This window comes from Lissotriton vulgaris, chromosome 8 (assembly GCF_964263255.1).
Source record: "Lissotriton vulgaris chromosome 8, aLisVul1.2, whole genome shotgun sequence".
Classification (NCBI taxonomy): Eukaryota; Metazoa; Chordata; class Amphibia; order Caudata; family Salamandridae; genus Lissotriton; species Lissotriton vulgaris.
This window is the reverse complement of record NC_141696.1, coordinates 1,133,003,916-1,133,222,100: the sequence shown is the minus strand read 5'-3', so window position 1 is coordinate 1,133,222,100 and position 218,185 is coordinate 1,133,003,916. Positions and strand designations below refer to the sequence as shown.

General features: G+C 46.1%; 1 protein-coding gene across 1 annotated transcript; it reads right to left on the bottom strand.

The window, feature by feature from the left end:
• Positions 1 to 94,800: 94,800 nt before the first annotated feature.
• MED4 (mediator complex subunit 4) lies at positions 94,801 to 217,325 on the bottom strand. Its single transcript, XM_086934989.1, has 7 exons — positions 217,192 to 217,325; positions 180,133 to 180,199; positions 168,013 to 168,183; positions 140,838 to 140,895; positions 139,058 to 139,144; positions 98,726 to 98,857; positions 94,801 to 95,794 (listed from the first exon to the last, which is right to left on the bottom strand). The coding sequence occupies exons 1-7, from the start codon at positions 217,278 to 217,280 to the stop codon at positions 95,622 to 95,624; spliced, it is 777 nt and encodes a 258-aa protein (XP_086791115.1). The 5' UTR covers positions 217,281 to 217,325; the 3' UTR covers positions 94,801 to 95,621.
• Positions 217,326 to 218,185: the final 860 nt, after the last annotated feature.

The window sequence follows — 218,185 nt, the reverse complement described above, 5'->3', positions numbered from 1 at the left end:
TTTCTGGTGTGATTATTGGTTCGCAGACCCACCACCGGGGTTGGTATTGTTGGGTATCTATTCTAAGGTAAGGAATCTATCACTAACGTGTCTCCTTCAGATGCACAAGTCACTACTTGTGTAACGATATATCTGTAAGAGACATTAGTTAGTGATAGATTCCTTACCGACCCACCCATCCTCCCCGTTCTGCGAACCAATATCTAGGGTTAAGGTCATCCCCTTTCAGGGCCCTAGTTTCAAGGCACCAGTGTTGGTTTTTAGCATAGCTCTGCGTTTCTGGCGCGGAAAATCTGTGTCTAAGAACTGACGTCAGCACGCGGTGGCGGCGTCTAAGTACTCCGACGTCATCGTGGCACCCACGACGACGGACACGGAGCTGCAGACGACGCCTACCGACACTCAAGGGTACTGCTACGCAAAAATTTCCGGATCCAGACTGACACCTGGGGATATTCTAAGGTAAGGAATCTATCACTAACTAATGTCTCTTACAGATATATCGTTACAAAAGTAGCAACTTGTGCGATCTACTTCTATCTTGACTACATCTCTGGGTAAAGGTTTGAGCTGCACATAGATTTGAGATGTACAATGTGGCTTTCTCTTTCTCTCTGACACAGGTTTGTTTTTTATTTTTCTTTATTTTGTCATGGTAGACTTTTTGATGTAATTTTATACATTATGTTCCTACAGGGGACTTTTTTTTAACAATTGGCTCTACGTCCTGAAGATGGTCTGACGGACAATTCAGCCACAACAGACTGAAATATCGACTGACACATTTACTTCCCTAACATTTGTTGCTTTGTAGGGACTGCTCTGTTATTTCAGATTCATTTCCCCTCTCATTCTCATTTGGAATAGATGTTTACACCTATGATTTGCAGGTTGTTTTTTATATCCTCTATCATGGGGTTTTGTTGTATTTGAATGTACCCTTCTTAATTCTGCTCACATTAAAAATGGTGCACCTTTGAAACAAAGATATACCTGTGTCTAAGAATTTCTTGCTATTGAATATTTATGTTTCTTGAATAACCTCATTGATGTATTTATTGTTCAATCGTTAGCTACCAATTGGGGCTTAACACACAAATTATTATTTTTTTGTATAAAATTTGACTAAGAATAGCTAATGAAATCCCTTGAAGGCACCTTTACCTATTATTAGTTTATCTGCCCAAGCCTCCAAGGGTGTATTGGGTTCCCTACTTTTCTGTTACTATCATGCACAGCGGACATTTTGAATTGGTTTCCTTACTTCAATTCAAACACCTCATGGATTACTAGCAGCTTGTTTCTCCTCACATTCCGGTTTCCTTGAAATCACATGGATTATCTCCTGCTACATTAACTCCTTATTTCAACTGCTGTATTTTGCTAAGTTTCTTTGGTAAGAACTTAAAACCGATACTGTGTAAAGATTTCCTTTCTATTCCTGCAATTGCTAACTCACAGCAAGTATTTCAGTTACCTCATGTTTTACCTTTACCTGGCAAGCCTAAGACTGGAAAATCTGAGTCAGATCTTTTGAACATTTTATTGTTGCCATAGACGCAGAGAATTATTCTCAAAGAAGGAAACTGGCTCCTTTTATTTGGTTATCTAGGGTCTGAGGGACAGCAGATTTTTGATAGGTTGCCAGTCATCATTCCACCTCCTGGAGATGGAGATGGTTGGAATGTATATACTAAGGCTTTTCAAAGACTTAACAAAATAATTCTTGGAACAACCCACTGTTATGTTTCTCGTGCCACTGCTTGTATGTGCCGTCTTAGTGCCGGGACACCTCTGTGGTAGGTAGCCGTGCGCTGTATAAATTCCAAAATAAAAAAATAAAGATTGAATTTTATGAAGAGAAAGCAAGAGCCAGAGGAAACAGTAGAAGAATATATTTCTGCCTTGAGAAATTTAGCGGCAAATTGCAACTATGGAGCTGCCTTATATGTGTACATTAGGGTCTATAGCTGCAAGTCAAAGAAGATACAAGAGCACATTTTGAGCAGCAGAGACCCATCTCTCTCAGGTGTAATTGACATGGCTAAGAGCATAGAAAGGGGGATGATTTCTTCCAAATGTATTTCATATGACAACATTTCTGCTTCTGTTAATATAGTGCATGACGAAGATTCCCTTAATGCTGTTTCTCTTAAAAACAAAGCTTTTAAGCCTTTCAACAAAAAAGGTTCTACCATGTGCTACAGATGTGGTTCATGCACACATTAAGGGAATAGCCCTATTTGTCCAGCTTTGGGTAAGAGGTGTGTCAAATGTCACAAAAATGGATACTTTCAATCTGTATTTGAAAATAAAAGCGTAGTTCAAGTCAGTAAGGTACAAATGTATGAAAGTCCTTCTTCAAGTGTCCCTTTCCATGATAATCCTGTTCATGAGGATATTCAACCTTTCATTTTAACCATAGATTCTTTTTCAGCTGAATCTTCGTTTCCCAAAGCCAAAGGGCTTTTTTGTCAAGTCACTGTTTGCAATCTTGATTGGGAAATGATGGCTCATTCTGGGGCTCCCGTCACCATTATTTCAGATCAACTTTATAACAATCATTGTTCTGAGAGTGTGGTACTCCTTAAGCCTGACATTATTACAAAGGCTTATGGGTATAAGGATATAGACATGCTTGGACATTTTTGAGAATATTTAACCTGTTTAGTAAGACAGGTTCACACGAAAGTCTATGGGGGATATTCTCAAGAACGTGTGATAATTACTGCAAAATTAGCTTAACGCAACTCTTCACATCGCGGGAAAATAACGCTGTGTTAACGTTGTATTCTCAACACGTCGGTACCATGCGATACGCTCCTAACCCGTCAAATGTCCGTGATAAAGTCGACGCCGCAAAAATGCGGAAAACGAACGCAAAAAAAGTTGCGATGAGGCCAATCGCCCTACAATAATCTATGAAAAGCAGCAACAGGCCTGCAATTCCCATGCGTCAAGCGGGAAAAGGCACCATAAAAGCAGAACAAAAACAAACTGCGTAGCACCGTGGATGTATCCGGACCGAGTGCAGAGGCCAACGTGAACCCCACAGACCACCAGCAAGGAACCTCTGGGTCGGGGAAGGCAAAGGAGAAGAGGAAGACTGGGTGCAGTTCACAGGAAAAACAGATCAGCGTCATGGAGGTGACAGAACACTATCATCAACTGAAAGTCCATTTGACAAACGTGAATGCAGTCAGAAAGTTGAGGAGGTCAATGGAGGAGGCCAAGAGGCGCTGGCATGATGTGAAAAGTCAAACCAAGCACAAACCCACTGCCAACAGGATGGCAGCAACGGTGACAGGAGGTGGGAGTCCTGCGCCACAGGAGGAGCTGGAGGAAATGGAGGCCACAGTCATCAGTATGGAGGCGGTGGAAGGAGTTGCTAGTACGGACACAGCTCGATAGGACCTGACACAACATCAACAGGGTGAGTAGGGACTGGCGGAGATGGACACAATGGCACACATGCACAACAATGTGTAGCACACTGCACACCTGCAATGACACAGGATCATGTCCCTGATCCCCCGTGGCACACTGCAACACACGCACACACACAGCAATAAGAGCACATCTGACGACAATGTGGTACAAAGTGCAACACCGACACTGCAGAACAGAGGACACAACTGGGTCCGCTCATGCGCAGAAACAAGCCAATCACAACATAGCAGGAAACTGTGAGATTGAAATGTACGTGTATAACCTCACATCCGTCATGTAGTCCAAATGTCCACTGTCCCGCATCAAATATTCAGCACCTCCCAAACAGTCACAATGTACATTGTCATACAGTCTGCATGTAAACAAGAACAATGAGCCAACATACATGTCAACGCAATGTCAACATGCATCTCCCCTTCACATTGCAGAGGGACAAAAAACACCTCCAGCAGAGCAGACCAGACAACTCATCAGTGATGCTGGAGAGGACCACCACACCTTCGACACCGACGCCCAACAACAGCTCATGGACATCTTAGGCAACCCGCCCCCAGGAGCAGGGCAACCAAGCTACATAGAGGAGGCCCCTGCACAGACCACACAGCAGGAAGCACCCGCCACCACGGCTGGCTCCCAACAATTCATCAAGGCACACATCGCATTCCAATGCCAGGTGTTAGAATGCCAAAAGGAGAGGGCCGAACAGATGCGCGTGGGGTCAGAGCTCATGGAAACCGAACTAGATCCCATAGGTGGGTGTCTAAGTCCCAGCAGGAGCCACGTACACCCCACAAAGGAGACCCAGACTGTGACAGAGACATATGCATTTGCACATTTCCTGTACTGAACCACGCCCAGAGCCCCGCAATTATCATTCACACACCCACGCTGGACCTCTGTACGACGGCCCAGTCCACTTCGCTTACGTATTGAGTGGGTGACAACAAAGCTACATGTCCAAGGTCTCACCCGCTGCCAGCGGTGACATGGTTGCGTCCGCTGTACACAGCACAATGTAATGTTGTAGGGCCCGGGGCCCTCATGCATACATTATGACCACACAGACACACGCAGATAGTTTGTGGAACTGGCTACGGGCACACGCGCTCAGCCTCTTTATTGGCCAGGTCACATGTACAGTGACGCCTGTTCTGGATGGGTGTGGGGTGAGTGTAAGCCAGCCTGCACTGAGTTGTTGGTGCTGGCAACAACTTGAACAGTGAACACTATTGAAACGGAAACCGAAAACACCAGCATTACATAGACCACTGCAGAGCATCATGGTGGTAGCCGGAGCAAGTACATAGGTCACCCAATATACAAACACAAGTGTCTGTGAGTTGCAGTGCACTGAGGTTGGGGCACTAGAGCTGAGCACGCTGATGTGAATAAATTGTCTAGGATTGTGTCCCTTCGGGATATTCCTGATGCATCTGCAGTGGGGTGTGTTACACAGCATCATCTTCCTCATCATCGTCCCAGGTCTCCCACACTGCCTTAGGTGACATTGCTGCGTGAGCTCCTGACAGCACACAACTCAATCAGAAATGGTTCATGAGTTGTGGTGCACTGAGTTAGTGGCACCTGGAGTGCTGAGCAAGGTATCAGGCAGATGATGGTATCTACAACAGGTGTGAGCAACTCTGTTAGTCTGCCAGTACGACTGTTTCAACTCTGGCAGTCAGCCTTTGGAGGTGGTCCTGGCGGTGGTGGTGTGTGCCTCCTGCGGTGATGCGATGTCTGGGCTGGTCAGGACTCTATTTGATGTGTGAGCCCTGGTGGACCGCAGTTGAGGCCGGAGGCAGCGGACAACGTAGAGCCACACACACATGGCGTTGATGACCCCCCTAGGGCCATCGTCCCAGAGGCCATCCAATATCTCATCAGACAGGGTCCCCGACTTGTGCTGCACAGAGTTAGTGGCCCAGGATGCACTGCGGCCGGCACAGGCACACCGTTGTGGGACGGTTACTAGCGGTGCACGGAGGTAGGGTCGCGGGGACTGAGCGGGTCATGTCGAAGGTGAATGTGGCAGAGGGTTGCGGGGGATAGTGGAAGGTGTCCTCCAGGGTATGATGCAGAGGGCAGAAGTGGTAAATTGAGGAGTGGAATGCTACAGCCTTGCTATTACCATCAAGTCTGTATCCGCTACATGAGGATGAAGACAACCCCCGCTCCATAGACCCAGACGCCACCAAAGTTCAACCAGAGAGTGTTCATGAATGTCCGGAAACAGACTTTGTGGCACCAGGGCTGAGAGGGGATGCAGTCTGCCATGAGGGTGGTACAATTATATGAACTTTGCCATCGCTAAATCAAGACTCAGTCCCCAATGTGTGACCTACTCAACCGCAGTGTAGGCCGAAGGCAGTGGTCAGCAAGGGCCCCCAGCCAGGTGTCGTTGGCTTGCGATGCACAGAGTTAGTGACACAAGGGCAATTGTTGGTAGTGTTCGATAACCTCCGTAATGATGATCCTTTTTTCCTCCTGACTGAAACGCGTCTTCCTCTTACACCTCTCCTTGCCTGCAATGATATGAACTCAGCCATGAAAAAATCAAGACTCCTTTCCAAATGTGTGACCTACGTGAGCGCAGTGTGGCCTGAGGGCAGTAGTCAGCAAGGGCCCACACACACGTGTGGTTGGAATGCTATACAAATACTTGGTGGCACCACATCGAAGGGAGTATTGTGATATAAACTTTGCCATAAAAAATGTACTCTGCCATAGTGTAATCAAGACTGAGTTCCAAATGTGTGATCTACTAGTCCGCTGTGTATGTTGCTGGAGTACGTCAATGAGAAAGGAGTACTGCAGGCCTTTGTCTCGGAGGCTGTGATGGTCTGAGGAAGCTGCCAGGGTCGCAGGCCTTGGAGCTTGCACAGGCACGTGGTGGGCCCTCTGACACACGCCGGTGTAGGCAGGTGAGCAGTGAGGCCTGGGTGTGGGCAAGACAGGTTCAGGAACCAGCGGCCCGGGGTGCAGCAGGCACACAGGACCGCAGGCAACACAGCTCACAGCGTCTGCCTCGTGGCGGGGTGAGAGGCGCCGCCCTGGCAAAGACGTTGGGCATTCCGGAACAGAACCAGGCCCAGAGTTACGTGCTTTTCATTCACACCCCTACGCTGGTCTGGCGTATGCCTGGCCAGCCGACTTCGCTCACGCTTACAGGGGGGATGTAACAAGCTACATTTCTGCGATCTTCCCCGCTGGCTGGAGTGACACGGTTGTGTCCACTGTCCACTACACTCCATACACCAGCGGTGTATGTCGACATGGATATGTGTGTGGTCTGCATACTGCAGTCTGGCCATTACATCCATGCCACACATGGCATTGTGTACATTCTCCTTCAGGGGTCACTTGCCTCCTTCGCATATGCATGGTCCCCACCTCTCTGCACAATCTGCTATTGTGTGGCTGAGGTGCCATGCTTATGTACATGGTTGACCCAGGTTCCCACAGTAAGTTGTGTCTGGTGGGTGGGCATGTTGTTTGGCATGTTGTATGTGAGTTTGTAATGTGTGCATTCCCAGTGTTGTGAGTTGCATGATTGTGGAGTGTTCATTTGGTACTTGCCAACGAACAGTGCATTTCCATGGGTGCCATCCTGGTAGCGCTGGTTGATGATGGACTGTCGGTAGATGTAATAATCATGCACACTGCCTGGGTAGTTGGTGACGACGTTGTTGGAGATTCCCCGGTGGTCCACTGTTGCCTGCACATTGATGGAATGCGTGTGATTTCTGTTGCGGTTATTGTGTGCAGTGTTGCCAGGGGGCACAAGTAGGACATGTGTGCAGTCAATTGCCCCCTAACATGTGCGGGAAGCCAGCTATGGCGGAGACGCCTTGCTTGGTTTCCAGCTGTTCCTGCGCAGTGTGGGGGAAGTATAGGTAGTGGGGTATCAAGCTGATGTCATCCAAGACAGTTGTGAGGAATTTGGATTGGGCTGGCTGTGAGACTCCTCCGACTCTGGCGGTTGTTGGTTGGAAGGTAACAGAGGCCAACAAGTGCAGCACGGCCAGCAGCTTTGTCTGAGGTGGGATGTTGGTTGTCCGCTGTGTTGGTACAGTCAGCCTGTGGGCATGATGTTCAGGATGCAGAGGATGGTTGTCCTTTTGAGCCTGTAGTGGGTAATGACATTCTCTGGTGTTGGGTCTGTGAACTTGGTGCGTTTTCTGAAGGTCGCTGTCTTTGTCTGCGCTGCCTCTGTGGTGGTCCGGGGCAGGGGGTCCTGGGTGGTGGGGAGGGGGTCCTGGGGTGGTGGTGGCGGTGGGAGTTGTGGCCCTTTTGGGGCTCTGAGTTGCATGATCAGTGGCTCCATGGCATCTGTTGATCTTCAAGTGTGGCTCTGGGCTAGGCTCCGTTTTCTGGTGCAGGTTGTCATCCTACTTTACACTAGGTCAGAGCAGGTGATAATTTCCTGCAGCTAACGTGCCTTAGCACCTATTTTGGGTTCTTATTGCCGATCTGGCTGGTCGTTTGAATGTTGCGGAGTGGTGTTGTTGCGGCTTTTTGCACGGGAACGCCTACTCTGCATCTCATTAGCGATAGTTGCCGGTGTCATATGTGGCGATGTTTTTTGCACTGCTTTCGCAGGTAAACTGGTGGCATCAGCTGTTAACACCTGCTGGTGAATGGGGCGATACATTTATTGCCACTTTGGCTGCGATAAAGTGCCGATCACTCTGCGATAAATCCTTGAGAATATGCCCCTATGTTGCCATTAAAGGGAAAAATGTTGTTGGCTGGCAGAATTTGGGCAGCATGGGTCTCACGATTGTTCCTGGTGCTGATAACCCAATCTAGATCAATGATTTACCTATAGCCTTAATCTATAATGCTGAGGAAGAAAAATATTTGCAATCTGTTTTGGCAGCTTACCTGCAAGTCTTCAATGATAAAATTGGCAAAATTAGTAACTTTCAACACTGTATTAAGTTAAAAAAGAATGCCATACCACGAGCTCATAAACCCAAGACCCATTCCATTGAGTGTTAAAGCTGAATTAAAGAAACTATTAGACAAATTGGTAACTGGAGGTATCATACAAACCACTGATTCATCTGAGTGGGTCAGTCCAATTGTGGTTGTGCGCAAAAATTGGTGGCTCAAATTATTTTTCTTTACTAGACCTACAATCAGCTTACCACAAAATTCCCCTACAAATTCCCCTACATCTAGCTCTACATACCTCACAACATTTGTGACTCCCTTTGGAGCCTACAATTTGTAAGGCTTCCGTTTGGCTTAGCATCAGCCACAAGCGTATTGGGCCAACTGTTTGAAGGAAATTCTGAAGTACAAGCTTATCAGGACGGTGTATTCATTTTTTCCAAGTCTAGAGCTGAACATCTACCTACTCTCGAGAGTTTTGAACTCCTTTAAAGAAGTCGGAATCACCCTTGGTCTAGATAAATGCACATTTCTCAACGAAAGAAGTGGACTACCTGGGTCATACCATTTCTTCTACTGGAATAAACCCTAAATTGGCTCTCACAAACGCCATTTCAGAGGTTCCCATCCTGAAAGATAAGGATTCACTGAAAACCTTCTTGTATATGACACAATACTACTTAAGATTAGTTCAAGGTTACGCCCAGGTGGTTCAGCCACTACGTTCTTTACTCAAAAAAGGTGTTTAGTTTACTTGGCCCGTGGAAGCTGACATTTCTTTTCAAGATATCAAAAAACTAATAATTGACTCTCCTGTGTTATCTTCTTTTACTCCTGGACAGAAATGTTCCCTAACCGATGATGCCAGTCATCATGGTCTAGGGCTGTGCTTTCTCAATGGGTGTCTGGCAAAGAAAACTCAATTGGTTTCTCTTCAAAATCTTTCAATAGTGCTGAATGCAATTACAGTACTATTGAGAGAGAAGCTCTGGCTTGTACCTGGGCTGTGGAAAAATGTAAAACATTTCTTTGGGGAACCAAATTTGACATATTCTCAGACCACAAACCCTTGCTGCATCTATTAAATGGAAATGGCACGGGGAAAGCCTCAGCCAGATTAGTCCGTATTCTCTCTTGACTTCATGAGTATCATTTTTTATCAAATACATTTCTGGCGGTCGCAATGTTGGTGCAGACTGCCTTTCTATACTTACTTTACAGCACACACCAGCTGATGAAGAAGAATGCGTGGTAGCCTCTATTGATGACCTTGGTAAGTTTCAAGTGGTGTTTTCCCAATCAGCTTGGAAGGTTGCCTCTGATTATGACATTTCAGGCAGTGAAAAATATGGTCCCCAACGGCTGGGTTAAAGAAAGGTCCCTTCCAGCCTCTTTAAGATCTTTTGCTCAGGTCGCTAGTGAGTTGTCTCTTGTTAAAGACACACTTCTACGGTCTGATCTTACTATTCCACCTCCTGCTTTTCGAAATAACCTTGTCACAGCTGCCCATACCTAGGCACTGGGGCAACCTGCAGGAAATGTAATGAACATTTCTGGTGGCCTGACAGGGAAGTAATAGATTTTATTGGTAATTGTTAAACTTCCTTACTGTCTGATAAACATTGGAAAACGCAAACAAAAAAGTTACATGTTGTTCCTTTTCCAGAGGAACCCTGTTCCAAACTAGCTTTGGATTTTTCTGACCTTTTGAGCTCCTTCCCATCAGCATGAGGTACATGTGGAGAAGTGTGGCTCACTGGTTAGAGGAGGCAGACCCTGATGCAGAGGTCAGACCCGGGACCAGGGTTCAATTCCCGACTCGGCAGGGTCTTGAGCTCAAAAATGTCCACGGACTTGATAATTCTCGCCTCGGTGCCTACTTGAATCATGGGTTCACACTCTGCAACTCTGGGCAATAGATTGCTTAATCTCCACTATGGCCCCACCGCGATGGGATCCTGGTCTTCACCTTGGGGATGCCCAGTAGGGGTTATCTCGCAGGGAAAGCCAGGACGGGTTCCCAAAGCAAGCGCTAAGAGACCTGTGGGTGATTTGGCGCTATATACATCGAGATTAACATAACATTATGGGTCTTATAGACTATCTCTCAAGTGGGTGGAATTCAGGTTCACTGATTCTCCTAGCACTTCAGCAGTGATTACTTTTCTAACTAGAATTTTTAACTCTGAAGGGAATCCTAAGGAGTTGGTAACAGATAATGGTACTCACTTTCATTTTGTAAGAAACAAAGACTTTCTTGCTTCTCGCAAAACGAAGCATCTTAGAGTTGCTTTGTATTCCCCTTCTTCTAATGGCCATGTGGAAAGGCTGAATAGATTTGTGAAGGAGGGGATATAATCACCTTTAGTATGCATCGAAGCAGTGGATGATTTTTTATGCAAGAAAATATGGCATATTTAACAACTCCTCATTTAACTACGAGGATATCTCCTTTTCGCTTACTAAGGAAAAGAGATCCCAGATGGAAAATATATACTGATTGGTTAAAGAATTAAATGTTCACAACAATTTGTGTGTGTCTTGTCATCAAGAAAAACTACAAAGTACAATTTTGTCTCCACAGGGTCTACAAAATAAGCACTTTGATTCAAGGTTTAAATTGAGACAACGAAATTTCGCTTTTGGTGATTGGGTCTTAGTTTAAAAAAAAAAAAAATAATGCTAAAAAGGGGCTGTTAATTTTCTCTGCCAGACCAAGTTCTTAAAGTTTCCAAAGGTTCTGTCTTTTTGGATAAAAAAAGGGTGGTGGAACAAAAGAGCAGTTGTCAAGCTCACTAATGATCAAGCTCACATGATTTTGTCATATTCAGCGAATTCTGATACTGACGCAGATAATGTCTTTCATCTCTTAGATGAATTTAGTTCCAGTGAGGTGAGTGGTGGTCGTGATGTCTCTGAGGATGTTCCTTCCAGAAATAATGATAGTAGTAGTATTGCTTCATTTGGGCAGAGAAATTCAGAGATTCCCTACTCTTTTAGGGATGTAGGTAGAATTTCACGAAACTGTACTTTACCTGTTAAGTTCAGAGATTATTATCTGTACTGATTTTGTTTATGTAAATAGGGAGAAGATGTAATGTTATGTCAAACTTGCGCTTGTAATGGCGCGTGCTCCTTTCACCATTCTGTTCTAGATAGTGGTATGCATGCGCCATTAACTACGGTGTAAACATGTTTGTACTTGAATGTGGACCTGTAGTGGTTCACCTGTTTGTTGCGCTCGGACTCCCACTGTTCGGGCAGTTGGACTCCGACAAGCAGCGAAGAGGGTCGCACTCCCGTGGGCTCGGATCTTTTATGCATTCTGGCTCCCTTGCACTTCATGTGGATCCCTCTTTACACATACACACCATGAACAGCACGGTCACGATAGCTGCAAGCTCCCTCCTTATGCAGAAATATTATGTTTCCCTCCTACATATACTGCATAGTAGCATTAGTGCATGCCTTGCTCACACAGCAGCAGCCATGCATGGCCTCTTTAAACATATTCTGCATGGGTAGCAGGGCTGCACACAGACCAGGCCCACTGGAAACACAGTGCATCTTTCTGGCAGAAAATGTTCCGCGGCTTCCATAGCAATGCAAACTTGACATGCAAAGACCAGGTACACAGGCCGTACTAGTAAATGGTCTTATATTTTCTTCATGGGCAGTGGCTGTGAAAACACACATACACCACCTTCCCCCCAGAACCGACTCCCCCCACCCCACTTATATGCAGCTCCCATACTCACTCAGGCTGCAGTAGTGCACGCTTTCTTTACACATGTAAAAAGTACCTAAGTATGTGGGCAGGAGCAATCCCACCTTCGGTCACAGAACGTGACAGGAACTGCACAGGCAGCAAAATGTCAAACTTGCCTCACACTTTTGACAGGGTCAGTGTGTTTTCCAGCTTTATTTGAATTACTTTGACCTGGTGCAGTCACCGTATTAGAAGCTAGAGATCCTGGCGAACAGACTTGCTATTAAATCCGAAAGCAGTTGAACTTTCTTATTCATTGTCATTTGTGTTGTATTTCTAAAAGTGTACAGAGATTTAAAGCCTTTCATATTTACTTGTCTTTTTGTGAGGCTGCACAGTGCGGGGCACAGTTCCTTGTCCACATTATGAAGTAAGGTGGTCCGGACAATTTGATGCCTCCATCCACAGACCGACCATTGCAGTGGTTAAGTTAGAGCGGAGGTTATTTTATTATCGTATTGTGGGTGACTCTAATGTTAAAATGTGCAGAGTTACAGTTCAGCTAGATATAGGCTTTTGTCTTAAGTTTAAAAAGTGGCAGCATAGCATTGTTTTTCTTCCTTTGGAGATAGATACAATGGGTACCATTAAAATGGGCCACATTCACTACCGCTATCATACCTGTATAATGGTTCATGTGGCAGGGGACCTTCTCAGCTAACAAGGTCCCTGCCAGATAATGCCACTATGCCTTGAAGCCCAAAATAAATACACACACACAGTACTCAGATATGAGCACAGGACCAAGTGCGGTCTACGCCCCTTTATTTTATGGCCTCATGCCACACCTGGCCAGACGATGTGAAAAGTGCGTATCCAGGTGAGGGCTCACGTGGGAGGGTCGTGGGTTGATCTGAAATTGTCATTGCTGGATTTGGCATACAGAGTCTCTTAGTCATTGGCTCGGTTGCGGATTTGGGCAGAAGTCATACCACTGGTGTTGCAAGCGGGCCACCTTCTCTTCTATACCTCGAGCAGTCTCAGTGTCCTCAGTTCTCTGGACCTCTTCACTTGTGCAATTCTGGGTGTCACTACCTGGGGTCGTTTCACCGTGGCTTTCGGCTTCAGGCAGATCATTCCGGTCAGTGTCGTCTTCCGCTTTGTCGTGCTTCTTCTTCAGTTGGTGCTTGTTGACTGGGTGCGGCTACTTTCCGGAACCATGAGATGATACTTGCTACTGTCTCGCTGCACTTTCTTGCTGTGACCATAGTTCTGTCTAGCCTTAGTGCTGTCAACACCCCGGGTTCGAAAGGCGTCCTGAATTTCTAACCTGGCGTCTCTGATGATGAATTTGTCGCTTGAATTTCGTGCCTTTGCTCGCTGCTATTGGCTCATGCACATGTTCTTCTGAGTGCACCAAGCTTGAGCCCCACCGGGCCATAGGGTGGCTGGATCCACCTCAGGTGTACCGGGATGCTGGGTCCGTGGAGCTTGTTGGGTGGTACAACGGTATTTGTGGAGACATTTCTGGACACATAGGTGCTCATTAGGATGGCGGACGGACCTGCGTCCGTCTGCCACCCCAGAGTAGGAGGGACCGTCTGCAGTGGCAGCGGCGGTCCCTCCGTGCAGATTAGGATGTGACCGCCACCCTGGCGGTCACAGCCTCAATATTTAACATTGCGGCGGGTGCTGCTTGAAGCAGCACCCGCCGCAGGGTTAAATATGCATGCTTCGCATTTGCATGCACAAAGTGGCAGGCACCGTGCGGTGCCTGCTTCTTCGTGCACGCAAATGCAGGGGGGTACCATAGGAACCCCCGTCACCCTGGGAGCCCGCAACGGGCCCCCAAAGAAATCTCCGTATGCCTTTCCACAGCGGAGAAGCCGCAGCGGAAAGGCATCAGTTTTCCCCCATCCTAATATGGCTGGCATTGTCTGTTAGACACCGCCTCCATATTAGAGCTTTTCCGCTGGGGTCGTAAGGCGACCGCGGCGGAAAAGCGGCGGACGGTCTTCCTGACCCCCCAGCCATCCTAATCTGGCGAGGGGTCTTTGAAGTGTCCGCAGTGGTTTTTCCGCATCCTCCGGGCAGGCGGACACTTCCGCCGGCCCGGAGGATGCGGAAAAAACGCAATCCTGCTGAGGGCCTTAGTTTGGGGTTTGTTCCTTCAGCCACCAAAATCCTGAGCGCCTTGTTCAGAGTGCACATGAATCTTTCAGCCTTGTCGTTCGCCTGCTGCCATTGAGGAGTGATCTGGTGGTGATGGATTCCCAGGTAGCTGAGCAGGTCCTTAAATTCTGTTCCCTGGAAAGGTGGTCCGTTGTCGGTCTTGATCTCGGCTGGCATGCCAAACATTGCGAAAACACTTTCCAGCACTGGTGCAACATTTGTGAAAGCCATGGTATTGATCCCTTTTGACAATGGGGTATTTGTAGTAGTTGTTTACCATGACCATTGTAATTCGCCTATGCGGGAAACTCCCAAAGTCGAGGCTTATTTTGGATCACGTGGCTGTGCAAGGGTCCTCAGTGATGATGGGAGCTGGGGTTTCTTAAGAGCTTGTGAGTTGCTGTTAGACCTGACATCATTGGCTTGAGTCTCTCCTCCATTTTTTCTGTTGGCCTCCTCTGTTTTACGATGTTTTTGCTGGTATATGCTTTGGCCGCTGTGCCGCTGCTGATCAGTGCCACAGCGCAAGTGCTCCCTCTGTTAAATTAATGTATCGATTGTATCCATGTTTGGCTTATTTGGTTTACTATCAGTCCCTAGTCTAGTGCACCAGGAGTGCCGGGGCTTGTAAATACAAATGCCGCTCGTGGGCTTGCAGCACGTGTTGTGCCACCCACAAGAGCGGCCTCGTAAAAGAATGTCTACGGGTCGGTCATTGCGAGACCCACGTGCAGCCTAGTGCTGTCACGCGGGCTGCGCAAGTATACCTACTTGCCAGCCCCTCGAACCTTCCCTTGACTTCATGTTAGTCACCCCTATGGTAGGCCCACGGGCAGGGTGCATTGTAAGTATAAGGTAGGACACGCCTGACCAAGTTGGCATGTCCTAATAGTGAATTACAGCCATCTTCGTTCTTCACTATTGCGAGGTTGCCTGCTCTCCATTAGTTAGAATGGGCCGCCGGGATTATTAATGCTATGATCCTGGCTGGCTCGGGGAGCATGGTGCAATGTCGAGTTTGGTATCCCTGAACTCGGGGTTTAATTACGCATCCGTTGGTGTGGATGGTTTTTGGACTCTGGGTTTGAAAATAGCACTTTTAGAAAGTGTCTATTTTCTTGTCTAACCATTTCTGGTTTCTGCTGGTCTTGCGTGTGTGTGACAGGAGCTGGGTGGCTCCAGAGGTCTGGATGAGTCAGTGTGGGATGAGTGGGACATTTGCGTTGAGAGTAGGGGGAGAGTAGTTGCTGATAGCCTGCCCTGCCTGATACAATGTTGGCTCCACCTCCTGCCAAGCGGCTGATGGCTCTGTGCCTGCCATGGACGATCCTAGCCCCACCTCCTGCCAGGAGGCAGATAGCTCTGCTCCTGGCCGTGACAATGCTGGCTCCACCTCCTGCTGGGCGTCTGAGGACCCAGCCCTGCTCAGTGAATAGGCCAGGTGCTTCTGCCTGGCTCCACCCACAACAGACCCAGGATGTTGGGAAATTCCCCTGCATGGACAAAGGGATCAAAGCCAAAAAGGGGTATAAGAGAAGGACCCCTGAACCAAGAATTTAGATCACTTCTGACAAGGAACCCTGTAACCAAGGACAAGAGGCCTGCTGATCTAAGGACTTGCCTACCCCTTCTGCCAGTGTGCTGTTTGCTGGGGGGAATCCTGCAGTGCTTCTTTATTTTTGCCAAGGAACCAGGAGAGAGGAACTGTGTGTGTACTCTCACGCTTGCTAAGAAAATCTCCAAGGACTGGAAGAGTGCCAGTCTCCTGCTGAAGTCACAGGGCTAAAGGACTTCATCTGCTACAAGTGCTATTTGCTGGAACCTGTGAATCCAGCACCTCTGAAAGAACCAGCAATCTCGACGCCGACGGACGTCGCCGAATCCAGCTCGACATCGTGAGTAACGGCTCCAGTGTCCCGCTTCCTCGACGCCGGCCGCCGGGCCCGATCGACGCCAGCAGCAACGCCAGTGAGTAGTGAGTTCGGCTCCAGCTCCAAGGGACCTCGTGTCTGCACCGCTGCTGACCGCATTGCCCTCGTGCCCTCTCGACGCCGTGAGCGCTGCTCACTCTTTGCAACAGCATCATCGACGACGACGCCTGCGGAGGCCTGATCGACACCGAAGACGCGACGCCGGATTGCTCGACGCCGCTGATCATCGGGTGCTTCATTTTCCAAGGTACTGTGTTGTTGGGGGTCCGTGTGACTCCGGGCTCGACGTAGCGCTCCTCGCGGTCGACGCCGAACCTTTGGATTAACTTTGCCTCAACGTCGTGTAGCCCCCGTGTGGGTTACCTTGTTGCTAAGAACTGTGTTGCCAAGAAGAAGATTTGCTTTGATACTAAAGACTTTGTGCTAAAGAAGAAACTACCTTGAATCGTTATTCCCTTCCTAGAGTATTTATTAAGATTGTGTACATTTTTGTCGTTATTTGGTCTTGTGCTAAGCCTTATATAAAAATACTTATTTTTATAATACTACTGTGTCGTGTCCATTTGTAGTGTATTCACTTTATTACTGTATGTGGTCATAAATGCTTAACACACAGCCTCTGAGATAAGCCTGTCTGCTCTGCCAAGCTACCAAGGGGGTGAGCAGGGGTTATCGAAGGGTGTGATCCCCTTGCCCTGACTAGAAAAGGTGTGTCCCTATTTGTCAGAAGTGCATACCTCTGCCAACTAGAGACAGCCGGTTCTAACAGTTGGCATCAGGGCACTGATGCACCATCTCATCTATTGTGGGCTTGAGATCAGGGAACCACACTTTCTGCTGCATGCGACACTTTATCTTAATGGTCCCTTGGTGCCCACCTGGGGCCAACATTGTCACTTGACGTTGTATGCTTGGTGGGATTACGAGTCGGTGGCCAAGCAGAAGGATGCAGTCTTGAGTGGTGCTGAATTCGTCACACACCCTCCACATTTTGATTAATCTCTCTTTGTCTTGGCCTGTCCAGTCATTGCCATCTCGCAGGAAATTTTGCCAGGAGCCGCTGCTCTGCACGGCATCTCTCACCCTCAGGAGTACTGCATCATCTTTCATGGCTACCCCAATGTTGTTTCGGGCAAGCACTTAGTGAGATCATGTTGACGTAATCCTCTACGGTGTCACCGCTGCTGGTTCCTTGTGCAGCCACTTGTGGGTGGGTGGCGGGAGAGGAAGTTTGTGGGTTTTTTGGAGCCAGGTCCATGCGGTAGAGCTGCAGCTGGATGGCCCATATTTTGTTCTTGGTGGAGGATGGGGGCCAAGCTCTGGAAAAGTGGAACAAGTGGTTGGTGGTCCGTTTCTACTTTGAATGGCTTCCCACACAGATATAAGTTGAAATATCCGCATGACCACTTAATTGCCAAGGCTTCCCTCTTGATTTGTGCGTAGCACTTCTCAGTTGAGGTTATCGCCTTGCTGGCGAACGCCAGTTGGGCCCACCTTCCAGGTTCCACTTCCTGGGGAAGAACAGCTCCCAGGCTCTTGGGGTTTGCTTCGACAAGCAGCTCTGTCTGCTTCCTGGGGTCTAAGTATACCATGGTTTTCTTGTTCAGGGGAGCCTCCTTCACCTTCTGGAAGGGGTTGTCTTCTCTCTGGCCCTATGTCCAGCCAGCGTTGACTTCGGTTAGGGCTCTCAGCAGCTCAAGGATGGTCGACAAATTTGGAATGAATCTGCCACAGTATGTGGCCATGCTCAGGAAGCTGCGCACTTTGGAGACGGTGGTCTGTGCTTGATGGCCTGCGATTTTCGGGGTTCGACTTGCACCGTGTCCTGGTTCAATACGTAGCCGAAGAACTCGAGAGAAGTCTGAAAAAACAAGCATTTCTCCTTATGTAATGTGGCTCCATGCTCCCAGAGGCTTTTCAGGGTGTAATGTATTTATAAGTTAGGATATGTACTGGCAGGTTTTACATGTCCTGATAGTGAAATACTGCTGATGGTGCTCTTCGGCAATCGCTGAGTGGATGAGGATTTCATTGCTCGCGTTCATGACACTTTTGGAGAGTTTTCCTTATCACATCTTGAAATACTTCTGCCACTGAGGATATGCCAAAGTTTAGTCGTTTGTATAGGCATAATCCCAGATGAGTGGAGAAAGTAGTTATGTATCTACTGTCTTCCGAGAGGAGTATCTGATGATAGCTGGCATTCAGGTTAAGTTTTGAGAACCATCTCAAGCCATTCAGGTCGACAATAATGACATCCAGTGTGGGTGTGATGTGGAGTTTCCGCTTGATGGCACAATTCGGAAGATGAATGCCGATACAGAGGCGTATTTTCCCTGGGTGCTTTGCTTTTTCTGCTATGATCACAGGGTATTGGTTCCAATACTTTTTTAATTACTCCTTGCTTGTTGAACTCCTGCTCTACCAGTGGTCTCAGGTGGATTGGTATACGTCGGTGGCGGAGGGCCACGGGCTTGACGGAGCAGTCAATGTGCAACTTGACCGGCAGGGATTTTATGCATCCCAGGTCACTGAATAAATCACGGAATTGGTTCAGCAGTTCATCCACCTGGAGCGACTTCACATTTCGGGCACACAACACAAGTCCCAAATCTTCTGCTGTGTGAATCCTGAGCAGGGTGTCCGCCTCCTTGTCAACCTCATGGAATGTTGTTGTTACTTCCTGGTCATTGGATCTCACTTGCACTGTCCTTCATCCTCGCAGGGTTAGTGGGGAGTGGCTGCCATATGTAAAGATTTTGGTATGTGACTGGGTAAGCATTGACATGGGTCGGAGGCACTTGTATTGCTGAATCCCTATGCCATTCACTGACGCACCTGTGTCAATGAAAGCCTTTACTTCAGATCATGCGATTTCGAGCAGACACTTGGCTTCCCATATCAGATCGCTCATGAACGAGATGAAGAAGGCTTCTTTCTTGTCAACGTTGGGAGACAAGTCTTCTAGCCAACGACTTTGTTGTTCCTAGTGACTGGCGGTTTCCGGCAATACTGGCTCATTCAGGGATAGTTGTTGCCCCGCTTTGGAAGGTGTTCTCCCTCCTCTGGTGCCTCTTCTCCTGACCCCTCCATGGCACACTGAAGCGAAATGGGTGCTTTTGCCGCAGTTGGAGCATGTGCGGCCTTGTGCCCGGAAATCATCCAGGGAGTGTTCTTCACAGCCACAGTAAAAACAGCTACGCTTTGTCGACAGGAGGGCACGTGACTAAGTCATATCCATTTTTCTCCTAGCATCAGCTCGCTGTACTTTGATGGTGGGGACTTTTCTAGCGCCTGTGTGATGGCAATGTCCACCTCGTTGGCCCTTGCTGCGGACAAGTTGTGAAACCATGCATGGAACAGGACTTCGTCCAAACTGATGTTTGGTTCCCTCATGATGAGGCATTTAAGGGTCTTGTTACAACATCCTTGGATTATCTGGGCTAATTCTCCTTCAGCTGGTCATCGGCAGTACATGTGCTGGCCAGTTCAGCACATAGAATGTATCTATGGACTCTCCTTCGTGTTAACGGCCCTGGCAGAGTTTAAACCTCTGAAAGCCGGGGTTCAGTTGGGGGTCAAAGTGAGTGTTGAGCACTGTTACGGCAGCGCTGAAGTCTGTGGCAGGGCCAGTGTTGGGGAGGTGCTCAAACAGTTTATAGACTTCTTCTGCCATGAAACTAAGTAGGAGAGAACGCTTAAATGCCCTGTCCGTTTCTAGGGTGGCAACAAAATAGTTCTCCAGCTTCCCTATTCAGGTTTTCGAGCAAGGAGACACAGTTGTGGGGTCAGCGAGTTTGCTAAACGGTTGCAGAACCCCTACAAGTGCATGCTGCTGTGGAAAGTGTCTCTGAGGTTGCACTGCTGGGGGTGCTACTTTGAGTCATTCCTCATCGATGAGATCGCTGTGCGTGATCAATTGCACCTAAACACCAGGGCCAAAGTGTCAATGGTTTCCCTATAGTAAATCTTCTTTTGCTCATGGTAGAGTTCCAGAAGACGCCCAGGCAGGGGCGGAAGGCATGTCATGCAAACTAGCAGGTGCGGGTCTGATGTGCAGACGAGAGGGCAGATGGGACAGGCCTGCCTAGGCTAGGCTTCTGCCCTTAGACTTACCTTGGCATCCGCCTTGCCCCAGTGCAGGCTCTGCAGGACAGAGGCTGGGAGACTGTCAGGCCACAGGAGCGATGCACGCTCTGTCACTCCTCAGCGAAGGGGGGTCTCTGCGAAGCGTGAGGGCTGGATGAGCCACAGCAGAACCAATGTCTCAGCGGGGTACTCGGTCGTGGAAAACCGCCACTGCAGCAGGAGGGGAGCCACTCTTCAAGGTCGAGCATGTAGCCTCCGATGTGATGTTGGGTGGCAGCTCAATGCACAGCACCCATGTCCAGCACAGAGTGCGTGGCAGCGAGGCTACGACAGCAGTGACTCACAGGCGGTGTGAGGCAGTCGTCTTCTTGCCGTGAAAGTAGGGTGCGTAGGGAAACACCCCCGTAACCAGTGTGGAAGGGGACCTTCTCAGCTAACTAGGTCCCTGCCAGAAAATAGCACTGTGCCTCAGAGCTCAAATTAAATACACGCTCCGGTGTGGACAGAAAACCCAGTGTTTTTTACGGCCCTTGATTTTATAGGTTCTGGCCAGAGGATGTGTAAAGTGCGTATCTGGGAGAGGGTTCACGTATGTCAAGGTTAAATGATTAGTAGAAAAGCTAATTCTTCTGAAATCTGCTTCTTTTTTTAACGTTATCCATAGACTGAAATTGTGAGAAAAATCCACCGATGTCCACTATGGGTGAGCCAGTAAAATTGGACACATTTCTTAACCAAACTCAAAAAAGTTTGAGTTCAGTCTGCCCATGCCTCATTGGACTACGTTTTGCTGTCATGAGAGGTGTGGACAGCCAAACGCCAATCAGAAAGGTCCCAACATCTGCGACTTTCCAACCAATCAGAATTGAAATCATTCTGCATGGCTTGTGCTCCCCGAAAATAGAGGTTCCCCCATTTCTCGGTTTAGATCAGCAGGGGGAACGGTACTGTACAACCTCAGGGAACTGAATGAGACATTTAGGAACTATTATGAAGGACTATATAGTAAGCTGAGTCCACAGATGCGGGAGAGCCTACTTGAGTTTATAGCACCCCTATCCTTGGAGACATTGGGGCCTACCCTGGAAGAGAGCCTCGGAGGACAAGTGACAGTGTACATTTAGACAGCGCTCAACGAGATGGCAGGAGAAGACACCGGTACCGGATGGTATACCGGTGGAGTTTTACTCCATATATGCACAGTCGTTGGCCCCAAAACTAGAGGCAATGTATGCGGAGGCTTTGGATAGGGATGAGCTACCTGTTATGTTAGCTGGTGTTTTATTGAGCGCTCAGCTACTCTAGCAGAGTGTCCCGGCGCTATCAGACCCATAACAACAAAGCCCCGGTGAAAGGAAGAGACTTATTGGCCAAACAGCCACGTTTTGAGCTCCTTTCTGAACGACAGTAGGCTCTCATTCTTTCTTAAGGACAAAGGGATAGCATTCCAGGCCCGGGGTGCAAGATATTTAAAAGACCGCCCACCGATCCGAGCACGCCTAATTACCGGGACCGTGGTCAGAGACAGTGACGCCGAGCGCAAGGCTCTGGAAGGGAGATGAAAACCAATTCTCTTCCTCAAATAGAGGGCACCAGTGCCATGGAGTGCCTTAAACGCCATGGTAAGCGCCTTAAACTCAATGCGTTTCTGAATTGGTAACCAATGAAGAGACTCCAACAGTCCTGCAGCATGGGATCGACGGCCGAGGCCAAAGATTGCCCGTGCGGCCGAATTCTGCACTACCTGCAAGCGTGAGAGAAGGTACTTCGGGAGACCCAAGTAGAGAGCATTCGCGTAGTCCAGCCTTGATCCTATCATAGCTTGGACCGTGGTTTTCCTGTGGGCGATGGATAGGAAAGGGAGGAATTTCCTTAGTATTTTCAGTATCCCGAAGCACTGACCGACCAGGCTCATAATCTGAGACTTAAAAGTAAGACAATTGTCCATCCTAACACCGAGATTCCTAGCCACTGAGGCCACAGCAGAAGGAGGAAACATATCCGCCGGCCACCAGGACTTCCATCAGGAATTCGGAGGACAGCCAAAGAAAAGAACCTCAGATTTGTCCGAGTTGCATTTCAGCTGGTTAAGTTGAAACCAGGCAAAAACTGCTCCCAGACAGCTTTTAATACGATCCCCGTTAAAGTCCATATTTTTCCCACATGTGAAGAGAAGCTGAGTGTCATCAGCGTATGAGACAATCTGGGCGCCGAATGACTCAACCAGCGCCGCCAAAGGGGACATATATATGTTGAACAGAGTGGGACTTAATATCGACCCTTGGGGCACTCCCACCTGCAGTGACGGCACTGCCGCCGAGTACGGAGGAGCCCAGACTGTCTGTTGCCGGTTAGAGAGGAAGGACTTAAACCATCTGAACACCGTTCCACCAACGCCAATCTCCAAGAGTCTAGCCAGTAGGCGGTCGTGTGGAACGGTGTCAAACGCCACCGAGAGATCGAGCAGCACCAGCAGAGCCTTCCCTCCGGTGTCCTGAACCTCCTTAATGGCCTCCGCCACCTCCAGCAGTGCCGTTTCCGTGCTCATATTCGCACGGAAACCGGATTGGGTATAATGCAGGACACCGTGTGACTCAACAAAGTCTGAGAGAACTGACTGAACATGCTTTTCCGCCACCTTCGCCAGGACCGGGAGCAAAGAGATAGGCCGGTAATTAGCATGGATGGCGGGGTCCAAAGAGGATTTCTTCAGAAGAGGAAGAACTAACGCCTGCTTCCAGACAGGCGGCACTATCCCTGTCTCCAATGACCGATTTAAAATCGGATTAACAATGGAGTTGATGACATGTGCCACCTTTGCTAGAAACTTAGCGGGGCATGGGTCCAGCGGGGAGTCAGATCTCATTTTGGTGAGACTTGAGGCTCAATGGGAGGAAAGCTCGACAAACTGGGGTCCTGGATTAGACACTTCCCCTATCACAGCGGATGGAAAAGTTGCCTGGATGCTTTTGATCTTATAGGCAAAGAAGATTGCCATTTGCGTAACCCAAGGTTCTGAAAAGGAGCACTTCGGAATGATGGAGGTTGGCGATGTGAATTCCTTCACAATCAGGAAGATCTCTTTGCTGGAGTTGGTAGCTTCCGCGATCCTTCGAGCAAAATAGGCTTTCTTGGCAAAATAGATTTCCTTGTGATAAGCCTTAATACAGCACCTATAGGCCTCCCTCGATGGTTCCAGATAGTTTGATCGCCAAGCTCTTTCGGCCTTCTTGCAGAGCCGTCGACTGGTATTGAGCGCTGGCGTGAACCATGGGGCAGATGCTCGAGTAGAGTTCTTAGAGGTCTGTTTAGGTGGTGCCAATTCCCCCAAACACTGCGTGAGCCACGTTTGAAAGCGGACTAAGTCCTCCTCTATGTCGCCCGACGAAGCACATGGATGAGTTAGCAGATATTGTTCAATCATATCCGGTGTTACTCGATGGAGGGCACGGGACATCCGGGGCTGACACCCATTGTCCCTAATAGTCAGGGTGGTTTTATACTGGATATTAAAGGTCACCAGTAGATGGTCAGACCACAAGACAGGAAGGGGGGAGCCGCTGTAATAGGCATTGTGGAGAAAATGTGATCCAATATATGCCCCTTGTTGTGGGTAGGAGACACTACATAGGGTGACAAGCCCAGAGGAGTAGTGATGTCTAAGACTTTGGTGGTATCCGCAGCATCCGCTACATCGAAATGAATGTTAAAGTCGCCCAGAAGAACGAAGTGTTTAAACTGTACACTCATTACCGAAATCACGGAATACCTCCCTCCACTAGAGATACCCTGGTTGTACCCCTCACGAAGACAAAAAACATTGGAGGCGCGAACACCAGATTTCCATCCCCTCTCTATGCTCAATATCAACTTCAAAGTCTTGAGCAAGGAACTGGCCTGTCAACTTCTACTTTTTATGACCTGCCTGATACATGAGGATCAGAATGGATTTATACCGACCAGGTGCACCTCTGGGAACCTGCGGCGGCTGTTCCAGGTTATGTATCACCCTGAGCGGAACCAATGCCCGGAAGCTCTCATCCTGTTAATAGACCTAGAAGAGGCATTTGACTCTGTAAGACGGAACTTTCTATATGCCACAATGGCTAGTTTCTAACAGTTTCTAATTATTCAATCGCTGATGTTACAGTTTCCGGTTCCGGTCTTGAGGTCCGCTGCTGTGTCCGTTGGAGCTGCATGACGTCCGCTGTGATTTGCCTGCTGCCTCCCTCCTTTCCGCCCTGCCTTTCAGCTTGCCGGTGGGGCGAACCGGCCTTCTGGTTTATCGATGTGGGGAAGCGCCGAGTGAGGCAGGTGAGCGGCAGCGTTGGAGAGATCGGCAGTGGAGGGATTCCCTGGGCGCAGCTATGCAGCGAGTGTTTTTGGCACAGCAGGCAGGTATCCCCTGAATGCGGCTGCGGGAGCTGTTGACACAGAAGGTCTTCTGGACGCGGCTGGCTGTACCGCGAGTGAGTGCTTGCTGATGCAGCAGGAGCCATAGAAGATTTCTTGAGCGCGGCTGCGCCGGGAGTGTCTGTGGGCGCGGCGTGAGCCGCAAGAGACCTCGGCGGCGAAACAAAGTAGAGCGGAGCGGCACGGCACGGCGGAGCAGCGGTACTAACAGGAGCTCACGGGCTCGCGGACTCAGCCCAGCTCAGCGCAAGCCTGCCTTCTTCTCCCCCGCTCTTTCCTGGGAAGCGAGGGAGAGAGGCGACACCCGCCTTAGCGAGAGAAGGCGAGAGAGGACGGGCTCCAAACTGAGAGTCAGAGCCAGAAAACCGTAGAGCCGGGCAAGAGAGGCCAAACGTAGGAGAAGCTCCGAGCTCACCCGGGGGTCTTTTCCGGGGTCTATTCCGGTAAGGATCACCTCTTGAAGCATCCTCGGGAATCGACATGAGGGCAGGAAGGGCCAGGGGGTCCCCGGAGCCAAAGTCAAAATCGAAGGCAAAAATGGGAAACTGGATAGGAAACAAGAAGAAAACAAACCCAAGCTCACTCACCGGCACGGAGCCGAACCTTATTACAACTGAGCAGGCTTCGGAGCTGAATTATATTAAAACAGAGCAGGGAGAGCCAACGGCCTTGATCCAAGAGACGTCAGCAAGAGAACCACAAACTGTAAAAAATCTCCACCAACCTAAAATACATACAAAGTTTGAATTCTTAAAGGATGCGGGTTCAGCCATTTTCTCGAGCAACAAACATCTGCATGGCTTGCAAACCCCATTGCTCCCTTCGTTACTGAGATCAACAAGCTTGCTTGAAATGACCACAAGCCCCATGTCCCTAGAAAACTCAACGGCAGACCCTCATCAACAGGATACCTCAAAGCATAAGAATATCAGCACACCTCAGGAGATCTCAATCGCAAGAGGAAAACCCCACGATTCCACTTCCAATCTGCAATCATCGCCCACCCACTTAGCCGGCCAGGCTACATGTAATCGGGGTAATGTCCTGAGGTCCCCACTGGACGAACTCAAAGTCAATGTAAAAACTACTTCGGCACTAAAACTAGGCGATAAATTAGACAGCCGTCCAACCGAAAGGGCTTCCGGGGCCGGCCTACAGACATCAACACCGGCACTCCCCAAGGAAACACAACCTACCACGGCGCCGAGCACACAATCTATGAGCCATAGCCACAGCACACCCATCAAGTCTCATTCAACGGCTGGATGTGCTCTTCCACTCACAGATCTGGAAACCTATGGCTCAGTAACAAGCACCTCGGGTAGGGAGGCAGCACACCCTCACAACTCTAGCCGGAAAGCTGATGGCAGGGCAATAGTGTCTTACCTTAATACACAAGAATGGGAAGACATGCTAGCAACCTATACATCAGATCACAAAGAGCCCCATTCCCTCGATCCATCTCTGGCAGCCAACAACACCAACAACTCCACTAACATCTCCAACGAGAAAGAGCGGGGGAAGGAACATAACACCGGAACCTGGAACTCACTGCTAAACACAATTCAGCTAGCAGTAGATGCCCTGCAATACCAATCAGAAAAAATGGAGCTACAACTTACCCTCCTTAATACACTGGCAGTTTTCACAGCTGGCATTGACGACAAGCTGGGCAACTTGAACAATTTAATAATGAGAGCACAAACAAGCACCTACCTGAGCTGCATTTGCAGCCAGGCAGTGGATAAACTAGCCACACTGCCCTCAATGCTAACCGACTTAATAGGTGATATAAGGAATTTACATAGAGAAACTGCAATAAAAGAAATGGGCCCCAATAAAAACGAAGAGGGAGACTCCAGCAGCAAAACATCCGGAATAAAGCCAACTGCCCATCACGCCCCTGCCAATGAGGAGACAACTCAGACGGGACTGGAGTTCCCGCAAAAACTTAACGCAAAACAACGGCGACAACAAAAAAGAAAAGGGCGCAATCAAAAACCTCAAACAGCTACAACAAAATACTTCCCCATCTTCTTTGGTCAAAAGGAAAAATCTTCGGTTAACACAAACAATGCCCATTTTACAGATGGGGATAACCATGTGCCCAGCGGCTCCATCCAGCAGCAAAAATTAAACAGCAGCTTGCTGGACCAAGAAGGGCAATGGTCCCAAGACCCACCGGCAAGAGCCCAAATTGAAGAAATGGACGGTCGCAGAGTTTCAGGTAACAAAGACCAAACCGCTTACACAGTTTAGTAGCATCAAGAACAAGCAAGAGTGGGCCTCCGAAGGCCAAGCGGGAGACCCAGCACTCTTAAATAAGGAGCCTCCTTTCCAAAGGGAAATACCCGATGAGACGAACCAACCAACAAACATCAATAACAGCTGCAAGTAAGCAACTATCTACGTCAAACTCCAAGGAGGGGATCAGGAAAAGAACCACCGGCTCAACACTAAGCTCAAACCACGAAGATCTAATCAGAGACACCCCAATCACTACTATCCATTCTGTTCCTAGCCAAACAGAGCACTCACAGGTAAAATGGCCATTTGAAACGCGATCAAAATTAAAGCAAACCATTTCAACCAAAGCAATAACACACACCGCCAACATGCCAGGCGAAGGCAATCACCTGGCACTCCACGAAGCTCAACCAGGTTATGGCTCAATAGTCCAAGCACATCATACATCAATAAAACAGCAGGCGGAAGTAAGCAAACAACAATCAACAGAGATCTTGGTTTTTCACCAGGAATACACGTCAAAAGGGCAGCAGGATCTGCTAAATCGTGGCAACATTCTTAGACTAATGGAATGCATTCCCAACCTGGGGGGGATAAGTAATAAGGACTTAATCTCTGTAGAATTTGTACCCGCTGCCAACCAAAACAGCTCGGAGGCAACCTAGACAACTTGGTCCTCTAGTAATGTTGCAGATTCCATCTTATCGGAAGCAGAGCAATTCAAGAACTGGGGCATTAAGCTAGCCCCCTTACAAAGACCAGCTTATCCCTCGCCACTCCTGAGGAGGACAAGACCAAAATCAGAGACACAACAGGCAAATACCTCTAGCGTTCTCAGGGGTGCCCTGGGCAGCTCGCCCAAAATAAGTGAGTGCAGCCCCTGGCAGCGATCAATAGAAAGTCCGACTGTGGCAGCTGGCCCTAAGCTAGCATCCATTACGAGCAGGCAAAGCCCAGTTCTAAAGGATCATCAGACTCGTACTTTCACCACTACCAAGCCCTTGCGAGGAAGCCCGCCGAACAGGAACACACATAGTCCTCGGGGATGGGCAGAAGCAAGTGCAAGGGGGGCACCACATCAAAATCGAGGAGCAATAAAGGAAACATTGCCCCGAACCATCTTTATTCGTCCTGAAGAGGCTTGACGCCATCAACAAATTAGAGATGATAAAAGGGGAAGGGCTCCAATTATAGGCATTTGTTCTTGGAACATAAACGGCATAACCTCAAAAATGGATGACCCAGACTTCCAAAAGTATATCTCTCTCTTCGATATAATAATGCTGCAGGAAACCTGGCTTACAACTTCACAACATATCACGGGATTCACTTACTTTTCAACAGCAGTGGTCAGAATTAACAGATTTGGCCATCAGTCAGGAGGCTTGGCCACATATGTATCCACTACAAGAATACCTTCGGCAGTCCTTATGGAATCATCTACATCCACAACCTTAGCAGTAAAGATAAAATTACAGCTTGGGAATAAAGAAGAAGAGATATGCCTTGTCAACGCATACGTCCACCCCAAACAGAGTTAAAGATTCCATCAAAATCTCCAACCAATTGGCGGAGTATGTCACCCAGATGGAAAAGCCACTCTTCCTCCTGACAGGGGACTTTAACCAAAACTTACTCGGCTCATCAGTAGAAGAAGAGGCCCTGGTTCTAAACAAAATCTACACTATACCATCACAAAGTGCCCCTTTAAACAGGAGAAAGCATCAAAACAACTGTCTACTCCAAGATCTAGAACACCAAAACCTTTGGGTACTAAATGGAAGATTTATGACCGACTCTCCTCCAGTAGAAACCTTCTATTCATTTACAGCCAGCTCCATCTTGGACTACACCTTTGCCAGTCTGGCATTATTTCCACACATCCTGGGGTTCAGAATGGGGGATAAGGGTGAAAGTGACCATCGTCCCCAGGAATGCCACATGACATCAAAGACGCCAACTGCAATTAGGCCAGACAAAACGCTTGGGGCGATTTACTCCATTAATCAAAAAAGGATTAAATGTACGCCAGCCAACTCAACAACTCTGGCCGAAACTGCCCTTCAACTTTACAATACACAAAAACTAAATGCAGCTGGGCATATCTCTCACTGGGAGCAATATACAGGATCACTGCTAAAAGAACTGACAACTATGACCGTCTCAAAAAGTAATTTCTGCAAAGAGAGCAGTAAAACCACCTTAAAGAGAGGATCGAGAGCACAATTAAGGCTACAAAAAACATCTGTAAACCTGATCTTACGGAAGCTAAGATCAGCCCCCAAAAACGTCTACCTACGAGCTGCGCTAAAAAATCAAAGGGCTGAGCTCAATCGCACAAAATGGACTATAAAAAAAGACGCTGAAAACGAGGCCTGGGCAAAACTACTATACGATACCAAAAGCAATAATAGTGCCCGCTTCTGGCAATCGGTGAATAGGATCCTGCGCCCACAGCACAAAGACCTAGGATCTCATATTGTGGAAGAGACATGGATCAACTATCTCTCCAGCCACTTTAACGACCCTCCGGAACATGCAGGAGCACAAAGAAGTACCAACACAGAGCCAGATTCTACATCGTTTATGCCGGTGCTACTAACTCAGAGAGAGCAAGGCCCATCCAAAAACAACTTGGATACATCAGCTACTCAGCAGATAGCTTTAATAACAAAGCAGATTTGTAAGGGCAGGAAAGAAGGAGCTCCAGGACCCAACTGCATTCCGCCAGCCCTGTTTAAGGAAAAAAATACAGAATGGGAGACCATCATGCAACCGTTATTCACGGAAATTAGACTCCTTAATAGAATCCCAGAATCTTGAAGGGGGTCGACGATCGTCCCCATATACAAAAAAGGTGACAAGACGGACCCTAATAATTATCGCCTAGTAGCCCTCCTTGATAATGAGGCAAAATATTTTGCAGGAACCATCTTAGAGGAGATTGTGCTATGGGCGGAATCAAATCAGATCATACCACTGAACCAGACTGGCTTCCGGAAAAACACTGGAACAGCAACTAACATCCTGGCTATCTCACTAATTATCGATGCAGCAAAAACCAAAAAATTGCTGCTGCACCTGTGCTACATCGATTTCAGTGCAGCATTTGACAACATCGAGAGAGGCAGACTTTGGGGGAGACTAGCACAATGGGGCATATCGCAGCCGATTCTAAACATGATGAAGCTTCTCCATTCAGATACCTGGGTGCAGGTGAAGCTAGGAAGTGGCACCCATCTGTCATCCAAAGTTCGTACCACCAAAGGTCTCAAACAAGGGTGGGTGCGTGCTTGCTCCAATATTATTCAACCTGTACATGGCGGATCTACCAAGCTTACTCAACACATTTAACTCCCACTCCCCGAGGATGGGAGGAAAAACTCTGAGTAACCTTTTGTACGCTGACGATGTCGTATTACTTAGCCACACCTACATCGGCCTTCAGCGGCTTCTGATCCAAATGCACAGCTATGCAACAGAAAACAAACTAAAAATAAACCTGAGCAAGACACGCACCATGTCAATTAACATCAACAAAAAACAACAGAAACTTTGGACCCTGGGTGGCCAAAAAATTGAGTCAGCATGCGAGTACAAATACCTGGGAGTCACCTTTGACAGAGAAGGTATATTTGCACAACAGAAGCAGGAAACAAGAAGGAGAGGGGCTTTGATTGCCGTTACCTTGCACAATTTAGCCAATCAATTGACGGGGCCAACTCTGACCCCTTACTTGAAAGTTATCCAGGCTAAGCTACTCCCCTCGATCTCCTACGGCAGCGAGGCACTACGAGGAAGAGACTCTAAGAATCTTGACACTATCCAGGTAAAAGCCTACAGAACAATGTTCTCGCTCCCACCCTATACCTCGCCTGCCCAAATAAGGTTGGAGTTTGGCTTGCTAAAACAAGATCTTGCTAGACAGGGAGCCTACATCATTTGTTGCCACAAACTCCGCTCTGCCGCCACTGACGCACTAAATTCGCTGTTATGGCAAGACATACAATGCAGGGACGTATCCCAGGCAAGAACTTATCTGCAGGCAGCATTGGGGGCCACTAAACTATCTGCGATCTGGGACATGCAACTTGGGCATAACCCGTTTAAAAAACTAGTCTGGAAAAACGTCAAATCTCTTTCCTTACTAGAGGACAAGGCTGCCTTTGCAAAAAGAAATCACGCATGGATGACCCTCAATTCGTATAAATCCCTGTCACCACAATCATATTTCAGTCAGGGCTACCCAAAAGCCATAAAATTGAGGTTTTTGAAACACAGACTAGGGATCTTGCCCAGCAGAGAGCATTTCCCACCATGGCTTAGGAGTAACGGCTATGAAGCCTGTCTGCTCTGCAATCTAGAGAAGGGCGACATCCTCCATATGACCTGTCTTTGCGAAGAGCTTCGGCTAACCCGCCAACAGCTCTTAAAGGACCAGTTCAAGCAGACAGGGATCATCACTAGAAGGCAAGCGGTGCTCGCCTGCTTGAATCCTGCAAACACTAAACTGAACTGTAGATATGTTATGTTCCTTGTGATGATCGAGCAAAGACTGTCAAAACTTCCAAAATCGGCAATCATCGACACAGGCAACAAGTAGGCAGACATTAGGACGCAAGGGAACATGCTGTCCCGGCCTCAGAAAAATGCTTTTGGACAACCACACTGGTTTTTTAATCGTATGCTTATTTTTAAAATGCTTATAATGAACAAACTTTTTATGACATTTTAAGATCCTTCTGCAAAATGTTTTTGCACTGGTTTTAATTAACTATGCATAATAAACTTTAACTTTATATGCCACAATGGAACACATGGGTTTAGGGGACAGATGGATATAGTCGGTAAAATTACTATACATGCACCCAACTGGACGCATTAGGACCCTTGGAGTAATATCAGAGGAACATAATAGCCATATAGGAACCAGACAGGGCTGCCCACGGTCTCCGTTACTGTTTGCTTCGGCAATTGAGCCACACGCGGCAGCCTTTAGACAGTAGGGGCAACTTCACGGCATACGGCTGGGAGGAAAGACGCACATAATTTCCCTCTATGTCGATTTGCTGTTGTACTTGAAAGACGGAGGCCGGGGAGCGGAACAGGTGTTGACCCAGTTAAATAGTTATGCCATGCTGGCTGGGCTTAGACTCTATAAAGTTAAGGCACATGTTTTCCCATTGGTGAGTGTATGTCCCCACCCTGAAAATCTACCTGAGGGATTGACTTGGTTTTCCCGCACCTTTAAATACCGGAGTACACAAATATTTCATAGGCTAGAGTACCTGAGAGACGGCGACCTGAAGCCGTTCATAAGGTCATTAAAATAGTGTGTTCAATTTTGGCGCTCACTAAAAATGCCATTAATGGGCCGCATAGCACTTTGAAAAATGATTATGCTTCCCAGACTCCTATACTTCTTTGTAAATTTACCAGTGGTATTCACGCCCTCATAGTTTGCGAGCTGGAACCAACTACTCCGGGGATTAATATGGGACGGGGCGGAACAGAGTATCTCTGGAGGTGTTACAAAGGGCACCAGAGGAGGGGGGAACTGGGTGCCCCTGAATTTGAGCTATTCTATTTGGCAGCTCAACTCCGATGGATGGCCCAGTGGTTGGATGGAAATAATCCTGAACTGTTGGGAAATGAAGGATAGCTGAACAGTCTGGGAGGGTTGCGGGCTAGACTCCTACATGCAGCGGTGACCATACCAAAGCCGAGCGTATTATTACATGCTGCATTAAACTGCTGGAGGAGGTGCCTCAGGTGTACGAACGGAGTTCGTCCCTATACGCCAGATCTGCCCCTGATTGGGATACTGCATCTGGACCCTCTGGCCCCGTATATGAAGCTTCAACTATCCAAATGGACCACAGCCAGGGTTACAACAGTGGGAGACTGTTTTCATATGGGGACATTAATCCCAATAGATGCCTTCCTATCCCAATACGATCTATCACACGGGCAATTCCTCACATACCACTCAATGACAAGGTTGTTCGAAGACCTGTGACGAAGCGGCCAGCAAGAGCCACAAACTCATGGACTCCTTCAGGCGTTAATAACTTTAGGGACATTTAGTAAAGTGGTTGTACAGAGCGTTACTCGACATGGTGAAAAAAGCGTTAGATCAAACTCGAAGGAAATGGGGGGAAGAGAGCTACCTGACAGGGAATGGAACCGGGTCCTGGGGAGTCCTTAACGGGTTGCCCTAGATGTAGACTGGGAGATGTAGGGTTTGCCCATATGACCTGGGAATGCGCTTATCTGATTGAGTTTTGGGAGACAGTTCTGAACATGATCAAGAGGACATTGGCATGCACCCTTCCTAACTCAATAGAGGTTTGCCTAGTGCCTGTTCCATAGACCGAAAGCTAAGAAAGTAGGTAACAGATTTGTAGACTTAGCATTGGTCTTAGCGAGGAGATAGATAGCCCAACACTGGAAGGCACATGCAGGTCCCACGATACCAATGTGGGCAAGCAATTTAGATACCTGGGCCAGGGCAGAGCAGAGAGCACTCCAAAAAGAAGATGCACTGGGCATTTGCCGGCGACCCCTAGCAGATTTATGGATGGAAATATTGAGAGCCTGGGAGACCAGGCATGAAGCAGACTCCGAAAGGGATGATAAGAAAACAGAGGAACAAATTGAGGATAGCTCCGGGTCTGGGGAGTTAGAGGCGGAGCTCAGGTGAGAAACATGCAAGAGATTCCCATCCTTATACCTTCACACCCCCTCCCCCACACACATTTGTTGACCCGAATAGATCTGGAATTCTGAGTTGAGCAGAACTTTCCCCAGAGGAAACCGGTTTAAGCCAGAACACATCACCAAAAAGTTTATTAAAGTTTGATGCATTGATAGAATTCACTTTTCGACGCTCTAATTACCCTATGATGACGTGTGAGTTAGCATCATATGACTAACTAATGCATTTCGTATATACACCTATGCTGAATACATATTCTTACTTATCGCTTATATTCAAATGTATGCGTGACCATATTAGCTTCTTAGCTTAGCCTGTGTGCCACCATTTTGTGTAACTCTCTGTGCCTGCGGGCTCTACTCGCTCATGCCCCTCCCGCAGGAATACAGAATTATACTAAGACAGCAGTTTTCGTTTCTCGGCTTACTGTGGTCGAAACTAGCAAGTTTCGTTATCAGTAATGTTCTCATGCCCAGAGACGCCGAAGCCTGGCTCCCTGGCCTTGAGCAGAGATAATTATGTATCCCTTGCAGGTGCAGATGCCTGCTGTATGAGAGCATTGTCCACTAACTTGAGGCTCGGTAACTTTCCACAAGGGGCGTACCCCATTTACTGTATTGCATTATAATGTATTGCTGTGATGCAGAGAGTCAGTCCTCTCGTTCGCACTCCTTGGAGTGAGGTCGGACAGGGCCCTCTCATATGAGTGTTGTTTGGCCTAATAAAGACTTTTGTTTATACTTCTCCACTGTCCGGCTGACTTCCTATAAGGTAATTATAGGTGAGTGCTGTAAGTCACTCCAGTGGATTTGAGCCACGCTTATCAGATGGCGCCCGAATAGGGACCCCGCGATAAGGATCTTTCTCACCCGTAAGTGGGCAGCAGAAGACCGGGGACCCGCTGGTCGGCACGGTGGGTCCGGGATCCCATTTGATGCCGAGCTTGGTTCTCGCAGCGCTGCCCCACCCTGCTGATCGGGAGAGGTCCCGGTTCGGATCTTACGCCGGGGTCCAGAAGGCGGAACTTGAAGCTGACCGTGTTGGTCCTGGCAGCCGGAGGTGGAGAACGGTAGAGGTCGGTGCCGCCAACGGAAGGTGAGTGGTCCACCTGTGATTGCTGCAGGAACAGGAGTGTTCCGGGAGACTAGAGTGTCTCCGATGGTTTGAGGAGCTGGTGTGCTCCTGGGGCTAGTGTGCTCCGGGGAACTCAGAGTACGAGTTGGTGCTCTGACAGACTTGACGGGGTTGGGGGACGTATTTCGAGGTAATTGTTTGTAGCGATCCGACCGGATGGTACTGTGGTGACGGCGTGGCTCATTGTGGGCAGACTCTGGTGCGCTTACCCTGAACTCCTAGTGTGGTGATTCAGTGGAGGTGTGATCTGGGTTTCCCGCGGTAAAGTGCGCAGTGATCCGCAGTGCCGCACGGGTGGCGGATTCGTTCCCCTTCCTCAGAACAGTTAGTGTACTGTTCGGTCTGCGGTGGAGTCCAGGTTCCCCAGGACTTGGTCGACGGGCCTTGTCCCATTTGGTAACACGTGTTTGGAGATATTGTTTATGTGTACGTGGTTCTTTGGTGTACGTCTATATGTTTGTGTGTGAATGAACTCGAGTTGAGATTCAAGATAAAGTAAAGATGCCGTGTTTTAGCAAATTGCGATGTTTTGGATGCTGTTGTCGACCCTCAGATACTAGACTGGCCGAGAGCCAACCACCCGCACCCCCTGAAGGGACACCGAGTTTTGATATGTATGTTAAACACGGACTGGTTCCGATTTTGTTTGGCACTTTGTGGCATCGATACACTGCTGATAATGTGGATTTACAATGGCCTTTGACGGGTTCTTTTGATGAAGCTAAATTGGATTATTTGCAAGATAAATTGTTTGCTAGGCGTAGTCGCCAGAGTATGTTCGACTCTTTGCGAATATGGCAGAAAGAGGTCAGGAAACGTAAGATGCGAGAGGAGAAAGAGGAGTATAAAAAGTCCACCCAGACTATGGCGCAGAAAGCGAGAGAACAGGTGGGGAATGAGAATGCATTACGCATGGAGCGCGCTGATAGACTTTGTAGGTTGAAAGAAAATAAAAGCTACGTAGTACGAGAGGACGACCCAGATGAGATGGAGGACATTTTGAATGCCCGACCCCCTCCCCCTTATGCCCCGCAGCCATTGTACCCCTCCTTGCCACTTTCGGCCCCTAGTAGCGCCATTCCAGGTCCTTCAGCGAGTGCCCCCCAACAATCCCTGCCCTCGACACCCCTTGTTTCTCTACTTCAGCCCACTTCACCCGCCCCCTCACCATTTTCCTTAGCACTCCCTACTGTCTCAGCTAGCACCACCCCAAGTCAGGAGATGCTAACACCGAGTCGCGGCGCAGGTAGCGGATTGCTCTCACAGGTACGGAAGCTGCTTACGCGTTCTACTGTTGGTTTGGATGAAAAAAGTTTGGTGGCTAACCAGGCATGTCAATGGGCCAGGAATAATATTTATTCGTTTGATGATATCTGGTCCACCATGAAAGATTTTGAGCCATTAATGCAGCAGCACGCTTTGTGGCACATGGCTAGTGTATTGATACCGTTATGGGAGCAGGGCTATGGAGGTGTGGCTCCGGCGGTTTTGCGGGATATACAGGCTGGAGCGTACAGAACGAACACAGGGGTGAAGGAAGTGATGAGTAGTTTGCGCGCGCTTTTGCAATACAGGAATGAATTGCCCTCTGCCGGTACACCCCATTTCCCAGGTCTCCACCCAATGCGAGAGGTGCACCCTATTTTTCATCCTGAGGTCCCCGAGCTGTTAGACCCACTCACGAGGGCTGTAACAAGGAACAGAATTGATGCGCATTTTCAGGAGCAATGGGTGTATACGCCATGGAAGAGAAGTGAGGTGCTGTCATTGAAAGCTCAGCTGCCGGATTCTAGAAAGAATCCGACCGCCTATTACAAAGAGCTTACGGAAGCGGCGTCTTCTACTGTGATGACGTTGGCTGATGTTGAATTGTTTTTCGGGCTTTTGGTCCCGGTTGATGTGTGGCGACAAGTGAAAGGTACGGATCATACGGAGGAGCTGGGAGGTACATGGCAGGAGTTGCAAGATTGGGACAAGGAGCGTAAGCCAGGGGAGAAGCCGAAGGCTGAGATATTGGCTTTGCCAGGGCGTATTATAAAATATATGCATTCCCTCATCCCCCCGAAAAAGGTAGATTGGGACAAATTGACGGCTTGCAAGCAGAAAAAGGATGAGGCGGTCTCTGATTTCTTTACGAGGTTTGAGGAAACGTATATGGATTTTAGTGGGCAGGATGTGTCACAGGATGGAGGGTTACGGCTCTTCGTCAACAGGTTTGTCACAAACTTATTGCCTGAGATATCGGCCAGACTGCAAGCGTCGGAGAGCACGTGGACAACGTCCTCTCCTTCGGGAATACTAAGTATGGCGCAATATTACGAGCACAGGGAAAATGAAAATAAGGACAAACAGGAAAAGAAGGCTAAAGATTTGAAGACGAGGGTTTTATTGCAGCAGGTGGCAAGAGGCAGAGGAAGGGGTGCAGGGCCGAGCCGCGGAGGTGGATTTGGAAGAGGTGAGAGCAGGGACAGGCTGGGACCGAATCAGTGCGCGAAGTGCAAGCAGGAGGGGCACTGGTGGAGGGATTGCCCGCTGCTGCAGGCAAGCGCTGGTGTAGGGCGCGGACGAGGAAGAGGTGGCGGTGATTTTGGGAGACAGGCTGCGCGATCAGAAGGAGGCGGGAGACCGGGAGGCAATTACTTTGACAACGGGACAGATAGACAACAGTCGCAGAGGAGCGGGGGCCAGTATTACAATGATGATTACTCAGTTGATGATTTGACAGGGTTCTCCCACAACTAGGACAGCGTAGGACAGAGCATGGGACCAGTACTTATGGAAGTTGATCAGAGGGGACCTTATGTCGAAGCCGACTTACTAGGGTCTCAGCAGAAATTTCTAGTGGATACGGGTGCAATGAAAAGTTCAGTGGCTCGTTCTCGGGTCCCAGGGGCGGCTCTGTCTGGCAAGAATAACATATCCGTGGGTTTCGCAGGAACTCCGGTGATTAGCCCCATTTCTAAACCTCTCACGCTAACGATTGGTCCTTTTACTGTTGATTCACCGTTTTTATTGACATCAAATTGTGGTGAAAATTTGTTGGGTTTAGACTTATTGAAGAGATTGCATGCTACCATCTATTGTTCCCCGGATGGCGTGTACCTTACTCTAGGCCCCAATGTTGCCCGCCCACTACAGTGCTTTTCAAAAGACGACCCGCTGCCACCTGAGTTTCGAGGCATACCAGACAGCTTGTGGGCCGTCAGTGATAATGATGTGGGAAGAATGGACATTGCCCCGGTGTCAATTAGAGTGAAGGTGGGAGCCAAATTGCCCAGAATTCCACAATACAGAATACCTAGAGAGGGTGAGAAGGCCTTGTTACAGATAATTCAAGAATTGATACAGTCTGGAGTTGTAGAAGAGACTGATTCGAATATATGTAACAGTCCTATTTTGCCTGTACTTAAAAGACGATCACCTGATGCAACAGATAATACTCCTGATGTCTATAGATTTGTGATCGATTTGCGGCAGGTGAATAGAGTAGTGGAGCCACAGTATCCGGTGGTCTCGGACATCACTACGATATTAACAATGATTCCAACTTCGGCAAAATATTTCTCTGTCCTTGATTTGAAAAACGCTTTCTTCAGTATTCCAGTACATGAAGATAGCAGGTATCTCTTCGGATTCTCATTGGCTGGCCGAAGTTTCCGCTTCAAGAGAATTCCTCAGGGGTACACTGAGAGTCCTAGCATATATAGTCAGGCTCTAAAGGCACAATTGGATGATTTGGAACTTCCACCTGGCAACGTGATGTTGCAGTACGTGGATGATATCCTGATAGCATCGGATGACGAACAGGGTTGTCGGGATGCTACTGTGAAATTGTTACACCATTTGGCTAAAAGGGGGCATAAAGTGTCCCTTCCGAAATTCCAATACTGTCGAACGGAGGTCACCTACCTCGGTCACCTCCTTTCGAAAGTGGGGAGGAGATTGACGCCGGAGCGCATAAAAGCGATCACTAACATGCAGGTACCTAACACGCAGCGAGAGGTGCGCGCGTTCCTAGGCATAACATCGTATTGTCGTCAGTGGATACCTAACTATGCGTTACTAACGAAACCCCTATTGTATCTGACTACCAAAGAAGTGCGCGAACCCCTACCCTGGACCCCCGCATGTCAGGAAGCGTTTGAGTTACTAAAAGAGTCTCTGTGTTCTGCGCCAGTTCTTGGAACACCTGATTACCAGAAGCCTTTTGTTCTTTACGTGCACGAGGCGGAAGGTTGCGCGTTGTCTGTCCTAACTCAGTGTTTTGGGGGGAAGCAGAGACCGTGTGCGTATTTCTCTGCTGTGCTCGATAATGTGGCAAGAGCGCTGCCGAGCTGTCTGAGAGCCACGGCGGCTGCTGCGGTTTCTATAAGACAATCGGCAGGGCTCGTGCTGGAAACAGATCTCACAGTAATGGTACCGCATGCTGTGGATATCTTACTAAACAGGACACAGACGCAGCATTTAACAAGCGCTCGTCTGACGGGTTACGAGATGACTCTTTTTGCACCCCATGTGACAATAAAAAGGTGTGCCACATTGAACCCCGCCACCTTGTTACCTATCCCCACAGACACTGACACGAATGGTGACATACATGACTGTGTGTATAGGACTGAGGAGGAGACAAAGGGGAGGGTGGATTTGACAGACAGGCCCATGGAAGAACCAGATGGGGAACTGTATGTTGATGGATCCTGTTTTAAATTACCAGACGGGACATCGACAGCAGCATATGCAATAACGACATTACAGACGGTGGTAGAGACTTCTAGAATACCTTATAATTCTGCTCAGGCTGCTGAGATTATCGCTTTACTGAGGGCATGTGAGTTGAGTGAGGGGTTGGATGTGAACGTTTACACTGATAGCCAATACGCCTTTGGCGTGGTTCATAATTATGGGCGACTTTGGGCAGAACGGGGATTCTTGACCTCCCATGGACAGCGCATCCAACATGGTCCACTGATATTACGACTGTTAACGGCATTGACATTACCCAAACGATTGGCTGTGATAAAATGTAGCGCACACAAGACAATAGTGGACGATGTCGGGCGAGGCAATGCTTTTGCCGACGAGACAGCAAAAGAGACTGCTAGAGAAAAATTACCACGAATGTTTGTGGCAGGGCCAGCACGATGGGTCCCAGATATTCATATGTTCGCAGACACGGTACAGAGTGTCAAGAACATACAAAGTAAGGTGACGGATGAGGAATTGAGAGCATGGAAGGATGGGCAGGGACGACTGGATGCGGATGAATGTTGGACAGATGTAACAGACAAGAGAAGATGGATGTTACCGAATGCGTATGTCCTTCCAGTAGTGACGATGGCACACGGGCCTGCCCATGTGAGTGCGAAGGGTATCTGCAAACTATTAGACCCGGTGTGGAGCAATAAAAATATCTCTAAGATGGCCACCAATTTGGTTCGTCAATGTATGGTGTGTTTGAGACACAATCCTGGAAAGGGTACCCCTGTCCCAACTGGAAATTTTGCACCCCCCTCTTTCCCTTTTGAGGTGATTCAGATGGATTACATAGAGATGGAAAGAGTCAACAACTTGAAGTACGTCCTTGTAGTCGTATGCGCCTTTAGTAGGTGGGTGGAGGCGTTCCCAACGAAAGACTGCACGGCTATGTCTACTGCTAAAATGTTGATAAAGGAGTATTTCTCCCGCTTTGGATTACCTAGGGTGATCTGGAGTGATAATGGCACGTCCTTTAATGCTGAATTAGTGAAAAATATATGCAAAGGTTTACACATCACCCAGAAGTTCCACTCGGCCTTGCATCCTCAGGCAGCAGGACTAGTGGAACGCTTTAACGGGACGCTCAAGTTAAAAATGGCCAAAATATGTGAGAGTACAGGTCTCCGTTGGCCAGACGCACTTCCCTTAGCCTTGCTATCCACAAGAGTCACTGTAAATGCAAAAATGGGCGTCTCCCCGCACGAGGTGGTATTTGGCCGCCCGGCCAATATCTGGGGAGTGCCCCGACCAAAATGTTTTTCCGAAGTACCTTACCCTCTGTTGACAGATTATCTGTATGCTTTGACTAAAGATCTTCGTTCTATTCATCAGCAGGTAGCAGACACTCTGAAGCCGTTGCCGGAGGGGCCCGGACACACCATCCACCCAGGGGATTGGGTCGTGGTGCGACGATACCAGCGGAAGTCTTGCTTGGAGCCCAGGTGGTCAGAGCCTCGTCAGGTGCTCCTCACCACGCGCACGGCGCTGCGGATCGACGGCAGAAAGGCGTGGACCCATGCCTCTCATGTGAAGAGGGTCCCGCTTCCGTTGCCCTATGATCAATGGGTGCAAGACGGCATCGCTGACCAAGAGTGTGAACATATCCCGAGGTATGTTCCTTTCTCGGATGCTTCACTGATTGGAGAAGAGCGAAGCGGCATTGAAAATTCTGTGAGCTCTACCACTCCTCTTGTTGCTAGCAAAGAGATACCGGAAAGTTCAGCATCTGCCACGGAGACACCTGCTTTGTTCTCCGACCCATCTGCCACGGAGACACCTGCTTTGTTCTCCGACCCCGAAGTGCCAGGGAGCACTCGTTATAATTTCCGGCCCCGAAGAAAATAAGTACAGTGCTGGAATATGATGGACTAAATACTGGAAGAAGGGCTTAGTGGACATTTTGAAAAAGAAGATTTAGTGGTAGGGATGGACTTGTAAGAGCCCTGGTGTTTAGCCGAAGATTGTGTTCTCTGAGACTGAAAGCGTGGTGCGGGGCCCGAATTAAGTGCTTCCCTTATTTCAAAGTATTGATGAACGACGTGGGAGTAGGTATGAACGGTAAAAGCCTGCCTGTGAGGCTTTGAAGGACACAGGGAGAAGATCCCTTTTTAAGGGTTGAAGAACCCCTCTGGCCGGTTGAGGATTGTCTGGGACTATTTTTTTTAGTAGTAGTGTGATTTTTATTTTTATTTTTGATTTTGGTGTTGATAAATATACAGAATGTATCCCTTTGGGCGGCCAATTACTGATGAGGAGCTGCCTTTTGCAGCCCCCCCGAGACGTGAGCCTGATTCCCCCTGGTTGGCCCTTTCCCGAAAAGGAAAAATTGGAGTGCTAATTATATTTTTAATTGCCTTTTTGGTGACTCTTGGCATACTGTTTTTCGTTGATAAATACTATCCTGTGCACACATTTGCACCCACACCTACTGCTGTTCCGGAACATGCAATGTTAACTGTTGAATATGGTGAAAGAATGATACGTGCAAATTATAAAGATAATGTTTTTATTAAAACACTGCATCATGCACATGCCACTACCAACATGACAGATTGCTGGGTTTGTGGGCTTTTGCCTTCTGCAGCCTATAAGAAAGATAGATTCCTTGCTCTTCCTTTGACTCCGGTGAATAGTTGTGTGGGATGGTACACCCTTATAGGTCTAGTTAAATATTTCCAACAGCCAGATTCCCTCACACCCCGACTACAGAATAGGGGGTGGACAATGACAATGCGAGTGCGACCTTTGCCTTCAGCTTCCCTTGGACGGATATACACTGACGGACGTTTTGACCAGACTTTTATACAGACATGTGAGAAAAAGTTGGGTCGCTTCTTGACACCAAATGATACTGATAGGCTAAGGGATAGTTTCATGAAACTGAACGCCACCTTGTCTTATAGGCATCCCCCTAGGAGTAACGACAGCTCCAAAAGTTTGATACCCTTGGCTGTGGTGGGTCCTCCTCCATTTTTCTGTATAGAGGGAAGGGGTCCCATCAAGGTTGGAAATAGCTCTTGTAGCGTGACTGCTTCAATACGCCTGCCCGTTAGCCCCTCATTGATTGCCCCACCCAGTGTCTATTTTGTATGCGGTGAAAATGGATACTTATGGTTGCCCGAGGGTTGGGGTGGGGTGTGCTACCTGGCTTATCTGATTCCTCCCGTGTATGTGGCTCCCTCTGATTACCACAGAACTCATCGACGATTCCCCAATACTCCAGAGCAGCCGCAGGGGCAGCGTAAAAGGAGGGACCTTCAGGTAGAGGACGTTGATCAGACAGATACCTCGTATCAGCAATGGACTGATTTTTCTAAGGGTCTGCTTCCTTTCTGGGGTCCTATATTCAATAGTAGAGCTATCAGACGACTCTCTAGGGTAATGGAAAAGGTGGTTCTGGTTGAGGCTGACATTACGACTAACATCTCTGTTGAGGTTCAGGCTATGAGATTATTTACGATCCAGAATAGGATGGTCCTTGACGTCATACTAGCTGATAGGGGCGGGGCCTGCCGCGTCATCGGGACCTCTTGCTGCGTTTATATCCCTGACTCCGCCCCGACTGTTAACTTGGCAGTGCAAAAATTGCATAGATTAGCGACTGAACTGCACCAAGATAATGGAACTTGGTCTCTCCAAGGGTGGCTCTGGGGTGCCTTTTCTTCCTGGGGCTGGAAAATACTGATGGGTTTGGTTGGAGTGGTTAGTGTAATACTGTCATGCTGCCTTTGCATATATTGCCTTCCTCCATGTTGTTCAATGTGTGCTGCAAATATTCGTCCGAAAAAGAAGTTACCAGGTCAATATACGACTTCTATGATTACTGAAATTCCTGCTGATGCAAGTTGGTTAATGTTTATTGCAGAAGATGTTCTAGACTGAAGTAGTAAAGTCCTGCCCCTAGAATGGATGTCGGCACTACCTTTGGCAAATAAATGAGGCTATAGTTAGCCAATGATGCTAAAAGGAGGGTCTGATAGAATTCACTTTTCGACGCTCTAATTACCCTATGATGACGTGTGAGTTAGCATCATATGACTAACTAATGCATTTCGTATATACACCTATGCTGAATACATATTCTTACTTATCGCTTATATTCAAATGTATGCGTGACCATATTAGCTTCTTAGCTTAGCCTGTGTGCCACCATTTTGTGTAACTCTCTGTGCCTGCGGGCTCTACTCGCTCATGCCCCTCCCGCAGGAATACAGAATTATACTAAGACAGCAGTTTTCGTTTCTCGGCTTACTGTGGTCGAAACTAGCAAGTTTCGTTATCAGTAATGTTCTCATGCCCAGAGACGCCGAAGCCTGGCTCCCTGGCCTTGAGCAGAGATAATAATGTATCCCTTGCAGGTGCAGATGCCTGCTGTATGAGAGCATTGTCCACTAACTTGAGGCTCGGTAACTTTCCACAAGGGGCGTACCCCATTTACTGTATTGCATTATAATGTATTGCTGTGATGCAGAGAGTCAGTCCTCTCGTTCGCACTCCTTGGAGTGAGGTCGGACAGGGCCCTCTCATATGAGTGTTGTTTGGCCTAATAAAGACTTTTGTTTATACTTCTCCACTGTCCGGCTGACTTCCTATAAGGTAATTATAGGTGAGTGCTGTAAGTCACTCCAGTGGATTTGAGCCACGCTTATCAGCATGATGTTGGATTATTGATGGGTTAAGATATATCTTTGCATATTGGATATTAGGAACTCCCTCGAGTACACTTAGATCAAAGTACAGTGACCATTTATGAGATATTCAATGATTAAAATTTGAATTGCCAGTCTTGGTCATAAAAGAAGACATACTGTAAATAACTCTCTGCATGACTGTATATGTTGAGGAAGTATATGCTTTAAAATGGCAATAAAGATATATTTAAAAAAAGAAAATACAGTCAAGTTCAGGAGACGACATACATCCCTAATCATACCCTCTCACCCACACATTGTTTGGCATATAATCAACAAAAGCAGTTAAAATCTATGTGCATCGTTCAGAAGGCCATTCTTCCTACTTGATTTCTAAGATACATCTCTAAGCTATCATGCTATGCATCCAAGGATCTTCTACAGGAAGCAGTATGGTCATTGCTCAAGTGATCAGTTGCTGCAAGTAGCCTCTGGAAAGTCGTGTGGTCCTATAAAACATAGTAGAATAATGTAATTACAGAGCACCTCTGTCACCAAGGCTACAGATTGTAATTAAGGGTTGAGGCATTTTATTACAAATAGGACTATATGTTTCAATGTCAACATATTTATTAGGGTGGATTTGTCTTTTCTTTGATGTTAAAGAACTTCCACTCATTTAAAAGGAGTATGTTACTTACCCTGTAAGCATCTGTTCTTGGCATGTAGTGCTGTAGATTCATATGCTTTGCATACTCCTGCCATCTAGTCTTGCGTCCGGATGTTTGCAAGTTGGTATTCTTCGAAGAAGTCTTTCGAGTCACAAGGTAAGGTGACTCCTCCTCTTGGTAATAATGCGCATATGCATCAACTCCATTGTTAGATTGTTTTCCAGCAAGAGGGTGAGAATGGAGTATAAGTAAATGTAAGTAAAGAGCTTGTCTAGGCGTATGAAAATATAGATTAGAACTGCAACGACCATAGGTGTCCGGGAAGGAGGGTGGGCGCATGTAAATCTACAGTACTCCATGCCAAGAACAGATGCTTACAGGGTAAGCAATATAATCCGTTTGAGGCATGTGTGGCTCTAGATACACAAGCTTTGCATCGACTGTATAGCAGTGCTCTCCAAAAAACAGTGGGCGTTGCAGTTGTTTTAAAATGTGTACATAACACCGCCTGTCCTACATTAAATTGTTGGCGTGCTAGAACATCCACACAGTAGTGCTTTGTAAATGTGTGTGGTGTAGACCATATAACTGCTTAACAAATGTCAGCTAAGGGAATGTTGCCCAAGAAAGCCATAGATGCCTCTATTTTAAAACTTTATAAATAAATGAGTTGAGTGCTGTAAGGGGTACAGACAAAGTCCTTTTGGCTTTGTAATAGCATGTCTGGTTGCATTTAACGATCCATCTAGAAATGCCTGATTGTGAGGAGGAACAAACGCACCAAAGAGTTGTTTAATTTTGCGAAAATCTTTTGTCCTATTAATATAATACATTAATGCGCTTTTAATATCTAGAGTATGAAATGCCCTTTCTGCCACAGAATCTGGTTGAGGAAAGAAAACAGGTAGCTCAACCGGTAGGTGAATGTGGAGAGGGGAGACTACCTTTGGAAGAAATTTTGGGTTGGTATGAAGAACCACCCTATCCCTATGAAGCTGGAAGAACGGTTCTTCTGAAGTTAGTACCTGGAGCTCACCAACACGTCTTAGTGAGGTGATAGTGATTAAGAAAGCATCCTTCCAAGAAAGAAATTGGAGGGGGCAAGTGTGTAATGGTTCATAAGGTGGCCCCATAAGTCTTGTTAGAATATTGAGATTCCACGCAGGTGGGACCCTTGGTGGTACCACTCTTTTAAGGCCTTCCATGAAAGCCTTAACTGGCATTCTGAACAAAAATAAGTTTGTCTATTTTGAAGATAGGCAGCCACTGCCGCAAGATGTAGACATAAGCGAGGCCTGAATATTGTAAATGCAAGCAGTAATAAATAATGTTGTGTATAGACGCATGGAGTGGGTAATTGTTACAGTAAATAAAAAATATTTTCTACTTAGCTGCATAGCAAGCTCTAGTGGAAGGTTTACGTGCTTCTTTAAGAATAGTCATGAATTCTGCTGGCAGATTTAGATATCTGAATTCTATGTCTTCAGGAGCCAAATGCCAGGTTTAGCCCCTTTGGATTTAAGTGTCTGATTTCGCCATGGTTCTGAGTGAGAATGTTTGATTTGAGGTGAAGTTTCTTGTGTGCAACTACTGAAAGTTCGAGTAGTGTGGTGAACCATGGTTGACAAGCCCATGTGGGAGCTACTAGAATGAGGGCGAGACACATCTGCCTGAACTTCTGAACCAGAAGAGGGAGAAGCACATGCAAATATTCCTGACCTATTCAGCCATAGGACATAGCCTTTGGGTAGAGGGTGTGGGTATGTTGAGGTGAAGTTTTGGCATTTTGCGTTCTCTGTTGTTGCAAAGAGGTCTATCGGTGGAAACCCCTCTTTGTGCAAGTATGGGAGGAGGACTTGGGGGTGGAATTCCCTCTCGTGGATATGTTGCCGCATCCTCCTGAGGAGGTCAGCAACGTTGTTGCCTGTTCCTGGGAGGTGTTCCGCTAACAAATGGATTTTGTGATGTATTGCCAAATGGTCTGAGAGGCATGACCGTTGTAGTGTGTGTACCACCTGTTTTCATACATGGTGCACAGCTGTCATATTGTCCGTCCGGACTAGGACAACCTTGCCTATGATGTGAGGTAGAAATGCTTTCAACGCTAGGTGAACAGCTTGAAGCTTTAGGTAGTTGATGTGAAGATTCTGGTGTTTGGTGTTCCAAAGACCCTGAACTGTTAGATCTTGTAAATGAGCACCCAACCATGTGAGGGATGCATCTGCTGTTAGCTTAACCTGTGGAACAGGGTTGATGAACAGCCACCCTTTTAACAGGTTGTGTCTGTTCCACCACTGTAGAGAGTGAGGAGTGCGGCTGTCTACCAACATTAGACACTGCAGTCGACCCTGTGACTGAGTCCACTGTCTTGCTAAGTATTCCTGTAGAGGACGAATGTTTAGTCTTGCATGAGTCACTATGGCAGTGCATGATGCCATCATTTCCAGAATACTCATGAAAGTTTTGACTGTTAAGTACTGATTGGCTTGCAATTGTGGTAGCAGTGTTTGAGAATTCTGAATCCTGGAGGCATCTGGATAGGCTAGATCTACTTGAGTTTTGAGCATAGCTCCTAGATATGATTGTAGCTGTGAAGGTTGAAGATGGGATTTTTTTTAATTTTTTTTAAATGAAGATGGGATTTTTGAGTATTGTCGTGTAGTTCCTAGGAATCCCACAGGACCTGCACGTTTTAGATGACCTACACTGAGGGCTTGGTGTCCCAACTGCTTCCAGACACCCCCACAGGATATGTCAGCCGTTAGACCACCCCCCTGTATTCTCCAGTGTTGTAGGTAGTCTCTGGCAACCACTGAACATGACAACCCTGATTCCTCAGGAATCGTGGAAAACAGTACAGTACGTTTCACTCAGACACTCGTGCTTGCTTTTTCTCAGAAAATACACAGGATAGCGATTAGGACGTTTTAATAAATATTTATTGCTCCAGCGACAGTCTTGTGTAAAACATGTGTGCTGCGACAATCAGGAGACAGAAGCATACGAAAGAGATTGCTAGTACCAATATCGTGAATAGTAGATACATTTCTACCATAGTGCTAATAGGATGAACAAAAACAGTTCAGATAAAACAGTAGCACTTGCATATTCTTAAAATGAGCACCCTAAGTAATTTGCTAAATTGTACCTAGAGTAGCCTGGATGTGTATGTGTATAAGCTATGTGTATCTGTAGCCAAGAAACCACTTGGGATGAACCAGCCGCTCACCTGATGGTTAAAACGGAGGACCCCATCTCTGCGTCTAAGATGACAACCAACAAGGGATATCAGACCGCTGTGTGTCGAAGACTCGTCATGCAGGACCCAGTGTCAGCCTGGAAGGACTTCTCCTCTGATTTGTAGAGGGGAGTGAGAGTCTTTTATATTAAAGTGGTCACTCCAGGGTTTTTTCTAGAATCAATATGTTTTTAAAACAATCATGGATGTTTTGCAAACAATCATAAAGGTTTTGAAAACAATCACCAATGCTTTTCTAAACAAGTGCGATCATGCACAGCTGGCTGTTAGCCATGGTAGAAAAAAGTGGTGACCCTTATACAGAATAAATCTTCTGTGCCTAGGGACATGTTTATGTACGTTGACTACAGGGATTCTGATAGAAGACTAAGAGCCTGGTGTCGAAGAGACAGGACCAAGCTATTAGGTAAAAGGTCACCTGATTAGAATCGTTATAGTCCTGTGGATGGGATAATGTATGTAAAACGGGGTATACATGATGGGCCTATCCTGAAAAAGACAGGACAGTATTGATAGTGAATCCTAGCCGATGTAGAAGATTTATGGTATAATTTGAGTGTGTTGATGACACAGGAGGTGTGTATTGGCTTTGAAAAGCCAGTCGTCTAGATATGAGAAGACATCAATGTTTTGTCTTCATAAATGATCTGCTACCACTGCTAAGCATTTGGTGAAAATTTTGGGTGCAGTAGTGACTCCGAATGGAAGGACTGAACTGATAATGTTTTCCTGCTATCACAAATCTGAGACATTTGCGATGTGCTGGCTGAAAGCATCGGTCCTTTAAGTCTAGTGCTGACATGAAGTCAACTTGCTGTAGAAGTGGAAGCACTTGTTGAAGTGTGATGGAAGTATTCTGAAAGTATGTAGTGATTAGAGGCCATCCTTTTTTGGGAATTAGGAAGTATAGGAAGTAAACCCCAGACTCTTGATTTTGTATTGTAACTGGCTCTATAGCTCCTTTGATTAATAGAGCTTGCACTTCATGTTTAAACCGTTGTTTATATTCCAGAGAGAGAGCCTGTGTGTGCGAGATGGGAATATTGGGAGGATTGCTGATGAGCTCCAGGGAATAACCATGCTGAATAATATCCAAACCACACCTGCCTGATGCTATTAACTGCCAGGTGGGAAGAAACTACTGTAGACTACCACCGACATGTGTAGAATGATCAGGGGGATTAATAAGTTAGTCACTGCTTGTTTCCGGATGGGCTTTACGGGTTGGTGTACCTTTGCCCCGACCTTTGGAGTTGTTACCCCTGTAATTGCCTCTGAAATATCCTCTAGATGGAGAGGATTGAGTTTGTGGCCTGTAGGAAGATGTGGAAGTGGTTTTGGAACCCGCTTTATAAGAGGAGCAATGAAAGGATCCTCTATTATCAAGTGTTTGTAGCGCCCCCATAGATTTGGCAACTTCTGTACATTTTTCATGTTCTCTAAGGCTTCATCTACTGTGGGCCGAAAAGATGCTCATTATCAAAAGGGACGTTTAATAAAGTTTGTTAAACTTCTGGTTGAAATCCAAAGATACGCAGCCAGGCATACCTCCATAGGAGGACACTTTTATTGATGCATCTGGCAGTGACTGGGTGTGAGTGTTTGATTGATTCAGATGCTCCGTCCATCACCACCCCCTTTTGTACCGCTTTTGGCCGCCATAGGTGTGGCAGGGTATGCTCAGACGTGAGTCCCTTGCTCACTTTGCCACTGGATTCAAGCAAGCCAGGCTGAAGACGGCTGGAATGCCAGAAACCGGTCTTCGGAAGCTTGTTTCTGGTCCAGGGAAGACATGGCTTGGCAGTTCGGGCTGGACTGTTCCCATGAGGCACAGGGTCAGACTGATTTGCATATAGCCATGTCTGAACTGGGGTGGCAGAGTGGGCTAAAGAACGGTGATGGATTAAACCCACATGTTTTGATTGGGTGTGAGTGTTTGATTGATTCAGATGCTCCGTCCATCACCACCCCCTTTTGTACCGCTTCTGGCAGTAACTCATCAGAATCCAGTGCGCATCTGATGGAGGAGTTGGAAATGTATTTTCCTTCCTGCGCTAATTCTTGTCCCTTCTTTCTGTGCTCCTCTGGAGATATTAGAGTAGTTCCCCCATCTTATCCTAGTGAGCTCTTTCCTATCTAGGCAACAGTCCATGTGTGTGCAATTTGACAATCATTAGCAGACTGTGCAGCAACTCATTTGCCTAATGCATCTATAAGTTGGGATTCTTTATCATGAGATGGTGCATCTGCTGTAGTCTGTAAATTTACCCTTTTACTGGCTTTTGAAACAACTAGGGAATCTGGTGGAAGCTGGCCTCCAATAAAAACTAGGTTAGATGGTGCACCTTTATATTTTTATCTATTCTAGGGGTAATATTGCAAGCATGTGCAGGGTCTTTAAAAATATCTGCATGGCGCACCATGCCTTTCAGCATATGAAGACACTCTGATGTTCTATGTGTAGTAGATAGTGTCTTGAATAAAAAATATTCTTCCATAGATTCTTTATGTAGTGTAACTCCTTGGTATGCCGCTGCCCTAGCTTTAAACTCCTGATATGAAGAAGTATTGCCCAGAGGCGAGAGTTTGTTAGGATACAAGTCTGGATCTGTGTCCCCTGGAAGGTTGATATCATAACCCTGGCAGGGCTCTGGTGGTGGAAGTGCTCCATAATAGTTATCTTCTCCTACATCTGGGTCTGTCTTTGGAGAACCCAGGGGTGTAATAATTAAAGGAGTGTGTGGTGACTGAGGTACAGGTGATGGAGGTGATGGTATATGGGAAGAGGTTTTGGAACCCGCTTTATAAGAGGAGCAATGAAAGGATCCTCTATTATCAAGTGTTTGTAGCGCCCCCATAGATTTGGCAACTTCTGTAAATTTTTCATGTTCTCTAAGGCTTCATCTACTGTGGGCCGAAAAGATGCTCATTATCAAAAGGGACGTTTAATAAAGTTTGTTAAACTTCTGGTTGAAATCCAAAGATACGCAGCCAGGCATACCTCCATAGGAGGACACTTTTATTGATGCATCTGGCAGTGACTGGGTGTGAGTGTTTGATTGATTCAGATGCTCCGTCCATCACCACCCCCTTTTGTACCGCTTTTGGCCGCCATAAGTGTGGCAGGGTATGCTCAGACGTGAGTCCCTTGCTCACTTTGCCACTGGATTCAAGCAAGCCGGGCTGAAGACGGCTGGAATGCCAGAAACCGGTCTTCGGAAGCTTGTTTCTGGTCCAGGGAAGACATGGCTTGGCAGTTCGGGCTGGACTGTTCCCATGAGGCACAGGGTCAGACTGATTTGCATATAGCCATGTCTGAACTGGGGTGGCAGAGTGGGCTAAAGAACGGTGATGGATTAAACCCAGATCTTTTGACTGGGTGTGAGTGTTTGATTGATTCAGATGCTCCGTCCATCACCACCCCCTTTTGTACCGCTTCTGGCAGTAGCTCATCAGAATCCAGTGCACATCTGATGGAGGAGTTGGAAATGTATTTTCCTTCCTGCGCTAATTCTTGTCCCTTCTTTCTGTGCTCCTCTGGAGATATTGGATTAGTTCCCCCATCTTATCCTAGTGAGCTCTTTCCTATCTAGGCAACAGTCCATGTGTGTGCAATTTGACAATCATTAGCAGACTGTGCAGCAACTCATTTGCCTGATGCATCTATAAGTTGGGATTCTTTATCATGAGTTGGTGCATCTGCTGTAGTATGTAAATTTACCCTTTTACTGGCTTTTGAAACAACTAGGGAATCTGGTGGAAGCTGGCCTCCAATAAAAACTAGGTTAGATGGTGCACCTTTATATTTTTATCTATTCTAGGGGTAATATTGCAAGCATGTGCAGGGTCTTTAAAAATATCTGCATGGCGCACCATACCTTTCAGCATATGAAGACACTCTGATGTTCTATGTGTAGTAGATAGTGTCTTGAATAAAAAATATTCTTCCATAGATTCTTTATGTAGTGTAACTCCTTGGTATGCCGCTGCCCTAGCTTTAAACTCCTGATATGAAGAAGTATTGCCCAGAGGCGAGAGTTTGTTAGGATACAAGTCTGGATCTGTGTCCCCTGGAAGGTTGATATCATAACCCTGGCAGGGCTCTGGTGGTGGAAGTGCTCCATAATAGTTATCTTCTCCTACATCTGGGTCTGTCTGTGGAGAACCCAGGGGTGTAATATTTAAAGGAGTGTGTGGTGACTGAGGTACAGGTGATGGAGGTGATGGTATATGGGAAGAAGAACAAGGAGGAACAGGGAGCAAGGCCTGATAGCTTTGTCCTTGCTCTTCTTTTTTTAACGGTATTGGGATATCAGTGTCCTGTTGGAAATAGGTTTGCCTATTAGGCACGGATGCAGTCTTTGTTATAATGTGGCCAGTCTCTGGGTGCATATGGATCCGCTTTTGTTTTGGATCAACTCTTAAGCATGCTCACTGAAATTGGCTCCAGGAGTGTTGCTGGAGCAGATTTCTGTTTCGGTGCCGAACTTGATTTCACTTTCTGATTCGGAGCCGTCGAAGCAGAAGAGGTGTTATCTCGGCACAGAACCTAAAGGCTTCGTATATGCTTTGGGTGCAAGCCGGAGGGCAGGGCAACCAACCTGGATTTTCATTGCCTACCATGGCCATATGGCAGTGGTGGACCGAAAGCCTTTTGTATATTAGGAACTGAAAGTTTTTTCTGTTGGCAGGTGAGGGATTTGAGTACCTGCGGCATCTTGAGGCAGCAGAAGATCACGTGAGTCCAAATTGATCTCCAAGTCGGAGTCCGAATATTGAACAGAAAAGCATCCTTTCTCTTTGGCAGCTGAAGCTTCCTGATCTTCTGGTTTGGTATCTTGTTGACCGAAGATATCGGGCATGTGTTCAATCTCACGTCTCTGCATCTCTATGCGTCACGCCCGATGGCCTGGAAGGTCTTTTTGGATTGAAAAGACCGACAGGCCTCTCAGTCTTCTTCTTTGTGCTCTGGGGATAAGCACAGATTGCAAACCTCGTGATCCGCACAAACATGGAATGGCACCAATGGCAGATTCGAAATGGAGTCTGTTCCAACAGCAAAGTATCATTGATTGCAAGGTAGCCTGGAAGGGCGAGGCCCGAAGGCCGCGAGTGGAGTGTTTCCAACCCGTCGAATGAGAGTCTTCCGAACTTTGATACGCGAAGGATGGAAAACGTGTTCGACACAATACCGACAAGGGTAGAGTGAATTACACAAGAGGATCCTGAAAACTGTCTCAAACCGGATCGCTGTAATACACGTCCGAACCCAATGGCGGAAAGAAAGAGAAAAAGGTTCTTACCTGTAACTGTAGTTCTCCAGTATTAGAATCTTTCATAGATTCACATGCTTGAATCATTCCCCATCATTGAGATAGGAGTACCCAGAACATTTTAAAAGTAATGTCCCAATAGACAGAGCCTAAAGACCTAAGGCTTCATTATTTAGTAACACATCTGTGTCCTTATTTAAAAAAGCCCCAAACTTAGAAAACAACCAATCAAATGACACAACCCTGTAGAACCTTCCTGAGAGAAGCTCCAGTCCCTCATATTTTCTAAGCACAGTATGTACAAATAGAAGTAACTGAGAGACGTAAAGATGAGCCTTTAGCAGGGGAGGCGGGTGGGTTGCATGTGAATCTATGAAAGATTTCAATACTGGAGAACTACAGTTACAGGTAAGTAACTTATTTTCTTTCTTTCCGCCATTGGGTTCGAACGTGTATTACAGCAATCCGGTTTGAGACAATTTTCGGCTAAGTAACTTATTTTCTTAATTCAGTATTGGAACTTTCATAGATTCGCATGCATGAATAAGAGTAAAGAGCAGTAATAAGCCCATTTTGTAATAAAATGTAAAAAGATACACACATATATATATAAATATAATTATGCAAGCAAGATGAACCAATGCTTTGTGTACACATAACAGTAAATAAATACACATCAAACACAATAGAAAACGTGCGCCATAAAAAGGATAGTGGGAAGGAAGAAAAGGCTCACTCACCTTCATTGAAAAAGATGTCTCAGCACAGCTTGTCCTACTACAGCATCTCTCATGACCTCAGTGTTCAAGCAGCAATGCTTAGTGAATGTGTGTGGCGTCTTCCAGGTTGCTGCCCCTCAGATATCCGAGAGGGACACACCGGCAAACAATGCCATAGATGTACATATGGCTCTAGTGGAGTGGGCAAGGACCTTTGGCGGCAGAGGTTGGCCCGCCTATTGATGGCAAAAAGGAATTGCAATAGATATCCATCTAAAGATGCTTGGCTTCGTGAGAGGGAAACCTTTCGTAGGTACACTGTAAGCTACAAACAATTGAGTGGATTTACGGAAGTATTTCCAAATAGAATTTCAGGCACCTTTTGACATCCAGGAAGTGAAAAACACGTTCAGCGGATGTTTGAGGATTTGGGAAGAATGATTTTAGTACAATTGGCTCGTTAAGGTGAAAGTCTGAGGGGACTTTAGGGATAAACTTAGGGTTGGTGCGCAGAATGACCCTATCATGGTTAAACTGTAAGAATGGCTCCTGGATATTGAAAGCCTGTAGTTCACCAACTCTCCTTGCTGATGTAAGTACCAGGAGGAGAGCGACCTTCCAGGACAGGAACTTCGTATCTTTGTATAGGTTTGAATGGAAGCTTCATCAACTGTGCAAGCGCCATGTTGAGCTGGCATGTAGGAGTAGGAGCTCTCACAGGTGGAAAGTCCTCAATAAACCTTTAAGGAATTGCTCTACCAGTCTGCTGGACCACAAAGATGGAAATCCCAGATGATGTCCGGAAACGAAACATAGCCGTCAAGTGTACTTTGATGGAAGCAGGAACCAAACCTTTACATGCTAGATGAATGAATGAATGAATGAATGAATGAATGAATGAATGAATAAAATATTTAATAAAGCGCGCGATGGCCGAGCGGCTTCCTGGCGCTGGGGACCTGATCAAGAACTCGGCAGAGGGGACCCAGGGAAGATTAAGAGGGGAATGCCTGAAGGAAGAGGAAGGTTTTAAGGGCTTTGCAAAAGTGGGAGTAGATGGGAATGGAGCGAATAGAGAGAGGAAGGCTATTCCAGAACTGGGGGGCAAGGACTGAGAATCGGGTTCCCCCGGTTCTGGATTTGCGGAAACGAGGGGTGTGAAGAAGAGAGAGAGAGGAAGAACGGAGGGTGCGGACAGGGGCATGAGAAGAGACAAGAGTGTTGATGAACAGGGGTGCGGAGCGAGAGTGAGCCAAGAAAGCTAGACAGGCCAGTTTGAAAAAGGATCTGAGACGGACAGGGAGCCAGTGAAGTGATTTAAGAGCCGGGGTGATATGAGAGGATTTGGGGAGGGAAAGGATGAGACGAGCAGCTTGGTTTTGAATGGCCTGTAGGCGGCGAGATTCGTAAGCAGGTATGCCCACGTACAGGCCATTCCCATAGTCAAGGCGAGAGATGACGAGGGCCATGACTATGGATTTGAGAGCATCAGAGGAGAAGAAGCGGGAGATTTTCCGGATTAAACGGAGGGAAAGAAAGCAGGAGGACACAACAGAGCTGATCTGACTGTGCATGGATAAGTCATGACTGACTTTGATGCCAAGAGTGCGGACAGAAGAAGAGGGAACAGGGGGGGGACCAAAAGAGAGGGGCCAATGTGCGGGAGTCCAGGGGTTGGAAGAGCCACCGGTGAGAACAAGTTCAGTTTTATCTGGATTGAGCTTCAGTTGGTTAGCGCACATCCAGTCAGAAATGAAAACTAAAGTGGAACAGAACTTGGGAAGAGAGTCAGGGGAGGAAGAAAGATCGAAAACGAGCTGAAGGTCATCTGCGTAGTTATACACAGAGACCCCCAGCTCAAGAAGAGAAGTGATGAGGGGGTGAATATAGAGATTGAAGAGGAGAGGGGAAAGAGAAGAGCCTTGGGGAACTCCACAAGTGACAGGACGGGGAGGAGCGGAAAAACCGGAAAGATGAACTGCCTGGGACCTATCCTGAAGGAAGGACGCCAGCCAGGAAAAGGCCACGCCCCGAATGCCCGCTGCGCTGACACGGTCGAGAAGGATGGCATGGTCGACCGTGTCAAACGCAGCGGACAAGTCGAGAAGGACCAGAGCTTGGGGGAGATTGGAATCAGCCTTCCCCTTAAGCTCGTCCAAGACTGCGAGGACCACCATCTCCGTGGAGTGGCCCGGGCGAAATCCTGCCTGGTGGGATGCAAGGAGGCTGTTCTCCTCAATGTAAGAGGAGAGGCAAGAAGTGACATGAGCCTCGAGGATCTTGCCAAGGTAGGGAAGGAGAGAGATGGGACGGAAATTGGAGGGAAGAGAGGGATCTAAGCCAGTTTTTTTTAAAATCGGAAGGACTATGGCAGATTTGAAAGAGGAGGGGACAGATCCAAGAGCCAGAGAGGAGTTAAGGAGAGCAAGAGGAGGTCCAGAGCAAGTGGTGAAGAGGGTTTTAAGAATGCGTGCTGGCGCGCAATCCATGGGGGAACCGGACTTGATTTTGATCAGTAGATTTAGAAATAGTTCAGTGGAGAGAGGAGGGAAGGAGGAAAAAGAGGAGGGAGGATAGATGGAAAGACAGGTGGGGCGGGGTGGTGGCAGTGTGGGAATGTTGGCTTTGATCTTAACAATCTTATCAATAAAAAAATCGTTGAGTGAAGAACAGAGGGACTGTGAGGGAACCGGACTGGGGGTGGAGCGATCAGAGGTGGCAAGATTGTAGACCAGAGAGAAGATTTCACGGGATTTGTTATTCGCGAGAGCTACTCTCTCAGAGAAATAGGCGGTTTTAGCCGCCAGGATCGCTTTTTTATATTCAGCAAGGAGTGATTTGTATTTGGCGCGCAACAAGGGGCAATAGTTCCGTCTCCAGTGGCGTTCCGACCGCCTTAGGTCGAGTTTAAGGGTTTTAAGTTCTGGAGAGAACCATTTGTGCGCGTCATGAGGACGCATCGCCTTGATCTTTTTAAGCGGAGCGACAAGGTCGCAGGAGGAGGAAAGCCATGTGCCAATGGCATTGACCTGAGAATCAAGAGAAAGATTGGTAAGGGTAGGGACAGATGAAGCCAAAGTGAGCGAGAGAGAGTCAAGGTCCGTTCGATTCCAATTGCGGGCTGAGATGTTCTTGGGGAGGGGAGACTTGTCAACCACTCCCAGGTGGATGGCAAAGGAGATGGAAAAATGATCCGACCAGACGCATGGGGAGACAAGAGGGGGTGAAACAATGGGGCGAGAGGACCAGATTTGGTCCAAGATGTGACCCTGGACATGAGTGGGAACTGAGATATGAGAAGTGAAGTTTAGGCATTGGAGAGTGCCTGAGAAATCTTTCGAGGGAAGGTCTTCCCTGGGATCACCCGGCCAATAATTAAAGTCGCCGAGCAATAGGACGGAAGAATTATTGACCACAAGGGTGGCCATAAGGTCCTGAATGGAGGCTACAAAAGAGGGCATAGATTGAGGAGGACGGTACACAAGGACAACAGTGAGGGGGGCAGGTAGATTGAGAGAGCGGGCCACTAGGTAGTCCACATTAGAGATAGGGGGGTAATTAAGAAGTTGGAATTTGAGGGTTGACCGAATGATCATCGCCACCCCTCCCCCCACCTTGCCGTCCGGACGATCAGCCCGGAGGGCATAATAGGTGTCAGGAAGAATGGAGATGCAGGAGGTATGGCAAAATCTCTTCTGGAGATGACCAAAGAGTGTGCACTTTTGCTGATCTGCACCAAATACAGATTCTTCTCCCCTTTAAAGAGTATGTTTTGTTGGTACTCTCTGCTCGAACCCGAGATAAGACTTCTCTGCATTCTTGTGGAATCTTTAAGTGTAGAAACTCCTAGCACTCAGAAGCCAGGCGGATAACCTCAGAAAACCGGGGTCTGGATGATGTACTTGCCTCTGGTTTATTGTTAATAGAGATGGAATCGGTTTGAGGGGCATCGGAGGTTGCAATGACAGAAGATGAAGTTCTGTGTACCAGTGTTGGCGGGGCCACTCTGGGGCTATTAAAATGATTTTGCAGGGTTCTGCCTTTATCTTCTTTAGCACCCTTGGAAGGAGAGGAAAAGTGTAGGCAAATACGCCGGACCATGCTATTGAAAAGGCATTCCCCCATGATCCTTGATGGAGATGTCAGCTTGCGAAGTACTGGCATTTGGCATTGTCAAAAGTTGCAAACAGGTCTACGTTTGGTTTGTCCCACCGGGAGAAGATGCTGTTGAGTGTGCGTTGATTCAACTCCCACCCGTGGCAGGATCTTTGTAGCCTGCTTAGCGTGTCTGCTATGATGTTCTGCTTCTTCGGTACATACTTCGCTGTCAGCGGAACCTTGTGCTGAATTGCCCAGTTCCAAATCAGTTGAGCTTCTTGAGACAAAGGGAGAGATAGTGTTTCCACTTGCTCGTTTAAGTAGTGCTTTATAGTATTGTCTGTCCTGACAAGCACCGAAGAATTGCTTATGATGAGTAAGAAGGCCTGTAGAGCAAGGAACACCGCTCTTAGTTCGAGAAGATTTATATGAAGTTTCAGATGAGATTGTGGCCTCTTGCCGCTGATCTGAAGTTTTTGTAGAAAAGCTCCACCAGCTTACCAGAGAATAATCTGTTATCACCAGGGGAGAGGCTTTTTTTTGATAATCAACTTTATTGATTTTTAAAAAAAAACAAATACATTCATCGGTAGCAGATCAAGCATTACAATTAAGGAAAGTTGAGCAAATACAATTGACAACAAGCACCAGGGGAGAGGCTTAAGGCAAGAACGGTAAGCCTTGCGACAGATGACGAGGTTGTGTCCACCAGAGCAGTGAGGAACCTATGGATGGAGTTACTCAAAATAAGTTGTCGAATGTTCCCTTGACCTGCACATACTGGATGTTTAGAGCTTGCTGGATAGAACGCATGTGCAGGGGACAGTGAGGGATGAGAATAGAAGAGGAAAGAACGCAGAGGAGAGTTTTGCAGAGGCGTACGAAAAGAAACTTAATTTTTTGTATGCGGTACGCTAAAATTATTAACCTCTGCTGTCTTTCCAATGTGTGGTAAGCCTGGTTTAAGGTAGTATCCAGTATGGCTCCTCAGAAAGTTAGTAGCCAGGAGGGTTGGAGGACTGATTTTTCCGGATTTATGGTAAGACTTCGTTGGCTGAAGATGCGTAGACAGGCCTTGGTAGATGCTCTTGCAGACTTGTAGGTAGGAGCCTTGACTAGCCAGTCGTTGAGATGTGGACAAATAAGGTAATGATGTTGCTTGAGATATGCTGCTATTAGCACTAGACATTTTGTAAAAATGCGAGGGGCCGATTTGAGGCCAACAGGTAGTACTCAAAATTGTTAGTGCCTACCGGCCACCGAGAATCTGAGAAACCTTGTGTGTTTCTTGTGTATGGGTATGTGGAAATATGCGTCCTGAAGGTCCAAGGACGCCATGTAGTCGTTTTGTTGAGAAGTTGCAACAAATCCTGGTTGGTGATCATGCGGATTGACTTTCTTGTGGAATTTGTTTGGAATTCTCCAATCCAGAATTGGTCTCCCCTTTTTGAATTCTTGTGAACCAAGAAGAGACAGGACTAGAATCCTTTCCCCCTCTGGTGAAATGGTACTGTTTCTATTGCTCCATTTTGAATCATGGAACCAATCTCTAATTTTAAGAGGTGTAGACGGATTAAGGATGGTGGTTTTATGAATTCCAAAGAATGGCCAAATTGTACTAGGTCCAAGACTCATGGATCTGTTATGTGTTTCCAATTTTGGAGGTAATAGGAAATTTTGTTTTCTACTTTGGAAGGAATTGGAGAAGCAGCAGCCGGCAGTAGTGGACGGTCATTGGCGACAGTTGGTATCTTTGCTCTGACATCCTGTTTACCCTATGAAAGAGGACTTGTTGTAGGAAGCTCCAGGTGGTTGTCGTTGGGCAAATTGTGGCTTATATTGTTAGCTAGAAGAGGTATAAGCGGGATAACAATACTGTTGGTAACCCACTCTGTAGGATGACTGACTCTTGCACCACAATAATGCATCTTTCTATATTGCAGAGTGCTAAGGACCTTAGCAGTCTTCCTTGAAACACTTCATCGATGTGCAGTCCAAAATGTTCCTCCCCGTCATGTGGCAGTTTTAAAATCTTGGTCTGGACTTCAGGCCTGAATGTTTTAGCTTTCAGCCATTACCGACGTCTTAAAACTACCACCCTAGCCAGTTGTCGGAAACCAGTCGGAGCGATGTCCATCGCACAATCTATTATCTCGGAGGCGGAATGTTCATCCTCCAGCAGTATTTTCCTAGCTTCTTCCCTGACGTCTGCTGGAAGATTATTGATATAAATGGCAATATCTGACACATTTGCCTATTGTAACGGCCTAATAATACAGGGAACTAGGGCCTTGACATAGTCAAGAAACACTCGCCTTTGTTATCAAGCCTTCTACCTTCCTTGTCCGGGGGTGCTGATAATGGTGCCAAAGGTTTTTTTTTATGACAGAGAGATTATTTGAACATTTTCCAAAACAAATGATCAAGGGAGGAAGAAACAATAAAATAATACATAATTTGCATCATGAAGAGCCACATCCTGACGTAGGGAGGCATAGATGGTTTACTGGAACAAGATAGTCAAATACACAAAACTAAACCCAGGTGGTAAGTATCAAATAAGGACAGTACAACATATGGCACACTAAAGAAATACATTTTAGGAAAATGTATAGCGATGTAGTGAAAATAAAGTAAAGAAAATATGAACCAGTAGGTGTTGATTGAGATAAGATGTATAGGCAAGTGCAGCCTAGTGAGAATGTAGTGTATTTGGATATAGATTGTTTTTGTATATGAATTTATATTGGCATTTTATTATTACGCAGAATACATACATCGCATATGATTGTTAAATGAACACAGTACTAATTTACAGCTTTTCATTTGATATGTTGTTGTGCCAGCAGTCCGTGGTGGCATAGATTATCACTCCTGTTAGAGAGGCATGTGCTAACACGATGCCCGAGGACACGGAGCATTGTCTGGATCATGTATCGTGTGTTGATCTGCGGTGCTGGTGTTGGGGTACTCCGCTTTTTGTGCTTTTGGTGAGAAACTTAAGTTCTTCAACTAGGGTAACTATAACTGGGATTCACTGTATGTGTGATACTGCATTATGATAGGGGCCGGTTGGCTGATTTGTCGACTTTGATTTCAGTGTTGTGTGGACCTCGATGTGGAGGAGATATGTTGTGGTGGAGTGTGCTGGTTGTTTGTGCTTGGCATTGGGCCGCGCCCTAATGTATGTCAATTTCTATAGGGGAGGGGAGATGGGTCTCTCCATGACGTATCTCTCCCGCTGGAGGCGGGGTGACTTGCATCGGTGGCGTGCCTGCTGCTTCCGTGGAGTATTGTCGCCCATTGCACGGATATGTGGCGTTTGCGAATGCCTTTAATTTCTTCTGACCTTAGTGCCTCCTCCGAGGCTCCCCACCTACTAATCGCCCCTCTCCAGTCAGTCAAAGGAGGTCCCTTCCGATGCTCTCCAATGCATCGCTATGCTTCTCTTAGCTAGTAGGATTGCTAGAGATGCAAAGCGAGTCTCCACTTTTTGGTGTTTCCCGCACTTGGCTATGCCCAGTGCACATGCCTCCCAGATATTAGTATCTGGGAGCCCTGTTACTTCTAGGAGGGTAGCGTGTATCATGGTCCAGTAAGCTCAGAGCGTTGGGCAATCCCAGATCATGTTGAGAAAGGACACATTGGGTTCTGGGCATCTGGGGCAAGTAAAGCGCGTGTTTGGGTAGTAGTGTTGGAGATTTTCGGGGGTCAGGTAAGCACTGTGCAATATGTGAAATTGTATGTTTTTGAAGCAGTAGTTTTGGGGGGAACTCGATTGCTCGTTCCCATTCCGGAGGCTGATGACGGCACTACAGGTACCCTGCAGGCATTGACCGACACTCTCTGTCAATCACCTTGCCGATTCACTCCAGGAGGCATACCAGGCAAATCGCCAGCGTATGCTTGATGAGGGAATCCCCTCATACACTAAGAGCACCTTAGCGAGTGCGACACATAGTCGATAACACTCACTTAAGAATAGAATTTTTATTATTGCACTCACTATCCTATGGTCCTGAGGAAAGCCAGCATAACTAAGGCACTGGCTGAAACATGTCGACCTACACTGGACGTAGGTGGTCTTAATTTCACCACCACAACCTCCCACTGCCTTTTTTTTTAACCACTTACGGAGACCCAGTCATTAAAATTTAATTTACCCTCAGGTACTGGGAACACCCTAAAGCCGTTTTAATCTTCACCTCTTCACTCACCACACTGCACTTTCAGTAACATACCAGCTCCGCTGTAATCAGGCGTCGTAGCACACCCGGGACACGCTAGGTGTTACTGGGTGGGCCCAATGATGAAGCATGCCACCAACTAGGTTGGTGGGTGAGGGCTTCATGAACACCTACTACGGGCCTGCTGATAAATACATCCCAGAGTCCTACATAGGTCACCCTTGGCTAGTCCTTGTTGATATGATATATAAACCTCGGGGATCCGGACTAGCTATTTAGTCCTCTCTCTCTCCCTTGATATACGCACGTTCCCATTCTTTGTCATGGAGTGGTCTTTGGATCTCTGCTTCCCATTTCACACGGAATGGAGTAAGAGTGATTGTGTTCAGTTCTCGCACCGCCTTGTATAGCCATGTCACTAGGTAACGTCCGTGGCCCATCCACAGGATTGCGTGTAGGACTTGGTGCATGGGCGGTTCTGTGTCTATTATGTACCAAACGCAGTGGCAATCTTATAATATCGGTCTTTGTAAGAGGTATTGTCCCCTTGGGAGGTCTGTGTCTGCTGCGAGTTCCCCAAATGCCTGCAGTTGCCCATTCACATAGAGGGAGCCCGCCTCCATAATGGAGTGCTCGGTCCACATGCTCAGCATGCGCTCTGTGTAGTGAGCACGGCCTTTGAGGAAGCCTACCAGTGGTTGTATAGGGGAGTGCATGGGGGCACCCATTTCATCTTACGCACCTGTGTCAGGCATGTGCGCGCCACCATCACCTGGAGCGGGCACTCCTGTATTGGCTCGGCTCCCGGTAGCAGCATGCGGCGTATGGTAGGGGTTGGAATTGATCCCGCGTAAGTGAGATTTTCTCCCAATGCACGACCCGCTGTCCACCGTGACACCCATTGCAGCTGAGCCGCAAAGAAGTATGCCTCAAAGGAGGGGGCACCCAAACCTCCTCCACCAAAAGGTAGCTGCAATTTGGCGAGGGTGATTCGCCTGCGTCCTGTTCCCCAGATAAGAGTACAGAGGAGGGTATCCAGTTCCTGGAAGTAGGAGCGGGGGTCCGCTGGGAGGTTAGTGAAATAATATAGTAATCACTGGACCAGTATCATCTTGGCCACTGCGATTTTTCCAATGGGAGGCAGGGGGCGATCCTTCCAGAAATGTATAGATGATCGGATCCCAGGCAGTTCCCCTCACTCATATCATGTGGCGTGTGGTACAATCGTATTCCTAGTTATCGTACTGCGTGGGCGCTCCATGGTATCTCTAAGCCTCCCAATTGTATTTTATGGTGGGGGAGATTGTCTGAGAGTGGATATATTGTGGACGTAGCCCAATTCACCCTTAGGCCCGCCACCGCCTCAAAGTCCCGAAGGGCATTAAGTATTGGGGTGAGATCCGACGACGTCGCAGATTTAAATGAGCATGTAATCCGCGTATAATGACACCGGGGGGATCGTTTCAGCAATTGGGATACCCCAGCTCGCTCCCTCCTTACGGAGGCAAATTGCAAGTGGCTCCATCGCCATAGCGAAGAGTAGAAGGGAGAGCGGACAACCCTGTCACGTGCCCCGGAGTATTGGAAATGATGGCGACATATGGTACCAGAGTTTCACTCTGGAGGTTGGCTTGACATATATGAGCTTAGTGTATGCGAGCAGTCGTGGTCCCACTCCCATCCGCTGTATGGCCTGCAGGAGGTAGGGCCACTGGAGGGTATCGAAGGCTTTTTTCAGGTCCCGGACCAGGCATGCCACGTGGAGGAATTGATTCTGAACCTGATCCTGGACATTAAACAGGCGTCCTATGTTGTAGGAGGTGTTTCTCCTTGGGACAAACTCACACTGATCCGGATGTATCAGTGTTGGGAGGATCGTGGAGTATCTATCCACCAAATATTTTCCCATATATGTTGTAGTCTACTGGTAATAGAGCTATAGGTTGTTACAAACCAACGTGGTAGGGGTCCCTGTCTGGTTTGAGAAAGGAGACTATTACTGATTCGCACATGGATTGTGGTAGCTCTCCCGTATCTAGGGCCATCTGGAACAGTTTTACCAGTTGGGGCACCAGTTGGGGCACCAGCTGGGCTGAAAAAGTGCAGAAAAACTCTAGTGGAAGGCCGTCTAGCCCGAGGGCCTTGCATGTAGCCAAGGCCTATATTGCCTGTGTGACATGTTGCAGTGATAGGTTCACATAGGGCGTGCTGGTCACCCTGCGCAATTCAAGGCATTTCCGAGTCTGCTGGGTCGGGGGCCGTATATAGTTGTGTATAGTGTTGCAGAAATACCTCTAGTGTGAGGGCTTGTGAATGGACCAGAGGGCCAACTATGCTTCGTATCGCTGTGATCGGTGGGAGGGTTGCATCTTGTTTCACCAGCCACGCTAGCAGCGCCCCTGCCCTGTCCCTTACTTTGTGCACACTAGCTGAGTGCGCTCTAAAATGATATCTTCTGAGGTCCGCTATTACCTCTGCATGCGTGGTTTTAGCTTCCACTACTTGAGCCGGCGTGGCCTCGTTCTTATATGCTGCTTGTGTTACCGTGGCCAGTGTGCGTTCGTTTTCGCTTTTGCTACGTTCCAGGGTTTTACGCACTCCAGTAATGTGCTGTATGCATGTGCCTTTGATTTCTACCTTAAATGCACTCCACTCCAATGATGGGCAGTGGCTGTGTGTCTGTTCTCGTGGAAATACATTCAAATATACGCTGCTTGAGTTTGCCTAAACACTGGGCCGTCTAGGCATTCTTTAGGTAGATGCCAGGTGGGGACCGGTGGCCTGGGAGGCTGCCACGAGTGATCGTGTGGGCATCATGGTCCGACAGAACCCTGCCTAGGTATTCAGACTCTTGTATCTTGGGCAGTATGGGGGAGCTATCCAGGCGGACCCTAAGATCGTGTGGGATTGTGTGGAATGAGTAAAGCCATGTTTCCGGGTATTTGGTGTGCCAGGCTTCTGTGACGACCCAGTGAGTTGTCCATGCGGGAAAGCGTTTGGCCTGCGCTATTATCGGGGATGCCGGGTGAGGGGGGGTAGGATCTATCCAGAAGCGTATTCTGTACACAATTGTAATCCCCTACCAGGATCCATGGTGCTTGGGTGTGTAAGCTTAATGGGTGTGAAAGTGCGCCCCATAATTTACTTTGGTCGAGGTTTGGCGCGTAAATGCTTCCCAGGACCACCAATTGACCATCCAAGAGACCATGTAAAAGGACTTAGCGGCCATCTGCGTCAATCGTTCTGGACATTTATTGGAATGGGACCCCCCGGTGGTACCCAAATAAGGGTTCCCCGTGCGTAGGCCGAGTACACTGTGGCACAAAATATCCTGCGCCATTTCTTGCGCAGTTTTTCTAGCTCTCCCGCTACCAGGTGGGTTTTTTGCAGAAGCTCGTTTTGCGCATTCTGTCACTTTATGTATGCATATATTGAGTATCGCTTGCGTGCCGTGTGCATACCTCGCACGTTTAGTGTGAGGATGGTGATGTTTCCCTTATGTGCCATATGGTATAGGGAGGGATCTGTAGAGAGTAGTATGGTTGGGCGCTGCGCAGACTCTTAACCCATTTCCCTTCCTTGGTTTGTTCTCGCTGTTCTGGTGCAGCTGCGGCCCCGTAGTGGCTTGCCTGTGGGAGTACAGTGCAGTGATATTCGGTATCATGGGGGGGGCGATAACGGGGTGGGAAACAATCCCAATACTGGAGACCTATCGCAACTGGGGATACGTCCAAACTTGCTCTTGTGTAAGAAGAGAGCTCTAACCTAGTGTGGGGGTGGCAGCGCCTGACAACGAGGTGGCTCTTCCTAAGGGCATTTGTATGATCATTTCACATTGGCTAACCTGGTGATAGTGCATTTGCTCGCTGGATGTGCAGCGCAGTGTAACACACCTCTTGTTACATTACAGTGCAATCTACATTATTATCCTCCTTACAAGTTCTACTGATGTCCGTTCATATCAGAGTATCAGCAGTCTGCGTGTGAAATCTGCCACTTCAAAAGGAGTGTGTGTAATATTTTTTGAACCATCGTTGCAATTCCCTACACTTTTACTATTCTAGACACCTTCTCTATAAAGTACAAAAACTCTGATACCGTTTTATGGAATAACTCTTTATTTGCTTACACGTTTGCACAACATTAGAATATTCAGCAAAATCTATAATCAGTACTGTAGCCGACAGTGGAGCAGTCTTATGAAATTGACAGTGTTGAATGACATTAACCCGGGGGTTGCCAGCGAAGACAGTGGGCTACATTGGGCTACATATCCAAGAGTTTGCAATGTTATCTCAGTCCCCTTGAGTCATGCCTTGAGAAACGTGAGGGAAAAGAAATCATCCAACTGGGCTTATTGACATAGGCAAAGAACCATGAAAAGACAAAAAGAAGAAAAAAAAGGAGGAAAAGATTCAAGAAGAACCCGTTATAAGACAGCTCACCCTTCTAGTCTCCTCTGCCCCCTGCTGTAGTACCTAATCGAAGCTACTGCAAGGGCTCCTATTCGTTCTTTATCAGCTCTTTTGGGGCGTAGAGTGTTGGGCGGCGTCAGTAAGGTGCAGAATTTGTAAGAGCATGGGGCAAGTTATTTCTCTGAACTCCTTGCTGAGGATAAAGATAAATAGAGCCCACAGTTCAGGGTATACGTCCGCTTTGTTGTCTACCACCAAAGATAGTCACCCCATTCCCAACACCGCCTAGGCCAAGTGGTGTGGTCCGGGACCTTCTCGGTGCCCCAGTGGGCCAACTACTCAAAACGTGCGACGTTCAGGGCAAATGCTATTGGTTTCCCTCTCATAGAGCGCAGGGGAAAGGTCAGATGATAGGGGAGAACTAAAAAGATATAGGCAGGGAAACGTGGTATATCTGTTTTAAAGGCTTCATTTATGTCTTGGAGTATCATATCCCAGTATCTCACTAAATTGGGGCAATGCCAAAATAGGTGCACTACTGAGCTAGTCTGTCCACATCCCGCCAGCAATGAGCGGGCGGCCTTTGTGCCAGTGGTTTAGTTGGGCCAGGGTTAAATACCAGTACGTAGCTACCTTGTATGCTGCGTCTGTACCTCTCAGAGTTGTCGCCGTGATGGGAGAGGAGTACAGCATCCATGCCGTATGTTTACGTGGAAGCCAAATGTCATGCCAAATATTTCTTCCTGCTATTGTTGCTTCTATGAGGGGACGATTCCACTCCAGGATGAAGCGTAGTTGGGATGCTTGGAAATATTGTGATACTACCGGGACCCCTAGTCCCCCTTAAGTTTTAGGCTTTGTAATCTGTGAAAAACGAAGTCACGGTTGCTTCCCACCCCAGATGAAGTGGTTTATGGTGCGTTGAAGATTCCGTAGTGCGGCCGGGGCAGGGTAAGAGGGCTAGTTTGAAAGATGTAAAGAATACGTGGCATAATCTTCATCTTGACTGTGGCAATATGACCCGCCCAAGAGAAACCTGACCGCGTCCAAGCAGCTAAGGTTTTGTTAGTCTGTTCTAGGAGTGGGCCATAGTTAGCTTTCAGAGTTTTGGCAGATGTTCACGCTAAGAGAATCCCTAGGTATGTTATATGATGGCTTGCCCAGGAGAATGGGAATGGTCTAGCCAGGGTCTCCTCAGTTGTGGGGGTAGTGGAGAGGTTTAATATTTGCAACTTGTGGAGGTTTACATTAAATCCCGATACCTCGCTAAAGCAGGAGCACTCGCCTACTAGGGCAGTGAGCGAGGCCGCTGGGTTTTTCAGGGACAGAATCACATCATCAGCGTATAGGCTGATAGTATGTGTGTCTGCCCCAAAGCAGATCCCGGAAATCTCTGGATTGTCTCAAACCTCTGGGCCATCGGCTCCATATATAAGGCAAATAATAGGAGGGTGAGTGGGCATCCCTGTCGAGTTCCTCTGCCTATAGGAAAGAGCTTGGAGGAGTATCCGTTAATTGTGACTGATGCCCTGGGAGCTTTATATATGCACCCTAACCAACCAAGGAACCTCTCCCCAAAGCTGAAACAGCAGAGCGTCGCCATCAGGAATGGCCAGTGGACCCTATGAAAGGCCTTCTCTGCGTCGACGGACAACCGGAGGACCTCCTTTCGGGAGTTGTCAATGAGATCTGTGAGATGTATGAGGCGTTAAGTGTTGTCCTCGCATTGTCTTGTGGGTATGAAACAGGCTTGATGTGGATTGATGAGCCCCGCCATATAGGATGCGAGCAGACAAGATACCTGTAAAAATCTTAGCGTCAACATTTAAGTAAAGAGATCTGGCAATAGGATGTGCATTATAGGGGATCTTTTGAGGGTTTTAGGATCACTGAAATTGAGGCTTCCGTAAAGGAATCGGGTAGTGCCCTGGTGTCAATAAATGAGTTGAAAAGCTGTGTTAGTGTGGGAGCGAGGACCTGGCAGAATTTCTTATAGAACAAGGGGGTGAAGCCATCTGGGCCCGGTGACTTTGCTGTTTTGAAACGTGCTATCGCTGCAACTACCTCACCTACTTGGATAGGACAGTCAATGTGAGAAGCAGTGTCCGCTGGCAGCTTGGTCAGCTGCACATCTTGGAAGTAAGCAGCCAAGTCTCCGCTGGGGGTCTCCCTCCAAGTAAAGCTTGGCATAGAAGGTGTGGAAGGCCTCTACAATTTTGGAGTCCGCATGAACTATTGTCTCGGACGGGGCATTCATTGCTGGGACCGACCCTGAAATCGCTCTTTGGCGCAATTTATGGGCAAGTATGTGGCCTGAGCAGTTGCCATGGAGAAAGAATTTGTGCCGTAGAAGGGCGTATTCTGCTCTATCGAGGTCAAGCCTACAGAAGATGAGGCGTTTCCGTTTTGGCTCCCTCCACACACTGGGGCACCGATGCATTTGTGTATGGATTCTAATTCCGCCACCCGTGCCTCTATTTCCTTTCTGTGTGCCTTTCTGATGCTATTTTCACCTGCTGATATAGATATAATTTCTCCACGTGTGACTAATTTTAAAGCTTCCCATTGGGAGGCTGGGCTCACCTCCTCGCAGTCATTATCGGTGAGATAGTCTCTGAGCGACATATGAATCTCTTTAGTTATCTGGTCTCAGTGGATCATTGCATCTCACAGACGCCATTGGGACAGGCGTGGTTGGGTGACACACAGGTTCAGCGATAGCGTGATCAGGGCATGATCCGTAAGAGAGAGCGTGGCTCGATCATTGCTTCTGCTATGCATCCCACCAGTACCTCTGTAATCAGGAAGTGGTCAATACGGGAGTAAGTCTTATGGGCTGCAGGGAAGTATGTGTAGTCTCTAGTGGAGGGGTGTGTCAGCCTCCATATATCATTGAGCGTGCTATTCGTAAGCCAGTGATGTCCAGACTGTTAGAGCGTCCCTGCTTGTGTTTTGCATTGTCCGGAGCGGTCTAAGTCTATTTATTACTAGATTGAGGTCTCCCCCAATCACCACCGCCCGGTCGGATATGGCCAACACTTGTGTAAGATAGCTAAGTAGGAAGCACTCCTGCTCATTCGGTGCGTATATAGACACCACTGTGAATTGTGCCTGACCCCACTGTATTCTAAGCCCTAATGCTCTGCCTTTTTGTTCAGCTCTGATCTCAGTAACCTTTCCTTGGAATCTCTGTGCAAGTAAAATGGCTACCCCGTTCTTTTGAGATGAGTCCGAGGATCAGTATTGTCTGGGGAACCTGGGGGGGCGCATGCAATAGATGTCCCTGGTGAGCAGGTGAGTTTCTCGTAGCAAGCAAATGTCTCCCCCAGAGTGCTCTAGGTAGGATAAGATCATCTTACGCTTCACCGGGCTATTGAGGCCTCGCACATTGAGGCTCACTAGACAAATAATATTTATCCTAGTAGTTTAACATGCTCCATTGCCCCGTGGTCACCATGCCCTTGCGGCTGCTGCAGAGCTGCACTGGTGTGTCCTGTTGTATGGGTTTCATTACGCTAGCCGCCCATGTAGAGCCTTGGTTGGTGCGGAGAAGAAAAAAGATAGAAAGACCCCCTTAATTAACACAAACGATACTTTGATTAAAAGGAAGAACAGTAACAGGAGACCAAAGTCTGTCAAATCCGACAAGTCGGGTGAGGAGCATTCAGCTAGGATGGAACTGCTCCGGAAAAGTACTTCCGAAGAGACCCACAGGGCGAGTGGGGGGTGGGTCATTGTGCCGGTTGACTGTCCCTCCGATCCTCCGCCGCATCACCTTGGTCCTCACCGGACCCATTCAAGCCCCTGGGGGCAGGATCGTTGATAGTTCACAATGCTGTTGGAATGGTGGATTCTAAGGATAGGACCTGCAGCACTGCCTGCCTCTCTGATGGTTTCTGAGTCGGTTCCAGGCCTGCGGCAGCTGTTTGTCACCTTCTGCCAAGCGGGTCGCTGATGTTTAGGAGAGGTGGGTTGATCCATGGAGTCTTCCTAGGTCTCAATGTGTAGGAGAGCCCAGGCTTCTTTGAGGGATCAAAGCTGGTGAAACACCCCTTCATATCTGAAAATGATACTGAATGGTGCCGCCCCCAGACATAGGGACCTTGGCTTTCCACAGATGTGTGATGGGATGGAACTCCCTACGTCTCTGGAGGGAGATCCTGGTCTTTCAGGTCAAGTTGTAGTGGAGAAGTCTCTGGGAGGCCAAAGACATGTCAAAGGAGGTTTGTGACGTACTCGCGTAGGTTGGGGCCCTCTGCTTTGGTTGGCACCTCTTATCCTTAGGTTATTCCTTCTAGATATGTTCTCCAGGTCTTCATTGTGCGCTTGAAGGTCTAGTTGTTGGTCTCTCAGCCTTAAGACCTCTTGCTGGAGCCAAGCTACCTCCTCCTCGGCTGGAAAGTGTCCCACAAAAGGCAGACCCCTGCTCGTTCCCACACTTGAGACGTCTAGTCTTGGATAGGAACGAGCCCCTTCATGGCATACAGCATTTCCCTCCATCTGGGGCTGTCCCACCGCTTGTCATGATAGGCCCCTGCCCCCGCCTCCGTGGTAACTATATCAGTTATGAGGTGAGAAGATGGGCCTACCTCTGTCTCCACAGTCCTCTCGCGCCTTGCTTGTTCACCTGGCTACCGCCACCGAGGGTCCTCTCCTATGTAGGCAGTTCTGTGGCGCTTGTGCGCTCAAGGTCGCAGCGTTCTCCGGATCGTGGAGTACACGCTGCTGGGGAGGGGGACTCGCTCAGCGGCTCAGGGTTCTCCTCCTGCGCCTGGAGGCGCATTTGGGTTCGCCTCCTGCGCCTGGAGGTGCCTTTTTCGCTATTGGGAGGCGTGCCTCGCTGCCAGGATGGGCACATGTTGCAGGCCTCTGCACTGGGCCTATTTATAATCAGAAATGCTCAAAAGGCCTCAAACGGATCCCAGGGCCCCGCCCTTTCGTGTTCCGGGGCCTCGGAGTCACCTCCGGGTCTCGGTCGGTGCTTGCCCTGGGGGACCGGAGAGTAAGTGACGCGGGAGGGGGAAAAACATCTTGCCCACAGGTCTCCAGCCCCTGTGGTGTCCTCTGCAGCACGCGGGTCTGTCCAGTGTCCATGTCAGGGGGTATTGAAGCGCTGCAGGCCACTCACAATAGCGCCGTTGGGTGTCGAATCCTCAGGGCTCCGGGTAGTGTGTCCTCCTAAGTCCGGGCCCGGGAGCAGACTCCAGGCACCGGCCTCTGCCATCATTCAGAGACCGATTCAGAAAAGGGGGTGGTGATGAACAAAGTGTCTGAATTAAGCAGACCACTCTTACCCAGTCCAAAGATCAGGGCTTGATCCATCACCGTTATTTATCTCGCTGCACCATCCCAGCTCAGAACCTGGCTATATGCAAATCAGTCTGTCCCTGGCCCAGTGCATCATGGGAACAGGGCAGACTAAACTACTAAGCCAATTCTTCACCAGAAAGGAGACAAGCTACCGGGGACCGGTTTCTGGCATTTCAGCCGTCTTCGGCCCGGCTTGCTTGACCCTAAGCGTGGAAGGGTATTCTCAGATGTGAGACCCTTGCTCATTGCACCATCAGGATTCAAGCAAACCGGGCCGAAGACGGCTGTAATGCCAGAAACCGGTCCCCGGGAGCTTGTCTCCTTCCCAGTGTAAGAATTGGCTTTTGTAGTTTGGTTTGCTCTGTTCCCATCATGCACTGGGACAGGAACGGACTAATTTGCATACAGCCAGGTTCTGAAACTGGGATGGTGCAGTGAGCTAAAAAACGGTGTTGGATCTAGCCCTGATCTCTTGACTGGGTGAGAGCTTTCTGCTTAATTCAGAGACTCTGTCCCTCACCACCCCTTGTTGTAAATATGTTTGTCCACCCTAAGCGTGGAAGGGTATTCTCAGATGTGAGACCCTTGCTCATTGCACCATCAGGATTCAAGCAAACCGGGCCGAAGACGGCTGTAATGCCAGAAACCGGTCCCCGGGAGCTTGTCTCCTTCCCAGTGTAAGAATTGGCTTTTGTAGTTTGGTTTGCTCTGTTCCCATCATGCACTGGGACAGGAACGGACTAATTTGCATACAGCCAGGTTCTGAAACTGGGATGGTGCAGTGAGCTAAAAAACGGTGTTGGATCTAGCCCTGATCTCTTGACTGGGTGAGAGCTTTCTGCTTAATTCAGAGACTCTGTCCCTCACCACCCCTTGTTGTAAATATCATTCAGAGACCGGCTGGTCAGCGGTGGGGGGGCTACTCTGTGTTCGTCCCGCTCCGTGCGCGGTTGGTCCGGTCCGGGGAAGACCGCACTTTGCAGGCCACGGCCGGCCGCCTCACTGGATGTTGCTTCTCATGGCTCCAGGTTGTACTCCTCGGGCCCCAGTTATCTACGCCAGAGTATGCTAATGCCTCCCACCTTCTGGTGCCAATATTTACTCCCGGGGGCCGCTGAAAGTAAGCAGGCGAGCAAAAATGATAAGCTTTGTCTGGCAGCGGCTCGGAGCGGTCGAGAAACACGTCCTAGCCTTCCGCCATCTTGGCCACGCCCCCTGTGATACCGTTTTGATATAAATTCAGGAGGCGCTAGATGAGTTAAAAATAACTAGCTGTTGTCTGTGCTTTGACAGCCAGGACAGGAATGCTGTGTACCAGTGCATGTAGGCACAGTACAATCAACAAGAAATACTCGGAACCAAGCAATAACTGAACGTATATGTCAAAGCAGCTTAACATTTACATAAGGAGAAGCCTGTTAACCAAAAGTCAAACTCAATTCGAATTAATTATGAGTAAGGCGTGCTCACTTGGTACTTGCCTCAGGAAAGACCAGCTCGTTCTGCTGCAACATAGGTCGCCTGTCAAGCATGCTAGACAGGCCCCAGGCTGGACAGGCAGCACATGAAGAAATCCACTTATACTATGTAACATACGCAAAACGGCCTTCTGAGGTATCGCCGGGGAACATTCTGGGACACCTGTGACAGTATGTACAGAGCACTGCTGGTGGGCAAGAGCTAACTAGCAGAGAGGTCTTGGCTGATACTCAGTGATCACTTCAAGGAGCGTGGGAGAGGCTGAAGGAAAGTGTCTGCAGGCCCGACACTCATGAGATAACGTGCAACACCACAGTTACCATTTTCAATTGAAGGCTTTTCAAGCTAGCAATGTGGTGTAGCTTATGGAGCTGCTCACCTTTTTGACAAATATATAGATTTGTCAAAAATTCACAGCCAGTGAATGTGTGTCTTTCTGAAAAATCAATATGTTTTATATATGTATTTGTAAAGGTTGATGGAAGAATAAATGGTTAAATGAGTGTGTAAATGGATGTTTTTTTTAAAAAAAATGATTGGTTAACTGCCTTATGAAGTGTATTTTATTGAATACATATATTAGCGAGTAACTTTTAAATATTGAAATATATGTATCAGTGTTTCACTTTGTGTATAAGTGGCTGCATGGGTTGGTGACTGACTCACTGTTTGTATGTGTTTTGAAGACAGCATATGTGCAGGACTGTATGGGTGGATGAGTGTGTATATGTGTGTGTCAGTGAGTGAATGAATGACTGTCTCACTATTGTCTTTATTAGTAACAACATATATTTTAATCTAGTGTATGTGAGTTTTGATGTATATAAGTGAGTATATGTGAGAGTAAGCGATTGTAAGAGTTCCTGTTTAAATAAGTATGTGTTTCTATAAGTGATTGTTTAAGAGAGTAAGTATGTGTAAGTTTCCTTAGAAGTAAGGAGGTAGTGTGTGTATAGTTGTATATGCAAATAAATGGATGTTCAATAGTTTATTTGCATGTGTGAGTATGTGTGTGAGTAACTTTTGGATGACTGTCGGTGTATAACAGGATGTATAGATGTATCACTTCATATGATGAGTAAGTATATGTGTGAGTGACTATATAGAACTGTTGGTGAATGAGAGGATGTGTATATAGATGGTGGAATTACTGAATTGGTTGTTGTAACTGGTATGGGTATCTCCATTTTTTTGAAAATGTTAGTTTCTATTTTTGAATATGTGTTTCAAGGGTTACATTACACTAAAAGGAGGTCTGTCACTCTGTCACAAGGATGGTGTCATAAGTGATGTCATGAGTGATGTCACTGACGATGTCATGAGTGATGTAATATGTGACGTCATCAGCAGTGCATTGCAGGCGCGCTTGTTATAGTGAGTCCAACTAACTATAACGTTGGAATTTCTATGGTTTTATGTCAGTAAAATTTCCAGCTAACTATAACTGGTGTGAAACCTATGTTTTTTTTTGTGAATTTCATAGGTTTTTTAAATGCTAATTCCTAACTATATATAGGGCCTCAAACCTATGAAATGTAATATTTTTCATAATGAATCCTATATTGTATATTTATAAAATACTATTTATTATTATTTTTTTTTGCCCTGGAGCGCTCCCGGTGCGCGCCCCTGTGAGCGCACCGGAAAGCGCAGTTTTCCGGCGCGCACCGGTGAGCGTCCCGTTAGCACTATTGCCGCGAACGAAAACATCATCGTGACGTATCGCGTAGCCGTGTCTGCGTGATTCGCACGGCGTAAGCGCACCCGGAATCACTCGAGCGAATATAATCGCGCAACGTAAGCATCCGACGTGCTTACGCGACTCGCGCCCGGGGGCGCGTAGAGTAAGCGCGTCGGGTCATGTGACCTGAAAATAACACTTTTTATTGGTGCAGAACAGTTTTGGTTTCCAAATGATGAAAGCCCGGGTCATGTGACCTGAAAATAACACTTTTTATTGGTTCAGGACAGTTTTTTTTTCCAAATGATGAAAGCCCCCACCTTTTTTCCTTATTCTGACTTTGTCCTTTGACTGAGGAAGACCTGTTTGGAGATCTGTGACTAATATTTTGTACTTTAAAATGGCTACAGTAGCAGCAGCAGCTGGAGCATCTGCACCACCACCACCACCACCACCAAGAGGACCACCACAACACCACAGGGGTGGAGATGAGGAGGAGGAGGAGGAGGAGGGGAGTAGGACATTCCTACCAGAAGACAATACCCCATATAGGCCAAAGCAGCACATTGTAAGGGAGTTTTTTTCCATCCCAGAGGGCAAGAAGAAAGTGAATGCGCCAAAGGTGACTTGCCAAATCTGTGGCATTGAACTTTCAAGGGGGAACCCTAATAAGAAATACTCATTTGGCAAGAACACCATGATTCGGCACATGCAGCGCAGGCATCCCAACAACTATGCTGCGGCAGAGGTGAGAGAACTGGCCAGCAACCCTCCCCAATCTTCACCCCGCACCTCCAAACGAAAGCAACCCACTCCATCGGGACCAAAGACAAGGGAGATGGTCTCAAACATACAACCACAGTTTGGGGAATACAAGATCTCTTGTATATTTTGTGGTAAGACCATCACCTATGGTGAGCAAAGCATAAAGCTCATCAACCGTGCTGGTGACAACCACAATTGCCCCCAAAAACTATTTTTTCCTTATTTTTTTTGCTCCAGTTGAGCCGTTTACAATTCCCTGTTTTTTGTTTCTCCCCATAAAAATAACAAAAAATATATAAAATAGTTCATAAAAGCCAAAAAAAGTACAAAATGTTCAAAAAAACATTAAAAAAATATAAAACAACAAAAAGAAGAAAAAAAACAGTTCATTTTAGAACTACTTCCAATTTATAAAAAAAAGGCTACATTTTTTAAAAACTCTGTCATTCTTTTTTCCCCATGGTACGCTCCCCGGTGCGCGTACCGGGCTCTCCCTCCGCGCAAATCGAAAAATCGCCGTGGAGAACGGACCAGTGCTGATGCGAGGCGGCATTGGCACGCATTGGACAGGAGAAAGGCCGAATTCAGCAGCTAAGTGCAGTGGGTTGTGCAGGACATTATCATCATACCCCACTTGGGAATTAATTTGCATTATTGAACAGCGCGGCTGGAACTCACTAGAGTAAGATGGTGAAGCACTACAAGAACCAGCAGACCTTGCGGCTGGTAACACGCCCACATGGGCAGGTCTTTGACAATATTAGGTGCTCCAGAAACTGTGCCACGTCTGTTAGCAATTTCAGCCCATGAGGAAGTGCGTCATAGCACGAAACGCGTTGGGCCTTCTAACAAGTTGATGAATTGCCTTGACATCCTAACTGCTGCTGGCTTCATTAAAAGTGCCGAAATCAATCCCCTGTGTGTAGCCTTTTTCGAGGGGACAACTCTCTGTGATTGATGTTTTACCGCCAGTCCTGCCGTGAGAAAAGCCACGCCGTGGAGAACGGACCAGTGCTGATGCGAGGCGGCATTGGCATGCATTGGTCAGGAGAAAGGCCGAATTCAGCAGCTAAGTGCAGTGGGTTGTGCAGGACATTATCATCATACCCCACTTGGGAATTAATTTGCATTATTGAACAGCGCAGCTGGAACTCACTAGAGTAAGATGGTGAAGCACTACAAGAACCAGCAGACCTTGCGGCTGGTAACACTCCCACATGGGCAGGTCTTTGACAATATTAGGTGCTCCAGAAACTGTGCCGAGTCTGTTAGCAATTTCAGCCCATGAGGAAGTGCGTCATAGCACGAAACGCGTTGTGCCTTCAAACAAGTTGATGAATTGCCTTGACATCCGAACTGCTGCTGGCTTCATTAAAAGTGCCGAAATCAATCCCCTGTGTGTGGCTTTTTTCGAGGGGACAACTCTCTGTGATAGATTGATATATATATATATCTATCAAATTTTTTTCAAAGAATTTTATTGATTTTCTTTCAAACACAAAATAAATAAAAGAAAGGACAAAGTAGTGCAGGTACATCAAGTCATCCATGTCACCATAGCAAGAGGACAGTGAAAGGTGTTTCAAGAGGTCCATTGTGGTCGGCCAAATGCAATCGGTACCAAATTAGTAAGGGTACAGAATTAGATTGTAATCAAGCCTTCTTGTTCAAGTCCTCAAAGGATCAGCATATAGTCTGTGTGTTATGCAGGGTTAACGGTGGCAGATCAATAAACTTGAATCATGCATTTCTCTGTAATGATCAGTGGGGAGCAGCCTATTTGAATCCGGTCATCATTATTATCATAGTTGTTATTGATAATCAGTTTTCTAGCACGGATCGAGTCAAGAGAGATAGAAAGACAAAAGTAAAAGGATAGAGTTGAAAATAGATAGGTAGAAAAAAGTAGAGTTACAAAAGGAGCAAGGGTAAGAAGAGAGAAGCTAGAGCTCGGGGTCAAAAGGGGTAAGACTAAAAGCGGGGCGGACTAATTTCAAAGGTAACCATCATTTAATCCCAGTGGATATGATTCATAAGCAGTGGGGGCCGTGACGTGGCGTGATATAGGCACCTCTGGGCCTGGTAACTCAGGGGGGTTTAAAAATGTAGTGGAGGAGTCAAGAGCTTTCCATAACTTCCTATGTCTGGGTTTCCAAGGGGAGGTGTTTAAGGCGGTATTGTCCGCTCCTTTTAAAAAAGTTATCCATTCTTGCCATTTTTTAAGGTGAGTTTCCCAAAACTCTTCCAATTACACAGTACTATTTTACATGCTAATGTTAGCATTAAGTCAAGCAGAAAGCGGTCATCCTCTACCGTCAGGTCTGGATCCAAAAAGCCTGCTAATATATATGATCGCTCTTTAACCGGTGATATTTTGAATGTCTGGGAGATGTATTTGAAAACCTGATTCCAAAAGGTTTGTATCATAGGGCATAGAAGGGGCATGTGAGATAGGTCACCTGTATGGAAATTGCAATTGCAGCATAATGGTTAGATTTAGTGTAAATAGTCTTGCAGGGGTCCAATATGTCCTGTTTATGATCATGAATTTTGTTTGTGAGAGAGTAGGGGGCATTTTGTGCTTGAAAGGCATTGTCTGTATTCGCTGCCAGTCTAATGTAATTTTTTTGCTGTTTGGTTCTGCTTCCCATTTTATTACATTACTCAAATGTTGCTTACCCAGTGAGGGGAGCAGTAGTTTGTAGCTCGTTGAGACTGTGTGACCAGTAGTCAATAGTTGGGCGAGTTTTGAGGGAAGTGAGGGGGGGGTTAAAAATAGAGTTAAGTTTAGAGATCTGGACTTTCAGTTACAGAAATCCAACTCAGTTAAACCTTTATCATTTTTAAGTGTGGAGAAAGGCATAGGAGAAGTCTTATTGTATAGATCCTTGACGAAGTTAATACCCTTGTGTGACCACTCTTTCCAAAATATGGTTTTATTATTTATTTTTACCGCGGGGTTGTTCCTGATCGCCTATGAGTTTGAGGCAGCCATTTTTGTTGTAGAAAAAGTGTCCAGCCGTGTTAAGGCTTTTTTAGTGTTTATTATGATATATTTAGAGTGCTCCAGTTTAGTGGTCTGCATTGTCATAATTGCTTGGAGGGGAATTCCTTTAGTGAGGTGTAATTCTACAACCATTGTGGTTTGTAATTAGGATTAGCTATAAACCATGCAGCTCCTTGTTTGCAAAGATATGCTGCTTGATCATTTCTGAAATTTGGTAGGCCTACTCTTTTATTTTTTTTATTAGTCAGCTTGAAGAATACACAAAGCAAATGCAGTAGCCAATGATTAAATCCATGCAAAAACAAAAAGTTCCATTTACAAAACATTATAAGCAGTAGAATCCAGATACTTTGAACAAAACATTAAAAAAGTGAAGACCTAGAAAGAGAAAAAGACAAATACATTGGGAAAAAGATGTGTGGGTTGAGCTAAAAAGAGGGTATACAGACATATATCAGTAGTAACCCTATAAAAAAATTAGTTGTTTAACCAAAGCCTAAAAAGGCCCCGAGATGCTCAGACCCTTTTCACGCCGTCTCTTACCCCCTCTCAAAAACACTGATGATTCTAAATTATAAAGGGCTAATACCCTAGCCTTCCAATTTATAAAAGTAGGTGGAACTGGGTTGATCCATTCCGAGGTTATGCATAATCGAATAAGTGACATAAAGATACACAGGAGCGCTATCTCATGAGAAGGCCTGGACACAGACATATCTGACTCACACCCCATATTAACCAATTCTGCAGAAAGAGCCACCTGTAGTTTGAGGGATGAATTAATAAAAGATTGTACATCTTGTAGAAATGAGTCTAACTTAATACATGAAAAAAACATGTGTGTGTCATTAGCTGCCAAAAGACCACATCGCGGACACCCCTGGGCATTAATAGCTCCCCATTTCGATATTTTGTCAGGCGTGAAATACAAATCAAATAGGGCCATATAGCTTTGGGAATGCAAGCCCCCAGAAATTAGAACAGAGTTAGAGCGTTCTAATGCATAACCAACATCTAAACCACCCTTCCCTAACTTAGCTTCTAATTTTGCATTCTGTACAACAAGGTCATCCGGAAGGGCCAGTATTAGACTTTGGTACATATCACCAATAAGAGCCCTCCTTAAAATCAAATCCATCAGTGAGCTTCTAGATAGCGCAGTTGGAACAGTGTAAAGAAGCTGGCTTAAATAGCTACTTAAAAAATTCATGAGTATGCAAACCCTACTTATCTTTTAAAATGAAAAAGAAGCTATTTTTTTACCATCATAGGCTAAATCACCCAGTACTTTAATACCCAAGGAATTCCACCTAAATGTAACAGAGTCTTGAAAGATAGATGGCAATAACCTGGCCGCAGTCAGAGGTGTATAAAAATTAATATTCGGAATAGAGCAATAGCGGCGGACCTTCCTCCAGACTGAAAACATTGTTGCAATAACCTTGAACTTTGTTTTTTTGTAGTAACTAGGTTCTAATACTGAAAGAAGGGTCCCATTGGCGTCTGCCCCTAAACCAATCTCAAAAATAGAGGGACAGCATGCCAGTGGAAGTGGAGCTCGTGTGGCAAGTAGTGGGACAGCCAGATGTTGTATGAGAGCAGCCCAATTATAGAACAGTAAATTAGGGACTGACCACCACCCTCTATCTAATGGAAGACACATCCATTTAGCAGCCCTCCGCTAAGAATGATAGCGCCAGAGGAACCGATTGCAACATCTTTGCGCACGGGAAAGACTAGACTGGGAAAATTCCAAAGGAATTGTCCTAAATAAGTACAGGAATTTTGGCAAAACCAACATCTTCAATACATTCCTCCGTCCGAATAAAGACAAATGAAGATTGTCAAGCCTTTGTAAAGTAGACTTCACGTATCTATGATGGGCAAAATATTCATTTCCAGCAGGTTTTCAATTACAGCGGTAATCTTGATACCCAGATAGGTAGCACTTTGCACTATTGGGACATCAGAGATTGCCATAGCCGATGACTGAATAACCAGAGTTTTTTTAACATTAAGTTTGTAGCCTGAAAGTTGTGCAAAGGCTGTCGCCAGAGTCTTAATAGTTGTAAACGAAAGCGACACGTTGCTAGAAAGAACCACAATGTCATCGGCATATGCCAACGCTTTAAAGTCAACCATATTGTTCTTGACCGATTGGATGTTCCCGGAAAGTTCAATCTTACTGATAAAGGGGTCAATGTAGAGGGCAAATAGGAGGGGTGAACAAGGACACCCCTGCCTTGTGCCCCTGCTGATATTGAAAGGTTTTGAGACAGTCCCTGAAATTGACAGGGTTGCCTGGGGGGAAATGTACAGTGACTGTAAGGCCTGAATAAAGCTTGGGGAAAACCCCTTCCAGTACAGAACCTTCCAAAGAAACCCCCAAGCAACCCTGTCAAACGCCTTTTCTGCGTCCAGAAGAATTGCTCCGAGCGGAGACCGTGTAACATGAGCCCAATCAAAAAGAGCTATAACCCGGCGAACATGGTCCGCTGTGTCCCTGCCGGGAATGAAACCATGTTGGCGAATAGAGACCAACGGGGAAACTATGGATGCAAGTCTAGAAGCCAGAATTTTAGAGAAAATTTTGGAATCCGTATTAATTAATGAAATCGGTCGGAATGAGGCTGGATCTAAATCAGGCTTGCCTTTTTTTTTTTAAGCAGAATGATAGTGGTTAAGCGCCAAGAATCAGGAACCCTACCGAGCTGAGCATCCCTAAGAGTTGATAAAAGGTCGTGCTTAATCTCAGCCCGGAATGTAGTATAGAATTCCAGAGGAATAGAATCAGGACCCGCCGCCTTCCAGCTGGCCAGAGAATCTAGTGCTATATCTAGCTCTTCACATGTAATAGGTACAGAGAGAGCGTCATTGTCAGATTCCGAAATTTTCGCTGTGGTGAGGGCTTCTGTGTACGCACTGAACCCAATATCAATTGCTTGGTCACTAACCTCCTCAGTGTACACAGATTGATAATCTGAAAAGACTGAAGCCACTCCTGTCTGGGTATCCTGGACATCCCCATGAGAATCCCGAATGCTAGTAATGCGGTTAGCCAGCCCACGCTGTTGGAGTCGCCTGGCAAGGACCCGACCCGATCTTTCACCATACTCGAACATCATCGAGCGATACTGCAGATATTTGGACGCAAGGTCCTGGCCAAAAAACTCCAACAACGAGGCCTTAATTCGGGCAACACGGGACTGACTAAGGAGTGTGTCATTGCCCACCTAGATCATGTTGATCAGCTGAACCTCAGCGCAGCGAAATTCCTCCATTCGCTCACTTATTTGAGCTTGAATTTGCTTCTGTCGAAAGGAGGAAAAGCTTTTAGTCTCGCCTCGAACTGCAGCCTTGAGTGAGTCCCAAACTATGTTAATTGGGGCGGAGCCTCTGTTAATATTCAGGAATTCAGTCAGCCAGGGCTTCATATGTTCTATATAGGTTGGTTCTGTGAGTAGCTTTCTTTCAAATGTCCATAGTCTGGGTGGTCTGGCCACAACAGTCACTGTACAATTAATGGTCAAAGGGTTGTGATCTGAAATAGTTCTAGGGGATATAGTAATTGATGAAGTGCCAACCATTTGATCTGAAAGAAAAAAAATAGTCCAGCCAGACCATTTTCCTATGCGGAGCAGAAAAGTACGTAGAGCCATCTAAATTACTACAATGATAAAACCATAAGTCGCTCATAAGGTGTTCCTGCACAAGAGCTTGTAATGCTCTATATACTCTAGGTTTATAGCCCACATATTTCTGCCCTTCAACAATATTAAAATTAGCTGAGAGGTTAATGTTGAAATCGCCACAAAAGCAAATAGGCTGAGGCCAGAGGGACAATTCTATATTTAAATAATCTAGGACTGCAGGGTCATCTAATTTTGAGTTGTAAATAGTACAAATCGTCAAAGCTGACCCATTAATCAAAAGCTCGGCAATCGCCCATCTGCCCGCTTAATCTTGAGCATTTCTCAAACAGGAGCCTACACACGCTTTAAAAGTATAGCTATCATTATCATTGAAGACTGACGTGAGCAGGCTACCAACTCAAACCCTGCAATCTTTAGACATTTCCTATTGTTCCAAGGAACATGTGTTTCCTGAAAGCATAATACCTCCAAATGCATAGTCTGTATAACACGAGCCAATAGAGCCCGCTTCTTGCCATTATTTAGCCCACACACATTCCAAGAGGCTATAGATAGTTTATCCAATGCCATTAATAACTAACAAAATAAGAAAAAACACAAATTTGGATAATATTAACTGATTTAATCCAGGATTGCCTTGATCAAAGAAAGTATTCCTCAAGCTTAGTTTTTTGATGCGCCCCAACCCCTTACCCACCCATCGCCAACCCTCACCCCCCTCCAGAATGCCCCCCCTCCCTCAGACTCTCACCCCTGGCAGAAGGCTTGAACCGTAGTTCCGATGATGGAGAAGCTGGAGTGGGCAAAGCCCCCCCCCCCCCCCCATAAACGCTGCCAAAGCAAGAAAAAAATCTAAGCCAGAGACCAGAATATGTCAGCACATAGTCATAGGATGTCAAACATTTGCCGTAAAGGAAGTAAATATTAAACACACTGAAACATAATCAACAGCAAATGTATGGTTTCACAGTGAGTCTAAAAATAATTTTGCTTGAATCTCAGACTCAAAAAATTTAGTCTGGCCCTGGTGTATAATATTAAGTTTCGACGGAAAGAGGAGAAAACCTGTGCCCCCTTCGCCTGAAAGGGGGCAATCAATTGACAGAGCTGCCACCTCCGTTCAACCGTGGCTGGACAAAAGTCCGGCCTCACAAAAAATTGACATCCTTTTCCTGACCTTTGCCTGTCGGGCCTGGCTAAATCATAAATTTTATCTCTGGCTAAGAAGTTGTGCAGACAAATTAAGATAGCGCGAGGTCTGTCATGTGCCTGCCCTGAGCGATGCTTTGGCTTAAAGGGAAAGCGGTGGGCACGTTGGATCTCCACCCTCCAGTCCCATTCGGTCACCTCTGGAAAAGCTTCTGAAAATAGATCGACAACAAACTGGCGAGTGTCTGACACCTCAGTACCCTCCGGCACCCACAAAATTCTTAAGTTATTGCGACGTGCCCGGTTTTCAATGTCGACCAGTTTAGCTTGAATGTCTACCCTTTGAGACTGGATTTCATCAAGCGTAGATTTTTGAGTAACAATATCATCCTCCAATGAAGAAATCCGAATCTCTGCCTCCGTGACGATGTCTGTACAGGTCTTGATGACTCAGCGCAGGGAGTTTTGAATCCTACGACAAGCCCCCTATGCTCGGGCACTTTCTTGCCTTGTCTCCTCTCGATGAACAATTATGGTTTGATAATATAATATGATATATAATACCTAGAGAGATTTCAGCCGGGGGTGCACCTGGATTAGATTCCAGCATAAACAGTGCAAGTACTTGAGAGGTAGGTTGAGCGGAAAAAGAATAGTCCCAAACTAGCGAGCCTAAATTAGCCCAAGAATCATGAGGTACCTTCCGAATTGTAGGGAGACCACTGGACATGCCAATAGAGTTCAGTACTTCATTGGTGCGCCAGTCGCCCAAATCGCTGCCCTCGTCATCAGTCCAATCTTTATCTAACCCATTATCGTCCACTGAAGATGCCGCTTGCTCCGATAGTGAGTTGAAATTATCGCCATCCGTATCAGTTTCAGAGCTAGCAGATACTACCGGGAGCTGAACGTGGTTACTATGAGGGGCTTGCCCATGAGAATTGGGCATAGAGACTGAGGGGACTACATCACCCAGAATCCCGCTTGTGTGTAATCCCAAATCCAGCAACGGACTAATAGCTGTCCCAGCCCCGGGAAGAGCATCTAAGGACTGTTGTTGCTCAGCTTGATCAGTTTGTAACAACTGGTTATCCATCACAGTATTTTCCACAATATTTTCACCCCCCACCGTAGAAGAGGAAGAGTTTGCAAGAATTATAGCCTTACCGGCTGTTACTGTAGATGTTAAAGTTATTGTTAAGCCGGCGGCAGCATGCTCTGAGGTAGCCATGGGTAGAGCAGCAGGGCACTGGGGAGCCTTAGAAGACGCACCTACCCGGGTTTTAAACATTGTAGGAACCGGGGGTGTTGAAGGCTTCATCTGTTTCGCAGCGGCCGCTCTTTTCAAAGAATCGCTAGATGGAACCGCAGCCGGTAATGGCGTAGAACGCATGGATACCTGCGCGGGGACAGGAGCCGCCGCCGGAACTGCTCCGGTTTTGGCCGCAGCTCGCGGCAGAGTCTTCGTTTGATTCTTTGTGGGCATCTCTGCTGCGGTAGAACCGTGGGCGATCCGGCCCGGCTGTCCGCGCTGAAAACAGTGAAGCGCAGGAAGGCGTCCGACCAGGTAACTACACACCGGCAGACTTCCGCACCGAAAACCAAGGCGATATCCACAGAGCCGCCAAAGCATCCTAGATAGTCCGGCCGAGCAGGACAGTGTCAAAGCCTCATGCGTGCATGTGTAGCTGGCAGCGGTAAGGAGGCAGAGTAGAATGCCAACGCCAGCTCACTCTGCCCGAGTTACGGCCGCCATCTTGCTCCTGAAGATATACTCCTCCAATGTTTTTTCCGAGCCTGAATTTACTTGGGGAGATCTTTGTTTTTTTCCCTTGCCATAGGAAGTTGCTAATAGCCTTATCTACCTTTTTTTAAAGTTGTCCGAGAGCATCATGGGCAGCATACTAACGAAGTAGTTAATGAGAGGCGAGATCATCATTTTAACTGTTTCGACTCTCCCCCACCATGATAAGAATTTGGGTGACCATCCTTCTAAGAGGTTTGCTATTTTTTTTTTTATAAGTATTGGTTTCATTTTCTTCTAGAGTAGAGATGAGATCATTTGTGAATTCTAGGCCCAGATATTTTATTGAACCAGGCTGCCATGACAGTCCTGACTCGCCTAAGATCTCCTTGGAGCCACACAAGTGAAGTAATTTTACCTCGGTCTTGTCCTTATTGAGTGTATAGCCTGAGACTTCTGCATATTCACAAATCGACTTCATAAGGGCCGGAATGGCTATGGTTGCGTCTTTGAACACCATTAGTATGTCGTCAGCATATGCTGCTACTTTGAATGTATTCTTCCCAAATTCTATGCCTTGAATGTCCTTGTTGGCCCGTAAATGTTGGAGGAGAGGTTCAATGGCCAGAAGGACTAGAGAAAGGGATAATGGGCATTCTTGCCTAGTGCCCTGATTTAACTGAAAAAACTCTGAAAGTGCTCCTCCAGCTCTCACCCTAGCCCTTGGCTCATAGTATAGTGCCATGATCATCTTGATCAAATTCTCTCCTAGGTTATATTTCCTAAGTGGCGACTTTATCAAACGCTTTTTCTGCCCCAAGCGTTATTGCAACTGTGGGGGAGTTTATTAGTTTTTATTTCTCAATTGCGTGACAAAAGATTCTAGTATTGTCACTGGACAACCTATGTTTTAGGAATCCTGTTTGTGATGTATGGATAAGTTTAGAAATATATTTTTGTATTCTGGAGGATAAAATTATCGCATATAATTTGCAATCTAAGTTTATTAGTGAGATTGGCATGTATTTTTTTTGTCACCGTATCATCTTTTCCCTCCTTTGGGATAACGGTGATTGTAGCTTTCGAGGGTGTGGCAGTTATTTGTCCAATAGTAGCGAACTGGTGAAAGAGGAGTAGTACAGGGTCACGCAGGTGTTCCTCAAAGGACTTATAAAAGGATGCATTATACCCAACGGGGCCTTACCAGTTTTAAGATTTTTAATGGCATTTTAAGGTCATCCATCGTGATTAGTCCATTAATGGAGTCCTTTCCTAGCTCGCTTAGTGAGTTCAATGTTGCCTTTCTAGATATTCTTGTATTTTATGGGTTTTCACTTCGGTGTTTGGACTGTATACATTTTTGTAAAAATTTTTAAATGTTTCTGCAATTTTGTTAGGGTTTGTGTGGACAGTTCCTTTTTTTTCATCTTTGATCGCATTGATCGTGTAGCTCTGGGCTTTACATTTTAAATAAGATGACCGTGATTTCCCAGCTTTGTTTGCTTCACATAGGCGAAGGCCTTTTTGTTCGTTTACCCAGATACCCGCTCTTGTGCTAATAATTTTGTTGTATTCGTATTTTTTATTTAGGATTTCTGTCAGAATCCCTGGGTCATTGACAATATGTGTTTTTTCCAGTTTTGAGCTATTATCGTCTAATTTCTGTAGTTCGGAGTTTGCCTCTTTATTCATTTTGGATTTAATTTTTTGGGGTTTTAATGTAGAATTGTCACGGTCTCCCTAGGAGCAGTATGATCTGTCTACAGCATTTCATTTAGACCATTGTGATCTTGTACTTCAATCATCTTAGTATAATTGAAGCAAACCAAGTAACAGGTTTTTAAAAATTCCAAGATTTGTAAACTCGAACGTAATTGTAAAGTATGGTTATGCTGCAGCATTAATGAAACCTCAGAAGACTTTTGTAACTTTACAGAAAAAATATAATAAAAAATATATAAATATAGTTACAGGATCGGGTGAATTCAGTCTGTGCAAAAAAAACATGGGGTGGGAGGGGGAAGTGAACAGAGCATGCGCCATTGGCGTCTGATGAGCAAAAATGAAAGACATGCAAATGCCAGGATCGGGTAAGCTCCTCCTTTTTTTTTTTTTTAAACGTCGATGCGAGGGGGAAGTGCACGGAGCAGGCCATCCGGATCAATGTCAATAAACAAAATAGTGCTCACCCACTAGACAAAGGAGACTGTAACAAGACAAAAGGTCAAGTCGTTATGGGAGGTAACATATGCAGTCAAGGAGGGACAAACAAGTCTAATAATGAATCAGAAGCCAGCGTTTACAAAGGACAATGACACAAGCCAATAAAAAATATGGGAGGAGAGTGGGCGGGGTTCCAGTGCACTCTCTACTACAGCATGCTTTGCAGAGCGAGGAGCACATGCGCACTGCCCTTAGGCTCGACCTAAAAAAACCTGTATAAAGGTAATTCCAAAGAGTTGTGAATAAAAAACTGAGCAGGGCTCAGTGGAGACTCCCTAGCACGACGTGCGCTAGAAAATCTGAGGACTGGAGCTACTCTCATGAAGGTTCTACAGGGTGGTGTCATATGATTGGCTGTTTTATAAGTTTGATCTTTTTACTAAATAATGAGGCTGTGGTATCTGCCTACACAGGGGGAACTGCCAACCATTCCATCATTTCACGCCTCCCCCATCACCGCTGTGGAACGCGCCTCTGTGACATCAGTTGGAATGTCACGGCAGGCAACGTTCTATGGTGAGCGCCTGTGGCGGAGTGACGACGGCAGGCGGACGATTAGCCTGTCAGCTGTGGCTGGGGTCTTTCATCTCAGTGATTTACGAGCTGCTAATAAATCGCTCGTTTGTTAACTATCACCTGCGTCAGCCTCCTTCTTCCTATTTCACACTGGCGACGAGGACAAAAGGAAGATTTATTAGGAGTTGACCCCAACACGCAAAGAATATACAGTGAGCCAGAACACTAAAGGATTGAAGAAGCATCAAAGTTTATTGGTACACTCCAGGCTATTTTGCGTTGTTGAGGGGAGGACAGCCTCAAGAGAAGCACTGCGGCTGGAGAAACGGAGGTAGTAAGGAAGATCGTACTTTAACCAGGCAAGTGTCTGAGCGTGACTTTGGGTGCGTGGAGACTTAGAGCGAGGGAATCCTAAGCTCAGTTACGTGTGTGCCAAATTAGTATAAACCTCGCCTTACTCATCATGGCACACGAAGCAGTGATAGGTGAAAACGTGCGATGATAGCAGCATAGGAATTTCAGACACACTGCCTGTGAGGGTCTGCGAGAGTCAAGGAAGACTGTTGGGTGAAGTCGGAGGTACCAGCCGGCGAGAGCGAAATAGTGGGGCGAAACCAGGAATGCGAGGAGACAACTTGTATGAAAAGCGCAAGGCAGAGACTGAAATAAGTGTGTGGCACTGCGTGAAGGCGAGCGCAAAGAAGAGCACGAACTCATGATTACAACCTCTTGAGGAATTTGCAAGAGGAACAAATGACGGGCATTCACTCGTGAAAGGATATGAGAAAAGTGAATTCCTAGTGTAACAGCGCCATCTAGTGGGCACGAGGGAAATAGGCCCGTGTTGTGCCTTTGCTGCATTGCGAATTACCCTCAGACAACCTGGATATTGAATGGTTTCTTGATTGCACTGGTATTTTGGGTATAAAGACCCAGGACTATTTTTGTGTGTGTGAAACAAGGACTATTATTTTTTTTTCCTTCTTTCCATTTCCAAACCCCTAATTTTGTACCATTCATAGTATGTCAGCAAACTTTTACACCAATAGCATTTGAAACAAAGCTAACATCTGTACATCATACTGAAGTTGATGTTTCCTTTGATGTATACAAATGTGTATGGAGATCAGTTTCCATGAGGCATAAGGAAGCAGGCACCTTGGGATTCATACCTCACGGTATATTCTGAATGTACTATTGGTTTCTCAGGAAAAAAAAGTTTTAAAATAGCTAATCAAACTTGTAAATATATGTGTGTTAATAACCCAAAGCAAGTGGGGAAAACATGCAAAACGTAACACCCCCACCTTTCTTTTTAACTAGCCCAGAGGAACCCGCCATACAGTGGAAGAAATGGAAGGTCTTCCTGAACTATTCAGTTGTGTGTGGGCCAAATTTAGGGTTAGAAAGGAAAGTAGCGTTGTTGTCATACTACATGGGGGCGGAAGGGGAGGAAGTGTTAGAACACCTCCCAGAGTTGAGTGCCCATGAAGCAAGAAGATTGAATGAATTTGAAATTAGCATTAAAAAATTAGATCTACATTACCTTCCTAAAACTAGCACTATTATGGAACGGTACCATTTTGGTAAAAGAGGGCAAAAGGAAGGGGAATCGATTGAGGATTTTGTATCAGATTTACGCAAACTGGCTGCTACATGCAAGTTTGGTGGTGCGTGTCAGGAAAGAATCAGAGACCAATTTGTGTTAACATGCAGGACAGAGCGTGTGCGTGAGGAGTTGTGGTTGAAAGACGACCCACCAATAAGGGAGGTACTCATAGTAGCCAAGCAAGTAGAACACATGATGCAGTGTGTTAGTAAAATCAAACAAGACAAAGAGAGCAAAGTCAGCGTAAGCAAGGTCAATGTGAGCGAAGTGGGAGCAGAAAGTGAAGTTGTGTTAGCTGTGAAAGAGCAGAAGAATGTACAGAAAGAACAGAAGGAGAGCAAAGGAGGATGGAGCTTCAAGGGCAATTGCTATAGGTGTGGCAAGCAAGGACATATGGCGAAAGACAAAGAATGCCCTGCATTGAAATACACATGAAGTAAGTGTGGCAGGAAGGGTCATTTCGGGCAATACAGCAGGAGTGGTCAGGGGTACAAGAAGCAAGGAAAGGAAAACACTGCACAGGTGTGTGATGAGATTGTCCTGCAGGTACAGAGTGGACAAGTTAGCAATCCGAAAGACATGGTAACGGTTGAAGAGACAGGGTTAGAGGCTATGTTTGACTCATGTTCTAAGATAACAATCATCAATGTCAAAGAATTTGAAAGGGTGGGCAAAGGAAAGCTCAAGTTGAGCAAAGTGGATGTCAGGCCAGGGGGCTATGGTGGTCAACCTATCAACATGAAAGGGTATTTTTGGGGCACCGTAGGCTACAAAGACAGATTAACAGTCTCTAAAGTTTATGTATCCCTAGAGGCGGACAACATACTGGGATGGCAAGCGCAAAAAGAACTAGGAGTATACCTCAACCCCAACAAAACCCCTCAGATTCTGGTGCAAGAGGTAAGTGAGGCATTAGGAGGTATCGAGGAAGAGTTCAAGGAAGTGTTCAGTGGGGAACTAGGGTGCCTAACAAACTATTCTCACAGAATAAAACCGAAGGAGCATGCAGTGCCAGTAGTAGCTAAAGTAAGAAACCTCCCCATAGCTATCCAAGAGGCAGTCAGGACAGAACTGGAGAAACTATGCAACCAAGGAGTAATTGAATCGGTAGAGGCGATGGAGTGGCTGGCGCCGATCGTCGCAGCTAAGAAAAAAGACGAGTCTGTCCCTCTATGCATTGACCTCAGGGCACTGAACAAAGAGGTGGTGGTTGACAAATTCCCGCTGCCCAACATCACGCAGATGATGAGCCTGCTGGAAGGAGCGAGAATATTCAACGCTAGACTTATCAGCCTACTTCCAGATCAGGCTTCATGAGAACTCACAGCGTTCGTCACACCAATGGGAGCTTTCAAATTTAAAAGGATGCCGTTCGGTTTAGTCTCGGCCGCAGCGGTATTCCAAAGACTCATGGGGAGCATCCTTCAAGGCATTCCTGGGGTACTGTGCGATCAGGACGATGTGCTGGTCTTCGGCGCAAACAATGGACAACACGATACAAGATTGAGACAGGTGCTGGCGAGATTCAGAGAACAGGGCCTTACTGTGAAAAGAGAAAAATGCAAGATTCTACGCAAAGAATTGGACTTCTTAGGACACAAAGTAACGCCAGGCAGCATTTGGCCCAAAGCAGAGCTCCAGAACACTATAATCAGTTTGGTTCCGCCAAAGACCAAGGAGGAAATAAAATTGTTTATGGGTATGCTGGAGTTCTACAGCAAGTTTGGGGTATGCTGGAGTTCTACAGCAAGTTTGTGCAGAACTTCGCAGGTAGGACCTATGGTATACGCCAGTTTCTCAAGAAAGACGTAGTGTTCAGCTGGGATGAGCAGTGCCAAAAAGAATTCGAAGACGTGAGGAAAGCACTTGCGGAAGCCCCAAGCCTCAAAGCGTTTGTACAGAACAGGAAGACAGTCGTGACAACAGATGTGAGTTCCAAAGGACTTGGGGCAGTCCTCACACAAGTAGGAGAGAGGGGTGAGGAAACCACATCCTTCGCATCGAGATCCCTTAAGAAGTTCGAAGTCAATTACTCCGTAATTGAGAAGGAGGCTCTGGCGGTGCACTGGGCCATGAACAAGTTCCGGGACTTCGTCTGGGGAACCAAGTTCAACCTGAGAACTGACCACAAGCCCCTAGTCGAAGTGTTTAACAAGAAAGGGCTCGATGCGATCTCCAGTAGAATCAGACGTTGGGTGGTAAATCTACAGGAGTATACGTTCAACGTTGAATATGTACCTGGGACAAGAAATCTCGCAGCAGACTGCCTCTCACGCCTCATGGGAGAAACGAAGGAAGAGGAAGCGGTCGAAGGGAATGAACACGAGGAGGAAGAGTCACAAGCGGAAAAAGTTTGTGTGATTACCCAAGGAGCCGTTGGAGAAGAAAGTTGGAAAGAGGCCCTAAAGGCGGATGACCAGTTGATGGAAGTGTGTGCGAGGGTAAAAGAAAATTGGAAGCAAAAAGACAAACCGGATGTGACCCTACGCCCGTTCTGGAGTTCAGGAATGAATTGTCAGTCATTGACGAATGCCTGTTCCGTGGCACAAGACTGATACCCCAAAAAACCTGAGGGAGTACCTAGTAGATCTGGCGCATGAAGGACACCTGGGCATCACAAAAATGAAACAGAGGATGCGAGGAGACTATTGGTGGCCCAGCATGGACAATGTGATTGAGAGGAAAGTAAGAGACTGGGTATCATGCACCATCAGCGACAAGGTGTTGAAACACACGCCTTCCATGCAATGTAGACCACCCCTGTTGAGGCCCTGGGAAGATGTGGCACTGGACATTGTGGGCCCGCTGTCGGGTGAAATCCGCACCCCCTACATTTTGGTGCTAGTGGACCTATATTCTAGATGGCCAGAGGTGAAGATAGTGTCCGAGATCACCACCAAGGTGGTTGTTGAGTTCCTAGAGGAATTATTCATCAGGGAAGGATTACCCAAGAGCCTGTTGACAGACAATGGGATGCAACTCTGCTCTAAAGAAATGAAGGAATTCCTTGAGCTCAATGGGATCGATCACAAGCGCTGTGCTCTATACCATCCTGAGACCAACGGGATGGTCGAGCGGTTCAACAAGACCCTTAAGGAGAGCATCCAACTGGCAAGAATCAATGGACTGAATTGGAAGGAAGAAGTAGGGAAGCGCCTAGAAGCTTACCGACGGATCCCTCACCAGACAACCGGCGTTGCTCCATTCGAATTACTCCGGGCAAGAAAGCCCAACACTAAACTTTCACCGGGGTGGATGGGATGGCATAAAGGGTGGACTGGACACTCGAGAGAATCGCAGAGGGTTGACAGGGAGCATAAAGCCATGTTAGACAGGAAAGACAGGTATAACAAACTGCACTCGGCAAAAGATGTAGGATTCCAAGTGGGAGATGCAGTAAAAATCAGGGCACCTACTGGCAGGGCGACCTGGTCCGAGTTTACCAAACCCACAAGGATTGTCAAACTGTTTAAAAATGCTGTAAAAACTCAAGAGGGGAAGATTTGGAATCTAGGAAGAGTAATACGGTGTCATCTCCCTAAAGAGGACAAAGGCATAGAGGACGATAGTGTAGTCAATCCCCAGAGAAAGGGGAACCCATCCATGGAGGGGCGTACTGGGGAACCCTACCCTACCCGCAGGACCTACCAAAGGGTGGTTAGTTGGCCTAGGTACCTGGAGCAATATGTTACTGAATAGTCATCAACTGATGTTCAAATGCTTTTCCCTATGTACTGTTTTTCTTGTTTTGTGCAGGAAAGGGGGATGTCTGGTATCTGCCTACACAGGGGGAACTGCCAACCATTCCATCATTTCACGCCTCCCCCGTCACCGCTGTGGAACGCGCCCCAGTGACATCAGTTGGAATGTCACGGCAGGCAACGTTCTATGGGGCGCGCCTGTGGCAGAGTGACGACGGCAGGCGGACGATTAGCCTGTCAGCTGTGGCTGGGGTCTTTCATCTCAGTGATTTACGAGCTGGTAATAAATCGCTCGTTTTTTAACTATCACCTGCGTCAGCCTCCTTCTTCCTATTTCACAGAGGCCTTTAGGTGTCTATTGGGACATTACTATTATAAATATACCGGGCACTCCCATCTTGACGAATGATTCAAGCATGTGAATCTATGAAAGTTCTAATACTGAAGTAACAATCCAACAATGAAGTCAATGCACATGTGCACTATTACCAAGAGGAGAAGTAACCCTACAAAGTGACTGGTTAAGACATCTTTGAAGAAAAACACTTGCAACCATCCGGATCTAACACTAGATGGCAGGAGTATGCAAAGCATGTATATCTACAGCCACACATGCCTCGAATATTAACTTCATGTCTAAGCCACGTAAAAAAAGTTTAAGTAATCATCTTTGCAAGGTTCTGAAAACGTCCTAAATGACAAATCCTACACTTCAATTGTAATAACAGATCACCCTAAGAAGAGTATTTTTTCTGCCAATTGTATGAAATGAAGCTACTGATTATTTTGGAAGCAGTCCAAACTTAATTGTTTACATTAACAAATTAACTGAAACTTGCTAAAATCCTCATTGAGGTGGAGGTTTGTCAAACGCTAAAATGTGCAAGTTGGGGTACTTCGGAATAGTAGGGTCTGTGGAAATAACTGCAAAATGTCAGTGATGGTATCATCTCTGATCTTATCTACAAGGTGCTGATTACTTTGTAATTACGTTTGATACCCTCAATGTTAACCATTGGATAAAACTGCTTCAAAGCACGAGGGACAATATAATGCTCATCAAAAGACAGCAGTGGAAGATAAAGATGCAGTGAGACATGGAAGGAGAATACACTATTGCGACTATAAAATTAAAGTAAAGCATACTTGGGGAGAGTGCAAGCGTAATTAGAACAGTATAAAAAAACGCTTATGAAAAGTTTGTTTTATTTACAATATATATTTCATTCATTTTACAAAGAATGTTTTTTCCTGAATGTTGCGGATGTCAGTTGTATCGATAATGTGAAAAAGTAACTCCAACGCTAAATGTTTCATATCATCTTTATAGTTGCTTGGAAGAAGGACACAATTGTATTGCGAAACGCTAATAAATTCAATCATTGACTTCACTACAGTGCCATAGTTAAAAAGCCACTTACCAGAATCAAAGAACGTTTTTGCATTTAAAAAAATATATCTACAAATAAACTTGGGGGGACATAAACAAGAAAATATACAACAGCAGCCGTTTCAACAGCTGCTAGGAGTTAGAGTGTTAAAAACACACAACACTGTCAAAGAGCTGCCCACATAGTGTGCAGAATTTTGTTTTCCATTTTTTAACTCTACCTTTTTGCGTAATACTGTGTTTATGTTCATCATCACCAGGTTATTAAAGCTATGTTTCCTGTAAACACACATTTTAATGTGATAATTATGAACAACCTCGTCTCAAGTTGGAAATTCATGAAAAAAAACTTTGCTCAGCTAGTTGCAGATGAACTAAAAAGCAACTCCTTGTATGCCAAATGTTGAAAAGGAATGCTGGAATGACCTTGTAAAGTAAGTAACACTATTACATCAGTGTAAATTAAGTAACACTATCACATCAGTGCATGTCATATTGTAACTGAAATTGAAGGCTTAATAGTATGCCTCATCCTGGTTCAGAGTTGTTTTTTTAAATCTACTAGTTGTTGCCTGATAAAATGTAATCTGTTGGTAGGGTTTAGCGGTTTTTGTCCAGTGGTTTCTAATCAGAGTCGCTGCTGCTGCTTGAAGAATCTGTTGACATAACTTCAACATCATCTTCGTTCTCCTTGTTATGCCCTGGTGGATCCAACATGAAGTCGTTGCTGTGACTTGGTGGCAGCATATTCATGGACATTTCACTGGACTGCCATGGATACTGCGGAGCTAGTACATCTGAAAGACAGCATAAACATGTTTGTTTTAATTTTAAAGATGTTGTAAAGTTGATTTCATCGCAATATAAATTCCTCACTTGCATATATTGCTCACATGTAAGAAAGTACCTTAAAAAATATAACATGTTACATAGAATAAAAGGTGAAGGCCATACTCTAATGCTTGATCTCTTTTTTCACAGCTGCTTGGAAACCGAAAAGAACTGCCACTCAAGGTTTGGGGTTCTGTAGCGTGAATACTCATGAGCTGATGGAGGCCCACAAGTATGCAGTATCAACCAATGTGGGGCCAAATTACATTGGGTAAATGCAAATGTCACCCCATACTATGCAAATATTACCCATTTACATTTAAGATTCCATAGTTTAACAGGAGGGGCCACCAACTCAAACACTGAATTTAAGTGGCCTGAGCACATAGCTAAATCATTTACCATTTGTAAATTTCTCAAAGGGCCCTCATTTACTTTAACTACTGTGGGCTTTCCCCATTATGGTAAATAAACAGGTTTACATTGCCAATGTTGCCACACAGTGCAAATACCCATATTTTATTAGTACTATAACACTTCAAGCCTTCCTCATCATAGTCCTCAATTCACTTGGCCCCTATTTGATTTTTTTTTAAACCCTGCCCCTCTACTCCCAAGTTTAAGTTCCTTCCAGACAATGTCAGGCAGGAGCAAAGGACTGATGAGGATGGTATGAATCAGATTAATAAAGATTACCAGCAAGTAATGAGGACTTTACCATGTCATCACAGTCCTTACAGCTAAGGATTTTCCAGATAGTCAACCCAGAAAACAGACTGAATATGAACTGTAATAAACCAAAAGGATTACCACACTAAGAACAACAAAAGAGAAACAGGGAGGCAAAGCTTTACAGCACATAACAAATTTCCGCCCCAGAACACAGCGGAGACAAGCTCTCTACGCAAAGTTGTACAAGGCCCACAATCAAATGAAAAAGTCAGACAAAGTCACTCATGGTAACGCCTTACAGGATGTATGCACAGCATGCCGGGAAGACCGCCCTAAACGACCAAGGAGAGCAAGTTTCAAGGAAAGAATCTGACAAAAATCAGCCTGCATGAACCTGCAGCCCAGAGGACGCACTGCAGGCATGCTTATGAACTTCACAACAAACGTTACTAGCAGTAGATAGGAAAGAGCAAACCGTGTTTTCATCCAACTGAAAGAGGGCACAGCACCTTTCCCCAAGATCCAACTCTCCCCTCATAAAAAGATATACAAGCTGCAAGAATGGCAGAAATAGAAGAAAACAAGCTGAGACACTTAACCCCTTGTATGCTGATGACGAACCCCAGCCGTCATGCACTACGGTGCTCGTGTGCTGATGACGGCTGGGGTTCGTCACGGCCCGCCCCTGTTCATTTGTTTACCGCACAGCGGCGGAAACGGGCCAGCAGCGAAGGGGTTAACTGAACTGGGAGCACAACAAAGCACGGTCTCCAAAACAAACCAACAAAATGTGAAATGTGGTCCCAGGCTGTTGAGGCTAGCTTCCAGCTAGTACAACTTAAAACATTCCTTCCCGCATATTTCACCAGACCCAGACTCTTCTTACTGCAGAACTGGCAAACTTAATAGTGTTGCTCTCAGTAGGCATTTACTTGCAGTCTGATTTATACATAAGAAGATGGGAGTAAACTCTTAATTGTGCTGTAAAGTACTAGAATGGATTTTTAAAAAACGTTATTAATTATTATTAATAAAAGTATATTCAATAGACTGGAACCTTAATTTTTAAGACTACAAGGGTATTCAATGTTAAATAATTAAATCTCTGGAATTGAGTGTATTTAATACTATAACTAGTACATTAATTGCGATCTCCTTATTAAGGAGAAACTGTGCTATCATTTTTTAAACAAAGGAAAGGACTGCCTGAAAGACCATTGTGTCTATGAGAAACAATTATAAATTCTTGGGTGAAGATAAACTTGCAATTGATCTGCACAGCGTTTGATTAGTACAGGGGCTGGTACCCAGGTCAGAAGATAAGTCACGGGTTCACAAGATGTGTGCATCACAGAGGCCAGGACCATAATTACATAAATTGAGGAGCTAGGCCCTTTCAGGAAGGTTAAAGCCTCTATATTAAATGGGGATAGGTCACTATGAACATTCAAGTACAAAATGTCTGATGAATAGAGCCTCCAAGAAAGACACATGACCGGGATCTGTAGTATTCAAATAGTGTGGCAGCTCGTCCTTCTGCACGTTTTTTGGGGCTTCAGTTAACTTGTTTTCTGTTGATTGTTTATTAGACTAATAGCGAATCTTATATTATTCGCTATCAGTGTAATAAAGAAATGAGTACAATTAGCTGGAATAAGACCATCCCTGGCAGCTGAGGTAGGTAAAAAAAAATACTGTCAAATGTATGTTGTGTGGGTGCAAGAGTTTGTTTATGTGGGCGAGAGCATGTGTGTGTGTGTGTGTGTGTGAATGTGTAAACATATGTGTGAGTAAAAGTGAAGGTGAAAGGACAATCGACGCCACGTCCGTTACACCGGGTATTTTGGTGAATTGTCGTTAATGGGAGAGTTCAATGAAGTTTCGAGGAGGTTAAGTGACTCCAGTCAGAAGTCATCAATCTTGAAGAGAAAGTTGAAAGCCTAAATAATACACGGATGGAGCTGCTTGAGAACTTTGAGAAAAAGAAGGCCACACATTTTGGGATTCTATGACCACAAAGGGAAAATTGGAAGGCAAGGATGTTACCAACTGAACAATCCTAAAATGAGAACAATAAAGGGAATAGAGGTCCCATGATAATTAGAATCCTGAAAGGAGAGGTAAATAAAAGTAAAGAGTCAAAAGACAGTAACAAGGGAAAATATCACGTAGAAAGTACAAATAAGACCGTTCCTGCACCAGGTCGATCTGGTATAGTTCCCTACCAGGAAGCCTGCCTGCTGCTAGTGCATCTCCTGGTAGGTGTCCGTTAATTCCATTCGTGGGCAGGTTGCTCATTGTTCCCAGCAGGCCGCTCCTCATCTCCAGATCTGTAGGATAGGGTCTGCGAGGATCACCTAAAAACAAAATAACATCCGTCTCAAAGTGAGTTACCTTTCCATATTGCAATCGTTTCTTGCTGTTCCCAAGAATACACATATCAAGCATTTGCTAAAATAAACACGAGTACAACTAACAATGAATCAAGCAGATTTCAGATACCTGAAATAAAAGTAAAGAGCAACTACATAACATTCAAGCGGTCAGTCATCAACATATGCTGGAAGAGAACACCCTGGGCCAATAAATAATGACGTGGCAAAACACAGTAACAAATAAAAAACTATTTTAAACAAACTAATGGTTTTGTAATATGCACATTACATGTAATATCAGTGGCCATGTATCGTTTTTCACACACATGTAATCTTTGGCGACAAGTATTCTATTTCAGAATCAAATATAATTCCATGCTGGTTTGTCATTTTGAGTACATGTTATTGCGTGTCATTCCAATGTGGTATCCGGTGTGTTTGTTATATATGAACACAAAAAATATCCCTCCTCCCCTATACTTATTGCTCTGTTCATGGTAACGAGATGCCTACTGCTGCAGTTACAGGTTGAATAATTTCCAGCTGAGGTAGCGAAGAGCATTTCTTCAGTTGGATGATTAGAATGAATAGTCCAGGTATTAATACTAAAAGTGCTACTTATAGGAGTATTGTGGTGTTATTAGGCTTAAGGGGCGGGTGGACACTGCTCAGGTTGTCTCATCTAAGGCTTGAACAGATTCCAGTAATATATCCCATACCATGGCTATCAGTGTCTTACGTAGTCCCTTGTATTCCTCCCTCCGGAGTACATCACTTTCTGCCCTTTCCCACTTGACCACTTCTTCCTACCAACTCAGTGTACTTGGCGGTGATGCCGATTTCCCTCTCTTGGTTATTAAGCGCTTCGCTATAAGTAATGCTAGATCGGCAAATTTCATATGCACTTTTTGTGTTTTAGGCCGGTGATACAGGCCTAGTATGTAGCTTTCGACTGTATCCCATTGCGTTCCTTCTGTTATTTTTCTGACTGTCGGTCACATATGACCAAAACGATGAAAGCGCCGGGCACGCCCATAAAATATGCATCAGGTTTGCATCTGGATCCACACATCTTGAGCATTTTGCCGACATATCCTGGAACATATTATGTAATCTGTGCGGTGTTTGGTAACACAGTAAAAAATACATGCCTTTCATTTCCTTTGGTACAAACCAACACAAATGATACATGCCCCAAATCCATTCAGTTTAATGAACTCCACTGGAAGCAGATCAATATAAAAGAATTGATGTAGTCACAACACAATCAATCATTGAAGATTACCCTTGGCTCAGGATGATAATCTAGCTATGTAGATTTACACATGCATGTTTGAACAGAATATTGACTACATGTACAATTTTAAAATGTACATGATCGGACTATCATAAGAGTGTCAGAGGGTCTACAAGGTCTATGTGTGGTTCATTAAACTAATAGAACGGTGTCAACTCATCTAACAGTGATAGAAAACATTGGTGGATACCAGTGATCACTCACAGGATATCCTGTGAGTGATCACTGGTATCCACCAATGTTTTCTATCACTGTTAGATGAGTTGACACCGTTCTATTAGTTTAATGAACCACACATAGACCTTGTAGACCCTCTGACACTCTTATGTTTTTCTGCATTCAGTTAGGGAATGTGTCTTTGTCTGGTCTTTAAAAATCCCTTAGGCCCTCCCCCACCTTTTTGTTTCCTCATGATCGGACTATACCAGAAAATCTAATAGGGCGATACTGACCCAGTATCTTACAAAACATTATTACATTTAAACTGTACATAAAACTATTGCCATATTTGCTTGAAATAAAGACAAATGTTACAAAACAATGCTTTTCATTACCCAGATAGAAAAATATGTAAGAAGGAACCAGAAGCCAGCCATGATATAGAAAGTTACTCAAAAACCACAGGTTGTGGCTCAAGGATATTGATGTATCAACTGAAACTTAAATATTTGCAGGCGTCAGGAACATAAGCGAGAAGTGTGTTGTACGATTGCAACATACGATTTATGAAGAACTCCAATCAAGAAAAAGATACTGCATATTCCTAAACAGCAACACCGATGATGCTAGGTGCTATTCAATACACAGCTGGTACCCTAATAGGAAAGAGGACTATGCTGGAAGGACCTCTGTCCAGAGTAAGACTTCTCACACCCTACTACATCATGTAATTTCTAGTGGATTCTTTTACACTTCAAAAAGTCTCTAAACCTACAAGCCCTTTCAAACATTTACTTACACACAGGCTGGATGGAATACAGTGAGTAGGTTAGTTGAAGGTGTTGATATCATAAGGGGTTGGGGGGGTACTACTATCATCTGTGCTGTATGTATGGATGTAAGCAAAAAATGTGAAATGTTAATCAACAGATTTAAACAAAAATCATAGAGGATTACGGGAGCCGAAGGATAGTCTTGGCATTGTCTTTAATACAAGCTGGCTGAGTTTGCTTTACTAAGTTACGATCTACTGCAGTTACAATTCAATCAAATACATCCTTAAGAGATTGTGTTGCATCTTTCTAAAAGTGGGATAATTGGTTGGACTCTCAGAGTTAGGTTGAGGATTTCTCAGCTTTGGGCTGTGGATACCAAGGGTCTTGTCCCCTTTTGTTTGTCATCAGAGCAAGTTTCGACAACTGGCAACAACAACAGGCCTGTCACATGGTTCATCAGAGGGTCCTTCTCGGGGTACTGTACAGAACCACTGTATGCAGATATTCTGGTCTCTTTTTCCAGAATGAACTATGCATTTTACTTAAGACTGAGCTCAGCCCTATATATGTGGTTTTGAGCCAGATATAACTATGGACGCATCAGCAGTTGCATCCGCTCTGATTTTACCAGACTGTGGCAAGTAAGCTTTGCTGCTCTTCACTCCTTTAAACCTACCAAAGGTGTAGAAGCAAAAGAGAATGAAAGGCAAAGAATGTTCAGAGAAGAAACACAACTGTATTTGGTAACCTCAGGAGATGATCCTGCATTGCTATTGTTGCAATAATGTGGCACCTCTTTCTGCATTGCCTTGGGACTTGTCAATGATATTGAAAGGATGGTTGTATTTCATCTTCTATTCATAACAGTTATCTCGGCATCAGACATTTTAACTTGTCATTTAAAATGCCTAGAAAGCATTGTGGCAAGACCAACATTCGAATGCAACTAATATGCTTTAACAAACAAGTCTGAAATAAAAGTACAACACAGTTTCTAGATCAAATTGTTTTCTTTAGAATCAGTGGGTATTCTGGGAGCGAAGGGAAGGAAATCTTTCTTCGACTAGATTGTCGAGCTTTCTCTCTGGATCTAGGAGTTTTTAAATCAACATTTTTCAGAGCAGACATCTTCGGAAGCCCAGGAGAAGGTACAGCGAATGTTCCGTTACTTCAGATACGTGGCTCCAGTCTCTCAAACACAGTGCTTGATAGCTATCTGACATTCCTACCAGACATGCGTGCTGAGTGGTGCCGTATGTAGTGTAATATACATGTCTGGCGCCTAGATTGGACTGGGGATGTTTTTACCTCAGTATCCCTGAGGAATTAAGTGACTGCCAGAACTCTGTAGTTATTCTGTGATCTTCCATTATGGCGGTGATTGTTCAGGTGAAATGGGAGCATTAGTAAACAAGCTAGCTCCTAGGGCAAGGTAATGTTTTGAATGGTTTGTTAACGAACCCCCAGCTGTCAGGCACAATGTTCACTGGTCGCTTACAGTACAGATTTATTAAGACAAAGTTTTGATACCAAACACCATAGGTTTCAGTAAAGCCATCCTGTAGCTGGGGAACTCGTAATGACCAGTACATATACTTAAGATGGCTTCCCTGTTCACATGTACCATCTGGTAATTGAACTAGACAGCACATATAATGGACCCTGCCCTGAGGCTAGAGCTTTTCACCATTAGCGAGTTTTGCTAACTGAGTCATGAGGAATTAGGATTGGGTGCGCCTTTTAGGGGCACAGACCGTCCATTTCCTTGTTTTTGGTCCTGACGAAAACCTGGCATATTCCATCTAAGGTTGAAACATGTAGACCAGTACACATAGAGATACTTTTGGCCGTAACTACCCTCATAGTATCTCGCCACTTTTTTAATATTGTCCAGTTGCTTGTAAATAAAATGTATCTTCCCACTAAGTTAAACCAGGACAATTTTTAACACACTTTTTTGCACTTACACTCACAACCCGCTCCACTGTATTTCAGGTGTTGTAGCACACCCTGGTGACGCTAGGCCGCCAGGGTGGGCCCCGATGATGAAGCATGTCACCACTAGGCTGGTGAGTGAGGGGTTTTTAACAAAAGGATAAAATCTTTCCTTTTGTCAGTCACACACCCTATTAGGAATTCTCTTGATTCTTTATAGTGGTACTCCTCTTTTTTTGTTTACCTCACCCCTAGGTATCCCAGGGGTGGGGGGTCAGTTATTTATAAGGAGCGCCCTTATAAAATGAGTTTTTAGAAGTCAGGGTAAAGTGAAATTTTACATTTCACTCCCCACATTGTCTTAAAGAGGTGCTAAAATTCGACTTTGATGCTGGAAGAATTGGGTAAGGGTGATCTGCAATATCTCTGCAGATTCAGAATCCCTGAAGTCTCCCCTAGTTGCACAGGGGGTGGGGTCAGGTAGAAATTAGGGAAATACTTATAAAATATGGTTTTATAAGCCCTGGTGCTACAAAAGTGGCGCAAGTCATTTTTCCCATTGCAAACCCCATGGCCCATAGGTTAACATGGTAGTAAGTGATTGATTAATAAATATTGATAGGAGAGGACTAGCCGGACCATTCAAAGACTTCCCAGAATGGTCCTATTAAATCCAACAATATTATATTGTTGAATTTCTCCTAAAGTGTACATACAATAAGTTATGAGACTTTCTTGTTTGTAAGTCCAAATTCATCCTTTCAGTGGTCTGCCCTGATTGGTCAGAGTTAAGTGGATTAGCCAGGCTGCTGGGATGGCAGTGATCTGTTCTATAGGAATGCCAGGCCAGGAGGTGGCGTCGTAAACTACGCTCTTCAAAGGCAAGAGGGGAGGCCTGGGTTTTAGTCCACTTTGACAGTAGTGACCCAGAGTCAGGACTAGGCTTAAGAAATGTATTTGCAGATGTTATTGGGATGGTCCATGGAAATGAGATATCCCAGGGGGTGTGTTTAGCCAGCTCTTACCTCCTTGCTGGAAAATCAGCCATTATGGATTTGGAAGGATGATGCACTCTGGGAAAACTAATGCCACACTCCACCGGATGTGGTCATAACTAGGAGGAGTTGCCCTGCTCTCATTGGTCAGCAGTGACCTGGTGCTTGACCCAGAGAATTTTGAATAAGTATCTGAGAGGGGCAGAGCCCTCCAGATCTGCTGCTTGAAACTGAATGAAGCAAGAAGTGCCCTGCTGAAGATTTTGCTGTGTGCAAGGAACTCTAAGGCATGACCTATGAAGACTGCACCCTCTGAAACTACAGCCCTGTGGATTACCTTGCTGCCAAAAGACTCAAGAGTGGAAACTCCCTGCAAGCTACAGGTTAACAGAGCTCACCTGAACAGCCCCACAAAGAATTCAAAGCCTGGAGTACCAGTGGATTTGTAAGGGTTTTGTTCAAGTGGATTGGGGGATTGAAGTTTCACACTTTCAAGGACCCTCTTGGAGATTCCAGAACCTTGGATTGTGTGTTGGATACTTTGGGACCTGCAAGCAGAACGCCAGGAAGGTGTTCTAACTGGACCCCGCTTGCTGAAGAAGGCGGCCCACTACAGTGGTGAGAATTCTTCAGAACAATTTATAAAGGTGTGTCCCTGACAGAGAAAACAAAAATGACTTAAAGGGGCGCTGTTGGTTTCTAAGCACTAGAAAGTGACTAATCTTTAAAAATTCATATATCAGGTTCCCTACAGTGGATTATTTTCGTTTTGGTGTCATTTAAAAGATACAAATATTACCTATTTTTTTTAATTGGTGTTGGATTTTTATTTTATGTGGTGTCTTAATTATTTACTGAAATGGTGTTTTTAAATGCTTTACATACCTGTCTTTGAAGTTAAGCCGGTCTGCTCGCAGACACGTTACCAAGGGTTGAGCAAAAGAATACTTTTCTAAGACCTATGCTGAGTCCTATCATGTGTTAGTGGCCTTATTGCCAGTGGCAGACCTACATTTGCCCCTACCAATAACCCACTTTCCAACACCCGGTGCCAGTTCGAATTAAGCACTCCTGAAGGACACAAGAATTACATTTTGTATTAGTGGCTAACACAACCCTCACCCTCCACAAAGTTAGTCACAAAATGATTGAAAATGTAATTTCTGGTATGGCGGCTAGAGTAAAATGATTGCATGAAAACTCTTGTTTCTGAAGAAGGCATTGGGATAGCATGCCAACAGGAACACATCTGAATTCCTAAACTTACCAGACAATGAAGATTATACATGCACTTTTCCTCCCCCTCATTATACACGACAAGTGGTACAATATGGATAGAAAATGGAGTCCCACGTCAGATCTCTTGAACACTTAACAATACCTTGGACCGATGTTTTAGGTTTTTGTTAACAGTAAATGGGTGAACAATATGATTAATTAATATGTAGGCTTCAAAATTATCTTTTATGTCCCTTTTCCTCTGAAGTGAAGTGAATTGAATTAATGGAAGTGACTGTTCTATGGATCAATAGCCCAATGCTTTGGATGGGTAATAAGAATTGTGTTCAGTCTAGGGTACTGAGCAGAATGTCGCCAAAGCGAACAGGTAAGTACTGAACCAGACAGGCAAATTATACCTATTGGACATATGAGGAGAACATCATCCAAGACGTCAATCTTACTCCATATATTCTCCCCCACATGGTTCATACATTATAATAGATTATAAAATTATTAACAGCACACTTTATGATCCCTCACACCAGGGAGAGCCTGGTGTGCACTTGGTTTGAGGGTAGACCCTGTATAACATTCTAGACATTGAGTGGAATCACTGTTTGAATATGCCTTTAAACACAAGGTTAGGGAGTAACTCTAGACTTCTTTGATAGTAATTGGGGTGCTTTCTCTTTTAGGGCCCTTGACAGGGGAGAAATTAAAGTTTTGATGAGGGAAGTGGACATGTGGAGTGAATCACTATCTAAGCTTGGATATTGGTAACGTGGAGAGAAACAGCTACACTAGTGGCTGAGGCCACACAGAACCCTAAAACATGCTTGTGGGATGAAAACGTAAACATGGAGAATTGTATAGGTTGATAGACGAGTGATCTTTTACAGGTAAGATTTACACAGAAAAGAGAAAAAAAGTCAGGTAGAATTCTGGTATGGCTTTTAGAGCATGCAAACCGGACAGCACCCACATTGCGAATCATAGATGAGAACTGGGATATGCAAATCCTTAGTCTGCAATTAATGTAGTTGCCTGACGCTATCTGCAATCTTTATGCACAACGGGAAAAACTGGGTTTACATTGATAATAACATGTTTCTTCAATTAATGAGCGAACAAGGAACAAAATTGGATGAAAGAGGGTATCTTATTGACACCCATTAAGATATGGAAATGTCCTGGCACCGATGAACTCCCAGTGAAATTTTAAAGAATAAACTCAGACATACTTTTGAGTAAACTGTTCATGGTCTGGGAAGAATTAACAGGCTGTTTCAGAGATATGATGTTGGACGCCTTAAAAGTAGGGGTTCCAAAGCCAGGAAAACGTGCTTCCAAATTCAGGACCTACTGTTCCCTCACATTGATCAATTTAGATGTTATAAATTCTTAGCGGGCTATGACATGAAGGATCCTGAAGGTAATACCACAAATGATACACCTGGATCAGTCCAAGTTTGCCTATAGGGTGTTCTGGTGCTCAGATACACAGAGAAACGTTAAGAACAAAATTGGTGGGGTCTAGCAAAAATGCAGGTTTAAGGCTTAGCAAAACTACCAAAGTTTCAGTGGCAGGACGATTGTCAGAGCGAGTTCCAGTGTTATGCTGCTGTTACAGAAAAGGTCTGGCCTCCTTCCGAGCTCCATTACTATTACTTGGGTATCACCAAAAGGCGTAATTTTAAAGAGAGGAATAGGAGACAGTAGGTAGTGATGGAAGTTTTATTGTACATATACAGCACTGAAGCGCTGAAAGTCTCGGAAAATGATGAACAGGGATTTAAAAATGATACTCTCTGCTATTGGTACCAAGGAAGAGAGCTCAAAGCCAAGAGGAGGCCCATGGGATAAGATTAAGGCTTAGCCGTGCAGCATCATTTCGCCTACTTTGTAAGCTGGTAATGATGAACTTGCAAGGGTTGAGACTCCGAGTTACAGCAGGCCAGGCCCCTAAAGATAGTTGCCTGTAAAACTAGATGGCACAAGTCAGTGGGCAAATCAGAAAGAAACTTCTGCATTACTTTTTAGCAGATGAAAGCAAGTGAATGATAGCTTATTAATGCGAGTTGAGCATGAAAAGTCCTGACTGAAAAGAAATTCAAGATTTCAAAATTTTGATACAGAGGTTGGAGCTGTGCTGAGCAGGAGTTGGCCAGAGATGCAAGAGGGAAGCTTGAACAGAAATGTTAACTGGGAACATCAAGATCTCAGTCATGTGGATGCTCAATTTTGAGTGAATGATCCAATTCACCCAGTCTAAATACAATAATAAATCTAAGGAGACCGGTACATGCTTACACTGCCGGGAAAGATATAAAAACAAGCCTTCAATACCATAGGATGGGAATTCCTGTTTTACTTGTTGGAATGAGTTACATTTGGTCTTGGCCTTTCGAATGAATTAAATCATTATACCTGTGACCTCAAGTCAGAGTCGAGACAGGAAGGGTGTTTTCTGATGAGGGGCCCCTAGAGAGAGGCACCCGACATAGATGTTGACTCGGTTTGCTTTGGTGATGGAATCTATGACCAATATGCTTAGAAAAAACAAACATACAGAACTGGGAGATAATAGGAAATATCACATGTGATATCCTTGGAGAAGACGCTCTGGTCTTTTTGGAGAGGCACAAGCGGTCTATCCAGATCATGCTGGAAAATATTAACTATGCAACATTTCTAAACTATATATGCACTAGACTGAGCCATGCCTCTCCCTGCTTAAAGAGCTGACACTGAGATAGATCAAAATTTACTAACAATTGTTTGGAATAGCAGGTCCGATTTGAAGCATCTGAAATTAGAGTAGGGCATAACACAGAAGATTCTATCAATGTGAACATGGGTCGAGGACTCATTGGTGTTTGAAAATCTATGCCTTTTTGGAAGAAGCTTGCGTTGTCCATTGGGGTAGAACCACATTAGACAAGATGGTAATCTTCCCTCAGGGTATATTCAGCTAAATAGACTGCATGCAGTCTTCTCTAATTTGGGCAGACCCCAATCCCAGAATCAAAATTAAAAACAAAGAAGGAGTATGTTACCTACAATGTAAGCATCTGCTCGTACCGTGTGGTGCTGCAGATTCGCATACTACTGCCATCTAGTGTTGGGCCCGGGCTCTGAAAGTTGTTTTTCTCGAGGAAGTTGTATGGTTGCCGTCATATCTCCTTCTCAAGGTATTGGGCAGGCTCAACTGCTCCTTTGTTAGATAATGTTTTCCCTATTTAGGAAATAAAGATATAGTCTGCTAAGTTAGCTTTGCTGTTGAACATGCTGTATCGGTGAGTATTTGTGTCACCATCTAATACCGCCCGAGGAGGCAGGAGGGTGCATGTGAATTGCAGCACTACACGCTACAAATAGATGCTTACAAAGTACGTAACATACTCAATTCGTAGCATGTGTTGGCTGCAGATACACATGCTATGCATAGCATGTAAAGTAGTACCCCTCTCGCCCTGGCTTTAGGAATGAGATGTGTAGTTGCTCAAAATAACCTGCATAGAACTGTTGGTCTCCACTAGAACCTGTTGTCTGGCTTGCACATCAACAGAATAGTGTTTAGTAAACGTATGTGGCTTCATCCAAGCTGCTGCTTTATAAATGTCATGGGTCTTGTTAACACAATGTTTAGGTTCCATGTAGGTACAGGTGGTGACTCTTTTTAAACCTTCCATAAAAGCTTCTATCACAGGTATGTGGAAAAGGGATTGGTAATTACGGTTGTGTAAGTACGTTGAAATGGATGCTAAATGTAGACAAATGGAAGTGTATGCTAAAAATGCTTTTTGCAGATGTAATAAGTAACATATTAGCTGTTGTCCTGATAGAGATGATGAATTCATGTTATTAGAAGCACAGTAGTAAACAAAACTTTTCCATTTAACGACATAGCATGCCTTTGTGGTTGGTCTTCTCACCACCTTTAAAATATTCATGCATTCAGTAGGTAAATTTAAGTACCCAAACTAGAACTTCAGGACCAGATTGCAAGACTGAGTTTTTGACGATTGGGGTATGTAACTGAGTGAGAAGGTTTGTATAGTTGGGTAGCTTTTCGTGTAGTTCTAGGGATAGCTCTATTAGTGTTGTGTACCATGGTTATTGAGCCCAGGTTGGAGCTATAAGTATCATGGATAAGGAAGCTTGTCTTGAGTTTCCTGACTACGATAGGAAGGAGTGGGAGAGGTGGAAAAGCACATACACAAACATCCTGACCAGTTCATCTATAGTGCATCCCCTTTGACCTGTGGGTGTCTTGATGTGACGTTTTGGCATTTTGCGTTCTTGGCGGTGGCAAAGAAATCTATTGTCGGGGTTACCCACCGTAGGAAGTATTTTTGTAATAACAGTGTGAATTTCCCACTCATGAACTTGCTGCTGCGTACTGCTTAGTAAGTCTGCAAGGGAGTTGTCCTCCCCTGGTATGTATTGTGCTAGGAGGTGGACTTTGTGATTGATTGGCTATTTCCATATGTTCTGTGATAGTTGTAAGGAATGGGTCCCTTCTCGTTTCTGAATGTAGTATATTGCTGTTATATTGTCTGCTTATGGAAGGACATTGTTCCCTGTTACGTTGGATGGAAACTCTTTGAGAGCCATTTGGATGGCTTATAGTTCTAACATATTGATGTGCAAATTTTGTTGTCTGGGCCAGTGTCCCTGAACCACAATGTCCTCTATATGGGCACCCCAACCCACGAATGGTGCATCTGTTGTGATTGTTACATGCAGGACTAGGTCAATGAAGCCTCTCCCCTCTAGTTTGCTTTTGGTGTTCCCCCATTGTAGGGTCTGATGGACTTTGGGGTGTCCCCCCCCCCTTGTGAATATTGTGATGCCAAAAAGTCCTCTAGGGGTCTCATATGTAGTCTTGCATGAGGTACTATTGCTATGCAAGAAGCCATCATACCTAGAAGGCAAATCACTGTTTTGACCAGTTGGTTCTGGAGATTGAGAACGCTCTGTGTGTTGGGGTATGCTGTCCCAGAGATTAAATTGAGTGTAGCTCCGAGATAAGGTTGTATTTAGAGCGGTTGTAGATGGGATTGTTTGGCATTAATTGTGAAACCCAATTTGTGTAATCGGTTGATAGTCTTTGGAGAGTCTTTTAGACATTTGGATTTGGTGGGCCTCTTGATCAGTCAATCATCTAGACAGAGAAACACATTTGTTTTCCCTTCTTCCCAACAGGTCTTTTGTATCCACCCCTAGATTTCCCTTGACCGATTAGTTGGGGTACGGTTGCTGTCCTTGTTGGTAGGTGGGTTCTATGTGGTAGGACTTTGGGATTTTGCAGTGTCTGTATCTCTTTTGATTTGCTCTAGCTGTGTATGTACTTCTGGGCCAAAGAGATGTTCCCAATCTAAGGAAATGTTTAGAATGTCCTGCTGCACCTGAGGCTTAAAACCAGGTATGCATTAACACACATGTCTACGCAGCATTATTGAGCTGTCGATGCTTCTTGCATCATTGTCCGCACCATCCAGTGCACATACATCAAATGGTAGCGTTGGAAATATGTTCAATCAATGAGGACTAGACTATATTTGAATTTACATGGATCAAAACTGTATGTCAGAATGAAAACCCTTATGGTTGACCGTTTGTAAGACCGTTTGTGAATATGTACTACCTTTCTAAGACTCTTTCTTGTATATTTGTACTGTCATACATGTTGTATGTCCAGTGATACTCTAAGAGGGAATCCCCCTTGTACACATAGAGCACCTTAGCGAGTGCTTCACATTTTTCAAAATCACACTCTCTTAAATTAAGAAAATTGCACCACCACTTCTCTTGGTCCTGAGGAAAGCCAGTTTTAATCAAAAAGGACTGGCTGAAACATGTAGACCACACTTGGATGCAGGAGACCCTAATAGATACCCCTAAAACATCCAGCACCCTTTTTTTTTAATGCTAGCAGTGACCCAGTTATTAAAGTTTAAATTTACCCTCGGGTACTGGGATCCCTGTATAGTGTTTAACCTTTCACTATCACTTCACCACACTGCACTTTCAGTAACATACCTGCTCCGCGGTATCCAGGCGTCGTAGCACAGCCGGGACACTCGGTGTCACTGGGTGGGCCAGATGACGAAGCATGCCACCAACTAGGTTGGTGGGTGAGGGCTTCATGAACAAACATAAGGGTTTGCATTCTGACATACAGTTTTGAGTCCATGTAAATTCACAAATAGGCTAGTCCTTATTGATTGAACATATTTCCAACGCTACCATTTGATGTATGTGCCCTGGATGGTGCGGACAATGATGCAAGAAGCATCGACAGCTCAATAATGCTGCATAGACGTGTGTTTACGCATACCTGGTTTTAAGCCGGAGGTGCAGCAGGACATTCTAAACATTCCCTTAGATTGGGAACATCTCGTTGGCCCAGAAGTACATACACAGCTAGAGCAAATCAAAAGAGATACAGACACTGTAAAATCCCAAAGTCCTACCACATAAAACCCACCTACCAACAAGGACAGCAAACACAGGGGATACGGACTGGCTATCTAGTCCTCTCTCTCTCTCGATAACTATAGCGTTGGAAATATGCCTTCCCTCGGTTACTAACTCTTATCCTCGTTTTTTGTATTTTTCTGGGAGATGTTGCATTAGGTCCTGCATCTCATCCAACGTAACTATTATAATGAGACAGCAATCCTACCGTTAGCAATCTTCCAGTGGTTTGCGCCCTCTGTAGCCACCCATTTGCCTGAGGCATAAATCAGCCTACTTTCCTTGTCAGGAGGTAGCGCCTCTCCAGTGCCCTGGGATGTAGCTCTTTTCCTAGCACTAGTGACCACTAGGGATTCTGCTGGTGGCAGGGGTGTAACACAGGCCCCCGCGGTTCGGGGGGACCATGCTCCAGGGAGCCACCTCAGCACAGTAATTCGGCCGGAGAGCTCCTGATTGAGCTCAGAGGGGGCCCTTCCACATACCTTGCAGGAGAGCCCCCTCGAGTTTCGTTACGCCACTGGCTGGTGGGTGCCCCCTTATGTATACTGGGTCTGTTGGTGAAGGACTGTATTTTCTTTCAATGTGAGTACCCTGGATTTTACTGGTCTTTAAATAGGTCTTTGAAGAGGTACAAGATAGAGCCAATCATAGGATGGTATTGAACTGTGCATTCGGTGCACGATAGTGACTTTACCAAAAAATCTGTTTCTTCCTGTCATGTGAATAGGAAGTTTGAGGTATTATGCAGCCCTTTGGATAACACTATGATAGGGTGAAGTGTAATCTGGCGGTGACGCTTTCGATGGGACTTGAGGTTCGATGTCCATATTAGGCAGAACCACATCACAATCATCCCACGGGTCTGGGTTGTGATGGGAGTCTACATGTGAATCATCAGCACCCTAATCCTGCTGAGGTATATCCTCCTCTTCCTGTGCTGGTGAGGGTGATTGTATTTCTGGGGATTCTGGTTGACTGAATTTTAATGGGTATTGTGTACCTCTGTTCAGTTGCAATTTTTTTTGGTGGAGGCTGTGGAAGCTCCAGGTCTTGTGTCTGCTGCTTTGAGGAGTGTTTGTGTCTTTTTTGCGTGTATGTCGGCAGTCCTTCAAACACATTGGCCTGTTCTTCAAGTGGCATTTGGGTATATGTTTTGTGATTCACTGGCACTAGTGGTATGGTTGTGAAAAGTGTATTTAGAATGAATGGCCCAGAAACATGTTTTTTCTTTGGTATGGAAGTTTACCCATATTCCTTTCTCAGAGTCGATGCCTTGTTGAAGTCGTATTGCTGGAGCCAGCACGCTTCTTCAGATCCAATGACTTGTCTGGCGTGAAAGCCTCTTCGGATTTTGTTGGTGCCGAAGCGTCAGTTGATGCAGATTTGTGCTTTGGTGGCGGTATTATGTCGGTGCCATCCATGTTTTTCGGCCTCGTATCCTCTTTCTTGGCGTCATTTTTGTTTTCGGTCCCAACCCAGGCACCGGAGCCTTTGTTGTGGGGTCCTCGGTCTACATTAGGACCCATTAATTCGCGCTGGACTACTCTGAGGCAACAGAATAGAGTCTTGTGAGGACTACCCCACCGTGCATTGTTGTACCAGCGTCGATCTACTCTTCACAGTGCGACGTGTCGTAGGAGAACTCCGCCTAAACCACCATCTCCATATTATGTGCCAGGCGACGATCTCTTCTATTCCACAGCGTGTTTTTTTTTTTTAAAAGGTTATACGCTGTGCACTTGTGTTCCTTGTTCTCAGGTAACAGGCACAAGTTACACACTTGATACGTTCCTGCATGATCGTATTTGGCCCGCACAGACGGCATCTGCGAAATAAGCTTTCTTTTTTTGTTTCCATCATCCAGAGACAGACATTCTCGGCGGGTGTGGACGTTGGTCAGTGGATACTCCATTCCAATTCATGTTTTTTCTCCGTAGGCCGGATAGGCGTCAAAACCTGAAGTGCTCCAATGCAGTCCATAAGAGCCTGATGGCGAAAAAAAATGAACTAATGAGCGGTTGATCATGCGAGATACAAAGCAAAATGCCAACCATAAAAGTTCTCCCGAGAAAAACAACTTTCAGAGAGCGGGCCCAACACTAGATGGCAGAAGTATGCCTAGCATTTGTATCTGCAGCCAACACATTCTACAAATATAGATATACAGACATTGTGGCATATGGGTTACTAAGGAGCATTACTATGTCCTTCCTGAGCATCTTCTTCAGAGGCTTGATGATCAGACTAATGGGGATACAGGGTTACTGATGCACTGTCACCTGAGGTAGTTTGTGGGCAGGGGGTTGGGCTGAAAAAGATAGGTCGAAATATTAGATTCTGCGGTAGAAATATTAGATTCCCCACCCCTCAAACTCATCACCTGATATACCACATTTGTCCACCCTCATGTTCAGAATCTGGTAGTAGGGAATAACATCAATACTGAAGACTATACCATTTGTGACATAGGCAAATCTGTGGGGATTGAATAGTATGCGCAGATTTTAATTACAGAACAATGAGGTGATACAATATGAAAATATCTTTTAATCTATTCCTAGCAGTAGCAACAAGAAGAGGCAATATAAAGGCATTATGCCACAAGTATTATAACGCAGTCCATACAGCAGAAAACTCGCCCTTGAAATACTGTTTCTGGCAAATTATAAGTACTCCCTTACGGCTTTTCGCTTGAGCTACTCTCTACAACTTGCAGTCTTATTTCATATTTCTCTTACCACCCCTGCCTCACTCCTCATCGTTCGATAGATTTCCGTTTTATCCTACCGTTTTATTTTTACAAGCACAAACATTAATTTACAGCCTTTTCCCCAATGTGGCTTTCACTCTTTCGCTGTGTATTCTCTGTGATTTCCTTTTCACTTCAACCTCAATGACCGGGTGCACTCCGAACCCACCCGCCACCACTTTACCTTTCCAGAAGAATCCAACACACGTGTTCTCTTTGAAGAGTGGTGCGCATGTTTCCATCATTTGGGAACTAGTGTTCGCTTTGTTCCCACCGCGCTCAGTAGAATACAGCTGGCATCCTACAGTAGATTCCGGGAGCCCGCAGAAATTTTGCATATTGTGCTAACAGAAGAATTACCTACCACTATTAATATTAATCTCCTTTTAGAATTGAGGTTTTGCCTTTTTACACATTAAAGATAAGTAAAACCAATAAATAAAAGCGGAAGTATACACAGGGGAGCGAGGGCGGGAAACTTTTCAGCTTAAGAATCATCAGGCATTTCACATGTATTCCCGATGATCGCTTAAGAAGCAACTAGGCACAGCTTGTTAAACCATCCGGAGTCATACAGGATAACTTTTCATCATGCCTGAGGAAGCCTCCAATGAGGGTTCTTGCTGACCGTCACAGTCTCTCAAAGACAGTACCAAGAAGCCATTAAAGACTTCGGGGTCCATATAGAGTTTTCTTTTGAGAAAATCCTGGAGACGATATTGTACGTCTGCTGGCTCCTTTTCTTCCACTGACCAAGACCCTGCATCCCTGAAACAATGCAAGGCACTGTTTAAACTTATTAACTTTCCTTAGGTCTTTTCCAGACTAAAGGGGTAATCTTCCTCCAGAACTTCTCTCCCTAAGAGAGCAAAGAGCTGCATCTTTGAAGATGCCCATGCCTGCCTTTCCCAGGACCAAAGTGAGGAGGTTGATTAGGGGGTGGTTATAGGACGAGGAGGATTCCTCCTTTTGCGCCTCACTATCCAGCAACAACAATAACCTAGACTTTGGTGCTCTTTTTAATGACAGTGGAGTTTCTGTTACTCTCACCAACTTACAAAGCCATTTCCACATTCATTTCTTTATTTTGGGACTTTTGGGAGGAACCCATGTTTGACTTCTGCAAACTGAGACATTCTAATTATCAACACTAGTCGTCCTCTCCACAAATGGTGAATTAGGGCGCAACTGATTCTCCTCTCTACTAGAGAAAACTGTTTTTGAGTACACTTTGCTACAATACACTCGCCCTTCTATTGCAGGCGGGATATTCTCCACTCCAGAAACAGATCCACACCTACTAGGCTTCTGCCATTATTACAGTTCAGATACTCGTCAGACATTGCCAAAGCGACACCCTGAATAGTACCGGTCCCCTTATCCATCTCCTGGGTGTCCTCGAACAAGCGAAGGCATGTCTGTTGGATTTGTATCTGGATGTCTTCTCTGGTTGTCCTTTGAGTTTCTGGGGGATGCTCATGTTCCATCTCTTCAGAAAGGCAACGTGTAATACAATTTCTCCTCGATTCTAAATTGGCAGAACTCCCATCACCTCTTCCCCACTCTCACCCCAAGCCGAATCTGCTCTGGTGGAACAGATGTATTTCAATAAGGTGCAATCACTCCAGCTCCCACCAAAGATGGTTTCATAAGTAAAAATGTCCTGACTTACAAGAGAAAATGGCCTCAGACCAAACCTTTGTACCCTCAATCACTAGGTTACATACCAACCCTTCAAGATGGAAGGCATCCATCTCCTCTAGGATTTTCTAATAACCAGTTTGGCTCGTTAGACATGACTTAAAAGACGCTTACTTCTCAATCCCTCCCGGACTAGAGCATAAATCCTTTCTGAAGTTGCAATGGAAACACCAGATGTCTTAGTTTCATTGCCTACCTTTTGGCCTATCTTCTGCACCTTGGTCAAAATATTAACTATCTAGACAATATCCTGTTAATGCAACAATCTCCAGTTACCCTTTCCCTTCAAAACCAGGGCTTCTTCATAAAAGTTGAGACGTTCTACTGCTCTCCGGCCCAGATAACATACTTTGCGGTTCACCATATACTCTGTCTCCTGTACCCTAAAATTTCACAGCAAGAAAATACCCCTCAAAACAGGAACTAAGGTCAAAAGTAGCATGTTCATTACCTGTAATATCCATAGCATCTGATCAGCCTTTTAGCTGTATTGATACCACACATTTTCACAGCACCTCTTCATCATCGACCTCTTCAATGTATGACTCCCACATTGTTCGCATGGGCTTCACTTACTCAGACTACATCTCATTAAATACCAAATCCAGCATAGAACTACGGTGGTGGCTGCTCAAAATGAAACCTGTAAGGCCATAGCGATCTTTGGTTCTTCTCCAAATTTGGTCATCGACTCTGATGGAGTAGATTTGGGGTGCCAACTCAGGCACCTTATCGACTGGAGGCCTTTGGTCCCCCTCTGAGAAAGTGTTTGATGTCAACACACTGGAGCTCTCCATTCGTACCTTCGCTATCAAAAGTCTCATCAAGCACAGATCTCTTCAAGGATATCTGGGAACACTGCCTCTGAAACAACCTCGCAGTAATGGTAGAGTCTAGGTCCCTCAAACTCCATTACAGACTGATTTTCCAGACATCTCCAGTACTACCGAAATTAAATGCTGGAGCCAAAATAGTTTCATTGTTTCACCGACCTCCGTGCCCTTTGAACTTAAAAGTTTCTGGACTTTGTGAGTTGACACCAGAACCTGGAAGCTTGGGCGACCGACAACTACATTTGGAACTGGTCCCCATTTGTCCTTATCCAGTTCTACTATTTGCCCTTCATGCCAGGGTTCTCTTTTTGGGCAGAATTTTCTTTTTGCAAGGTGATAGTTGTCTTTCCCCTCATGCTTGCTTGATTTCCTCAAACTACTGGATCTGGCCACAGTCTTTCCTAGTCTCCTTCCCAGCTTCAACTCTTTTCTCTTAGATCCAGAAGCAAATCCAGAAACAACCCACATGGCCTCATGGTGCAAGGCCACCTCCACCTTCTAGCATGGAACATTTCTGCGGATCCTCAAGATTGTCAGATCTATCGAGGTCAATGCAGACCTTGTTGACAAGTCCATGGCGACTGATACTAAATGACCCTACAACTTTGCCTTTAAGACTTGGCTTTGTTGGTGCTTGGAAAGGAATCTGGCTCTCCAAACATATCTAATTTCTCTTTATCCAGTTTACTTTCAACCCACTTTCCTAAAATGTCTCTCTTATAGAACCATTAACGTTTATCGCTCCACTTTCCGTGCCCACTCCCCTGCTTCAATTCCACTTCCTTGGGTAAAGTCTCTCTGGTCTGCTGCCTCGTGAAAGGCATCACCTCAGGAGACCACTGCTTCATCATATCTCTTACCATTGTCCTCAACAATTTGTTATTCAAATTCCCAAACCCTGCTATCCTTTAAGGGCATTTCCTTTAAACTAGTATCTCTCATGTGACTTCTTTCCTGCTGGATAATATCCGGCAATAGAGCCCTCCCTCTCTTTAGCCTCTACTTTTCGCCAAATGTGGCAATGTTTTACATTTCAGCCTTTACCAAGACAATCTCCCATTCCATGTGATCCTCTTATATTCATGCCCTTAGTTAAGTCTTTGGTCTTCAATAATACATTTTGTGTTCTGCTTCTCTTCATTGCCTGGTCCAGCTCCTTCTCTCCTGTAGGTGTCACCATATAACTGTCTCTTAAACTACATTACCTCATTGGTCAAGCCCACTATGTCCACAGCATGTGTCAACCTCCAGAACCTTTTATATTAAAACCACCTGAGAATAAGTCTGTCTAAGACCTCTCTAGGGTTCTAACTTACATACTATGCCTTTTTCATTGTCTAGTAATAAAATGGGGATTTTTCTATCTTCAGTACAGAGAAAATGTTAGATTTTATTTTAAGGCAAAGAGTCAAGTACAATAGCCCCCCCCATCTCTCCCCAGGATCATTTTCCCCATTAGAGTTTCAATCGCATAATTCACCAAAATGTCATGATATTGCGTATACCGTATAGTGTACGATAATGTTTTGGTTATTCTCAATACAATTTTTACAACTTCTTGGTTGTGTGCCATTTGTTGTTTCACATGTTGGTTACCATCTGAATACTTTGCCCTCCTCTAATATCTGTTCCTTCTTACAGGTTCTGCATAGCCTTACTGTGTTTCAGCAAGTCTCTGAGCTTCTCCCCCGCCCATGCCAAATCCCCAAGTTTTCTCCCTTGTGCCTCCTTTGATATACGGTGAAAATCCATTCTACCTCCACAGTTCAACCTGTTCTAAACAGTTGGCAATAACAGAGCCCCTTTTCTGTTGGACGGGCTGCTTTATAATACTGAAAGAACAGAATGCCTTCATGTGATTACTTCTTAATGCTGCTGCCAGTATCAGATGAAAATAGATATTTGCTGTTTTGGTTCTACGTAAACTGCTCTCACAATGCATTGTTCTGGGGATGTTGCCAAGATGACAGATAGCTAAGATGTGCTTTCACATCTCACGGTACCCACCACCGTCTGGTCCTGGCCATCCGCCCTACACTTAAAGCAAAGGCGCCCACAGAGCTCCCAAACTAACCTGAGACAGCAGAACTCCAACAAGAGTGTGTGCAGCAAGCCCCGATCCTCGTTACGCGACCCTGGTGAGGAGCAAATGCATGGAGAGCTGGGCAATGCCAGTGACTGCGCAGCAGTGAATGAGAGACAGCGCCTGGCTCCCGCAGCTCGTCCGTGCCGACCTACCTGCGAGTGCTGCTTGGATGCAACCTCACTCACCCTTGTCCAGCAGAGCAGCGACCTGCAAGGCGCAGCGAGGAGACCTGCCCAGGCAGACAAACCCCAACAGCGGTGCGGCCTATCACACATGGCCTGCCTGGACCTCAGGCCTACCCTGAAACAACCCTGGGCGGACCCCACCCCCAGCAGGAACCGAGGAGCTGGTCCCGAGGCAGTGGTGCTAAGGCAGCTGCTTGCAGAATGACAGCGCTTGGGCAGTCCCTGACCTCCGGAACCCATGGCACCTGGGGCCCCGGCGGAGGAACCAGCAAAGCAACCTTGAGGGTGAACGACACCATTAACCTGGGAATTGGAGGGCAGATACCCGCTGGTGAATGCCTTGCACCCAAGGAGCGACGACATCCTCCGGCCCATGACGGTCCAAGATATTAATGCTGGAGCAGGAGGTCCAGACTTGAGGTCCTTTGGAGGCCCACTTTCATAGGGACTGGCTACACCTGGGATACTCTCCCCCTCGCTGACTTCTGAGGGCCATATTATACAACATTATCCAACTGTCACCTGAGCCAGAGGGCCCCTGGGAAAACCCTGCAGACGACAGCGAAGGTGCAGGAGTACCAGGTCGTGTTCCCCTTCATCAACCACATTTGGCTACAGTGAGGGACCTGCACTCCTGACAGGATTGGCTTGTGCTCATGGCCTGCTTCTACAATTGACCCGCGCTGGGGCAAGGCGCAATGCTGGATCAAATTCCCCTTGGCTCAACTACGACCACGCTCCCCGTCCAAAAGAGACAAAAGCCTATACCTAGTGAGGAACCTGGGTGACTGCCACAAAATAAGCAGGGCCCCAGAAGAAATCCACAAAGGATCTTAATGACTGCCCCACGGAAGGAATAGCCTGATAGCTGCAAGTAAGCCAACAGGGTCCCTACACTGCATTAACGAGCCTCATATTTCGTAATTGCCTTTCCAGCGATATAAAGAACGCTGGGGGCGGTGCAAGGCAAGAACCCAACAGGGTTGGGAGGGCTACAGCGCTGGTAGAGAAGAGAGACTCAAATCTGGAAGAGACACTGCTGCGGGTGGTTCCTCAGAGCGAAGGGTGCTGAAACACTCACTGAGAAATGTGGCAGTCCTTGGCTCCCTGCACCACCACAGCCTCAGAGGCCATAGCTGCTTCTTAGGTGGGGTGGGGTTGGGGGAAATCGCTCTCTGAAAGACATGTTAACTAAGACTGCAAGCAGCCCATCTGGTGACCTTCCACCACTAGTCAACCCCATAACATCTGACTGACAGACAACAAGGAGGGACCAGTGACCCGATCCTTTCTGAAGGCTGTTTGCTTTGCTTCGCGACGACCATAAAACAGTCAAGAAGGACTTATCCAATGATCTCAAAAAGGTCTGCCGAGAACTTGATGGAATGGGAGATGGGGTCTCCACCCTTGAAGTCCATGCCACCAGCAGGGAGGAAGAGATTGGGCAGCTGCAGCAGGAGGTCTTGAGGCTCAGATCAGCAGATCAATCTGCCGGCCCAGACCGAAGACCTGAAAAACCAGTCGAGATGCAATAACATATGTATTAAAGGGGTGCCAACGAATGCGGAGGGCACAGGCCTAGGAGCATACATAAAAAATGTGTTCCTTCACATACTGGAATCATCGCCAGTTGAAGAGATTCAGCTTGAGCACGTGCATAGAGTGAGCTTTACGAAACCCTACTCAGCCCCACTGCTGAAATTCTAGTCTATGTTCACGTTTTTTAGCTTAAAAAGCGCATCCTTTGCACATCCATAGACCGCTACCCTATGCGATACAAAGGGCACGCACCGATGCTCTACCAGGATCTCTCAGATGTCACACTGCAAAAGCGCAGGGACTTCTGCCCAGTGACTGCTCACTTGCAAAGAAAAGCTATCACATACTCCTGGGGCCATCTGTTCCAGATAATGTTTTGCCTGGAAGGCAAACTTCATCAGCTCCGATTTCTTGCAGACACTTGGCGGGCGCTGGGAATTGCAGAATCTCCCGTTGGCGACCATCTTCCCAGCTCTCTGGGGCGGAAGACCCGCAAAAATACACACACTAGCAGCAGACTAAATTGTTGCCCAAGGGGTTGAGGCTGGACCCAGAGACTATGGCGATGGAGAGGTAAGGAGTCACGGAGACATTGTCTAGCGATGCAGGCGGATCAGCTGCAACTTGAGTGCCGTGAGGCGTCAGACAATTTCATTGCTTGTGGATGATGGGCCAGGCAGTTGGGGTTGGCGGTGGAGGTTGGTCACACTCCGGATAATATTCTTCCCAGTGGAACATCCATGATGCCTTTTGCGGTCTCTTACCAGACAGAATTGTTGCTTTTACCATTTCTTGTTTTTATGATTTGTTGGGTGGTACACATGCAGGACAGGAGGTTAATTTACTTTTCTAACACATGTATACAACGGTCTGGTCATAGTCTGGGTTGTCTTTCGGGAGTAGGAGATGGGGCTTTGACCACGGGGAATCTCATTGTATTTATCTTACACCCATGAAATATATCTACTCAAGAAAAAATTATTGTGTGGTGGGCTTTAACCATCCTATCAAATTATGTGCCATCATTTCCTGCTTAAAACAATGCAGTCAGACCTGTGCCTATTACAGGAGACTCATTTGCTCTCTTTTCATCTGCCCCCTCCAGGACTGCCGGGGGTGGCTATACTGATACCCAGCTCTTTTCACAGAGAGGTGGGAGCCAAAGTGGTAGAAATCAAGGGTAAATTTCTGGCGCAGACCGTGAGCATAAGCAATCACATGTTTACATTAGGGACCCTGTACGCCCAGAATGATGTCAAGTATCAAGGAGAGAGAGAGAGGAATAGGAAAGCTAGTTCTCTTCCCCTAAAAGTTAAATATATAATCAAAAGGAACTAGCCAGTGTACATGCGGCATCAAAGGCTGTGTTATCTTGTAAAGAGAAAAAAAATATTTTTTTCTTCTTATGAAAACCCTCACCCACCAACCTAGTTGGTGGCATGCTTCATCATCGGGCCCACCCGGTGGCACCGAGCCTACCCCGGGTGTGCTACAATGCCCGATTACAGCAAAGCTGGTATGGATAACTGAGTGTGCAGTGAAGTGATGTGAATGTGATTTTAAAACTGTCCTAAAGTCCCACTACCCGCAAGGGTTAATTTAATGGGTGGGCCTCTGGCAGTAGTAAAAACAAGGCGGCTGCTCTATGTGGAGTTAACTATGGTCTCCCACATCCAGCGTGGTCTACATGTTTCAATCCAGGCCTTGGATATGAACTGGCTTTCTTCAGGACCTTTTATGTGAGGGAAGTGAGGTGAAAATCAAGGTGAGGCTGACCGTTTATGTGTTGCACTCGCTAAGGTACACTATAGGTAAGCGGGGGTTTCCGTCTAACGTACCTAAAGTGGGAAAAAAGACAGGCACACACTATCATGTGGTGAAAATTCAGCAGTTGCACATATGGTACGTGCACTATATTGCCGTTGTAAGAAAGTGGTGCTATATATATATACTGGACCAAAATAAGGTACAGGGTGTATAGAGTCTCCAGAGGTATGGCAGAGGTTAAAGTTAGATATAACCTTACTCTCCAAAGTGGTAGCTTGGTCGAGCAGTAAGGCAGTACCAGAGGACAGTGTAAAGCATTTGTTGTACACACTCAGTCAGCAAATGGTCTCACACACTCAAAAACTGAACTCTAGGTCAATTGTTTTATATCAAAAGATATAGTTGTTTTATTTTAGAACCAACAGGTATCAAAACATACTTTTCTCAATAGGAGTGACTTTTAGTGAGTTACTTTGCAAAAAGGCAATAGACTTTCTAAGTACAATAGCTACAGATGTTGCAATAGGCAACACAATTTCAAACACAATTTAACATTGAGCTCAATGGGTTTTGCTAGATAAATGCAGTTGATTACTTTATGGATTACTTTTCTAAACCCAGGCCTGGATCCTAGATTCAGTCCCGAGGCATGTAATGTAAACAGTTAAGTAAAAGCGTTTTAGTTACAGTAGTGATTTTTAAAGAATATAAACGTATTTTCAAAGTTGACACTTTGAAACTTTTCAGTGAAAACCAGGCAATGTTATCCTATTGGAGGAAATTCAGGTCAGTACTGGACTCCTAAGTCCAGCACTGGGACCTCTACCTAAGACAGGTAAGTAATTACGTATTAGTAGTTGGTACGATTTTTAAGGAATATTTCTAGTTTGCAAAAATCAACACTTAGAAGAAATTTCACAGAAAAACAGTCAATGGTTTCCTATGGAAGAAAATTCAGGTTACTGGTAACTACAGTTAGGATTACTTTTGCGGTTCAGTACTGGGCTAAAAGGTACAGTACTGGCTTTTCCCCTGATCACAGGTGAGTAATTCGGAATTTGTTATTCGGCTGATTTTAGATGAATATTTTAAAGTTTCAAAACTCCAAACTTAGCAGAAATTTCAAGTTAAACCAGTCAATGTTAACCTATGGAAGGAAAATGAGTTATCGGCTTTTAGGTAAGTATTCGACTGGTGGAGTTAAGGTCCTGGTGATCGACTCCGGGGTCTCCCATGGTAGGAAAGGTACAGTTGTTACACCCTCAGCGGCACAAGGGCAGCCGGGTGCAGAGAGTAGGCCCAATGCAATCCAATGGAGGGTAGGGGGCTTTTGGTTGGTGGCTACAAGCAAGCAGGCCACGCGGCGGTGGGAGCTGAGCTCCTGGTCACTTACTCAGGGCAAGTGGGGAAGTAAAGTAGAGTAGTGGTTGCACTTCCAGCGGCACTCTGGCGGCTGGGTGCAGGGTGTTTTTGAGCCGTCGGGCGCTCAATGTTATCCAATGGGAAAGTTAAAAAGTGAACAAAGGCTGCAGGCTCGGGACGGAGATTCTTCAGGTGCGACCACTACTTCGAGAGGTAAATTGGGATCTTGGAGAAGAGGTAGGTACCCCAAAGGAAGGCACAGGGGGCCTCCGGGTGCAGGGGTGTCTTTTGGTGTCAGGTAATCTTACCCTTAGCTGGTCGCGGATGGAGGGGTCCCTGGTCCTGAGGTTGCAGGTGTCGTCTGGTTCGTCGAGGAGGGTCTTTGGGCACTGGACTTCAGGTCCCAGTCACCAGGGGGAGTGGGAACGTCCTTGTGGTCTTTGATCACTTAGGTACAGGCAGGGCTTGGCGGGTGCAGAGTGGGCTGGATTCGCGGTTCCTGGCTGGCACCAGGGGTATTGCTGTTTTTAGCAAAACCACTGCTCCTGGGAGTCCCAGTCTTTTGGAAGGTTCAAGGCACGCAGATCCTCCGGGGTTTTTGAGGTTGCTGTCCGCAGGAGACGCCAGAGTTTCGCAGGAGCAGGTTCAAGGATCAACAGGCCTGTAGGGTTCTGGGGCCAAGTCAGTGGGCGTCGTCCTTTTATTAGCAGCTGGACGGCAGGTCTTCTTGTTTCTTGTTTTTCATGTTGTAATCAAGATCTGAGGAAAGAAGGTTCAGGGTGCCCCTAAATACTAAATTTAGGGGCGTTACAGGTAGGGCAAGGGCAGGGTACACCTCCTAGCCTGCTCCTCTCCTGCGGGAGGGAGGCAGGAGCCTAGCTGTGATTGGGCAGGGCTCCCCATCTTCAAGATGGCCGGAGCCCGGAGTCGTGCTTCACCTCGCCTCTCCCACCTGAGGGGTGGGGATGGCATAGGCTGGCACTCCCCCTTTCCTCACTAAGGGTTTCCCGCCGTTCTTCCCGCCGCCAGAGTGGGGGTCAGAACCGGTGGGGGCTAGTTGCAGAGTACAGCAAGCTGCCTGGATAAGCTCACAAAGGCGGTATGCCTTTGAAGCTTCCCCAGCCCGTCCTGGGAGTGGAGGCTTGGCACTTCGTCCCAGGATGTGCATTGTTTCAGGCCCTCGAGACCGACAGGGGTCCAGAAACATGTCGGGTGGTGGCAGCCTCGCTAGCCACACAGTGTCATGTAGATAGGTTTTGCCTTCACACTGTGTTATGTTAGCATGAGCTTATTAGAAGTTTAAACGCCATTTTCCTTTTCTGCAGCCTCTGCACACAACACATTTTGTTATTAAAGCTTTTCGCCGAGTAGAATATTTTGCTTCTCACGAGAATAATAGGTTTGCTTATAATTTCAGCCTTGCTTGGTAAGCTATGTCTGAACAGTGAGTGCAGAGGCCTTCAAGGTTATTTCAACACATCGCTTGTTGTTCGGTTTGTTACCCCGTATCCTGCGCTAGAGGCAGTGACGAAGGCCAGTGTACCTAATTCTAAAGCTTTGCACCCAGGGTGGATACAATGGGCAGCATCATGGACATCTCCGGATGTCACGTTTATTTTTGATGCCTCCTTACAGTCGCAGGAGTTTTTGCAGTATGAGTTTGTTCATCCTGCGCCTTTGACTATGCGGCCTTTGGAGGATTTCCATTGCATCATATACACTGATAGTTCAGCGCAAGTTGCGCATGGGTCTAAACACGCATACGTTTCCGTTGCACTATTGTGGTAGGTGCCATGGTGAATGATGAGTTCAAGTCCCGAGTCGTGCACACGCAGACTCTTGGGGACTGCACCGCACAATTGGCAGAGCTTCGTGCTCTGATGCTTGCATTGGAGTACGCTGATCCTGTTGTGACAACTCTTATTGTGAGTGATTCTTACTACTGTGTCCAGTCTTACAATGAAAACCTGTTCTTTTGGATTCAGAATGATTTTCGTGATTCCAAGGGTAGCACAATAAAACAAAATGATCTGGGTCAGAGTGGCTGAGCTTAAAGATCGTGTTTGTGATTCACACTCTCGGTCATCAGCGCGTAGGAGTCCACGCTGTTGGCAATTCGTTGGCTGATGAGGCAGCGAAATCAGCAGTATCTACATATTTGGTTGCAGCAGTTACACGTTCCAAAAGTAAGATCGATGATGATATCTTGGCAGCTGTTGCTGCAACTGAGAAGGGAAGTAAATATCCTAAAGAATTCCCTTCGAAGTATTCATACCACTTAAGTCCTGAAAAAAGTTCCTTATGTGAAAATACCTGACGTTGGTGAGAGGTTAATTCCCAACGCGGCCCGCAGGCCCACACTGATTACCGCAGCCCACGAAGGTGTTGCGTCTGCGCATGCGGGCGTTTAGGCAACTGTAGCTCAGTTACAACAACGTTTCTGGTGGCGGGGACTGTACAAACAGACGCGTGATTATGTCCTTCAATGTGACATTTGCCAGCAGATTAAGCCTTCGACTATTGCACGTCCGCCACAGACACAGTTGTACATATCTAATAAACCTCTTGGGTGTGTTTATTTAGATCACTGCGGTCCTTTTTCTTCTGATACTCCGTATAAGTACATCTTAGTAGCAGTTGATTCATGCACACGCTTTGTGTGGGTGTGGCCACACCGCAGCGCTGATTCACGGACTGTCATAAGAGACTTGCGTGTCTTTGTAGGGATTTTTGCCTGTGGTACCTTCCATTCGGATCAGGTTCGCCTCTAAGGCGTATAAGGATGCCATGACTTCGTTGGGGGTCCAAGTAAAGTTTTCGTCTCCATACAGACCTGGGGGTAATAGTGTTGTGGAACGGATGAACCGAGATTTAAAGCAGTCTTTGACTGCTCGAGTTCTAGGCACTGGCAGGAACTGGCTGGCCCACCTCAATAGCGTGCAGCGTGCTTTTAATAATCTCCCTAGAAGGTCTCTGGGTGGGCGGACCCCATACGAGATGCTCTTTGGTATCAAGATGTTTGTCCCGGACCTTGACGGTCTAGACTCGGCAGCTATTGCTGCCTCCTTTGACGTAAATGAACATTGCAATGTTTTACAGGATCTACAAAAGACAAGAGACTGTCTTGCAAAGGAACATTTGCCCTCCACCTCGGATGATGCGTTGCAGATCCCGGTAGTTGGCTGGCTACCCCAAGTTGGAGAACTGGTTCGTAAGAAGATCGAGAAGGAATTTGGTCCCTCTTGACGAGCTCCGGTTCCAGTGCTTGGTGTGAAGGGCACAAGAACAGTCATTTTACCACCACTTCCAGGTCGTAAGGAGAACAGGTATATCTCCATTGACAATGTCAAGATACACAGAGTGGCCGATTCTACTTAGTATGACACTGGCAGTCTCATGTCCCTCGATTTTCAGAAATTCTGTTTTGGCCCCGGTTTCCAATCCTGTGCCTGATGTTGCTCTCGAGATGCCTGCTGTTTCCAGTCCTTTACTGAGTACACTGCCTGGTACTCAACATGATGAAACTGACTACACATACCCAACTGACTTATCGATGCCTGATTTGCAAACCCTCTTAGCTACAGAATTCAGATTTTCATTTGACACAGATTCCCACACATCAAAAAAGCCTTCAAAAGGTTTCTGTTCTAGCAGGACTGTTTAAAAAAAAATTTTGATTCCCCCTTGGACCTATATTTGGTCGGTGTTTTTTTCGATTTACCTTTTTATGTCGATTGGTTTTGTGTTTTATTTTTTCCGTCTTGTCAATGGACGCTATGTCGAGGAGAGAACATGCATTCGACATAACAATGGAACACTGGCTTCTTATTCCTCATCACACAGATTGAAGAGTGACTTGGTCTTTGTTAACATCACTGCTTGGCCTGTGTTGGATGGGATTGTGCGGGATGCTGTTCGATTTCAAATCCATGGGCCCACTGAGGTTATAAATGTCCCTAATGTGCTTAGAGTGTCTATGGGGGATGTAGTTAAACAAAATATACGTTCTGATGATTGGGATGTTCAGGCCGTAGAATCATTGTTTTCTGATTTGAAATATTATGCTGCCTTTGATGCTGAACATTTGTACTTGGAATCTGCTAATTACGGTGATTTGTATTGTTACCAACATTTTGGCAATCACTACCTGCATAAAACTAATACTAGGAGGCTCACTGTAAATTATACCCAGTGGGAACACTGTCCAGCTCCTATACAAGGCAGTTCTGCTTCCTTTTTGAAGCGGTTCACTTACTTTACAGATTTTAATCAGTCTAATCCCAAAGCATTTTATTTTAATATGACTGAAAAGTCCACATCCAAAGTTAGACTTATCGATACAAAAATTATTGTACTCGAAGTCCTTTCTAGACCAGTTAGCTGTTGGGGGCTACAAGTTGTGGAAGGATACCATTGACCTTAAATCAGTTTGGGGTTCTAAAAGCTGGCAAGTGCAAGGCACTGAGTCTTTGCACGATGCATGCCTCATCTCGAAGCATATGTTTTTGAATTCTACAATTTCACAGACAACATGCTTTGGATTGGCTACTGCTAAAAGATTAAATGCTCCTTCTTTTCCTGACTTAGAGGAATATCCCGGTTGGGGTAATACTACTAAATTTTCCATGAGAGAGTTACAAACTCTGTTATTGAATTCCTCCTTTAACATATCCAGTTTGGATCCCAAAGGCTTGTAGCTCTGGCACAGAAGTGCTGACTCTTGCCAGCATCGTTTTCTGGGTTTAGCTCATGGCTTTACACAGGTCAGGGTAGATCCCCGTTTTGATAGTGGCCATTCTGTGACTACCTATTCTGTAGGCAAATGTCAGAATTGGCTCAGACATTCTACCTTGGTGTCAGTTAAACTGCATTTATCTAAATAGACTGACGATGTTGATCTGAATGATTTTATAAAAGGCCCGGCTAACGGCAGATCTAAAAGATGGATATATGCTTTTTATAACGAATTCTGGAAAACTACCCGCCTTAGAGCTATAGATCAAGCTAATTTAGAAAAAGTGCTAGCAGTTGTGGATAATAGAATAAACACGCTCTCTTCCCGCATTTACACGTTGGATAATATTGTGTCGTCTGTTGTAGATATTGTGCAAGATGAAATGTCTGTATTGTACCATGGTCAAAATCAATTGCGTTCTATTATGCAGTTTGCATGGACATTGCAGACCCTTAAGGCCGGAAAAGTGCCATGGCATTACATGAATACATCATCATTGTTTGCCCCGTTTAATTTGACTGACAAGCAACGCTTACTGTCGATGAAAGATGCTTCTTTTTCTATGTTACACATTGAGAGGTTGTTGCCTTTACCGTTTTCTGTGGCATAGGCCAATACTGCAACGTGGCTTATTCACGGGTTAATAACTCTCCCGTTCCCACTGTTCGAGTTCAAGGGCTGTATGAAGTACTTTGCCATTGGTAGATACGAGCCTCTTGGAAGTTCTTGTCTCCATGAAGCTTGGTCGCTTCCTTTTACATATAGATGCCTTAGGGAGGGAAAATAAGTTTATTTGAATGGTGAAGAATGCACTCAAACACCGGATCATTCATTAATGTGTAGACATAACCAATTACAAGGCTCCTGTAATCAGAACGAGCCAAATTTAGCCTGTATTTTGAAAGGTACCCCTGTGCCTGCAATCGTTCCCACATTCACATTACTGGCAAATGGGAGTTATTTACTTTTAAACAATGAAGATTGCTGTGGGTTAATAAAAGGGATTGCTTATGTCGTTAATGTTAATGTTCATGTTAGGAGATTTCTAGAGCGCATGGCTGCCCGTAAGCGTCCCAGCGCTGAACAGAAGTACAGGCGGAATCACGAGGGGAAGCTTACGGGAACAGCCAGGTCTTCAGAGATTTTCGGAATGTCAGAAGGTTGGGTTGTACTCGGAGATCAGGAGGGAGGGAGTTCCACAATTTGGAGGCGTTTTAGGAGAAGCGCCGACCTCCTGATCGTGCTCTCTTGATCCTAGGTGGCAGAGTTAGGTGGGCGTTGGAAGATCGGAGGGATCTGGAGGTGGTGTATGGAGTAACCAGATCTTTGAGAATGAGGGGGCTTTCCCGTTGAGAATTTTGTGCGTTAGGCAGAGCGCCTTAAACTGCACTCTTTCCAAGACGGGCAGCCAGTGTAGCGCTTTGATGGCCGGCTTGGCCGAGCAACGACTCTTGGTGTTGGTAAGAATCCGTGCGGCCGCATTCTGCACTACCTGGAGTTTAGCTGGTACTTTCCGCGGTGCGCCAAGGTACAGTGCGTTTCCATAATCCAACCTTGACAAGATGAGGCCCTGGATCAGGAGTTTCCTCGATTGAAAAGGGAGCAGTGGTAGAATCTTCCGGGCGGAGCACAAGAGACCGTAGCAGACTCCAGCCGTTTTCCTTGCTTGGGTATGCATGGTAAGATTTTGGTCCAGCCATAGTCCTAGGCTTTTAATCTCGGATTTGGGGGTAGGAGGTCTGCCCATGCATGGGGGCCAGAGGGAGTCCGGACGAAAGTGTGACTGATTCCGTTACAGTCAGTGAGCGTGTGGTTTGCTGTAGGAATGTTAAGTATCCACCCCCGCATGGGAAACTTGATGTTTCCATCTGGCCTAAGATTCCGACCTTGAAAGCAGAGTTCAATAAGATGAGCCGGATAAGAGCTCTATTGTCCCAAAAAGAAGTTGCCCTCACATCTGCTCGTGAAACATTCGTCCTTCATGTGGCTAACACCCGCACAGAGGTGCATGCCTTATTAAAAACTTATTTGCCCTTGTATTTCGGTGTGTTAATTCACACAATCTTCAATGCATCCTCCACATCGGGGCTGGCTCACTATTTTAAATTTGTAAGCAGTGGCCTGGTGACTTCCTTTTAAACGATTTTCAGGGTCTTTCCAGCTTTCTTCCATTCTATTTTTTCCAGCCTGTTCGGTGGATTTCCCTTACTACTGGCTCTTGATGCTGGCATGCTATTGCTGTTTTGCTGGTTTCAAAATGGATGCACATCCTGTGTTACAAGACGAGCTGTCTCGGCCTGGGCTGCTTCGCACCTGGATGCTTGAGTACTATGGAGCGCTGCCTCTTGCTACATTGAGTGCAGCTTCTGGATTATCGTTTCGATTTTCCTAGTTTACATGCGTCCAGCCTGTCTTTCATTGCCTGAGTTGCGACTTTGAATGGGCCCTGGATTTGTGTCCCTGTTATACGGTGTTTCCCGATGCGGATTATAATCAACTTATGAGCCCCTTAGTTGCTCATGAATTGCTTTGTTCTGATGGAGGGATTATGGCCTTTGCAGCGATGCATGGAATACTGGGTCGTTGAAATGTGTTCGCAGCGGCGCAAGATTTCTTGGCTCACAGCTTCCTTGAAAAGCCACCGAGTTGTCCTCTGATGGTGCTAGAGGCTCCGGTAATTTAGGAACATGTATGTTCTTTCCCTTTGTTAAATTGGATGGCCGAATTATTTTCGGATGAGAACAGTGACTTCCTGTTGGAGGCTGTTGCTGCATATTTTGCATATTAATTATTAGGATGAGATGTGTTTGCAGTCTCGCTTACTTGACCGACACCTTTCATTGTATAATCAGATTTGTTTTTTCACAACTTTTTTGGGATGGGGGGGGGCCTAACCTATTGACTTTATTAATGTCCAAAGGCTAGATTTTTTTCTTTTCAGAATTATGTTTATTTTTATCTCTTCTATTGAGGTACCGAATTGGAGACTTGTGTTCGGACTATTGATCTTGAACTCTGCATTCCTAAATGTGCCCCTTTTTTTTGTCCTATCCGTGCTCAGATCAAAGGGAGGGTGTCATGTAGATAGGTTTTGCCTTCACACTGTGTTAAGTTAGCATGAGCTTATTAGAAGTTTAAACGCCATTTTCCTTTTCGGCAGCCTCTGCACACAACACATTTTGTTATTAAAGCTTTTCGCCTAGTAGAATATTTTGTTTCACACGAGAATAATATGTTTGCTTATAATTTCAGCCTTGCTTGGTAAGCTATGTCTGAACAGTGAGTGCCGAGGCCTTCAAGGTTATTTCAACACAGCGCTTGTTGTTCGGTTTGATCAGCGCACGGTCTAGACATAATACATATGCAGCTGTGGCCAACTCTGGTTTTTAGACGAGTTTAATAATGCACTGTACAAAGCATGCCACACACTTGATGAATATTCGCATGCAGAGAGTTGGTGCAGGAGATGTGATCCCTTTCTGCTAAGACCAGAGGTATGGGCCCGCCCTTCTAAACCCAAAGAGACCTTCTGTAGATATAATATACTAGCAAGGGAGGGTAAACTGAGGTTCTATTTAGACCTTTTTCCTTTAGCATTTTAACATGCTTTCACCCTTTGTATTTTATGGAATAGTAACTATGCTGCTAACCTTGTTCCTTATAATATGTTTGCTTGTATTAGCTAAGATACTGCGCTTGAGAACACTGCATTAGAATTAAATATTTTAAACTTGCACGTGTCACCATTTACTCCTCATTCTGGACTGATATGTTAGTATAACGAAAGAGTGTTCAAGTGTTCCACGTTACCTGAGGTGTTCTAAGTCCATGTTCTGGGTTGTCTAATCATTGGGGGTGTATAAGAACCAATGAGACACTGATTGCTAGTCTGGTAGGGGATTTTGGATAGAAGGTGAGTTTTGGCACACCCTAATTTACTGAGGTTCCAAGTCTCTATGCACAGTTCTTTGTAGGAGCAGGATCCCTGCGACAACAGCAAGGACACTGGGAGTTGGTTAGGTTTCAGGGGGAATCTTTAAGATGCCCTCTGTCGTGCATATTACATTAAATCCCACACTGGCATCAGTGCAGGTTTAATGTGCTGAGAAGTTTGGTATCAAACTTCTCAAGTCTTCAGTGAAGCCATCATGGTGCTGTGGAGTTCGTAATGACGACCTCCCAGCACCATATACTCTTAATGGCAGCACTGCACTTACAGTGCCCAGGAATGGCCCTTGGTACTCTAGGGACACAGGGCTCATGCACCTGTACCCACACCACTGGCATAAGGCACCCAGCTAGAGGGGTGACTGATTGATGCCAGGGCAGTGAGCTTGTGGGCATGGCACAAAGAGATGTGTGCCATGTTGACTCTCTGTTTAGTTCGGTTTAGTTCTGTACTTAGACACCCTGTGTGGGTGTCAGGGTACAGGGCCCCTAAGGGTGGCACAATAAGTGCTACAGCCCTTAGGGGTCTTCTCTGGTCCCCATGCCCTGGGTACCTAGGGTACCATTTACTAGGGGCTAACAGGTGACCAGAGATGCCAATTGGGTTTAAGTTTCAACACAGTTTCAGGGAAAGTAACACAGGACCTAGGTACCTGGATGGCAGAGGAGCACAGGGCACACTCAGTCAAAGCACATCAGCAATTCAGCAAAAAAGTGGGGGCATACCTATGCAAGAAAGATGGCACTTTCTCACACACGTTCGTTAAGCCAGGTGAGAAAAGAAGCCAGTGTTGCTGGGGTGCCCGACCAGATCATAAAGATGTTGTCAATGTAGCAACGCCATACTTTGATGTGCGGGGTGTGGGGGTTGGTGACTGCTGATATATGTGTTTGCTCAAAATGGTGAACATAGAGCCCCGCCACACTAGGGCAAAATGCTGCCCATTGATGTTCCATTGGTCTGGAGATAGAACTGACCCTCAAATTTGAAGTAGTTGTGTTTCAGTGCAAGTGCAGCGCACTTAAGAATAAAATCTCTGGGGGTGTTGTATTCTCAAGGTGTGTCCATCAGTATGTCGTGCCGGACCTGGAGGGTTGCATCTTGTGGGAGGCTAGTGTAAAGACTTTAGATGTCTAGTCCCACTAAGAGCTGTGAGGTGGGGTCAAACCCCTGGCCCTTAATGATTTTGAGGAGGTGTTTGGTATCTCTGATGTACGGTGGTGTCTTCTGTACCAGGGGGTTCAAGAATAAGTTGCAATATCTGGACATGGGTTCTAGAAGAGAACTGGTCACGGAGACAATGGGTTGTCCTAGTGGGGGTCTAGCCTCTTTGTGGATTTTCGGGACAGTATAAAAATACAGCACCTTCCGATTTCTGGTGCAAAGATAGTCTGCTTCATGTTCAGAAATATGTTGGTTTTCTTCTGTATGTTCCACTAGGGCTTTTATTGTAGCTTACAGTGTCTTGGTGCGGTCATCCTTCAGAAGTCTGTAGTTCCGTGGGTCATTGAGTAAACTGCGGCATTCGTTAGTATAGTCCAGCTTGTCTTGAATCACGATTCCTCCCCCTTTGTCCGCAGGTTTGATAACGATGTTGGGGTTCTCCTGTAGCTTGCGGACTGCCTCTCTTCCTTAGAGAGGTTGTTGTAAGACCCGGTTTGATCCATCCTTTCGATTTCATTGTACACCGCATGTTCAAATGTGGTAATCTCAAAGGGAACGCTTGTCGGAGGTGGTAGGAAGGTGGATTTAAGTTTTAAGCCAGTTTCATTTGTGTTGTTGGGGCTAGAATCCTCTGTAATTGGTTGCCTCTCGAAGAAAGCTTTCAGCTTGAGTTTCCGGAAGAACTCTGCAAGTTTAGTGTGGAGTTGGAACTTATCCAGCCTTTTAGTTGGAAGAAAGACAAGCCTTTGTTAAGCACTGCTTCCTCTACGGGTGGGAGAGGGGGGGGGGCGGATACATTAAATAAGAGTGATGTGGTTTTTGGGTCTTGGGTTCTCAGCGGGGCCCGCTCGGTCCTGGTTACGGTTCTTTCGATTTGTTCCATGTGTTGGCACTCACTGGTCCCTCTTCCTCTGCCCTGTGTACTTGCTGCTGGTTCCTTCTCGGTACCTCTTGCTCTCCTGCCTTGTCCTAGTTTTGGTAGTAAGTTTGAGGTCCAAGATGGTACATGGGGGGCCATCCAAGGAATGGATTGTAGGATGGGTGGATAAACAGTGGTGGTCCAAAGTTGCCGCCTTGAGGTTGGGGTGCTCCCCTGGGTTGTTGCCACCGTTGTGGTCTTCCCCTGCCTTTCAATTTGTATGAACCTGTGCTAGAGTTGCTGGACACGGAGCGGTTATCCCCGGAGGCGTTGCTTGATCTGTCCTGCTTGTGAGGGGCTATATAAAATTGTCCTCTGTATAGGGGTACGTTTTCGCGTATGAAAATTTTCTTAAGGTCTTTTTGAAATTTGGCTATTTTGGCATGGGTGAGATACTCTTTGTACTCAGTCATTTCCTTGTTAGATTCTTCGAGTCATTTCTTAAATGAAGTTATGGTAGGCTTTCTGTGGCCTTAATGTCTATAATCATGGCATCTGAAAATCGTTTGCCGGTTTTTATTATCAGTACCAGCCAGTCTCTGATACAGTGTCAGGCGATCTGGGCCCAGTCCTTTTGGAAGGCGGCGTCTTCCAGGAAGATCCTGGGGGCATTGGTTACCAGGAGGCCTCCGAGTGTGGGGTTTGTTCGGAGATGTTCAGTGAGAATAACTCTATGTAGAATCGTGCGGATTCTATTGCGCTTCTTCTCAGTGTATCCCAGTCTGTGGCCTGGGCTATGGTTTGTGAAATGTTGAAGTCTGCCAAAAAAGAGGGGTCTGCGAGGATTTCTCGGACATTGCAGTCAGTGAATGTCAAGCCTGGGTTTTCTGCCATTTGTGCAGAGAAGGTATACTATGTGTGCTCTCACAGCTCTGCGCTGCTTAATATTAAGTATCAAGCATGCCACGAACTAGGTTGGTGGGCAAGGGCTTTCATAAGAAAGAAAAATAATATGTTTCTTCTCTTTGCAACATAACACAGCCTTTGATGCCGCATGTACACTGCTAATTCCTTTTGTTTATATATTTAACTTTTAGGGGAAGAGAACTAGATTTCCTATTCCTCAATTCAATTTGGTATGCACCAACGACCTTGATAGATCAGCCCAAAGTTATGGACACAATGGGGCTATATCCCAGGAGGCACCATTCGGGCTACAGAAGGTGAGTCTGCTGGCTCTCTGGCACAAACTCTATCCACACACTCAGGACTACACATTTTATTCTCGTGCTAATACAACTTCTGCACATTTTGACCATTTCTTACGTACACAGGAGCTCGAGACACTAGTCACTGCTACGAGACCTGCTGACTGTCAGACCATGCCACAGTATCCCTTACCTGGACTTTTCCTCCGATGAAAGGCCCCTTCCAGACATGGAGGATGCAGGAAACTTTATTGCATAGACCTAAGGTAGTAAAGCCATACTAGATATCCTATTGTTCAACAACACTCCAGACACGTCCATCTCTACACTATGGAAAACCCCAAAAGAAAAGCAGTTACGCAAGGGAAACTAATTGCAGTCTTGGTGGCAGACAACAAACTTTGTCAGGATAAGTAAAAGTGATGACAACAGCAAGTACAGGAACTCTAACGCATACATAAACGTTCTGGCCCTCCGGGGGTCTGGGGGCAGTTAGAAGCAGTGGCTGCACAACTGGTGGGATTTGACTTAGACAAAGCTGAATATGCCGCACTTCAGCTCTGGCACTCTTTTTATGTGGGGGGCAACAGATGCGGACACCTTTTGGACAATAGATTAAGGGCACAGTGACAGGTTACGGATGTGCAACCTCTATGGGCTACCGACTGTGCCGAAATCATGGGAGATTGCCTTGTAGCTACTGCCTTTTGGGACTCTTACAAGAAACTCTATACAGGGCAGACCCTGCCTTTAGAAGGTCCAGATCTCTACCTCCAAGAGGCACAAACATTGCGGATGACATCAGACCAGGCAACCACCCTACATCGTTTAGTCCGGAATGACAGTCATTTCTGCCATTGCTTGGCAGACACCTCTCAAATTCCCAGGGCCAGACTGCTCTCCAGCTATTTTTTATACAAAACCTTTTGCATTACGCTCACCCCTGTACTGACCAGACTCTTCAATTTGATAGCAGGCCCCAAACCAGTTCCATCTATAATGTTAGAGGCCCATTCCAAAGGAGAGGAAAGATACAAAACCGTGCAGCTTATATAGCTCGAAGTCCCTCCTCAATGTGGACATCAAGTTGTTCAATAGCATCTTAGCTACTCTCTAGGCCCTCTTTTGCCAGGCCTGATCGTCCTGGACCAGGCAGGCTTTGTACCAAACAGACAGTGTGGTGACAACGCTAACAGCATTATGCATCTGATAGACAAGGCCCTGCACTCTGGCTGGGAGAGGATGCTCTTGGCCACTGATATGGAGAAGGCATTTGAACGGGTCCACTGCCCTATCTAGAGGCTACCTTCAATCACTACGGCTTCAGCTAGCGCTTTCGCACATGGGTTCTTAACAACTATGGCCACACTTGGGCAGCAGTCCAAGTGAACAGATAGCCCTTGGCTTAATTTCCGATAAGCAAGGCACCCGCCAGGGGGGCCCACTCTCATCCCTGCTATTTGTGCTGTACATGGAGCTGTTAGCCAGACATGTCCGTGATAACCCTAACATCAAGGGATTTGCCTTCAGGGGAGGGGGGATAAGAAAACACTATAAGCCTTTATGCAGAGGATATGATTTCGGCCATGGAGGACCCACTCTGGTCTCTTCTGACCTTTATGGCTGAGTTTGAGACCTTTGGCCTAGCAGCAAGGTGCCACATGAATGTTCATAAATCTCAAGCTCTCAAACTCTCAGGCACCGGAGATTGCAACTTGCCTGTCAATATCCAATCCCTTACCTGGGTATTCAGCTGGCCGCAACGGCAATTCTTAACTACTGGAGTTTACACAGGCAAATCAAAGATGATCTCACTAGGTGGAAGCACTATTGACTCTACTGGCTTGGCCGGTTGACGCCCTGAAGATGACTGTGCGACAGAGGATCCTGTTTTTATTTTAAGCTTTTCTGGTGGAACCCCCTTTGGGCTCGATCTGGTCCCTACAGTGGGAGCGGAGGTTTGAGAACGGGTGAGTAGTAGAAGGTGTACTACTGTGCGAGACATACAGCCTGCAACACGGCCAGTATTGAAACTGCCACTGAGACAGCCACATATTGGTACCACACACCAGTTCACTTACATGAAGGCAACCCTGCGCGGAGCGACAAACTCTGGTGAGGCTGCGGCTTTACAGGGACTCTGCCTCACTTATTGTAGAATTGTCCCAAACTCAATAACATACTGGAACAAGATACTTGATATTGACACACACCTAAATACTCAACAACCCGGTTCCCCGTTTAAATAGTTTTAGGGTTTTCCAGCGCTCACCTTCCCATTAAAATCCTGCAGGGGATTACAGATTGGACTGGCCCTAGGGGCCGCCCTTCAGAATGTTCTTTGTCGCTGGGGCATGGGAAACATTCCCACACACCAAGGATGGCTACATCGCCTTAGGAATATATTGGGAATGGAGAAACCTAGCCTTACTCTCACAATAGATTTTTGAAAGGCTGGCCATCATGGGCCTTTTTACCTCATTTTAAATGTGTCCTGAACTGCTGACATTATGGTGCAAGTGTTATTTTCTAAGGTGAAGCACAGATGGGGGGAATTTTATGTGACCCTAGTAAAATCTAAACCTCCATATGGCCGCACTCAAAACAGGACTGCTACTCATCATTAGCATAGAGCTGGGGGTTTCAGATGAAACAATTCAAAAGGCCTCCCAGTGCACTCAGGTGAAGGTTTTTTATCTTTGCACTTTGCACTCTGGTGAAGGTGGTTTATCTTTGCAAGTTACAATTTTCCACTGAACAAAGCATGATAAGTTTTAATTTCTTCATTATTAATTTTTTTTAGCCCCAAACACCAGTGAAGCACAGCAGGGACCAAGTGACAAACTTTTTTTACAGCGCAGCGGATAAAGACCAGCAACTTCTTTACTTTTCATCAAACCAGCATGTTACTGTAAAGGTCAACATGGGCCTCTTACCTCCTTCTTAAATCCGTCCTGAACTACAGACCCTGTGATGCAACTGTCACTAACCAAGGTGAAAGGTAAGATAAAACATGTATCTAACCTCAAACAATCCTTTTAATGCCTTACAAAGGAAGAAATAAGCAGGTATTTGTGCACAGCTTAAGGAACATTCCTGATTTGCAGTGCCACTGGAGTCCATGGAGGTTTGCAAAGTAATACTTATATAGATTGTTGTAGTAAGAGTAGGGATGTTACCTGGTACCCAAGTCAGAGGAGCACACACAGCGTTGCTTGCACTAATTCGGTGAGCATATTTGATTAATTCCTCTGAAGAAATGGCCCCTGAAAAACAAAAGGATTAAATATTTGTACACAAGTGCCGGGTATCTACTGTAGGGCTGTGTTTTATTTGGAGACAAATTACATTTGAATCAAGTTTCTTGTGTCGTAAGGCATGAATGGATCCTAACACCATGACATGTTTAATCGCAGACAGCATTTAGCATTAACGCATTTCAGACGTCAGCAAATAAAACAAGAACTTTACTATATTGCTACTTCAGCTGGTCTAATGCAAAATACAGTCACTAGATTGATGTTGTCAAATGAGATATGCTACAATACGAAAAAGGTTTTCAATAGGTACTGATAGTACCATTTACAACCACTTTCCAATGCCACCTGGAGTAAGTCCCAAACAAATCAAGAACTAATGTGGTTTAATTCTTACAAAAAAGAAATTAAACCAGACTAAAACTAGTGAAGTAGCAAAATCATGATCCAGCCAAACGACTCGGTAACCGGTTCAGCAGTTATGGGACAGGAGCTAGTTTAGTAAACTGGAAGCTGTGTGAGTAGCAAATAAAGCAAGCCAAATGAGTCTAGAATGTCAAAATGGGTGAAGCCCAATCACTGCTCCTCTGCTTGATATAGCAGAATTCACGGAAGGCATGGCAGAAAGGTTGACATGCAAGGTATGGTATTATAAAGAAGACACAAGCTTTGAGATTACATTGTTCTGCAAGGCAGACAACGTTCGTCAATGAAGTTAACACAATTACATGGGTTATAGCATTTAAGTCCACCTGCTCCTCGACACAAACCTTATTTTAATATGCGGTTTGCAGCTTACTAAATATCTAACAATAAGTAACATGCTCGCAAAACGCTGAACAATGCTCTTGTAAACAACCGTCTTTCCACATCGGCGCCTAAAAAGGGAAAAAAGTCCATTTACCCACTATGCAGGACAGAAGAAAATACATTTCTTCTGAAACTAAATATGAAATGTGATTGCAGGTAGCAGTCAACATATAAAAAATTGAGAAGTGGGAAATTGCAAGCACATCATAAAATCTGTCTCATCCCAAGAATGCTAGAGTTACAAAAATAAAATAGCAAGTCCATATCAGAGAGATCTATGAAATACAAACACAAAGAGTTCCCAACCTAGATACCACATCTGTAATTGAAGACCTGGCATCAAAATGTACAATTACTGCATAACTTTTGAACAATTACATATAGCTTTTCAGAAAAAAAGTGAAATTTAATTCCATCTAAGAAGGAATCTCAATAATAGCGAATGTAATATCATGAAAACCATTATATATATTATTGGTCCCAGTGGTAAAACAAACAAGGTAAACTAGCCAAACCTTTTGCTTCAGAAATGAGTGGCTGCAATTAGTGCAGTGTACCAGCAGGGTAAAGCCTTGAGCCACAGCAAAATGAGCAGTGATGCACTTTGGCGTAGTGAGCTGTAACAAAGGTTTCTAAAAATGTAAAGCATGGCTGATCTTCAAAGTATGCAAGCCTCTTTGAACACGTGCGCTCATTCATTTGGCAAAACATCAAAAATCATTGCTCAATGGCCATTGAGCAGTTTACTTGACATTTTTTTTTTTACTAACGCCTTTGCCAATCTCAGCCATATTAGTATACCAAACTATACCAACCATACCAAAATTGCATTGAAAGAATGATGATTAACAAGATGCAAAATTCTTCAGGCAGTCAAACTGTAGATACTGACCTTTCCTTGCCTTCTCTATTGATTTTAGTTTCTCCTTTGCTTGATATACAGCCGTTGCCTAGGAATAAAAAATAAATTGTAATTAGTTTAGGAGTGTTTAATTAATGATATGAACTGTCAAATTACTACCTCATAACTATTGTACCAACGATACAAAAACAATTTTGCAGTTTGCCTTCAAAATAAAATGCTCATACCTTCTTCTCAAAATGTAAAATTATTTAACCCTGTTCGTTATGACTTTTGTCCACATCAGCGATAAATGATCTAGGAGGAAAAGCAAGCACTCAACCCACACTCCGGCAGCATATCAATAGACCTATTTATTTTAAGGTATTTGGATAAATCTTGAAATCACAGGAGTACTAGGATTTCTAGTACCTAATGGTTCTGGAGTGTAATTTCTCTATGCAATCTCCCTCCCTGAGTCAGTTAATGATTCCCTCCAGTATCTCTGGTGACTTTCTCTTTTCATTACAACGCTGTTCTGTTTGGTGACATCCATGTCACAGTGCTAGTGAAGAGCTGTCTTGTCTATGGTAGGAACTTACTCATCAGGAAGACCTTAGCTTCCTTCTTAAATGTTGCTGTGTTTGGAATTTTCCTTATGGTTTGGAGGGAGTGAGTTCCAGATTCTGGGGGCTGCTCCGAAGAAAGCTCTATCATATGTTTTCTTCTTCTGGAAGATGGGTGGTCGCAGCAACAGCTCCTTGGCACTCCTGGCAGGTCTGCTTCCTCCTGATAACTTAATTTTCTTTGCCAGGTATCTCGGTGTTTTGTAGTGGAGCGCTTTGTGGGTAATGCATGCCATTTTTAGTTGAATCCTGGCTTCATACAGTAGCTAGTTTAACGCTTTCAGGTGTGGAGAGATATGGTCGAATTTTCTCGATCCGGAGAGGAGTCTTGCAGCTGCATTGAGGCATGCTTTTAGTGGTGCTGTGGAAGTTTTTGGTAGCCCTGCTAATGTTGGGCAACAAGGTTCCTGTGCACACGACAATCTCACAAAGTTCTTGGGTGAGAACTAATCAGGGCTGCGGCTAAAAGGCGGCCACTACCCGGATGACGAGATTGCAGATTGCTCTTATCCGTGCTTACGTTGGATTTCAGCACACCGACTAGGACATACCCGTCCTTAGACGTACCCGTGAATCCATCACCTCTATTTTGCCCTCACCGAGGATCCTTTCCATCGGTTTCATTACACCTCCACTCCACTTTTGGTGCGCCATTACACACGAGGCCGCCTTTTAGCCGCAGCCCTGATGAGTCATTACCCGCACACGGTGTGACGAAGCACGTGTCGGCTTTTTGCTCTCGTTTGTACTGATTATTGATTCAGAACCATTACATTTTTTTCTTTCATTCCACACTGTTGGATTGCAGAATCATTTCTTGAAGGATTATTATAATTTGGTTCTCACCTGAGAACTTTGTGAGATTGTCGTGTGCGCAGGAACCTTGTTGCCTTTCATTTGACCAAGGATCCGTATCTCTGTCTACACAGGGGTTGTTTTCAGATGGTTTTGTTGCCCTGACCTGTCTCGCACCGAACATAGAACTACCCTACCGCCCCATACACACTGGGAACTCCCTGAGCACCAATCTTCATGACACTCTTCAAAACCATTCTGTCACTTTCCAGCCCTGCTAATGTTGTACATCAATATTCGATCCTCAAGATAACCAAGGATTGGACTGCCATTTTGAGATCCGTCGTAGAGATGAATGGTTTAACTTTTCTAATGTAGTTTAGATGAAAACGGGCACTTTTTGCCATATTTTTGATGTGGATTTTCATGTCGAGGTTCTCATCCAGCGTGATTCCTAGCGATTTCACTGAATCTACAAGAGTGGGGGTGCAATTTAGTGCTGTGATCATTTGGTCCATTCCTTCACTTCTGTGTGATTTTTTGGTGGTGAGATTAATAGGAATTCAGTTTTTTGTGCATTTAACTTCAGATGATTGCTAGTTAACCATTGTAATGACGTTTTTAGTGCCTCATTCATTAACTTGATGTCTTCGAGAGATGTGATCTCAATGTATGTCTGTGTCATCTGCATACATGTGAAAGTAAATCTTCGAGTTTTTGAGAATTTCTGTAAGAGGTTCAACATACAGGTTGAATAGAGATGGAGATAATGTAGATCCTTGGGGAACTCCAATTGAGTTAGGACAAGATGGTGATAGTGTCTGGTTGACCAGGAATCTTTGCGTTATATTCTGAAGGAAGGATTCAAACCATTTCAGCACATTTCCAGACATTCACATTCGGTCATGGAGTCTGGTTAGTAGTTTTTCATGATTTACCGTGTCAAATGCAGAGGACAGGTCAAGAAGAACTAGCAGACTTGTTAGATTCTGGTCTATTGCCTGTAGTGCGTCATCGACAATATGTAGGATCGCAGTTTCCGTGCTGTGTCCTGTTCTGAATCCAGACTGGCAGTCGTCCAGTAGCGTGCAATTGGCGATGTGATTGCTCAATTGATTTTGCACGCATTTCTCAATTAATTTGGCAAGTAATGGAATATTGGTAACTGGCTGAAAGTTATTAGGATCTGCCGGGTCCGCTGTAGGTTTTTTGATGATAGGGACTACTTGCCCTGTTTTCAGGCAATCTGGAAGGATCCCTTGGGAAAGAGGCATTTATTATTTTTGTCCATATTGGAATGACGATACGGCTGATCTCTTTCAAACATTGTGAGGGAAGTGGGTCGTTAAAGTGGTTATTAGGTTTGATGTCCAGGAGTGTTTTGGCGATGGTATTTTGGTCATATAGTTTGAAGGTATTCCATGGAGCCTTGTTTTTTGTCCTATTATGGTCGATATTCGAGGTGTTATTGATCAGTGAGAGTGGTTCGATAGGGAGATTGTTCGTTGCTCTCTTGAGCTCTCTTTCTAGCATGTCGGCCTTGTCGGTGAAGAAAGTAGAGAATTCCTCACAACTTAGTTGCGTTTTTGTGGTTTCTTGAGCAGATTTGGCCAATTTATTGGATTGTTGTTTCAAAATCTCGAATAGTTTCCTTGGTCTATTCTTGGAGTTATCCAGTTCTGATCTGATAAATTATTTTTTGAGTTGAGGATCTTTTTGGTGTATTAGTTTCTGATTTTTCTGAGGGATCTCAGTTCGGGGGATGAAGGGTGTTCTCTCGATTTTCTTTCAGCAAGTCTTAGTTTCTGCTTATCTTCAGTCAGTGTCTCATTGAACCATGGATTTTTGATCTTCTCTGTGACTATTTTAAGTTTTAGTGGCATGGTTTCATTGACTATATTCTCTACTGATGAGGTGTAGTGGTCCGTTAGATTATTCACATTCTGCAGGTTGTTAGGTGGGTATAAGTTCTTCTCACAGCTTTCTACTAGTCATTCGATGTAGAGTCTTTTGTGTCCCTAGACCATTTTTTAACTTTGATAGGTTGCGTGGTCATGTTCTTTTTCACAGTATTTATCAGGAAGCAAAGGGTCAAGCTTGGCGAGTATTTGTCACCTGTCAAGGCCGTGAAGTGTGGGGTCCCCCAGGGCTCTTCACTGAGCCCGACGCTTTTTAACATTTACGTCGCCCCTCTCGCCAGGCTTATAAGATCCTTTGGCCTGGAAGTTCTCTCCTATGCCGACGACACGCAGATTATGGCTTCCATCTCCCAATCTGTGAGCCAAACCGCGTACAATTTTAAAAACTGCATGGAGGCGGTCGCCGGATGGATGCTTAAGAACTTCCTTAAGTTAAACGGCGAGAAAACAGAGGTTCTTGTTTTCGGAGGCAAAAGTGAGATCTGGTCTATGGATTGGTGGCCGTCTGTCCTCGGGGCCTGTCCTACGCCCACTTTTTCTGCCCGTAACCTTGGGATCATATTGGACACCTCTCTTTCCCTGGACAAACAGGTCAGTAGGACAGTGTCCACTTGCTGTAATGCCCTGAGGGTTTTAAGGAAGATCTCTCACTACCTTTCCCCTGAGGCACGCAAACAGGTAGCAATAGCGGTCATTGCTTCGAGACTGGACTATTGCAACGCCCTATACCTTGGCATCAGCAGTGGTCTCATTCAGCGCCTCCAGACCGTACAGAATGCGGCTGCCCGGTTTGTTGTAGGTGCTCCCAAACGTTCCTCGGGCACCACCATCAGAAAAGACCTGCATTGGCTCCCCATGCAGGCAAGGATCAACTTTAAGGCTCTATGCCTTACTCATCGTGCCCTTAATGAATCTGGACCAGAGGCTATTCGTGCCCTGGTGGCCCATTATGTCCCTGGGAGAGCACTCCGCTCTTCCAACAAAAACCTGCTTGTGGTTCCTCGTATATCCAAGGTTCGGTGGGGAGGAAGGTCTTTTCGCTTCCTTGCGCCTAGACTTTGGAATACGCTCCCTAGTGATCTCAAGTTGATCTCCTCTCACCTCCAATTCCGCAAGGCACTTAAGACTTGGCTATTCCTAGCAGCTTATCCCTAAATTCCCCCCCTGGTTGATATCTGAGCTCTCTGGTTACCATCTTCAGCGCCTTGATGCCTTTGGGTTTAGTTGCGCTTCTGTATACAAATTAAAAATAATAATAATAATAATAATAAGGAAGGTTATGGCATGGTGATCCGACCAGTCGCACTGAACAATTACGTGGATTGAAATAACCCTATTTCTTGATATTATCCAATCTAACGTGGCTCCTTTTGAGTGCGTTGGCTGTGTGCAGGCTTGGGTGAGGTTGAGTTCCGACAAAGTCTTTAAGGGCATTGATCTGTTTGTCATTATTGTCGTCCCAGTGTAAATTAAAATCATCTAGGAATATGTTATTAGCGTTAGAGTTAGCTGTTATGATCTCCATTAGTTGGTCTATGAAGGTAGCATTATTTCCTGGTGGGTGGTAGAGAGAATGGAGGTTGCACCTTTGATTGTCTGCTGATCTTATATCAAGCCCTAGATATTCACAGGATTCGAGTGGGTCGGATTGTATTTGGCTGACCTCTATGTCCGATCGGTGGATGCAGGCTATACCGCTCCTGTCTTTTTTAGCCTATCTAATCTCACAATGTTGTAAAGAAGCGGCACTAGGAGATCCATAAATGGGAACAGGGATTCAGACAGCCAAGTTTCTGTTAGTATTGTCAGGTTAATTTCCTTGCTAATGATGAGGGCAGCGATGTCAGAAGCATGCTTCCCTGCGGACCAGCAGTTAATCAGTAGGCATTGGTACTGTTCTAATTTCCTCCCCTCTACTACTATCCTTAAGCTCATATGCCCGGAGTAAGTCTAGGGTTTCCTCCTCCGACAAGTAATTACGATTTCGGTCTGGTCTCTTATGCCTATTGGATGACAGCATGGCCATCTTACTGCTCTTTCTTTTTGAGTTATGTAGTATTTCTTGGATGTGCTCAACTTTGGATTGAGTGCTTACCGTTTTTTCAAGTATCTTTTTCATCGCATGTAGTGCGTTTCGTATGTCCTGCGACATATAGCCTATTTGTGTTTGTAGCTCTTGTTGTATTAGGAGTGTACATCTGCTCCTTTCGTGGTTCACGGTTAGCGCTCCAGTGTTTTAGATCTGTTTTCCTTCCCTTGATCCTTATCCTCTTGTCATTGTTTCGGTTGATTGCTCCACTTCCGTTTGCAATGAGGTCTGCGTTATCTACGTCTTGTGACCTTAATATCCTGTTTGGGGGCACCACGTTTCGTATAGCTCTAGGTGTCATTTGTGTTGTAGCGGAGGGGGTTCTGAGAGGGGTGATATCTTCCACCACAGATGTTTCCAGGTTCTCATTGAGCAGCCTACTCGTAGGAGATGTCCCCTCATTGAGCAGCCTACTCGTAGGAGGTGTCCCCTCAAGCGGGAGAGGCGTAGATTCTTCCCTTAGAAGCAGCTCCGGGTCGGTATTCGCATATCGTGTAGACATTTCTGTTCTCTCTGTGATCTTCCCCTTCACTGTTCCTTCTGTTCCAGTTGTGTCTCCTAGTTGCGTTGCAGGTTGTGGTTCTTGAAAGTCTCTAGTTGGAATGGGGTCTGTGGTGGTATTGTTGGCGATGTATTGGGTGTCTACTTGTGGAGTCCGTTGTTGTGGTTGAGATCTTGATTTCTCTACAAATTCTTTAAATGTTGAGAAAAAGTTGTCAAATGTTTCTAATTCGTTGTTAGCTGCTTGTATAAGCACTATTCCGTTCTTGTAAATGGTTATGCATAGGTCCGCTCTGAGTCTTGGGATGATATGATCGTAAATTTAGTGCCATGTGGGATATTGTTTGCAGTTTTTATGTTGAGCATTTTTGCAATGGCATCTCGCCATTTAGCCGTTCTCCTGGTGAAGAATATCAGGTCATTCACAATTATGCCTTTGTCTATATTAAAGGAGGGGTCAGAGATCAGCGTGTCCGGGTTTTTTCTCATAAGATTGTGATTAATTTTTTTGGCTGCGTTCTTGGATAGTTTGGTTGGGTAGTTTATGACATGTGCGTTTATGCCATCTTACTCCAAATAGTTGTCGGCCATATTATATTACTGACTGACATGACTTACTATGGAGGTGATGCCCTCTCTTGAGTTACAGAACATCATAAAGTCCCAGATTTAAATGAAGGACAAAATAGAAAGAAGTGACCAAGTATTAAAACAATATAGAGGGATCAATAATGAACTATGTAAGAGGTCAGAGAATTCATCTAATAAAAGGAGCTGAAATTTCTCCATGTTACCCATGCGAGAATCAGACTCTGAAGACTCCTAGTAGAGTTATTCCTTGTTGGCTAGGGTTTTTTTTTTTTACAACCAGATTTTTATTAGGTTTTCAAGACAGCATTGACATACATAAATAGTATTTGCGTCAGATCTTGTACATATTGTGCAGGGGGATCGCGAAACGCAATATTGCTAGGGGGCACTGCATTCCCCTTCAGTGACAGCCTGGTAGAGGGACCTGGGCTGGTGCAAAAGAGCAGAAGAAACGGTATGTAAGAGCAGGGGTTGTATTAAGAAATGGGAAAAGGTGTGGGCCCCATAGCGTGCTTACAGGGGAGTGCTGGAGAGCCAGGTGGACACGGGAATGGCCCCAGACGTCTAGAGAATAGTACTCCTTTAATGATGCTCCGCCTATACTGGTAAATGCAGTTTTATCCCATCCTGTCAAGTGTACGCCAAACTCATGTAAGAAGATCTCCAATGTGCATGTTTTGGAAAATGTTATGATGTCTACTGAGAGTGTTCAATAAAAAGTAAAAAAAAAAAAAATCTTGTACATATTGCAAAATACATTTATTCTCTGGTGCGCTTTACTGAACGTCCATTGTAACAAAACTGCAACCCCCCCAACTCCCTGCAATTGCGCTTAGGTTGGTATAATGGAATCGCTGGGTGCTGCTAGGTCCTTGTAAGTCAAGCTTTTAGTTTCAATACAGTGAGATGCCAGTTGTCTCTGGTCCAATAGTTCGTCCCTCTCTCTCTCCGGTTCCAACGCCGCCGGCTGTGGAGAGTCCATCTCTCTAGTTCCCGGTCTATCTGCCGTCAGCTCGTCTACAAGGTTTTCCCAAGCCCTAGCCCTGTTTATTTTACCCATCACTCGGCTGGCTTCCTTGCGTAATAGTTTACCTTCTGCTCCCGCCCACTTTTAGAGTTCTTTTTTGAAGGTGTCTATCCGTGGTCCTCCTGGTGCCTTCTAATTCCTGGCAATTGGCCAGAACGTAGGCTAGATTCTGAAACTTCCCAGTTGTCTTGCTTTTGGTAGTGTGCAGAAACCATCCTAATAGGAAGCGCTCTGTTTGTGGGAGCTCTTGGTCAATGAGATCACCTACTACGTGTCTTCTCTCCTCCCAAAACATTTGTAGTGTGGGGCAGCTCCGGAACATGCAAATAATATGTGCTTCCCTCTCTAAAATATCTTGGGCATGCTGCAGTCTCTGTCCCAAAGAATCTCCTAATGTGAGACGGGGTGAGGTACGCTCTATGAAGCGTGTAGAAATTAATTTAAATCGCGCATTTCTAGATGCTTTCGGGGTTCACTCTAGAAGCTAGTTCCAGTCATTCTCTTGGATCTGCTTCCCCAGGTTTTCCTACTATTGTAGTTGCAGGCGCTCGATCGGCTTTTGCATATCCTGCCTAATCGCCTTGTAGAGGCAAGAGACTGTCTTGATCCTCCCTGCTGACAGAGCGTTGTACCAACATCCTGCCAGCGCACTAGGCTCTGTGCCACCCACGCCCCAGTGTTTTCTGATCCTTCTGACGAGGGCCCCATGCTTCAGGAATTGACCTCCTGGTAAGTCATATGCCTCTTGCAATTCTTCAGAGCGGATCAGTGTAGAATCTGGGTACAAGTCCCCCATTACTTTCAGAGCTGCCTCTTACCAGTCCTCTAATCCGGTCCGGTTTTCTCCCTGCAGCAGACAGCAATGCTTTGTTTTGGGCAAGTCCGGGGAGTAGGGGAAATTTGCGCCCACCAGTCACAGGTATCTAGCCTAGCAGCGCACCACCACCCTGGTTTCCACGTTGTCTCCTGACGGGTTCCTTCGTACTCATAGCAGGATCTTCGCAAGGGTTACGGCCAGGTAGTGTCCTGGTCCCCAATTAAAGGATGTTATCATTGAGTCAAGGTCTTTAAATGTAGCTCCCGGGATCCACACCGGGGGAGCCCCGAAATAATACAGTATCTGTGTGAGTGCCACCATTTTCAAGACGTCTACCCGTCCACCTACTGATAGTGGCAGTGTTCCCCAGAATTCCATTGCAACTTGCATGGATCTCATTGTTCTACCCACGTTACCCTCTAGCAGCTCAGCTGAGCCGTGGTATATTTTGACTCCTAGATATGTCAGGAAGTCAAGTTTCCATTTTAGGTTCCCTAAATCAGGCGGAGAAGGGGTATTAGGCGGTAACGGGTTATTGGGCGCCATAGGGTATAGTCTGGATTTCGGCCAGTTGTCTTTGAGGCCCGATATTTTGCCGCACTGGGCCAGCATACTCTGCGCCCTTCTCAGCTCATCAGCTGTATTACTGAGGAATAGTAAAAGGTAGTCTGCATATAAGGCTAAAGAATGTTTCACCTCGCCTGTCCATAGGCCCTTATAGTCCTTCCCACTCCTCGCCCTGCACGCCAATGGGGAGGGGGGAAACCTCGCCTCGTACTCCTTTCCACCTTCTGCCTGGGTGAGATGGTCTTCCCTGTGCGTACCATGGCTGTGGGGTCCCATACAATAGCGGTACCCACGCAAGAAAGCCTCCTCCCAGACCTATCCTAGACAGGACTTCATAGAGGTAAGGCCACGCAAGGCTGTCAAAGGCAATCTCGATGTTCACTGCGAACACCGCCGCCTCTTGCTTTTCGTACTCATTGGAGTCCATGACAGCCAGGAGGCGCCTAATATTTATGGCCATGCTTCCCCCCCCCAGAATTAACCCGCTTGGTATGCATAGACCAATTATGGCATGTGGGGGAGAAGGCGCGCCGCTAAAACCTTGCTCAGGATTTTATAATCCAGGTTTCCTTGTTGGCTAGTGTTACCACGTTTTCCATGGGATTTCACAGAACGATGAAAGAGTAAGTATTTAGACAACAACTGGCTCCCACACAGCACAGTCACCAAATAATAATATCCCCACCATCTCTAAAATACAGGTTGATAGTGAATGAGATGGCTTCTGGTGCCCTTGTTATAGGTAATTATTGTATGGTTTCCATGCCATAGTCCACCTTAAAAAAAACTTTTAAAAAATCTTACAATTCTGAATACAGAGAGGTAAAACCTGCCTGTTAGACCTGGCACCATTGCCGTGGGTCTCCCTTCCATTTTTGCTGTTGCCTCATGTATTTTTGCTGGTGTTGTATGCTTTAGGCACAGTGCCACAGTGCAAGTGCTCCCTATTGTAAACTGATGTATGGATTAGTGATTCCATGTTTGGTTTACTTGTCAGACCCTAGTCTAGTGCACTGAGTTTGCCCAGGGCGTGTAAATCCAAATGCTGCTGGTGGGCCTGAAGCACTAGTTGTGCCACCCACAGAAGCAGCCTTGTAAAACGTGTCTAAGGTCTGCCACTGCAGAGCCTGCGTGCAGTCTGGTACTGTCATGCTGACTGGGCAAGTGCACCCACTTGCCAGGCCCTCAACCTTCCCTATTCTTCATATCAGTCCCCCCTATGGTAGGCCCAAGGGCAGGGTGCATTGTAAGTATAAGGTAGGACAAGCCCCGGTGTGTGTGGCATGTCCTAATAGTGAATTACAACCATTTTCGTTTTTCACTATTGCAAGGCTACCTGTTCCCCATAGGCCAGAATGGGCTGTTAGAGTTATTTCATTTTATAATCCTAACTGTCTCAGAGAACATGGTAGAAATTCGAGTTTAGTATGCCTGAACTGAGAATAATAAAATACATATTTTAGTAAAGTTTTTTTTTTTATATTCTGTGTTTGCAAATACCAATACCACTTTTAGAAAGTAGGTATTTGCTTGTCTAACCATTCAAACCTGCCTCTGAAAGGTTGTGTATGCCAATGTCTGGTTTTGAGAGTGACAGGGCTGGGGAATTCCAGGAGACAGGCTGAGTCACCCAGTGGTGAATAGAGAGATCTGCATCTAGATGGGAGGGAGGAGTTGCACCTGAAACTTGAATAGGGCTGTACCTGCCTTCCACAATGCTGGCTCCACCCCCTGGGGAGCGCCTGATGTCTCTGCCCTGCACACTGAAAGAAGAGAAGGAGTCCTGTAAACAAAGTGCCCCAGGACTGTACTTGCCTTCCACAATGCTGGCTCCACCTCCTGTGGGGCGTCTGATGTTTCTGCCCTGGACTGTGAAAGTAAAGGAGAAGTCTGGTAAACAGAGTGCTTCAGAACTGGTTTGGACTGGGCAAAGGCCCCTCTCCCCTCAGAGAACAAAGGATTTCTGGGTATAAATATTGGGACCCTGATCCCATTAACCCCTTCCATGCTCATGACCAGCTCAGCTCGTCATGCAGTACAGTGCTCCTGTGCTCATGACGAGCTGAGCTAGTCATGACCACACCCGTTTTTATTGCGGTCCAGCACAGCAGAGGAATCTCTCAAGCAGCGATGTGGTTAAATTAGATCACTTTGGACTACAAGAAGAAACTCTTTTTTTTGGGGGGGGGGGGGGGGGGGGGGGGGGGTTCAATTCTGCTTTATTGCATGAGACAAAGTACAGTACACAGCTGGGTTCGCCTACAACCCGGAGGCCGGCAGCAGAGTGGAATGAACAGTACACAGCCATGTAGCCGGCATCCCGGGGGCCCGGCGGCGCGTCATATATACATGTGAAACGTGTTCCGCAGCCGGTGATGTAGGACAAGCAAGGATGAGCAGCAGTTGAACAGAGTAGAAGAAACCTTTACTGAGGAGAGGAACCTGAAGAAACTGAGGAGAGACTATTCCCAAGCTGAAGTGCTGCTTGGGGGATTGACCTGCAGTGGTTGCCTTACTGCCAAAGGAAGGAGAAAGGAACTTTGTGTACTTTGCTTTCAACTTGTGAAGGATCTCCATGGGCTTGGAAAAGAGCTTGCCTCCTCAGGGACAACAGACTTCACCCCCCCCAGCTCCTCAGAGTTCTTGTGGAAGTGACTGCTGCTGTTTTGGGCCTTCTGAGGAACTGCGTGTCGCAAGGAGCTGGAAGCGCAACTCAACGAGAAGAAGCATGTCGCTGTCGCTGTGCCTGCCGTCGCAAGTCCAAAGGAGGGTGTCGCCGCTGGAACTGTCGCACTGCACCGCATCGGATAGAAGCGTGCTGCAACGAAGAGGAAGCGTGCCGCCGTCGCTGCTGCTGCCATCGCAACTCCGAAGAAGGAGGGTGTCGCCGCTGGAGCTGTCGCTCTGCACAGCATCAGGAGAAGAATCTCGCAACGAGGTCGGAGCGTGTCGCCGTGCCTGCTGTCGCAAATCCGAAGCAGGAGGGTGTCGCCGCTGGAACAGTTGCATTGCACAGCATCGACCAAGAGCACCTCGCATCCTCGAAATGCGCGCCGCCGGAGCTGCTGACGTCGCATCTTGGACGTCGCCGCTGTAGTTGTCGCATCGAGAGGAAGTTTCACGCATCGTGGAGAAAAGCGTCGATGCTGGAACTGTTGCCGTCGCATCGTAAGGGTATCGCCGCTGCAGTCCACGCATCGAACCGATAATTTCTCGCATCCCCGAGAAGCGTGCCGCATCTGGAAGATCTTCACTTCTTTATTTCTGTGCACCTGACTTTGCCGCATTTCCCATTGCTGCGACATTGCTTGTTGTGGAAGCGCAACGCAACTTAAGGTACATTGACGCAGAGTGTCGCATCTAAGAACTGAACTGAACTAAGCTTAAATCGACCATCTACCAGCCACAGAACAAGCACAAATGAAAGCCTGGAGGAAGCTTAGGCTGGACTTGGAAATACCTCACTCCCCCAATAGCCTAGGACTGTTGTCTCCAAAGAAAATGTTTTGCCATCGATGAGGTGCAATAAGTGTACATTTGCAAAATATATATAAATATATATATATATATATATATATATATATATATATATATATATTATATATATATATATATATATAATATATTCCAACACAGACAGCTCGTATGGCTGAAAAAACAGAAAGCACACAAGTATCCTCTTAACCGATGTTTATTTGCAGACCCCCTCACTCCCCGACAGACGCGTTTCGCCTTCCGGCTTCGTCAGTGTCGATTTGTTTGTGACCACAACCACCATTTCTACTTTCCAAACAGTATTAGACACAAAAGAAGGATTTTTGCAAGTGTTACGAATGCAGCAGCCATCTTATAACATGTAATTCATACACATTCAAATTGGTGAATACATGGAATTGGTTGTTAAAACATATAAAGTGCTAAGTGCCAATAACGAAAAAAGTATATGTGTGTAACAAACAATATTGTGCAGAAGTCAAGGGGGGAACATGTGTCATTTTTTAGACAAAGTGTATCAAACTCATTAAAGTCTTTCCTTATCGTTCAAAATATAATATATACAATAAAGCATTATATTAAGAATGCACATGGCATGAGAAATTCATATATATGTATACATAATCTTCATATTGTGTACTGGTTATAAATATAGGTTATATTTTAGAAAGATTTTAGTTTGATATCTTGTTTGGTCTAAGTCTCTACAGGAGTTCCCTTCCCTGTTATGCGGCCCTGTATGGCCAGTTTCAAACTTGGTGACATAAAGATCGCCCTATTGGAGGGTACAGTATTCTGGTTACATAACCTGACTGTATATACGATATTCTTTTTTGCTGTTCATAATTCTGTCATGTACCCCTGAGATTTCAAGAGAGCACGGTTTTGCCAAGGTAATTGCTTCTTAAGGACATGATCCCATATCCTAAAGGTGTACCCACAGTTCTTAGTCATTGTTTAAGCCCCATGGGGCTCTCGTCTGAAGGTCTATAATATACTTGGATTCTAAGATCCGGAGGGCCTTCACTCTGTCCCCTCCCCTTTCTTTACGTTCCACCTGGTCTATGCAATAAAAGCTCAATAGTTCCCTGTTGCTCTGATGGAATTCTGCAAAGTGGCGAGCAACAGGGTAGGACTTATCGTTGTTGGCGATTGCACGCATGTGCTCCAAGACTCGTTTTTTCGCAGTGTGGATAGTACTGCCTATGTATCGTTTCGTACATGGGCATTGTAGGCAATATATTGTATATTCAGAATTACAATTCAGAAGTTTCTTTATTTCTCTAGTGGGTTTGGTGTTATCTTGTCTCCCTGGGTAAGTTAGTACGTTTTTACTGCTTTTACAAGCTTTGCAGCGGAGACATGGGAAAAACCCCTTGGTGTTTCCTATTCTCTGGGGTTGTTGTGGGAGGGAGCAATGGCTGCGCACCAAATGGTGAAAATAAAAAAATACATATAAAATGAATCCTAAAAAATATAAATAGGTATTAAAACATGCATAACTTTTACATATTCATGTTTGCTAAAAAGGTACAAGTAAAAAATATGTCATATTGGATCATACATGATACGCTGAGAACAACTAAATGCAGACAGGAATGGACCCAAAAAGACTATGCATGATTTGAACAACACTGATAACTCGAGAACCTCTGTGCGCAAACACATCAGTGTAGACCGGTGTGTAAGTCCTCCGTAATATTCAGGCCCCCAGGGTGCTTAGAATCTAGTTCTAGTATGTATTTAGTTTCTCGTTTCCTTAGTTAGCATTTACAATATATCTCTCACTCACACTCCCTCACATCAGACCAAAAGAGCAAGGCCAGTAAAACTACAACTGAGACCAGAGATAAACTTACAACTTAATTAATGTAGTCTACATTCTGTTGGGTTCAGACAATAGAAGTAAAGGAAGAAACTTCATCACTCAACAGCAAACACAAAAGGCTGAACTGTTCCGACAGTATGTAGTGGTTTAGTTCTCTGAGGTCCACAACAGGTCTCAAGGAGCCTTCCTTTCTGGGAAAGACCAAATACAGCGAGTACACGCCCGACCCTCGATATTGTAACGGTACAGGGTCTATGGCTCCTTATAGCAAGAAAAACTGACTTCCTGTTTGAGCAGGTGCAAATGTTCTGGTGACATTTTGTGAGAACGCGGTGGAATGTTTGGATGATTGGTGGTAAGCTCCAGGCAATAACCATGTTGGATAATTCCTAACACCCATTTGTCTGTACTTATGGATTAGCAAATGGGTGTTAAATGATCATGGGGAAGGGTAGGCAAGTCACTGCTTGTTAGGGGAAGGGGAATTACGTGGTGTGGAGCCCTTGCCCCTACCTTTACCATTGTTACATGTGTATCCTCCTTCAAAGAAGCCTCTGGAGGAGGAACATTGAATGTTACCTTTGTACTAGGCTGCAGTATTGTCTGAGGATGCGGTCTTGGACCCTACACGGTAGAAGAAGCGACAAAATAGTCACAATTTAAAGAAGACTGTAGGGCTTCCACTGATTTAGCTACCTCAGGGTCTTCGGGTCCGAAGAGATGCTTTTTATCAAATGGAGTATTCAAAATGTATTGTTGGACTTCAGCTTTAAACCTGGAAATACATAACCAAGCGGGCCTCAAGTAACACACTAGTGTTACTCTCTCTAGCTGCAGTGTCAGCAGCATCTAAAGTACATCTAATAGAAGCATTGGAGATGAGCTTTCCTTCTTGTACTAAATACAGAGGTTTAGCTTTGTGCTCATCTGGGAGATATTGGAGCAACTGCTCCATTTCGTTCCAGTGCGCTCTATCATACCTGACTAATAGGGCCTGGCTTTTGGCCATATTTCAATGATTCGCTGCCTGGGCGGCTACTCGCTTATCAGAAGCTACTAATAATTTTGACTCTTTGTTCGGAGGGGGGCAATCCACAAGTGAGTCGAGTGGTAACTGCCCCTTAATAAAGACTGGATCTGACGGAGCAGTCTTATATTTTTGTCTGTTCTGGGAGTGAGAATGCAAGCACAACCCGGGTCCTTAAATATATAATGGGCATGTCTCATCAGGTCTTTGAGCATAGAGAGATATTACTGGATCTATGTGTACTACTGAGAGTTTCTAACAAGAAATCCTCTTCTAGGGATTCTTTATGTAGTTGTACCCCGTGATATTCTGCAGCTCTAGCAAGTGATTCTAAATACCCTACATTGTCGTCAGGAGGGGAAGGCTTTGCAGGGTAAAGGTCTGGGTCACTGTCAGTAGGTGAATCCGTATTGTAGTCTTTCCAGGGATCTAAATGTAAATGAGTATCTCCAACATCTCCATCATCATCGTCATCAGGCTGTGGTGGTGGAGAGTTAGTTGGTGTGATAAGTAAATGTTCTAATGCTGGAGAAGGAAGCAAATGTGTAGGGAACCGTGGTGGAGAAGGAGGAGGAGAAGAGGGGTTAGTACCGACGTTCTTCCTCTTGAAAGGAATTGTATAATGTATGTCCTCTTACTCAGGTTTACGCTTCTGAGGAAGTATAGTAAGATGATGTTCGGTATCAGGATTAATGTAAAGTTCCTTTTGTTTCGGGTCCAATTTGGGAATTGGGGCTGCGAAAATCGTATCCTGCAGCTTTGGAGGAACATTTTTCAGACTCTGCACCAAGGACTTCGGTGCCAGGGTGGAATGACTTTGGCGTGGGAGGGTTGGGTTCCAACGCAGTTTTAAATTTTGATGTCGAGGATTTGGGCTCCGAAGCAGCCTTTAGCTTCAAGCCCGAAGGTTTCAGCCTGACTTTGGCTGACTCGATCCCAGGTTGGAAAGCTTAGCGACGAGATTCGGTGCAGAGCAGAGAGGCGGGCGCTAGAAATATCTTCTCAGTGTCGACCATGGCCTGAAGGCGGAGGTGGAACCAAAGCTTTTTGCTGGGGTTTAATTGGATTTCGTGGCAAGGGGTGTTTGGTACACACGGAACGTTGACCTTGCGGTAGGTCATCGGTCATCTCAGAGTCCGATTCCGGATTAGATATAGGCTCTTCCTGCTGCTCTTCAGCCCCTTGTACATCGAATTCTTCTTGCTCGGTTCCTTCACCGAAGATGTCCGGCGTGTATTCGATGTTCTGACTTTGCATTTCACGACGTTGAGCCCAACGATCGATGAGTGTTTTCTTTGATCAAAACGATCTGCAAGCATTGCAGTCCAGTTCGTTGTGCCCCGGAGATAAGCACAAGTTGCACACTTTGTGGGAATCGGTATGCAGATACTTTGCGTGGCACGGAGGACAGAATTTGAATGGAGTCCGTTTCATCGACTGAGAGGTTGACAGATACGGGTAGGCCCAAGGCCTTTCACGAGTTTTCAGATCGAAATAGAAATTTTCTTTGACAGATAGGATACGTAGAGCCGTGGGATATGCGTACAAACAATACCAATGCGGGCAGAGTGGATTGCTCACCGAGGGGAACCCGAAGAACAGCTTCGAAACCGGAATGCAGCAATTCACATCCGAACCCGATGGTGGAAAAAACAATCTAACATTGGGAGTTGATACCTATGCGCACTATTATCGAAAGGAGAAGTCATCTTACCTCGTGACTGGAAAGACTTCTTCGTAGAAAAACAACTTGCAAACATCCAGACCCAACACTAGATGGCAGGAGTATGCAAAGCAAGTGATCTACAGCTCATATGCCTCAAACACCCTCTTCACTAAAAGATGTATTTTCAAATGTTGAGTTCGGGCATATTAAACTCAATTCTCATATCTTGTCCCAATGGAAAGTTATACTTGTAAGATGTTACACAGTATCTCCCATTCTGGCCTATGAGACAGATAGCCTTTCCATACTGAAAAATGAAATACACTGTATTTCAATATCAGGACATGTCACACACATCAGTACCTGTACTACCTTTCACATAAACGGCACCCTGCCCATGGGGGTACCTTAGGCCTACCTGAGGGGTGCCTTACATGTAAGGGAAGGTTTGGAGACTAGCAAGTGGATGCACTTGATAGGTCAACGTGGCCGTCACAACTGCACACAGACACTGCAGTGGCAGGTCTGAGAACCCTTTGAAGTGCTGCTTGTGTGGGTGGCACATCCAGTGCTGCAGGCCCACTAGCAGCATTTAATTTACAGGCACTGCGCACCCACATTACAATGTATTGGGGAATGAAAGGTAAATCAAATAAGCCAATCATGGAAACACCAATCCATAATCATGATTTACCATAGGAACACTTGCACTTTAACACTGATCAGCAGTGAGACAGTACACAGAGACACTAAACCAGCCAAAACAGAGTCAAAACCAGGAGGTCAGAAAGCAAAAATACAGGGGAAACACACCAAAACATGCCAGGTCTAACAAGAGCTCTCTCTCCAGTAGTTGAAATGTCAATCACAAACCTGCTGGGTTGTGGTTTCAACCTAAAGATCTGCATATACTCGTTACTTACTCTAATAACTTGTGCTCATTTTCAGTAGGATAAATAAATATACCACATCTAGTTTATTGGGAGGTGTAAACATTGTAATTCATAATAAACGTCTTGAGAGTTCAGAAAATAGTTGATGAGACACTACTATACAGGGGCTAATCAGTGATTGGGAAGTGGAAGTGCCTAACAATTTTTGTTTTTGAGGAACTTTTTTTTAGTTGTATGTATACATGTGCAATATCAAAATGCAACCCACAAAGAGAAGACACACATTGGTTGGAGTGGTCACCTTCTTTTTGGGTGAGATGGAGTATAAATCAAGTGACATGTCAACAGACCAATCGTTTAAGACTGTTGATTGGGAGCCCCTTTATATGCATGTCTTTTTTTGGGAAAACGAGAGGCTAGCAAAACATCTAATGCGGTCTTTTGGCCAGACCTAACAAAAATTGCATGTTCCTAGAGTTCTGCCTCAGAGGAATAGTTTTGAGCATAAGCCCCAAATTTTCGTGTGCTTTTGCGGACCGCCACTGGATTTACAAACATTCTTCTCTGGCGCACCAGTCCATCCAGTGGATGCATTCCAGTAAAAGGGACTCCCTGGTGGAGCACCAGTGTCATGCTATGTCACATTGGGCCAGGGGGAGTTTGAGCACCACCAGGGTTGTGATGGCCCATGGGCCCCGCTCCCATTCATCCATTAGCCCTATATGCTACAAGAATTGATGACAATGTGAAGACAAAAGACTCTGGTGGCGGCATAGCAAACATTAACGTGGTATGCAAAAAATGTTTTGAATTGGGTAGGACAGTAAACTCAAGTTTTTCTTTTTACAGTTGGTCTTCAGATAGGAGGTAAATGTAAATGTTTTGTACTTTTATAGCGCACAGCTACCCGGACCGGGTCTCCCGGCGCTTGTACTCATACCGCTAAGGAACCATTCCTGGCTTTTCCCTGTGAACAGGTGTGTGGCTCCTTAACCGGACCATCTCTGTAGTAATCCCAGATGATGATGCTCTGCCATTGGGTGGGCTGATGGGATTCATTTCCTTTTTGTTGCATACACTTCACAGGTAGACACAGAGCTTGTACATTTTTTCGCCCATGTCAAAGTAACAGACCAGTGACAGTCTTCGGTGTTTAGCCATGTTGTGAATGGGGGTTTAGTCTGTCTCCCTGGTCTTTAAATATATTTTTCCCCTTAGACCCTCCACCAATCATTTATTACGTACTATCCAGGAGACAACAGAGGATGATCTGGGCCGCAGCTTGGACGATGCAGCATCTAATCCTCAAAAGGTGGACAGAGTGCCTGATAAAGTGTGAACTCCTGATGTGGTTGGTATCTGGTAGGGCCCCACAGGACCATTTGCTATGGGCTACCAGAGCTGTACTGTGTGGGGTGCGGTTGTGGCCTGCAAGAGGGAAACCCTTCTCCACCCTCCCCCCCAGTTTAGAGTGAGTGGTGTGTTTAGCATGTGTGGGGAGAGCTTCAACTTTCACCCTGAGACATCTGTTTGAATGTAGGAGTGCGTTAGGAGATTTGTATTTTGTCTGTAATTTTGGGTTAATTGTTGGGATTGGGAGGGGTGGGCTACAGACCCCTCAGGCCTGGAGAGCAAAGCAGCCTTGTCTTCGACATGTGGTGTTACTCACGGGGTGAGATGGGGGGGGGTGGGGGGGGGGTACATTCAGGTGGGTGTTTTTTTATGTGTGGTTGGTTGTTATTTTTTGAGGAGAGGGATCAGATGCAGAGATTGTACAACCAGCAAACATTACCAGGCGTTGGTTACGGTCACACAACGCAGACATGACACAAGTTAATGTATCAGAGTTCTCCAGGCATTCCATATTGACCTGGAAAGTTAATGGGCTAGGTAATAATGTCAAGCGCAGCCTAGTCATGACATTTATCAGATGCTTTAAACCTGATGCAGTCTTCCTTAAGGAGCCCCACTTGTTGGGGGCCCGATATTTTCTAGGTCGAGGGGCTTATGCTACTCTAGCGCATGTGGGGTTCACCTCGGAATCTCGAGGGAGGGGGGCGCTGGGTGCAGTGGCCCAAACAGGTACTGCATGTTTCTTTACCTAGTTGCCGAGAAGGCTTTAAATTTCATTTTCATCTCAGACATTGGAGAAATTAGTCTTTGGCCCATATTTACAGTGGAGATAGTGCTGCTCTACCATGCCCCTACAGAGGCGGTATAGGTCAATGGTGTCCTCTCCTCAGAGTTTCCAACTGGACGGGGGACAAAACAGGGTAGCCCTCGTCCCCCCTCTTGTTTTCCCTCACCATAGAGCCTCTTGCCTGTGTGCTTCGTGGTCATCCTGACATCAGGAGGCTCTGCGTGACGAAGAACAGCACGGAAGAAAAAAAAATCTTACTGTATGTGGATAGTATTGTTTGGTATTGTTTAGTACATCACTCAGCCGGCAGAGACAATCCCAGTAGTTCTTCAAGTCTAAATTGTATGGCACCCATTTTGGGTACACTATAGACTGTGATAAACCTGTTCTATGCTGTTTGTGTCATTCGCTACACTTGCCCACCTTTCCTGGGAAGCTACAGACCGACACTGAGGTGGTTCAGTAACTTGGAATGTATAAGACTTCCTGTCAGGAGCCGTTCCTTGCGCGGAATATGGGGCAGGTAATGGCGGATTTACACACTGATGCAGAACTCTGGTGTGCATTACCATTAATAAAAATGGGCAGAGCTGCCATATTTAAAATGATCACTTTGCCAAAACTTGAATATCTCCTCCAAAATACACGTCACGGAATCCCTGATGAGCTCTTGGTTAGAATTGATGGGGAAATGAAAAACAATTATATGGAATTATGGGCACCCTCGGATAGCGCTTAAGACACCGCAATGTAACCCATACAGTGGTGTTCTATCCCCCCCCTGATATCTGAGAATATTGCTGGACAGCCCACTTAATTGTTATCAACAACTGGGTGTTTACCTCCCAAGACCATCTCACTTACAGTTTAGAAAGAACTCCATTCCTGAGGAGGTCCTATTTGCACTATCTCTATGGGGGAAAAGGTACTGGGTGGCTACTGCCAGCGACTCAGATGGCGATTGCAACTAGGACCAAAGCCATCAGGTGGATTTGCGAATAATGTGACTTGAGAGATGGCACTATGCATTGGGACGATTTTCAGAAAGATTGGGAAACTCAAGGACTTTGGAGCTTGGGACATGCTAGCCATATCTAAGATTGGTGTCCTACTAGAGAATGGGGTGGTCATGTGCCGCTCCGCTCCCTTCGGCGTGATTATCAGCTACAAGATAACCAATACCTCAAATATGCACAACTTAATCACTCATGTCGTGCGGAGGGCCTGGAGGTCCTCTACTTGCCCGATTATGCCCCCTTGGAGGGGAGGTTACTTATGGGGGAGATTGAGGAAGAGGCAGTTTCCTTTACATATAAAACGCTCTAACAAGAACATGCCTGACACACTGAAAGTTCAGGGAAATGAGGGAGAAGGAGGTGGGGGAGCTGGACAACACGGACTGGGAGGCGACTTGATGCACCGTAAAGAGGGGGCTATTAAATCCAGACTATGGCTTATACAGCTTAAAATTCTGCAACGAGTCTACTAGGACAGTGATGTCTACTATGACAGTGCTCACCTACACAGAATGGGGAGAGCAGAGTCTCCTGACTATTTGCGGTTTCGGGAGGGATAGGGGCACCTTCATGAACACACACTGGGGTTGCCCTGCCATTCACCTATACTGGGAAACAGTAGTGTGTGAACTCTACAGTGCTTTGGGTGCAGACTTCCCAGTGGAGCACAAATGTATTCAGAGAAACTGGAATTGGCTGGTATGATCGCACCTGTGGAGGAAACTGTTGGTTCAGGTAGTTCTGGATAAGAAAGCTAGTGCAGCAATACACCTCTGCGTGGATCAGAGGACCTTGAATAAGGATGTTATTGATAAGTTTTCTGTACCAAACATCACAGAAATTAGGTCAATATTAGGGGATGCAAGGAATTTAATCATCTTGGATCGGTTGTCCGTTTATCACCACATTAGATTATATCCGGATTCTCAAGATCTCACTGCTTTGTGAGGTTGATGTACAAGTTTCACAGGGTGCCTTTTCGTCTGGTTTCCGTCAGCTTTGGTTCCCAGAGAGTCATATTTTTGGTCTAGGGGAATATTAAGGTGTGCGTTGCTTCGAAGATGATGATCTTGTATTTGGTTCTACCTGATGCAAGCACAATAAGAGGGCTTGAATCGTCATTGAGAACCTTAAGAAAGCAAGCTTGACACAATGTGGTTATACAACTGTTTGTTTGGTAAAGAGGGAATATTCTATTTAGGTCATACAGTTAAGAAAAATCATAAAATTCAAAGATTAATTGCAAGACACCATCTGTAATTTATGCACTGAGCAATAGGGAGGAGATATTTTTTCTTGTCATGGTAGAATTTGTTAGTTTCTGCCTAGTTTAACAGAAAAGATCAATGAATTGAGCGATTTGTGCAGCAGTGGTGGGATGGTTTGTGGAACAAGGTGTGCATAGCTGAATTTAAACTGGTTAAATGAGAGCAGAGATGGGCACCTGATTTACAGGCTTTTGCTCCATAAAGAGAAGCAAGGGTAGTTATCAAAGCTAGCATTCAAGGGTTGAGAGCAGTTTTGCTACAAGTGGATGTGGGTGAGGAAAGCACTACTGTGCGTGCCTTGAGGTCATTAAGGGTTGCAGAAGTACATTATTCTGTCATCAAGAAACAAGTGCTGGCTCTCTGCTGGGCCATCAAGAAATTCAGACTCTTCCGTGGGTACGGTGTTCTCCAGTTAGACTGATCACAAATGTTGGTGAGATTTCTTTTTCCAAGAATGGTCAGACCTTATCTCAGCAAGGATCTGGAAGCGGGTGGTAGAGTTGCAGGTATACGGATTAAAAATGGAATACTATCCTTGCTACACGTCTCTTAACGGTTATTACCCCTCTGATACACGGAGACCAGTCTGGATTTATGCTAAAGCTAGCCACGCGCGATAACCTGCGACGCGTGGCTAATTGGATGGATGCTGTTCGAGACCGGGAGGAGACCCACCTGATCCTTTCCCTTGACGCTGATAAGGCATTCAATACCATCCACTGGCCTTTGATGAGATGCACTTTGGAGAAATTTGGATTCAGCTCGGGGTTCAGGGACTGGGTGGTGCCGCTATACACTGGGCCCGAAGCTAGGGTTCGGGTCAATGGAGCTCTCTCAAGGACCTGGCGAATTCAAAGGGGACTAGGCAGGGATGCCCCCTATCCCCCTTACTTTTTGCCCTTATATTGAAACACTTGGCCTGTGTTATCAGAGTCTACCCTGGGATGGGTGGTTTTGTAGACAAATCCAGACTGCTGGACGAAGAACGCATATCTTTATATGCGGATTACATTCTATTGTATGTGACGAACCCAACTGAGACTCTCTCTCTCAAAACCTACAGGTTTTTGAGGACTATGGGCGTTAGGCGGGATATATGATCAATTGGAGTAACTCCACCCTGTACCCGGTGGGGGGGGGGGGGGGGGGGGGGGTGTACGGGGGGGGGGGAGGGGAGTGGAGCCACAGATCTACCCGAGCTGTCTGCGATGGTCGACAGAGGGGTTTACATACCTTGGCCTCTACCACAGACGTGGCAACTAGCTTAGTACGCAACATCAGGTGGGTCCTTTCAAACATCCAGGAAGACGTTAGGAGATGGAGTAGGCTGCCACGGACGATTATGGGGAGGGCCGCCAGGTATAAAATGATTACACTTCCCCAGTTGCTTTACGTGTTGCAAAACACTTACAGTAAGATACCAGAAACAATGTTTATAAGTATGGATAGTGAATTGCGCCTGCTCCTCTGGTACAGGGCCCATCCACGCATTGCAATTCAAACTCTGCAAAGAAACCCATATAACGGGGGCTTGGCCCTCCCAGATATTAGGGCATACTATAGATCGTCCCATCTCATTCTCATCAATGGGTGGATCCACACACCTGGGGATCACTAGCCGTATAGGCTAGAAAGGCTGCAATTTAGAGAAAGTACACACCTATACTATATCTATGGTGGCAAGGAAAGTAGCTGGCTGTTACAAGCGACCCAAAGGGCATTAGAGCCCTGGAAGAGTGCCGAACATCAAATGAAATGGGACCAAAAACCTACCAGAGACCCCATTATGGGAGAGAAGTAGAGTATTCGAGATTGGAAAACTGAGACGCTTTAGGCAATGGGACTTAATTGGTATTTCTAAAATAGGGGATGTCCTAGAGAAAGGTATGATGACCTCATTCAACACACTCCAAGCCAGATATCAGCTCCATGATACTCAGGCATATGCATACCTCCGTTTGAAAGATGCATGGCTTTGCAGAGGGGCTGGATGGGGAGACAATACCCGAATATGCCCCGCTAGAGGGTCGACTCCTACAGGAGGAGATCCCGGCCAAAGCCATTTTGTTTACCTATAAAACATTGCTCAATAACATGCCTGACAAATTGGGTCCACTTCGAGCTCGATGGGAGAAAATCACTGGTGTAATAGACAACATTGATTGGGAGGCCGTTCAAAGTAAAATTCTACATCAAACTTATTTTGATAGAGCAAGGTTACATAAAATAGGGAGAGCAGCAAACCCGGATTGTTTCAGATGCCGCACGGAATGCAGAACATTCATAACACCCTTTGGGAATGCAACAGGATTCAGACCTACTGAGAAAGATTGTGAGAGAGCTCAATAATATACTGGAAGTCCAACTGGAGTTGGAACCAAAAATTCTCCTCCTGGGAATCCCTACGGACGTGGACATCCTGCGATGTAAACTCGTATTAGCTAACTTGGGGTTGGTGGTAGCCAAACAGGATATAACCAAATGCTGGGGGGCTCAACATCTTCCTACACTCAATGAATTGTGGGCAAGTCTTGATCTATATATAGTTGCGGAACAAGTGACATACAGGGCCACAGGTTGTCTTCAGAAATACCAGTACATATGGGCACCGTGGATAAAATACGATGGTCTGTGAAGGGCGGGGGGGGAGAGAAGAGGGAAGGGGACTATTGCCAGAAAGATTGGGGGAAGATCCTTGAATAATGTAATGTTTGACCTTACTGTTGGTAACTACGAACAACGTAAATGTGACCATCTATCCTTGTACACTCAGGTCGTTAGAGTCCATCTACAGACTCACCTGCAAAAGAAATATCGCTCTTATAATTGCCCTACAAAAATGTTGTGGACTGACATTCACTGTGTATCGTGTGTTCATGCTTTGTTGGACGTTTTGTTCTATTTTCTAAACAAAAATATATATATATTTTTAATAGAATTTATTCCTGGAGTCAAAAACAGCACAGCTGTTTTACCTAATTAGGTAAAGAGGAGGTTAAGGAGGGAGTTTATATAGATGAAGAAGTTTGGCTGGAAGCGTTGGTGTTGTAACTGAGGGCACACTCTCTCAGGAGGCGTTGAAGATTGAGGTTGCACAGGACAAAGCGTTGGCATCTTGCTTCCTCTAAATATTTGAGAACAGATGGCCAGAAAGAAACCTCTTGGATGAGGCTCTCCAGTCATATTGGGTGGTCAAAGAAGAAATGACAGAGGACGAAGATCTCCTCTTCAGAGGCAGTAGATAGTTGTCTCCTTGTGGCTTATGCAGTAATATTATTGACACTGCCCATGCGGGGCACTTGTACGCAGTAAAGAAACAGGAGACTTTAATCTGATTTTTGGTTGCCTGGTCTTGAATTGGAGGTCGAAAAGAGAATAAAAAAAGAAATACCTGGAAAAAGAGAGTTCCATTCATTACTCAAATGATGTAGGTGCCTTTAAGTTTAGTGCAAATTGCAAAAAACACAGTTGATGGACAGAATGTAGAACAATGTCATACATTCACCCCAGTACAAGGATCTGGGCCCAAATCCATCGTTTTTTTGCACTCCACACCACCCTGGGTTAGACACTGGCTATATGCAAATCAGCTCTGACCCGAGCTGATTTGCATATAGCCAGTGTCTAACCCAGGGTGGTGTGGAGTGCAAAAAAACGATGGATTTAGGCCCAGATCCTTGTACTGGGGTGAATGTATGACATTGTTCTACATTCTGTCCATCAACTGTGTTTTTTGCAATTTTCACCCCGAGTGGGCTGGGTATGCTCAGACGTGAGCCCCAGGCTCTCCACACCACTGAAGTCAAGCTATCCAGGCTGAATGAAGGCTGATAGCCAGAAACCGGTCCTTGGATGCTTGATTCCGGTCTGGGAAAGACATGGCTTGGTAGTTCGGACTGGACTGTTCCCATGAGGCACAGGGTCAGAGCTGATTTGCATATAGCCAGTGTCTAACCCAGGGTGGTGTGGAGTGCAAAAAACGATGGATTTAGGCCCAGATCCTTGTACTGGGGTGAATGTAGGACATTGTTCTACATTCTGTCCATCAACTGTGTTTTTTGCAATTTTCACCCCGAGTGGGCTGGGTATGCTCAGACGTGAGCCCCAGGCTCTCCACACCACTGAAGTCAAGCTATCCAGGCTGAATGAAGGCTGATAGCCAGAAACCGGTCCTTGGATGCTTGATTCCGGTCTGGGAAAGACATGGCTTGGTAGTTCGGACTGGACTGTTCCCATGAGGCACAGGGTCAGAGCTGATTTGCATATAGCCAGTGTCTAACCCAGGGTGGTGTGGAGTGCAAAAAAACGATGGATTTAGGCCCAGATCCTTGTACTGGGGTGAATGTATGACATTGTTCTACATTCTGTCCATCAACTGTGTTTTTTGCAATTTTAAGTTTAGTGCAAGCATTTACAAAAAATAAAAAAAGTAGAGCAGTGTATTATCAAATCTCAATTTCTCTCTCAATGGTAAGGGCCAAGGATCAACTTCCTTCTGAAAGGCAAGCTTTCAAACAGATACTGTTATGTAACACCATGTTTGTCCAAAGCAACTTAAGGGTAAGAGGTGAGGAAAAGCACCTCACTTTCCGAGCCTGTCCCTGTCCAATCAATTGAGGCCTCGCAAGGCGCGTGTCTTTTGGACTTTAAATGGATCCTTTACCTGTACAAGTAAAGAACTCTTTACATATAGTTTTGCGTTCTTTAACAACAGCTTTCCAAAGGTTGTTGTCAGAACAGCACCAATGTTCTGTGGTACCACTGAAAGGGCATGGAACAATTTAGTATCTACCATAAATAAGAATATACATAGACTCCTTTATTTAGGAGGGTCACTTTTTCAGCAAAAAATGTGGCATTTCTCAAACTCCCTTTCTGTCTCCTTCCTAAAACAGGTCTCACTTGGCTGGGAGTTACTGAGCAAATACAATTCCAGTAATACACACTAGTCCTAGACTTACCAGCATGTGTTCTGCATCTTTTAACTGTTTCTGCAGCTGCTGAATGTCACTATCCCTCTTCTCCACTTCTTTGTGTAAGAGCTGCATCTCCTCATGCACCTTTCCTTGTTCAAAAGCCAATTTCATTAGCTCTTGAAATTCTCCATCTCTTTGAATAAGTAAATCCAGGATCTGCAATGGATGAGGATATGATTAATACACATAATATCTGGAATAATTTCAAAATATGGGGATATTTGTGGTATAAATTACCTTACATGAACCAAACAATGCTAAAAAAGAAAACTCCAAAATGAAAAAGCAGTTCCACAACACTTTTAACTTTCCAATCCATTATATATTTAGAAACTGATCTATATAATTACCCATTTAATAGCAGAAAAAGTAACAGCAAAGCGGATTTGGCCAATATGTCAATCTCTTAATAAGGTGCAAAGTAGTAGGAAAAATGAAATTTACGAATTAAGAGCCAACACAAGTCAAAAATATGACTTCATGTGATGTTTAGATTTAACAGGATTTAAAATACTGCACACACAGTTAATAGCAGCACAATTAACAAAGGTGGCTTCTGAATTCATATTCTCAATTTTTCTACAACAGGAATTTACTAAAGGAATTTAAACACCTTTTAAAATGCAGAAGAGTTTACTGCATTACACTCATTTCTAGGGACTACTTTTCATAAAGAATGGATTTGTGTCTCTCCAATTATGCCTTACAGATATAATTGCAGTAATGATAATAGCAAAACATTTCTCAGTATATTTAGAGTACTTCATGATGCACAACATAATTGTAACAGATAAACAGCCAATTTAATTGAATACATCTGTTTAATGTAAGCGGTTGTGCATACAAGTACCCGGAAAATGAAGACACTAAAGGGGAAAGAAAAACAGATCTTCATGTCCTCCTAGCTGCCAAGTTTTCAGATTCCTTATGTGTGACATTTACATGGTTTCAGAGTAATGAGTGACATTCAATAACGAAATGTGTGACACTTTCTCACAAGCAAAACCAAGGAATGAAGTGGACACAAAGAGATAGATCTCAGAAACATCTAAAAATATGTTGTAACTGCTACAAAACACCTTAAATCTAGAACACTAACCGACTGGTCTGTCACATCCTACATCTTTACATGCACTCCAGTGGAGCTGCTTGCAGGACCACCGACATACTACACTGCTGTCTCAATGTAAAATTGCCAGACCATGTCTAGCTACATACACCTTACCAGAACAAGACTTATTACATTCTAAAACCTGCATGAAACCTTTCATGGGTATACCACATTACACCACTCCAAACAGGCTTTACTCCCTAGCAGTGCTTGATCCTTCTTGACTTGTGCACTTTTTTCTGCACTTTTATATAACGCGGGCTGCTGGTGCTTGCGACCTCTGCTGCTGCCGGGAGAAGGGCTGGATGAATTGACTGGGCCCAGAGCCCCGGGATGAAATGCTGCGCCGGGCTGAGGCTGCTGGGACCGGACTACAGCGGACGCGGCGTAGCTGTGGAGTCCGGCTGAGGGGAGACGCCGTGCCCGGACGTTGGGTGCCGCCTCTGCACTGCATGGTGGGGGCTGAAAGAGCTGGAAGACTAGCATGTCCCGGATCCTGCGTAGTGAGGCTCGCATACGCAGCCGAGACTGAGTGTGGAGCACAGGCCAAGCCCAAACAATAGAAGAGTTGCAAGAGGAAGTGGCAGTGAGTGGTGCCGCAGGGAGTCTAGCGCCCGGACCCTGCTGACTCCAAGGGAGACGGCGGAACGTCCAAGACTACATGAGTGGCGGGGTTGTGGCTGGGCGACCTGCTTAGAGGGGGGAGACAGCCCCAGTGGCTTGCCTGCCCTGTTGTGGTCAGACCCTTCCGAACCAGTTGGGGTGTGGGGGTGTCTGGCAATTGTTGGCCTATGTGAACAAAGTGAACTCCTGCTCAGAGGCAGGTGTGAGAGCCCTGGGGCTGTGAGAACATGGGACTGGAGGGAGAGCTGCTAGCCTCCCCCACCGGCTGACTTTATTCCGGTACGGAGAGGAGGCACAGGACAATGCTCGCGGCCAGAGATGGCCCATGGGACACCTGTTGGCCTGGAGCAGCAGGGGAGACTTGCACTGAAGGATAGGTGAGTGGGTCCTGCATATCAGTCACTAGTGCAGATTACAGGTCTGGCCTCCCTGCATATCGAGGAGGGGAGCTGAAGCGGTGGCATTGGAAGGCGATCGGTGACTGTATCTGGCACGAACCAGGCTCTGGAGTGTCGTGCTGCCACAGCAAGTGAGAATTGGTAGCCTGACCCCCTGGGGCCTTGGAAAGAGAGAAACCCTGTCCCCCAATTGGGGTGTGCCCCCCGAATTGTTAAAAGTGGAACCCAGCAACTGGCCTCAAATTCAAGCTGCAGGACTGGCCTCATAGTGCCCTGGGTGCTGGGAATTGCTGAGATGACACCAAGGGGAACAGAAATTCTCTTGAACTTATATGCTAATAGCACAGAGCACATGGCAGAAACAACTCCTACTGGCCCTTGACCTGCCCTCTCCCGATCCCTGGAGGGTGAATTCCTTAGTGACCATCAGCTTGGGTCTGGTAGACCAAAAGTGTGAATTCCCTCAGACCTGGTGGGTTAGGCCACGAGCAGCGCCGATTGGAGACCACGGGTGAACAGTGCTTAGCTGCGGAGCAGAGATGGGTAAACCCCGGGGGAAACAAGCTGGGCGATCCCAGAACAAGACGAAGACCAGCCAGAACAGGCGCGGGGCAGCCCTGAGCCCCTGCTCTACTCGGATCCTATCCAGCTGCAATTGTCTAGGATCCTGGAGGCCATCTATGACATGAAGGCCATGTTCCACCAGGACATTAGTACAGTAACAGTGGCCCTTGGGCTCCTCCGAGCAGAAAATCAAAAACTCAATGTAAGGGTGAAAGTGGTGGAATCGGGGCTTGAGGACCTAACGCCTGCCCACAAAGCCCTTATGCAGCAGGTGGAGGAATTAACCAACAGGGTCCGGACCTTGGAGCGCTGAATGGAGAAGGACGAAGTCGTCGAAACAACGCGTTGATACTTGGCCGCCCAAGGGGCTTGAGGATGGAAACATGGTGGTGTACCGGGAACCATGGTTCAAGGAAGTGGTGGCCCCTGGGGCACGGACGCAGTTCTTCACTCAGGAAAGGGTGTACCGGGCCACCCTTCGCAACCAGTGGTGGCCAGACTGCTGCACTATAGAGATAGAGACATCCTCCTGTAGAAGGTCCGCACTGATGGCCCATTTTTAGAGAACAATGCTAAGGTCTTGATGTGCCCTGACTATAACCTGGAGGTCCAACGAAAGCACGCCTCATACCTGGAGGTCAAGAAAGCGCTCAGAGAGGAGGGTATCCAGTATTCTCTTATGTTCCCCGCCAGGCTCCGCATTGTTGTAGATGATAGGACCCACTTCTGCGACGATCCCAAAATGGCTTGGGACTGGATAGAGGCCTACCGAACAAAGACGAATGGGCCAGGGCCTAAAACCCGGCGGGCGATAAGGAACAGGCGCCCCAAGAAGCGCACTCAGCGATTATCTGCGCGTATCGCGGTGAAGAAACCAAATTCCTCGCAGACAGAATGAGAGGGGGCTGCGGCACTACAGGCGGTTGCTGAAATTGCCTAGAAAAGTGGCTCCCTATCTGAAGTGGGGTCGGGATCCATGAAAGGGACTTTAGGTTCGGTATCAGATACGTCATGCAGGATCAGCCTGGAACTCCCAGTGGTGACCCCGAACACGGCAGATGACATTATATAATGAGAGATGGTCACCCCGGATTGGTTATAACTCTAGGTCGGTGCGGACGACGCTACCACGCATTGCAAAAGGGATGCATAGTTTTGCTGAACTCCACGCAGCCTTGTTAGTCCACGATCCCCTTGAAGGCTCAAACAGACTGGTTTTGGCCTTCAATGCATTGCATTACAGTACATTTGGATTTTGGACAGATGGCCGTTGCCAGGATGCTCTGGGGCTGGGGAGCTGTAAGTTGGGACTTATATGTTTGCTTTGTTATGTTCCTCATGCGTGCAAGAATACTGTGCTTTAGGCCTTAAAGGGACTAAAAAGGGTATGAGAGCCCAGTGGGAGGGGAGTCCGGACCTACCCAAAAGGGCAGTTATGAACCAGGGCCTGAAAGTACTTGCATGGAATATTAGAGGGATGGTATCTATGTCCAAGCACCACAATATACAGGTATTTGAAGCGTAGGGGAATACAGATAGCGCTGTTGTAGGAGACACACCTCATGCAGGGTCAGGTGGGGAGTCTAAAAAGGAGATGGAGAGGGCATATCTTTGCCACTATGTTTTCAGCATACGCCTGGGGGTGCCGGTATGGGTCCGTCGGGGGTCACATTTGAGGCAACATGTAATTTCAGAAAATACGTGAGCTCCTTCTATGCAGATGATTTGTTGATATACTTGGGACACGTAGTGAGGGGGGCAGGCACTGCCTTCGTACCGTTGGAAAATGTTGGGTCTCTGGGTTACCCGGAATAAAAAACATCTGTTCCCAGTGGCCGAGGCCTCCCTTAGACCGGGGGAGTTCTCCAAGGAATATAAATGCACCTCCAGCACCTGCATATATTTGGGTATCCAGATTTTTTATTCACTGGAAGATATGAATGAGGGCAACTTGGGCAGGGTGCTCTAGCGTGGCCTTTTGGACTTCACTGAGACTCCCACTGATGGCCAGAGTGTCACTGACCAAAATGGTCATGCTGCCCCGCCTCCTGTACTACTTTGCTAATTTACTGGTGCCGATGCCAGCGGGGTGGTTACGGACGCTGGATGCGCTGGTACGAGAACTTATCTGGGCAGGCAGAAGACGCAGAGTATCACTGCAGACCCTGCAATGCACAATGAGAGTGGACTGGGCGTGCCTGTTTTTGAATTTTACCAGCTGGCTGCACAGGAGGGGACCTACCTGGCGGAGCCAGGGCAGCTCCCACGCCAATTATTGGCGAAACTGCTCAACCAGGCCACAAGAGTCCCATATAAACAGACGTTACAGTCCACGGCTCAGCAATGTTGAAAAAGATGCTTGACAAGATTGCCGGCCACCCCAAGATACTCCCCGATGCTACAGCTGGTAGGGTTGCCTTACGGTGACCGGCAAGCAATCTTGGCGACAGAGCAACTGGCGCCCTGGACAGAGGCTGGGATAGAGACAACGGGAGATTGCAACCTAGATAAATGTTTAATTCCCTTTGCTGAATTAGTGGAGAGGAGTAGCCTTCCCCCAGGCCAGTTTCTTTTGTATGAGGTGATGGCGTGGGCGTTCAGGAGACTGTGGGGAACGGGAAGAGATGAGCAAGCAACGCATTTGGTTCTCTACTCCTTAATCATACTGGGTACAGCAGGGCACCAAATGAAGTAGTTTTATGCATCACCTCGAGGCGTCCTTGTCTATGATGCACAAATTGAAGGATGATGGGAAAGTTCCCTGAACAGGACGCTTACTGATTCAGAATGGCATAGAGTACTGGAGTCTCTCAAGAAGATATCTTGTAGCGCCAGTCTTTTAATATACCTTCAATTCAATTATGTACAAATGACATACATGACCCCCCACTGCCTTCAGGCCGCCTTTGGAGGAGGTCCGAGAGGCTGCCCGAGGTGTGGCCAACTGGATGCAGACTTTCTCCATATGACCTGGAGCTGTGCGTCCCTACAAAGTTTCTGGCTAACAGTACTAGCCAAGATCAATGATACGCTAAATCTAGAGGATGACTACTTGGCAAAGGTATGCCTACTCGGCCTATATCCTAGACCGCCTAAGCGCAGTGGGGAATACTTTTATTGATCTGTTCGTGGCACTGGCCAGGAGGCGAATCGCGATTAACATTGAAATTAGCCACGGGACCACAGTACTACATGGATACAAGAAGTGTCTAGATGGAAGCGAAGGGTAGAGCACTGGTTAGGGAGGAACTGAGGGGACTGCGTCAGAGCCCAATTGCTGAGGCATGGAAGGGCACATTGTTTAACTGGGACCACCGAGCTGCCCTAATAGCGATAATGGTGAAAGTGGGTCCTCCGCGGAGTAAGAAGCGTGTACACTGGGGAGATGAGAGGGCGAGACATGGCAAACGACACACAAGGGACACGGAGTGCTGAATCTAGGTTCCTTCCCCCCTCACCCTATAACCCCCCAGGACTATAGAAATGATAATACATATAGTGGTACATGGCTATAGGGACCTGATCGACATTTATTATAGGCTAGATGTCCCTGCCAAGAAGAGATGACACCAACTCCCCCACCCTCGCCATAGTCAGATTTATGGGCTCCCGCAAGCAACGTTTGAGGCTGTTCTTCTCAATTTTTTTTTTATAATTTGATAATTAGTGAATCTTTTGCCATACTTGTTGCATGGAGTTGCCGGTGACTCCCACAGCACTCCCTAATAGTTAGTGAGCCCCATAGAACGATGAAAATTACACGAGCAAACGCAGCGATTAGGTGGGCCATATTAGATTAGAGCTCCTGTGAGATACACAGGGGTGATCAGATGATTATCGGAAAACGTCTCAAATACATGCATTACTTGCCACCTATTACATAAATGTGACAGTAATAGTGTTGTAATATACAACCAATGCCCAAGTGAGAAATACTTGGAATGACTTGTTTCATTTGTATTGTATGACATTTAATATCGTTTCTATGTCATGTATGATTATAAAATGCCAAAAAATATATTAAAACAAAAAAAGTATGCATTTATTTTTAGATTTTAGGCACAAGGAGATTAAGTATGTTGCCCAGAGACACAGGGTGTTGAGCGCGACGCAGAGACTCAAAACTGGTTCTCCAGTATTAAAGCTGGTAGCTCTGACTGATAGGCAAATGTTCACTTACTAACTGGGAAATGCTGCAGGTCCAGTGTAGTGGTCTCTAGCAGTGCCTTGTTAAATTTTTTGTTTCAGTGCTGATGCACTAGTATTGGTGTCACTCTAATAGGCATGAACTAATCCTCTGTCTTGACGGATTCATAGAGCTCAGTGAAATTCGTGGTCTGAGCTGATTGTCACCGTCGCAGCCAGTCATGGACAGTCACAGGCTGATCCGAACCTTTAAAGACAGTGACGCAGCGCTCACCTAGACTGTGGCTGTACACAAATCAGTTCCTCTCTGACCCCGAAGACACATGGCAAGATGGCAGGTAAAATGTTGCGTACTTCCCAAGCCCCATAGCGCCCTGAGCAGCGGTGATGTATTGCCTGGTGGGCCCAGGCTGCTGGAGTATTGGAGAAGATAGGCAGAACTTTCAAAACATGTGGACGGAATGAGGTACCACTCATTTTGTCGGACACAGCAAGGAAATACTAAAGCGGTCATCCGCCACCTCGGAGCCACTCAGACGCACTTCTTGCACAGATGGCAGTGGTCACAACAGTCAAAGTACGGCCCCCGGGATCAATCTGAGAGCACTGCCGGGAACTCCGTATTGTATTTGTTAATGCCACTGGCTGCGATTGACCACCTGGTACACAGCACCTTATAGCTACACAGCTGTCGACAAGCTGTATTTTTGGGAGACAGCACAATGCACCTACGTCTTGCTGATTAAATGCAAGTCCGGTTAAGCACACCTTGTGGGGTGGATCTGGGGTGCTGTAATGCGTGACTAACATTTTAGTGCAGTGCTAAGGACGCCACACAAAAATGCGTTAGTCTAGGACCTGATGTGTGGTACTTAGCAGCAGTGTGTCCTAAATCTTTATATATAATACCAACACTCATCAGATGAGCTAGACATTCTGTTCCAAGTCTACATGATACAATGAGAATATAAGGCTGTGGTACTCAAAGTGCGTCTTTCCTGACCTTCACATGCAGTCCCAAGCTCAATGACTGCACAGGGTTTCTGTTTACTTCAGAAAGCACTTAATATTAAAAAATATGTTAAATGAAAGGGAAAGAGTTTATTCACAAGCTAACTGAATTAAAAGTAAAGAAGCAAATAAGGTGCCATGCAAACCTCAATTTAGTAACACCATCATGTTTTATTATATCTTACAACCAAAGTGTAAAAATAAGAAATAGTATTTTCAAAATTACAAAAGAGTATTTCATTAACATGCAGAAGCGTTACACCTTAGTACATCAGAATGATAAGTGCATTCAGAAGTATTTTATTTAAAATGTATTATTTTTAAAAATGAGGGTAGAAATATTCATACTTCCTCACACCCTGACAACAACGTCAATAGTGAACTAAGGGGCAAGTCAGTTGCCACGTGGTACCCTCTTCTCTGGGTGGTCAGGGTTGTTATTATACATGGACAATATAGTTTATTAAATCAAACACAGCATATATCCTGAATTTGTGTATTTCAAGGTGCTCCTATAAGAAATGATGAAGAAAATGGAGGCAAAGTGAAATTAGGCAATTGCCTAAAATCAAACAATTGGGTCAAGTGGATAAGCCGGGATTTATCATAGGTTTTCTGGTTTCACGTTGTGCAATACTATTGCAGTTACATTCAATCATCAAGTTACTTCCTTTTTTTCACTTGTCTCTCCCATGGTAGCGACACCAAGCAAAAAGTCTTACCCCAAAGTGCGGTAGAGATAGAAATTCAGCTACATAATAGCACAGTATTAAAAAATCTATGACTCTTCTAGAGACATGGGCTTAACTTGGAGTTATTTTGAGAGTTTCTTTACATACTTCCCTCTATAACTCACTGACCACACCATGTATGTGATTCACTTCCCCTATGCACACCTTAACCCTCCCCCCCGTCCACCCCCACAAAGCCCCACTCCCACTCTGCTGCCATTAATGCAGCCCTCGAGCACACCACAGACCATAGTTTGTGGCCCCTGGGGAAATGTTAGTGAGTATCAATGGTATAAAGATTTAGCAAAGTGGGCAGCCATGAAAACATAGAAGTCAATCGACCTTTAAAAAAACACAAAAAAACTTTTAACATATAACACAGCTAAAATAATCACATTGATAAAGAAAAATGTCTCCTATTGAAAATCCGTTTGGCCGTGTCAAATAATTTTTTTGTGGCATGGGAGGTGCGGGTGGGACGAGGCAAGCAACATGTCGGAGGGGTTGATGGTGGGTGGCAATAAAAGGGAAGGAACGGGAGAAGCAACAACACACGAAGGGGTGGGGGAAGCAACAGTGAAAGAGCAAGCAACGTCATGGGAAAGTCGAGAGGGACAGAGGGTGTGAACAACCAACAACAACGGGAAAGAAGAAACAGCTTTAGCTAATCAGCCAATGGCTTTAAAACACCACTGCTAAGTCTTAGTGCTAACATTTATTGTGCAAACTTTTTATTTTCAGCACACTTCTAATCAAACAGGGGTGACTCTTTGCAATAGGACAGACTGGCAATGGGGTACCTGAGCAGGAAAAAATTATAAATATGCGACTGGTTGCCCAACGCACCCATGTGTAGTTTCATACTGCTGCTTCCCCTCCCTAACAAAACCTCCACATACACTGATTTGTCATGGATAAGAGGTGCAGTGATGGCTAGGAGCAAGTACCTACCTAACTAAACAAGAATTGAATACAGACACTCAGACCTCCAAGGCATGTCAGTCTGCCAATGGGGAGGTCCGTCGTGGTCAGTTAAGTTGGATATCATTCTGTTTCCATATGCGGCCCCCAGGAGGCATTGGAACATAAAACCGACACAGTGGCTCTAGATCTGGGCCAGCTACAGGCAGACCGGGCTATACTGCTGGACAGAATTACAAATTGAATCCATGTTGGCCACAATGTATCGTTCAGTGACGGAACTTCCAAGAACGCATGGCGGAACTCCTTGAGGAAGTAGAATTTCTGAAATACAGGGTAGAAAATGCTGAGAAATGCTCCCAAAGTAACATGCACATCATAGGTCTCCCTTAAAATATTGAGTGACCCAGCAAGAACATTTACCTGGGGGACTTCAACACAGGTTGCGGCCAGAAGTTCCTTACAGTAGAGAGACCACAGGATTCTGGCAGCTCCGCCTAGGCCGGCGCACCCTGCCACCCAGTAATGCGCCATCTGCCTAACTACAGAGAGGGAGACAACTGGCTCCAACATGGAAAACACCACATCCCCCATATGGTATTGAAAACAACAATGTTCTACTGTTTCCAGATTTTAAAGCAGCAGTTTACAATGATGTCAAGCGTGATTTCAAGTCCCTCAGGTTAAAAGATATGCAGCTCTTTTCAGTGAAACAAAAGATTATAAATGGAAGGATGTCGACTTCTTAATCGACCCAATGGCTGCAAGGATCTGGGCTCAGCAATGGGAGGTGAACAGTGGGCTACACCCTCCAGACCCCCAAGGTTCTTCAGCATGAAATAAATGGTGTGGCATACAATTTGAGAAATAGGCAAAAGTCACCTGTGGAGCAGTCCTGCACTGGACAATAAAAGACACTTGCAAATCTGGCTCAATGAAGAAGCATCAACTACAATATTCAGAAGGATAGATCAGACACGGATAATACCAGTGCAGTTCTAGACAAGAAAATAGAGGGCAGGGGCAAGGAACCTTTACTGTAGGTAACACAGGTAACTCAAATGGATTCCAAGCACATAATACAGCACTTGCAGGGAGATTGGCACCCCAGGTAAAAGATGAGCCACTTTAACATTCCTTGTTGCTGTCCGTGGCTCTGCAAGATAATCAGTGGGCCCAGGACACACGTCCAAGACTGCAGACCACCCATTAATATTTGTGCATGCACATCAGAGCTAGGAGTTGGTAAGATGGATCATAGGATGCTACAACATATTTGGCTGCAAGAGGGATTGCACTTGTTTTGGAGCTAGTCCACCATACACCTGGGCCCCAAATGTAGCACATAGGCTTTTGTACTTTCATAAGTTTACTTTCTTCATTCTTGTGCGATAGGAGTACTAGCCCTTTGAGACTCCCAGTGTGAGAGTTCAAAATTGTTTGTGGGATTTGTTAGATGTGCTAAGATATATGGCTGATACTGTGTATGCGCAAAAGACAGCATCTGGTGGGCACTGTCACAAATGTGCTAACAGATCGTTAACGCTGGTGTTCGGGCACCATGACAGACACCCCATTTGATGTGGCCAAAATCCTACCACCATGTAAGAGGTATGCAATGCAGGACTCTGTGGCAAATATAAAAAATATGAAGAGTGGGCAACCCAGTCAAGAGATATACAATTAATTTCTACCTGCATAGGTGTGGGCAAAACACTGTATACATAAAACTCACTTGTCTAAGCTAGAAGACTGAGATGCACAATGAATTGAGGGGCAACTGTTTTACAACACCCATGATCAAAGTAGGAGTTTATACCAAACCTTACTCAGACTGACCAGGAGGGTGCACTTGTGGTGGTCAAAGGATTACTGGATGGAAACCACTCGTTTTAATAAGCAGAATACTCACCATCATCATTAACAGTACAAATACTCTCTCACCCTCAAATCTGTGCCGGCAACACAATGTAATTCACAGATTCATCTATCCATCCCAGCTACTCCTATTTTTGTTCCAACGTCCAATTTCACAAACTCTAGGAGGTAGAATGGACACTACAAGACATTTGATATAGTACCATTCAGAAGGCAATAGTTGTATGTTGCCTCCCTTTACAACTGTTCATTTTACTAAGGCAACAGCATTTAATACTTAACTCTAGTCTTTTTAGATGCAAGCACAAATCAACCTCTTGATCTAAAGCAAACAGAGCTACTAAGCACCTGCTCATCCAAGTAACAGTTTTGACTGCTGGCTCATCCAATTTATATTTTGACTGCTGGCTAACAAATGGGTAAAATACACAAGAATAAAACCCTCTCTCTCCGACATGGGTGGGAAGTCTCATGCGGTGTATGAATAAAAACAGAGTGTGAATCTCTCACAGACACATCTTGGGGTTACACCTCTTTTCTTGAAAGTATGGGCGTGTTAAAAGTTGCTGAGACAAGCATTTCACAATTAACGCCTAACGTTCTAAACATTCTATTAATAAACGAACGCTAGCTTTCATTTGCATCATAAATGTAAGAACAAGCAACGCTAAACAAAAAGAAATCTTGGTCCATCGCTTTCATATGTACATTACAAAAGTACCTGGTTCTCCTCCCCCGACTGTGGTAATTTCTGGTTTCTGGAAAGCGCCAACATCTCAATCAGCTCTCTAAAAGATAATGTCCATGTTATTCATTAATAAAGTGATTTGAACCAATACTAGCCAAAAACCTGTTCAGAAAACATATAAAATGTCTGGAGTCTTAGTACAAATGCACATTAGTACTTTGATCCAAATGCCATTTTTCCAAAGAATCCCCACATTTGTCTATCCCCACCCACCCTCAAACACACCCCCACCCCTAAAAGCCCCCCACCCATTTGGATCCTTAACACTCACTCACTGGCAAAAAGTTGTTGGATCGTATGTAAATAAGGTAAGGAGAAGCCACTTTCTCTCGCTACCACGAGCAATACAGAACTCCAAAGCTGGTGAAAAATCTAAATGGGCTGAGTGCCGAAACACAAATCGGCAGGCAATGGCTTTCTTTCATGGGTGGATCAACTCAGCTTCTCAACAATTCGAGGTTGATAAATGAATCACCAATTCAAGGTGGGAGCTATTTTCTACGTTCAGAATGCCACACAATAATTTACTTTGTTATTGCTATAGCATGGACTAAGCTTGATTGCTAAGAAACATTTAATAAAGAATGAATCAATAAGTTGTAAGAATTGAGGAACCTATAGAATGTAACAAGAACCACCAGCAGAAGTCAACGATAGACTTTAGGATAAATTCGAGATTGCAGGTTTATTTTCTGAAAAGCGAGAATATTCATGGGATTGAGGCTGAAGTTATCTGGAAGATGGTTCTATAGTACTGCGCTGAATGGTAAAAAGGGTAGCTTCAGTGTTTCGGATCTTTTTGCATTATGGGTTTCTAGTAATAGTCTTGCTTTATACCTCATCTTTCTATTTCCACCTATTATGTGGAGTAGGCTATGAGGATGTGGGTGTACTATATGATAGAACTGGAGGGCCCTATCATGCAGCACACTTTCAGATACCGTCTTGGGTCGAGTCAGACTTGTTTACTTAACCTCAAGCTCAACCCTTGGTAGCTGTGGCAGCGAGCAGTTAGGCTTTTCAAAATTATGTGTGAAGCACCAAACAACGAAATTAGAAAATAAAAACACACGAAAGAACAAGCATTTACAATGCAATGGTTTCGCCTTTGTTAAAGTTAGAGCTATTGGCATTGCTCTTGACATTATTTTTATTTATGTATTTTTTAACATAAATAAATGGCATTGTCATTTACAATGCCACTAGCTTTATCTCTCGCAAATGACACACACAGAGCCCCCCCCACACACACAGCCACACAAAGCTCCCCACACACACAGCCGCACAAAGCTCCCCACACACACAGCCGCACAAAGCTCCCCACACACACAGCCACACAAAGCTCCCCACACACACAGCCACACAAAGCTCCCCACACACACAGCCACACAAACCTCCCCACACACACAGCCACACAGAGCCCTCCACACACACCCACATGGCACAAGCAGGCAACAGGGGCACACTGAGGGACAAGGAGAGTGACTGGCGAAGGCTAGCTAATAAAGGCACCGCCACCCTCAATGCCAACAGCTCAAACCCTCACAACCGCGAGACCCACCGCACCGCAAATGCCCGTCTAGCAGGGAGGTGTGTCTGAAGAGAGTTTATTGTGCATGTATGTTTGCCAAACTATAGGTTTGATTACACGTGGAGTTTGTGTTCAAGTGTTCACGTGGAAATCTATTGGCAAGAACTCGAGCCTGTATAGAGTTATATGGCAGTAAACTGTGTCTTCACGGGGATACAGCCGCATGGAGCTGTGCCCACAAACAATTGTGCCTGCAGGATACTGAATGCGCAGAGCAAGCACTTTGTTTAGTCGCCAAAGAACACTTTGTATAAGCACAGATAGCTGTGTTGTGTCATCGAATAATAGTTTCCAAAGATATATGCACCAACTTGCCTAAAAAGTGGAGGCCCACAACGCTTAAATTCCGCTCACAAAAAATGCCTCTCCATTAGGGCTTCGATTGTACAAGGGTTAATAAATGTAAAGAGCTGCGCCAGCATCTGAACTGTCTATCATAACTCATACTTGTCTGAGATCACATATTTTTCTTAACTCTAAGTACAGTGATTTAATATGCATGATAAATAATGGGCACGAACGATGAAGGCTGCATGTTTGATTGAGACAGGTCAAAAAACACGAGAGCCCACTCAGTTGTGGCCAGCTGCCAAAAGAGAAAGTGCACTCAAAACAACCCTGTATGCACACCACACGTGCAGGAGCTCTCCCCATACCCACCCTGCCACGCTCTGCCCACAAGGTGGCACCTCGGGGACCCGGAGCCTCCGCTCCTCCGCAGTCCGCTCCGGGGTCAGAGACATACGCTTAATGCGATTTGTATAACATCGGAGGTTCTGCATTTCTCCACCCTTCCTTCGCCTGAGACGAAGGGCGGAGTAATGTACGTGAGCGTTCATTATTCTCCTGGGTTGGGGGGAGGGAGGATCCTAGCCATCTCCGGCCCACCTCCAGTTTGTGTGGGGGAGGGGCAGCTAAAGGAGCTTCTGGTGACAACGCCGACGATCGAGAACCGCGGGCCAAAGAAATGGCAGAACATTGACAAACCTCCAGATGAGCGCCACCACAAAAAGTAGAAATTATTTGACGTAAACACCGGCGTGACTACCCTGGATTTTACAACCTATACTTCCAAACATTTAACTACCAAGGAGGGTCTGCCTTCCAAAGGCAGGAAATACTAAACATGTGTACTTTTACCTCTGCCCATTGCAAACATTTACCGGATACCAAGTACAGCGCCTATGTTCCTCATACCCCTAAACTGCATGATTAAAAGGACTGTTAAGCATCAGCTACACGGCAACTTCCTCCTTAAGAGTACAAAAAAACGAATACCACTGGAATATTACGTCCAAGCCGTGTAATCGACGTTAGGTGCCTTTAAACCTAAAATATGTCGATTAAACAGTAGGACGGGGCCAGCAGGTACAAGTACTTGATAACCCTGGAATCGTTATTTTGGAGTCTGTACCATTACTAGAGAATCTACCATCCCACAATTAACCTCTCCCCCATCCATTGCAAAACGAAAACTGGCATCGAGTCATTGGCAGGGTACATAGGCATTATGACATTGCCCCGGTTCCTTTAAACAGACACTAGCGGCAGGAGGACGGCTGTAGCCAGGCTTCACTCCAGTTTACCAAAGCGGTTAAAGTACCACATGAAGGGTGGTGCTTAGGTTCGGTGTCGAGGACCGGGATGCAGACACAGAGGCACACGTATTGTGCGAGGCACGGACGCAGAGTTGGCCGCGCCGTGCCCAGCAACAGAGATGCACCTCCGGTTGTAGACTTTACTCACTGTGGCTCTCCAGTTGTCCTCCAGCTGTGGTTGCAGCCCTAGGCAAGGCATCGGAAGTAGTGAGCGGGGGACAGGGAGGCTCCGGACGGGGCCTCGGGTCCGGTGTGGTTTACTTCATACGGAACAGAAACCAACAATTTTTCGGGGATCTGAACCTCTCCACTCCTAACCTCCCTGCCTCATCCTCCTCCAGAGGCTTCCCGCCGGTACATTCAAGCAGGGAACCTGTCGTGCCCCCTGGGACTTGTAGTATACAAACCCCTCCCCTTCTAGTAAGCCAATAGCTAACAGAGAACGAAAATACTACACGTCCCAAGATTCATGAGCGACCAGGACGCCATTTTAACCCAAGCCGGACTGTTGCCAGACCACCATCACAAATAAATAAATAAACAACGGAACAGCAGGTTAGTTGGGGGAAAAATGCAGCGGGTAGAAAAGATGGCTTTACGAATACACACGTACCAATGGACGAGGTGGCGAGAACGTGAGGAGAAGAGGTGGGGGCAGAGGCCAGCTGGGGCCGCCCTACCTCCACTCCCGCCCATGTGCCGCTCTCCGGCACCAACAGCAGCCGCACGGAGCCCTCCCCAGCCCTTCAGACTCACCGGGCTCTCTTGGGCGGGCTCCTCCGGGCGGCGGCCTCTCTGCTGGGCGGCGGCTCGGCGGCGGGTCTCCTCCTCATAATGAAGCACCGCCTTCTCCTTCCGCCGTCGTCCTCCCGAGTGGAGCCGCCAGGCTCCCGATCCACTTCTCCTCCGGGGCGCCGGGAGCCCCCAGCAGCGGCGACGCGACCTCTCCTCTTCCCCGGTCTCCCTCTGGGCACGGGAGACCGGCAACTCCCGCAAAGGCTTCCCCCAGGCAGGGGGAAGCGGAACAACACGTCCTCCCGGCCCCGCCCACAACCAGGCGGCGGGCCGGACCTCTGCTTCCGGGGAACAGCCAATGGCTGCGCGGCAACTCTCCCTGGGCCACCCAATGGCAGCGCGGCCCTCCTGACGAGCCCACTGGCTCTGGTCGCGCTGTCGAAGCCACGGCGGCGGTTTCAGCGATTGAAAGAATGGGGAAAGGGTTTCCCAATACTAAGGACTAGTGGACTCGCCATAAATCCTCGTTAGTGCGCAAGAGGGCAAAGTGGTAGGATGCAGTAGTGCCGGCAATGCCGGACCAGACACGGGGGCGTTCCCGGCGTCCCGTGACGTCGGCAAAAGCCAAAGAATGTCGGGAACGCCCCCGTGTCTGGTCCGGCATTGACGGACAGGCCCCTCGTCCAATGGCAAGGCTCCGTTTACGGAGCCAGCCAATCAACGACGAGGGCCGAACCAAAGCACCCTACGGTTCTCAACAGGATTTCGCCTGCGCGGAAAAGCTGCGCAGAGCGCAGCTTCCGCTAGGCGAAACCTAAAAAGGACACCAATTTATATAAATAGAGTATATTTTTATTAATGTTTAAAGACCTTGAAGAGCAAAATTCAACAGAGGTTTCCGGAGACACCGATTTTATAAGATATTAAAACTTTTAAAAACAACTGCAAACAAGCACTGGTCACCAAAACCTTGTAAACTTTTGAAGATATTTAGTTTGGCTACTCCGGCACGGGTGAGGTGACCAAATCCAATGGACAGAGGTCTAGGGGGCCAGAGTGCAGAATTTGGACAGTTAGCTGGCCACCAGAGCGTTTTTGGAGCAAGATCTCCTTTGTAGAACAACCGCTATAGGCCTTAACGGAGTGGTCCAGATGCTGAGGGATGCACGCAAAAAGTTGCTCGAAGAAAGCTCCAGTTGTGGTCCGGTCGATGGGGGTGTGTCTTTGTGGTGGCTCCGTGGCCCATGGGTGATGGATGGCGAACTTGGCCACAGAGATTGGGGTCCCACAAAGTCCTCTACATTGCAGTAGCAGGCCAGCCTATGCTGGGCTACGGGTCAATCTGCACCGTGGTTGGAGCCAAATCCTTTAGTGGGGGCTAGTGTCCCTTGTGGATGACGAAACCAGTCTTGGACAGCACTGCCTGCTCAGGCAGACTCAGGTGCAGGGTTTGGCCATTTCAGATGTTGTCGACTTGCATTCCCAGCAACTGGTAGTGGCAAAACTTCAGTGGTGGCTACCACTTTGAACGTTTGGGCAGCTTTAGCTCTTCTATCCCTTAAACTGGTTCCAGGGAATCAGAAGACTGATCCTTGGAGTCACTGCTGGAGGTGAAGGCAGGGAATCAAATTTTTCCCAGGTCAGGAGCAGTAGGAGCATTCCCAATATCACTAGCCGAAAAGTGCAGCAGGAGCAGTCCTCTCAGCGGTACAGCCTCTCTTTGTGCGGGTTAAGGACAGCAGGGCGGTCCTTCTTCTGTCCTCTCTTCGATTCCAGCATGATCTAAGGGTCAGAGTGCCAGGGGTGCCACATTTAATCGCAGAAAGGTGCCTTGAAGGGACCACAAGGTCACGAGCCAATGGGCTACTGGGTCCCCTCCTACCTAGTGATGAAGTTCCTGTGATGTGTGGTATCTGGCTATACCAGAGTGCCAAATTCTTGCCCCTTTCAAGATGGCACAACCCTTTCTTGGTCGTAAGGAGCTAGTAGTCCACCTTAGAGGTGTGGCTACCAGAGGGTTACACGCCCACGGTAGAACCGGTTTAGGGAGAGTTTTTCACTATTTGGCCCTATCTCCACTTTGTCTGCAGGAACAAAAGGCATCTTGATCAGGTGTGTTGTCACTACTTCCTTTCAAAAAAAAGGCTTCACCTTTGAAGCTCGCTCTCTGGCTAATCCCCCTGAGTGGCCATCCTGTGGGAGGGAGTGACACCGCTCTCTGAGGCTACTGGCTTTGTTCCTGGGCAGGGGAGTCATTCACACATCTCTCCAGGCGGTCAGAATGCAGTCTGTAGTGCTAAGGCCTTTGTGACTTTGTGAGGGCACTGGAGTACAGAGTGCCAACTTCTAAAAGTGGCCTACCTTTGAAGATGGCATAAATGTCGATTTGACAATTAAGTTGTATTCAATGTCACAATTAAGTTGATACCTAACATGAGCCAGTTAGGTAGTCCCATTTTCTCAGGAGTTACTCAGGTTGGGATGCCAATCAGGAATCGTATCCTGGAAAATGAGACTACTAACTTTATCCACAGAAAGACAACACTTTTTAAGTGTTGCTGTTAAGACATATGAAAAATAATAAAAATAAAGCTCCCTGCTTTAGGACCCCAAGGGTTTTCTTTAGGGGAGACTTCCATATATTGTGAAGGGATGCGGTTGGCTTTGCCATTGGGGTTAATGGCAAAGTCAAACTGGCAGTGTAAAACACGGTCTTTCCAGTCTGCTGTAGCAAGCTGAGAGCTATTTTGTACTTTCTCACACACAAGGTAGCACAAATAGTGCTGCAGCCCTGGGTGGACACACTGTCTTTCATGCCCTGGGTACAATATCCTAGAGACTTATAAGTAAGTCAGTTATTGCCAATTGGGGGTATCCAACTTGACATGCAATTTTTATAGGTGCAGAACACTGGCCCTGAGGTCTGGTTAGCAGGCCTCAGTGCACTCTCAGAGGTGAAACAAACCAGCAGCATCAGTCCACAAAGTGGTAGTGAAGATGCAAAAACAGGCATTTTCTTACATTGGACAATCAAGTTGCCGGACAGACAGACATGAAAAACTCTTTGGGTAATGCAAACCGTTTAAACTTGGAATCTGCCTTTGATCCAAAAAAGGGTCAACCTAATGGAAGTGATTTAGTCAGATGTCTTAGAGCCTTTTCACAACTTGTCCTGCAGTAAGGAGAATCCCTTTGTAGAGGGCAAGGCAGAGTTCAAAAGGTCAGATAGCAATGCATTCCTGCCACCTAGATATGCTAGGACTAATGCTCACACATTAGAGCTGATGTCAGGGAGAGAAACCGGTTGTCTGAGGTTACTAAGGTAGATTGAAAATTAAGCAATTTTATTAAGGATGGAGAAGTGCTGAATCATTTTTAACTTTTGGTCAATGATGAAGTCAAGAAACAAGTTAAAGGGAACTAGTGCAGCTAAGATGCCAAGATCAGGCATTTTGTTTATAGTTTGGAATGCTGATAAGTAGTAGGACCAGCATCCATCAACAAATGACCAGGCAGCTGTGATCCGCCTCCCACTTCCTTGCAGACCAACTTCCCACCCAACCCCGATCTGTAGAGTCAACAGCGAAGGAGGCACCTTATCTCATCTAGTGACCAAAGCCTGGAATGCCCTTCCCTTGCACCTCATCACCCCAGGAAAGGACTCAATACCTGGCTGTACCAATGAACAGAGCACTGAGTAGCAGTTAGCAACTCAAGCGCCTAGAGACCCTCATTGGTGATTTGCCACACTTTATAAATCCTGATTGTTTGATGTAGTCGTCCCTGTTCTACAAAAGTAGCAACTTCGATGTTACGCTTTAAAATTAATTTTCCTTCTACATGAAGCAGGTTGACATGCTCCTGGTTTTGCTTTGAGCTGTTTCCCTCTTTTTTGTTTAAATCTTTTTCTTCGCATTTTTGTTTTTTAAACATACAACCTGAACAGTGCACTAACACCATGTTTAACAACTTCAAAGCAATGCAGTATAGGGTACTACCCCACGTAATACCAGGTAAGTTTTCGCACTGTTTCCCTCTTGTTTTGTGTGTTCACTCTTGTTTACTTTTCCTCCTCTTCCTTTATGCTCTTTAGTGCAGCACAACAAAACCAACAGCCAACAGGTTGTTAAGTCATTTTTCACAATCATTTCTAAATACATTAATGGCTTTGCACTATTAAGTAATCACTTCTTTTGTTTGTGAGAAAGTACTTTTTTGGTACAGGTTTCATGATTTATAGGATGTTATGCAAACAGGGTGTGATTTAAATTGGTTTATGATTGCATCATTACAGGTTGAAGAGAGCAGTCTTATGAATACAACATTATAATGTAAAGCGCTTATTTGGTCACTCCTATTGGGCTTACTCCCATAGCTTAATATGTACATTGTAACAAAGATTATCAAACCATACAATACTATGATAGTCTGTACCATACCATAACATGCTATACAATGACAGGAGATACCATACTATACAATGACAATGCATATCATACTATAAAATGGGTAACAGAGTCGGCCATTGGCAGGATAGCGCCATGGGCGGAAAGAAATTTGGCACCCTTGCTGCTGCTGAACAAAATGAAATAGCAGGGAGTTCCTTTTGTACTCTGAGATCTGTCTGGGACTGATTACCTCAGACGTGTGACTGGCCTCTGAACACATACATCTCTGCACCTACCCCAACTCCTCTTCATCACTCACAGATTATCTCCACAACCTGGTGCAAAGTTGTTTGTTTGGGGGGGTGAGGGGTTAAAAGTGAGCAAGAAAGCAGGCTGATGTGTTAAAAACAGCACTTGAGTCAGGTGACAGGGACTCTGTTGTTTGCATGATCTTATTGCAGACAATTCCTTATGCCCCTCTGGATACAGAGAGCCTGGGTCTAGCTTGCCTATATCAAAAGCCAGCCTTGACAGGTAATACCATACTATACAGTGACAAGTTACCCGAATTCAGTTGAGCGCTTGCACCCACCAAAGAGTAGCACAAAAACACGGAGCAGCAGGATTTAACCCACATATTCTCAAATTTGTGCAGGCGCCTTCGCAACTTATCTCACATTAGGACTGTGCACATGGAATTTTACAATGAGCTGCCGGGTACTGCAGGTCGCGGCCTCAACTGCAGCAAGGAGACTACCCAAGCGGTGTTGGCGTCAGGAGGCACTATAATGGGTAGGGTAGCTTTAAGTAAAATGGTCCTATTAACTTGTCTTTACGTGATGCAGAACTAGTTCTGTGTACTGCCACCACGTTGTTCCAACAGATAGATTGACGGTTGATGAACCTGGTCTGGGCGGGTAAGCAGAGTAGAGTCAGACTGGAGATTCTGAAACTGGACTTCAACCGGGGCGGCTTTGGGCTCCCGGATCTTCTACTGGATTAATTAGTGGGTTTATTGCAATATGCTGCAATGTGATACCATAATGGATCTAGCTGGGAGAAGGAATTGCTTTCAGGATCCACTGAGGTGTCCGACCTTCCTAGCTGCTGACGAGGGGTAGTAGGTTACCAGAGGGGCTTCCATTTATCATTTGTCAGGTGGCACAAGCACAGGAAAAGCCAGTGACAAAGGTTTATACTCCGCTCCTCCTGATCTGGTGGCTGCGACCCTTCATACATATCTGAGATTTTATGGATGTCACAAGATGGGGCTGCCAGAACGTGGGCAATCTCTTTTTAAACTGTACCTTTATGTCAGTGGAAGAGGTTGAAACTCACTACGAGATCGATCAGCGACAATTTTAGCAATATGCGTGCATATCCCACACCGCCTGTGAAATCTTGACTTCCTTTCTTGAGGAACCAGAGCAGTCCAATGTTCTGCAGGTGATTTTCGACCCATGCTCCTTCAAGGGCATCATATCCCGACTGAATACAGCCTTAACCCCTTCGATGCTGGTGACAAAGCCAGCTCGTCATGGGCGTTACCTGCGCTGCGCGCATGACGAGCTGGCTTTGTCACGTTACCCGCGATTTTTAAATTTCAGCGCGCAGCGGGAAAACCCGCTAGCGCGCATGCGGTTAAAAACGATAGGCAGACGAATACAGCACTGAAGGGGGCCGCTTGCGATGGAGAGTCGGAGTCCCTGCGTACAGATGGATAATGGCATAGAGCTCAGGCACTGGTGCAGAAATTAGCTAGCAACGCCAGATTTAAGTTTGTGCACTTTTATATTCTCTACATGGCATATCTGACTCCAAAGCGCTTGCACAGGGTTTACCCGACACGTTCGGCGAGCTGTACTAGATGCAGTGATACCCCAGCAGATTTGGGACACGCTGCATGGGAATTTATGCAATTGCAGACATTTTGGGGTGGGTTACAACAGGAAGTGTGCAGAGTGATGAAAGTGGCAGTGGACCACAAAGCCAGACACGGTCTATCAGGGTTGTTGCCTCTTTCAGAAAAAGGGAGAACAGGTTCACCCAGTTGGGCCTAGCGCTAGCACAATGACACATTGCCATAACCTGGGCCAGCCCTAACCCCACAACTGACCAAATGGAGGGCTGACTTTTTGGAGTGGGTGACTGCAGAAGAGCGACGACTCTAGAATGTACGCACTAACGAACACGTAAAATGGGACCTAGAGAGCTGGATTAACATGCTGGATATATTGGGCAGACATGACACAGCCCTGGGTAGCAGATTAGGTTTAGCGACACCAGAAGGAGGAAGCGCAACCTCAGTGATCCCAGACTGAGGCTGGATTGATTGAGCAACTGCCGTTTTTGACCGTGCACTCACCTACTCCCTCCACAACCAGTGGGACCACTTCTGAAACATAACTGACCTAGACTTATACATAACTCCCTCACGAACACGTGTGAATAGATGGATGCTTGGGCTTTTGGATTTGTGTCCCCCTATTTGTCTGTTCTCACCTGGGAATTCCTACTTCTGTACCTACCACGTCTACAGTGTGTAATTGCTTGAAGACGCTATGCTGCACTGTCGATTTCTGTATGGACTTGAAAATTGAATATACAAGTTTTCAACAAAAAAAAAATTCCAACAACCCAGGTTTGCTGGAGGGTCACTGTCCAGATTTTCATTCCTCATACGATCCGATAGGAATACAGATCTCCTCTCTCTGAGCTATTTCTATTGTCACCTGTATATAGCCCCAAAAGAGTTTAATGACCATTATATAAGCAGTCATTATCCGCTGACTGCCCACCATATATCACCTTGTCCAATAGGTTCCAGGCTTTGAGCACTTTGCAGGACGTGGGCCGACTTCCTACTATTGAGGAATCTCTCCCTTCCTACCCACGTTGACAGTCTGACCATCCAGGCTATTTTGCCTCTATGACCCAATGCCCATAGCTGTATCTGCTGCTCTGTACTTACTAAATCTATGTTGTCATCCAAGCACACCAATCTAGGTTTACTTAGCCCTCCGGTTTGATCTTTAAAATCAAAACATTTAGATTATAAAGGGATCTGTCACCTCATGGAACATTTTTGGGCTTCAAAGCAAAATAAGTTACCCAGATAGGCACTATGTTATTTCAGCATAAGACAATTTCTCTGCAGGAAACTTGGCGTGTGGATCCAATTCATATAGATATTTAGCAGGGTGGGCCAAAGGATGTCTTTAGATTCTAGTACTGAATTTGCTACCAGACATTATCAGAGGGTCAGCTTCTGTTTCTCCTTATTTTCAATTTTAATGGTTATCTTTTACAGGTGGCTCTGATCTGGTGGTGGTCAATTTCTAGAATAACTTGTTTGATTCTTCCTGCAGTCCTAGCCCTTGATGTAGGTTTGGAAGCATTTTTACGGGCAATTTATACCAATTATTTAATTTTTTGGGCTGGCAATTTTAACATTAAAAAATGCCCTCTCCCAGCAAGACGTGTGTAGTCAAACTGATGTAGCGAGTGAAGGAATATCACACTTCCCACACACCGTTTAAGGGAAACCATTTAACTCCCTAATTTGTAAGTATGACCGTCTACCATTGGAAAGAAGAGCAATGATCAGATACCCTCTTATGGATATAGATGCCCAAACCATCACTGATCATGTCCAGATATCTTCTACTGCCAGTGACCTAGTTCGCAATTTTAGTTATTCCAACAACCTCTATGAATTATCACAACCCACTATTTGCATCTATGCTTTTTCAGGCAGAAAGCCCTATAGAAACCTCGTGTTACCAACATTACCCCAGTTTCTCCCAATGGTGTATGTATGAAATGGGCTGGGGTAGATCATCACTGTGTGCTGCAGAAGTGATTATCTACAAACTCCTCGAGTTTAATTACGGTCTGTGTATTAAGGTAGTTGCTGTATGCCTTCTGTAATATGATCATGTCCCTTAATGCACTACTTCCACAATCACTCGGACCAAGAATTAAAAAGAGCAATGGTTGGTTTGATCATCAGTGTACTCATGCATCCAAACTTCTAGGGACTGCCTTGCATAGCTCCCCTAGGGACTATTCAGTCATTAAGCAATAAAGAAAGAACTACAATCTGGCACAGGTTTCCAGAAAGAATTTGCTAAGAGAGGAGGCCTGCTCATATTTGGTGCAGGCAGCAGAGGTGATCAATGTCACCCGGTTTTGAAGCACTGCCAATGGCCCATTTTTTAAAAGCGACAAAGTACCCAAATTTACCTCATTCGTTCAACAACAAATGTGGGTTAATCATTTTTTTGTACATTTTTGATTCTCAAGGATATTGCTCTATCAACTGTGGATGAAAGTGTGAACCACTTATGTTGTTGTACCCTGGCTATCACTTTGGAGGAGGTTCTCCTTGCTCCTGAACATAGGGCCGGGGGTAAGGCACCCTGCCCAGATGGTATCAATGCCTTCAGAGCGACAAGAGATCTATGGGGCCCCATTTTTACTAGAGTATTTAATGCAGCTGCTTAAGGCATGAACCCTTCAGCAGTGATTAGAGGAGTAGGCAATGGATAACTATTCTTTTGGAGGCCCAGTATAGATATAGGAGGGGGCAGGATAGTGGAGCAATGTGTGAATCTCAATTTACTCATCAGGAAATACACCAAAGCCAAGTCAGAGTCTTGCTACCTTTGTTTAGCCAATCTTAGCAGTGCGTTTGCTGTGGTGGACCATCGATTCTCTGGTCTACCTTACCTTCTTTTGGTGCCCCAGGGAATATCATACCTTTCTTTTCACGGTTGTTTGAGAACTTGTCTGCCAAGATCTGTAATGGCCTGAATGGGAATGCACCCCTTCATTTAAAGCCAAGAGGGGAATTAGACAGGGTTGCGTTCTGGCACTTTTTTGTTTTTTACTAATGGGGTTGATGGTGTCCTTACGGCTCTGTTGGTCGATGCTCCCACAGTCGCCAGTTGTTCGGTCCTCATGTTATTGTACGACAACAACACTGTACTATTGTCAAGGATCCCTGTCGGCCTACAGAGACTGATGGACTGTTTTAGTGATTATATGGAGGCCAGGAAAATTAAGATTAACAAATCAAAAACATATGTGATGGTCTGCAGGAAAAGGAAGCAAAAATGTAGGACCTTTCTTTCATATCGGGGTGTTCCGATTAAGAGAGTAAATTATTTTTGTTATCTGGGAATTCCATTCTCCAATAATGGCTCATGGTCTCAACAGATACAAAATGCCTGTTCGAAAGTTTGCAAATTCTTCAGGTTGTCCCACAAACTTGGCGGCAGCCCAGCAAATGAAATTATTACATTATAGAAAGGCAAGAGCGCTGTCGATTGCCATGTTTAATGAAGGACTATGGGATTATACACCCAATGTCCCACTCCAGGTCGAGGAGTAACCCTTTCTTAGGTGTGTGCTGTGTACCCCGACTTCGGTACCAGCTCTTTCTGCCCATAAGGAAGTTGGGCTATTCTACCTGGAAGACTCCATCTTGCTGAAGTCTTAGGCACTATCTGGGCAAAAGCCGAAACATGTTTTATCAAATCTATTCATCTAGACTTTTTAACACTAGAGCACACTTTCAAAATCCTCTGGCTCTGTCACATTCATGAAACTTTTAAATCACTGTTTAACTTGCCTGTACCGCATGACCCACATTGTACGTTAGTTTTTGAGTGTTATAAAGGCGTAATTTTTTAACTCTAGATATGAATAAAAGAGTCCTTCTGGAATCAAAGAAATCTACGGCTGCCTCCTACATTTCAATCATTTCTCAGGAGGAATATCAACCATACCTTCCCTTTGTCCTGTTTGGGTTTCGGAGTATCGTGGTACTCTTCGAAACGCGTTTTGATCTTCATAAAGATACTAAGCGCTATTTAAATGCAATTACAATACCGGTCTTGAGTTACCAATGCCCAGCATCATTTTATTCTTACTTGGGTGCGGTTAGGCATAGCACATCTTTTAGTTGCCTTTCTTATTATGAAGCAACGGACACAGACCTTTGTCCATGCAATGCAAACTCCAAACAAAGCACACCGCACTTTATTTAAGGAAATATTACTCACAACCGATTTTCCATGCACAGAATATTAGGGACCATAATGCTGCTTTGCAATACCCATGTACATTGGGGACACCCTTTATATGCCTCAGCATTGCACTCTATAAACATGGTGCAATTCGACTTATGAAAAGCATTATATTTTAACAGGTAGTGGGAGTGGCCGTGTTTTTTTTTTTATTGTATTATTTTTTATCTTGTACTGTATACTGATTTTACAAGTTTCGTTATTTATTGTATACAGGTTTTTTTCCCCCCATGTACTTTTACGGCCATAATGATTGCGCCAAATAAACATTTTAAATCGAAAAGCCACCACATACAATATATTGACAGGCTGTGCCATACCACACCATATGAGCATTTTTTTTATTTTTTTACTTTGAACCGTACTGCACAGCAGCCGTGCCGTCGTACAATATGGCTAAAATAAACAAGCATTTGCAATGCATACAGATCTCGCATGTACGCGAGTTTCAGCTATTGGCATTGTAAATGGCAATGCCTTTTATTTATGCTTTAAAAACCTAAACATAAATAAAAGGCATTTTCATTTACAATGCCAATAGCTCAAACTCACGTCAATGCGAGATCCTTTTTACTGCAAAGGCTTATTTTCACTCCTTTAGATTGCCGCTAATCTCCGCCCCCTCTTGCGAGAGAGGGAGGGTGCCAAAAGAGGAGGCGAGCCCGTACTGGTTAAGGGGAGGGAGTGGGCAGTAAATAAGCTAAAGCTGCTCCAGGTTCAGCGGGGTGTCCCTGAAACGGGGGCCACGCTTATTATAAAAGTAAAACATTTTTAAAAAAGAGCGCGCACCAGCTTTAAGGACGCCATGCTAATTATTAAATTTAAAAAAGAAAAATGCAACCGAGCGCGGTGTCCCTTAAGCGCGGAATGCGCTCTGTAGTGAAGTGAAGAAAGAAAAATGCAACTGAGCGCAGTGTCCCTAAAGCGGGCACGCGCTCAGCATGCAGATACAAAAAAAACAGCCACCATTGTACCCAGTGTCAATAAATAAAATCGTGCTCACCCACTTATAAGGCAGACCCTGTAGCAAGCCAAGTAAAAGGTTCAGTTGTTATGGGTGGTAACTAAAGGAGACAAGGCGGTACCAAGGAGGGACTAACAAGCCTTTCTATGAATCAGAAGCCAGCATTTGAGAAGTACAATGACAAATCCAATGACAAATATGGGCGGAGAGTGGGCGGCAGCTTCCACTACATACTCTATTACAGCATACCTCGCAAAGCGAGTAGAGCATGCGCGCTGCCGCTAGGCTCGACCTAAAAATGAACAAAGCCAATAGATCTTGCATAGTTGAGACTTATTGGCTTTGCCATTGCTCGTTACAAACTCTGATCTTGATTTGATGAAGGAAATGGTCCCCCATCCCTGTTTTGCAAGATGCCGGTAAGTCCAATACCACTCATAGGCAGACGTCTACTTCCTTTAGCGGCGCGGCCACGTTAATTACAAACAAATGGTCTATACGCGCCGCTACTCGCTCCAGCAAGGTGGATGCCGCCACAAGCACGAATGCATGAAAAGTGCAGAAGTGAACGGCCTGCTTATTACATTTAGATATTTCTTTAAATGCCAGTGCCCCGACGATGAAGGCGCTTTTCAGTGCCATTATTTTGGGTAATCGAAACGCCTATTATTTAAAGTGCTCAGAAATGGCAGGCATGCACCATGAAATGCTATGTTAAAATTGTTATTGGTATTTTTTAGGGCTATGACACTATGTAACTTTTGGCATAGTGAAATTTCGGGGGTTGTGATTCAATATTGAATGATGCGTGCGTCAGTGGGTGAGAAAAAATGTGCTGCTCACCGAGTTAGATACAGCTTTATAGTTGTATGTATGTATGGCACATTTGTAAAGCGCAGCTGTCACCCAACGGGTATCCTGGCGCTGTGATCTTTCAAGGCCTGAAACACAAACATTACTTTAACAGCCAACTACAGTATCCTTGGGAAGAGGTGAGTTTTTAGTCCCTTTTTAAAAGAGGAAAGATCTCCCAATCTTCTAAGAGACAATGGCAGTGCATTCCATAGCCTGGATGCCATGTAGCCAAAAGAACGGCCACCCATCCGTATCTTCCGGATCTTGGGAACTACCACTAGGTAGGCTGAGGCGGAGCGAAGAGATCTAGTAGGGGTGTACCAGGAAAAACACTCCTGCAAAGAGATCGGTCCCAGACCTTGAAGAGCCCGAAAAACCAAACACAGAGCTTTAAATTCAACACGTTGGGAAATAGGCAGCCAATGAAGATCCTTGAGTGCTGCTGAAGAAGAGTCGAGGCGCCGGCGGGAGAGTGCCAACTTAGCGGCAAAATTCTGCACTCGCTGCAGTTTGCCCAACAAGGTGACGGGTGCCCCCAGAAGCAGTGCGTTGCAGTAATCGAGTCTGCTTAAGATGATGCTACGCACTACTTCTGGTCTAGCATGGGCCGGGAGCAGGGGAAGGATCTTCCGCAGGGTGCGCAGAAGCACCATATAGGTGGACACTATTTTGTTTACGAAACCATCCAGTTGTAAATTGGGTTCCATCGTCACTCCCAGGTTTCGAACGGAGTCTGCCGCCGCTACCGTGCCGTGAAAGGAAGAGGGCCAAAAATCTTGTGGTAAAGGTCAAGGGATACGGTCTGCCGAGCAGTGCAGCACCTCGGTTTTAGAGGGGTTGAACTGTAAAGAGTTGTTACCCAGCCATTCCGCCGTAGTGACCATACAATGGTGAAAGGTCTCCTGTGACACTGCATTCTTACCCTCAAAAGAGAAGATAAGTTGTGGGTCATCGGCGTAGTTGGTGACTGCAATGCCAAAAGATTTAATTAGCTTGACCAGGGGGCGGAGGTAGAGGTTAAAAAGAATGGGACTGACGGCCGAACCCTGAGGTACGCCCTGCCCAACCCTTTTGATGGTGGACTTGAAGGGAGGCAGGGCAACCACCTGATGTCTGTTGGCAAGGTATGAGACCAGCCAGTCCAGGGCCTGGCCCGACACTCCGGCCTCCTCCAATCTCCTGATCAAGATGGCATGGCTGACCGTGTCGAACGCTGCCGACATGTAGAGCAGCACTAAAAATGCTGCTCGACCTTGGTCGGCACGCAAACGAAGGTCATTCAAGACAGTCACCAAAGCTGATTCAGTTCCATGGGCTGGTCTAAAACCAAACTGCGCCGCATCCAGACACTCAGTCTCCAAAAAACTGGACAGATGTTTTGTAACCAGTTTTTCCAAGATTTTGATCGGAAAAGAGAGCAATGAGATAGGTCTGTAATTTGCTGGACACAAGGGGTCCAGCGATTCCTTCTTCAGCAGCTGAGAAACTACCGCAAGCTTCCAGCTATCCGGGACCTGGGCAGAGCCAAGGGACTGGCAACAAATTGTGTGGAGGGGAGGAAAGAGCTCATCCCTGAACAGCTTCCAAAATTTGTGCGGAAGCGCATCAAGGGGAGAGCCTGAAGATACTCCATCCGCTAGAGCACAGAATTCCACTAAAGAAGGAAGAGGAAAACTTTACAACCGGGCTTTCCCGGCCTCCATCTTTAATAAAGATGGTGATGCAACCACGGGTGCCGGGAGGCTCAATTTACTCAAAATAGTCGCAATCTTATCCTCGAAGGCCTTAGCCAACGAGTCGCATAGTAATTGAGAGGCTGGAATAGCTGTTGTAACACAGGCCGGGCGATACAGATCTTAAACAATTTTAAACAAGGCCTGGGCTTTATTTGAGGCTGACAATAAAGTCTCCTCTAAGAACCTAGCTTTAGTGCATTTGATCTGCGACTTATAAGCCGCCAGTTCTTGTTTAAAGAGGAGTTTGTCAGGCTCAAGATACTGTTTCCTTCATACCCGCTCAGCCCGCTTGCACTGAAGTTTAAGCTGAAGAAGCGCCCTCGAAAATCAGGGCATGGCGATTTTGGTTCTATCTGGCGTTTTCCTCAGCGGGGCCAAATTATCCAGAGAGGCGGTGATTCGCTGGGTGAGAGAGTTGTAACTTTCATCCACATTGCCTCCCAGCCTAAAGGTTCCGGGGAGCAGATTCGGCAGACTAGCATGTTTCAGAAGCCTCGACCATTGTCTACCAATCTTAACAGTTCCCGTGCTACTGTTCTTCAAGCAGCCTACTGGGAAAGCTATTGAAAAAGGGACGAGGGCATGGTCCGTCCAGCATTGCGGTAGGATGTTCCATATTTTGTGTATACTTTAAAATAAGCACTGATTAACTTTACCAGTCGGTGTCTAGCCCTGGGCAATAGTGGTGCGCTTAAGCCTTCGCTGCTCTCTGCTGGACATATGAGGAACTTCAATCATCGTTGTCATCTCTTACCTGTAGAGGCGAACAAGGGGTTTGTGTACTAGCAAAGGATGAAGGCGTGTGAATCATACAAAAGAGAAATGGAGAAGAAATGGATTCTCCAGAGGCCAAAGCAAAATGTGGCCACAGATGGCACCTTAGGATACAAATAACAAGCATTGGCATAGCCAATAGGTCTCGCCTTTGGGACCTTATAAGTGTTTAGCCATGCAACAGTTGATGCTGTTGCACCAAGGATATTGTGCTGCATAATTAAATACTTATAGGGTCCCAAAGGCGAGACTGTCCATCATTTGTTTGCTGTAACACTTTTCGCCCTAAGTGGGATGGTTATGCCCAGACGTGGGTCCCTTGCTCACTGTGCCACTGGATTCAAGCTACTTTATTGTACTTTATTATACTGGATTATGCTAGTTTAACGCTTATCCACACAACTACAGGCATATCTCCACCGGTACATAATAAACTGTTTAAATATAGAATGAGAAATCAATCAGTAGAATTAGAAAACGAACAATGGAAATCATCAGACAATATTGATAAGTAAAGTCTTTCGAACAGACTGCATCTCAACATTTGGTCAAGAATACCATATCCTTGCAAAACATTTTTTTGCCCTCAACCACCGGTTAATTGCCTCAGACACACATGTAAAAATATCTGTAATAATCAACAGTAAAATGAACAGTTATACGAAAAACCTCAGATAGTAAAGACGAGGACATCCTTGTAAACGCTAAGGTATGGAGAAACACACAAACAGCATTATTTCGAAGACTTCATGAGACCAGACCCTGACCATATGTATTCTTGCCATTACTTATAGTGCAAACTTCCTGGAGTAGATACTGTACCTGTATATCGAGGGCTTGTCTGACCGTAGGAATACCTAGAGGTGGAAGGCCTCGTAACACAGCCTGACAATAGATGATCTCTGATCGACATATTATGTAGCCACTTTGCAAATAGGAAAGCAAGAGAATTATTCTGGTCTGGGATTTTACGCTACCAACAAGAAATCGAAAGAAAAACACAGCGCAGATTCAACAACTTGCTTCGATCCTAGAGAGAGTCACAGAAACGGCCGCTGTGAAGTGAACGCTACTGAAATCCAAGTACCTTATCTGATAAACAATTCACAATTAGAAAAAATCAGTCCTCACAGAGCTGACGCTTGGTGTACATACCAATAAATTTGTGTAATATACCACCTGGGGAAAAATGTATTTACCGCATTGCCATGTGTTGAACCCTGACCCTGTGCTATCTAAAGGCACACAACTCCTGCAAGCTGCAGCTCTCTGGTGTATCAAGGACAGCTGCCCCAATTTACATGAGCGCTGCTGCCTGAGAAATAATGTAAAGGTAAGGGAGGAACTCCGAACGGGACACTGCCGTCTCAAGGAGTACTGGAAATACAAAATGGAGACCTCCATGCGAGAAGTGCAAAGATCGCTTACGCATAGTCGGAGCGAAATTTGCATCCCCATTCGCCAAAAATATTATGGAACGGAGGAGAACACAATTCAGTCCCACCGACTTTCGTGAGACAAGACCAACATGCTTTTCTAATGGTACTGACATCCAACTGGAACGTCTGTAACTGACGAATCAGTCCTGCCACAAACGGTCTGAGAGCAAGAACCCGAAAAGGCATACAACTACTGACTGTCTTTGGGTGAAGTTGCCACCCAATTCCATCTGGAGATACCCGAAGTACCAGTCCATCACTGTCCTGTTTGCTATGGGATGCATTCTGCAATGACCTAAATCTGAGAATTTTGTCGGAATGCCATAGGTCCAGGCCAAATCCACCAGGAAGGTGGCCTTGTATTCTTATACTTGTTGCAAGGTCTCCCAGCCGAGATATTGCGCATGCTGAGCAGTATGTGTCAAGAAATCTGTGCGGGAAAGGACTCGAATAACTGAAAGGTCGGAAAACTGTTTGATTGATGATGCTAACGCACCACTACTTTGGCAGTCGCCCAAATGGAACCCTTTGCATGGATAACATCGGAAAAAGACTCCTCGTAGCTCTTTAATTTAGAGCGTGCAATATGTAACTGAGACGCGTAGGAATGAGATAACCCTGGAAATCTAATCCAAGTGAATCAAGGTTATACCCGGAATAGTCCAGCACATGATGTAGCCGAAGAGGGAATCTGACATCGGGAAGGTGTGAGGCCAAGGCCTATGTCTGAGTTAAGATTAACCTATATATAAATCCCGTTAACAGGTGAGATGCCTTGTTCCCTTGGAAATATATATATATTTTTTTTTAAACAACATTTTGTTATGTTATGTTATATTGTGTTTATATAGCGCACGGCTACTCTAAAAGAGTGTCCCGGCGCTTTCCACATGCAGCTCAGTGTAAATAACACAACAGACAAATAACAGACCACAAAGCAAACAAGCATTTGCAATGCAATAGGTCTCGCATTAGAAAGTTTTGAGCTATTGGTGTTGTAAATAACAATATTTCTAACTAAGTTGTTTGTTTAAAAAATAGGAAAGTTTATAGGTTTGTCATTTAAAATGTGACACTTATAGCATTTGTAATGTACTTTCTTGTAATATAGAAACAATATATTTGGACTAGTGATGATGCTGTGGTGCTGAGTGATGTTGTGGTGAGTGGTGATGTGGTGGTATTGAGTAGTGTTGTAGTGATGTTGAGTCATGTTGTGGCAGTGCTGTGGCTGTATTGTGGTAGTACTGTGCTAGTGCTGAAGTACTGCAGTAGTGATGCACAGTTGTGTTGTCTTGGTGCAGTGGCAGCGTTGAAGGATAATGTAGTGGTGCTGTGAGTAAGGGCTGACGTAAACGTTTTTTTTTGTATTGCGAGTACAGTAAAGCGTGCATCGCCTGCTTGCTCATGAATGTTAGAGGCACATAATAGAAGCTTCACTGACACTCTGCCAAACACTGGATGAGTAACGTTGCTGTAAAAACTCTTATTTGGATTGCGATTACCGAAGTTGCCAGTGCAAATGAATAAACAACAAACAGCAGGTGTCTTGGACTCAAGTTCCAGAAGTGCTATGCAAAAGACACTGAACGGTGAACATGGAGAAAAAAACAAGTGGATAGCATGCTTGAGAATGTCACACTGAATATGAAACTTTTCATACGGTCATGGTTTACTGAATGGTGGTTTGCAAAGACCTAGCCATCTTCTCAACCAAGAAGACTATCACGGAGACCTCTGGGGCTCAGTTCTGTGTGATCATAGCTCAACTGTTAAACTTCAGGGATCTAAACCATAGTCCAAAAGGCGCCTAGTCATGAAGCGAGACCTTTGAACATAAGCACATGGTTATTCTCTTCCTAAAATAAAGAGGCTCAAGAGCAGCGTCTATCCTTTGACATGATAAAGGAGAAACGGTCGGCTGAATGTGGGGTACACAGTGACAGTCCCCTGAACAGCTGAAAGTGTCAGCGAAAGACAATGCAAGGTTCGGTGACAGGGTAAATGGCAGAATGTTGGAAAATTAATATTGAAAGTTAATAGCTAGAGTCAGGATCTAATAAAAGGTACACTGGGTGTCAATCTGCACACTAGAAAAACAAGCAGGCAGGAACAACCACCACAGAAGATGGACGAAGAAATTGTGAACCATGCACACCTTCTGACAAAACAGCAAGCATCCCAGGAGGGGCTCCTCTGACAGTGACCTTCCACGGTGAAATGGGCGATAATCGATGCACAAGGAGCTGGGGCGGGAGGTAGTGAACTGGACACAGAGAAACATTGTTCTTCTAGGTAACCCCAATCACTTTTACATCATTATTTACTGCCCAATATCCTGCCAAGAACAGTGCTAGTGGATTATGGTGAGTGCCACAAAGCAGATGCTATCTCGGTACAAGAACAGTGCATCCCCAAGCGCCCTCAGATCTGCATTTTAGACCTGAGGTAGGAATGGGTGGCACAGGGAAAGTTGACAGCAACGTTTACTTGGCGATTTATATATATTGTGCTGCTTTGCTTATGATGTTGTGCTCCTATCCCTATTTTGTGTGCAATTCTAATCATTTCATGAAGTTTGACAACAGCATTGTGTTTGCTCTTTTTCCTCCTTTACCCTCATACGTGGTCAGCAATGGTTAAAGCTCGGCAATGATAGTTTGGATACCTTGACTGGGATCAACCGGCAATCATTGACGATATGCTGGTTTACCGACCTGTCTTTAAATTTCACTGTCAATACTGCATGTCATGGGCCACAATTTTAATATCATTGTCCCCTATTTTAATGTTTTTTCATTTACCTATTGTAAATCGGCTCACTCTTTGAGATGCGTTAAAAACAGACATATGTCTGGCTCAGAACTGCTGTTTTGCCCATTTGAATTTTAATACATTTCTCTGCTGCCGACTTCAGCACCGCGTTTCTAATTCCAGCATTTTGACCGCTTTAGCGTCACACAGCAGAGAAATGCATGTAACCAGGGACAGTAATCCATAAATTCCACAACACATGAAGCTTAATCATTGGCAGAGTGGCGAGTAAAGCACACACCCGCTCGTGAATCACCTCTCCGAGTCTATAAACAGCACACAACACCGCCGCACAGACTCAAGAGTGGGAAGGCTAGCACCCCGTGACAATTACTCCCTCCATGTTTGTTTTTCCTATACAACACCACGCCAAAAGACCTTCTAAGCCAGCGATTGCAGTACCAAGGCTGCGCTGCACACAGCTGCACAAGTCGCCAAGTTCTAAGAAAAACTTATCACCGCCGACGGGCCTGGGATTCCAGAGGAAACGCTGTGCCCGCCTCCCTGCTCGGGGCCGCGCTGCCATTGGCGGACCCCTGAGGCAGGAAGCCAGGTAACGGGAGAGAAGACGTAGGCCGGGCCAGAAGAAAGAAGGAAGTCCCGCCTGCTGCTGGGCTATGATTGGCTGCCCGCCGGGATGGAGCAAAGAAGCCGAGTTCTCCCGCGGCCCGGGGCTCCCGTGAGCTACGGAGAGCCCTGGGGCCGCCCCAGAGAAGAGAAATCCTGCGTAGCCGGTGAGTGGGGTCCGGTGCTGGTGTGTGTGTGTGTGTATGTGTATGTGTATGTGTATGTGTATGTGTGCGATTGCGGCGGCGGCGGGGGGAGGGGGGGTCTTTGTATGTGCGCGTGCGTGTGTGTGTGTGTGTAGGTGCGCTGGTGTGTGTGTGTGGGGGGTCTCTGTGTGTGCGTGTAGGTGCGCTAGTGTGTGTGTAGGTGCGGGGGCGGGGGGGGGGGTGTGCCTGTGTATGCGTGTGCCTGTATATGCGTGTGGCTGTGATGTGCGCATGCATGAGTGTGGGTGCGCGTGCACGCAGCTGAATCCAGCCGGGGAGAAGCGCGTGGCAGTTTCTTGTCCGTCATTCCCCCGAGTCAGCTAGCTATAGTTCTCCACCTGGACCGCATCCTTCGGATGCGTGTTCCCAAGCTCGACCTAAAAAGGGGAGAAAGTAGAAGGCCTAGAGGTTAAAAAGCCAAGTCTTTAGGCTCTTCCTGAACTGAAGCAAATTAGAGGTGCTACGTAAAACCATCGGAAGCGAATTCCAAAGCTGAGGGGCCTTGAAGCTAAAGGAGCGACCCCCAGTGCGGGCCTTTCTCACACGCGGAACCACGGCCATGAAAAGAGATTCTGACCGCAGTGAGCGGGCTGGACGGTAAAAGGACAGCCTCCGTTGCAAATACCTAGCGCCTGAGCCAAAAAGTGCATTATGCATCAGCGTCAAAGATTTAAACATGATCCGCTATCGGATGGGCAGCCAGTGAAGCTTCTGCAGCAGCCCAGAAACTCGTGCTCGCCTGTGCAAGCCAAAAATGGCACGAGCAGCAGAGTTCTGCGCCACCTGCAGGCGCTGGACCAAATAGTCCGGGAGACCTAGAAAGAGGGCATTCGCATAGTCCAACCTGGATCCAAAAGGGCTTGCACAGTGATCCGCCTGTGTTCCACAGAAAGCAGTGGTAAAAACTTGCGGAGCATCTTCAAGGTTGGGTTTTATTCACACAGCATATAGCAGCAATTACATGACCCACACTGTCTAAACCCCTAAAGGAAACCCCCTTGGTAACAAGTTCAGGGAAAGGGTCAGGATGAGAACTAGTGCAGGTCCATGAGTCCTAATAAAATGACTCTCAGTGTATCCCCGGTATATTTACTAACACATCCCCCAACTGCCCACACTCCTCCCTAGATCCCATCATCGATGTCCACAGTCAATTACATTCGTGGTAGTGTGTGTGCACAGGAGCTGTTAATGAGTGCTCAATGTAGTATGCCTGTCATGCCTCAGGGATGGTCTTTTAGAGTGTCGCTACTCTGCTGGTTCGTCGTGTGGGTCATAGTCGCGCAGTGATTGTACTAAAGCATCCCATGCCTGTGCTGCTCATAACGCCTTGTCATTGCTCTGTCTTTGCGCATTCTGAAATCTCAGCACGCTTTCGTCATTAGCCCACTTAAGACACTTGTTTCTCTACCTAGTGCCATTAGTTCCTACTGCTGCCTTCCAGCGTCGTGTGATTTCTCGCTTTGCTAGTATGAGCCCCATATCTATAAACTTACTGGTGATCTTGTTCCTGGGGGTATGGGGAAACCAGTGCAGGACACCCACAGCCATATCAAACACCAAACCCCTTTCTGTTACCGTGTTAAGAGTGTCACCAGCCTCCTTCCAATAAAGCGCCAGGTTGGGGAACGTCCAGAGCATATGACCCCAACTCCACTCCTAACTCCGTACGGCCAGGACATGCTGCGGTGTCCACATTGTAGTATTGTTTGATCTTTCCTGGTGTTAAATACGCCAGGTGAAAGACATAGAAATGTACCAGTTGGAATCTGGCGTTGCGTGTGCTTTTCCAGGCCCTCCTCAGTATCAGAGCCCACACCGTTTCGGGGATATCCTTCCCTATATCAGTTTCCCACTTGAGCTTCGGCACCTCTAGCGGTGGCAGCCCCTCATTGATCATTCTGGAATAGAGGCAAGTGACCGCCTTGAAAGTCCCCGCCGCCATCATGACATATTGGCAAGCCATTGTCGTCTTTGGTTCCGTTGGTCCCTCCTTCCAGTGCCTCTTATTGCTCTCAGTGCTGCATGTAGTAGGAAGTCACCCCCTGGTAGGTCAAATCGTTCTTGAAGTGTCAGATATGGTAACAATGCTCCATCTTCGAATAAATCGCCTATCACCTGGATTCCCGCCTCCTCCCAATTTTGGAGCTGCGACCAATTGCCACCATGAGGTACCGCTGTCAGCATCCCCAGTGGAATTTCGGGGGCGTATGTGTGGAGTACTTTTGCTCTGCGCTGTGATAGATTCCAGCACAACCTGATCGTTTTTTCTTCCTGTGTGAGATCTCAAAAGGTCCAATTTCTGCTGGAGCGCTATGAAGGAAAGGACATGGCGAGGTATACCCAGACACCTCTTATGTTCCGGTCCCCGGACCTCCCGTGCCATTTCTTGCGTGTATATCTGTAGCTGGGCAGCTAAATAGTATAGTTCTAAGTCGGGTACCGCCAATCCCCCCTCGGATTTGGGACTTAATAGGGTGGTCATAGCCACTCTTCGTCGCCCCGCTCCCCAAAGAAAGGATACTATCATGGACTTCAGGAGTCGGAAGGTTGCAGCGGGGATCCACATTGGTAGTGTCCTAAAGTAATAAAGGTGACTCGGGAGCACCACCATTTTTAATAAGGCTATGCGGCCAACACTGACAACGGGAGAGTAGCCCAAAAGGACATGCTGCTCTTAAGTGCTCTCAGACTGTGGTTGATGTTACCCTCTAATATGTCAGTCGATGTATGATAGATGTGCACGCCCAAGTATTTCAGGCATCTGGGCTCCCATCGTACTTCTCAGATCGTGCGGGGTTTCCCCTGACGTACAGGAAACAAGCACGTTTTGGACCAGTTCACCTTTAGTCCGGATATCTCACCGAAGCGTGTTAGGAGAGTTTCCGCGCTCTGCATTGCCTCGTCAGCGTCTTCGAGAAAAAGTAGGTGGTCATCGGCGTATAACGAGATGTATTGTTGCCCAGTTCGGCAGCGCAACCCCCGAAAGTGGCGACCCGTTCGAATCGTCATCGCAAGAGGTTCCACTGCCAGAGCAAACAGCAATGGAGACAGTGAGCATCCCTGTCTCGTGCCTCTCTCAACTGGGTATTGCGATGATATATGCACGCCTGTTTTAACTCTAGCCACCGCTGAGGTGTAGAGGACCGATGTCCAACGCAGGTAGTCTTCTCCCACTCCGAAGCGCCGCAGCACTGCATAGAGGTACTCCCATTCGAGGCTGTCAAATGCCTTCTCTATGTCCACCGATAAAACCGGGTGGCGGTTTTCATGATGGTCGCTCTCTAGCAGGTGTAACAACCGGTGTATGTTCGTGGTCGTATTTCGCGTCGGAATAAATCTGGCCTGGTCTTTGTGGACCAGTGTGGTCATGTGTTCCAACAGTCGAGACGCTAAGATGCTGCTCAGTATTTTGTAATCCGTGGTTAGCATCGACAGTGGTCTGTACAATGTTGTGTCTCTACTCTCCCTCCCCGGTTCAGTAATGGTATCACCAGTGCTTCTCTCATAGAGTGTGGCAACCGTCCCAGTTGTTTCGCTTCCTTATAGACCTCAAGCAGTCTGGGTGCTAAAAGGTCAAAAAAAATTCCGTAGAATTCTATGGGTAGTCCGTCCAGGCCCGGGGTTTTATTGCGTGCCATACGCTTGATGGCACAACATATTTCCCCGACCTCGATATCTCTGCCCAGATCTTTCGCTTGTTCGTGATCCAATTCAGGGAAACAGAGCCCCTCCAGAAAGAAATCTATGGCTGGGGAGCTATCTGTCAGCGTCCGTTTATATAGGGTTTCATAGTATTCCATAAAGCACCACAGGATCTCGGGTTGGGTGTAGACTTCCTATCCGTCCGTCGTGTGCATTGCCACTATTGGGGAGCCTCTCTTCATGGGGTTGGCAAGCCAGGCCAACAGGGTCCCAGCTTTGTCGCCCTCTGCATGGGTCCTGGCAGTATATGCCTTATAGTCGAAGCTGCGTAAGCGCTCTGTTTCCGCCGCCGCCGCCTACTTTGCTTCACTGACCCGTCCTTGAAGGTCGGGGCGGCCTGGCCGTAAGAGCGCCACCTCGCGGAGTGTTTTCTCCGCCTTATCTAGGTCTGTCAGTAGGACTTCCCGTACCCCCACATATTTCCCTATGCAAAGCCCACCCATAACAACCTTGAAGGCGTCCCACTCCATCGCTCTTGTCTCGGTTGTGCCGGTATTGTCCTCAAAGTATTGAGTAATCCCCTCCTCCAGCGGAGCTTGAAAGAGAGGGTCCTCCAACGTTTCAGGGCGTAGCCTCCAGGTGGGGACACACGAGGCGCTAGGAGACCATTGCAGAGCAATTAACAGAGGGTTGTAGTCGGATATCGTTCTCGCTAGGTATTCAGTCTTCAGGATTGCAGGCAGCAATATTGGGGAGCATAATACGGCGTCCAACCTAACATGGAGTTCGTGCATGCCAGAGAAATAGGAATAATCTCGGACATGTGGGTGTTGCGTGCGCCAGGCATCTATAAGTCCCTACCTAGTTTGCCATTCCATTCTACTTCTAGCCACGCGGTGCGTCGGAGAATCCGCCAAAGGGGGGTGTGATCTATCAAGGGAAACATCCAGGACTGAGTTGAAATCCCCTTCCAGTATGACCGGCCCCACAAAGAATTGCGCTAAGGACCCTGATAACTTTGTCAGAAAGGCCACTTGATCTACATTTGGTGCATATATACTGCAAAAGGTAATGTCCCTGCCCCGTAATATTCCTGATACAGCCACAACCTCCCCTCCGGGTCTATGATTTGCTTGGTGAGCTGAAAAGGAACTCCAGCCCTGATCCAAATTAGAGTACCCCTGGCGAACGCTGAGTATGTGGTGTTAAATACCTGGCCCCTCCATCTACGCTGTAATGCTATCCCTTCCGTCTTTGTCAAGTGTGTTTCTTGCAGTAGGGCGGCCTGCACCCCCCTCCTTTGCAGATAGGCATTAACTTTATGGCGACGTGACATGGTGTGTAGTCCCCTCACATTCCAGGTTATACATTTCACATTGGCCAGTTCACCCATTGTCCCACAATGTCCTGTGTAGTCCACCCCCACCGGTCCCCAAGAGCCTCAAGTCTGGTAAGTCGTCAACATCGATGATGAGCCCTCCCTTCAACATCCCAGAACCTCCCACGCCCCCCAACCCCCCAGAATAGGGCCTAGCAATTTCCATCTAGCTCCCGTCCAAACATCCCCAAATAGCAACATTTGCCTAAACCCAACAGTAGCCACTGTGGGTATGTCTTAAGGGCAGTAAGGGAGGGTCGGTCGCCAACGGGCAGCCACCCAAACTCCAAGCCTACTATCGTATGATCGAGCCTTAGGTAAGAAGCATTCAATGGCCACCCACCTCCCATAAACAAACATACACTCCCTCCCGATAACAGAGAAAGCGTCCCATCAAAGTCCGTATACTGAACTCGTACAGCTCACCGGGTGCCTCTAGCCTTCGTCTAGTATTTCTTCTGCCGTCGCTGGAGTGACCACAGGCAAAGGCACACTGTCCGTCTCGATTCGCTCAGTGTCCGAGTGATCATCATCTTTTTCCGATCCCGCCTCTGCCTGTGATGGAGACCCCGGTTGTCCTGTTAAAGCATTCATTGCTTCCAGCACTCTCTGCCGTTCCGCCGCCATTTCCGAAAGTGATGGCCTCCTTATCCCTCTTCGCCTATTGTGAAGTCGCCGCGACTTCCGTTGCGGCAGTCCCTCAGATTCCAGCCACGGTCGAAGGGCTAGGACGTCCTTGCCGGATTTGTACAGTTCAAGCCAGGCATCTGGTGTGTCAAAGAACCTAGAGGTATCGTCCACTATCACACGCAGCCTAGCTGGGAAGAGTAAGGAATATTGCAGTCCCTCTACTCTCAATTCTCCTTTGACCACCAGAAAAGAGGTCTGTCGGCGCTGCGTTTCGGAAGTATAATCCGGGAAAATGTTAACTTTGCTGTTCTCCACCTGATACGGACCATTAGTTCGTGCATTCTGGAGCAGCCGATCTCTGTCCCGGTAGTGTAGCAGTCTGGCTACTACTGGGCTCGGGGGACGACCTTGTTGTGGCGGTTTGGCTGGGACCCTATGTGCCCGCTCCAGTGTGTAGAAAGAGGACAGGCCTTCCGGCGCCACCACCGTCTGAAGCCACTCTTCCAGCTAGCGAACCAGTTCTCGCCCCTCCACTTTCTCCAGTAGGCCTACTATTCGGATGTTGTTCCGGCGGTTGCGCCCTTCTGCCTCCTCAGCCCTTCTCTCCAGCGCGTCCATACGATCCAGCACATTGGCCATTGTGGATGTAAGATCTTTTTGCGCCGGTTCCAGGGTTTGGATTGTGGTCTCTATCAGCTTAACCCTGTCTGCCAGCTTGCCATGATCGGCTCGTGAAGTCCCAGTCCTGTAGCCACCTGTGCGATGCCCTGCTGCAACACCGTGCGGGTATCCGCTATTGCCGTCAGGATTTTGTCCAGTTGCAAATGTAGTTGGGGGTCCCGTGAGTGGCTGGGGTCAGGGTGATCTCCTTTGTCCGATGTCTCGGTGTCCGACACGGGTTGAGCACCTCCTTTGTTTCCTTTGGGCTTCCCCATGACGGTGTCGAGTTGTCCGTCGCACCTGTACAGAGTAGGGAGATACTGCCCAGGGCCCGGGCGCTCCGCCCAACCAACGCTCTTGGGTTGTAATCCAGCAACCGTTCAAGGCGCTATCGAGCGCGCCGCCCGTTTTCGTCCCCTGAAACTGCGTGGTGTAGCGTCCCCAGAAGGCAGCAGGCAAGGTCTCCCTCCCACTGGTCGCTACCGCTGCCAGGCGGGTCGAGCCGCACCTCAGCAGGTCCGTGTGGTGTAGTGGGTAGTCCAGCCCTGCACTTGGGCTCAGCAATCTGTCATCTGTTGACGCAACGCCTATCCTGCGATCGCCACCCCCGCCCGTAGGCCCAAGTCGTGTGTACCCTCCAGACTCTGCCCAGCAGTTCGTTATTACTCGCAACAGTCTTTGTTAGGGCCTTGTCCCGTAGGATCACGTGGTGCGCTCACCCCTCGGAGGTCCAGGAGTAGGCCAGAGGCTGTGTGCCCAGGGGGGTGGCGGCGAGGAAGCCTCTGCGTGCACAATTGGGTGTCCGGGTATCCAGTTTGCGGCACCCCCAAAGGAGTTCCACCGGTGTATGAGCAGTATTCGCCCTCCCAGTGTGCCTGGTCGTAGTTACGGGCGTTTTGGGGACTTTGTCGCGTCCCACCCCGCTGCGCCTCGGCAGCTGGGGTGCTCGGGGCAGCGTTTAGTATCACACTCCTGGTGGCCAGGCAATCCCAGCGGTCACTCACTGAGGCCCCCACACACAGCCGCGCCGCCTCACCTCCGCCGATTCATGCGGCCTCCACACAGCAGCTGTACACTCTCTGTAGATTCCAGCGGCGTCGTCGCCGTGCTTCACTCCGGCATGCAGCTACTGCTTATTACTGCCACGATCCCAGGAGGGAATTCCGGTAGGAGCACTGCTTGCGGCCAAGCTTCAGGCGTCGTCTGCGCTCTCTGTGACGAGTCCCTCGCCACAAGCCTCTCCGGTTGTTCAGGGGGAGGCTCCTCTTGTGCGGCGACATACTCCTCCGGTGCGGCCCCTCAGCAAGCCAGGGTAGTCCAGCGGTCACTCCATGGGGGTCCGTGGAGGCAGTGTGTGGTGGTTCCCTGCACCGATCCCTCAGTCGGCCTCGTCCTGGCCACAGCCGGAGACCCAACTCAATAATCCCAGCTCTGGAGTGCTGGAGAGGATCGCGGGCCCACCAGGTGCCTCGTTCCGACCATCGTCGGGGGGGGGGGGGGGGGGGGGGGGGGGAGGGATTATGGCTCCCGTCACCACCCGGCGCCTTGCCTCACAGGTCCGAGTGTTTCAGGCACTGGGCAGATAGTCCCTCGTCAACGGCAACGGCACTCTTATTCCTCACGTTAACTGATCCAGGCCTTCGTGCTAGACGGGTCCCGGCGGGGAGGGACCAACCGCTCCGCCCGCCGGGCGATTACTCTCCGCGCCTCAGCGTGGTCCGTAGATACGGGGCCGCCGGCTCCGGTCTTCCGCTCCTCAGTGCGCGGCACCCAGAGAAGCTTCACCTCGCTGCGCCCGGTGTGCCTCACCAGTTTTGGAAGCAGAGCGCTTCAGGTCCCACAGGGCGTCACACAGCCGCAGGCAGTCGGGGTTTAACTCTTCCCCCTGGCCGCCATCTTGAGTCCTGCCACCGGAGCCCCCGGCCGACACTCCGTCGATCCGTCCCAAGCCCGCTGGGAGAATCCAGCACCGTCGTGCAGGTCCGCTGTGAGGGAGTCCCTTCCCCCGGTTGGCAGAGTGGGTAGGGGGTCACCAGAATCTGTTCTGCAGGATAAATGCTGGCTCGATCACGGAGCCCAGCGTCTAGGCGGCCTCCACCATCGGCGCCCAGACCACGCCCCCTTCCCTTGGAAAAATAATCACCTATTTAGCAACTTGGTGAGCACTAGAGAGCTGAAGGGGCCTGTGAGAAAATATATCATCAACCATCAGGCCTGTTATCGGAACAGCCGCGAATGAAGGGAAAGGAAGGTGTTGACAACTAGACACTCTCCTGAACGCTATATGTTAGAATTTGTGGAATATGATGGGACAGAAATTGATAAAGCCAGTAGGAATCCCTGAACAGCCCGTCAAGGATCGACATTGCATAATCCGAAGCCTCCGGTCCTGTAATAGAATTCAAGCTAGCCAGGTTCAAGAAGGGTGACATACCCTGAAACCGGTCCCAGGATGCTTATTTCCGGTCCAGGGCGGACGTGGCCTGGCAGTTCGGTCTGGACTGTTCCCATGGGGCACAGGGTCAAGACTGTTTGCATATGGCTGGGTCCAAACTGGGGTGGCATAGTGGGCAAAAGAACATTGGATTTAACCCAGATCTTTTGACTGGGGGGAGAATATTTGCATTGTCAGCATTCTGTCCATTGCTGCAACACGTATTTTCATACAGTATCATGACAGAGAGGGGAATGGCTTTTATTTTTATTAGGATCCATCTGATTAACAATGGTCTTGGTTTATCTGAATCATATTACATACCTTGTGAACTAAAAACACATGCAGTGTTTTCAACAGACCACATTTGAGAAGTTTTATCCTCAGTTCTTGTTTAAAAAAAGTATTTTCTTTTACAAAAAAAAAAAAAAAGTATTTTCTTAACTAAAACCTGGAGTGTAGTTCATAATACTCCTGCCCTTTTGGGTACCTCTGAAATTTTCGTGACACAGTCCCATACCCTTAATTATGCAGCCATAAGTTCAGAGCTTTCAGCTGATGTACGAATGCGAATTAATCCCAAACTACTCCTCACTCTCTCCTCTCCCTCTATGCACCAGCTCCCCCAGCTCTCTTTCGTCCATTCTGCTCTACTTCCATCCTCACAAACTTGCAACCGCACTCTGTTTCCCACCCCCTCTCCTAATCCCTTTAACCTGCCCTATTCTTCTCTAACCATTCCGTGATCCCTGTCACTCACCCACACTTCTCTCTAAACCCGCTTTCGCTCTGTCTCTCACACACATATCCTGCTCTGGTATCACGCTCTCTCCCGTCACGCAATATCCCTGACCCATTCCAGCAACTCTTTCCCTTTTTACATTGGGGTAATTTTTTTTTCACCTCCCCTCCTTTGTAACCTATTTTCCATATTCTGGTCCTCCAGAACTGCGAGGTCATACGAATGGCAATAGCGTTATGCAAATGTGATCATTCAACTGAAAACAAAAAAAACAAATAAAAAACAATGTAATTTATTACACCAATAGCTCTAACTTTCATAAATTCAAGACCGATTGCATTGCAAATGATTAATAGTTGGCATTCGTTAACAGAACCTGATATTTGTGGCTCCTTTGTTGCTCTTTTAGAGCATGTAGTGTATCAGGAGTTTGACTTTTTCCCACTTTCATCGTAATAGGATTACCACAATAGTAAAAAACGTACTTTACATCTACGAATGGAGACTTATTATTCCAATGGTAGATCTTCAATGAGACTTCAGACTAAAAGAGAACAGCTCGCGCTTGGGTGATCAACATGGGGGTCAGATTCTACGCAGGCAATCGCCAGCAGCATGTGCTATACTTGACAGACTAACAGGGATCTTGAGGATGTAGTGGTGTTGCAGGAAAACTGCCCTGCTCTCATAAAACGAACCAACTGAAAAATCTCAGGAAACCAGTCTGATTGTGGTAAAAGTAAAACGTGCATGTAGAATACGATATGGCATGGCCCAGCACTCACAACGATTAGCATTTATTAGGTCAGTTAAGTTACAGCATTAATGACATACTAAATAGAGCAATCCTTTTTCTCAAAAACAAAATATTTTCCGGTTGTAATGGTGTTTAATTTTGCTGAAGGTTCCAATCAAATGCTAATGGTTACAATTTTGTGAAGCAATTTTCTAACATAGGCCGCATTTTTCTTAATGAATCCCTGAAGCAATAACTGACATCAAAGGCGGGCAATCATTTTTCAAACTTATTATTTATTTTTCACTTTTGCAGGTGTAATGCACCTACAGATTAACTCCACTGATGCACCTCCTGCTGAAAAGAAGAAAAAAAACGATTTGCAATGCAGTAGGTCTTGCATTACTGTAAGTTTGAGTTATTAGTGTTGCAGATTATAATAATATGCCAATAGCTCAAACTTTCAGTAATGCGAAAGCTATTGCATTGCAGAGCAATCACGTCACTTGCGCTTTAGCTTTAAGCATCATAAGCTAAAGCGGTGTTGTTGTGATTGCTTCAAAAGTAAAGAAATAGATTTTTTTTATATTACTTCACTTTAGAAGCAATCGCAGCACCCGCGATTTAGCTTAAGATGTTTTAAGCTAAAGCGCAGGCGCTGCCATTGTAACAAAAGTAAATAAACAGAAAAAAAGACATGCGGCCGAGTTCAGCCCCGCAAATAACAAAAGAAAGGTGCTGCTGCCATTATTCCAGCTAATGTGTGCCTCGCTGGCTACATTAAAAAAAAATAAGTGTTGCGGGAGGGCGTGTCACGCCTTCAAAAAAAGCATGTAACATGGGGTGCCCTCATGGGAGGTTACAATAAGAGAAAAGGTGGAACTAAGGAGGGATTACTAAGCCTATTGACCAAAGAAAAGCCACCATTTACAAAGGACTGTGACAGAAGACAATTAAAAAGTTGGGCGGAGCTTCATGCCCATATCCTGAATACAGCGCAAGTGCTGCCTAGGCGAGACCTACAAAATTGGAGGATTATAGACAAGGAGATGGGGCACCCTGACTGCATATCATTCAGTGGTAAATCCCTGGAGCTTTGTGAGTTGAAAGAAGACTCCTAGGGGCCACGGTATAACTGATCTCAAGTTAAAAGAAGACAGACTGTGAGGAAAATGGGATCATCAACTCCTCCACTTTCTTCACAAGGGGGTTCTATTTTAGGAAGTAGAACCACAAGAGAAGTGTCTGAACTGATGCATTAAAAAACTAGACTTTTGAATCTGACTTTGAGCAATTAAAATCCCTGAAAGACACATTGCAACCACTTGTCTGACACAAACTCCCATGACTATAGAGAGGGACACAAGCTCCATCAGAGGTTGTCAGTTTCGCCAGCCTACTTCCCACGCCCCTTGACAGGGTTTTGTCATTCCAGTAATGTCCACGAAAATGTCTCTTAAGAATATAAGCCCCTCTTGCTAGGCTCCAGCTACTACCAGACCTGTCCTAGGCAATAAGCCTCCACATAACTCAAGGGAAGAGTTTTAACTGTACGTGCCCATCAAGCCCATAACTGGCAAAGCAATTTCCAATTTAAAGTATTCCTCAGGCAATCTGAGACCCACGTGAAAGCTGGTTACGAAATTGTCCGGAGCCATTTGACCTTAAGGATTTTAATAGATCTATATCACTAGAATGCCCAACCCAGGCTATTACAGTGAACCATGCGTAGGCAATGCACCGGGACGATAGGTGAGTCTGCACTGGACAACAGATTTGTGGATAGTTTATTAACATCAGGGTACTGTGCCTGCATCCAACCTATGACTCAGGAACCAGAGGTTACATGAGCCACCGACGCAAAGTACTAGAAACCGTTTCACAGTATAAGCTGCTCGCCATGGACGCCATCGCTGAGTGAGGAGAAAGGAATACAGAGAGGGACTAAAGGTACGCTTTAAGAATAGAAAGCTGTAAAAATGGCTTACGTTTCTTATAATGTGATCCCATTTTGCCGAACCATTTAGCCCTAAACGACTGACCCCATAAATGAACATAGGGTGAATAAATTTGGCATCAAAGCAAAAAGAGGACACTGTTCCGGAGGCTGGGTGCAAAAAGTTACCCATGACCCTTCTACGAAAAAGAAAAAGAATGGAAAAAAAAAAAAAGGAAAACAGGGGTTCTAGGTAGGGTGGGCCCATCAACCACGAGGAAGAACTTGTCTTGCCTCTTGTTGCCCTCACACACATCCAGAGGGTGTCATGCTTCATCATCGGGCATTTGCTCCTCGATGGGACCGGTGCTGCAATACCAAACGGGTCCCCCGGAGGGTCACTATGTCGGAGATCTTTTGAGGCATGCCGGATGGTGCATGGGGGTGTGTGGGGTATGGGTCCTATGTAAGGGTAATGAAAGAGCGTGCATTGTGGTTTAAAACTGTCAAAGGGTTGCCTTTCAAAAAGGTAATGTGGGTAATAGCGCCCTTGACAGAATAAAAACTCCTGAATGGAGTATAATCCCAAAAGGGCATATTATGCCTTGATATCATAAAACGGTCAACATGTTTCGCGCCTCTGTCGCCGTTAAAGGTCGTTGGCGCTTCTTCAGGACCCTTTGGGGAACCCGTTGGGTAAAGAAGGACAACTGCAGACTACGGAATAAAACAGTTTCACTTCGTACAAGGAAGGGAAAATACAATGTGGCAACATACAGTATTACTGTGTTTGTATATAAGTGCCATTCTACATTCAGAGAAATTAAAAATGAGCACCGAAGCTGCTGTGGACAAACAAAGGTATAAACTGTAGAGCACTGGTTAACTATCTAAAACATTATACGTAGTTGTAACTATCTAAAACATTATACGTAGTTTTTGAAATATTTCCCTACATGCGTAAAGTTCAGTGCAGTAAGTGGCAAACATTAAAGCATGTTGGCAGGTAAAGCCTACTTTGCAGTGAGTGCACCCTTTAGCCGACAACGGAACTGCTAGCTTAGCAGGGGAGCCACAAAGTTATCTCTGAACCTAAAACAGTTGTCGCTTACCGGCATAGCACCTCCAGATCATCCAGCGTGGACAATAGCCTCTCCTTCGTTCCGCCCTTCTCTAGTACACCGGGCACCACAGCAGCCATGGCTGTTTTGTGTTTCTGCAGCTCCCCCTCTCGCTGTCATTAAGGAAGAAAGAGGACTTGAATTGGGACTAATAGACAGAGAAGACGGACAGGAAAAATAAAGATCCAACTGTAAATCGTCCTTATTCAATACCGCCATCTTGGAGTGAATCATTTTTCGAAGACTAGGAACGGCTTGATAGCGAATTAACGTGTTGTTCAATTCGAATTTCCAATTGGGAGTCATTAGAGCACTCTACACCATATTAAAAAATACTTTCTTTATATTTACTTTTTAAAGTGGTAGTGATTAGAGAAAAATACTGGTTTTAGGTGATTTATTTTGCACCTGCCAGTAGCGTCGTGTTTGGACCAAAAATCGGCCCGGGCAACGCACAAAAAGTGGCCCACAATCATGGAGCGCAACCTTTCGCAAAACATTTCTTGGTAAATATGCATACCCTAGCTGTAGCCTGGGTCAGTAAATCTGTCTAATGGCTGGCATGTCTAGCAATTTTCAGTTTAGAGAGAAAGGCTAGCATATAATAAAGATGCATTGTTCTGAGTTTTAATTGTATTCCCATGACGAAATGTTGCTGTTGCCAGCCAAGCTTGGAATAGTCTGATAAAATCACAACTTAAAGAGGTTCAGAGAGGAACTTCTCCTGGCATTGTGGTGCCTGGGGGATATTGCAGCAATCCGTGTGACTGAGCAGCCTCGCAATGAGAGGTCTGAGTGGGGCCCTGGGAGGGTGGCCTCGGTGGCAGGCCCTGTTCCAGCATCTCAATTCAGAAGCAGGTCAAGATTTCAGCCAAGCTTGCAGGAATTACTCCAGACTTATACCCTCTCCGGTCAAACCCCACAATCAAGAAATTGTTGTGCCAGGACTCAGCCTAAGGATCGCGGATCCTTTCCTCTATTCATG

What these genes read in the sequence shown, in the direction of transcription:
- MED4 (XM_086934989.1), bottom strand. Translation starts at nt 217,280, where the DNA reads ATGGCTGCTGTGGTGCCCGGTGTACTAGAGAAGGGCGGAACGAAGGAG. An exon ending in GATCTGGAGGTGCTATGCCG is followed by an intron (nt 180,200 to 217,191) that starts GTAAGCGACAAC and finishes ATTATCTTTTAG; the next exon opens with AGAGCTGATTGAGATGTTGG. An exon ending in AAGATGCAGAACACATGCTG is followed by an intron (nt 140,896 to 168,012) that starts GTAAGTCTAGGA and finishes TTTTATTCCTAG; the next exon opens with GCAACGGCTGTATATCAAGC.